The sequence below is a fragment of the Schistocerca gregaria genome, chromosome 1, assembly GCF_023897955.1.
Source record: "Schistocerca gregaria isolate iqSchGreg1 chromosome 1, iqSchGreg1.2, whole genome shotgun sequence".
NCBI classification, from domain to species: domain Eukaryota; kingdom Metazoa; phylum Arthropoda; class Insecta; order Orthoptera; family Acrididae; genus Schistocerca; species Schistocerca gregaria.
This window is the reverse complement of record NC_064920.1, coordinates 1,175,257,434-1,175,545,791: the sequence shown is the minus strand read 5'-3', so window position 1 is coordinate 1,175,545,791 and position 288,358 is coordinate 1,175,257,434. Positions and strand designations below refer to the sequence as shown.

The 288,358-nt window shown below is 42.7% G+C and overlaps 1 protein-coding gene across 1 annotated transcript; it reads left to right on the top strand.

Moving 5' to 3' along the window:
- Positions 1-80,597: 80,597 nt before the first annotated feature.
- LOC126297279 (WAS/WASL-interacting protein family member 3-like) lies at positions 80,598-274,296 on the top strand. The gene is made up of 3 exons (XM_049988100.1): positions 80,598-80,791; positions 130,773-131,159; positions 274,167-274,296. Exons 1-3 carry the CDS (start codon positions 80,598-80,600, stop codon positions 274,294-274,296), a joined length of 711 nt encoding a protein of 236 aa, XP_049844057.1.
- Positions 274,297-288,358: the final 14,062 nt, after the last annotated feature.

Sequence of the window (288,358 nt, the reverse complement as noted above, 5' to 3'; positions counted from 1 at the left end):
CAAGATGGCGGCCACGAATGACATTAACTCCAAAACTTGCGGCCCCATGTCAAAAACCTTTGTTCCCATCATCACATTTCGATTTTGCCTTTAATCTTCCTACTTATGATGGTGTCCAAAAACTTTTGTCTCGCCCTGTATTTATAACATGATTTCACAATCCACCGTACGCGCCAAACAGTCCTTACCGTTCACAATGGATAGCGTGTGGCCCTGGCAACCGCGAGTGATCGGTACATCTTACATTCCAGGTTAATGTTCTTAATATTATTTCACGGTGGGAAGATTTATTAACATATTTCTATTTTAATTTGAAAGTCCGCGGTACACATTACACAGTCCGTGTCGTTCACACTAGACACAATGGGCTGTTTGCTGATTTGCACATCGTGCACTGTCATGTCACTTTAATGTGACCACCTGTCAAAAGCTCGAATAACCCACTTCTGCACAGCGGACAGCTGCCAGGGAGGAAGTGTGTGGCCTTCTGGAAGGTACCGACAGGGATGTGGAGCCATGCCCCACTCCATTATGGTGGCCGGCTGCTCTAGGTTTCTCGGTTGAGGATGCGAGGCACCAGCAGCCCGCCCAAGGTGGCCGCACAGATTCTCGACTGGGTTTATATTCTGGGTAGTCTGGTGGCTAGGAGAGCATGGTACACTCATCCCGGTGCGCTTCGAACCACGCGCGCACTCAAAGCTGTGCGGTACGTTGTATTGTCGTGCTGGTAAACGCCATCGTGCCGTGGAGAATGAACATGGTCACCAAGGACATGTGCATACTTGTATTCATCCATTGTGCTTTCCAGAATGACAAGGTCTCTGTTTCGTGACTGGATTCATGATTTTCAATCAGAGAGGTCACAGTTCGCAGTGATAGGCGGTAAATCATCGAGTAGAACAGAAGTGATATCTGGCGTTCCGCAAGGTAGTGTCATAGGCCCTCTACTGTTCCTGATTTACATAAATGATCTAGGTGATAATCTGAGCAGCCCCGTTAGATTGTTTGTAGATGACGCTGTAATTTACCGTCTAGTAAAATCATCAGACGATCATTTCCAATTACAAAATGATCTAGAGATAATTTCTGCATGGTGCGAAAAGTGTCATTTAGCACTAAACAAAGAAATGTGCGAAGTCATCCACAAAGGGTACTAAAATAAATCCGATAAATGTTGGCCGGTTGGCGTGGCCGAGCGGTTCTAGGCGCTGCAGTCTGCAACCGCGCGACGGCTACGGTCGCAGGTTCGAACCCTGCCTCGGATTTGGATGTGTGTTAAGTCTTTAGGTTAGTTAGGTTTAAGTAGTTCTAAGTTCTAGGGGACTGATGACCTCAGAAGTTAAGTACCATAGTGCTGATAAATTTTGTGTATACGACAAACCGCATAAAACTAAGTGCTGTCAGTTCGACTAAATACCTAGGAATTACAATTACAGGCAACTTAAATCGCAAAGACCACATAGATAATATTGTGGGGAAGGCGATACAAAGACTGCGCTTTGTTAGCAGAACACTTAGAAGACACGACAAACGCACTACATAACACTTGTCCGTCCTGTGCTGGAATATTGCTGCACGGTATGGGATCCTTCCCAGGAGGGATTGGCGGAGGACATCGAAAAAGTGCAATAGGGTTGAGAGCGTCACTGATATACGCGAGTTGGGGTGTCAGTCACTGAAACAAAGGCGGTTTTCTTTGCGGTGAGATCTATTTACGAAATTTCAATCATCAGCTTTGTCTTCCGAATGAGAAAAAAATTTTGTTGGTGCCCACCTACGTAAGAGGAAACGGTCACCGTAGTAAAACAAGAGAATCACAGCTCGAACGGTAATATTTAGGTGTTCCTTTTTCCCGCGAAACATTCGAGAGTGGTATTGTAGAGAAGTAACATGAAAATGGTTCGGCGAACCCTCTGCCAGGCATTTAACTGTGAATTGCAGAGTAACCATGTAAATATAGCTGTAGATGGGCGGTCAGTTTCTCAACAATTGCATGTCTGTTTGTCGTACACGTGTTCGCAGCCGTCGCACAAGCCTAAAATGTCAAAGATTTTCGAAAACGCTGTAGGACCGTTGAAATCGATAAAGCTAAGTATACAATAAAGCAATAAAGCATCGTTACGTAGAAACGTAGATTCTTATTGATACATTAACGTATTACTGTTTGTGACACAAATAATTTTTGCAGTGGGAAAGGAAGTCAGCAAAATGGGTTACACCGGACCAGAATTTGGCTTAAGGTAACCACGTGGGAAGCACTAAAATGGAGACAAGGGCTCAGTGACACTCTGCACTGAAATGCATATGCTGCATTACGCACATGAAATAGGCGCAGGGCATCCTGAGTCAATCACACCAACTGGATCAATCAGTACCTCGTTTCTCACCTCGTCTCTTCCCGGTGAATGTGGGTGACTCATGAGCCGTCGCTAAGACTACGTGCAGTTTTTTGCATGCAATTTCAGCATGTCCGTCAAATCCAGACACATGTGTCATTAGAAGCTCTCAATCAAAGAGATCATATGAATAAATTAATTGCCTCCCTACAATGCTCTGTACCTGCATATGCACAATCGACAGTTGAGTTTCAGTCTTGTCTTTCTTCTTGCATTTCAGTATTATGCTCATCACGGAATAATCTATTTCCATCATCTTTTTCCTTGTTAAGTTTCTCGTTTTTACATATTACTTCAAAGGAAGAGGTCGCCCACCGTGATAATCCGTCTGGACGTCCAATGCAGAGCATGGTTCATATTTGTCTATTTGAGAAGGAAGAACACCCAAATTTCCAGTGTGATCAAGGATTTGCGTTATCTCTGTATCCAGTCTGGCACCTATTGACATCATATCTCACTCAGGAGCAGAAATTGGATCTCAAAATCACCTGTGACACATGTTGAAGAATTAAAGTGTGTATGTTGGATGTACAGTATGCCAACTGGACGATGTGGTCCCACATACTTATCTACATCATAGGCCCCACTTTTACACAGGTTACCTCCAATGATTTTCAGATATTATTTCATTCTCTCATTTGTGTGCTCTTCTAACTTCTGTCGATGTCCGCTCCCGGTAACTGAACGGTAAAAAAATAAAAAATAAAAAAATGGTCAGCGTGACTGATTGTCAATCCTCTGGGCCCGGGTTCGATTCCCGGCTGGGACGGGGAACTGAGTGTTGCGCTGTCATCATCATCCTATCATCCTCATCGACTATAGGTCGCCGATGTAGCGTCAAATTGAAAGACCGAACGGTCTACCCGACGGGGGGCCTTAGCCATACGATTAAATAAATAAACTTCTTTCGAAAGACTAACTAGCGTAATCAGACATTAGAACCCCTCTGTATAAAGTGACTATTTGTTTTTCTATGGTTACATGTATACACTTCAAAATGTCTGCCTACAATCATGGCTACGCTTCAAATTCAATTTCTTGACTACAGGAAGGGAGAGTGTATTCCGATGTGTGTGTGTGTGTGTGTGTGTGTGTGTGTGTGATGAGCAGCAGATAGAAATTAGCGAACCCCCCTATGATTCATCCTCTCTGCTATAAGTGTCAGAAAAGTAGATTTATTACGTCTGTTTCCAGATATAATTCCAAATTTTGCGTACGTAACGGTTCAAATACTTGTCTAATTATGGTAAATCTGTTTTCGGGAGTATTTTTTACATTATCATACACGTATGTGTGAATATCGACTTTGCTGTCTAAGGATAATGCTCTCAAGCCTAACGCGATTATCAGTACGACTGCGTACATGGTATTCATTACAATTGTCGATTAATAGCACTTACATATAATTTAAAATACGACAGTTAAATGAAATGTTTTCTATTCTTTTCTCAAGCGTAGCTATAGCCGATAATGCCTGAATTAAAACTTTCCTCCGATGTTTAACATCTACAATGAGCGAAGTCCTCAATAATAGACCCAGTAATGACTGAATTCTCGTTGCACGTTGCTTAGCATCAGTCTGGAACAGCACGCAGCCGCATAAACATCATTTGCTGAGCGAGAATACTCCTGCTATCGAAGACTGTAGCTGTAAGTGTAAACTATATTTGTTTTCGCTGTATATCTATACGATTAATCACTATCCAACGCACTGAGGACTCAGATATGAAACCATGTGATAATAGACACGTTTCGTGATGCGTTCTCTGATACAAAGTTTCATTTCGCGTTTCTGTTGTCTGAGGAGCGCGTGCGAGTTGCGTGAAGACTTCTATAGCGTGGGCAAACCGGAGATGAAAAATTTTCCAGTTACTTACCTGTCATGTAATACATCATACCGCTATAAAGCGAATGGGTAAAAGTCGCAGGAAGGGTTGTTCCATTTAAAGATGTACCGTATATGACGCTAAAATATTACAAACTAATTCAGAGTTGTTCATTTAAAGTCGTTACGTTCATGACGCCCGGAGATTTCTTAGGAATTCCGATTGACGATGTCAATAAACGCTATTGTTGATCCTGGTTATCACAGAAATAATTTGCCACACATGTAAACATCAGATAGGGCGAACAGACAAGATGTCCGTTTTGGAGACATAGGGATACAGAAATAGGGTCTGACTGAAACTCCTAAGCGTTCAGAAGCTACACACTGTCTTTTATCGTCCTAGTAACGGAAGATAGCGTTGGCTACATTTTATGTGGCCATTAAAATACAGAATGTTTCTACATTAATTGTACAAAAGTAGCCTTTAATTGTGAAAAGGGTAAATAATGTACAGAAATATTTGATACATCACTTAATGAAATATATCCTGAAGTGTTATTCCCGGGGAATGATGACCTCAGATGTTAAGTCCCATAGTGCTCAGAACCATTTGAACCATTTTGTTATACCCGCAAAACACCGACGTTTCCGGTAGGTGGCACGCACTATTGAGATGTTACAACAGTCATCATGGAGTAATGTAACAGCGCAGACCGTGGAAAGTGTCGTTTATGGGGCTCATGAATTCGCTAATACAGTTCAGAGACAATTCAGGGCTAAATATCGCAAGCGGAGATGCCCCCCTCCTTCATCCCTATCCGCCAGTAGCGAAAGGAAAAAATATAGTGTAGTCAGGTGTTTTTCTTTCAAGAAAATTATTTAAAAGTCATTATAATGTAGGGGTTTAATAGTATCGCAACTGGATCGTTTCATGGCTACTTACAAGTCGCCATTCGTCTTCCAAAATATTACAAGTATTTCATATCCCCAAGTCTTTCCCTTCCCCTCCCCTAGAATATTTCGTAAGAGTGCCCTTGTTCGCAAGTCGCCACCTCAAAGACAAACTGTTATTAGTTGGTACAATCATTTCATTCCAACTTGCTGTATATCACCCAGATCGCCGGTTCAGGGTCGGCCACCAGTCTCTGACGTAGTAATTGAACAAATTCAGCAGTCCTATATTCGTAGTCCCGGTAAATCAATGGGACTTACCAGCTTAGAATTGGATACGTCTGGTTTTATAGCGCGGAAGGTATTTCGGAAATGCCTATTATTCAAATCCTAAAAATTGCAACTGTTGCAAGCTTCAACAGAAAGTGACAAGGGAAACGAGCTGAGTCTTGTGTACAAATGTTTAATAAAATGCAGACTAAAGATGATATTCAGTGACGACGCCACCTACCATACCTATGGTAAAGTTATCGAACGCTGACTGGACTGGACTGAGGTAGATGGTTTTTCGCTACAAGCTGTAACAAGATTTACGGTCCTCTCTTTTTTGCCGACTCAACTGTAACAAGAACATCATACCTGGGAATGCTTGAACAGTATCTACTGCCTCAGTTAAAACAAGATAAAACAGAATATGGGCATAGAATTTATTTTCCAGCAACATTGCGCGCTACTGCATTATCATCGTGAAGGTGTCGCGTTTCCCCATAGGAATACGCCGACTTGCCTTCGACGTGGTGAAACAATATCCTGGCCACGACGATCACCTCATTTAACCCCAGTGGACTTCTGTGTATGGGGTTACATTGAAGGCAGGGTATTTTTTCCTCCGCTTATGGGAAGCGTTGACGAGCTGCGACAAAGGATAACAGAAGCAACTGCGGCTGTACATCAGGACTTGCTTCATAGGATTTGGCAGGAAACTGATATCTGATGAGGCATTTATCGTGTTACAAACGGTAGCCACACTGAACATTTGTAAATAAAACTTGAAGATATACTGAATTCAGTATTGTATCAAACATTTCTATAATTATTTACCTTTTTCTCACTTAGGGTTACTTTTGCATAACTAATTTATAAACATCCTTTACTGTTTTCCTTTCGGAAACAAAAGTTTTCTACGGCATGCTAATTCCTTAGAGAGAACCATTGTCTTGTGTGTTATAGTTACATAACATATTAACCCTTTGTCATATTTATTTTACCGGCCACCAACAAAAGTAATTTGTGCGATCTAGACTGTTTTTCTACGTATGGCATTCGTATGTTGTCGTTAACTTTTACTGATGTTAGGTGTACTTGTAGAATTTTGTAAATGTCGTGTTAGTATAACATTACTTCAGGGAACCAAAAAGTGCACTGGGAGAAGCTTCTACGAAGGTAAGTGCAATTTAAAATATGGGTAAGATCGTATAAGTTACTGACTAAAACCTCATGTCCACAATTCGCAAAGAGGATGTCTCAGTGACAGCTGGATGGAACGAGTCAGCAGAATATTTGCTACATGCCCTACTTCCTGATGACATCACAGGACAGATACTGAAATACAGCTTGGAAGTTAACTAGATGTTGGTGATACTTTTCGCTCAAGAAGAAAATTGGAAAGGCAACAGGAACAGATGGCGTCTACTCTGAGGTCATCCGATTGATAGGTACATTTTTGATAGCAGTAATAGGCTTTGCTAATAGGTACGATCCTGTATATGGAAAACTGTTAGAGCAATAGTGATTAAAAAGGGAAAGGACAAAGAGGCGGCATCACCAAACAGCTACAGATCTCTTTACATATTAAACGTCCTGGCCAAAGTTGAGGAAAATCTGCTCTGTGATCGATTACAGGCGCACAGGCAGCCCTTCGGTCAATACCAGTGTGAGTATTGATTCCGAAAACGGAAGTCTACATAGGATGCAGCTAACAGAGGTTTTCAGAGTGTAGAAAATTCCTCAGTGGAGGCTGCACTCGTGCTCATGTTTGACATCGCATTCGCATTCGATAATCTTTGGTGGCCTCAGGTATTCAGTCGGCTACGAGATCTCAGGGTACCCAACTTCCTATGTAAAACCTTTGTAGATTTCGTTAGCGAACGTTGCGTTCAGTGTATTGCGGGGTAGAGCAAGACAGTCAGACATATCACCAAATGCTGTCCTCAAGACTCCATATGCGGTCCATTATTCTGAGATCTTAGTACGGAACCCCTACCACATCCGTTAGACGGGGTAGATACTACTGATTGTACTGCCGCATACGTAGATGACATGCAAGTAGTTGTATCTGCAGAATCCAAGGAGAAACTTGAGGAAAAGGCTAATGATATATTTCCTCAGATGCAGCATTAGTGCAAGGACAGCACTCTAACTATAGCTGTTCATAAAACCACATACATATTTCCGAAATGAAGGCGTTTCCTTGCCTGAAATACTTCCCTTAGGCGTGACGGAATGCCTGTAAAACGCAGCACTTTTTGTACATGTTTAGGCATAATTCTACACTAAATTTCTAGAACATGCAAAATCTGTTATTCAGAAAGTAGAAAAAAATACGCACAAGCCTGCCTGTTCCAGCACTGCTGACTGTACATTACCGCTGCTCATGTCACGAAACCATTGTGGGCTTCGCTGGCAGCGACTGGGCGCATCGCATTCTGCTAGCAAGCTACAAAGCAATACTGCGACGTATTCAGCGGACTGTACTTCTGATACTTACCGGTGCCTTTTGCAGTACACCTGTCGATGGTTTACTGGCGAATCTCGGGATATGTCCTGATGGATATCATCTTATGTTACAGGGCAGCGCTATACTGTTTGGAGTGTGAAAAATATGATCATGTCTACAAGATCGCAGGAATTCATATTACTGATAAAAGGTGTTTAACAACCTGGAAGTTAGATGACAGCCAGTCGAACTGGGACACTAGAAGCACTTTAAAGCGGGTTTATAGCTTATTCCCAAGGACCAGGAAAGGGTTCAAACTGCGCGAAACCGCCGCTACTCTAGGTTTGGTGCACCTGTTAACAGGTCACTGCCCATATCTAAACACTTGCATCGAGAGGGATGTGGTAATACGCCAGACCGTCAATGTGGAGAGGAGAGTTCCACTGATAATGTCGTTTTCAGATATCCCCGTTTTTCAGGTAGAGAGAGACTGCAGACAATTAGATTGAGATCAGAACTAGTGGACTACAGCCGGTATGATAGCAGGTCGAATATCTAGAAAGCACCTGTTCATCCTTCAGTGTATACGGTCAAGAGGGCGCTTTTAAAATCAAAGTAATGTCAACAGACGGCAAGAACGTGTCTTCAATTACAGATAATGATAGGCACATATAAATTTCATTAAGATCTATTGTTAGGAGCCCCGCCTTTTATACGCTAACATTCTTTGAAATTCCCTACATACATATTTACAGTCACATATTTATACATATAAATGTATAAATAAGAAAAATGGAGAACAAATTTAAAAAAAGAAAGAACACCAGACCACCTACAAGGGTATATGCAGTTGTTCACTGGAAACATGAGTTAATTCCTTTTCTTTTGTTGTTTTTTAATTGGTTCTTATTCTTTTAATTTTCTGTTTTATTTCTACATTAGTATTACCAATGGTTGCTGTTAACGTAATTTATACTAGTACATAATATAGAACATTGTATGTCACCATTATTATGGAATATATATGAAACGTCTAGAGTTTACAAGTAACAGGCTTAATATCCTTTGAAATAAATTGAGTTGAACTGAACTGTTAATGAGTCTTATATTTGTTTCATCTCAGTTGTCATCAGGCATAGTACCTGGTTTCAAAGATAGAGACTTAGTCTATGTCCTATAGTGAAGTTAAACCACTATTTTTAATACGATTCCTATTGTGAACGAACAGTGATAGAATGGTTTCCTTTCTGAACGGAGGTACGTGTTGAATCTGTGAGATATAGGTGGTCTGTAAGGGGCTGACGGAAATAAGCGAATAATCCTTAGGTACAAAGATGAGTTGTAGGGATCATAAGATGGTGTGTCCTTGGTTTTGGACGTAGGTATTCTTCCGGTATTGTATATCAGGTGGTGGAATATCGTACTAATTGTAAGCCAATTTGCTTTCTCTTTCAGAAGAATAAGTAGCAAAAGGTTCTAAGACTATATCAGATGGGTTCGTTTCATATTTGTGGTTGGGCAGGAAGGCTTACAACCAACTTACTGTGAATCACAATCTGTAATTTAAAGACTGTGAGACTAGGGTCTGTTTTAACACTATTAAAGGATTTTGGGGGACTTGAAATCTGTTTTAGGGACGACAAAGGCGTATTTTTTTCATTGTACTGGGTTGTGGGGCGGCGAAGAAGTTGTCGAATGAGTTGTTTGAATGTTCATTTCACGTAACAGACTATTGCCGATGCAACATATGTGGGACGGCGAAGAAGTCGTTGTTTAATGTTGAATGAAAGTTGAACATTGCCACCTTAAATCACGCGAGCCTGGCAACTAATTTGGTGGCCAGTCAGAAAGCGAAGGGAAACTTACTGACCTTAGTTCCCAGTCTGCACGGCCACATTCCTGTACAGCCCAGCTAAACGAAAAATATCCATAGTTCTTCACGGGATTAGGGCTGCTTCAATAAAATTTAAAGTTCCAAACAAGATTTTATTATCTTAAAGGCTCACACAAATTACTCGAAACTTCTGAAAATGCTAAAGACATTAAATATTGTTAATTCAGCCAATCGTTTAATAGTTCAGAGGCGACTTCTACAGCAAGTTCCTCCCGAATAGTTCATTACTCTAACTAACGGTGCTCTATTAATAGTTCGCAATAATGTTAAAAAAAAAGATTAATGCTCGCCTTAAAAGTGGAGTTAGTCACCACTTGCCACGCGGAATTATACTTCACACGGACGGCACAATAACAGTTTGTTACCGAAGTCTAAACGATCCAGGACGGTGTACAGTCCTCGCGATTTTCAATGTCCGTTTACATTGCTAAGTACGCGCATGTCACAGCCCGCTATGACGTCACCCGAGGCGAGGCGCAATCGGACGTTAAGCTCGCGTGGACTAGGCGTTGGTCTAATGCGGAGTGAGCTTACTACTGCCTCTGCCGCTCTTTTTATATAGCTCCGGCGCGTACCGCCAAGAGAGCATCTGTTCTTTCCGTTCCTATGCAGATGCCTGCAACCTCCAAATGATCGCTATCTCAGGCACATAATCATAAATATCACATTTAATAATAGCTTTACAAACTTCTCAATTTTTGTATACATACATCTGAGCAGTACAGAAGCACGTAGAAAATCTCAGCCCGCTAAAATTAAAACTTTACTCTCTAGAATTTTTACAATGGAACTAACGGTAGATTGTTACCTCTGAACCATAGCTTTATCAAGACTTGTATCAGCTGTTAATTATGCTACAAGACTAAAACTTGGTGTAGCTTTGTTAATTGTCCTATCTGATCATTGGTCTTAAAGAATTTGTTTTATCATTAAAATTTAAAGTACTTAATCTATAATGCTTATGTACATTTTACTCACAAAAGTAGTTTTTACTAAATTACTAAAAAACTAGAAGAGGTAACTAATTGTGGTATTTCCATTATTATTATTAGGGTGAACTGAAGCATCCTACCAATTTTCAATATTGTAGCTCTATTATTTCGCGCCTCTGATTTTTCCGAAAAACGCGGATTCTGGAGTCAATTTTAGTTTTATGGTTTTGGAAACCAGCACCACTCATTAATGACTTCTTACTGCACCTTCTCACCAAATTTTGGCTTCCTAGCGTCATTATTTAGCGCCTCCTATTTTTCTTTCAAAACGTGAATTTTACGTAAACTACTAATTTTATAACATTAAGATTTGTTACCTGAAACATTATTACATAGAACTATACTTTAACAAAGTTTTACACACAAATCTTAATTTTTACTTTTATGTTAAATATGGTGCAATACTATATGCAGGCGCATTACGATGACGTGACGCTACTAGCAGTGAACTAGGGTAAGTCCCGTGCACTCGCTCGCCTCTGTATCTTATACATGATACAGCGCTTGCTTTGCTTCATCACCCCCTTTTTAATTTTCGTGAAAATCTATTTTTAAACAAAATTAAATTTCTAAAAGAACAAACAAGCGATGGATTACTTTAGTATACCTCTTTCAACTTAAGTTGCTTCTTCTTAGGAAATTCCTTATTACTACATACACAAAATAACCATACTCATATACACATAGAAAACCTAGTACAGAAGACATTCACAAATTATTTACATACATTTACATGGAAATATAAATTTTTCAATGGTTACAAAATAGTTATTTTTTTTTCTTTAAAATCAGTCTCTTCCTGAAAAAGAAAATACACACGACTTTTATCACTGCAACGCACTCACATTTTTCTTTTACTATAATATTCGGCACTGTGGTGGGTGTCCTATTGTAACACTCATTTAATTTCACTGATTGACAAAATTGTGGGAGGAAATTGTATTCACTGTGGTTTGCGTCTCTACTTCCAATCTCCCTACCGCTTGTTGTCAGTCATTCATGCAGCCTGCATGTCCCTGAGAAACAGACAATACAGTCTAAGTTTCTGTTTTCAACTTATATCTAAGGTAGGACAAAGTACATTTTATAGTTTATATTCTGGCACTATTTTACTAATTGTGAAGTTGTCAGAAAGACATTTAGCACTAAGTCGTATCTGATACAATAGCTCCTACTTTCTTCTTTCATAAATAATCTTTTAGGTTCCTAAATAGTGAAAATTCTTTTAGCAAATTAATATATTAAGATCTTGCTTCAACTTAGAAAATTGAGTAACCTTTTAGTTTTAATGTACTCTGGCTTAATTATCGTATGGATTAGTTCATCAAAGAAGTCATTTGCTGACCAGCACTTTGCTTTATTGTATGAATTACTAAAGAAATTAGTTATTTTCAGTATACCGATTCCATCAAATTTCTGCATTTTCCAATATTTGTGTGTTTCTGTTGTCTGTTTAACTATTTATTTGCCTCAAGCAAGATTTAGCGTTTTTCACCATTTCTCGAGACGTGAGGGAATTATTCTTTAATCCTACATCATTTACTTCAATTTACTTATTTCACTTCTTCAACTTATTCATTTTCTCCCTTTTCTTCCAGATTCAAAATACTTCATTTCTCCACTTCTTTCTCCCTTTTCCTTTTGTCAGCCTATTGACGTCCTGTTTCTATATATTTGGTGCGATCCTCACACCACTTCCACACATCTCCATTTATTTAATTCTAAAACGCCATTGCTTGCCTCTATGAGCATTACTTTCTTACGCTGTTTTCCTTCAGACAACCTTATTTCTAGCAACATACTACCTTCTGCATAATCTCATGGATTATTCATATTCATACCATACTTCGTATACTGCAAAGTGTCTCTCTTAGTTGTAGTTTCTAACCCTTTACAATTACATGAAATATTTTAATTTATTTATTTTAGCCATGTTTGCCTCTTATTGGTACTCAGACTTTTGTTTTGCCATTCACTAGGTAGATCCTTACTAAGAATACTTAAAACCTAATAGCATATATACAACATGAAGACATATGTGATTCTTACCTGTTATGATAGACCAGAAGAAGGGAATGAAACTTGAAAAGGAAATAAAGTTTCACCCAGCTGGGACTGCACGGTACGCCAAACCGTGTATCCGCCAAAGAGTGGCAGACTCCCTACAGTAATTAATTACTGTTAATTTTAAATTCCTTTAGATCCACAATATTTCTTAGACCTAGTTCTCTCTTACTCTTTGGATATTCCAAACGATAGGCATTTGCATGAGGTTTACTTACTATTCTAAATGGTCCATGATATACATGCATAAACTTTTTAGTTTCTGCAGAAATTTTCTTTGATTTTTCTTTTAGGATGTGTCTCTCTTCAACCTTAGCACTTTCCTCATTCTCACTGAAAACCAAATTTTCCTGCAAGTATCCTTTATTCTTTATTACTCTAATAGGCAGTTCCCAAGTTTCATTACTACCGCCTATATGACTTCCTATAAAAGACTCTCTTATCACTTTAGAGTCAGGTAAAGTTAAAATTAAGTTGTTCTGATCAAAATTGATCTTTCCCTGGTACTTTGATAAGAAATCAGTACCAATCAACATATCAACACTTAAGCCTAGCACAATCAAACAAGGATGATCTATTACTACGTCATTTATACCAATGGGTATCAAACCTTCGTGTTGAACTGGTCTAGAGACTTTTCCAGTAGCACCTATAATCTTTAAGCCACTTACTTTCATAACTGTTAACTTCTCTTTATTGGGTATGGTGTCAAAAAATGTTTGTGATAAAGCACTTGCTTCACTGCCACTGTCAAGCAGACAACGCACAGTGACTCCTGATATGTTTACTTTGATAACAGGGTGAGTTATTTTACATTGAACAGGTTGCTCACACACCTCGTCTAATAAATCTCGTTCTATGTTCTTCCAGCTAAAGTAATTCTGATCAGTTGCAATTACATTTACATTTACATCCTGGGGCTCATCATGCTCTATAATCTTAGCTGCTTTCTCTAATCTGTCCACTAACTTTAAATCGAAGCATCTGACGCCTTTTTCTACTTTTGTTTGCTGCACATCAGCCAAACTATCCTCTACCTCTGAGCAACTGCGTCCCTGCGCAATATTGCTGTTCATAAGAATGTCGTCACCTTCAACCATTTGTGGCACGTTTACACAGCTACTAGATTCTTTCACCTCGTTACTATTTCTACCCCCTTCATTCATCATTTCCTCCTCTCTAAAGTTTTGCAGTACTGATTCTACTTCTGCTACTTCTACTTCAGCTTTTAGATTGCCATTTTCATCGAAGATGTAAGCTTTTACTTCATCATTATTCCCATCAGACTCAAACCCATTATCTATTTCTTCCCCATTGTTGAGTTCCTGTTCTTCCTTGACCCATTTTTCTAGTGTATCCAAAATACTATCCACTATTTTGTGAGAGTGGCTTAACACATCACTGGTATTATCTGTATTTATTTCGGCATCCATGTTGTCTGTCTGTGTATGTTGGCTGATTGTCTGTGTTTCCGTTACTGGCTGTGTTACTGTTACCGCCTGGTGAGCGCCAGTTTCCTCATAGACGGGATTTAGTTTCCCACACGCGGCCTGTTGTGTTCATCTGTGACACCACTAGATATAGTAGCATCATGACTCCCTTCTTGTCTTAATGGCATAGTATTTACTTCTCCACTTTCGTCATAGTAGTTGTTACGAAAGCGTGGTGAGTATCTACCCCCTCTTCCTCTGCCACGGCTTTGGTTTCGATAGTTTGTTTTGGTGTGCCTAACTTCCATATTTCTAACGTTCACGTTTCCATTATTTTGTACGTGATTGTTAGAAGATTTGTTATTCTGCTGCACCTGCTCCTCAGCAGCAGCTACTCTTTCCACTCTTTCCAGATATTCAATAAATTTGTCTATATTATCTCTAGGGGCGGAAATGATCCTCTTCTGCCAGTACCACGGCAGCTTACCTTCTAATCCCATAATGATCATATCTGGCTTCATCTTTTCTGTCAAATGTGACAGTCTTGAAACCCACTTCCTAGCGAAATCCTTTACTGATTCACGCCCTGGGAAAAACTTCTTACCACTCCAGAATTCCCTTAACACATCATTTTGTTTGTTATGTGACCAGTATTCGTTGAGAAATGCAGACTTAAATTCAGATAAAGTTTTACATTTGATCATTACATCCGCTGACCATCGCAAAGCATCACCTGACAAATGACTTCTTATAAATGAAATTTTTTCTCTTTCTGACCAAGTGTTGGGGAGAACATCCTCAAAGTCATTCCAAAATTCAAGAGGGTGAATGTACTTATCAGGATCAAAGCGCAAAAACTGTCGACACCCTATAAAAGCGGCGTCAACTGAAGTCACATGCTGTACAGTAGAATGACTAGAATTAACAGAGGTTACTCTATTTTCTAGGTTAGCAATGTTAGTATTTAATTCCTCTACTTGTGACTCTACTGCTTCTATCCTGGCAGAACATCTTTGTTCCACTGCACCACGAATTTCGGTACCGGTTTCTTTTACTTTCTCAATGTTTTTCTGACAAGTATCTACTTTAATTTGTACCTCTTTAACTTTGTCAGAGCAAAGTTTGGACTCGTTGCTCAATCTTTCGGACAACCTCACTTCCAAAAGTTCATCTGCCTCTTGATAATTTTTTTGAATTTGATCTATTTCACATTTGAAAGTACTATGCATTTTAGTTAACTGTTGCCCTACTTTTACTTGAATGTCATGATGAATAGCATCTATCTTATAATTCAAACTATTCCATTTTGATTGCAGTTCTTCTTTTAGTTCTTTATTACTATCCTCAATTTTAGCCTCAATTTTATTTTGGTTTGATTCGAGTTTGGCAAACAGTATTTGCATCCAATCCGGAGCTTCTACCTTGATACTTTGTATCTCTTGACTTGACTGAGCTGGAGATATATTGAGCTCAGTTTCACTACCTGACAAAGTTAGCAACTCTACTGGCTCCCTTTTGACTTCTATTTCACTTATTGATTGCATCCCTGCACTCTCATTTAAATTAAAGTCATAATTTACTGGTGACAAATTACGTTCTAGTTCAATATTTGAGGGATTAATGGAACCATCCTCATTAAACTCAATTCCTGATCCTGAGGATTCTTGGTCAGAGACCGGTTCCCTTCTGAAATGTACACTACTTTCCATATCTTTTAGTTTGTTAGCAGCAGTTAATAAATATTTTAAAAGTCTTTGACTTAACTTAAATGCTTGATTTCGACGAATGATGTCGTCGCGGTGTACCAGCAATCGTGATGCGACGCGTCGCGACGTATTGAAGGCAGCAGCAGCAGCTGTAGCGTCGAGTACCGCCACAGGAATCGCCTACTGCAATAGCTCCAGGGGGGGGGGGGGGGGCAGCAAGGCACCGTTGACCGCTCGGCGCAGCCGGCAGCTGTCTCGCAGATCAGCGCAGCTCCGCGATGACGCACCGTCTTCCTTTAGTCTCAGCGCCGTCGGCAGCCGCGATCCAGCATCGTCGCCTTCCTCACCATCGTCACTAACCAACGTACAGCGGTAGACACTTATTGTTTATACACTACACCCGCCTTTACTGGTAACACTGTTCCCACACTAGTTCAATTCAGTGTCCTGTTATTGCCTACCGAGTTCGTTAATTTATACCAATCGCTTTCACACATCGAGCACTTTTATTTGCTTTTAATTCAGTTTTCCCGGCCGATAAGCACCATATGTGGGGCGGCGAAGAAGTTGTCGAATGAGTTGTTTGAATGTTCATTTCACGTAACAGACTATTGCCGATGCAACATATGTGGGACGGCGAAGAAGTCGTTGTTTAATGTTGAATGAAAGTTGAACATTGCCACCTTAAATCACGCGAGCCTGGCAACTAATTTGGTGGCCAGTCAGAAAGCGAAGGGAAACTTACTGACCTTAGTTCCCAGTCTGCACAGCCACATTCCTGTACAGCCCAGCTAAACGAAAAATATCCATAGTTCTTCACGGGATTAGGGCTGCTTCAATAAAATTTAAAGTTCCAAACAAGATTTTATTATCTTAAAGGCTCACACAAATTACTCGAAACTTCTGAAAATGCTAAAGACATTAAATATTGTTAATTCAGCCAATCGTTTAATAGTTCAGAGGCGACTTCTACAGCAAGTTCCTCCCGAATAGTTCATTACTCTAACTAACGGTGCTCTATTAATAGTTCGCAATAATGTTAAAAAAAAAGATTAATGCTCGCCTTAAAAGTGGAGTTAGTCACCACTTGCCACGCGGAATTATACTTCACACGGACGGCACAATAACAGTTTGTTACCGAAGTCTAAACGATCCAGGACGGTGTACAGTCCTCGCGATTTTCAATGTCCGTTTACATTGCTAAGTACGCGCATGTCACAGCCCGCTATGACGTCACCCGAGGCGAGGCGCAATCGGACGTTAAGCTCGCGTGGACTAGGCGTTGGTCTAATGCGGAGTGAGCTTACTACTGCCTCTGCCGCTCTTTTTATATAGCTCCGGCGCGTACCGCCAAGAGAGCATCTGTTCTTTCCGTTCCTATGCAGATGCCTGCAACCTCCAAATGATCGCTATCTCAGGCACATAATCATAAATATCACATTTAATAATAGCTTTACAAACTTCTCAATTTTTGTATACATACATCTGAGCAGTACAGAAGCACGTAGAAAATCTCAGCCCGCTAAAATTAAAACTTTACTCTCTAGAATTTTTACAATGGAACTAACGGTAGATTGTTACCTCTGAACCATAGCTTTATCAAGACTTGTATCAGCTGTTAATTATGCTACAAGACTAAAACTTGGTGTAGCTTTGTTAATTGTCCTATCTGATCATTGGTCTTAAAGAATTTGTTTTATCATTAAAATTTAAAGTACTTAATCTATAATGCTTATGTACATTTTACTCACAAAAGTAGTTTTTACTAAATTACTAAAAAACTAGAAGAGGTAACTGATTGTGGTATTTCCATTATTATTATTAGGGTGAACTGAAGCATCCTACCAATTTTCAATATTGTAGCTCTATTATTTCGCGCCTCTGATTTTTCCGAAAAACGCGGATTCTGGAGTCAATTTTAGTTTTATGGTTTTGGAAACCAGCACCACTCATTAATGACTTCTTACTGCACCTTCTCACCAAATTTTGGCTTCCTAGCGTCATTATTTAGCGCCTCCTATTTTTCTTTCAAAACGTGAATTTTATGTAAACTACTAATTTTATAACATTAAGATTTGTTACCTGAAACATTATTACATAGAACTATACTTTAACAAAGTTTTACACACAAATCTTAATTTTTACTTTTATGTTAAATGTGGTGCAATACTATATGCAGGCGCGTTACGATGACGTGACGCTACTAGCAGTGAACTAGGGTAAGTCCCGTGCACTCGCTCGCCTCTGTATCTTATACATGATACAGCGCTTGCTTTGCTTCAGGGTGAGCAGGGAGAGGTTTCGGTTCCGTTTGTTACGTAGATGGAAATTTTTGTAGATTGGTTTTTTCCTTCCGTTTTATGTTAACTGAATGTCAAAGACTATTCTTTTATCTGAATGACGGTTTGTTTCTGTTCTTTGGTTTTATTTCTGTTCGAGATTCACGATCTCTGTTTCATTCTCTGGTAAGTTGGAAAATTTTTGTTTATTATAGATGTTTTTTATGTGTAAGCTGTCGTTTTTAAATGTCGTAAGTGAGGTGTTAGTATTGGATATCATATTGATACTATGGTTCATTTTTATTTACTTTTTTCTCGTATGTTACATACAAAGTAATTACTTGCGTAGACTTTGGTTCTCAGTGGTGGTACCTGCCCCTTCAATTCAGCTACATAATCCAATGAAACTTTCGATACCGCGTTTAGTTAGTCGTAACAAATCTTGGCTTTTTTTTCTTTTTTTGCCCGCATCTCGTGGTCGTGCGGTAGCGTTCTCGCTCCCCACGCCCGGGTTCGATTCCCGGCGGGGTCAGGGATTTTCTCTGCCTCGTGATGGCTGGGTGTTGTGTAATGTTATTAGGTTAGTTAGGTTTAAGTAGTTCTAAGTTCTAGGGGACTGATGACCATAGATGTTAAAGTCCCATAGTGCTCAGAGCCATTTGAACTTGGCTTTTTTTATTCTAATGTCTTTCAGTTTTTCTCTATTGGTATTGGCAAATCGGTAGGAGCTGTTTCTCTATACACTTTAGTTCGTTAGTTTCCGTGATCTTTCACTGCGTGTAGTAGTATCGCCTTTTGGCTGTTTGTAATGTTGTCCGTTTTGACATTTTGTACTGGTCTTCTAAGCTGCGCTGCGTTGGTCAAGTAATACCAATGTCTAATTGCGTATTCCTTTTTTATTATTTTTCTGATTGTTAATTTACTATATTTCAGAATTATTGAGGTATTGTTGTCGTCATTTCAGATTTTAGAAACCCAAGTTTCTCGAGGTTAATCTTCAACACTCAATATTTTTATTAACAATTAGTATGATTCTATTTTTGACTTTCATATTATCGCGTCGTTGCAAGAAGACGTTCTTGGTTGCTACTTTGAAATGTTGGTGTAGCATCCTAAGGCTTAATATAACACCATTGGTTAAAGACGACGAGTAGTGGAGAACGCTCTGGTTGATTCGAAGAAACATCGGTGGAAAGTATAGACAGTAGAGACAGACGTCCAGAATTCGAATCGAGAACAGCTGCCAACATTAGTAAAAATAGCTCTGAGAACTATGGGACTTAACTTCTGAGGTCATCTGTCCCCTAGAACTTAGAACTGTTGAAACCTAACTAACCTATGGACATCACACACATCCATGCCCGAGGCAGGATTCGAACCAGCGACCGTAGCCGTCGTGCAGTTCCAGATCGTAACGCCTAGAACCGCTCGGCCACAACGGGCTGCGCCAACATGAGTAACGCAGAAGTAAATATCCTCGGAGTAGTGAATCAACTCCAATCACTTAATAAAAGTAAGTCTTCTGGTCCAGACTGTATACAAATTAGGTTCCTTTCGGAGTATGCTGATGCATTAGCTCCATACTTAACAATCATATACAACCGTTCGCTCGACGAATGATCCGTACCCAAAGACTGGAAAGTTGCACAGATCACACCAATATTCAAGAAAAGTAGTAGGAGTAATACACTAAATTACAGGCCCATATCATTAACGTCGATATGTAGGAGGATTTTCTACATCTACGTCTACATCCATACTCCGCAAGCCACCTGACGGTGTGTGGCGGAGGGTACCCTGAGTACCTCTATCGGTTCTCCCTTCTATTCCAGTCTCGTATTGTACGTGGAAAGAAGGATTGTCGGTATGCTTCTGTGTGGGCTCTAATCTCTCTGATTTTATCCTCATGGTCTCTTCGCGAGATATACGTAGGAGGGAGCAATATACTGCTTGACTCTTCGGTGAAGGTATGTTCTCGAAACTTTAACAAAAGCCCGTACCGAGCTACTGAGCGTCTCTCCTGCAGAGTCTTCCACTGGAGTTTATCTATCATCTCCGTAACGCTTTCGCAATTACTAAATGATCCTGTAACGAAGCGCGCTGCTCTCCGTTGGATCTTCTCTATCTCTTCTATCGACCCTACCTGGTGCGGATCCCACACTGCTGAGCAGTATTCAAGCATTGGGCGAACAAGCGTACTGTAACCTACTTCCTTTGTTGTCGGATTGCATTTCCTTAGGATTCCTCCAATGAATCTCAGTCTGGCATCTGCATTACCGACGATCAACTTTATATGATCATTCCATTTTAAATCATTCCTAATGCGTACTCCCAGATAATTTATGGAATTAACTGCTTCCAGTTGCTGACCTGCTATTTTGTAGCTAAATGATAAGGGACCTATCTTTCTATGTATTCGCCTCACATTACACTTGTCTACATTGAGATTCAATTGCCATTCCCTGCACCATGCGTCAATTCGCTGCAGATCCTCCTGCATTTCAGTACAATTTTCCATTGTTGCAACCTCTCGATACACCACAGCATCATCTGCAAAAAGCCTCAGTGAACTTCCGATTTCATCCACCAGGTCATTTATGTATATTGTGAAAAGCAACGGTCCTATGACACTCCCCTGCGGCACACCTGAAATCACTCTTACTTCGGAAGACTTCTCTCCATTGAGAATGACATGCTGCGTTCTGTTATCTAGGAACTCCTCAATCCAATCACACAATTGATCTGATAGTCCGTATGATCTTACTTCGTTCATTAAACGACTGTGGGGAACTGTGTCAAACGCCTTGCGGAAGTCAAGAAACACGGCATCTACCTGTGAACCCGTGTCTAAGGCCCTCTGAGTCTCGTGGACGAATAGCGCGAGCTGGGTTTCACACGACCGTCTTTTTCGAAACCCATGCTGATTCCTACAGAGTAGATTTCTAGTCTCCAGAAAAGACATTATACTCGAACATAATACGTGTTCCAAAATTCTACAACTGATCGACGTTAGAGATATAGGTCTATAGTTCTGCGCATCTGTTCGACGTCCCTTCTTGAGAACGGGGATGACCTGTGCCCTTTTCCAATCCTTTGGAACGCTTCGCTCTTCTAGAGACCTACGGTACACCGCTGCAAGAAGGGGAGCAAGTTCCTTCGCGTACTCTGTGTAAAATCGAACTGGTATCCCATCAGGACCAGCGGCCTTTCCTCTTTTGAGCGATTTTAATTTTTTTCTCTATCCCTCTGTCGTCTACTTCGATATCTACCATTTTGTCAACTGTGCGACAATCTAGAGAAGGAAGCACAGTGCAGTCTTCCTCTGTGAAACACCTTTGGAAGAAGACATTTAGTAATTCGGCCTTTAGTCTGTCATCCTCTGTTTCAGTACCATTTTGGTCACAGAGTCTCTGGACATTTATATTGTGCTCGAACATTTTGAATTACCTCGAAGGAAACGGTCTATTGGCACACAGTCAGCACTGGTTTAGAAAACATCGTTCCTGTGAAACACAACTAGCTCTTTATTCACATGAAGTGCTGAGTGCTATTGACAAGGGATTTCAGATCGATTCCCTATTCCTGGATTTCCGGAAGCCTTTTGACACTGTACCACACACGCGGCTCGTAGTAAAATTGCGTGCTTATGGACTATCGTCTCAGTTATGTGACTGGATTTGCGATTTCCTGTCAGAGAGGTCACAGTTCGTAGTTATTGACGGAAAGTCATCAAGTAAAACAGAAGCGATTTCAGGCGTTCCCCAAGGTAGTGTTATAGGCGCTTTGCTGTTCCTTACCTATATAAACGATTTGGGATACAATCTGGGCAGCCGCCTTCGGTTGTATGCAAATGACGCAGTCGTTTATCGAATAATAATGCCATTAGAAGTTAAAAAAAACTGCAAAACGATTTAGAAAAGACATCTGAATGGTGCAAGAAGTGGCAGTTGATCCTAAATAACGAAAAGTGTGAGGTCATCCACCTGAGTGCTAAAAGAAACTCGTTAAACTTCGGTTACACGATAAATCAGTCTAATCTGAAAGCCATAAATTCATCTAAATTACTAGGTATTACAATAACGAACAACTTAAATATGAAAGAACACACATAAAATGTTGTGGGAAAGGCTAACCAAAGACTGCGTTTTATTGGCAGGACACTTAGAAAATGTAACAGGCCTACTAAGGAGTCTACACTAAGTTTATCCGTCCTCTTTTAGAATACTGCTGCGCGGTGTGGGATCCTTACCAGATAAGACTGATGGAGTACATCGAAAAAGTTCAAAGAAAGGCAGCACTTTTTGTATTATTACGAAATATGGGAGAGAGTGCCACAGAAATTACACAGGATTAGGACTGGATATCATTAAAACTAAGGCGTTTTTCGTTGCGACGGAATCTTCTCACGAAATTCCAATCACCAACTTTCTCCTTCGAATGCGAAAATATTTTGTTGACACCGACCTACATTGGGTGGAACGATCACCACGATAAAATAAGGTAATGGAAAGATATAGGTGTTCATTCTTTCCGCGCGCTATACGTATTAACGGAGACTAAACCAAACAAAGACGAAACAGATGAGGAGTAGCAAAAATAAGATAAGTAATAAATGGAGAAACACCAACTTCCCTTTTTAATAAAAGAAAAGCAACAGTTTGCTTTTGTTCCCTTTTTTAACATTCTTGACGAGCGAAGCCATTGCCTATTATTAGAGGCAACGGCTGAGGGCGCCATTTACCGTTGCACAGCACCAATCTGAAACAGCATGTAACAGTATACTTATCATTTGCTCAGGAAGAACATCCGGCTGACGAAAACTTTAGCTATAAGACTAAAGTATACTTGCTTTCGTTGTACAGATACACAACGCACTGTGAACTAAGGTATGACACCATGCGATACTAGACGCTTTACGTGATGCATTCTCTGATGCAAGGCATCATTTCGCACATCTGTTGCCTGAAGGGCATGACTTATGTAAATATCACTGTAGTGAGGGCATATCCGTCTGAAGGAAAACATTAGATCGCTATAAAGCGAGTGGCTAAAAGTTGTTGGAAAAGTTGTTCTATTTAAAGATGCACCGTGTATGACGATAGAATATCACAAAGTAATTCAAAATTATTCATTTAAAGATATGTCGTGTATGAGGGCGGGGGCTACAAAAAAATTCGGATGTTTCGTATCAGCAATTACTCTTCCTAATCGAATCACATTTTGTGTGCTATAGTTTTGTAACACATTAATCCGTTGTTTCATCACTGTGTTCTTTTTCACTCTTTTCATTACGAGTATCTTATTGGTGTCTAAAGTCGCGCTGTATATTTGCAGAATGAATCCATCATTGATACTGAATAGTAGTATCTTGTGTCGGGAGATGAAAGATCAGGGATAATTTTAAAATTGTTACAAATAATAGGTGTACTCATAAAATATTATTGGTGCCACATATATGTCGTGTTAAGATGCATTTGTCTCAGTTATCATCTGGCAGCTACACGTGGAGCTGTTGTCGCAATAACTTGTACCGCTGAATCGGGCGCGGTACGTGTCTTCTTCCCATATAATGTCTCTTATTACTTCTGATAAGAATCCTTTGTAAGATATGCCATGCACGAAAATTGGGTTTGTGAACCAACAGACAAACAGGAATTGATTGGTTTTCCTTTTGTATGGAACTAAGTGATGAATTTATTAAATATAATGGACGTGAGTATGTGAGGAGGGGGGGGGGGCGGGGGGGGGGGGGGATGTTCCTGGCATGGACTGGTAGAGGAAACTGACCAATCACGTTTTGGTTAGGCAGGTGGGAGGAGGCGCGATATGGTACGTCTGTGTTTGTGGAGGTGGGGTTCCTTTTCCTTCTAGTGTTGTATTCTGGACGGTTACAGAATGATATAAGATTCTGTCAGATATGTTTGCTTCTCATACAGGGTTGGGCATAAAGGCTAACTACCACTTTCTTTTCAACCATAACCTGCAATGTATAGACCATGAGACGGAGGTATGTATGAATACCATTTGGGATATTGGAGTCTTTGAAATTTGTTGTGGGGAGAATCAAAAGGCATTGTTTTGTCCTGCAGGCTCATTGTGATGTGACACTGCTTCCTAAAGAATATTCCTTAGGATTTCTTTGTTTTGCGGCAGCTCTTGAAAGCAACAGTGAAAACGTGTAGGGTCCAGCTTGTAAGGTAAATGGGACTAGGTAGCTTTGTATGTTTATGATTTCATTGTATGGGAAGAGAGAGGTTTCAGTAACGTTTGTTTCGTGTGTGGAATAGTTTTTTTAGGTTTTCTTTTATTCTTTCCGTTTCAGTCCGTTCATGAGTCTCCCTTTCATGGCTCATTTGGTGTCTTGTAAGTTATGTTATAGCTGATTTTGATGTGTAAGCAATGATCTTTTTAAATTTTGTAACTGGAGGTGTTAGTGTTGGCCATTATTTTAATACTATGTTTCATCTTTCTGAATTTGTTTACCTCGTACGTTACTCTGTTGCCAGTGACACATCAAAGGAAATCAGTTTCGTAGATTTGGTTCCCTGCGTTGGTACCTGCCTTTTCAGTTGAGCTATATAGGTGAAGTTATATTTTAGATACCGCTTTTCGTTAGTCATAGCGATTTTTGGCTTTGTGTATTCACATCACCTTTTGGCTTTCTGGTTTCCTGTTCGCATATCAGCATGAACTATACAGCTCAAATGGTGTTTCGATACTGCCTTTCGTTACTTTTCGTGATTTTTCTCTACGTGTACTGATATTGTCTTTTCGGTTTCTTTTTTGACATCCGTTTTCGGCTTTCTGTATTAATATTGTTCTCTTAAGTTGAGCTATATAGGTCAAGTAAGGTTTTCGGTACCTTTTAGAACTGTTTTCTCCTAATTTGGTGTTTTCTGCATTTTTCAAACTAATCATGTTTCCTGTTTGTTTAAAAGAAATGTTCAAATGTATGTGAAATCTTATGGGACTTAACTGCTAAGGTCATCAGTCCCTAAGTTTACACTCTACTTAACCTAAAATATCCTAAGGACAAACACACACACACATGCCCGAGGGAGAACTCGAACCTCCGCCGGGATCAGCCGCACAGTCCATGACTGCAGCGCCCAAGACCACTCGGCGAATCCCGCGCCGCCTGGTTGTTTAGTTTTGTATATTTTGCTGCAGTTGTGATTTTCTTGTTGTCATTGAGATTTTACGTAGTTGTCCCATAAACATCAATACTTATTATTAAGAATTACTACGATTTTATATTTGATGTTTATATTTTCGCTGCACGGCAAAGTTTAATGTCATTAGTCGCTATTCGTGAAACTTGTTTGTGCAGCATCTTGTAGGTTAATGTAACGCCATCCGCAAAGCAAATAGAAGGTAACGAATACACTGATTGATCCGAAGAAGCAGAGGCGAAAGTAAAAGAGAGGTTGAGAAGTGGGATTAAAACTCAAGTAGAAAGGATATCGCTGATTAGTTCCGAAAATGACATTGATGTCCTCAGAGACTGTGTGGACGAATTACAGAACACGTTGAACGGAATGAACGGTCTGCTGAGTGGTGTATGAAGAGCGAGAGTAAACCAAATAAAGGCGACAGTAAGGATGAATAGCAAAAATAATACCACTGACAAACTCAAACAATAAAATTAGGGTCCACTTATTGGGGAAGTGGAGGAAATCTGTTACTTTGGAAGCAAATAACGCATGACAGTTGAAGCAAGGAAGATACAGGGTGGGAAACGTTAAACTAGCTAAGAAAATGTTTATAAGATTGATGAGAAATTGTGCCTTGTTAATGAAGAGAACAGCCCATCGTACAAAAGGGTGGAAACTGTGATTTAGATGTACTTATCAGTTGCTGTCACATGTCTGCGCATGTACTCTGTCCCCAGTACTTCGCTGTGTCACTACGTCTGAATGAGTTAGAGGAGTATACCTGTGTAGCAACCTGTTGTCTGCAACACAAAATAGTACGCACGATAAAACAGCACGTGTCAATTATTGAGAATCAAGCGAAGTACAATCCATGGCAAACGTTTGCGTTACTCTTTGCGCAAGAGTTTAAGAGTGGAGGTGTTTAGGCGAAACAACCCAAAAAAAGATTTTCCAGTTTAAAACTTAGTGACAAATTGGCGTGAAACGGCTTGTCTAGCGAATAATCGTGTCTAATCATTGCAGCCTACTGATGAGACCCTGGACTGCTTGAAAATAGCAGGGTATTCCTCAACCATGAAACGCAAGCAGGCTACTGTCAAATCGAGGTTGAGAGGCTGACGGTGGGAAAAAAGAAAGAAAAAGAAGACTGCCTCATGAATTCTATGAATTCAAGGTAATGTGGCCTGATCTACATAACGCACCATTCACCACAGAACGTGTAATTGACAGGCTGTTCGACACTTAAATGGACTATGTGTCTTTGCTATCAGGATGGCATTTTCGTTTTATCGAAGTAACTTGAAGAATATCCCAGGCGTCTGACACCCTTGTTGCAGTGTGTTCAGACTGCAAGTCTCCACCTGAATCCGAAAAAGTGCCTCTTCGTCGCCCAAGAAATAAAGATCTTGGGGAACCTAGTGATCGGCGATGGAGTTTGTTCCGAACCAGAGAAAATAAGAGCAGTTGCCTATTTTCTGATTCCTTGACACATTCGTTAGATGAAATGTTTTTCTAGGAATGTGCTCATACTACCGATGATTCCATACTAAGGCACGTCCGTTGCAAAAACTACTGTAAGGAGATGCCAAATTTTCCTGAACTAGGCGCTAAGATCATTTTTGCTTGTCCTTAAGGAGGAGGTAACATCTTCTCCAGTTTTAGCATTTTATTTCGAGAATGCCATGACAGAACTTCACACAGACGTCAGTGGTTTCGAAAAAGCGGCAGTTGCAGTATAAATTCAGACAGGTGTTGGAAAGGCGATGGTGTATTCCTCCAGTGTACTCTCGAAGTGAAATGAAAAGTTCTTCAGCCGTAAAAAATTCTCAAGCATTTGTTTGCTGCATCATCAAGTTTCGACCTTATTTATCTGACAAAGCATTCACCAGCATGCTGGACCTCTATTCTCCATGCTAGGTGACAGGACTGAAGGGTTCGTCGAGTCAGTTGGCGAAATGGACACTGAGGGTCAGGAGTACTGCGCGACAATGGTGAACAAAAATGTGCGCAAACAGAAAGACACTGACAGTCTTTCAAAAAATTCTTTGACGGAACACAGCGACGTGAACGAATTCTCAGTAACCCCTGCGTTAAATGACACTGTTAATTAACAGAGAGAAGATCCAGCTCTGCTGAAAACCGAGTAGAGGGAAGACGCATCATTGCTGTGAACCATAGAACCCTTGAAGAATGTGGAACCGAACGAGGAGCCTACTTACCAAACGGAACAAAGCATAAGAGGGACAATGATACGATGTGGCGAAAATGGTTGCTCATCATCCCGGCTCATATACTGCCAGATATGCTGAAATATTTCCACGATGCTGAAATACCTGGTCGGCGGTGATTCGTGAAGACTCTACACTCATTCAGATGCAGGTATCACTAGCCAGGTCTTTACAGATCCCTTCGGCGCTATATCGGCCTCTGTGAGGAACGCCTACGACAGAAGGGCGTGATGCAGTTACCACCAGAACGTCTGTTTCCAACAGAACCTGCAACAGCACCATCATTACGAACTGGAATCGACCTCTCGTGGTGATTCCCAGACTGGACAAACGGAAACAGTTTGACGACAATCTGCACAGTCTACCTCATCCGCTGTACTACCGCCAAAGCTGTGCCGAGTGCCAATACTCCGGAAATTACAAAGAAGATATCATTTGAAGCAAGGAGCTCTCTGTGTAATGATCTCGGAAAGTTCTTCCAGCGTTGCGAGGTCACCCTTAGAATGACAACTGCCTACCATCCACAGACGAATGGTCTCAGAGAATGCTTTAATAGGACGTTGCTTCATTTCTTGTCGAACTACTTTGATGTTAACTAGATAGACTGGGATGCAATACTGCCCATAGAGACATTCGCATGGCACACAGTGAAACCAGACAGTACAGGCTTCTTACCGTTCTCTTTGCTCCAGTGTCACGAGATCAAAATAACCACTGATACGCTGTTCCAGGTTCAACCAAACGACACCCATCACGATTACGTGAAACACCTCATCACCAGTACCGAAGCAGTAAAGCTGCCAGCTCGTTATCCTAGACGCCCAGGAGAAAGATCAAGGGCGCTACAACGGCAAGCACAGGCCAATGAGATGCAGCCAAGAAGACATTTTACTAAGTTACTGACGTGCTACTCTGCGCCTATTGCAATTTCGTCGTTTGTCGGACATCACACATAAAGAAGAGGAGTATGATTATTCATTAAGTAGAGAAAAAGGGCTGAGGTAGTGCCCATTTCCTTCGTATGAAGCACTGCTAAAGGCGCTAATGGACTTCGAGAAATGCTAGGAAATTGAAGTCCCGTTCGACGATCGCGATACTTCGACGGCAGGGGTTACTGTCAATGCTTAGCGTAGTGTAGAGAACGCTACGTTCCGCCATACAGAGAACCAGAGACCAGATCTAGATCCAGGGTGGCGCAGACGATTGCAGTGAGAACTTATGAAATTGAGTTTCCCCATGAGAGGGGGTAGTGGCACGCGATGCTATGCATCGTGTATGGCGTTGTTGGTGTCCTGTGTCTGTCTAAATATTCGATGTTTCTGTTAATACCAGTTGGGTTGGGTTGTTTTGGGGGAGGAGACCAGACAGCGAGGTCATCGGTCTCATCGGATTAGGGAAGGATGGGGAACCATCCCGGAATTTGCCTGGAGTGGTTTAGGGAAATGACGAAAAACCTAAATCAGGATGGCCGCACGCGGGATTGAACCGTCGTCCTCCCGAATGCGAGTCCAGTGTCCTAACCACTGTGCCACCTTTCTCGGCGTGTTAAAACCTGTATTCTCCGTGGAGAAGGACTGTTCTCTTCTGGATGTACGTTCGCGTCAGTATTAATTGTGCTTCTAGTTCTAAGTGTTGATTTCATTGGCGTCTCTGCCTTTGTATTTGGGCTTGATCTTAGTTTCGAAGTGGCAATGTTAGTGTCGTTTAAAAAGAACTAAAACTGAATCCCGCTACGAGGTCTTCTGCAATTGTTATACCGTAAACCATTTGACAGAAAGTGGAACAGGCTTTTGTCTTACGCAGATGCCGAGAAGATTTTGGACATCTTGTTGTCCTTGCTTCGGAAGAAGGAAGGCGAAGCAAGGACATGGACGGCTGGTCGATCTGGAGCGGTACAGCAAACATCCTCAGGTGAGTACCACCACGTTTCCTGACGATGTACAGCACACAGCTAGCAAATACACACACACACACACACACACACACACACACACAACACACACGCCGTGTGCTCACAATAGGACATTACTCACGTCAGCAAACTTAGTTTATCAGTGTAATATTTCTGAACTAGAAACTACTTACAGTTATCAAAGTGCTTATTCCTAAGAATAACCATAGCTTCCCGCTCTCAGTCGGATGATACGCCAGATATATTTGCAAGGCTGACTACCCACAAACATGAGGATTTTCGACCTCGTAAGTCAAGGCAGGTCAGCACTAATAAGGAAACCATACACTCAGATGGTCGCCAATTTCGGTCCTCTTTCAGACAATTGTAGTACCAACTTCGATGTAGCTAAAGGTGGTGCAGTGCGATACTCTTCTCCGGCTCTGAAATTGAGGTTCAAACTCTTACTGCACGAGACTGTTGAGCAATTGGTGTTTGCGCAGTGGGCTAAGGTGGCAGACTACGAGCCTACCCACACTGCGTTCGACTTTCGTCATTTCCTTTCTGTTTCTGTAATAATACTGACAAACGGAGCGAGAAGAGGCGTAATTCTGTTGTAATAAGGAATAGTGTAGAAGTGAACAATAATTTATTTACTCATTTATTTATTAATAAGCTGAGTATCCGGCATTACCCATGTATGTATTTACTCCAATCTTTTGCTAGTCCATCTCCTCCTTTCCCCTTTGTGCATCAGTTCCACCCCTCACCCCCTCTCTGACCACCTGCTTCTCCACCTCTCTCTGTCCATCTCACAATCCCCGCTCTCTCCGTCCATCTCATTCTCTTCCTTTTCTCTGTCTCTTTCCCCCATCCCCTCCCTCCTGCCACCTCCTCTTTCCTTCTATCTGCGTCCATCTCCTCCTTCCCTCCTCTCAGTCCATCTCCTCCAAGTTATCAACTCTATCGCAATAGCAAACCGATGGATGGTTCATATCCCCACAGTATTTCTTTAAAAGATAGTGATATGCGTTTCGAGTTTGGTTGAAATCCATCGAGGGGTTTAGGAAGAGGTCTTGTCCACGACGTTGCTAGAGTAAGGACATGTCATATGTAGTCCATCTATATTTACCAAATTCCACACGTAATTCTACACGCAATTCTCCTGTATCTGTAATGAAATTCCCTTTGAAGTTTCGTTTAGACGCAGCTCATTTTATGATGTCGTATCACCTTAACAGTGTGTCGTACCATGATCTAATTTTGCAGCTTAATTCTGTGGTATATTTGAGTACTCTCGGCGAAAATTGTTGCGAAAAGAAGTCGTAATGAAGATATAATAAATTAACACGTCATGCTTGATGCTACAGTTTTTCATGCATCTCGTCGACCTATCCCCTGAACCATGTGTAGTGCAACGATATAACTATGTAGGTACATACAGTGGCAAATATGGATGTTGCGCAAGAAATATTTTGCGAACGAGTGAGTAGCAAGGAAGAAATAAAATTAAACGTTGTGCATGATGCGGCAGTTTTTCGCTCATCTCAGTATCTATGAAGTCATGTGTCCTGAGCTATGGGCCGTAAAATGTTGCAATTTTGCAGGTACATTTAATGGTATAAGTGGATACTGGGTGCAAAATATGTAACGAGTAGAGTTAGTTGTAAATAAGGAAAAAAAGAAAACTTGTTGCCTGATACAACGGCAGTTTTACAGAATAAACAGCGAAAACGTAATAAGCGATAAACATTTTCTTTTTCATCGTTTTGTGAGGGTTACCAGCGAGAAGAAATTTTGTAAGTATTTGCAATTGTGTGTAAAGTTCGTTGCAAGTCACCAAGTACTCTCTTCCTCAAATACTGAGTGAATGAATTAAGTCTGGGTATTCTCGCGCATAATTAATTTTTAGTTATGGTAAAGGAAAACAAACCATTTTTAAATCTTCCATAACGGCGTATCGTTTTAAAACAGAAACACCGCTCATGAGTCATAACAGAAGCAGTAAAATCGAGCAGTCAATACAGCTACATCTATCATTGAGTGTTAAAGTAATATTCTTAAAATGAATGATAAAATTACTTTACTGATTTACTCATAAAGATCTTTTAATTCATCCAATAGGAGCCGAATCGCCTAGATCTGTTCGCTGATGCAGTGGAAGGACACATGCATGCTACTCAAGTCCAGGCGGCTGACGTAGTCACACACCAGCACATGGTTCAAAGTTATGAAGATACATGTGCCACTGAAAACCAGACGCACATGCCAGCAGAAGAAACTAACGTGGATACGTATGGCACTGAACTGCAAATGAATAAGACAGAAGGGCACTTGCCCACAGACATGATTTATCAACACCTCTATGACAATGAAGACAAGATTAGTGTGACAGATGGGCACCACAAAACAGATCTCACTCAACATGACGTTTCTCTCAATGAAGCCAGTATTACGAAGACAGATGGGCATATGCCCACAGCCCTGACTGATATAGACCTGTGTGCGAATGAATCCAGTATTACGAAGACCGATGGGCACCTGCTCATAGATAATAATTATAAAGATGAGTTTTCCCATGACTACCAGATTAGTATGACAGATGGGCGCCAGCCGACAGATCAAAGCTACGAAGATGATTGTGTCACTAAACCCCAGATTAATAAGACAGAAGGGCACTTGCCCACAGACATGATTTATCAACACCTCTATGACAATGAAGACAAGATTAGTGTGACAGATGGGCACCACACCACAGATCTCACTCAACATGACGTTTCTCTCAATGAAGCCAGTATTACGAAGACAGATGGGCATATGCCCACAGCCCTGACTGATATAGACCTGTTTGCGAATGAAGCCAGTATTACGAAGACCGATGGGCACCTGCTCATAGATAATAATTATAAAGATGAGTTTTCCCATGACTACCAGATTAGTATGACAGATGGGCGCCAGCCGACAGATCAAAGCTACGAAGATGATTCTGTCACTAAACCCCAGATTAATAAGACAGAAGGGCACTTGCCCACAGACATGATTTATCAACACCTCTATGACAATGAAGACAAGATTAGTGTGACAGATGGGCACCACACCACAGATCTCACTCAACATGACGTTTCTCTCAATGAAGCCAGTATTACGAAGACAGATGGGCATATGCCCACAGCCCTGACTGATATAGACCTGTGTGCGAATGAAGCCAGTATTACGAAGACAGATGGGCACCTGCTGATAGATAATAATTATAAAGATGAGTTTTCCCATGACTACCAGATTAGTATGACAGATGGGCGCCAGCCGACAGATCAAAGCTACGAAGATGATTCTGTCACTAAACCCCAGATTAATAAGACAGAAGGGCACTTGCCCACAGACATGATTTATCAACACCTCTATGACAATGAAGACAAGATTAGTGTGACAGATGGGCACCACACCACAGATCTCACTCAACATGACGTTTCTCTCAATGAAGCCAGTATTACGAAGACAGATGGGCATATGCCCACAGCCCTGACTGATATAGACCTGTGTGCGAATGAAGCCAGTATTACGAAGACAGATGGGCACCTGCTGATAGATAATAATTATAAAGATGAGTTTGCCCATGACTACCAGATTAGTATGACAGATGGGCGCCAGCAGACAGATCATAGCTACGAAGATGATTGTGTCACTAAACCCCAGATTAATAAGACAGAAGGGCACTTGCCCACAGACATGATTTATCAACACCTCTATGACAATGAAGACAAGATTAGTGTGACAGATGGGCACCACACCACAGATCTCACTCAACATGACGTTTCTCTCAATGAAGCCAGTATTACGAAGACAGATGGGCATATGCCCACAGCCCTGACTGATATAGACCTGTGTGCGAATGAAGCCAGTATTACGAAGACAGATGGGCACCTGCTGATAGATAATAATTATAAAGATGAGTTTTCCCATGACTACCAGATTAGTATGACAGATGGGCGCCAGCCGACAGATCAAAGCTACGAAGATGATTGTGTCACTAAACCCCAGATTAATAAGACAGAAGGGCACTTGCCCACAGACATGATTTATCAACACCTCTATGACAATGAAGACAAGATTAGTGTGACAGATGGGCACCACACCACAGATCTCACTCAACATGACGTTTCTCTCAATGAAGCCAGTATTACGAAGACAGATGGGCATATGCCCACAGCCCTGACTGATATAGACCTGTGTGCGAATGAAGCCAGTATTACGAAGACAGATGGGCACCTGCTGATAGATAATAATTATAAAGATGAGTTTGCCCATGACTACCAGATTAGTATGACAGATGGGCGCAAGCAGACAGATCATAGCTACGAAGATGATTGTGTCACTAAACCCCAGATTAATAAGACAGAAGGGCACTTGCCCACAGACATGATTTATCAACACCTCTATGACAATGAAGACAAGATTAGTGTGACAGATGGGCACCACACCACAGATCTCACTCAACATGACGTTTCTCTCAATGAAGCCAGTATTACGAAGACAGATGGGCATATGCCCACAGCCCTGACTGATATAGACCTGTGTGCGAATGAAGCCAGTATTACGAAGACAGATGGGCACCTGCTGATAGATAATAATTATAAAGATGAGTTTTCCCATGACTACCAGATTAGTATGACAGATGGGCGCCAGCCGACAGATCAAAGCTACGAAGATGATTGTGTCACTAAACCCCAGATTAATAAGACAGAAGGGCACTTGCCCACAGACATGATTTATCAACACCTCTATGACAATGAAGACAAGATTAGTGTGACAGATGGGCACCACACCACAGATCTCACTCAACATGACGTTTCTCTCAATGAAGCCAGTATTACGAAGACAGATGGGCATATGCCCACAGCCCTGACTGATATAGACCTGTGTGCGAATGAAGCCAGTATTACGAAGACAGATGGGCACCTGCTGATAGATAATAATTATAAAGATGAGTTTGCCCATGACTACCAGATTAGTATGACAGATGGGCGCCAGCAGACAGATCATAGCTACGAAGATGATTGTGTCACTAAACCCCAGATTAATAAGACAGAAGGGCACTTGCCCACAGACATGATTTATCAACACCTCTATGACAATGAAGACAAGATTAGTGTGACAGATGGGCACCACACCACAGATCTCACTCAACATGACGTTTCTCTCAATGAAGCCAGTATTACGAAGACAGATGGGCATATGCCCACAGCCCTGACTGATATAGACCTGTGTGCGAATGAAGCCAGTATTACGAAGACAGATGGGCACCTGCTGATAGATAATAATTATAAAGATGAGTTTTCCCATGACTACCAGATTAGTATGACAGATGGGCGCCAGCCGACAGATCAAAGCTACGAAGATGATTGTGTCACTAAATCCCAGAACAATAAGACCGAAGGGCACTGCCCAGAGGCGTGATTCATCAAGACGTGTATGCAAGTGCAGAGAAGATTAGTGTAACAGATGGGCACCAGACCACAAATAAAACGGAGGAGCATGTGCATATCACTAATGCCAATAAATCAGTCATTAGCGGACTTCTGCCTCATGTGAAAGAGACGAAATTGCAATTATTCTTAAAAATGGCTGTACCGGTTGCACCCAAAATCGAACCATTCAAGAGAACAGGTCCATTTCCAATAAAAGCGGCCTTTCTGGTAACAGGTCCCCCTCATAAAAAACCATTCACTCACAGAAAGACTTTTCCAATTAAGTCGGCCTTTAATGTCACAGGTCCACCGAACGTGAAACCTTTCTCAAGAAATTTGCTGGTTGCCGTGAAGGCAGAATACTCTTTATCTGAGTCCTCAAAGAAACAATCGTTTCTAAGGAAAGGCCCATTCCCTGTTAAATCTGCTTTTATAGTTACTGGCCTACCAATCCAACGCCCTTTTACAGTGAGTGCAAATCATGTAAAGTGAAAAATTTTTCTGTGGAAATTTTTTTCTGAATAAATTTAAATTTAATGTTGCGTCAGCGGTTGTGTTTTTATTTACTTTTATTTATTATTCATTTATCTTTTTTCACTTATCTTTTTCTGGAAGAGTGTGACGGTGTAACGTTCTCTTAAGTGCAATGTTATTATTGTTGAGTTTAAAGTATTGCTATTTTATCGAGATCTTCAAAAAGCGTCTGACGAAGTGCTAAAGTTTGCTACCCTTGGACGCAGTTTAGAAATCGAAGTAACTTTATCGTAAGAATTTATCACTAGGAGATTCAGCATTAGGTATAAGGCTGGTTTTTCCTAAATGTCGTTAACGCGGAACGCGCAAATGGCAGCGGCCTAACACTGATTTTGTGTTCACTTCTCAACCAACAGTCGCGAGCAGTGGCCGATAACAACTTTGGAGGTATAGTAAAAATTCACACCTTGGACACAGATACAAAATATGCCACAGAACAGTGAGTTGAAATGTTCAGGACCAGTAGTTTAACTGCATCCACGATGTCTGCACATTGTATCTTGAACACCACTGCATGTGTGGTGGTATGGGTGATTAACTGTTGGTTGCAACTATATTGACGATATTGAATGAGTGCGTACCAAAGGCTTTAAGTTATTTTCTTCCGTATATAATATAACCTCTAGAGGGAAAAGTCACAATACCAAAAAATTATTGTAGAGTAATGAAATTTCGGGAATACAGTCGTACTCAAAAGTATCCGAACGACCCGAATTGCATTTCGCCTGATTCGCATGCAACCCTCATAAAGCAGCTGTCTAGCAGGTCCTCTAATCGTTCTTTGGTACAGGCGTTTGACTATTGAAAATGGTTCCAACAAGTCACCACCAGAAAACATTGCTCTGTATCGCAATAACTCAAGATGTAAAGTAATATCACGATACTACAAATATCAGTGAACATCTTATCACAGATAAGACTGTCCGTAAGGCTTGTAAGCTCACATTTATTACAATAAATGACAGACCTCAAATGTTACCACTCTATTACGTCAGAAAGGTAATGCACGTAGTAAGTTCGTCGTATTCATGATTTCCTCTTCAAAGTAACATACCGTACTTACTATTTAAAGCAAAGTGACATTAAAAATTTTAGTTATCCAGGAGCAGCTAGTTGCGAATATGTATGAACTTCAAATGACACGACGAACCATCTCGTTCTGCATATGGATTCAAACCCAGATCATGCTGACTAAGCAAAGTTTCCGTAACTGGCGGAAACTAATAGTTATTCCTGACTAGGCATACAGAAAGTGATATACCTCGATTTAAGAGTGTGTCAGTTAGCAAATATCAACTTTAAATTACATAACGTAAACACTTTTCAAACGGTCCAAATGGCTCTGAGCACTATGGAACTTAACATCTGAGGTCATCAGTCCCCTAGACTTTGAACTACTTAAACATAAATAACGTAAGCACATCACACACATCCTTGCCGAGGCAGGATTTGAACCTGCGACCATAGCAACAGCGCGGTTCCGGACTGAAGCGCCTAGAACTGTTCGGCCACAAACGCTGGCTTAAACATTTTAAATGGACGCGAATTCCTACCCAGCATGCATTGTCCCTGTTAACCAACTACGAGAGATGTTAAATATTGCTTCTTCACAAGTAACCTGCTAGAAATGCCGTGAGGTAAAGCTTTGTGTTGGACAGGTATTCGAGCCCAGAATCTAATCGAATTGTTATCAAAGCACAATGAACTGTGACAATCCGATTTTCTCGGCAGTAGAAAGATGTTTTAACTGAAATGACGAGATGAAACATTCATTTTTTCCTTTCCAGATCTCGAATACGGCATATATCGCTGCTATATTCTAGAGTAAACGAGCGTTAAATATGGGTTTGTTACACTAGCAGCGATATTTGAGCATGTTTGAACTAGAAATAATATGACGAAGAACCAGTACTGACTGCAAATCGAACCCCACACGTATCGTTGTTGACTACACACAAAGAGACGTCAGCTACCGACTTTTTCTCTACCAGCAGCTAAGAATAACATCTTTGAACTTACATTGATCTCGCAAATAATTCTGTCTCAGTAGTAGTCAAAAACGTCAAATAACGTTAGGGTTGACAACGAATGAAAATACATTAAAAATCAAAATTATTATCCACTAGCAAGTAGTGTTCTCATGCTAGAGCTTGGTAACACATAGTGAAAAGTTTAGTGCCGGGCCATGATTCGAGCCCATTCACGTGCAATATGTGGAGATGTTGAGGAATCTGCAGTTTTAAACATACAACAACTTGTAGTCGGTCTGTATTGTCATGAAGGGATCAAATTCCGCGTTAAAGGCGATCTGAGTTGCATTCCCAGTTCAGAACCAAGTTTATCGACATACAGAAGCTCAAATAAAAGATGAAGTAAGTGACCTGTGATTCTAGATAACGTTTGTTTCATCAGTAGAAATAAATAACTAGTATAAGAGAGGTTGCTGATGATAGAGTTTCTACATCTCGCCACTCCTGACTTTATTGTTGTTCAACCTAACGTCTACTTGGCAGAGAAGGAATATCATGGTTAATGTGAATTTCAGACCACAATGCCCTTATACTTTCTTCACTTGGCATAATCTGTCTCTCCCTATAAAAAATCGTCAGCAGAAGTTGGAACCGAACCCATTCCATAAGTACATGACGCTATCATCAATCCAACAGACCACCAAATCCTCTTCTCTGTGACTCACTTCTCTTTCGTAACGCTGTTGCGCCACACTGGATGAGAACTCCCTGAAGTGATTTGTAGTATGTTCAGTACAGTCATTTACTTGGTTGACTGAATTGCTATGAACTAGCTGCCTCAGCTACACAGTGCATATATTAGACTCTATTTTGTAATCACCAAAATAAAATCTCGTAACTGCCACCTACACAGAACTGCCAATAGTTTAGAACGCAGAAATTTAAATAGAAAGTGTTCCTTTCCACTTGAGCTTCTCTATTGCACTATCTGTTTGTAGAAAATGTAGGCAGTGCAAAAGAAAAGCTGTCTGTCTCTCAGAAGTGTAGATCCGGCCATATGCGTTAGCTCACAGCACTGTGGAATGTGGAAGCTCTGGAGGACTTGTTGTTGACTTCTGGAGCTGCTGTACTGTGTGTCAGCTAGTAGTGAAGCAGTTAGCATCGTGCCCTGTATACAAGGTGTCGCGAGTTCGAGTACATTCACTGTTATATTTCCTAAAACGCAATTCTGCTGCCTTCTAAAGTTATCAATCTAATGGAACTTTGAACATAATTCGCTTGAATTCTCAACTCAAAATAGTCGTGTGTGGAGAAAGGGCTAACTTATGCGAAATTATGCTCTTTTCAGGTTTAATAGACGGCCCAGCAACACATGCATCTCGAAACTTTTGTATTATGTACGGGGAGACCGCATCGTGCCAGTTTACGTCATAAAAGTATTTCCTACATTAGCTGTCATGTAGTAGTGGCATTTTATTCTTCTTCAAACCTTGTTTGACAGCTTTAACTCAGAACAAGTTTTCTACAGGCACGTAATCAATAAACTACATGTGCACTGTAAGACTTGCAACGGTACTTTTGCGTTCTCGTCAATACGGTACCAGAACGTTTAAGTTCTACCACTATAAAAACGGAAGGTCCACGACTCGGAATGTCAGAACTGTGAAGTAAGTAGCGGCAGGAACGCCACCACAAAATCACGCAGCACTATCACTCCAAACCATCGAATCCCAGAGAGAGATTTCAACCGTGTTCAACCCAATGGTAAAGTATCTAACTAGTTTTCTCCGAATCATACAGTTTGGGGAAAAGCAGTAAGAATAATTACTTTTGGAAACCTTTTATCAGACAAAGCCTGTTATAACAATAAACTGTTTTGCTTAATGAAGTGGGCGCCAGCCCAAATCGAGCACAGTGTCTACCTAAAAAGATGAAGTCAGTTTTCGACACTGAATAAATAACTACTTTCGCTTACTACCGTCACTGGCAGTAAGTACTATTAATCCCAATTTCTGTTACTTATGGAATTTATCACTATACTTCAGTAATTATTTAAAGAAGATACACATATGTTTCAACAAGGATACCAAAAAATATTAAACTTACAGCTATCATTCATATGACCAAAAGTATTATTTAAAACGATCTATCGTTTGTTCATTCGTCGTCGGCGTTGTCGTTGGTACCGTGAGACACCGTTATACCAAGAGGAAAGGCGCGTCGGTCTTAGAGCATGATCTTAAGCCACTGACAACACACACCGGTCACGGTAGCACCTGATTCCAGAATAGCACCAGTAGTTAGGATCTACGAACTATCCCCTCTTGACCAGGTCCGCAAAACGTAACTCGGAACGAGATCCCTTCAAAACAAATTGTCATAACGATCGTCTATAAAGGCTTCGTACAACGAGAAGAAATGATACAGTTTATGGAATAATAACAAATACGACCTAACTGCCTTGTCTCTTCTGTTCTATTTAACATAACTCCGTACACAGTTTTATTTCGCATTCACCGCTCTTCACCGAAACCCTTTGATTAACAGTTTTGGTTGCTTGACACCAACAGCCAATGATAATGATACAGCTTTTCTACTTTTTATAAACTAAAGCCAGCTCTCCGCGATATAATAATAATAAAAAAAAGGTCTCGATACCGCGTCCCTCGTGAGATGCGAATAGACTTATCCCAGAATTGATCGCCCTGTAGGTGTACTCAGTTTAATGACCACACTTTGTTATCCGATATTTCTCGTAACTGAATGTCCATTTGTTAGTCTGATTATACACTGTAGCTATTTAAAATTCCCCCCTGCATTTTTCACAACGCACAATTAGCACTTCTTTACTTGTTTTTTTTTCTAAGTGTAAACGGAAAAAAAGACGCCGTATCATCGGCTCAGTCTATATAAAGCAAAACTCTTTAATATGCCCAATTTTACCTCTTCTTATAGGATCGGCTACCTTACTCATTAATTTACTACATATTGTTTCCAATAACACTAAACAGGTACCGCCGTTATATTTTAATGGTATTCAAAAGCATGTTACTATTATTATGACCGACCAAATCGTAACAAATCGTTTTTAATGATAACTTTACGCTAGTCAAGTTCTGTTACAGCTATCTTGACTCGTAGTGTTACAACGACTAAATTTCATTTATTTAGGACTGTTATTTGTTAGCGTTTTACTAACACCAGTATTTTTCTGGCTTTCTTTGACATGGAGAAGCAACACGAACAATTACTGTTAAGATTGTTGCAGTTAAACAATTATGTTACTTTACTTTCAGAAATACTATTGAAAACTTATTCTTATGGCCACGCAAAGCGGTGGCCCTTAAACTGATACGTGCAAACTTTAGTATTTAATAAAGATTTTCAGAATTTACTACCTAAACAGTACTCTTGCCAGTAATTTACTATTATTCGAGCTTCAACAAACATCAGAATACTTCGAATAAATTCGTTTAGGTAAGGATCCTTCTGAGGTAAATGACATAGGAAAAACACGGTTAGACACAAAGGTACATTTAACACTTATATTCCATTGATTGATGGTGGATGGTTCATACTGTGATACACTTTTAAATAAAGTACTTTGCCTGTTACTGATGTCGAAGGTGGCGTCTTCCTCTTGGCGGCGACGAAAAATTGCACATTTCTGAGCAATTAATTTATTGCCATACTGCGCCAATCATGTAGAACACGTCCGAGGCCAAAACCCAGTGTTGCCGGTAAATACGGGGCCTCTAGTGCTTGACCAACGTAATGCGTGTTCACCACTTGCAGGGCAGCTACCGACTGTCTGAGCCACTTGCGCGCCAATTCTCACTCGCACGCCAGACCACCTTTTCCATTCCACCACAGAACGGAGTTCCTTTCTACCTATGATCCCTACAGCTTTTCAATTTACACTTCTGCTTACAGAAACCCTAAGTATGAACCATCTACAATTGCATGACAGCTTATACATACAAAATTGACATAATTAATTTCAGTTGTACTTGAAATATAACATAATTATTTACAAAATATATTTTAATACATTTATTCCGCCTACGTCAAAGAGGTTATTTTGAATAGATAAACTACATTTAACAAAAGCTTACTCTCGTCATAGTATGTTCTTAATTTTTCAAAATTATTATGGTACAAAAAATTTTAAAATATAAATATTACTGGCAGTATTTTATTTAAAGACTGTTATAGATAACATCAGAGAATTCGCATATATCGTTGATTATTAATTTCTCTCTCATGTTTACTATTGTTTTAACAACACTAAAGGAAACATTACGATAATTGTGCGCTGTACTACAAGAAATTAAATAAAACTACCCACGATAACCTTACGACGAAAGTCTGTTTGAACAAAACTTAGTATCTGTACACAGGCGTGCCCCTATCGGCAAGAATTAGTAATATACTACTTACTTGGATTACGATTGGGCCTGTGTTTAATTGGTATGCTGTGTCATACTCAAGAGGTATGCAAATGTGGCATTTCATAGATAAAGTTACGTATTCCTAGAAAACCAAAATTGCTTGTTAGCAGCGAAAGGAGGCAATGCCTGTGGTGCAGCATCGTAACTTTTCCACCATTGCACTACGAGCCGAAAGTATTTTCTTGCGATTTCCTTATCGAGGTTTGATCTGGCTGCTAGTAGCTCTTTTACAGAAGGGATAAAAGCGTTACAGTCAGCGAGACTGGTACTGCGAACCATAAAATAACCTTTTTCACAGGTCAGCACGTTAGCACAGAGCTGGTGAAGTAGTATGTGTTTTGGATTCCTCTTACGTGGCCAATAGTGGCTAGAACTCGTAAACCGCTATCTAAAAGACGAGATTAATTGCGATTTCCACGTGCAACGACTTTTCTGCGCTAAAATCCGCACCTCAAGCGATAATAAATCAGATGATTCAATGGAAATGACAGGAAAAATCAAGTGAAGTTTGAGGCTTAATTCTGTGCACACCAGGAAGTAACTCGTCGATCACAGAGTTGCCAAACATACGTTGACTTGTTGCCAAATCTCAGTTACAGTACCAGCACGAAAAAGACGAACCGATGTGCTCATACAGTAATAGAACTCAGAAATGACTGCAAACTAAGCAACATAAACCAGAAACTCGCATAGTTGTTTTTATATTTCTTTCGTAAGTGTACTCAAAACTAAGAAACTCATTCACGGACGTTTTCGTGCCTGGCCGATAGTAGACCGACAGCAGAGCACAACAAACAAATAAAAATAAACAAAGAATGTGTGTGTGTCTGTGTGTGTGTGTGTGTGTGTGTGTGTGTGTGTGTGTGTGTGTATGTGTGTGCGTGTGTGTTTGAGTGACAGAGGGAGAGAGAGAGAGAGAGAGAGAGAGAGAGAGAGAGAGAGAGAGAGAGAGAGAGAGAGTAAAAAATCGTTGCAAAGAAGAATCATGGTATGTAAAGAAATCTTTCATTAAAATGACACGTTCCACATCATTACGAAATGTAGTATTCATGATCTATGGAACAAGTATTAATCTAATGAAATCTAATCTAATCATATTGCTGACTAGGCATGAAAAGTCATGAATTACGGAAATTTTCGTCAATATCAGTAACCAAATCTAAACTTGAAAATAAAAGACGACAGTTTTTGTAACAAACTGGGAGTCCTATCAAGAACTTTTCGTCCCAGTTAACCAACCACGAAAGATGTCTGATATACCTCCATTCAGATGTAACAAAATGTGCAAGCATTTAAAGATGAAGTGCATGATATGTAGTTCTGTGACGGAGATACGAGCCCAACAGGTAATCGGATTGTTAACTAAGTAAAACCAAATGTTAAATATCGGTTTTTCTCAACAGCTGCTAGGTGTACGAACCTAAAATAAGGATACAAATTTTTGTTCTTAGCAACAATCTAACTGTACACCTACCGTCCTTCTTTATCATCCTCGAATATAGCTTAAGTATCAATTGCTTACTCACCAACAGTAAGATGTGTGCATGTTTCACCAGAAATAACGACATCCATTACCATTGTTGGCAACACATGAACAGACATTAAAAATGCACGTTAATTTTCACTGGCAGGCCGGTGTGCACGTAATAGGGCTTGAACTGAAATTATGAATATTTTTGTACTGGCTCAGGATTCGGACCCACATACTTAACTTTGGAGGAGACCTAGAAAAGATTGCAGTTTTGGGGAAGGAACGAAATGATTGAACTACATACACTGTTCTGAGAGATTCAGATCCTCGAAAGAGGAGATTCGAATTCGAATTACAGTCCAGCACCAAATTTTTCAACGTCTCTAGTTCAATCAAGTGCAAGTAAAATAAGACCCCTGTGCCTTTAAATGGCTATCCGTTCATCAAATAAAATAAAATTTTCTAATGTATCTAAGTTTACCGGCGACAGTATTTCTGTTTACCATGACTTCCGCGTATGTCATTTCCCAACGTATGCCGGCTCTGCCCAGCTGGTAATGAAGAAACTTGATGTTTAATGCGGATTCTGGATTATAACGTCTTTCTCTTGAGGTTGCCAGAGGTAAAGTAAGTCTGTTCGTGCCTCTTAAAAGTAAATGCCTGCACCCAGGCATTGCACCTGTGATAGTTCGTTCCACCAGACCATTGTGGCCAAATTTCCCAGCCCCAGGAGTGTGCTGTAATGGCCACTGCTGGAACACATGTGCTTGAAGATCATCTAATGCCTTTTGGTAATTATAGAAGTAGTTGCCCAAGAACTGGTTATTTCTCTGTCTGCGGAATCATTTTCATATTAATATCAAACATCAGCAATTACTCGTAGATTACATTAAAACTAAAGTAACTTATGAAGACGTTACATGATAACAGAAACGCGCTACCTTTCTTCATTTACTTTCGCCTAGAAATGGCTGTCGAACACTGCCAAACCAAAAGCAAAGGTATCTTACTGCCTTTCGGTCTACGTCACCGTCAGTTCTTTCATATGATTTGGTCGACGTCACCTGTTTCAAGTTGTGTATGACAGTGAATGTTTTAGAAAGCCAATTGTTTTTCTTTGCAATAAACAGAAATATTTTCATTCTAAGCTATCCAAGTTCAAGATTGTCGTAATATTATTCAAATTTAATATTCGCTTCTATAATGTAGGAAAGTATTACACAGTTGCTAAACCCGCTTCCGACCCATTGACCTTGCACTTAGTCGCTGACCATAAATTCTAAATCAGAGTGACACCAGTTTAAGTAACCTAATGTAGCGAAAACTGGTTGCCAGTGCTCTTTCTCACCAGAAAATACACAATTCACTCGTTGGGCTCCATAAGTAAACTGTAACAGTAATTTCTGCGTGCATGCAATGCATACGGATTGTAGAATTTAGTGGTGCTCTCTCTTCCACTTCTGTATACAATATGCATGACCTAAACGGGCCCTTTATCATTAAAGGCCCTGGGCAGAGCAACATCATACTGACAACAGTAATGTTGTTATACTGACAACCTCACTGCTCGTTTTACCTGATTTTGTAATCATTTAAATAAAACATGACCTTCAAAAATCGTTCAAATGGCTCTGAGCACTATGGGACTTAACTTCTGAGGTCATCAGTCCCCTAGAACTTAGAACTACTTAAACCTAACTAACCAAAAGACATCACACACATCCATGCCCGAGGCAGGATTCGAACCTGCGACCGTAGCAGTCGCGCGGTTCCTGACTGAGCGCCTAGAACCGCTAGACCACCGCGGCCGGCTATTTCAGTACAATAAAAAGTCTTTTGAAATCAACTTTGCCCACCTGTCACGAAAAGTAAGATAAAAAACACTTTGCACCTCGAAATCGATTGCATCTAGGTGCAGTCTTGTGATCATACATGTAGAATTTCATGATATGCACGAGAATGCAGAAAAATGTTCGTGTGAATGGAAGCTATAAGAATCACACTTAAGTAATTATTTTGTGCCACGTAATAATCAACTCATTTGAAAATTCAGAAGAGAAGAAAGTAAAAATTACGCCCATTAAGACAGAAACGAAAGTTCAGAGCGGACACTGTGCAGATCTGCGCTTTTTCAACCTCAGATCTATACAAATAATATATACAAACCAGCGTATTCATTGCTTTCATAATGTTTCCCTCTTGTTTAGTCTTCTAATGATGAACAGTATCTACACCCATGAGTCTGATTGTTTCTTGTACCCTTCCATCTACAATATTTGTGTGTTATTGCTCCGTGTACAAAAAGCAAAATATTATGCCTGCTCTCCAAGAGGTATTAGAACGAGGTCGCAAAAAGGCTAACGAATTATAATTAAAATACACTGAGACACCATTTTGTCTATCGTCATGGTGTTAAGTCGACAGAAATAGTTGGGTATTATTGCCTGTTTCACCCGCATCCCGTTGTCGTCTTCTCTTACTGAGATTTTTATATTACCCTGAAAACAAGACGCCGACATAAATGTGAATATTCTTCGTGAGGAAACTTTCCACATTCCATTCATCCCAATCCATTCGTTACGTGCGTCGGCAGCAATGAGTGATACAAATCAGTAATCAAGAATGTTTACTGCATTACAGACAGCTGTTAACGATTAACAAAATAACGAAGAAACCCTAAGTGTTTAATTGTGTACACTTCATAGGTGTTCTTACCACTTTGTTACTGAATTCTGTTCTGGTTGTTTGCAGAGAGAAAAAAATATAAACCTGTAGCTATACATACCGCTGGTACAATGAGAGTGGGAGAACATCCCGGACACGCGTCTACAGAAACGGAGATGAGAATATGTGGACCTGGCAGGGATATTGGTGGATATAGCGACCGATAAGATATTCCGCTAGAAGTACGTGACTTGGGGAATATTGTAAGGTTGTTGGAAGTCTAGACGTGGATCTCAGTCAGCGTATCTGTGGACCCCCGGTAGGCAAGGAATTAGCCATAGTTGCGCGGGATTAGCTGAGCGGTCTCGGGCGCTGCAGTCATGGACTGTGTGGCTGACCCCGGCGGAGGTTCGAGTCCTCCCTCTGGCATGGGTGTGTGTGTTTGTCCTTAGGATAATTTAGGTTACATAGTGTGTAAGCTTAGGGACTGATGACCTTAGCAGTTAGTCCCATAAAGTTTCACACACATTTGAACTTTTTTTTTTTTTTTAGTAGCCTTGGATAACTTTTGGATGGATACTGGGATAGGGTACATGAACATTAGGTAGAGTGTAGGACATGGGGAGCACAAGCAGGTGGTCTCTTCCAATTGAATAGAGGACTTCTGGAGTAAAGGATATATAATGACTTTATTTCAGGTGCAAATGCATATTTGTTGGATCACCATTTTTGTCAAATACAGTTGGCTGGTAGCGAGTTCGAAACGACTGTCATTTCAGGTTTAATGTCGATATTAATGATGCAGAACAATAAATTAGTCGTGCAGTCTGAGGCGGCAAAGAGACAGGTAAAGTTACAATAAAAAGCAAATGACATCAGCAGTCCAAAAAACTGATAACGTGAACACTAGGTCAGATCGGCAGGAGACTGCTTCTGCTTTACTTATCAATCAATTTTGTGATGTCCGTGGCCAAGTTACAGAAGAAGTGGAAAAACTGAAGTCACTGAAAACTGAGTTAGCTTCTATAACCAGAAATGTTTATAGCCAACTCACATCAGGAACAGTTGATACCGAGGACCTAGTTGAATGAGTAGCTAGTGCAATGAAACTTTCTGGCAGATTAAAACTGTGTGCTGGATCGAGACTCGACTCGGGACCTTTGCCTTTCGCGGGCAAGTGCTCTACCATGTGAGCCACTCATGCACGACTCACGCCCCGACCTCACAGCTTTACTTCTGGCAGTACCTCGTCTTCTACCTTCCAAACTTTACAGAAGCTCTCCTGCGAAACTTGCAGAACTAGCACTCCTGAAACAAAGGATATTGCTAAGACATGGCTTAGCCACAGCCTTGGGGAGTGTTTCCAGAATTAGATTTTCACTCTGCAGCGGAGTGCGCGCTGATATGAAACTCCCTGGCAGATTAAAACTGTGTGCCGGACCAAGACTCGAACTTGGGACCTTTGCCTTGTCTCGACCAGTGTACTGTCATCTCGGCATTCGTCACCTCCTTCCTCTGTAAGGCCGTGAACAAACCGACACGGATCGGCAGTTTTCATGACCATTCTTGCCGTTCTACGGCCGGGTCTTAATCATACACATCTCTCGCTCGATGTTGTCAGAAATTATACACGCTACGAGTGATTTTCCAGTTTGCTTGTGCAGAAGCGGAAGAAAGTTCATCCCCACCTTTCCAGAACCGCGGTGGCGTCTCAGAAGGGTGAGCCAATGGACAACAACCTGTTTACTGTGGCGGCACCGGCCACTTTGCAAGATCCCCTCGCTTCTAAACTGATACTGTCATTACTCAGCGTAGCCACAAATCCCTAGTGGGTGGTATATGTGTAAGTAGGCTGTTTAGGTTTTCTTATTGGTAACGCCACGTAACGCTCTGTATGAAAATCACTGGATGTGCTGTGTGCAGTCTGTGGCTAGTTTGCATTGTTGCCTGCCATTGTAGTGTTGGGCAGCTGGATGTTAACAGCGCGTAGCGTTGCGCAGTTGGAGGTGAGCCGCCAGCAGTCGTGGATGTGGGGAAGTGAGACGGTGGATTTTTGAGAGCGGATGATCTGGGCGTGTGTCCAGCAGAAACAGTACGTTTTTAAGAATGGATGTTATGAAGTGCTATATATATTTGCGAGTGTAAGTCGGACCTCCCTTGACTCGCCTTGCTGGGTCGTGTCGTCGGATTTCCTCCTACCTGTGCGCGGTGCAGCTCGCGTAAATGTCGTCCCGTGCAGATTCTTCATTGGCGCATTGGATGTCTCTGTCGGTGGAAGCCAATTATCTGAAACTGCTATCGATCAACTTTGGGGTATCTATTTACTCGAAATTAACATTCAGAATGCCGTAATATCACTTTTATTCCTATTAACTCAATAATGAAACACTCATATCACAAACTACTCGTAACCGAGAGCATGGCTACCACCGAACAAGACAGGAAGAGCTCTTAACGCCGACTGCCGACTTTGGCGCACAGTCCGTATCTCTTATTAGTTTCGTCACAGTTCGTGGATTTCCGATCAAGTTCGTACTTACTAAGATATGCGTTTTTTAATGAACGGGTGTGAATTTTAACGAGGCAAAATTAAGACGAATAGTTTTAATCTTCCAGAGGCTCCTCCTAGCATTCACGTTGTCATAAATGACTTTAAATATTAAATATAAATAAACAAAATCGATGACTTTGGCGCCAAGATGGCGGTACTTCCCGTCATGTACATTTCCCAGGCTGATTCCTGTTGCTACGGTCCAGCGCCGAGCCCCACCCCACTACGCGCGACATATGGTCGCTTCGTCACCTAGCCAGCCAGAGTGGGAAATGCTCTCCGACTCATGGCCGGCTACGGACTCCAGCACTTCATAACTATCGTGAATACATCAATAAGAGACAATAATTTATTAAAACTGGTAAAAATGTCTGACTCACGTAAGAGGCACCTTACAATTTGCGCAAAAAGCGATGAACGAAGCCGTTACTTTGGCAGGGAATGGCTACTTTCTACCAGGTTATAGGCAAGGGCGTAAGACCCTGTCACGCTATAGCCAAGATTGAGAAAAGGTGGAACCGAGTCCCCAGTTTGGCTTCGCTTCGAAACACACACCCACCACTCTCCTCACTGCGCTTGCCGTCCTTAAGGTATCGAAATTATTTCTTAATACAGGAGTAAATCGACCTTGTCTTCGTGATCACAAGACAGAATATCCGAAGTGAATGCAAATTAAGGTCAGACTCTACTGAAACAACAGTTTCTACAGACTATTTTAAAGAGATGCAATTCGAAAAGGAGATAGGTACCACCATTACATCACTAATGGAATTCAAAAAGATAAAAAGGTACTGAATCGTAGTCGAATGTGAAACGATGCTAGATAGAAATTACACAACCGAGAGACAATGGTCCGTCAGTAGATAGTGCTATGCACATCAATTATTTCAGGACACATACCAAATGGGAGAAATACTACACACAATTGTGGGTAAGCGAGAATACGGTCTAGTGATGTCACACCCCAGTAGAAAGAAGTAGTTTACCGTAGTGGCAACATGGAAGCTTCGATGGTGCGGTAGCCATTGCAATTACGAGTGGCCATCCTAAATTCAGATGGTCAGTTTGTTGCAACTAACGCGCGACGAGACTATGGATTGAACCTCGTACTGTCACTTATAGATCGATATCTTGGGCCTGTAGCACTCAGATAACCAAGTAAACGTGGCACCTAAATGGGTGGATCATGTGGTTTGGACTGACTGTACTAGGCGCGGAAACACGTTCACATTGCAGAAGAACTGCAGGCCGAGGTGGTCGAGTGGTTCTACGCGCTTCAGTCCGGAACCACGCGCCTGCTACTGTCGCAGGTTAGAATCCTGCGTCGGGCATGGATGTGTGTGACGTCCTTAGGTTAGTTAGGTTTAGGTAGCTCTAAGTTCTAGGGGACTGGTGACCTCAGCTGTTAAGTGCCATAGTGCTCAGAGACATTTCAGCAGAGGAACTCGGGTCTGATGGGACAGAGAGCTTGTTGTGCGGGCTACTTATCACCTCGAGTTTCCTCGGGGTTCGGATAAAATGGCCGACTGCGTGGAAGGTTACACATTGTACAGCTAACTTGTCAGTGTGTTTTAAACAGTTGTGGCTATGCTACAAAGTTAAGTTAGGTTGGCTAGCGCTGCCTTCCTCTAACCGTCAGCATCGCTTCTGTAACGTCCTTGGGATGTCAGTACACGATGTACCGTTCAGGTTGATCACGAATGGGGTCCCCTGTCACGCAAAACGCCACCTTTACAAATATCAACTGTTGAATTTGTAGCAACCACGAGCCCAAATTTAAGGACAATATTCCTTTGGAGTGGCATCATCTCTGTCTCTGTAGTATCTCTTGTCTCTCCTCGCAACACACATAAAATCGCAAATAGCATATATATTTAGTACTAAATACTTTATACAGAAATATATTTGCTAGCCTCGTAGACTTGTTAAGCTTTAAACCAGATGTGACGGTAAGAGATCGCCAGTCCCTGTAGGTGTTCCTGCATTTCGCTACAACTTTCTAGTGTTGCATCTTCTCCGTATAGAACAGCACCATCCGCGCAAACCCTCATAGTCCTTCCGACGTTGTCTACTAGGACATTTATATACATTGTGAAAAGTATTGAATCGATAACACTCCCTTGGAGCACTCCCGAACCTATAAGGGACGATCAAAAAGTTTTCGTTCAAACGCTGTACATTCCAAAATGGGCTTGGTAATCAGGCAAAATCGCAGTGAGCGTTGAGGCACCATCCCACCAGCCTCAAGGTAGCCGTTTGGTATAACACCGTGCCTTACTGTTTGAAGAAGTCCGATAGCAAACGTCAATTCTTTAAGGCGTTATTGAAGGGACCGAAGGCGTTATTGCGGCATGGGGAGAGAACAGGCCTAAACTGGGTGCTAAAGTATCTGCCATTTCAGTCGGCATAATTTCTGAGTTACGACAGTTGAGATATGGGGACGTGCGTTGTCATGAAACAGCAGAAACTTTGGCCGCAGTAATTGCCTCACCGCTGCGCAGTACCGTTCACCAGTGGTGGAGAAACCAGGTTCCTTGAGATGAGACTGGCCTCCCAGATCGAAAGGCGTCTCTTGTCGAATATCGACCAGCACGGAATTTGGCGCACCAGTCCACAACGCTGGTTTCTGACAGACGCAGGTCGCGTCACCGCATTTACCACATCCACGTCTGACAGACACGAATGCCACTCTATTAAAAAAAAAAAGGGAGGTTAGTGTTTAACGTCCCGTCGACAGCTATCTCATTACAGACAGAGCACAAGCTCGGATTACAAAATGATGGGGAAGGTAATCGGACGTGCCCTTTTCGAAAGAACCATCACGCCACTTGCCTTAAGCGATTTTAAGAAATCATGAAAAATCGAAATCTGGATGACCAGGCAGGGATTTGGACCGTCGTCCTCTCAAATGCGAGACCAGTGTACTAACAACCTCGCTCTATGCCACATTATTCCCTTGCGTGTATGTCGGTGCTTACATAACCGCATCGGGTGGCGCTGTGTCGTATGAACGCAGCAACAAACGACCGCAAACACAAACTTTTTGATCACCAGTTGTGTTTTTACGACTGAAGATATCTCTTCGTTGAGAACGACTTTCTGTGTTCTGTGTGCTATTAACTCTTCACATAGTGGTTCTGGTATTCTGTAAGCTCCTGTTTTGTTCATTTGGCAGCAGTAAGGAACTGTATCGGGTGCCTTCCGGAAGTCAAGGAACACTGGATCTACCCAGGCGCCTGTATCTTCCCGCTTTCTACGTCTCGTGGAGGAACAAAGCGAGCTAGGTTTCACACTAAGGTTGTTTTTTTTTTCGTACCCATGTTGATTCGTTTAGAGAAGGCTTTCAGTCTCGAGAAATTTGATAATACGCAAGCATAAAACATATTCCAAAATTCTACAACGGACCGACATAAGATATACGAGGGTGCCTAGATAGCAACGCACCAATTTTTTTTTCTCGGGTGAAAACAATGCTACGAATGTGAATGTATCATTTGAAGTCTAGTGAGTGAGCGCGCCAGATTTCCGTCACTTTCGACAGATGACGTAGCTACAGGACAGTTTCAAAATAGCGTCTGTAGGTGGTGTACGTTTCAGGCAACGTGCCGTCATTGACTTTTTCACTGCAGAGAAAGAAACTGTGGGGAATATTCACAAACGCTTGAGCAAAGTCTATGGAGCATCTGCTGTCGACAGAACTACGATTTGCAGCAATGGGGGAGACTATCCACGGCTGTCACACCTGACACGTTCCAGCGAGCTGATGCTGTCATTCGTGGGGTACGGGCGTATTAAGGCTCGGCAGTTGGCGCTGCATCTGTCAATCAGTAAAGGAAGTGCGGATGCAATTATCCGCACTCTTGGATATTCAGAAGTGTGTGTGTGCCGACAGGGTATACACATCCTTGTTTCATGCTGGAGGATGGCCATACAACGGGATGGAGGTTACGTGGCAAGATAGGGTGTATAGATACAACACCGTTCTTTCATGTGTGTGGTTCTCATTATGTTCAATAAAGAATTGTTGAAGAAAAAGAATGCAGTGCATTACTTTCCGGGTAGTCCTCGTAGGTCTAGAGCTTTGTCTGTCCGCTACGCAACCGTTCTTAAAAACTTGAAGAACCTGCACTTTCTTCCAGTCACTAGGAAGCCTTTGCTCTTCCTGCGAATTACGGTATCTTGCTGCAAGGAAAGAGCCAAATTTCTTCACATACTCTACGTAGAATCATACTGGTATCCCGTCAGTTCCGGTGGTCTTTGTTCCGCTTGGCGATTTCAGTTGCTTTTCTGTTCAATGGTCACTTATTTCGATGTCCGTCATTTTTACGTTCGTGCGATAATTTAATGAAGGAACTGCCTTCTTTAGTGAAACACATTTTTAAAAACACGTTTAGTATTCCGGCCTTCTTTGTGTCATCTCCCTTTTCGTTGTCGCTGTAGTCACTGAGTGTGTACTGTGTCAGTTTACTGATTAAGTACAATTTACAATGTATCTTTATAAGCCTGTGCAACGTTCTGCAGCGCAAGTGAGAGGTTATGGCTGGCCGGAGTGACCGAGCGGTTCTAAGCGCTACAGTCTGAGGCTGCACGACCGCTACGGTCGCAGGTTCGAATCCTGCCTCGGGCATGGATGTTTGTGATATCCGTAGGTTAGTCAGGTTTAAGTAGTTCTACGCTCTAGGGGACTGATGACCACAGATGTTAAGTCCCATAGTGCTCAGAGCCATTTGAACCATTTTTTGAGAGGTTATGCGTTCAGCCACTGTTTATTGTAAACGCATCTGGCTTTCGACGATGTCGTACAGATTCCCTAGTTCACAAGGAATGCTCAGTTGTATTCAAGAAACTCAAGATAAGAAACAACAGTAATCACAAATAGCAAGCGTGTTACAAAAAATTTAGTTAAACTCAGTTATCTGCTTGATAATATGGTCTTTAGCTTAGTGGAATTTATAGCATTGCAGCGCAAAACGAAGCTGACTTTAAAGCTATCCGCACTGCGTGAATTGTCTATCACATCCTCGTTTTAATAAATCGGAAACCGTTCGTAAAGGCTAATCCCGTTCAAAATTAACATACGAATGGATACTGAAAATATAACCTTTCACTCTACAGTAACACATCAAATACAGTAGCAAAATTACTTAAGTAAATATTTTACTTATGGAAAATTAAATCCAACGAAAATTACACTCTTTCGTTACATCACGCAGCATCAGAGATTAAGTTACAAGCCAGGTCACCGATATAATATGCTATCTCTACCAGCTTTCTTTTATTTTGCTTTTATGAAAACAAATCTAATATCCTCCGACTTTTATAACTTTGCCTTATGCAAACTCTTTGTAATATTAATGATTTGAATACAATGTTCTAAACTGAACTTTTCTACTTAATTTCTTTCTCTTTCCATGTAGACAGTCGTAATATAATGAAACTCTTTGCGTCAATACCATCACCATTACGACTACCCTCAAATATTCAGTATTTTCGCTTCACTTGATATGACTTTTTCAAGTCATTATTTTGTAAAGACTTATTAGTCTTGATTTCTAAATACAGGCTGTAGAAGGGTGCTCCGATTGAAATTATGTGTCGGGGACCAATTTCTTCTTTTAATGTAACTTTGCTTTATTATTTTTCTAGACGCTTCAGTCTGGAACCGCGCGACCGCTACGATCGCAGGTTCGAATCCTGCCTCGGGCATGGATGTTTGTGATATCCGTAGGCTAGTCAGGTTTAAGTAGTTCTACGTTCTAGGGGACTGACGACCTCAGATGTTAAGTCCCAAAGTGCTCAGAGCCATTTGAACCATTGTTTATTATTTTTCCTTTGACTTCACAATCAGTGTAGTCAATTCGTTGTAGGTGTACGACTGCCAGCTTAGGGTTAAATTCCCACTAACAGGCAGCAACAATTCAAAGAAACAGGAAAAAGAGACCTAGGTGCTTCCACCACCTTAATCCATATAATTAAACACTTTGATCAAAGGCCACGGCCTCTTCAGGTGTCGGCGTGACGCGTCCCACTGAAATCCTGAGGAGAAATGGTCACTCGACATATCAAGGGGAAGCTACAGCTTTACTGTACATGTGCCTTTTTATGATAGCTTCTTCAGTATTCGCGGTCTGTGTCAGGAAGGCAGATCTTTACTAAAGCTCCGGTAAATCTTCACTGCAGAAACATGATGAACTCGTGTTTACACGTGCTAGGGTCTCTCACTATAATTAAACGCTCCTGAGTCACCTCGCTCATGACCGAAATCTACCACCCACCATCAATGAACAGCCGCAGCTCTGTTAATACAGTGCCACATAACAAGTAGCCACAACTCAATTCCCTCCGATTGTGCTCACACTAGATTTATTCCACGGAAGGGCATGGATCCGAGTCCGTTAGCATCAAAGAAAACTCACACCCTGAACCACCAAGGCTTGTTTCCTCAAAGCTCATTAAAATACTTCCCCACCACCAATAAATAATTGCAAGCCCAACAAACTATATCTCGCAGTCAAAGATCTCCCTGCATAGCAAATTCTAAAGCGTCAGCCACGAAACTAGTGAAACAGATCCTGAAGAAATTTATCAAGGCAGGAAACGCGCAAACACTTATAATCCGAAGGTCCCTTTTCCTTACGATTCACGGCACATTCTGGTTCGCTCCCGAGAACTACCGTACCCAGGATTATTCCCTTCAAGACACGAGCTGACGTCTCGTTCGGTTAAAACGATAGTGCCTATCTATTACAAATAAAGGGATGGAAACGATTAAATTTTAACAAATGTACAGCGTCACTATCCCTTTTAACAATTTAAAGACTGCCGGTGAAGGCTGTCGGTAGCACTGTCAGTGGCCAGCTACGATGGTCGGCTGCAACCACTCTAGATTTATACAGGGCAAGTCACCTAACATTACCACTGGATGTATTGCGTAAACCACATCAAATACTGACGAATCGATTCCATAGACCGAATGTGAGGAGAGGGGCTACTGTAATTGGTTAATACAAACCATAAAAAAATGCACGGAAGCATGTTTTTTAACACAAACCTGCGTTTTTTTTAATGGAATCCCGTTAGTTTTGTTAGCACATCTGAACATATAAACAAATACGCAATCAGTGCCGTTTGTTGCATTGTAAAATGTTAATTACATCCGAAGATATTGTAACCTAAAGTTGACGCTTGAGTACCACTTCTCCGGTGTTCGATCGTGTATATCGGAGAGCACCGAATTACGTAGGGATCCAAAGGGAACGGTGATGGACCTTAGGTGCAGAAGAGACTGGAACAGCACATTACGTCTACATGCCAACACCTTTATATTGGTCTTTTTCACTGACGCACATGTACATTACCACATTCTCACCTTGTATGTCCACACACTGTTTTCGTAGTGTCCGACCCCACCACACTCATTACTCGTGGAAGATATTCTTACCAAGTCCCGTAAGAGTTCGGGGAATATGTGTGCATCCACACATAAGAAGGAGATCATGGCCTCTATTGCCAGAACTACATATTCATATGGATATGGTGTCTGTTCTTTCGGATATGTCCGATCGCGGCACACATTTTAACCGGTCCCCGTTGATGTACACTCCTGGAAACTGAAACAAGAACACCGTGAATTCATTGTCCCAGGAAGGGGAAACTTTATTGACACATTCCTGGGGTCAGATACATCACATGATCACACTGACAGAACAACAGGCACACAGACACAGGCAACAGAGCATGCACAATGTCGGCACTAGTACAGTGTACATCCACCTTTCGATGCAATGCAGGCTGCTATTCTCCCATGGAGACGATCGTAGAGATGCTGGATGTAGTCCTGTGGAACGGCTTGCCATGCCATTTCCTCCTGGCGCCTCAGTTGGACCAGCGTTCGTGCTGGACATGCAGACCGCGTGAGACGACGCTTCATCCAGTCCCAAACATGCTCAATGGGGGACAGATCCGGAAATCTTGCTGGCCAGGGTAGTTGACTTACACCTTCTAGAGCACGTTGGGTGACACGGGATACATGTGGACGTGCATTGTCCTGTTGGAACAGCAAGTTCCCTTGCCGGTCTAGGAATGGTACAACGATGGGTTCGATGACGGTTTGGACGTACCGTGCACTATTCAGTGTCCCCTCGACGATCACCAGAGGTGTACGGCCAGTGTGTCCGCTGTGGTGTGCGTGTGATCATTGCTTGTACAGCCCTCTCGCAGTGTCAGGAGCAAGTATGGTGGGTCTGACACACCGGTGTCAATGTGTTCTTTTTTCCATTTCCAGGATTGTATATCAACGCCCGTTAGCAGCTGATGGTATTAACATAATTCTAATTTCACTTTAGATTTATGTCCTGTTACATTATATTCTTGGGATGACAGGTTGTAGCGCCCCACAGCGATTCACGAACATGCACGTAACGCATCTTGACATTATGACATCTACAGCACAGTTAAAAAACACTTATTACACAATTTTAGGAACAATCATTTTAATATTTTCTGGGTAGTAACACGTTTCCAGATGCCGATTTCAATAAGGAAAGACGATAAAAAGTAATGTGCGTTTTCAAAACTGACACAGCAAAAGCGTCTGGACAGACGGCTTTCATCCGCTTACTGATTTAATGTAATATCGAAACTCCTTAGAAGTTTCTGTCAAGTCAGTGGATAGAATTTTACTTTCGAATTTATTCAAAGCTTCACACATGGGTCTGCTTATGCTGATTTTGGCTTCGTTCAGTTTTTGTTTGTCTATGAAGCTTTGGTTACTTTTAAATTTACAGCGAAGCTTTCTTTGCTTTCGTTTCAGCTTCCTAACACGGCTGTCTAACCTCGCCGTCTCTCACAACTTTGCTCGGCACATATCTGTCTGAAGCGTTGTTGAAGTTTGGAACATGTTTTGTGCTCACGTATTATGACATTTCTGGAGAAAGAAAGTCTTCTCTGTCTGAATAAACATGTGTTCTCAAAACAACAAGCTTGTGAAATACGAGTATACTCTTTAACTCTGTCGACTGGTGCTCTGCACTAGCAATGCGGCAGATAAAATTTCCATGGTGACCTCCCAGATAATCTGAAATCTGTTTCTCGTGTCTCTAGCTAAGCAGAGATGTCTTCCAACCTTTGTTTATATTTCTACTTACAGCCGTAGTCTGTGATGCTGTAATGGCTTTACGGCCACTGATGCCCTTTTCTACGGTAAATGAGTCAAAAATTTCGAACCTTTTTGTCAGATTTCGGTTCTGAGGAGGCTCACAAAATCTCTAGAGAACTATTGCAAGCGGAAGGATTTTGCCACTAGAGCTTTCTTGGATAATAATTTTTCTACAGCTGACATGACCTAGTTGTAAATAAAAGGTGATTTGCCCCATTCGTAGGGTATGTAAATCATTGACATCGAGATTCTACTGTTTACTTCTTCACACAAATAATACTACAAAATTCCAGGGGAGGTCTCAGCCAAAGACATTAGTCGGTACGTTTTGATGCAATTTATCTCACAATTAGACAGAAGCGAAGTATAGTGGACACTTTTTTTCTGTACCATCTGTGTGACATCACTTCCTGCAGGCAATCATCCGCCATATCTAACTGCGCCACTGCTAACTAATCAATAATAACTTAAATTTTACTACTCACACTTAAATATTGTAAACGAGGTGGAAGATGATACTTTTATTTAGCTATAAGAATGAAATTCTACACGCAGCTGCAATACGATTGTAGTTCATGAATTTTTATCAAGAAAATTCTTTCGTGTGAAATTATAGCCACGTAAAACATTGTAATATTTCATAATTTATGTTAAAAAACATCTTTCATAAAATGGGTCCACGCCAAGCAGAAATTTCTACGTGTCGGATTTGATGAAGCTCACTGAAAATGTTTGACCGTGCCTCCTATCAGGAAAATTATCGAACTCCTTTACCGTAATGCCGGTTTGAGTGGCCGAGCGGTTCTAGGCGCTACAGTTTGGAACCGCGCGACCGCTACGGTCGCAGGTTCGAATCCTGCCTCGGGCATGGATGTGTGTGATGTCCTTAGGTTAGTTAGGTTTAAGTAGTTCCAAGTTCTAGGGGACTGATGACCACAGATGTTAAGTCCCATAGTGCTCAGAGCCATTTGAACCATTTGAACTTTAACGTAATGTCGAAAGCTGCAGAGTGCTTTTTTAGATAAACAGTACGGTCAAATGTCGGCGATGCAGACTCAAATCTCTCCCACGAAAACCTCGTCTCTCACGTATGTCACTTGTCTCATAATATTCTTGAAATTAAGTTTTGAGTGGGAATGCATAAGTAATAGACTCGACTTCGAATAACATTGAACAGCAGTCACAGTCAGAATAAAATCAGCCAAACAGTGAGGTGCGAATGCGAATGCTAATGAAAGAGTCTGCATTGTTTCATCACCTAAATATTAATTGAGAAAAACATTTTCATCGCGTTATGGTGTAGTTTGTATTATGGCTCTACGATTTAGACTTTCCTTGCTCTTACATAATCGTAGCCACTGTATGTGAACATCAACTATTGTTACTTATACGTAAATAAAAAACCATAAAAACTACATAAAAGCTCTTAAACGTAATATGAATCAGCCACATAAGCGAACGATGTAAGGCCGATCGGACGTTAAAGGTAAACTCGTATGGTTTGAGTCCCCGAATGGCAGGCTAACCCGTCTGAACTGGAAAGATGTTTTCTATCCTTTCCACCCGTAGGGAACTTTCCTTCGCGAAGTGTGAACATCGAGTGTCGTTGCAGTATAACTGTCAAGTGTAGGTGTACATATGTAGTATAACGTCATGTATGTGTTGGATGATCATAGGATGGACGGATCACCAAAAGCTGTGTCCCACGGCCTCACTTCATGACACGCCGCGGACCGGTTTGGGATTTAATCCAAGAGATTGGCGCAGACACCCTTACCCCTCGTGTTCCCCTCTGCTGTAAAGACAAATGAAAAATTCCCAACAGCACGTGTCGTACCTGGACTGTCACCCACCCCAGTGCCGGACACATCGATGGCGGTTAACTTCGCTGATCTGACAGGATCCACCACGGTACGGCCGTAGGACGACCCGGCGCTGAACCAGGGTGTTTGATCTCTGAGCACGAACCAGATTAGGATGAACAATGAATCCTGGTCCCAATGAAAAGAGTTAATCTTCCTGTCTCCAGCGTCATCTAGGCAACAATATTTGTTGGTTAAACGACGTGGGCTTTCCCTAAACATAAGCAAGCGGGGTTCCACAATGTTGACTATCACAAATTGTGAACTATGGCACTAACATTCCTGCCGCCTCAGCGACACTCGGCAATGAAATCCTGTAATATGTGTTTTACATATTTATTACCCTCCATGAAGCATAAGAATTTATTTCTCACTTTGTTTCCTTATATTTCATGTCCATCAAACGAGACTGCACCGAACCATGTCCATTTGCGTAATTCACACACAGTAAGTGTCTAATTTAGATAAGATATTTCTATGGTGAAAAAAGTGGCAACAGACTTTAAATAATTAAAAGTGTGGTGTGGAGTCATCCACATGAGTACTAAAAGAAACTCGATAAATTTCGGTTACATAATAAATCACACGAATCTAAAGGCTGTAAATTCAACTAAGCATTTAGGGATTACAGTTATAATTAACTTAAACTGGAACGATCACGTAGACAATATTGTGGGTAAAGCAAACTGAAGACTGCGATTTCTTGCCAGAGCACTTAGAAAGTGCAACAAGTCTACTAAAGAGACTGTTTATATGACGCTTGTATGCCGTATTTTGGAGTACTGCTTTATGATGAGGGATCCGCATCAGATCGGCCCGATGGAGGACATCTAAAAAGTTCAAAGAAGGGCAGCTCGTTTTGTATCATCGAGAAATAGGGGAGGAGGTGCCACAGACATGACATGCAGATTGTGGTCGCCATCGTTAAAACAAAGGGGTTTTTCGTTGGAGTAGAATCTTCTCATGAAATTTCGATCACCAGCTTTCTCCTACACCTGAGAAAATAATCTTTTGGCGCTCACCTACATAGGGAGAAATGATTATCATGACAAAATAAGAGAAATCAGAACTGACACAGAAATATTTAAGTGCTCGTTTTGTCCATGCGCCATTCAAGAGTGTAATAGTACAAGAAGAGTTTGAAGGTGATTCGACGAACCCTCTGACAGGTACTTAGCTAATATTCGTCCTGCTTCAGGATGGTGTGCCACTACAGGTTCACTTGATGCTGGGACATAGTACAATTTTATGCAAAAGTGTGGCCTGTTCCATGGACACCATATCCATAATTTGACGACTTTGGCTGTAAACCGTTAAGTGCTGTATCAATTCCGCTCTTTGTGCTCCTGTGGAGGAGAGAGAGTTTCTTGCAGCATGTCTTACCAGCAAAGGAATCTGCTTGTCTCGCTTCCCTTAGTTTTCTGTTGCAGTCTCCTGAGTGCCTATCCTCACTCAATAGACAGTGTCGTAAGGTATCGATGACCTGACGCACTTACAATACACTGTCACGTTCCCCGCTTCCACCTCTGTCTCTGGCATGACTTTAATTCGCTTGTGCCAATGTGAGTGAGATTTAACAAAATAACTTTCTAATTTCAACCACAAACGTTTCTGTACTGAAACAAAACGATGATAAGAGACAGACGACGAGTCACAGAGAAATTTCATCTAAAACATTGCAAGTGAGGTGCTTTATGCATGTTAGTTGATAGCTTAATGATAAACTGCGAAATGGCAGCTCTGTCTCCAATTTCAGATTGTCATTAATTGCGACTTTGTCAGGCTATATGCATGTAAATATTGGTAAGTGCCAAAAACATGGCTGCCTGTGATAGCAAGCACGCATCGTTCATGCCAGGAAAATTCTTTTCACTGAGGGTTTGTGTGAATCTGATGTTCATCGGATAACTGTTCGTTATAAAAAGATTTTGAACGAAAATGCGCTTCAGTATGTACTATTAATCAGGTAAATGTGAACATTTATTTAAGCAAGAAAACAATATTGTGTCCATTACATATAGTTTACATGAATGTTTCAGGACACGGTGACGGTAGAAACGTCAAGGGCCATCCTTAACATTGTTTACTTGTCTTAATGAGGTACTTGCTAATATTCGTTTTATATTTTACTGAATGGCAGATTGATTTTTAAGGCTGTTATCTTTTTTATTTCAAAAAACGCTAATGAAAATGTTGGGTCCAAATTAGAAGCATTTCAGACCTTTTAAATTTGTGCTTTTCTGGGGTATTATGAAGACGGTTTCTGGGCACAAGTTTTATTCGCTAGTTGCTCCTTAATATTTGCAACAGTAGTCACTTCAGGTTGCTGCTAAGTTTTCAATTAGTGAAGAAACTAAATTTTTTAAATGTTTAACACCAAACCTGCTATTTATTTCGTGGTTGACTAGTTTCGGCCTTTGCTCATTTTCACAAGCTACTTACCTTGTATGCAGGATATACTTGGTATGGACAGTTCTATTTATGTAACCGCACTCAAATGTGTCTCAGGTCTTCATTACCCAACATGATGTAATCAACGCTATAACCCTGTTTTATGTAAAGGGAGAATTTGCTCTCACTGGATTACTCTGTTTGTCACACGGTTTTCCAGTGTAGAATCTGATGTGCTCACTAAGTGAGATAAAAATCCTCGCAAACAATGTGAGTGCAATGTGATGTGTTACAAAGTGTCTTCAGTAGAGATCTTCCACAGTCAGAATATGAGGAACCTTCTATCACCCACTGCGCCCCTCCAATGAGGTAACTCTGTCACCATTCGATTGGGGATCAGAAAACTGCGTTTCCAGGTCTATGCCAAGATCTCGTACTCAGATGTATAGCGAGGAAAATGAATGGTTTCTGGGGACGTTGGTTTGCCATCTGGGAAAGATACGCGCGTCGCATTGATGGCAGACAGAGACAAACAATGGAAACATGTCGATCAGCTCTGACCATGCATTGACTTATTTCTCCCTTCCAGATAGTACCGCCCTGCTTTCGTTCCAGGCGATGACAACGCATCTTCCCCATCAATACCACAGCAACCTACCAATGTCGGTACCCTGCCAGCACCAGGGGCCGGTGGATGCAGAGCCCAGCAGAGTCAACACAGCCGGCCGCTGTGGCCGAGCGGCTCTAGGCTCTTCAGTCCGGAACCGCGCTGCTGCTACGGTCACAGGTTCGGATCCTGCCTCGGGCATGGATCTGTGTGATGTCCTTAGGTTATTTAGGTTTAAATAGTTAGGGGATTGATGACCTCCGATGTTAAGTCCCACAGTGCTTAGAGCCATTTTTTAGAGTCAACACAGAAGCTGAGGTGGAGTTGGGCTTCATCCACCAAGCCGCAGTAGCAGCCAAAGTAGCAGTAGTAGTAGTAATAGTAGTAATAGTAGTAGTAGTAGAAGAAGAAGAAGAAGAAGATTCTGCATCTCCGTCGTTTCAGCGTAAAGGTGGGGGAAGGTAGCTGTAGTAGCCTACATCACTACCCCTGCCAAGTAGCCTACCCTTCTGACGTAGCGAAGTGTCAATGTGCCTGCATGTAGGATAGGCCCAGAGTGGTGAGAAATTGGGCTGTTGGGCCAGATGCCGCTTATAGTGACTGCAGTATCTGGTCATGCCTCGTCACGCGTGCCAAGGGTTCCAAAGTCCTAGACATGCTGCAGTTTGATATAGCGATGAGTCTGTCTTCACCAGGGGGCATCAGCTAGGCAGGCCACAGCTCGCGTTAGCGGCAGTCGGAAGAGAGCCACCAGCAGTCCGGTAGAGATCAACATTGCCTTAGTAGTGACGTAGTAACTGATTTTGTTACGGGCGAGTGTTTACTTCTGGATGTGACTATTCGTTTATGGGACTTAGTTCTCTGCCTGCATAGATTCATAGGTGTTTAATCAGAACTGAATGTACGTTTGTGTTAATGTTAATTCCCTCCAGCACTTCTTCAGACATTAGCTGAGTCCAAGCCATGTCATGTTGCGGCACTTCTGCGTGCTCGCTGGAGCCTTACCCGATATTAGGCAGGAGTACCAGTTTCTTTGATTCTTCAGTGTACACTGGCCATCTGACAGCATTCGAAAGATTCTCACACAAACAACTTCTGAAAGTCAATAATGCAGCTGACAGACCTCGTCGCTCATGCGCCACTTCCTTTTATGTAAAACAAAACAATTGAATATATCACTGAATTTGAGATTTACAAAATAACAATTAAACGTCATGAGAAATAATTTTGGTTACATGTATCAAAAATTGGGCCACATATTGCCCCATGAGTTCTGATATATAATTAGTAAAAGCTTACATAGTTCCAAGCGTAATTCCATAGAATATGAAGTACAATAATATAAATTATGTTTCAGTCAGTTGCTTTGAATAAAATGTGACTACCAGTATTTCAACTTGCCCTCAAACAGAGCTATCATTTTAGATGATCATAATGAATAAACATTGTAGTTTTTCACAAATAGGGAAAGGGAAAATTTTCAACAGTATGTGGTGTAACATGACTGCTCTGTTCATATCACAAAATTTTAGAGTTGTATTATCAATGAACGGCTTATTCACCTTAGTTGCCAAAATAAACTGAGTTGTATATTAAGGTGAAATTTAATTCGAGATTAAATTTCACATTAATATAGAACTCAATTCATATTAGCAACTAAGGTGAATAAGCCGTATTGCAAGCAATAAACGTTGACGCTCTGTTACACAATTCATTCAGCATGTTGGAAGTGTTTCGAACTTTAAAGATTAGTGTCATGCTGTCAAATCCATAACACTCTTGCATAGAAACACTCGGTAAAACTGCTTCCCTTTTTAGTCAGCAAGCCACATCTAATTCAGAGGGCTAAATGCCGGGGAAGTGTACCATTCACCTTACATTGATAGTCACAGAACTTAAGGTTACTGTCCCAGTAACCTAATTACGGGAGTGACGAAAGTATATCAGGTCAATCTGAGGGAGTACAGCACAGGGAGTGACAGCTGCAAAAGGAGTAAGGTCCCAAACGGCGGAAGCAGCCGTGATACGGGCGAGTCTTTCTGTACGCTTATCCGTCACGTCGCGATACGAGCTCGGTGGCTCTGCCTCGTTACGCGAATTGTCACGCTGACTGCGGCGCCATGAAAAAAGCGCTGACGCCTGTCAGCTGCAGGACAAAACTCGAAACGCGCGGACACAGAAACATGTCGACAACAACAACACCATTGTCCCCGCTTTTTGTGCTGTTTCCTGCTCGTTTTGACAAAAGCCGGGGCAATCCGGGGAGAGTTTGCACGCAGTGCGCGTTTCACAAGAGCGACCGACATTGATTGACGAGACCCGTATCCAGCGTACAGGTCTCAGTTTCATGACCGAAAGATTGTGTGCTGCATGCCGGTCGGCGCAACGAAAACGACGCAGGGCCACGGACGCCGTATCTGAGTAGTCTCCAAGTCTTCCAGCAGTCGTCAGAAATGTGAAGCAAAAAATAGTAATCTACTCAATAAAAAATCCATTAGCATGATGAAGGTCTCTCCCTACTTCTCTCTCTCTCTCTCTCTCTCTCTCTCTCTCTCACACACACACACACACACACACACACACATACCGAAAGAGAGAGAGAGAGAGAACTATAACAGCACTATAGCTGCCAGGAACCTCCCTCCCTCCCTCCCTCTCTCATACACACACACACACACACACACACACACACACACACACACACACACACACACCGAAAGAGAGAGAGAACTATAACAGCACTATAGCTGCCAGGAACAATACAGTCAACTCGTACAATAAATAAGAAGCCTTCAGGAGACGTCACGCTACTGAGGTATAACATCACCTCTCACCTTAAAGATGGCTTATATTCGGCGAGGGAGCGAGTCGACAAGATGCTTTGGGTACTATTTATTTACTTCGTGAACGCCACAGCCCATCGTACAGGCACTACGATGCGTTTCAAGTAATTACTCAACTAAAAATCATGACACATGTCGACTCGAATTCCGGGGTTTGGAAACACGTGGTGCGGTCATTCCACGAAGCTATCTTCAGCGCCATTGTGGGCTTCACTGCCAGCGTCTAGGTGCTCACCGGTGTCTTTTGCACTACACCTGCCGCGGGTTTACTGATGAAATTGGGGATGTGTCGCCGGTCTGGGAAATGATTATGAGGAAATGGCTGCAGAAGAAGGAAATGTGCATGTCGAACTGCCACCAGCTGAAGGAGACAGTGAAGGTGCTAATTGTGCTACTGCTAAACACTCATTCTTTGAATGGTGTAATTTATGACTGCAATTATCTATCACCTTACTTATGTCATTTCATTGTAGCCATTTTTGTTACTGTTTTTGTGGAATAAAAAAAAAAAAAAAAGAAGAAGCGGTTCTAGGCGCTACAGTCTGGAACCGCGCGACTGCTACGTTCGCAGGTTAGAATCCTGCCACGGGCATGGATGTGTGTCATGTCCTTAGGTTAGTTAGGTTTAATTTATTCTACGTTCTAGGGGACTGATGACCTCCCATAGTGTTCAGAGCCATTTTTTTTGGGGGGGGGGGGGGGGATGTGTCCGATGGACACTATGGTACGTTACATGACAGCACTATTGGTTGGGATGTGAACAATTTTATCGTGTATACAGTTGCTGACAAATGACATTTACGAGCCTGGAAGTTACATAATTGCAGTCTTACAGGGACTCTCGAAGCACTGAAAGTCGGGTATACACCGCTTTCTGAAGCACCAGTAACAGGTTCAAACTAAGCGACATTTTTCCTGTTCAAGGTATGGTGTACCTATCAACCCCTTAGCCTAATATCCCGAGTTATCTATTTCTTTTAGTTTGACGTCAACTTAAAATTCCAAGCATATTGTGGCAACTAAGAGGAAACTTTGAGAAACAAAACCTTGCTTACATTCGTTTCAGCGCTAGAAGACATCCAGTCCTGGCTGTCATGTTTTGCGTTGCGGTAGCTACCACTAGCTCTAATACACACACCAAAAAAAGATTTGCATCACCCCACTTCCCAGAACTACTGAAGGCACACGTTGACTGTGGATATTGTACCACAGACACAGTCCCTTTGCCGTTCAGTGATGTCACTAAACTCGCCCAAAGATCTAAACAACCATGCATGAGCAGCGCCTATTAGACGCAGGGGGTACGACAGATGATCAGTTCCAGTTATTCCACCAGGAAGGAGATACACGGCTCGTGTTGTCTGTAATTTAACCAGGCCTAGACGGTAAATACCGCGGTTCGATCGCGTCCGCGTTGTTACTTTGTGCCAGGAAGGGCTCTCAACTATGGATGTGTCCAGGCGTCTCGGAGTGAACCAAATCGATGTTGTTCGGACATGGAGGAGATAGAGAGACACGAACTGTCGATGACTTGCCTCGCTGAGGCTGCCCAATGGCTACTACTGCAATGGATGACCGCTACCTAAGGATTATGGCTAGGAGGAACCCTGACAGCAAAGCCACCATGTTCCACAATGCTTTTCGTGCAGCCAGAGGACGTCGTGTTACGATTCAAACTGTGCGCAATATACAGCACGATGCCCAACTTCACTCGCGACGTCCAAGGCGAGGTCCATCTTTGCTACCTACGGCTCCGAGGAACCCTGAAAAGAACGCCACCATGTCGAATAATGCTTTTCGTGCAGTCACAGCACGTCGTGTTACGACTCAAACTGTGCACAATACGCTGCATGATGCGTAGCTTCATGCCCGACGTCCATGGCGAGGTGCATATATGCAAACACGACTCCATGCAGGGCGGTATAGATGGGCCCAACAACATGCCAAATGGACCGCTCAGGATTGGCATGAGTGTCGCATATGCCTTCAACCAGACAATCGTCGGAGATGTGTTTGGAGGCAACCCGGTCAGGCTGAACGCCTTAGACACACTGTTCAGCTAGTGCAGCAAGGTGGAGGTCCCCTGCTGTTTTGGGGTGGCATTATGTGGGGCCGACGTACGCCGCTGGTGGTCATGGAAGGCGCTGTAACGGTTGTACGATACGTGAATGCCGTCCTCCGACCGATAGTTCAACCATAACGGCAGCATATTGGCGAGGCATTCATGTTCATGGACGACTATTAGCGCCACCATCATGCACATCTTGTGAATGACGTCCTTCGGAATAACGACATCCCTCGACTAGAGTGGCCAGCACGTTATCCAGACATGAATCCTATGGAACATGCCTGGGATATTGAAAAGGACTGTTTATGGACGACGCGACCCACCAACCACTCGGAGGGATCTACACCGAATCGCCGTTGAGGAGTGGGACAATCTGGACCAAGAATGCCTTGATTACCTTGTGGATAGTATGCCACGAGGAATTTAGGCATGCATCAATGCAAGATGACGTGCTACTGGGTTTTAGAGGTTCCGGTGTGTACAGAAAACTGGACCACCACCTCTGAAGTTCTCGCTGTATGGTGGTACAACATGCAATGTGTGATTTTCATGAACAATAAAAGGGTGGAAATGATGTATATGTTGATGTCTATTCCAATTTCCTGTACAGGTTCCGGAACGCTCAGTACCGAGGTGATGCAAAACTCCTTTTGATGTGTGTATGTACAGCTTCTAATATATAAAAACAAAGTGTGCACTTTGAGCCTCTGTCCTGTATTTTATTTAAGCAGTGCTCCACAAAAACTGAAAGTGGTGACAGTACGTCTGACTGTTGGAGAAGTGCTCATCAACAGTACGACATATATCTCACAGCTACAAACATTTAAAGCCATTGTGAAATTCGTTGTTCGACTTCATATCAACACAGAATGTAATAAATTATCACTTGGAGGATAATTTAGTCAAAGTCCAGTGCACGAGTATACTTAATATTTTTGTTAAGCTGATAAAAACTTTGTACCTCATTATTTTGAGCTTCATGAGCAATCCTATGTTAGTATGTGATACATTCAGAAAAGGACGTTTCTCACCAATAAAAAATACAATGTTGTGGTACGTAATTTGTAAAAAAAATTTGTGTCAGGGGTTCACACATCATGGTCCATGTCCCAGACAAATTTATTGAATGGGGCGTAATAACACACCAACCTGTGAATGTGGAAAGGAAAGACCCACTGATCACGTCGTTCACAGGTGCTCCTTTATCGGGTAGAGAGAGACTGCAGACAATTAAACTGCCATCCGCAGACAATTGCAAGTGACTTGTGGTCTACAGTTCAATTGATTGCATAGAAATGTCTAAAAGCCAACTGCTCAGCTTTCAGTCGGTAAGATTAATTGGGTGCTCCGAATATCAAAATAACGTCAACAGATCACAAGAGGCGTTTCCTCTACTATGGATAATGACAGGCAAAGAAAATAAATTTAAAAATAAATAATTCTATTTAATTGAGAGAAACGTTAAAAATGCATGTATACAGAATAACAGATATTAAAAAAGTATGCTACGTCTATCCACGTGGGTATGATAAAGTCGAGGACCGCCAAGGTATGCACATACCAGTGTGGGCAACGAGGCACAGTGTAGCACCAATGGGTCTAGAAGTAGGTAAACTTGCAGTTAGTCGGCAAGCCTCAAGTTCTGCAGAGGCTGCTCGTAACAAATCTAGTAATATATGCTGGACGTTATTCACTTGGAAATTGAATTAATTCACTTTAGTTTACATTTTTACTAATTGATTTATATTTTCAAAATTCTGTTTCATTTCTACAATCATACTGACAATGGTTGCTGCTAACAAAACTTTTTACTATGCACACAATATAAAATATTGTATATCACTATGATTACTTAAAATGTAGGAAGTGTTTAGAGTTTCCAGACAACAGTCCTAAAATTCGTGATAATAAATTGAATTGAACTGACCTGAATTTGTAAACTAAATGATATTCTTTACTAATTTGGTACCTCTGGAAATGAAAATTATGTCAGATTTTGTTCCATCACGCTCAGTTTGCTCTGCACAGATACCTCTCCTCTCAATCTACTGCAGGCTATTTACTAATTACTAGAGTTGCTTTCTTCGAAAACTATGGTTCTGTAGTTCTGGTACGCTACACAAATTACTTAGTAAATGGTAAGATTACCGTTAGTACTGGTAGCATTGGTAATAAAAGACACATAAATGAATGTATAAGAACAGAGAAACTGCGAACTCATGACTTCTCTTTGTTTCTTTTGTTTGGTTCTTTATTGTTATGCACATAATTGGGACCGCACATAATCCCGTGTTAGTGCTTACAGAATATAAATTTCATTCCATAAGTAATAAAAACTATTTGATCACATAACTTGTGTGCTTCTATGTAAGCAAAGCAATTACTTCTGATTGCAGGTGCAGCTTACATGCGCAGTCATAAAAATACACATAATTATTTTTGTTATTTTGTACTCAATATAATGTTCCTCACAATTATCAGAGGTAAATGTGTCCTTTTACTGTCGATAAATGTGAAACTTGTTTATGAATAACGAAAAACTGTGTTGAAGCGATATTTGATATATTTTTGTTTTGCTGTCTTTTTTATTTTAACTTTTTGCTGAGGATGTGTCGTTTGCTAGAGCTATATCACAGATCTGTATTGTTTTCTTTATTTTTACAATATCCTCCTGCTTCACGTTATAAATCATCAATTTTAGAACAAAACCTGAATTAAACATTGACAATTTCAATTTTAGTGTAAGTACTGTTTAACTCTAAGTATCAGGCATGAGGATAACTATGTAGAATGAAAATGGTCCTTAGATTACCTGGGCCTTCAGATATCCTAAATCCATTTCTAGACGGCTCACGACTTTCGGTTTTTAAGGGCTCTAGTAAGACACTGATCTTATTCGTAACGGAAGCTACGTTATGAGTTAACGCCCAGAATGTACGCAAAACACCTAATGTATGGATAACGCGGGTACGACCTTAACTGACCAAAGCTACTAGGAGAACTATATCTACATCTACATTTATACTCCGCAAGCCACCCAACGGTGTGTGGCGGAGGACACTTTACGTGCCACTGTCATTACCTCCCTTTTCTGTTCCAGTCGCGTATGGTTCGCGGGAAGAACGACTGTATGAAAGCCTCCGTGCGCGCTCTAATCTCTCTAATTTTACATTCGTGATCTCCTCGGGAGGTATAAGTAGGGGGAAGCAATATATTCGATACCTCATCCAGAAACGCACCCTCTCGAAAACTGGCGAGCAAGCTACACATCGATGCAGAGCGCCTCTCTTCCAGAGTCTGCCACTTGAGTTTGCTAAACATCTCCGTAACGCTATCACGGTTACCAAATAATCCTGTGACGAAACGCGCCGCTCCTCTTTGAGGACCGTAGTCTACGCTTACTTGTGACAGTCCACGGCAGCCTGTAGTGGTTTTACAACTCTACTACTTATTTTTGATTGCGAAAGCTACGTTATTTCGTATAATTTATAAAAAGGTGGCAACATTGCTTGTTTGTATAATGGTGAAGCAAGGGAGAAGAAAGAATTACCAATCTGACGGTCCGTTACCGCTGCAGAAATTAATCGTTAAGTGAGTTAGAGAACAGAAGTAAGTGTTTACGTGCGTTGTTGTGGGTGGTGATATTTAATCGAGATCGTGTTCAGAATATCAGGCAGGCAGTGTGCGATAGTCCAGATACATTTTGATACGTTTGTTCCACTTACATGATGCGTGCAAGACGTCGATTTTTAAAATAATTTGTGCGTAAATCGTATTTTGTTTATTTCGCCATGAAGCTCGGAGATTGAAACAATCATTTGCTTCATCCATTGTGCGTCGTACATGCATGGAGCAATTATGTTAGTGGTGTAAAGTTAAAATGAAGCGTTTGAAATTCACTACTCTCAAGGAATGGCGCGAGCAGAATCGCGTCGATGATTATTACTTCTGCACGACGAAAGTATTCGGATTCCACAAAATAAAGAACAAAAAACATCGTATATCCGAACATAGGTTCGCCGACTAGACCTGTCCCTCGTATCAGAGGGTTGCCGATCCATCGTCCACCAACATCGATGCATTTATTTGAATACTCTGAGCCGGAGCTAATTCATGAAAGCAGCGAATCTGATTATTGCGAGTATGATAGTAAAAAGCAACCCGAAACCTCTTTCTCAAACAGAGCTTGACAGTTTGGTTTAAGGACTTGGGACCCTCAAAGGGGGAATCACAACGTCTGGGACCACGTCTCCGAGAAAATAAGTTACTGGCACGCGACACATCATATTCAACGTGCGGAACTCGTGATAAAGGCCACGGGGAATTATTTGTTGAAGATGGTTCAGTTGAGTTCTGCAAAGACATCGCCGGATTACTGATAAAACTGGGAGCTAAGAAGTAGGACACTGAGCAACCGAGGTAGTTTATAAACTCTTGAAAGCCAAGTTTGAAAGCAGTATTTTTACATATTGGGAATGAGCTAGCACCAATTCCAATGTTGTATTTAGTACGCTTAATGGAGACCTACAATACCATGAAAGTACTCCTTCAAAATCTGAAGTATGAACAACCTAGAGCTTTGTATATTGTGACTTTAAAGAGATGAAACAGTGACAGCTCTCCATCTGCGATTTTAGTGCACTTTTTTCAACAGGTGGCACTAAGATTCAGCACACTCAGCTGTGGTGTGGGATGGCTGACCTAAAGAAAAGACAACAGCGTCATACACACTTCAAGACGAATCATAAGGATTTATTTAATAACACTGTACAACACGATATGTTAAGGAGTTTCCTTTTTTAATGAAGAAGAATAGGAATAGTTTACTGAGGCAGTTAGAACGACAGAAGGAATTATTAGCAAAACATCTCGTTGAAGGTGTTATTCTGTTACTTTACACTAATTCAGCCAGACGGGTGTATCTTTATTTCAAGGTCACCGTTTTATTTTAAAAAAATGGTTCAAATGGCTCTGAGCACTATGGGACTTAACATCTATGGTCATCAGTCCCCTATAACTTAGAACTATTTAAACCTAACTAACCTAAGGACATCACACACATCCATGCCCGAGGCAGGATTCGAACCTGCGACCGTAGCGGTCACGCGGTTCTAGACTGAAGCGCCTAGAACCGCACGGCTTTTATTTAAAAACCACGAAACTAACAGTTCTGACAAATTCAAAAGAATTAACATCTAAAACTTGGAATTAAATAACTTTGTAGAAGCCTCAGTGAATTAAAATTTTAACATCTTAAAACATTGGAATTAAATGATTTGGTAAAAGATATATTCACAAATGAAACACCTAAAACTGGGGTGAATGCAATCATGCAGTGATTAAATCGTTTGATTAAATTATACCAAGGTCGAACAATGAAAACTTCAGGTAGGAATATTATAAATGTAGGAAAAGACAAACTGCTACTTACCGTAACGAAGACACATCAAATTGCAAACAGGCAAGACACTTACATACAGCTTTCGGCCACACACAAGCAAGAACACCTCAGGCACACACGACCGCCAACTGCAGCCCGAGAAGCTAGAGTTGGCCCACGGTCAACGAAGTCAAACGTCCTACAGTGACGGTATCAACACCTACTCTGTCATTGGGAAAATTGTGTCATCAGGGTGACTACGTTGAGGAATAAATATGTAGACATGAATAATACAGATGTGGAATGTTAATGACGCTTATTTTATTGAAAAATCTTTAAGTTTTATCACATAAAAAATTCGGAGGCATTAATTTTTAATCGTGCCCTCGTATCACTGTTTCCACTTCTATGCGGTCTTGCTGATGTGGCACAGACTGAGAAGACCTACAATCTTTGTTCTGTATCCAGACCTTTTGTTAATACTCACTTTGAAACATTAAACTGCATTCTAAGGTTGCAACTGAATTTTGCACAGAAAGTATCCTGCAGCTATTGTTATTAAAGTATCACACAACTATTTACTTACCTAAGGCTGAGTGTTTGACATACGTCAGACGTGGCAATAGCACCTCTTTACCTGCGTCGCAAAGGTAGCGGTTAAGTGTAAGTCGTTCGTCTCGGTAGCTGCGAGTTCAGCGCGGTGGATTATTAACCGAACGGGTCCAGATTCGATTCCCGGACGGGCCGGAGGTTTTGACTGCTTGGGGACTGAGTGATGTGTTATCCTTTCGTTCGCATCGCCATAGTTGATATTCCACTGTAGATATGGCTGTATGGTCACGTCCCAGAAGACAATAAATTTTAAAAAGTAGATAAATGTTACTGTTGCCGACGATGTGGACATCTGACCATGAAGATACGAATTCCATATGCATAATAGCGTCGCTGGTCACTTCGCTTTCTACCTTACACTGTCAACTGACCGTCACTCCATGTGGTGTCCTACTCAGTGTTTTGCACGCGCGTCACCCTTCGAAGTTCACGGCGACACCTTTCCTTATGCTCTACTAAGAGCTTTATTGAGATTTTATAAGCATGTTCGTTAATTACATACCATTGGTAGGTACCTCTTACAGCCGTGTAGAGTTCTTATGTTATCTGGATGTTCTGCTTAATGTTTTTAAATGATGTGCATTGGAAGACAACGTGTCCTCGAGTTCCTTCAGCTTTGCATTGGGAGTCGCCTTTCTACTTGAGCTTTACTCGTTCAAGAAGAGTGAGTGAGATAAGGACCGCTATCTATCAGAAGATCTAACGTGTCCCGAATAGGATATATATGGTGTATTTTCAAACTTTCGCGGATGTTCGAGAAGAGAGAGTAAACACGTCGGCCCTTGTCAGTATCGTCCAGGGTACTCTGTCGGGTTTCCAGGCTGGAGATTGTTAGCGTGTTTGCAGAATCGCAACAGCCTGTGCGTGACGTGACCAAGCTGTACCTGGACACCGTGCACGCCGGCCAGAGTGGCCGAGCGGTTCTAGACGCTACAGTCTGGACCGAATCCTGCCTTGGGCATGGATGTGTGGGATGTAGGGTAGTTGGGTTTAAGTAGTTCTAAGTTCTAGGGGACTGATGACCTCAGATGTTAAGTCCCGTAGTGCTCAGAGCCATTTGAACCATTTGAACAGCGTGCACTTGGAGAATGGACAGAGCGGCAGCGTGCAGAATGCTTGACCCATATTTATTGGTGGGTAGATGATAGATTTTGTCAGAGTAAATTAAGGTTGGACCAGTGCCGAATAATTGAAGTCTGCTGGTGCCTGACATGGTGTTTTGAATCATGGTGAAGCCATTATAAATTGTGTGAAATAAAATTCTTTATTACATGGTGAAGCCACGCTGCGTAGGAGAGTGATATCTTATTGCAGCGCCACTGCCGTACTCACGCAGAGATTGTGAGTCAGTCATTGTGTTGTGCTGCTTTCCTCTGTCTGTACTTGTGTAGATGAGTTGTCTCTTAGCATTGGCATTGTGCTCGGTGGACGCTGATTCTGGTAATGTTTCTGAGATAGTTTTTAATCGTAGTTATACAGCAAGATGCAGGGCGTTTGCATTTAAAGCAATTACAGGCTAAGATTGTGATATTTGTTTCCTGATTAGTTCCCACTTGCATGTAACTTGCGCTTGGTCAGGTATTGTTTGGAAATATCTGAATATGTTCAGAACACATTTTAGTATCGTTATATTGCTGTGACCGTTTGTGAAAAGTATTCATGGACAGAATATTGCTTATTTGTCATTTCAACTGCTGAAGAAAAACGATGGAAGATTGCGCTTAACATCCTATCGACAGCGAGGTATTTAGAGACGGAGCGCAAGCTCGGATTGTGTCAAGGATGGGGAAGGGTTCAAAGGAACCATCTCGACATCTGCCCTGAACGATTCAGGTAAATCACGGTAAACTTAAATCTGGATGGATGGACGCGGATTTGAACCATCGTGCTCCAGAATGCGAGTCCAGTATGCTAACCACTGCCACCTCCCTCGCCAACTGTTGAAGAGATTTCTGTTGACGTTATTGTGTTTCCATGATGTAACATACGATGGAAAACAAAAGTTATTTAAATATAAGCCCACAGTCGTACAAGCCTAGCTCAAAGCCCAATCCACCCAAATTCTGCACCACAGGTTGTTCTTAAAAGCAACAGAGCTGTTGATGTTGCAGAGGATCCAAGGTATCTTGTTGCAGAGGTAGACGGTGGTAGTAGAAAAGGAACTGCAAATACATTTGTTTTACGAACTGGCACAGCTATCGTACTAGATATGTGATATACTGTTCATCAGTTTGGATGAGATGATAGGTACTTAGTGTCTGATGCAAAATCCAGCGATTCTTGTGCTCTGAGGAACCGATAAAGTAAGCATTTCGTGTGACGTTCAAGTAAGCTGTCTGACTACAACCAACCTAACAGGGCACGTGAAACACTGACTTGATCAGACGGACAGATGTTGCAAATGTAAACCATTCAAGCATTCATGGTTAGTTCTAACCACGTAATGTTCACTACTCGTGCCACATTGAATTACACGGGAATAGTGTATGGTCGGTAGAACGAATGAGTGCACAAATTTACTTTTCAAACCCTATAGAAATACGTGCTAACACTTTTTAAGGACCTAGTGGCCTGGCGACAGTATTTTCTGTTCAGTTGACTCATTCAACGCTACACCCATTTTCTTCGCTCTTCTCGTAAAAGGCACTGCAATTTTGTTGTGAAGAATAGGAGTCAATTGTTTGCGGAGTTCAGACCTTGTTAATTTCTTATGGGGTAGTAAGATTACTTTTAGTTTAAGTTACAGGTTTTGTGTCCATTTTACCACCGAAGACAGATCGTTCTCCTTGTGGACGATCGCAATATTGATGTCTTTAAGTCTCTCACACAGGTAAAACTGGAGACTGTCGGCGTAGAAATGATACAGGAGAGCACCGACCACGTATCATTCACATTTAGAAGGGGGTTTCAAAAAGAAAAGGCGGCGTCTGGAATGCGCAAACCAGTGACAAGAGCTGAGCCAGCAAAGGCCACCTCTCCTGATGCGGCAGTGGCCGGTCATCTGAGAGGTCCGGACAAGCGCAGATGGTGGGATTGCTTGTCATTGGGAGCTCCAGTGTTGGGCAGGTGATGGAGGCCCTTAGGGATATGGCAGCTAAGGACGGGAGGAAAGCCAATGTGCAGTACGTGCGCGTACAGGGAGGAGTCATCCAAGATGTGGAAAGGGTCCTCTCGCATGCCACGAAGGGTACAGGGCGTAGCCAATTGCAGGTGGTGGCTCATGCCGACACTAATGACGTGTATCGCTATGTATCGGAGGAGATTCTCTCTTGTTTCCGGCGGCTATCTGAGTTGGTGGAGACAGCCAGACTTGCTAGCGAGATGAAGGCAGAGCTCATCATCTGCAGTATCGTCGGCAGGACCGATTGCGGACCTTTGGTACAGAGCCGAGTGGAGGGTCTGAATCAGAGGCTCAGACGGTTCTGCGACCGTGTAGGCTGCAGATCCCTCGACTAGCGCCATAGGGTGGTGGGGTTTCGGGTTCCGCTGAATAGATCAGGTGCCCACTACACGTAGGAGGCGGCTACATCTACATCCATACTCCGCAAGCCACCTAACGGTGTGTGGTGGAGGGTACCTTGAGTACCTCTATCGGTTCCCCTTTCTATTCCTGTTTCGTATTGTTCGTGGAAAGAAGGATTGTCGGTATGCCGATGTGTGGGCTCTAATCTCTCTGATTTTATTCTCATGGTCTCTTCGGGAGATACACGTAGGAGGGAGCAATATACTGCTTCACTCCTCGGTGAAAGTATGTTCTCGAAACTACACGGGTAGCAGAGGCTGTGTGGTTTGGACTGGGCGGTTTTTTAGGTTAGACAGTCTTGGGGAAGATCAAAAGGGGCTCCCGTCTCAAAGGGTGCAGGGCAAAGGAACGACGAAAATCGACCAAGCAACAGTCGGTATTGTAGTTGTAAATTGTTGTAGCTGTGATGGAAAAGTACCAGAGCTTCAAGCGCTGACAGAAAGCACTGAAGCTGCAATAGTTATAGGAACAGAAAGCTGGTTAAAGTCGGAGAAAAATTCTGCCGAAATTTTTACAGAGGCGCAGACTGTGTTCAGAAATGATAGATTAAGTAAAGTAGGTGGTGGTGTGTTTGTGTCTGTTGGTAGTACTTTATCTTGTAGTGCAGTTGAAATAGATAGTTCCTGCGAATTACTATCGGTTGAGGTTATACTCAACAGCCGTACCAAAATAATAATATTGGCTCCTTCTCACGATTCCCCCTCCCCCCAGCTCAGATTATATAATAGCTGAACGGTTCAAAGATAACTTCAATCTCATTACAAATACGTATCCCACCCATACAGTTATAATTGGTGGAGACTTCAATGTACCCTCGATTTGTTGGCGAAAATACATGTTCAAAGCCGGTGGTAGACAAAAAACATCTTCCGAAATAGATAGCGTCATGACGGATACAGGGATTAGTGAACACAAGGTCATTGTAGCTAGGCTCAAAACCATATCAACCCAAACCACTAAACATAAACGCAAAAAAATATTTATTTACAACAGCAGATAAAAAGTCGCTTGATCCCTTCCGAAAAGAGAGTGTCCATTCCTTACAAGCTAATTATGTAAGTGTAGACCAGATATGGCTCAAATTCAAAGATACAGAATCGACAGGAATAAATAGATTCATACCACATAATAAGAGACGAGACTGATCCACCATGGTACACAAAACACGTCGGAAACACTGTTGCAAAAGCAACGAAAAAAGCATGCCAAATTCAGAAGAACGCAAAATCCCCAAGACTGGCTAAGCTTCACGGAAGCTCGAAATTTAGTGCGGAAGTCAATGCGAGATGCTTTTAATAGTTTACACAATAAAATATTGTCTCAAAATATGGTAGAAAATCCAAAGAGATTCTGGTCGCATGTAAAGTACACCAGTGGCAAGAAACAGCCAATGCCGTCAATGCGCGATTGCGATGGAAATGTTATCGATGATGGTGCCACTGATGCGGAGTTACAAAATACAGTTTTCCGTAATTCCTTCACGAAAGAAGACGAAGCAAATATTCCAGAATTCGAAACTAGAACAGCTGTTAGTATGAGTGTCATAAAAGTAGATATCTTAGGCGTTGCGAAACAACTCAAATCTCTTAAGAAAGGCAAGTCTTCCGGTCCAGATGGTTCCTTTGAGAGTAAGCAGACACAATAGCGCCTTTCTTAGCAATCACACACAATCGCTCACTTGACGAAATGTCTGTTCCTAAAAACTGGAAAGTAGCACAGGTCCCACCAATATTCAAGAAGGGAAATAGGAGTAACCCATTGAATTGCAGAACAATATCACTGATCACAATTTGCAGTAGGACTTTGGAGCATATGTTGTACTCGAACATTACGACATTATTGATACATAACCAACACGGATTCAGAAATCAGCGTTCTTCCTTATTCCCATAAAGTAACGAGTGCTATCCACAAGGGATCTCAAATCGATTCCCTGTTCCTAGATTCCCAGAACGCTTTTGATACTGTTCCTCACAATGCTATTCACTGAACAGTGGTTTACAGGCAGTGGATGTAGGTATAACTGTAAATATATACACTAGTGGCCATTAAAATTGCTACACCACGAAGATGACGTGCTACAGGCGCGAAATGTAACTGACAGGAAGAAGATGCTGTGATATGCAAATGAGTAGCTTTTCAGAGCATTCACACAAGGCTGGTGCCGGTGGCGACACCTACAAAATGCTGACATGAGGAAAGTTTCCCACCGGTTTCTCATACAGAAACAGCAGTTGACCAGCGTTGCCTAGTGAAACGTTGTTGTAATGCCTCATGTAAGGGGGAGAAATGCGTACCATCACGTTTCCGACTTTGATAAAGGTCAGCTTGTAGCCTATCACGATTGCGGTTTATCGTATCGTGACGTTGCTGCTCGCTTTGGCCGAGATCTAATGACTGTTTGCAGAATATGGAATAGGTGGATGCAGGAGGGTAATACGGAACGCCGTGCCGGATCCCAACGACCTCGTATCACTATCAGTCGCGATGACAGGCATCTTATCCACACGGCTTTAACGGATCGTGCAGCTACGTCTTACGTCTCGATCCCTGAGTCAACAGATGGGGACGTTTGCAAGACAACAACCATCTGCACGAACAGTTCGACGACGTTTGCAGCAGCACGGACTATCAGCTCGGAGACTATGGTTGCGGTTACCCTTTACGCTGCATCACAGGCAGGAGCGCCTGTGTTGATGTACTCAACGACGAACCTGGGTGCACGAATTGCAAAACGTCATTTTTTTCGGATGAATCCAGGTTCTGTTTACAGCATCATGACGGTCGCATCCGTTTTCGGAGGAATCGCGGTGAACGCACATTGGAAGCGTGTATTCGCCATCATCATACTGGCGTGCGCCCGGCGTGATGGTATGGGGTGCCGTTGGTTACACGTCTCGGTCACCTCTTGTTCGCATTGACGGCACTTTGAACAGTGGACGTTACATTTCAGACGACCCGTGGCTCTACCCTTCATTCGATCCCTGCGAAACCCTACATTTCAGTCGGATAACGCACGACCGCATGTTGCAGGTCGTGTACGAGCCTTTCTGGATACAGAAAATGTTCGACTGCTGCCCTGGCCAGCACATTCTCCAGATCACTCACCAATTGAAAACGCGTGGTCAATGGTGGCCGAGCAACAGGCTCGTCACAATACGGCAGTGACTACTCTTGATGAACTGTGGTATCGTGTTGAAGTTGCATGGGCAGCTGTACCTGTACACGCCATCCAAGCTCTGTTTGGCTCAATGCCCAGTCGTAAGAAGGCCGTTATTACGGCCAGAGGTGGCTGTTCTGGGTACTGATTTCTCAGGATCTACGTACCCAATTGCTTGAAAATGTGATCCCATGTCAGTTCTAGTATACTATATTTGTCCAATGAATACCCGTTTATCATCTGCATGTATTCTTGGTGTAGCAATTTTAATGGCCAGGAGTGTGTCTCGCTCGTGTAGAGCTTGCAGTTCTGTAAGGGGCTTTTCGCGTGATTGATCGTGTGTGTGTGTGTGTGTGTGGGGGGGGGGGGGGGGGGGGGGAGAGCACTTCGCCTATGGGAAGGCCGCCGGCCGAACCGAGATGACCATCGGCCGGCCGGCGCTGTGTACACACACGGCAGGTGCGGCGAACGTGCCTCGGCACAGCTCTCTACGAGGGCGCCGAGGCCTGTGGCAGGACAACGAGGTGCGGCGAGGTGTGGCCCGCGGGGGTGGAGGTGGAGGCGGAGGCCGCGGCGGAGCGGTCGATGGTCCGCCGCCGCCGCCCAGATTGCTGTTTACCCGCCGGCAGTCGCCGCCGCGTTTATGAAGGTTGCCCGCGCCCTGGATGGTGAGGGCAGGGTGGGGAGGTGATTCCCCAGCAGGTGGGAGGGAAACGACCGCTGTGGCGCTGGCCCGCCACGCACTGCTTTCTTCCAAACGGTGGTCGCCACAAGACGTATCGACTAAAGTACTGTACAGGTTGAGTCGCGTAAGACGTAACACCCCCTCCCCCCTCTATTCCGGGGGCGATTGCTCGTATCTTCATGCGGCTTTCGGCGAATCATAGCGAACTATGGGGCACATACGTTGGTACGTGCACAATAATCACAATGTTTGTATTGTCCGAGATAATGAGGCAAGTACATGTTTTTTAAATGGAACGCTTTAATTTTTTTACCATTATTCGAATAGTGATGTGACGCATGTTGCTATTGTGATTCAAACTTTGCTGAAAACAGGGAGGATGAGGATTTAGCTAACAAGGGAACCTCCCCATCGCACGCTCCTCAGATTTAGTTATAAGTTGGACAGTGGATAGGCCTTGAAAAACTGAACACAGGTCAATCGAGAAAACAGGAAGAAGTTGTGTGTAACTACGAAAAAATAAGCAAAATATACAAACTGAGTAGTCCATACGCAGATAGGCAACATCAAGCATAGTCTGACCTCACGTGCGCCGTGGTCCCATGGTTAACGTGAGCGGCTGCGGGACGAGAGGTCGTTGGTTCAAGACTTCCCTCAAGCGGGAAGTTTACTTACTTTATTTTCGCAAAGTTATGATCTGTCCATTTGTTCATTGACGTGTGTTCACTGTAATAAGTTTAGTGTCTTTGTTTTGCGACCGCACCGCAAAACCGTGCGATTACTAGACGGAAGGACGTGCCTCTCCAATGGGAACCGAAAGGTCATAGGTCAACCGATTGCTCCACAGGAAAACACGTCTGATATATTCTATACGACACTGGTGACGACATGTGCGTCACATGACACGGATATGTTGTCGACCCACCTAACTTGTACACTTGGCGAATGGGTAAAAAGAATCTTGTATCTTGCCCGATTTAGGTTTCCTTGTGGATGTGATACTCCCAAAAAACTGTGTTGCGATGTTTGTTTAGGTGTAGCGTCCCCATACTACGGCACCGTTATCTCGCATCTGACGGACGGACGGACAGATAATAATTGCATGAAAATAAAAAATTAGATTTTTCATTCGAGGGAAGACTTGAACCAAAGCCCTCTCGTTCCGCCGCTATTCACGCTAACCACGGGACCACGGCGTTCCTGATCTTATACCACCTTGATGTTGCCTATTTTGCGCATGTGGACTACTCGATTGTATATTTTGCTTATTTTTTTCATAGTTCCACACAACTTCTTCCTGTTTTCTCAATTGATCTGTGTTCAGTTTTTCAAGGCCTATCCACTGTGCCAACTTATAACTAAATCTGAAGGAGGTGCGATGGGGAGGTTCCCTTGTAAGTAGCGTAGGCCGTGCATGTTGCATAGAGCACGGCAACTCGGCCCGCAGGTCGTGCGAGGCGTGTTTACACTCTGCAGCCGCTTCCGACCGCCTCGACAATATTTCGCAGCGTCTTTTAAGCGAAGCTCGAATCACATTAGTAACATGCGTTACATCACTATACGCGTCTTTTCCAGAGCGTTCTAATGGTGGTAAAGAAAGTATAGCGTCCCATTTAAAAAAACATGTACTTGCCTCATTATCTCAGTCAATATAAACGTTGTGATTATTATGCATGTACCAAAGTATGTGCCCCATTGTAGGCTATGAGCCGCCGAACACCATTTGTCGATACGTGCAATCTTGCCCCCGGAATAATGGGGATGTTACGTCTTACGCGACTCACCCTGTATAATGTAACTATTACATTAGCACTATTACTGACCCATGCCTATTACCCAAACAATTTGTCCCATCCAGGAACGTATTAAATTGTAATACATTAGAATTTGGCAACAGAAAGATTTATTCATGATCGAATCATGTCTCTGGAAACGTCATCTCCACCGGTACAATGAATGTAAAACAAGGTTTGGATCAATATTTTTGTTAAATTAGTGATGACTTGTTTCTATCAGACCAAGAAGATTTAATAACAATCCTGGCTGTGAAAATTAAAAATGAGCCAAGACAATATAAAACGTCACAACAGTCTAATACTATAAGTAATACCAACAACGATACCACACGTTGTCTTCGCATTATTTATAGTACCATTGTCAGGATTATTAACAATAAAAACACGTATTTTCTTATATCGGCATACATCACCGCCCACATTTATCCCAACTCTGATCACAAGATGATCTGCCACTCATCAAAACAGATCTTCATTAACACAAAATACCGATCCAGACATTATTTTGATCCAATGTATATTTGTATATTTCTATATTTTGTCCAAAGTGTAATAGCCAAGTGAACAGTGTTAAATGAACCAAAGGGGGTGTCATATTACCCAGCATTAAGTCTAGTTCTGCAAAAGAAAAAAAAGAAAGAAAGGTTTTAATAGCCTGAAACTAAACAGTGACATTAAAATTTTGCCCGAATTTTCGTAGACAAGAAAGGAATCAGACAACAGAATGAGTTTCCTGAGAGGAACGAAGGACTGCACAAGAATGGACACAATTCGAAATTAAGATATTAGCAGAGATTAAATATTTTAAACATGAATGTAAACATTCAAAAGCATCGTGACACAACACCTGGACACAACACCTTATGGTAATGCCAGGTCATAGATGTCCCAGGAAAATCCAGAGCTGCAAACTGAATGGAAAAAGAGATATTGAAAGACCTCGGGAAAGAATGGAGTAGCTTCTTTAGTGAATTTAGAACGAGAAATAGCCTAATGCTGGAAAGGGTGATGATGATGATAACATTAATGTTTCTACCCGCGCTACCGTCTGAAATCCTACCCGCATACGTCAGTGACAGTTCAGACCCGACTCTTCTTGCCTCCGTAGTTCAGATGATAGCTATGTTAAATGGTCGCATACCAACGGAACACCTGTTAGACCAAGAGAATATATATCTTGTAGAACATCGTCACCAACTCGTAATCATAGAACCCGTAACCTCAATCGCTGTATGAGGTATTGCTTACTACCGGTTCAAGCACAAATTCATGGCTACCATCCTTCAGCCTAAGGGTACATACTAACAAAGAATAGAATGCCATAGGACACAACAAATTATGAACCAAGGACTCGGAGCATTTGCAAAAATGCTGATACGATGGCACAGGGAGTATAAGTAATGGACAGGAATAAATTACACTGTGAATAAAGTACGGGGACGCAAGTGTAAATAATTGTAAATGTATTAGTGCTATGTTTCAGCCAGTTCTCACTAAGAAATCCGGAGGGCCGTATTTTTATTAAGTAGGAGGAACTGTAGTGGTACAGACCACAGGCACAGCCTAGAGTCATACGAGCCGCACGAGAAAGACAGACCGCGGCGCGTACGTCACGAAGATAGTGCTAAACCCGCTCGGTCGCTCAGCTCAGTGGACAAAATGCGTTTCTAAACCTGTTAACTCGCAGCTGGGCGTATAAGTGCTAACCAGAATTGCATCTTTCACTGGAATCTGCTATTATGAAGTCTTACTGATTAACGGTACTACAGCAAAATTTAATTTAGGATAAATACTCGATATAAATATTATAACGGCTTGTTTATAGCACTTAGTCTCTTCTGCTAAACAGTACTCATTACATGCTGGAAGTTGTGCCTTATGCAACTGATAATCATTTCAACACGATTTTATTTTATTGTACGCCAGTATAGCCGTAACAAATTATAAGTAGGCCCATGGACTTCCCATCGTTATAGGACTAATAACAGTAAGATTCCATAATAGGCGATTCCAGTAGAAGATTCAGTTTTCGTTTGTACGGACACGCGTAACAGGCGTAGTACCGTAGTTTGTTTGCTGATTTGAGCGAGCGAACGTAGGACTGCCTTCGTGACGTACGCGTCGTCGCCTGTCTTTCTCGTAGCCTCGAGAGTCATAATTATTTTATTTATTTATTTAACCTGACCAGATTAGGGCAATGAGGCCCTCTCTTACATCGGACCAGTGTTTCACACATGCAGCATTTCAAACATCATAGTTACATCATGACAATAGTTTAAATAAGAAACTAGATTACTCTAGTGACAATATGAATAAAGAGTAATGACTAAGACCTAATAAAGTAAATGCTGGCAGTATTTTACAACAGATGCTATACATGCAAATTATGATAAAAGCAGTAATAATAACAGTAAAAAAATCAAATAATAATGATAAACATGAGAAACATTGGCAATAGTAATGAAGATTTGTGCAGATGTACATTAATATCTTGGTGTGTAAAGTAGATGTTTACTAGTATAGCGAGTTTTGGGGAAGGGAGATTTAAGGAGTGGGAAAGAGGGAAGTAATTAGGTGAAGTGTATTCATGTACAGAGGAAGGCATTACTGTTGCTTAAGTAGATACGTCATTAAATGTTCTTTGAAGCTGGACATGTTTTTAAGTTCTCTAACATAACGAGGGAGGTTATTCCGTAGGCGGGTTCCGGCTACTGTAAAGGACTTGGAGAAAGTGACTGAGCGATGCAGTGGAACAGAGAGGATTTTATTATGACGAGAACGTGTTTCTGTCATGTTGTTCCGACATAAGCGTTAACGACGAGGACAGATATGAGGGACAATGTACATTTATAATGCAGTAGATGAGACAGAGTGTATGGAAATCTCTGCGTTTGTCTGCACGCAACCACGACAATTTCGCATATGCTGGTGAAATATGATCAAAAAGTCGAACGTCACAGATATATCGGACGCAGGCGTTCATGACCAGTTCCACACGTCGCGAATTTTCCTTAGAGAGGCCTTGCAGGATAATACCGCTGTAGTCAATGATTGCGAGTATAAGCGTTTGTACTACTTTCTTTTTTCAGATCGAAAGGGAAGAGTTTTTCATATTTTTGTAGGACATGAAGGGATGCTGAAACTTTTTTGCTCACTGCAGTGACGTGCTCTGTCCAATTTAGATTTTCATATATTATTACTCCCAAACTCTTTGCTGACGGAGAGAAGTTAATATTTGTTCTATTTAGGATAAGAGATGGTACGGATTCCCGATATTGCGGGCTAATGAGCTTAGAGTGACCAACAAGTACCGCTTGGGTTTTAGATGGGTCTAGTTTTAGTCCTATGTTCTGTGCCAATTTTGATAGTGCATCGAGGTCAGTATTGAAATTTTCAATAGCTTTCTTAAGGTTGCTTGGTTTCGCACTTAGATACAACTATCGACATAGCCACAGTCGGGACCTGCCAATGAAAGCATCCTCAGCAAAAGCACACCACTTCCACAGTTCATCCTGCTGCCTTGTTGCAACAGCTGGGCGTAGGACACTGCCCTTCATTCGAGAAGCATCCACATGACACAGAAATGTGGCTCTTCCGCTCTGCCAGGCCTGGTCGGCTGTATTTAAACACACTGGGGTCAGCCTGCCTTGGTCGAATATCTGGTCTAATTGTAGTATCGAGTCTGTGCCACAGGACGCAGTACCGATGACGCAGAGACCACCACTGTTGCTGGGCCTCGAAATTTCGACCACTGCGTGACCACTCAGGTGTTTTGGCAGCTCTGCGCTCTCCAATTTTATGAGTATGTGACCCTGGAATGCAAGCATCTGTGCAGGACTCCTCTGCCCTGCGTCAGTGGGGTAAGACGTACCGTGCCGTATTCTTGATGCAAGTAACCGACACGGCTGGGAAGTTCGAACCAGCACAGTATCAGCGGTGGTGCACGGTCTACGTTACCGCTGACCAGGCGAGATCAACACACTAGGAGACGCCTTGTCGGTGTATATGCCACGCTGATCAGGGGTCGACACTAGCAGACAGAATGCAATAAAAGGCTTCTTTTTATCCTCGAGCTCACTTTCTCTGCTGCACCCAAATCTATCTCCAATAAAAACTAATTCCTCACGCCTAGACACCCTAACCGACGAATGTAGAAGCCGACTTTCATTTCTGACTCACTGCTATTAATTAATGTTGATATATAAATACCCACATAACTTTCTCTCCGTCCTTACGTCTCGTGAAGGGAATGCATAATATGTGAGTGCGTACTTATTTCATGTACCGACTAGCTTCCTTTCCCCCCTTTTCTTTAGTCCCACAGATAAACTCTGGTTATTTAATGTTTGTAAGTTCGTGTCTGAGATCGCCTGGTGAGGGAAGGAAAGTTTCTCTTGAGATGTCTGTGCTGCAGATCAATTTCGTTAGCTTTTCCAGAGGAGTCTTCTAGTGTCTTTCTTAGCCACGAATCTGGATCGTTTCTCGCTTTCTGGTACTGCTAGCTTTTTGTAAAACATTCGGGTGAGTTCTTACCTTGACGAATCAGAGCAATACTCTCGTTTCAGCAACTGGCGTTTGAAGCCGTCCAGTTCCCACTCCTCCAGAAAAAGCGCCCTTTTGGAGTCAAGGGCCTCCACTGGTCATCCTACAAAGAAGAGTCGTGACTCTGACGCTGAAATGGTAACACCCACTGTTCCTCTTACTTATATTAGTGCGGTCAAGCGTTATTTGAGTAGCAGAATTTCTTTCCTTTTCGTTTGTATAGCGTTCGGAAATGTTATTACTTCACTTCAGTGAATCTATTTTGTTACTTTACAAGAGACAAGCACGTGGTTTGGTTCACGATGCTAGTGAACACCTGCACTCAGCATTTCGGTAATTTACATGCCGCAATGTCTTGATTATAGTGTATCACGACAATTCTGACAAATTTTGATCATCATCTGTTTATTTGTCCCATTAGTGATCTACCGGTTTCCAGGATATAGGGTACAGCAGATTAGTTACAAGCACCCCATATTCCTTTGCGGCTTTTAAGTAATCTGTTGTATCCTGCAACCTGGATGATGGTTAAGAGCCGAAACCGGTACTTGACTAATAAGACAAAAAACATTTGACGGTTAAAATGCATTTCATAAAATAATTTATAGCTGTTGAAGCTCACCTTATGGACACATTACAAGTCTGATAAAAGTTGCATCTCGATCGGTTCCAGTTTCTGTGTCTTCGAATAATCTTTTCTCCGTACTTGTGAACCACATATGAAGCACAGTAATCAATGCGTAATTACCCATACGAGTACAAGGGTTGCCCAGAAAGAAATGCACCGCATTTGTTTCTTCAACAATTGTTTATTGAACATAATGAGAATTACACACACGAAATATTGGTGTTTTATCTACATATCCTACTTTTCCATGTAATCTCCATCCCTTCCTATGGTCTTCCTCCAGGGTGATACAAGGGCGTGTCTGCCCGCCCTGTCGGTACCATTCCTTGTCCTCGTGGCGGAGCCAGTGCTTCACTGTGTGAATCACCGCCTCATCGTCCTCGAAATGTCTTCTCGAGTCGTAATGCGTCTGTCCGCGCGAATGACAACATCAGCTCGCTGCAACATGTCAGGTGTGACAGCCGTGGGTGGTCTCCCCGATCGCTACAAATCGTGGGGCTCCACCGAACCGCTTTCTGATTACCTCACCCTCCGTGGCCAGCGACTAGCTGCACTTCTGTCGACAGCACATGCTCTATAGACTTTGCACAAGTATTTGTGAATATATTCCCCACAGTTTCTTTCTCTGCAGTGAGAAATTCAATGACGTCACGTTTCTTGTAATGTACATCTCCTACAGACGCCATTTTGAAACTATCCTGCAGCTACGTTATGTGCCAGAAGTGACGAAAACTTGGCGCACTCACTCAGGAGACTTCAAATAATACATACGTGACGTTTCGCATTCGTAGCATTGTTTTCGGCTGAGAAAAAAAAATTCGGTGCGTTACTTTCCGATCAACCCTCGTACATTGCTCTCAGCAACCATTCAACCTTGCGGTTACGCAAATTAGTTTGCACGTACAATACGGAAGGCTATTTTATGTTTGAAGCGCATCTGCGTCTGCCGCCTTGCGACCATGTGTCAATGGGTTGCCTTTGTTTTGAAACTTGGGAACTCCTCAACCCGCCAAAGTGGTCGCTCTGGTGGGGGAATATAATGTTTCATACCTATTTCCAGTGGTGTGTGGGTCAGGTGGAATATTAATGTAAATTTTTTTCCATGTATCTACAGTCCTGCTCCTCACCTTCTCTTAAAAGTCGTAATATGGTTTCCTCTTTACAGTTTTCACCACCCTCTGCCACCCCCACCCCACAGAAGTAATCTTCATTAAGGGACTCTGATCTTATTACGTGTCCAATATTATCTTGTCTATATAAAGTAGGTTGTTGTGCTCAATAACAAATTTCGTGTATTTACCTAAAGCCTTTTGTCAAGAGTAGTTCTACTCAAAATCAACTCCTGTCTTCCTCGAAACAGCAGCTATTCAAGAAAAGAGCAATGGAAAGGCTACAAAACGAAATAATATAACTGTAAGATGGTATTATGTTTTGATAATCTAAACAGCACCTAAGTAGAGACAGGTTTTCGTTGCGCACAATTCAAATCAGCGAACCATGATAATTTCAAATCCCTATCGATCGGCAGTAATATTCAGGAAACTAGCTATGCATTCCCCCTTCTTCTTCACTAAAATAACGGACTACTTACGATCCCATTACAGTCATGTGGAAATTATATTTAATCTTAGAGAATCATGTTTATTTAATTTTCTTGATACTACTTTTTGGGTGCTTGGATAAAGGTACAGGGCGAGTATATAAATACTACTTTATAAATTTACAGTTGGAAACTAACTTTAATTTCATTGTTTTTACCTCTGAGACTCCCCCCCCCCCCCCCCCCCCCCCCCCCCTGCAGAGATAATCACTTTTGACGAGCACACTAAAATTCGTTCAGTGTAACATAATGAGATTACGTCACTACTTGGTTATACGGTGAGTTACATTATTTGAATGTCGGTCTACAACCCAGTTGTATTATGAGGAGGAGGAGAAGAAGAACAAGAAAATGTCTTACTAAACGTGCAACCGCAAGGGAATGAAAACTTTCATTCCTGTTTAAGTGGTTTGCAGAGTCCGTTGTGAACTCCTCCTTACCAACAGTATTATTTGTCCTTGGATTACTGCTTGCCTTCCTAAAAACACCCACGGTTACACCGGCAGCAGCAGCAGTCAGCTCTTGCGGACTGCGGACTCGCCCCTCCGCTAATGAGCAGGTGGCGGCCGCAGACCGCTTAGCCACCGCTTTTTCGCCCCCTGCCGCCCCTTTCTCTGCAGCGAACCGAAAGCAGTTAACGAGGCCAACAGAGCCCATGCTCGCCGTCCAGACGCGCTTTTAACTTTCCCTCTGAGGGAAGAGCGAGAAGCCCACGACTTATCCCGGGCAGCGAGAGAGCGTTTAGTACACCGCTGCGCCCTCGGACACTGTTTGGTTAATTAATTGGAGCAGATAACGAGACTCTCTTCAGCTTCTCCGAAACCTGCACCTCGGCTCACGTCGTCGGATCATTATCCGCGAGGCCTGAAGCTCTGGAAGTTCACAATCAACCAGTTTCCTTTAGAATTTGAAATATGTATTGTACTCCCTTCTTAGCAGCGTCCTGTACGACCCATTGTTTTCGAGACTCCCTTAAGCAAGTTTCTGAAAGTTTTGTTCCTGTTGTTAGGTAATAGGTCTATTAACGTCAGTTACTGTAATTCTGAAGGTGGCAGGGGTAAAATATAGGGAGCGAAAGGCTATTAACAATTTGTACAGAAAGCAGATGACAGTTATAAAGAGTTGAGGGACATGAAAGGGAAGCAGTGCTTGGGAAGGGAGTGAGACAGGGTTGTAGCCTCTCCCCGGTGTTATTCAATCTGTATATTGAGCAAGCAGTCAAGGAAACAAAAGAAAAATTCGGAGTAAGTATTAAAATCCATGCAGAAGAAATAAAAACTTTGAGATTTGCCGATGACATTGTAATTTTGTCAGAGACACCGAAGAACTTGGAAGAGCAATTGAACGGAACGGACAGTGTCTTGAAAGGAGGATATAAGATGAACATCAACAAAAGCAAAACGGGGATAATGGAATGTAGTCGAACTATGTCGGGTGATGCTGAGGGAATTAGATTAGGAAATCAGACGCTTAATGTAATAAAGGAGTTTTGCTATTTGGGGAACAAAATAACTGATGATGGTCGAAGTAGGGAGGATATAAAATGTAGACTGGCAATGGCAAGGAAAGCGTTTCTGAAGAAGAGAAATTTGTTAACATTGAGTATAGATTTAAGTGTCAGGAAGTCGTTTCTGAAAGGATTTCTATGGAGTCTAGCCATGTATGGAAGTGAAACATGGGCGCTAAATAGTTTGCACAAGAAGAGAACAGAATCTTTCGAAACGCGGTGCTATAGAAGAATGCTGAAGATTAGATGGGTACATCACATAACTAATGAGGAAGTATTGAATAGGATTGGGAGAAGAGAAGTTTGTGGCACAACTTGACTAGAAGAAAGGATCGGTTGGCAGGACGTCAAGGGATCATCAATTTAGTATTGGAGGGCAGCGTGGAGGGTAAAAATCGTAGAGGGAGACCAAGAGATGAATACAATAAGCAGTTTCAGGAGGATGTAGGCTGCAGAAGGTACTGGGAGATGAAGAAGCTTGCACAGGATAGAGTAGCATGGAGAGCTGTATCTAACCAGTCTCAGGACTGAAGACTACAATAACAACTTCAGTTCAGAGTTTCAAGAAAGGCGTACAGTTAAATTAAATTAAAAAGTGATACAAGAGTACTTGTATTATGAGACAGAACAGATGGTCATCTTTTACATTCAGTGGGTTGTGGAAGGGAAGGTAGTGGTGGTGGGGGGGGGGGGGAGGTATTTTTGGTACTGCCGATAGACAGACAAGTGTACGAAATATCCTTACAACAGATGCGCCCTCTCACCCTGGGGACCAGGAGACCCGCCTATCCTTTTTAATTTTCCCCAGCCTACCCCTTTCCAACAAGCCGAAGGAATTAACAGCTCATATGGCGAGAGATGGGAACACGTAAAGCCAGGATCGTTGTCGAACACTTTAGTTTTGATGGTCTAGGCGTTACTTTGTGAGGAAGCATAAAGTTGCATTGGCGTACTTACCTCCAAATGTTTGAACACGCTACACTCCACCGTGAACGTTATTGTGACGCTGTACTCCTTCGCCATGCGCATCTTTTCAGGGATGTATTCGACTCTGACTTCATCTTTGAGGATGACAATGCGGGATCGCTTCGAACTGCACAGGTGCAGGAGCATAGCAAAGTGTCTGGCAGGTAGAAGATCAAGTTTTAAATCTAGCTTTAAATGATTTGTTTTGGACAACTCCTTACCAGTTCTGTTTCAGAACTGGTAAAATAATAATAATATCAATAATAATACTTTGTACCTCTAAATGTAATTGCATGTGTAGAACTAAAAATTACAGTAATACACTACTAGCCATTAAAATTGCTACATCAAGAAGAAATGCAGATGATAAACTGGTATTCATTGGACAAATATATTATACTAGAACTGACATGTGATTACATTTTCGCGCAATTTGGGTGCATAGATCCTGAGAAATTATTAATGGAACAACCACCTCTGGCCGTAATAACGGCCTTGATACGCATGGGCATTGAGTCAAACAGAGCTTGGCTGGCGTGTACAGGTACAGATGCCCATGCCGTTTCAACACGATACCACAATTCATCAAGAGTAGTGAATCGCGTATCCTTACTAGCCAGTTGCTCGGCCACCATTGACCACGCGTTTTCAATTGGTGAGCGATCTGGAGAATGTGCTGGCAGGGCTGTAGTCGAACATTTTCTGTATCCAGAAAGGCCCGTACACGACCTGCAACATGCGGTCGTACATTATCCTCCTGAAATGTAGGGTTTCGCAGGGATCGAATGAAGGGTAGAGCCACGGGTCGTAACACATCTGAAATGTAACGTCCACTGTTCAAAGTGCCGTCAATGCGAACAAGAGGTGATCGAGACGTGTAACCAGTGGCACCCCACAACGTCACACCGGGTGATACGCCAGTATGGCGATGACTAATACACGCTTTCAGTGGCGTTCACCGCGATGTCGCCAAACACGGATGCGACCATCATGATGCTGTAAACAGACCCTCGATTCATCCGAAAAAATGACGTTTTGCCATTCGTACACCCAGGTTCGTCGTTGAGTACACCATCGCAGGCGTTCCTGTGTGATGCAGCGTCAGGGGTAACCGCAGCCACGGTCTCCCACCTGATTGTCCATGCTGCTGCAAACGTCGTCGAATTGTTCGTGCAGATGGTTGTCTTCTTCCAAACGTCTCCATCTGTTGACTTAGGGATCGAGACGTGGCTGCACGATCCGTTACAGCCATGCGGATAAGGTGCCTGTCATCTCGACTGATAGTGATACGAGGCCGTTGGGATCCAGCACGGCGTCCCGTATTACCCTCCTTGACCCACCGATTCCACATTCTGCTAACAGTCATTGGATCTCGACCAACACGAGCAGCAATGTCGCGATAGGATAAACCGCAATCGCGATAGGTTACAATCCAACCTTTATCAAAGTCGGAAACGTGATGGTACGCATTTCTCCTCCTTACATGAAACATCACAACAACGTTTCACCAGGCAACGCAGGTCAACTTCTGTTTCTGTGTGAGAAATCGGTTGGAAACTTTCCTCATGTCAGCACGTTGTAGGTGTCGCCACCGGCGCCAACCTTGTGTTAATGCTCTGAAAAGTTAATCATTTAGCATATCACAGCATCTTCTTCCTGTCAGTTAAATTTCGCGTCTGTAGCACGTCATCTTCGTGGTGTAGCAATTTTAATGGCCAGTAGTGTATTAATATTAGCACTATTCTTGTGTGTATATATTTCTTGTAATCTGACCTGTTCCCCATCATATCGATAAAATAATCGTAAAAATGGTCTATGGAACATGACATAATGAAACTAAACTAAACTCGTGGAACGAGAGAGTATTCGACGACCGAACTGGCCTGCCCGTTTTTCAGCCTTACATCCTATCCATCACGTGTGAGGTGCATTGGGGAGACGAACAGCAGCACGTATAGACCCCCAAATACCATCCAAAAGTTATCAACCGTGCTGCAGGCGGAATGGAACAGACCACCACAAGAAATCCTCACCAACCTCGTGGCCAGCTTGGGAGCACGTGAAGAGCATGCACTGCCGTCCATGGGGCCACATGCCCTGTTAAGAACCATGCCCTGGCTATTTTAATGTTCAACTAACGTAAGTGCAGTTAATGCCTTTCAACGAAAGTGTCATCTCTGTTCGCCTCATTGTGTATTTCTTTACTTAACGATAATGTCGCCGTTCATTTTATGTACGATCCGAGTTTCATCGAGTTATGTTACTTGACAGTGACACACCATGCTAAAGTTACTTTCTTCCTAAGTTTTGAACACCACTGCATAAAAATGTGTGGTCCAAAAAGAGTTGCCGACCGGGGTGGCCGAGTGGTTCTAGGCTCTACAGTCTGGAACCGTGCGACCGCTACGGTCGCATGTTCGAATTCTGCCTCGGACATAGATGTGTGAGATGTCCTTAGGTTACTTAGGTTTAAGTAGTCCTCAGTTCTAGGGGACTGATGACCTCAGAAGTTAAGTCCCATAGTGCTCAGAGTAATTTGAACCATTTGAACCAAAAAGATATAAACAATTACATGTTGCTTTAGTTAGAAAAAGTCTATCGAATACACTCTAATCTCTGAAAATCCTAAAATCAACTGATGATTCGAATAATTTTTTGCAAGCTGTTTAGTGCCTTATTTGGTGTCTCACTGAATAGTACCAAGCCTCCAGGGATGAAAACGACTGTCTTTTGCACGAGTAATTCAAACAAAATGCCACGGAAATATGCAATTAGTGGGAAACAATGAACAGTACTGTCTGTACGTAGAAAATAAAAGTAAAATTGAGAGAACACGTTAGTTCCTCAGGTTTTTGTCTGGATAATCTGACTCATTCAACTATGCAATCAGATCGCTACTCAGTCGCCACTGTAGGTTATTTAAGTTCCGAAACGGAAGTTAAAGAACGCATTAAGTCATGAGACCCTGACTACTGTATCCTGAGTGGGTCTCAGCCACCATTCCGTTAATTCTGCCAATGAATGTGGGTTTCATTAACTGTGAAATGAAAGTCAAGAAGTGAAATATAATTTATTTCCTAACTGGTATGTTAAATACTGAAAAAATTTAACATTCATTATAAACACTCCTGAATCAAGTAGTACATCGGTGGTCAAATTAATGTCTGCATTTAATTGTTGCGTAGGTTCAGAGGCGGATGGCTACAGTAATTTGATTACACGAATTTCCTGTCATCATTATCCTATTGCAAAAGTAAACAAGTACGCAGTGAATTGCATTACGAGCGGGCGACAGTAAGTAAAGGCGAGCATAGTGGGGCAGACTGACCGATAGAGGGTTCGCTGTTACCATAAAATTAACGAGTTAACAAACCTATCCAGCCGTACTATGTTGCTTCTGCAGCGTGATCTTCTGGAGTCATAGGTGGCCAGCGACAGTTCGTAACAACGTCAACTCAAAGGGCTCTCCTCGGAGTTTGGATCTGAAGTTTCCTCTCTCCACGTCTACGAAGCTAAACTGACCGTTATCACATCTGTAGTCAAAGTCCGTCTTCTCCTGTCTCCATCCTTTGAGTCTTCATTCCAGTAAATCTCTCAGCTGACTAAAAAGGCAGCTCCTCTCAGCCTACAGCCGTATTTATCCCGCAGAAAGTTTTCCGACCATCACTACATTTACCACCCCCCTCCCCCCTGGTACCACGGACCTTGCCGTTGGTGGGGAGGCTTGCGTGCCTCAGCGATACAGACAGATAACCGTACCGTAGGTGCAACCACAACGGAGGGGTATCTGTTGAGAGGCCAGACAAACGTGTGGTTCCTGAAGAGGGGTAGCAGCTTTTTCAGTAGTTGCAAGGGCAACAGTCTGGATGATTGACTGATCTGGCCTTGTAACAATAACCAAAACGGCCTTGCTGTGCTGGTACTGCGAACGGCTGAAAGCAAGGGGAAACTACGGCCGTAATTTTTCCCGAGGGCATGCAGCTTTACTGTATGATTAAATGATGATGGCGTCCTCTTGGGTAAAATATTCCGGAGGTAAAATAGTCCCCCATTCGGATCTCTGGGAGGGAACTACTCAAGAGGATGTCGTTATCAGGAGAAAGAAAACTGGCGTTCTACGGATCGGAGAGTAGAATGTCAGATCCCTTAATCGGGCAGGTAGGTTAGAAAATTTAAAAAGGGAAATAGATAGGTTAAAGTTAGATATAGTGGGAATTAGTGAAGTTCGGTGGCAGGAGGAACAAGACTTCTGGTCAGGTGAATACAGGGTTATAAATACAAAATCAAATAGGGGTAATGCAGGAGTAGGTTTAATAATGAATAAAAAAATGGGAGTGCGGGTAAGCTACTACAAACAGCATAGTGAACGTATTATAGTGGCCAAGATAGACACGAAGCCCATGCCTTCTACAGTAGTACAAGTTTATATGCCAGTTAGCTCTGCAGATGAAGAACAAATTGAAGAAATGTATGATGAAATAAAAGAAATTATTCAGATAGTGAAGGGAGACGAAAATGTAATAGTCATGGGTGATTGGAATTCGAGTATAGGAAAAGGGAGAGCAGGAAACATAGTAGGTGAATATGGATTGGGGCTAAGAAATGAAAGAGGAAACCGGCTAGCAGAATTTTGCACAGAGCACAACTTAATCATAGGTAACACTTGGTTTAAGAATCATGAAAGAAGGTTGTATGCATGGAAGAACCCTGGAGATACTAAAAGGTATCAGATTGATTATATAATGGTAAGACAGAGATTTAGAAACCAGAGCATAAGGGAACAATTGACAGGAATGGGGGAAAGAAATACAATAGAAGAAGAATGGGTAGCTTTGAGGGATGAAGTAGTGATGGCAGCAGAGGATCAAGTAGGTAAAAAGACGAGGTCTAGTACAAATCCTTGGGTAACAGAAGAAATATTGAATTTAATTGATGAAAGGAGAAAGTATAAAAATGCAGTAAATGAAGCAGGCAAAAAGGAATACAAACGTCTCAAAAATGACATCGACAGGAAGTGCAAAATGACTAAGCAGGGATGCCTAGAGGACAAATGTAAGGATGTAGAGGCTTATCTCACTAGGGGTAAGATAGATACAGCCTACAGGAAAATTAAAGAGACATTTGGAGAAAAGAGGACCACTTGTACGAACATCAAGAGCTCAGATGGAAACCCAGTTCTAAGCAAGGAAGGGAAAGCAGAAAGGTGGAAGGAGTATATACAGGGTCTATACAAGGGAGATGTACTTGAGGACAATATTATAGAAATGGAAGAGGATGTAGATGAAGATTAACTGGGAGATATGAAATTGCGTAAAAAGTGTGTCAGAGCACTGAAAGACCTGAGTCGAAACAAGGTCCCCGGAGTAGACAACATTCCATTGGAACTACTGACGGCCTTGGGAGAGCCAGTCCTGACAAAACTCTACCACCTGGTGAGCAAGATGTATGAAACAGGCGAAATACCCTCAGACGTCAAGAAGAATATAATAATTCCAATCCCAAAGAAGGCAGGTGTTGACAGATGTGAAAATTACCGAACAATCAGTTTAATGAGCCACAGCTGCAAAATACTAACGCGAATTCTTTACAGACGAATGGAAAAACTAGTAGAAGCCGACCTCGGGGAAGATCAGTTTGGATTCCGTAGAAAAACTGGAACACGTGAGGCAATACTGACCTTACGACTTATATTAGAAGAAAGATTAAGGAAAGGCAAACCTACGTTTCTAGCATTTGTAGACTTGGAGAAAGCTTTTAACAATGTTGACTGGAATACTCTCTTTCAAGTTCTAAAGGTGGCAGGAGTAAAATACAGGGAGCGAAAGGCTACTTACAATTTCTGCAGAAACCAGATGGCAGTTATAAGAGTCGAGGGTCATGAAAGAGAAGCAGTGGTTGGGAAGGGAGTGAGACAGGGTTGTAGCCTCTCCCCGATGTTATTCAATCTGTATATTGAGCAAACAGTAAAGGAAACAAAAGAAAAATTCAGAGTAAGTATTAAAATCCATGTCGGGTGATGCTGAGGGAATTAGATTAGGAAATCAGACGCTTAATGTAATAAAGGAGTTTTGCTATTTGGGGAACAAAATAACTGATGATGGTCGAAGTAGGGAGGATATAAAATGTAGACTGGCAATGGCAAGGAAAGCGTTTCTGAAGAAGAGAAATTTGTTAACATTGAGTATAGATTTAAGTGTCAGGAAGTCGTTTCTGAAAGGATTTCTATGGAGTCTAGCCATGTATGGAAGTGAAACATGGGCGCTAAATAGTTTGCACAAGAAGAGAAAAGAATCTTTCGAAACGCGGTGCTATAGAAGAATGCTGAAAATTAGATGGGTAGATCACATAACTAATGAGGAAGTATTGAATGGGATTGGTAGAAGAGAGGTTTGTGGCACAACTTGACTAGAAGAAGGGATCGGTTGGTAGGACATGTTCTGAGGCAGCAAGGGATCACCAATTTAGTATTGAAGGGCAGCGTGGAGGGTAAAAATCGTAGAGGGAGACCAAGAGATGAATAAACTAAGCAGATTCAGAAGGATGTAGGTTGCAGTAGGTACTGGGAGATGAAGAAGCTTGCACAGGATAGAGTAGCATGGAGAGCTGCATCAAACCAGTCTGAAGACCACAACAACAACAACTACATTTACTGCCAAGACTGGCTAATAATATATTTTAATGATGTGTTGCGCCCTTCCTCCAGTGGCTGTGTAAAGCTGTTCTCCCAGTCAAATGAATAATTGCCCCTCTTAATGTAAGAAGTGGTACCTATGTCACAGCCATCTACCGTTTTAGGGTCATGCTTTCCCACTGATGCGTTTTACAACCGTGGGGAAAAAAAGGAAAGGGATGCCCTACTCTCTTTGGCGTTGGGTTATCAGGTCACCAGCCACGCAATAACGTCAAACTTGGTGATGTCTGGAGTACGCTTTCTAAAGAAGTTATCTCTGGCCTGAGCCTGTTGTCTTGCAAACCCAGAGATGCTGATGGCGCTTCCCTTAAATCTCTCATACTGTTGGGCAAGGTTTTCTTGTTAACCTGAGGGGATGTGGTACGGATCACAAGTAGACTGGGAACTGCGGTAAGGGGTGGAAGGCGGGGTTACGTTTTAACGGGGTTGGGACACCTGTGAGGAGAGACAGTTGTGAGGAGAGACACCTGTGAGGAGGCACAGTTGTGAGGAGACCCGGCTGAACAGGTAGCGGGAGGCCTACAGGGGCACCAAACAGGTGTAAATAAATAATCATCCTGTAAATATTGTAAATAAATATAATGGGCGACGAATAGAGACTGCCTCCTCGTGGTGTTCCCTGGACACGACACAAAGTCGTCTAAATGTCTTTTGCAAATTGCAAAAGATTCACTAATGAAGTATGAAAAGTCATAGCTTTTCTAACAGTCACAATCAGCATTTTTGTTTGGAGAATTTTAGAAACAATGTCTCTTCGAGTGGACGATGAATACAGCTTGTTTCAAAACATAAATTGCATTCCTTAACGCTAATTGCTAGCAGGACGCACATTAGACCTCAGTACACTTCCCTGCGTGGTGCGGCAAAATTGAGGTTTATTTCGAAATAATTAAAGAAAAACGTTTCTACTGAGAACCAAATTCTTTAGTTGGCTCCTCTTAATATACGCCGGCCGGAGTGGCCGTGCGGTTCTAGGCGCTACAGTCTGGAACCGCGCGACTGCTACGGTCGCAGGTTCGAATCCTGCCTCTGGCATGGATGTGTGTGATGTCCTTAGGTTGGTTAGGTTTAAGTAGTTCTAAGTTCTAGGGGACTGATGACCTCAGAAGTTGAGTCCTATTGTGCTCAGAGCCATTTGAACCAGCCATTTCTTAATATACAGTAAAAGGTTGCCATTCATATCATACCAAATTTTGGGCGAGGTGTTCAGAGACGGAAAACATTTTACGTTTCTATTGTTTCTGTAAAATGCATCGTTAAGTATGAGGTTGAGCGAAAATTATGCCCTATGTAAGATTAACCAGAACAAAAATTCCAATGAGAAAGGTCTTACGCATAACTGTGCTGCAACTAATGGTTGACGTGATATCGTGTGTGCAAAATCAACTACGATTTCTAATCTGACTAAGGCCACTCTTCCTTGCCCAAACAAATTCTGAAATAATGTAGCCTGGCTGCACTGGAGGAGTGTGAATGTCCCTCGGCAGCTGCCCGGGCCGACACAAGCCGAGAGCTCAGTCACACCAAGCGGCAGAGGGTAGTGGCCGAGAGGGTAGTGGCGCAGCATTTGCGACACACCCTGTGCCCGTCTCTCAGTATCCCGGATTTCGCACAAGTGTCGCCACATTCGAGTTTCTCACAAGTGTCTCTTCTCACAAGTGTCACCAACTCGTTTTAACATCGCAATTGTATATCTGTGTGCATAGCCTCGCACCCGCCTGCTGATTGCCCGACCAGTAGCTAGCACCAATCTTTCGTTCTCCGCTGAGCTTGAGTTCACGGTCCAGCTAGAAAACGTACGGCTCCTGCGTCCCAAGGGACAACCCAGCGCGCAACTCATAGTCTCTCTGCAGCACTTCCTCTCCCCAGATGGTAACTTGTCTGCCTCTACACATCACTACTACAGCATGAAGGATACAGCATGCAATGAAAACGGAATATGAAAGCACAGCGAGTTAGAACTGCCTCTGCCATCACTGTCACATCCCTCTTTCCAATTCCACGTGCAGTTGTCAAGTTTAATTTTTATGAACATGCTAAATCATCCTATCATCTTTTACATGGGTGAGATGTTGCTAGAAGAAGTGCTTAGCCATCTCTAAAAAAAAAATAGTTTATCCCATAATGAGGCATAAACATGGTTTGCGTCTGTTCATATCCAGACCACCACGCATAAATCTGGGACCTTACTCTGGAGACGGAATTCATAACTAAAAAAATCAATCCCCGTAGATATTCATCACATTTTAGCTCTCTTTTCTGGCTAAAAGGAAGGACGGTACGGCTATGAAGCTCTCTGCAGACATAGCAGACCGTCGCTATGTTTCAAGCATTATGATCCATTGCGCCAGCAGCGAGAATCCATGTAGGTATACATTACATTGTACCACAATAAAGAACACACAAGCATCATCTACCTTCTAGGTAGCAGAATAAACAGATATTTCTTAGAGTTGTCGTAAGAGCAGGCAGTTCAGACTATCTGGATTGGTTTTCCTCCTGGAAACGTCCATTGCCTGTTTAAAAGTCCAGTCACGAAGTCGGTTACAGTTATTGTTTTCGTTGCTAGTGGAATGGTTCTTGTTTTTATTATTGACATTATTGACTGTAGCTAGATACGAAACAAGTGGTTAATTAACGATCATTCGCAAACGAACGAAACGATTTTTCAGAAATAAATGCGAAATGTGAAGATAAATTAAAGAAATGAATGAAAATTTGCAAGGGACTTGTATGGTGCCCGTTCAGTGAAATATTGTTACATAGTTAGACTATAAACAACCACATTTGTTGGTGATTAAGTCCCACAGAGAAGGTGCCCTAATTATGAAATGAATAAACTCTAAATTACTGTAACGCAGTCTGACTAGTCACAGTGATGGTTCTCAGACACTGATTCTTAAAAAGTGAACCGAATTATATTTGACGTTTGGAATAATTTGATGTTGACATAAAAGGTGTAAGGTTTGCTTTAACGTGGATTGTTATTCTGCCACATACATACAAAAAAAGGTAGCTCGCATCGAGAATAGTGACTTGGAACATGTGCTGACTTTAGCACATCCATACAATGACCAGTTCTTTAGGGTACATTAAACATTCGTCGAACACACCACCTATTTGGTGAGTGAAAGTACTGATTTGCTAAATTCGTTTGCGAGATAAATGCAGTTCATAAACTGAACGGAAACGATTCCAATCAATCGCATTTGCGAGAGCCAGCCTGTAACAGCAGTTAATATTTAATCTCGACGGATTTCGACTAGCCACTATGGCTCCCCCGCATTTAGTAATGCAGAATTTTTGATTTTGTCCACACTCACCACGTGAGAGGAGCTTCGTTTTAATAAAATGCTTCACATATACAAACCATTGCTGCTTTCATATAAATATCCCTCTCTCTTTTCCTCCGCGTGTATCAATGCGTCCATTTTGAATATAACAGCACTTCGCACCCAAAGAAGTACATCTTATCACTATCACAGTCACGAACAGATTGAGAAGATCCCACACACTTTGTTCTCCTACAAATGCACAAAAACAGGACTAAAGACTCCGCGCCTAAGAATGTAGTTGACCAGTCTGTTCAAATACCAAAGAACCTCAGGAGAAACGCTAACTTATCAGACGCAGTAGCTATCAGTGGGTTCAAAGATACAAGCAAAAGTTGCTCACAGATACTGCACGTAGGATAAATTGAATCTATGGATGTTCGCAAATACGCAATCATTACAGAAAACTTTCAAACTCCAGCATTACAAAGAGGTGCTGACAAAACCCGTCTTTTTGATTCGTATGTGTTTACATAATAGAAACTTAGCATAATATTTGTAAGGGAATTGGCAAAACAGAAGAAAAGTTTCTATCTAACCGTACGCTGTCCGTTCACTAACAAACAACATACATTCTACCATTACTTATGACGTCAGCAACGTATTCAGTTGAATCAAACCGATGGAGATATAGTTCACATCACAACGGTGGCAACTCTATGCAGTTTAGTCACATGTATAAAAAGGAAATGAGCAATGGTTAAATTAAATCAATTATAAGATCATCATCAAGTAAATATTACTAAGGAGGTAGTGAAATATCAAATGGAGATCAGTGTTTCAAACTTTAGTGCAACACTGAGTCGCCTGTGCAACAAGTCTTGAATGTGAGATCAGTTTCAAGACAAGACAGTTCATGTGTCTCAGTGGCCAACACACACAATATTTCGGCGAGTCCTCAGGTTGCCATCATCAGGGGACTGATGGCCTCAGAAGTTAGTTCCCATAGTGCTCAGAGCCATTTTGAACCATCACCAGGTTTTCTGAGTGAACTGACTGCTTACGGTCTGGCGTGGTGCTTTTATCTCTTTCCTCCTTCCCTCACATTGAGCCGTCGGTCCGCTGTCTCCTTCATCACTAGTCCCGTCGATAGTATGTTTTTTTTAGACGTTGACTTCTTTATGGCAGATTGAAACTGTAGGCTGGATTGATTTTCGAACACTAGGCCTTGTACACATATAAAAAAAGTTTTGCATCACCCCAGTTCCCAGAACTCCTGAAGATAGACGTTGACGGTGGATATAGTATCACAGACACAGTTCTTTTGACTGTTCAGAGATGTCAGTAAACCTGCCCAAAGATATAAACCACCATGCATGAGCAGCGCCTATTAGACGGAAGGGGTCCGACAGCCGATCAGTTCCAGTCATTCCACCAGGAAGGAGGTACACGGCTCGTGTTGTCTGTAGTTCAACCATTCCTAGACGGTCAATACCGCGGTTCGATCGCATCCGCATTGTTAGTTTGTGCCAGGAAGGACTCTCAACAAGGGAAATGTCCAGGCGTCTCGGAGTGAATCAAAGCGATGTTGTTCGGACACGGAGGAGATACAGAGACAGGAACTGTCGATGACATGCCTCGCTCAAGCCGCCCAAGGGCTACTACTTCAGTGGATGACCGCTACCTACGGATTGTGGCCTGACGGCAAAGCCACCATGTTGCATAATGCTTCTCGTGCAGCCACAGGACGTCGTGTTACGACTCAACCTGTGCGCAATAGCCTGCATGATGCGCAACTTCACTCCCGACGTCCATGGCGAGGCCAATCTTTGCAACCACGACACCATGCAGCGTGGTACTTATGGGCATGACAACATGCCAAATGGACCGCTCAGGATTGGCATGACGTTCCCTTTACCGATGAATGTTGCATTGGCTTCCACCAGACAATCGTCGGAGACGTGTTTGGAGGCAACCCGGTCAGGTTGAACCCCTTAGATACACGATCCAGCGAGTGCAGCAAGGTGGAGGTTCCCTGTTGTTTTGGGGTGGCATTGTGTGGGGCCGACGTACGTCGCTGGTGGTCATGAAAGACGCCGTAACGGCTGTACGTTACGTGAATGCAATCCCCCGACCGATTGTGCAACCATATCGGCAGCATGTTGGCGAAGCATTCGTCTTCATGGACGACAATTCGCGAACTCATCTTGCACACCTTGTGAATGACTTCCTTCAGGATAACGACATCGAATGTCTATTGTCAATGACAATGAAACTCAAAAGCAGTGGTCGTCAAACTTCTTTCCTGAAGAGACAGTGCCGACATTGTGAGGATGCGACTAGGGCCACATATGCTAACCAATCGAGCAGACCAGCTGTAGTAAGGGCGCGATAAGTTGACGTACTTCCCCAAGTTCTGACGTCAAAAATCGACACCATACGGAACACTTCGCTTCGACTATTCTATGTTTCAGATAACTCCACCCTCAGAAACCCCAAAGTTGTGGCACTGTAATTGCCTGGCGAAGTGTCACTCTGTTATATATGTGAGCGGATAACAAACTGATCAACAGCAATAATTGTACCTATATTACCTATATTTAAATTCATTACGCAATTTTAGAAACGATATTTGTATTCCACACGGGTAGCCGTGCGTGTTAAAGCGACAAAGGTCCGTGTCCCCGTCGGCGTGGATTCGCAAATATTTAGAAAACTTGCGCTCTCTTTCACACGAATAACACTACCATGCAGACAGTTGGGGTACTCATGTTCCGTCCCGAGGGTAACGGTGTGGGTACAGGAAAAGCATCCGGTTACTCTTAAAATAACCACGCCACATTCGGTAATAGCCTTGCCGACCCTGCGTTGATGAGCCACAAAGATACAAGAAAAAAAGGAAATACAATTTTCGACACAATTACAAATGTTTAATAGACTTGTTGACTGTCATTTTTCTTCTACTCACCGTGCTCTTTTACAACGGCCCCAATTCAGCATGATATTCCTTGCTGCAAATATGTCCCGCATTTGAAGATGACCACTCCATAATCTGAAATTAGATGTTCACAGGAGTCGAGTTTTGGTGCTGACTGACATAATCGTGGTGGTAGTACAGGCCAACGACAACATTTGCTACTGACAGAGTTTCACAGAATGACTGTCACCATTACCTCATTACAGATTTTTTGGCATTTCGATTCAATGTTATGTAACTCAGTAGTTAAATCTTCACGTGTTTGTTCAAGTGTGGTGTCTAACTTTTGAAGCTTTTGCTGTGTTTGTCTCTGATTTTGTTCCATTGTGTCTAACTTTTGAAGATTTTGTTCCATTGTGTCTAACTGTTGCTGTGTTTCTCTCTGGTTTTGTTTCATTTGTTGCATTAATTGCAATAATAATGTATTAGTGTCTGGAATCTGTTCCTCTATGCTTTTCGGCAGTGCATTTGCACCGCCAACATTCACATTTTGACAAGCAGAAAATGTGTCTTGAGTTATTTGAGAAAACGGTGAGGACGCAAAACCTGAATGTACAGTATTTGCAAGATTGTGTCCTGTCATTTCGGCTTCCTGACGCGAGCTGTTGCCGACCGATCGATCGATAATGCTTCCCTGTTCACTAACTGTTTCACTGCCTACACCATTATTTGCACCCCGCTCCATTTCCCTATGCACTATTACCAAATTACTACTTTGAACATTAGTGAATTCATTACATGGTGGCGCTAACACACTGCTTTCGTCTTCACTGTCATTTCTCAGTTTACTTTGTAACCTAGTATTACGTTTTTCACACGCCATTATTGTCACAATATAGTCACACGATAACACAGAAAACCACAATTTGAAGAGCAAAAATAAGAGAACACATTAACATAGCACTGAAAATAATATCTAGTTAATTGGAAGCGAAGCTGCGAAATACTTGGTGCAAATCTACATGCATGCCACAACTGTTTTACTGTACAACAGTGAAAGACTGCAACTACAAAGGAGATTCTCTCTACAATTACGCGCTAGACTTTCAAAAATCCCTACGAAAGAATGGCCCTGACTAACATAAACCTATACGTTTCACAAATCACTTACCTCACAAAAATCTTCGTTACTCAAGCTACTGCAACACAGCGAGCGCCACTACTGCCAGCTAAACAAAAGATTCAAACTACTGAAGGCACTAACTACTGATAGGCATAGTTAGCAAATGAAAGATTTTAATAGAGAACAACCAATGTATTTACCTTAATAGTCATAATATATATATATCAGTTCATGACACCAATTCTTACAAATTTCAAAACTCCGCCATCTCTCTCCCCACGTCCACCACTGCTGGCGGCTCACCTCCAACTGCGCAACGCTACGCGCTGTCAGCATCCAGCTGCCGCTGCCCAACACTACAATGGCAGACAACAATGCAAACCAGCCACAGACTGCACACGGCACAGCCAATGATTTTTCATACAGAGCGCTATGTAGCGTTACCAATAAGAAAACCTAAACAGCCTACTTACACATGTGGCGAGTGTAGAAAGTAAGGTAAAGTGCTGCTGTTTAATTTTCAATAAATTAAAAGAAAGACTAAAGTGCGCCTGTCTAATTTATCTACTGCATTCCACTTTATCGCTTTGGAAATAAAGTTGACTTGTCGTAGAAAGTGTTATAATGTTCATGTTGCTAGTCAGGTTCATATGAAGAGTGAAGAAAAAGAAGGGACGCAATAATAGTTTGATCATTTTGAGTCAATATAAAAAACAAGTCATGCAGCACTGTTTTTTATCCCTGAAGTTGATTTCAAAGAACATCGTAGCAAGATCAGCGGGCAGTATCATTAAAAAGTTGTGTTAATTTATTAAAATGCCCATATAAGCTTATTTCTAATGTCATTAATCGCAAACTTTCAAAACGACAAAAAGCCAATGAGCCCCTTAACTAACCGTAACATATCAAAAGTTGTAAAATTAGACGAATCTTTTCTTTGAAATTGATTTACATACAATTGCAGTTTGGTTTCAAATGTAAATAATTTATTAGTCATCCATCCAGTTACGTTGTTTGGTGATTGTAATTCCAAATTAATACAATTTTCAAATTCAGCATAATTTGTGCCCCTTTGATCTAAGAATAAAATAAGTTGAGGTTTCAAATTGACAATTCGTTCCAGCCTTTTTCTGGCCTTGGTTATTTGACAACATGACCACAACAAGCATATCCAGCATCCCTAATGTTTCGGTGCTTAAGTTTACGCGCACAAGAAATTTATGACGCTTATGTCTGTCTGCACAAGTACTTACATTTGTTATTTGAAATCTGACATGCCAAAGTTTTTTATGCAGTAAGAACTGAATGGAGAGTAAATTCGGTGAGTTCCTCTTGGTCAGTGGTATCAGGCTGCGGTTCGCGTCTGTCATTGACGGACAGTGGCCGTACAGACGCAATGGTGGAGCTCCTTACCACTCCGCCCATAACGTAGGCGGCCAGCTTTACTCAGCTCGCGGCCGAATTCGCCAACTTCAATTAAATTTCAGCAGATTTTAAAATATTATTGTCTCTATAAGTAGTTTAGTTTTTTACTTAGCCGGAAAGCTACTTTATTAAGAAGCTCCTAACATTAGTTGACTTTTTGCATTCGACTGTTAGTTGCTAGATGTGTATTATTTATAATAAAATACTGCTGAGAACCGCGGCCGTACGAATACTTGGTTTTTGCCACACGCACCCCCCTGGCCGCAGTTTGACGACCACTGCTCCAAAGCCTTTTTATTTTTCTTACATTCGTTCTATTATCTCGTGTGGTACCATATTTTAGGTATACTCTGTGCAATAGCAATGAATATTCTTAGTCTAGATCAGGACGGCGAGGATGATAGATGGTGTTATTTCATGCAGGAGGTCGTTCAAGCATCTCAGAATTCTACCCTGCCAATCGCACGCACATATACTCTTAGGAGATGTATGGTTGTTAGTATAGACTCATCCAAAGTATGTGAGTCACAGACTCAGAAATCACTCGACAGAAGAACGATTTGAAATTTGGTGGCACTTCTTTAACTGTTTCGTACAAAGTTGTACACGCTCTGTAGATTCTGTTTTAATAGCCCTTTCTCTACAACGGAAAAACGTAATCAAACCGCAAGTTCCTTGAATATAAGTTGAACAGCTTCACTGAGCCACGCTCCTTTTATTCTCTATGTTAGTTCCCATCATAAGTTAGAGCTTTGCTCTGTAATATGTTAGAGCCTATTGATTCCTTATACTATGAGATATCTTTTGTTTTATTGTTTCTTTTTTACATTATTCTCTGTGCAAGGCGTGTTTTTGAAGCATCACTTTGAATTAAAGATAACTTGCCTTTTCTTGGTAACTTTATGTGAAAGCCTGTAGGGTCTACTTCCCTTTTCTGCATAATTCCCACCAAGTTCTGCGTGTTTACGTTTGTTTGTGAGTATTTGAAATGCATCCTCCGATTTGGAATCCCACCTACTTTGAAATACTCGCTGTGATTCGTCTTCTTAGTGCTCAGAACGTCAAATTCATCGCAATATCAGTGAAGTGTATGGAGAAAACATTATGAGCGATGGTATAGTACAGCAATGAGTGAGTATTTTTAATTATGGCCGTACGTATGTGTATGATGAGAAACGAAGTGGGCAACTGTCAGTATTGCAGACTGTTTGGTGCAGAAAGTTCACGAAAAAATGAGAGAGAACAAATGCTTTACGATTTCGACATTGTGTGATGAGTCTCCTCAAGTGTTGTTGCCAATCATGCGACACATGTCTATAAGGTTGGTATTCAAAAGCTGGTTGTACGTTACGATAAGTGCCTTAATATTGATGGCCATTATGTAGAAAAGTACATTCAAGTACAAACTTTCGTGTAAAAATGAAATTTCTCATAAAAGTCTACTTGATCTACTTTTATTTCAAAACGGTACGTACTTAAAAAACACGCCTCGTATTTGATGCACAGTCAGAGCCCAGTCACACACCGAAGCAAAACATTGCTTGTTTTAAAACACAAGTTCATTTGTAGAATTATTAAGCTTAGTAATGAACTGTTAGGAGAGACGAGAGTTTATTTTAAAATGAAATTTTGGTTCATAATCCACAAGTATGTGTTGCGATACACTGTTCATTAATGTCACTAACTGTTGCTATAGTCAGTATACGTTAGCATTACTATTAGCCTACTATGCAACGAGTCAACATTCAGTGGTTCAGTCATCAAATTCTACCACTGAACGAGCTAACAAAATCATACGATAAATATTACTTACTCCCGCGACTTTGCAGTCCAAGTGGCAGTACGCCTATCAAAACTACAACCTTACTTTTCCGGATCTACTAAAAGGCGTCCATTCCCATCAGTGATCACAACGTGAGGTAACCTACGAAAGAATTTTCAGTTATTGTGATTTTCAACAAACTATCACAATTGGAAATATGGACACATGTAGAAATACGGCGGCTATTTCCAATTTGCAAATTACACAGACTCCACACTAGACAGATATCTATAAAAAGACAGTAATATCGTGTCATATTAGTCGTATTGACACGATTTCGCGCGACTTACAACTGGGTTTATGGTATTTCTTTGAGTGTAACTAACCGTTAAAATTGCAGTCGCAATAAATAAATAAATCGTTAATAAGCATATTTAACAAATACATGAACAGCTTGGACTCGAACCTCATCAAACTACTTCGTAATTACTTTAAAAATAAGGTAAACACATTTAATGGAGCACAACTGACCAGTTTACTTACGAGATAACAAAATTCATTGTAGTAAATGATTAAATAAAAGCAGAAATTGTGACAATTTTCAGTTAGTTGCCATTTTTCTTATTTACATATTTATCCGTGGTCTAGATCTGGCAAGGGAGAGATTTAAGCTGATTCCAGGTATTCGAGATACCATTTAATCATGACATTGAATATTTTCTCAGTCTTTCATTCCCCAGATGAAGATATAGACTAGTCGGACATCCATATAAACATCAATATTGCATCGAGGGTGAGAACAGATGATTCACTTTCAGCATTCCAAGTCAAAACAGCAGTTCCGTACAAAGATGTTATCTTCAAGAGGTTTGCCAACATATTATTAGATTACTAGAAAACACTCTTTGTTTCTAGAGAAACAGAGAAAATGTAAACCATTAATTTCGTGGGACAACAAATATGTTTTTCAGCTATTGTAAGTTAGATGTAAATGTATCTTAATACTATAATAGACATATGTGACTATAAAGTAAAAATGAAAACATTAAAAACATAGTCGACTAACCTTACTTAAAGAGTATTCTGTTTCTTTCATTTGATTATCTCAGTGGTTGCTAACTTTCCACCATATTTCTCGTGACTGCCTCTTAATGAGGAATAAATTTGGTCACCTCCATTTGACAGTAACTGAATTCATGTGTAATTTGTTGAGAGACGTTCCGGGGTAGTAATTCTTTGCGTTTAGAGATATTTTTTGCTTTATACGGTGTGGCCAGCATTTATTTAGCATTTTAATGTTCAAACTTGATTACATTATCACAGATAATTACATACCGGCTTCAGCTTCCATCTAAATTACATAAAAATTAGAGAAGAACTCTGTTATTGACTGCTCAGTTAATTGGAAATGCAGCACCAAATTAATTTTCACGATTAATGACCAGATGCGTACCGAACGCCAGCATGTACTGGCTAATGGCAGCGAAGTGAGTTGCATACAACTACAAAACTGTTACACACGTTAACACCTCCCATACGCCTGCTTATAGCCGACTTTTATATCAGAAAATTGCTCTTCATTCTCTCCAGATTATTAAGGAATATGTTCGCATACCACAGTCAAATACAGTTTCTTCTTTTTTTCTTATGTTTACTCTTTTTTTGTATTTTTTACTCTGATTAAGCTATTCTCAAGGGCATTCTCTCGATAGTAGCATTTTTAGCCTGCTTTTCAAGAAACTGAAAGAAAATAAAAAGATATTTTGGCACATAAAAATATTCTATTTGAAATAGCAATTATATCTTGAACTGGAGTAATGAGAATGTGGTAGTCCTCTGCATAAACGAAAAGTTAATTCATTTTAAAAGTATTTGTCTAGGACAAAGCGTTGTTTTTTTTTCTACATTCGTTGCTTTCGAGATGTGAGTCATACGAATGTACGATATAGAATTTTGAATTCCAAAGAAAGCGAATTATAGAGATATTCTAGATGTAAAGTCGTAGAAGAACATTAGATTCATTAAACGGCTGAAGGTACACATGAAGAGGGTCTAGAACGCATTATTGGAAAACCTAATTTCTAGGTTACACACATCTTGTTGGCTAACGAAGGATCTATGTACCATTCAGAGAAAGTTTCCAGAACTGGAAGGTGATGACGGAATGTGTGTTTATGGAACATAACTACACCACCTTGAACTGCGGGTGATATTGCACTGTTTAAACCTAGAGCAAATGAATTGCTACAACTAATGGAAGAAATTAATAAAGCAAGTTTGAAAAGTGTACAACTAGTACATCGGAAAGAGAATAGTACCATTTAACGATAAAATCACAGAACTAGATGCTTGGATATTGTATGTAGTGCAGTTCAAATCAACCACTAGACAGAGAGGAGAAGAAATAAGCAGAAGATCAGAAATCGCCTTGATTACCTCCATTACCTAAAGAGAGTTTTCGAATCCACGAACCGGTATGTCTGAAACCGGTAGTTAACAGTGTGATTCATTGGTTATTGCTTCGTGGTAGCGACACAGTGATTCTGAAACGGAAAATCACTTGAAAACTTAGTGATCTGCCACCGAGAAATGAAGAGACGTATTTTGGAGGAAAAAAAAAACAGGAAAAACAACAAGAGGATGGGAGCTAGTGGACTGAAATAGAAGATTTAATTATCACTGACATGAAAACGAACTATTTACAGGCAGAACGTGTACGAGCTGAGTTGATGGTAGATGGATCAAGGTAGTCCTTTGCTGGATTTCTAGAGGTCAACTAGAGAAGTCAACTACAGTGGACAGAAAGTATGTAGAAGCTTGGGAAAACATAACGGGAGGATCCTGTCCAGCAATAGATGATGCGTGGCTGATGATACTGATCAAACAAATGTACATGTTATTTGATGACAGGAAGCTACAGCTACATAACCAGTCTGCAATTCACACTTAAGTGCCAGGTAGAGGATTCGTCGAACCACCTCCAGACAAGTTCTCTTCTGTTCCACTCTCGAATAGCGCACGCGAAAAACGAGCACTTCCGTCTTTCTGTGCGAACTCTGATTCCTCTTATTTTAATAGAACGATCATTACTCGCTATGTATTTGAGTCACAGCAAAATTTTTTTCATATTCGAATGAGAGAGCTGCCAATTGAAATTTCCTGAAAAGACCTCTCCTCAACGTAAAAGGCCTTTGTTAAAATGATTGCCACGTATCGTATCCGTGTCACACTCTGCAGTAATACAAAACGAGCAGCCCCTGTTTGAACTCTTTCGTGTCGTCCATCAGTCCCATCTAGTTTTGGATCAACATCTACATCTAATTCTACAGACACAGCCCGCAAGCCACAGTACGGTGCGTGGAGGAAGCTATCCTGTACCACAACTAGTCCTTTCCTTTCCTGTTCCACTCAGAGATAGAGTGAGGGGAAAACGACTATCTATATGCTTCCGTATTAGCCCTAATGTCTCGTATTTCATCTTCGTGGTCCCTACGCGAAATCTATCTTGGAGCAGTAGGATCGTTCGGCAGTCAGCTTGAAATCCAGGTTCTGTAAATTTTGTCAGTACTGCTCTTCGAACTGAATGTCTTTTTCCCTCCAGGGATTCCCTCTTGAGCTCCCGAAGCATGTCCGTAACGCATGTATTGCTGATCGAACCTACAGGTAACAAATCTAGCACCTCGTCTCTGAATTGTTTCCATGCCTTATTTCAATTCGACCTGGTGCGGATCCCAAACACTCGAGCTGTACCTAAGATTCAGTCGCACTAACGTCCCATATGCGGTCTCCTTGACAGATGAACTACACTTTCCTAAAATTCTCCCAATTAACCGAAGTCTACCAGACGCCTCCCCTACCACGATCCTCAAATGTTCGTTCCGTTTCATATCGCTTCGCAATTTTACGACCAGATATTTAAACGACGTGACTGTGTCAAGCGGTACACTACTACTGCTGTATCCGAACATTACGGGTTTCTTTTTCCTATTCATCCGCATTAATTTACATTTTTTTCTACATTAAGATCTAATTGCTATTCATTTCACCAACTAGAAATTTTGTCTAGGTCTAGTTGTTTCAATATATAGTCACTTATCTTCGACGCCTTCCTGTACACCACAGCATCATCAGCAAACAACCGCAAATTGCTGCCCACCGTGTCTGTCAGATCATTCGTGTGTATAGAAAACAGCTACGGTCCTATCGCACTACCCTGGGGCAAGCCTGACGTTACTGCTGTCTCCGATCAACACTCGTCATCGGGGACAACATAGTAGGTTCTACTACTTAAGAAGTCTTCGAGCCAGTCACATATCTGGGAGCCTATTCAGTATGCACGTATCTTCGTTAACTATGTGCGGTGGGGTACCGAGTGAAAGCTTTTCGGAAATCTGCCTGTTATCCTTCATCCATAGTTCGCATCATATCATGTGGGAAAAGAGCAAGCTGTGTTTCGCACGAGCGATGCTTTCCAATGCCGTGGTGATTCGTGGACATGAACTTTTCGGTCTCTAGGATTTTTTTATATACACTCCTGGAAATTGAAATAAGAACACCGTGAATTCATTGTCCCAGGAAGGGAAAACTTTATTGACACATTCCTGGGGTCAGATACATCACATGATCACACTGACAGAACCACAGGCACATAGACACAGGCAACAGAGCATGCACCATGTCGGCACTAGTACAGTGTATATCCACCTTTCGCAGCAATACAGGCTGCTATTCTCCTATGGAGACGATCGTAGAGATGCTGGATGTAGTCCTGTGGAACGGCTTGCCATGCCATTTCCACCTGGCGCCTCAGTTGGACCAGCGTTCGTGCTGGACGTGCAGACCGCGTGAGACGACGCTTCATCCAGTCCCAAACATGTTCAATGGGGGACAGATCCGGAGATCTTGCTGGCCAGGGTAGTTGACTTACACCTTCTAGAGCACGTTGGGTGGCACGGGATACATGTGGACGTGCATTGTCCTGTTGGAACAGCAAGTTCCCTTGCCGGTCTAGGAATGGTAGAACGATGGGTTCGATGACGGTTTGTTTGTACCGTGCACTATTCAGTGTACCCTCGACGATCACCAGAGGTTTACGGCCAGTGTATGAGATCGCTCCCCACACCATCATGCCGGGTGTTGTCCCTGTGTGCCTCGGTCGTATGCAGTCCTGATTGTGGCGCTCACCTGCACGGCGCCAAACACGCATACGACCATCATTGGCACCAAGGCAGAAGCGACTCCCATCCCTGAAGATGACACGTCTCCATTCGTCCCTCCATTCACGCCTGTTGCGACACCACTGGAGGCGGGCTGCACGATGTTGGGGCGTGAGCGGAAGACGGCCTAACGGTGTGCGGGACCATAGCCCAGCTTCATGGAGACGGTTGCGAATGGTCCTCACCGATACCCCAGGAGCAACAGTGTCCCTAATTTGCTGGGAAGTGGCGGTGCGGTCCCCTACGGCACTGCGTAGGATCCTACGGTCTTGGCGTGCATCCGTGCGTTGCTGCGGTCCGGTCCCAGGTCGACGGGCACGTGCACCTTCCGCCGACCACTGGCGACAACATCGATGTACTGTGGAGACCTCACGCCCCACGTGTTGAGCAATTCGGCGGTACGTCCACCCGGCCTCCCGCATGCCCACTATACGCCCTCGCTCAAAGTCCGTCAACTGCACATACGGTTCTCGTCCACGCTGTCGCGGCATGCTACCAGTGTTAAAGACTGCGATGGAGCTCCGTATGCCACGGCAAACTGGCTGACACTGACGGCGGCGATGCACAAATGCTGCGCAGCTAGCGCCATTCGACGGCTAACACCGCGGTTCCTGGTGTGTCCGCTGTGCCGTGCGTGTGATCATTGCTTGTACAGCCCTCTCGCAGTGTCCGGAGCAAGTATGATGGGTCTGACACACCGCTGTCAATGTGTTCTTTTTTCCATTTCCACGAGTGTATTTCAACTCTGAATATGCTCTAGAATTCCGAAACAACCGATGTTAAGGGGTTATTGGACTGTAATTTTGGTGCTCTGTTCTTTTATCCTTCTTATATACAACAATCATCTGCGCTTTTTCCAGTCGCTTGGCACTTTGCATTGATCGAGTAATTAGCGATAAATTCAAACTAAGTAAGGGGCTAACCAAGTAGCGTACCCTTTTCAAAACCAAATTACGATCCCATACGGTCTTAACTTATGGGACTTAACTGCTAAGGTCATCAGTCCGTAAGCTTACACACTACTTAACCTAAATTGTCCTAAGGACAAACACACACACCTATGCCCCAGGGAGAACTCGAAGCTCCACCGGGACCAGCCGCACAGCCCATGACTGCAGCGCCTTAGTAGTGGCAACCATTTATTCACAACCAATACAAAATAGTTACATGTTTGCACCTGTTACTGTCCTTCAGAGCAGTCACCAGCGTTGTGTAGAACCCGTTAGCAAAATTGATGGTGCGAATGGAGCGGTCTACTGCCTTTCGAACCTCTGGAACAGTTCTGAAGTGAATGCCACGAAGTGGCTCCTTTATCTTCGGAATCAAATCAAAGTCACAAGGACTTACGTCCGGGACGTATGGTGGATGGTACAGTACTTCCCAGTCCCATCAACCGAATAGAGCAGCCACAGCTTGCGCTGTATGCGCCCGCGCATTGTCGTGCAAAATGATGGGTGTGTTGCGCAGAAAGTGTCGCACGCGTCTTGAAGACCGTGGTGACACTTTCGTGCTGTACGACCTCTGGCACATTCTATCTTGATCTAACTTCGTTGTTCCTGTTTCGAAAACATAGTGGCACCGTTACGTTAGACGGCTCGCTCACAAGTGACTGTTTTTCCCTCGATAGCGCGCACGCCGGTGACATGGGACGGACGAGTCCATTTGCTCGGAGTAAGGTAGGCATGTCAACAACGTGTGCTATCAGCGACAATAGTAGATTCCACTGCTTGGTGTCTCCACAGCAGTGTTGCCACTATTTACGTTCCAAGCTACGTATATACGATTCTCCTGCGTGTATTATTTCTTAAACGCGGAATTTAAAACCAAAGCCCTCCTCCTTGCTGTCTTCTACCGCAAGCCAGACAAGTCAACGGGTGTCTTGATGACAGCCTTAGACTCGCTTAGCAATTTGACATAGGACCAGAATTTTTTCAGGTTCTCCGCCAGATCTTTAGCCAAAGTATGACGGTGTGTTAACACGCCATGGGGTACAAAAGGGTGGGATACCTTAAAGTGGTTGTCGTTTCGGACTGTTGCTTGACCGTACGCCCCGTCCACACAACGTACCTGGTAATCCCGCGGCGGTCGTATTATCCTGCTCCACACTGCTGTTGGCTTGCCTGAAATTATCCATCGAAATATGCAAGCGGATTCAGGGGAGCCACTCAGCCTTAAAACACAGCACTGTCCTATGTCTGGCATGAACATCTATAAACTCTAAGTCGTAAATGTTTATTACAATTAACAATCTTGATGATTATCTGTCCACAACATCACTCAGACGAGCGTACGCGTAACCGACACGACGCGGGTGATTGTTGATGATGCGGAAGCTGAATGATCGCACGAAAGCTCTTACGCTCGTCACACATACAGATATCTGGTATCAGTCCTCCTTGCCACTAGTAATGATATAACACTGTTCGTAAAGTTAATTTCTCATTTCTCAGTTCTCACTTCTACGAGCATGCGCGTAACCGTCGCGGCGCGGCTGATTGTTGATAATGCGGAAACGCGATGATCGAACGCACGTCCTCACGCTCGCTACAAGACACTGGCACTTGACTGCACTCTTTTATGGTAACTATCTTCTACTGGTTCACATCAGTTCATTCTGGGAGACCGAACACGGAGCGGATGATTGATGCTGTGCAACACGCACCGAGAGGGTACACAAATACGTTGTCGGCGGGACTGCTCATTTTTAATTACTTCTTGGTGCACTTTTCTCTGAATCATTTACTTATTGTATCACTTTACTGTAATACCACTTGTAGCAACACTTCAACTTCCATACTAACAATTCCTCTTACATGCAGAGCTACACACTACAGAACATAACAGCTCCGTGTCCTGCGCTCGACTCTTTAGACGCAGCTGCCCGCAAAGATACTCCACAACTAAACCAGCGACATGACAGTACACTTACAGGTGGTAGCTGTTGTTTACCTCGTGCTTAGATCTTTTCACAGACGCACGAATCTCTACTAATCTTTGCCTGTTGGCATTTGCGCGTTGTCCTTTGAACCGAGAGTGTAGCAGCCTTTGCTTCCTCAGCGTTTTTGAATTTCGTTATTAAACCTCGATGGGTCTTCTCCGTTCTTAATCCACTTGCTAGAGACATAAATGTCCAGAACGTGATTACAATCTGTTTAAACTTTGCCCGTAATTCCTCCATGTCCATCATTCTGCAACTAAATGATTGCAGTTCATTATCCCTTATTGCGCAGCAGTACTCTGGAAGAGGACCGACAAACATAGTGTAGGCAGTCTCTTTAGTAAATCTGTTGCATCTCCTAGGTGTTCCGCCAGCAAAAGGCAGTCCTTGGTTCCCCTTCACCACATTTTCTGTGTGATCGCTGCAACTTAAATTGTTTTAATTGTAATCCCAACGTTTGTAGTTGAATTGACAGCATTTATATTTGAATGGTTTATCGTGTACCCGAAATTTAACGGATTTCTTTTTGCAGTTATAAAGACGACATCACATTTTTCCTTATAGAGAAACAACTGCCAATTTTCACACCACACAAATGTTTTGCCTAAGTCATTTTGAAATTGGTTCTGATCTTCTGGCGACTTGATTAGACAGTACACGACAGTAACATCTGAAAACCACCTAAGAGGGATGCTGAGGTTGCCTCCTATATCGATTACATTGATAAATAACAGAAGAGGGCTCATAACACCTCCTTGGAGAAGGCCAGATGTCGCATCTGTTTCACTCGATCACTTCCAGTCAGTTATTGCGAACTGCTAGTTCTCTGACAGGAAATTATGAATCCAGTCGCATAAGTGAGGTGAGACTCCATAGGCACACAGTTCGATTAGTAGCCGCTTGGTGTGAAATAGTGTCAAAAGCCTTCTGGAAATTTAGAAATTTGTAATAAAACTGAGATCCCCTGTCGATAGAACTCATTACTCCGTGTGATTATAAAGAAGTTGCGTCTCAATAGAACAATATTTTTTGAATCCGTGCGGAATATTTGTCATCAGGTCGGTTTTTCCCAAGATAATACATAATGTTCAAACGCAATATATGTTCCAAAATCCTACTACTGTTAGCAATATGAGCCTGGTAATTCAGCGTATTACTCATATTTCGTTTTGAGTGTTGGTGTGACCTATGAAAGTAGACAGTCTTTAGGTATAGATATTCAATCGATCGAGTGATTGTATATGACTGTTAAGTATTAAGTTATTACATCACCATACTCTGAAAGAACACTAATCGGCATGCAGTTTAGACTGTGTAATCCCTGTGATAACAGTACTCGTTATAGCCTGTACTGTAGTACGTGAGCGGGATTCACCTTATGAGAAAGGATTTTCGCACAGATATCGACCGTGTGTATATGAATGGTGGCAAATCAGACTTACACCCACTCCGTAATAACAATGATCCGTCCAGGAAGTTCGAAATGGAATTACACGTCAGGATGGATCAAAAGTAAACCAGGAGATGCTACCAAAGTGACAATAATGCGGTCGCCAGCCTAATTAGGCATTAACTGAGATTCTTCCCTGCACAAGTTGGTATATATTCATGCAAAACAACAAGTTGTAACACTGCATAATATAGTAGAATTTTAGAACCAGAAAATCTATTGAACTGATAGTTTCACATTCCGTACTGATATGGAAAATCATGAATACATAACACTACACTATAATGTTTACTACAAAACTTTTACTGTCTATTAATCTGATTAAAATCGGCCATATGTTACCCTAGAAATTGTGCTTTCATGTCACACACAATATTTCAGTTTTGATAAAGACAAAACACTGATAAATTTTGACTTTTATATTAACTTTAACATTTACTGGTCAAACCAATTTAGAACACTTCAGAATTCAAATGAATGAGGGGGGGGGGCGGGGGAGGGCTGAAACTGTTATGATCGCTGTATTTAAAAAATGGTTACTGAATTTATTATCCATTCAAGATTTCCAGTATATAAGTTACTACTCTTTTCATCTTATTTACTGCTCTCGAAATAGTAAACTTCATTACTATATCAATACTAAAGTTATCTTTCGACTTCGTTAGACCTTCGCTATTCATTTACTGGTTCATTAACAAAACATTTCTTTAAACACCATTCTAATATAGCTAGTTCTGCAAACAATTATTATTAACACAATTTTTAATTTTCATTCCGGGACACTCGGATTGCTCAACTGTCTAGGTTCGTTGTGAGGATAGTTAAATGATGGAAAAGTTCTGGTAAAATTTAGGTTATTATTGCATCAAACAAAAACAGTTCACTCCCTGATCCATACGAATACAGTACTGAAAGTTTCAACCTGCTAGTATCGATGCGGTTGTTGGCGGAGGCAAGATGGCGAGGCACAGAGCACACATACAACCACAGCTATGGCTCTTGACGTATCAGCACTTTAATTTTTCTTATAGTCGCAATTCTTTTCTATTCAGTGCCTATGGAATTTTGTCATGCTGTGTGGGCGTTGTAACGGCATACCCGAGGCTCAGTGAAGCTATGTCTTCCAGGAGAGCCTCCTCGTTCCAGAAGGTGTTGCTCAAACCAGAGCCAAACTCCAACTACTACTGAGCCCGTTGTGCCGTGCAGTGCCCGCGTGCATTTTGCCGCGCTCGCCTGCCTCCACCTTTTACAGCTCACTGACAGACCGGGTATTCACCCGATGTTTTGCATTCTACATATCCTAACACACTGCCTACATATGGACCACATGCACAGTTACAATTTTAAACTTCTTACGACAGTTTCAACATTTGTTACATTTCAATTCTATTACAATATTACTTGACATATGACATAAACATAATATTCACATTGAAACTTATTTACAGTTTTCTTAACATAATGGCATGAAACAAAAAAGAAATGAAATCAGAACATCAATTACACTAGTTTATCGTAAAATCAGATGAAAAGAATTACTTATAAGCACAATGGTACAGAGTCGTTGTTGTTACAACTGGAAGATTTGGGTTTGTTAAGTGGTTTAAACTGCGCTAAGCATATATACTTACTTCTAAGTTACTCTTGTTGACAGTTATTCTTAATTCTAATTCCGGAATATTTACTTCGTCTCTTTTGGTGAAGAAATTTTGGAAAACCTTGTTTAGCGATCGTGCTTCAGAGGCAGTGCAAACGGTATCATTACTACTGCTACTGCGCAGTAAAGGTAGTGGTTGTGCCTTGCCACTCGCGGTCATTTCATTCCCCCAGAATCTCTTTGGAGTTTCTGCCAAGTTTAGGGACAGAATTTCGTCACGGCAATCATCAAAATCATTAAGACAGAAAGGAATTATAGACACTGGCTGCAAGCGGACATTGATTGAAATCAATGGGAAGAGTTGAAAATTTGTGCAAGATACGCGGGTCTCCTGCTTGCTAGGCATATGTTCTGACTACTGAGCCACCCGGACACACAGGTCAGTGCAACTGCACGGTGTACACTGACACGAGTCCCGTCGGACCCAAATTCTCAGCCGACCGGGGTGGCCGAGCGGTTCTAGACGGTACAGTCTGGAACCGCGCGACCTCTACGGTCGCAGGTTCGAATCCTGCCTCGGGCATGGATGTGTGTGGTACCCTTAGGTTAGTTGTAGATCTACGTTCTAGGGGACTGATCACTTCAGAAGTTAAGTCCCATAGTGCTCAGAGATTTTTGAACCATTTTGAACCAAATTCTCAACTTACCCGCAACCCGCAAATGTGGTGCCCCTTTCCCAGTATCTTTTTTACTCGAGGCGTTTTGCCGACTCCAGTAAGGGTTCTAGACTGGTATGCATCTTCACTAAAGAGATCATTGGCAGTTTCACCTTCATTATACATAACGCCTTGAACTACTAGGGATAGGACTTTCATATTGGCTCGAATGGCTCTGAGCACTATGGGACTTAACTTCTGAGATCATCAGTCCCCTGTTACTTAGAACTACTTAAACCTAACTAACCTAAGGACATCACACACATCCATGCCCGAGGCAGGATTCGAACCTGCGACCGTAGCAGTCGCGCGGTTTTGGACGAAGGGCCTAGAACCGCTCGATCAGAGCGGCCGGCTGACCATCATATTCACAGGACATGTAAATTAGTGTGTTTTCTAGAAATGATAAGCACGTCGATGCAGCATGTGTCCTGTTGCCATGGTCCGCCGTTGAGCCTGATAACTTGTTTCGTACGTGACGGCATCGACTCGTATAAGGCACGAATGGCGTACTGTGGTGTAGTCATCCACGCCGTGTTCACCATCTGTGGTGGTTGGCACTGGATCGCAGCGCTGCACCCGTCGCTTCAGCATATCCCACACATTTTCGATTGGCGGCGAGAGTGGTGATCTGGCGCGTCAGGGCGAAAGGCTGACGTCATGTGACACCAAGAAAGCACGTGTTCGGGCATCAACATGTGGTCGTGCATTCTCTTGCTAAAAACCGGCGCCTGTGGTATTATGCATAAAGGGTATGGCTACAGGTTACAAAATGTCATTCGCATAGGCTACGCTGGTCATAGTGCCCCGGTCACGCGCCAAGTTCGATTTGCGGCTGTAACCAATGCACATCACACCATAAGACCTTGAGTTGCCGCTCTCTGTCTCGCGCTAATGCAGACACTGTGATGCCACTCCCCCTGTCTGTGCGAGCCAAAATGCCACCATCATTTTCATATAAAAAGAACCTAGATTCATCCAAAAACAGTATCTGATGCCACTGCTGTCCTCAGCGACGTCGTTTCATACACCATTGCCGTCTAGCATGTTTCTGCACACTTGTCAAAGATAGGTGGAGAAGTGGTCGACGCGCACGTAACCCACGCCTTGATAAACGGCGACGGATTTTCACCCTGAAAGGAGTCCACTGGGACACACTTGTATGTGGCAGCCGAATATGACAATAATATTAATGTAAATTAAAATGAAAATATTGTACTACAAACGATGTATGTCTCTGATAGGTTTTATAAAGCGGATCGCTGACTGTGCACGACCACAGAGCCAAAGATACTGCTTCTCGTCTGAGATTGTAGTGTTAGAGCAAGAGAGCGTTGGGCGCACGGTTGTAGTCAGCTGTCTGTGAGTTAAAGAGGATGGGGTAGGCAGTTTTTGTGGTGTACTCTGTGAAGCCACCAAGCGTTAGAGTAATGTAGGAATTACGGAAACATAGAAGCAGAAGTCTTCGTGCAAGCAAGGTAAAAGTGTTAAATAATTATTTTTACTATCAAAAACGGTCTTGATCACAATTTATTTATTACGGTGACCGGTTTAGACCACTAATGTGGTCAACTTCAGATCAATGAGTAAGAACCTCCTTCTGGTGGTAAATCTTGTAGTGATTCTCCACCAGAAGGAGGTTCTTACTCATTGATCTGAAGATGACCACAGTAGTGGTCGAAACCGGTCACCGTAATAAATAAATTGTGATCAAGACCGGTTTTGATAGTAAATATTTGTAACACATTGATCACTGTTCACTCCCACGATGTATTCAAAAGTAATTAAATAATTCTGATTTTTGTTTTGCCAGAGCGTTAGTATCGATAATTAATTGATAATTTGCAATTTTTGAGTAACCTCAGAAAGTACGTAAACTGATTTGATAAAAAGGCTAGTTAGATATCTCATTTTTGTCATGTTTCTAAGATTTCGTAACAGAGCTATAGGTAGAATGAGATTTTCACTCTGCAGCGGAGTGTGCGCTGACATGAAACTTCCTGGCAGATTAAAACTGTGTGTCGAACCGAGACTCGAGTCTCGGTCGGGTACACAGTTTTAATCTGCCAGGAAATTTCAGAGCTATAGGTAATTTGATAAGTTGCATTTATGCTGGTTTAGTGAGGTTGGATAATACATGCAGTATAAATCTCATTGTTCCTCAATCAATTAGTAAATATGATGCATTTTTCTGGCCAATTTAACTTCAATTCTCAAATGTTTTTGAAAAGCCAAAACTAATTTGGAATATAATTTTACTAAAAAAATTAGTGTTAGCTGTTGACCACAATCACTACCGCCTCCCTGACCAGGTCATATGTTTTTCAAAGAAGTTGGAATTTTCTTAAATGGTTTCATTTATCAGCCAAAATAATTTCATGTGCATTTCAAAGTATTATGGCCAGCATTGCACACTGCTGAGCCTGTAGTTAGCAATTTTTTTTCCATGAGAAACCACAATATATCGCGTTCTACCGTTACTGCTTGAGGGGTAAGACAATATAAATATTTGTATGCAGTCGCTATCATCCAGTGTATCACAAAACATTATTTAATTAAAGAACATTACTACCCCTGATAGTGCATGATGAGTTCCACTGTTCCACTGTTACGCCAGGGCTGAGGAGGACGCACCTCTGTCCTGCAATTCCAAAGGGATGACATGGCGACCTTCCGGGGGGATGGTCTGGGTGTTGTGACCTGACCCCTATCGTCCTGTTCTGTGACCTTCCGTGAACCATTCTGCACACACCCGTTTCACTGTGGAAACACTTCATGCCACACGAGCAGCAATTTCCCGCATAGATACATCACATTCTCATGTATCACTTCAAATTCACTGATTTAACTGTACGGCTAGCGCATACATACGCGAGGCATCCTGTACGTCAGGTCAAATCACACTGACTCATTACCTTCGGTTTATAGCGACAACGGGAGCCTCAGGCAACATTTTATCGGTAGGTACATCTACATCTACATTTATACTCCGCAAGCCACCCAACGGTGCGTGGCGAAGGGCACTTTACGTGCCACTGTCATTACCTCCCTTTCCTGTTCCAGTCGCGGATGGTTCGCGGGAAGAATGACTGTCTGAAAGCCTCCGTGCGCGCTCGAATCTCTCTAATTTTACATTCGTGATCTCCTCGGGAGGTATAAGTAGGGGGAAGCAATATATTCGATACCTCATCCAGAAACGCACCCTCTCGAAACCTGGCGAGCAAGCTACACCGCGATGCAGAGCGCCTCTCTTGCAGAGTCTGCCACTTGAGTTTGCTAAACATCTCCGTAACGCTATCGCGGTTACCAAATAACCCTGTGACGAAACGCGCCGCTCTTCTGTGGATCTTCTCTATCACCTCCGTCAACCCGATCTGGTACGGATCCCACACTGATGAGCAATACTCAAGTATAGGTCGAACGAGTGTTTTGTAAGCCACCTCCTTTGTTGATGGACTACATTTTCTAAGGACTCTCCCAATGAATCTCAACCTGGTACCCGCCTTACCAACAATTAATTTTATATGATTATTCCACTTCAAATCGTTCCGCACGCATACTCCCAGATATTTTACAGAACTAACTGCTACCAGTGTTTGTTCCGCTATCATGTAATCATACGATAAAGGATCCTTCTTTCTATGTATTCGCAATACATTACATGTGTCTATGTTAAGGGTCAGTTGCCACTCCCTGCACCAAGTGCCTATCCGCTGCAGATCTTCTTGGATTTCGCTACAATTTTCTAATGCTGCAACTTCTCTGTATACTACAGCATCATCCGCGAAAAGCCGCATGGAACTTCCGACACTATCTAATAGGTCATTTATATATATTGTGAAAAGCAATGGTCCCATAACACTCCCCTGGAGCACTCAGAGGTTACTTTAACGGCTGTAGACGTCTCTCCATTGATAACAACATGCTGTGTTCTGGTTGCTAAAAACTCTTCAATCCAGCCACACAGCTGGTCTGATATTCCGTAGGCTCTTACTTTGTTTATCAGGCGACAGTGCGGAACTGTATCGAACGGCTTCCGGAAGTCAAGGAAAATAGCATCTACCTGGGAGCCTGTATCTAATATTTTCTGGGTCTCGTGAACAAATAAAGCGAGTTGGGTCTCACACGATCTCTGTTTCCGGAATCCATGCTGATCCCTACAGAGTAGATTCCGGGTTTCCAAAAACGACATGATACTCGAGCAAAAAACATGTTCTAAAATTCTACAACAGTAGTGTTGTGACGCGATATTGATCTTGAACCCGCGGGCCGACATGCTTCAAATGCTAATCATTTCTGCAGAATGTACTAACCTACATGTCCTATAAATATGAACGTCCCATCTCTAGTCGTTCAGTGTGTTCTGTTTCATTTTTTTTTCTGAACGTGGGTGTTTACATATGACGCGTCGGCCAGTAGACTCTTCAGTGCAGATACACACCAGCCGCGAACTCTTACGGGAATAGACATAAAGGCAGCGAGTAATGAGGAGATGTCACGACAACAGCAATAGCAAATTTCCAATGACATTTGAAAGACCAGTTCAACATATGAAAACGACCAAAACATTATCAGCAGTTGCTTAATAGCTTAAACATGATTCTGCGTATCAGGGATCCGACAGTTTGCTGATGGGATTGTGGATAGATGTAGCTTTAGGTCAGGCAGTAGTAGCCGACCGAGACACACGCAGGAAACAGGGAAGTAACCGCTTTTGAGACCTTTACGAATTCCTAACCACGAGCGAACTTTATTGTATCATCTGTGTACTTTAACAGTTTAGTTTCTCGAGTTTCCGCGTGTAAATTTGATATCTAATAGCCACTGTTCTCGCGTTTTCGTTTGAGTCGGAAAGCAAACCGATTCATGGCAGGATCAAATTATTTAGTTTCACCTGAGTGCTTCCTTAGTTACCTTTATTAATATCTACGTATTATTAGACACAGTTCTGCGTTTTAGTCAGAGTCTACAGCATAGTTGCGCAGCACATGCCGATAGTCCGTTGATCTGTATAGTTGAGTTACCCATGGTTGTGGGCCGGCCGTGGGGACCCAACGGATGTCTAGCACGTCCGAGACCTCCGATCGGCCCTCACCGGTGGCAAACCCGGTTACTGCTCGCACTGAGACTGACCTCTCACCTTAGGTCGAGTGGGAGGTCGCCCTGGGACGAAGCAGATGGCGAAAGACTAACATGTGGCCGCACGTAAGGCCTCCCTGGTTTGTCTCACAACTAAGTTCCAGGTGCTGTCTGTTGCAGACACTGTCACTGAGCCAGATGCTGTCGCCTGTCCTGTTTCAGGGAAAACCACTCAACCTTCAAGATCCGGGCAATCCCAGAGAGTGGGATTATTTGTAGTTGGGAGCTCCAACGTTGGGCGTGTTATGGGGGCCCTTAGGCACTTAGATAATAAGAAGGGTAAGAAAATCTAGGTGTACTCCGTGTGCATACCGCGTGGAGTCATTCCAGATGTGTGAAGTGTCCTCCCGGATGCACAGGGTGCAGGAGGTTGCCCACGTTGGACCAATGATGTTTGTCACTGTGGATCAGAAGAAATTCTCTCCGGTTTCGAGCGGCTAACAGAAGTGGTAAAGGCTGTGAGTCTTGCTTGCAAGATGAAAACGGAGCTGACCATTTGCAGCATAGTCAACAGGACCGATTGCGGACTTCTGGTACAGAGCCGAGTGGATGGTCTAAATCAGAGGCTCAGTCGGTTCAGAAACCATGTAGGCTGCAGATTCCTCGACTTGCACCAAATTGTGGTTGAGTTTCGGGTTCCGCTGAATACACTCCTGGAAATTGAAATAAGAACACCGTGAATTCATTGTACCAGGAACGGGAAACTTTATTGACACATTCTGGGGTCAGATACATCACAAGATCACACTGACAGAACCACAGGCACATAGACACAGGCAACAGAGCATGCACAATGTCGGCACTAGTACAGTGTATATCCACCTTTCGCAGCAATGCTGGCTGCTATTCTCCCATGGAGACGATCGTAGAGATGCTGGATGTAGTCCTGTGGAACGGCTTGCCATGCCATTTCCACCTGGCGCCTCAGTTGGACCAGTGTTCGTGCTGGACGTGCAGACCGCGTGAGACGACGCTTCATCCAGTACCAAACATGCTCAATGGGGGACAGATCCGGAGATCTTGCTGGCCAGGGTAGTTGACTTACACCTTCTAGAGCACGTTGGGTGGCACGGGATACATGCGGACGTGCATTGTCCTGTTGGAACAGCAAGTTCCCTTGCCGGTCTAGGAATGGTAGAACGATGGGTTCGATGACGGTTTAGATGTACCGTGCACTATTCAGTGTCCCCTCGACGATCACCAGAGGTGTACGGCCAGTGTAGGAGATCGCTCCCCACACCATGATGCCGGGTGTTGGCCCTGTGTGCCTCGGTCGTATGCAGTCCTGATTGTGGCGCTCACCTGCACGGCGCCAAACACGCATACGACCATCATTGGCACCAAGGCAGAAGCGAGTTTCATCGCTGAAGACGACACGTCTCCGTTCGTCCCTCCATTCACGCCTGTCGCGACACCACTGGAGGTGGGCTGCACGATGTTGGGGCTTGAGCGGAAGACGGCCTAACGGTGTGCGGGACCGTAGCCCAGCTTCATGGAGACGGTTGCGAATGGCCCTCGCCGATACCCCAGGAGCAACAGTGTCCCTAATTTGCTGGGAAGTGGCGGTGCGGTCCCCTACGGCACTGCTTAGGATCCTACGGTCTCGGCGTGCATCCGTGCGTCGCTGCGGTCCGGTCCCAGGTCGACGGGCACGTGCACCTTCCGCCGACCACTGGCGACAACATCGATGTACTGTGGAGACCTCACGCCCCACGTGTTGAGCAATTCGGCGGGAGGCCGTCCCGCATGCCCACTATACGCCCTCGCTCAAAGTCCGTCAACTGCACATACGGTTCACGTCCACGCTGTCGCGGCATGCTGCCAGTGTTAAAGACAGCGATGGAGCTCCGTATGCCACGGCAAACTGGCTGACACTAACGGCGGCGGTGCACAAATGCTGCGCAGCTAGCGCCATTCGACGGCCAACACCGCGGTTCTTGGTGTGTCCGCTGTGTCGTGCGTGTGATCATTGCTTGTACAGCCCTCTTGCAGTGTCCGGAGCAAGTATGATGGGTCTGACACACCGGTGTCAATGTGTTCTTTTTTCCATTTCCAGGAGTGTACTTTGCATCAGCGCTAGTGATCATGCAGACAGTGTTGCCGCACTACGCGATGATTTTGCTGAACTCTTTTCTGATGGCCTTGGTTGCGCCCCAGACTTTGCAGCGCATGTTGTAGTTAAGTAGAATGCCATGCCTATTTTCCGGCGCTCACGCCCGGTACCGCACGCACTGCGTGACGCCGTAGCTGCTTAACTTACGCATTTGCAAGACAGTGGTGTCAGTGAACCTGTTTCTGCTTCGCCGTGGGCTTCGCCTATAGAGCTTGTGAAAAAACCAAACGGTCGTCTCCGAATTTGTGCTGACTTTGTCTACAGTATATCAAGGACAGTGTTCGTTACGTTTCTCTTACCGCGTCCTAAAGACATTTTTGATAAGCTTGGTGCGGGAAAATTCTTTTTCACGATTGGCTTGCGGGACACATACTTCCAGATTTCACTCTACGAACAGTTGCAGCGCTATTTTGTGATAAACACCCACCTTGGCTTCCTAAAGTTTCGCCGCCTTCCTTTCGGTTGTGCTTCAGCTCCCGCTATTTTTCAGTCTTACTTTCAGCAGTTGTGTGCCATTGTCCCTGGTTGTTCCAATTATCTGGACGACATAGTTGTATCAAATCTAACCCCTGACGAACATTCACAGAATTTGCGTGCCTTATTTACTGTACTTTTACAGGCTGGACTATAGTGTAACAGATAACTGCAAATTTTTTCAAACTGAGATTTCAGTATTTAGGACATATGATTAACGGACACGGAATCCACCCTCGCCGTCACATCTCAATGCAATTAGACTTGCCAGCACCCAGGAACTGGAAAGAATTTCAGTTTGTGTTGGCCAAAATTACATACTATATTCGGTTTATACCAAATGCAGCGCAGATTGCAGCGCCTTTGCATCGCCTTCGGCGTAATAACGTTCCTTTTATTTGGTCTTCGGAATGTGACGCTGCTTTCCTCAAGCTGAAATCTGCTTTGTTGAGTGATCGCTGTTTGATTCCTTTCGATCACTCCAAACCAGTTGTTTTGGCCATCGATGCATCTTCTCACGGCATCGGAGCGGTTCTCTCGCACCGCATTAACTCTGTCGATCGCCCGATCACTTTTTCGTCTAAGTTGCTCAATTCTGCCCAAAACAACTATTCTCAAATCGAGAAAGAAGCTTTAGCTACTGTGTATGGAGTGACTAAGTTTAGTGATTTTATTTGTACGGTCGCAAGTTCTATTTGGTAACCATAAACCTTTGACATCGTTGTTCCACCCGTCAAAGCCAGTTCCGGCCCGTACTTCACAAAAGTTGCAATGTTGGTCGTTGTTTTTTGTCTAAAGAGAATTACGAAACCTTGTTTCGGCCTACGGGCCAGCCTGGCAATGCTGATGCTTTGTCTCGTCTGCCTATCGGTCCTGACGAAGTGTTCAGCTCTCCCGAATTGTCTTGGATGTTTATTGATTCGCAAGATAAGGCATTAGCTGATGGTTTTCCGGTGGATTTTCGTCGCCTTTCTTCGGCGACAGCCGCCATCGCTTCTTTGCAGATTCTTCGTACTCAATGGCCTCAATCTGCTACGCAGATTCGTGATTCACTTTTTCGACGTTACTTTGCACAATGTCACAACTTGTCTGTACACCACGGTATTATCTTGTTACGGACTGACAATGATCAGTGTCGTGTGGCTGTACCCCGTTCGTTGCAGTCGGAAATCCTCCGATTTCTGCACGCTGGTCATTGGGGTATCGTGCGGATGAAGCAATTAGCGCATCGTCACTGCACGTGGGTCGGCATTGATAAGCATATCGAGAATTTGCTTGCTAATTGTCGCTCTTGCCCGGAGCATCAATCTGCTCGCAGCCAGCACTGCTGTTCGTGGCTGACCCCTCCTGCACCTTGGCAGCGAGTTCATATTGATTTTGCGGGCTCTTTCTAGGACACTCGCTGGTTGGTAGTTATGTGCGCGTACAGCAACTTTTCTTTTGTTGTACCTATGTCTTCTACCACATCTGCCAGTACTATTCGTGCTTGGACGTCTATTTTTTTGCATTTACGGCATTCCTGAAGTTATTGTTTCCATCAATGTCCCCCAATTCGTGACCTCAGTTTGACACGTTCTGTGCTGCTAATAGCATTCACCATGTGACCTCAGCCCCATTCCACCCCCAGTGGAACGGCGACGCTGAACGCTTTGTGTGTACGTTTAAGTCGCAGATGAGCAAGTTGCGCGCCACACACTCTAGCAAGTGCGCGCTCTGGATCTTCCTTGCTTCATATCACACCCAGCACCCATTGCCCAGCGGAATTACTACATGGCCGCGCCCATCGGTCGCTCCTGCAGCTATTTCACCCACCGCCGCTCGCTGCCGCTGCTTCGCCTGGTTCTGGCTTGATGCCATATGATTTGATGTTCTATCGCGTTTTCTCTGGCAAGCAGCGCCGGGAGCAGGGGACCGTTCTTCGGCAGCTTGGCCGCGCCTTATTTGTCATTTCTGCTCCCTCCGGCACTGTCAACGGACACCGGAACCAGATCCGTTTGTGCCGTCCTCGATACTCTGCCGCTGGTTGTTTTCCGGCAGAATTGGAGGCTTCGCGGCTTCCGTCGGCTCAGCCCGTAACTCCGACGGCGCCTCCGCCGCTTTGCCGTCGTCGCCACTGCTGGTCCAGTCACCTGCACCAGACGGGAGCCTCTCACCGCCGCCGCCGCCGCCGCCGCCGCCGCCACCGTGTTCCTCCGCGGTGCCGGAACCGATGGACGCTGAGGCTGCCTATCACGCCGCCGCCGTCGCCCACCCAGTGGCACTGCGCGGCCCGGCCAGGTTTCCCACGGCGCGCTTTCCTCGCCCCCTCGCAAGCAATTCGGGGTCGCGGGTGGACAGCGCGCCCCAGCTCTTCCGCTGTCTGTGCCCTCAGCTGCGCCACCCCTGGATCCCTCCTCCGGCCGTCGGAAGCCATACTCAACGACGGTGCGTCATTTCTCGGGGGAGGAATCGAAAGCCACGATGCCACGGCGTAAATAAAAGTTCTTAAGTTGGTACTACGAGGGTCGGTCAAAAAGTAATGCCTCCCATTTTTTTCTACTTAAAAAAATTAAGTTAAGTGAAAAATTTGAATTTGGCGCCATTCCTCAAACCTTCTTCTGCAATCGATGTTCGATGTTCGTTTGAGACAGCGTTGTGTGATTGAATTCTTGAATGCAGAAGGTGAAACGCCCATACGCATTCATGAAAGACTGAAGAAGGTGTATGGTGTTGTGACAATGGATGTCAGCACTGTTAGACGATGGGTTCGTCGTTGTAAGGAAGCTGAAGGGCAAACACCGTTGACTGACGAAAAGCGGAGCGGCAGGCCGGTGAGTGCAGTGACTCCACACAACATTCAGCAAGTTAATGACATCATTCGTGGTGACCGTCGGGTGACTGCAGATGAAGTGTGTCGCATTATTTCTCTTAGTAAAGGCAGTGTGATCACGATTATTAAACAATTGGGGTACTCAAAAGTTTGTGCACGGTGGGTTCCAAGAATGTTAACCGATCAGAATAAAGAGGCAAGGAAAACAATAGCCTCCCAACACTTGCAGCGCTTCCGTTTGGAGGGAGATGAGTTTCTGAAAAAAATTGTGACCGGGGAAGAAACATGGGTGCATTTTTTTGAACCCGAATCAAAGAGGCAGTCAATGGAGTGGCGTCACACAAGCTCGCCGAGGAAGAAAAAATTCAAAACTGTGCGATCGGCAGGGAAAGTTATGGCAACAGTTTTCTGGGATACAGAGGGTGTGATTCTGGTTGATTTTTTGGAGCAGGGATGCACAATAAATTCTGTTCAATACGTCACAACCCTCAAAAAACTTAAAGCACGTCTTCAGCGAGTTCGCCCAACAAAATCAATGGCAGATGTTCTTCTTTTGCATGACAATGCAAGACCACACACCAGTCGTCACACCTCTGACGAGATTGTCAAAATTGGATGGGAAGTTTTGCCTCATCCCCCATACAGCCCTGACCTGGCACCATCAGACTTCCATCTGTTCGGGCCACTAAAAGAAGCTCATCGTGGGATTGATTTTGAAGATGAGGAGGCCGTCAAAACATCCGTCCGTCAATGGCTTAGGAAGCAGAGCTGTGATTTTTACCGTGCTGGGATACATGCCCTTGTTCAAAGATGGACCAAAACTGTAGAGATGGGCGGAGATTACATTGAAAAATGACAAAATGATCCTCAATGTTGTGGTTTTCAACCTATGTAATTGCATTTAAATTTCCTGACAATTAAACGTAGAAAAAAAAATAGGAGGCATTACTTTTTGACTGACCCTCGTACGACAGACACCGACGACAGCGCACTCTAGCCGGAGCGGGAGAGCTCTACAAGCTCCGCTCTCATCAAGAGCAGACGGCGTGGAAACATCACTTCAACCTGACAGGGTGTTGATTTGATATAGAGACTATGTACTACTTACGACTGGAATACGGTTTTGCATCTACGGGCTCTTCAGTTGTAAAGTTACGTATGTCATTGACTAATAATTAAATGTACTTTACAGTTACGAAGCTGTACCGAGAATCTTACCTCACCTGCTCCTGATCATTTCCTACATTCGGCCTACCCATTCAGTGTACAGGAGCAGACCCACGCGCCGCCTTCCAGGCGGCATACAAAAGATACTTTCCTGTGAGTTATTATGGGCAGAAGTCATTGTTGACAACCGGAATAAAATAATAATTGGATCCTTTCACTTTGTCTCTAAACCTGGCAGAAAATCCAAAGATTCTGGTCGTATGTGAAGTATGTTAGCGGCAAGAAACAATGAATGCCTTCTCTGCACGATAGCAATGGAGATGCTATCGAAGACTGTGCTGCCAAAGCAGAGTTACTAACCACAGCCTTCCGAAATGCCTTCACAAAAGACGAGGAAGTAAATATCCTAGGAGTAATAAAGCAACTTAAATCAGTTAATAAAAGCAAGTCTTCTGGTCCAGACTGTATACCAATTAGGTTCCTTTCGGAGTGTGCTTATGCATTTTCCATACTTAACAATCACATACAACCGTTCGCTCGACGAAAGATCCGTACCCAAAGACTGGAAAGTTGCACGGCTCACACCAATATTACAGAAAGGTAGGAGTAATCCACTAAATTACAGGCGCATATCGTTAACGTCGATATGAAGCAGGATTTTGGAGCATATATTGTGTTCGAACATTATGAAAAACCTCGAAGAAAACTGTCTATTGACACACAGCCAACATGGGTTTAGAAAACATCGTTCCTCTGAAACACAACTAGCTCTTTATTCGCATGAAGCGCTGAGTGCTATTGGCAACGGATTTCAGATCGATTCCGTATTTCTGGATTTCCGGAAGGCTTTTGACACGGTACCACCCAAGCGTCTGGTACTGAAATTTGGTGCTTATGGAATATCGTCTGTTATGTGAGTGGATCTGTGATTTCTGCCATCTGGAAACATCAAACACGAAGGGATGCAGTTGGTTCGCAGCTGTCAGCATGTCTTTGATTACTACTACAGGTCCCATAGATGAGCAGGAGAATGTCTTCCATGGCGTAATACTGCTCCCATTGAAGCGAAACAAGCGCTGTATCGTGTGTGAGATACACAGGCAAGCGCGTGTGCCGGGACTCACCCTAGTTCACTGCTAGTCACTTTAACGAGTCTGCGCCTAGCGCAAAAGTATTGCGCCCCAATTAAATATAAAATTAAGCAATTTATTTTTCAAACTTCCTCAACAAATGCTTTAATGTAATAACGTTTTAAAATTCAAGGCTTAAAGTAATTAAATCAATAGTTTTCATAAAAATACGGTTTTAAGGAAAAAATAAGTGGCACTAAATAATAAAGCTAGAAATCCAGAATTTGGTGATAATATGCCAATGAATTTCAAAACTAAATGGTACAAGTTTCAACATAACAGAATAAAAATTATAGTCACAATCCACGTTTTTAAGAAAAGTTGAAGGTGCTAAATATTAGAAATGTAAAAATTTGGATGATGCTTCAGCCCAACCTAAAAATAGCTGAGACCACGTTAAGCTCCCTCTAACAATTTTCGAGTAATTTAATGAAAAGCAAATTCGTAACTAAAACATACCCATTTGTAGTAGATTAAATACCTGTAACTTTAAGGACAACAAATTTTGGTTACAGCACATTATGAAAACCTACCAAATAATAGACCTATAATCAATTTCAGAATCCTAGTATTAATAACCTTTGCAAGGTCTTTCAATGTTATAGTTCAGAGGTAACGATCTACCGTCAGTTCCACTCTACAAATTCTGGAAGGCAAAGTTTTTATTCAAGCGAGCTGAAACTTTTTCTGTGATTTCAACCAACTTACCTAAATGCATGTAAAAATTAAGATGATTCTAAATTAGTTAATAACTTTGTTATTAAAGATGTGTCAGAGGAAGCGTTCGTTCAGGGACTGCTGCCGTGTGCATAAGACACATGACAGCAAATGTTCCCTTGGCCGTCCGCTGCAGCACATATATAAAGCCCGAGAGGCAGGAGGAAGGATCACTTCACACTCAGCCACTGTAAGATCGGTATATGTTAAACGCCGGATTGCGCTCTGTCTCGGATCACATCAGAGACACTGTAATAACTGACAGTGAACTCGCTTAGATTTTTTCGAAAGTTACTCTTAGTGTGCCGTCCGTGAATAATTAGAAATCCGCCTGGCAAGTGGTGACTATAATTTCTACTTCCGTGGCGACCATTTAATTCGAACATTTAACAGGTTTCTAGTAGTCAGGGCGAAAGACAATTTGGCAGGAACCTATCGTAGAGATCGCCTCTGAACTGATAATAGTACTGTTTAGACCAGAGACTTTCAAATTGTTGTGAGTGAGATACTTTACTAAATATATGTATGAACTAGAACTTTATTCTTCATTTATAATCATAGTAATGATCCCGCGCTGACTGGGGTGGCCGAGCGGTTCTAGGCACTACAGTCTGGAAGAGCGCGATCGCTACGGTCGCAGGTTCGAATCCTGCCTCGGGCATGGATGTGTGTGATGTCCTTAGGTTAGTTAGGTTTAAGTAGTTCTAAGTTCTAGGGGACTTATGACCACAGCAGTTGAGTCCCATAGTGCTCAGAACCATTTGAACCAGATCACCATCTGTCCTACTTTACAGAGCAGACAGTCCTCCGAACCCCACGTTCTGTGAAGAGTCGTGGACTTGCGCCTTGTGGTAGTTTGACTGTCCGTCTACCTCTTTCTGTAAATGCTCACGACAGTAGCACGTGGACATTCGACCAGCTTCGCCGTTTTAGAGATACTCGTTCACAGGCTTTGCATAATAATAAAATATGCCCTTTGTCAAAGTCACTTATCTCAGTGGATTTCCCCATTTGCAGCCAATACCTTCGCTAGTGTCATCCTCCATCTGTCTCTACTGCGTTTATATACTTTTCATAGCGCGACACGTGCCCAGAACGTCAACAGGCGGCATCCAAATTCGCGGTGGGCAGTGGTCATAATGTTTTGGCTTATCAGTGCTGGTATATAGAAGCACGATACGTCTTGTTAAAGAGGAGGTGGAGGCCATTCTGCTGATGTTGGTGTATCCTCAGCTATTAAGGTGTGACGGAAGTTACAGTGTCGAGAAGAGCTATTTAAATGAAACGTAATAAATAATTAATTACTTTCGAAATATTTGTTTCATAAAAGAGATCAAGCTATCAAACTGAGGTATTCACGTGTATCGTGAAGTACTTAATTAATCCATAATAAATACTTTAACTGAACACTTCAGATCAACTTATCATTTAATCCAAAGCACCTACACGGTTAGCAAGGCAGTGTGTGGCAGCAGACGTGATTACATATCAGTTACTACATCTGGTCTGTAAATTATATATTTTATTTTCATTTATAATTAACTGTTAACTAATGCGGGTAGTTTTGCTCGTAACTGAGAAACTAATACAGCTTCATCGGTTCTGATAACAGCAGTCGAAAGAGCAGGAAAATGCCTGTGGGTGATGCCATATTCGTTTTTATTGAAATCATGAATTGTCCTGAGTACTTCAGCTACACTTGGCAGTTGTTTAGTATTAGTTTTTGGTCCAACTGCTACACACAGAGCAAAGTGTGATACATCAGTTTTGTTTAGATTTGCAGCATTGCCGCATTCAGAATATTAATAACATTTATACGTAAAAAGTTATAAGTGACGCTGATTGCATAATGAAGTCGTTAAGTGGCGTAAATGAACGGTTTCTCGGTGGACGGGAAAGCCGAGGTATTAAATGTGCAGCAGCCATCATGTTCGTTTGCACTGTCTGGGATGGATTGGAGAGTTGAGACCTGTTCTTGTCTGAACAGTGATCCAGCCGCACGCTTTTCGGTTTTAAAATATTTGCGCCTTATCGGTATGGATTCTTTGAAATATATCACGTCGGTTCGATGGTGACTTGTAAATGGTTCAAATGGCTCTGAGCACTATGGGACTTAACATCTATGGTCATCAGTCCCCTACAACTTAGAACTACTTAAACCTAACTAACCTAAGGACATCACACAACACCCAGCCGTCACGAGGCAGAGAAAATCCCTGACCCCGCCGGGAATCGAACCCGGGAACCCGGGCGCAGGAAGCGAGAACGCTACCGCACGATCACGAGATGCGGGCGACTTGTAAATCTTCTGCGGTGCTTTGAACTCTTATTTCTGCCGGTTACTTCATTAGAAGAATTTGTATTTTTGTCCTCCCTGAAGTCGATTTGGACTTCACGTTTTCTGCACTGATTCTGATTCTAATTCAGTTTGGCAGTGGGCATTTGATTATTTTTCGTTACAGATGGGCACGTAGGTTTAATACATAATGTGTCGATTAGACTTCAGGTTATTTGATATAGTTTGAAGTTTGACTACTATTAACCTTTTTGCTGTGTTTTCCAATTATTTGTACTTAGTTTATCTTACGTAGAGTCTTTCCTAACGAACAGCTTTTCGCCAGCCTTTGAATGTTTGAGTGACATTATCAGCAATAAACTCTATTTGTCAATCTTTACCAGTTGAAGTTGGGTACACAGCGTGAAGAGGAATTCGCGCACTCGGGCTTCGCAGCGCGACTGCTCACATGCCAGCGATAAAAAAATGTCTGTTACAATATTTCGTCCGGCGAATGCATCCGGCAGAAAAACGGCCTTGAAGAGTGGCAATCTGGCAACACTGTAACAATATGTATGGTAACTACCCCTGCCAACACAGCCTCGCAGGGCTGTAGGACTGCTGCAGTGGATACAGTTTTGGGTTAGAATGCAGGAGGTCGAGCGTTCGACCCTGCGTCCGGGGTGCGTTTTTTTTTTTTTTTTTTTTTTTTTTTTTTTTTTTTTTTTTTTTTTTACTAATTCCATTCCTACATTTCATACTGTAATACACACCGTTTCTTAGGTCACATGTTTCCTAAATTTACAACATTTTGTTACGCTGAACCAGTTTCGAAATGCTATAGATGCTAGCACTGCACAATAACACAACTACTTCTCATTTATAATATATGTAATATGTGCGCTCAGATGTCGCACACTAGCAACCAGTGACATTAACAATGTCCATATTAACGACCGCATGACGTTCACAACAGAAAACGTTGTCCACAGAACAGATGCACAAAGCGACCTCTCTGCACGTCCAAACGCTGCGCAACCCGCCGCATCGTACAACTCTGGACCCTCCGCAGCAAAGCTGCGTCCACGATAACAAGAGCAGTATGAGCACGCGCTACCTGTTCTTCCACATTCATCGGCGGAGTAGAGTACACGTGCTCCTTCACGTTTCTCCACAGGAAGAAACCCAGGGGATATATGTCAGGTGAACGCAGTGGCCATATAACTGGACCTCCACGACCGAGCCATTTCCCTGGAAACGTTCAGTCCAAATACTGTGGTATCATTAATTCCAGAGTGTGGAGGTGCGCCATCATGTTGGAGCCATATCCTCTGTCAAACTTGTAGTGGAACATCTTCCAGCACCTTAGGCAGATAGTTTGAGAAGAATGCATGATACCTCCATGCAGTCAACCGGTCAGAGAACATGTAGGGTCCTAAACACCTGTTGCCCAATGTTCCGGCTCAGACGTTGATACCAAATCGAACTTGATATCCACGCTCGCGGGTGACGTGCGGGTGAACGGCACATAAATGATGTGCATTGTGCGTGTTGAAGACCCCAAACGAGAGAATGCTGATTCATGTTACGGTATTCACGAATTCATCGTTGACTTCCTGTTGTTGTTGGAACCATTCACAGAATTGCATCCGCTGATGGCATTCTGCGGGATGCAGGTGGTGCGTGAAAGCATAACGATAGGGATGCATCCCATGCTCGTGCAGCGCGTTAACAACCATGCGTTGTGAGACACGCAGCTGCCTTGCTACGATAAGCGTACTTCGATGAGATTCTTGGTGTATGACCTCCAGAATAGGTTGCTAGTAGCTGGCGTACGGCGAGTCCGTGGACATCTGTCACGCAACGGTGGAAGGAGAGAACCTGATCCTCGAAGGCGCAACTCCAGATGACGAAACATATTTTTATCTGAATGGCGTCGACGAGGGTATCTAGCAGCGTATACTCAAGTGGCAATACCAGCCCCGTTATCAGATGCAGCAAGGACAAGAAGCATATCCACATACACTCCTGGAAATGGAAAAAAGAACACATTGGCACCGGCGTGTCAGACCCACCATACTTGCTCCGGACACTGCGAGAGGGCTGTACAAGCAATGATCACACGCACGGCACAGCGGACACACCAGGAACCGCGGTGTTGGCCGTCGAATGGCGCTAGCTGCGCAGCATTTGTGCACCGCCGCCGTCAGTGTCAGCCAGTTTGCCGTGGCATACGGAGCTCCATCGCAGTCTTTAACACTGGTAGCATGCCGAGACAGCGTGGACGTGAACCGTATGTGCAATTGACGGACTTTGAGCGAGGGCGTATAGTGGGCAAGCGGGAGGCCGGGTGGACGTACCGCCGAATTGCTCAACACGTCGGGCGTGAGGTCTCCACCGTACATCGATGTTGTCGCCAGTGGTCGGCGGAAGGTGCACGTGCCCGTCGACCTTGGACCGGACCGCAGCGACGCACGGATGCACGCCAAGACCGTAGGATACTACGCAGTGCCGTAGGGGACCGCACCGCCACCTCCCAGCAAATTAGGGACACTGTTGCTCCTGGGGTATCGGCGAGGACCATTCGCAACCGTCTCCATGAAGCTGGGCTAAGGTCCCGCACACCGTTAGCCCGTCTTCCGCTCACGCCCCAACATCGTGCAGTCCGCCTCCAGTGGTGTCGCGACAGGCGTGAATGAAGGGACGAATGGAGACGTGTCGTCTTCAGCCTTGAGAGTCGCTTCTGCCTTGGTGCCAATGATGGTCGTATGCGTGTTTGGCGGCGTGCAGGTGAGCGCCACAATCAGGACTGCATACGACCGAGGCACACAGGGCCAACACCCGGCATCATGGTGTGGGGAGCGATCTCCTACACTGGCCTTACACCTCTGGTGATCGTCGAGGGGACACTGAATAGTGCACGGTACATCCAAACCGGCATCGAACCCATTGCTCTACAATTCCTAGACCAGCAAGGGAACTTGCTGTTCCAACAGGACAATGCACGTCCGCATGTATCCCGTGCCACCCAACGTGCTCTAGAAGGTGTAAGTCAACTACCCTGGCCAGCAAGATCTCCGGATCTGTCCCCCATTGAGCATGTTTGGGACTGGATGAAGCGTCGTCTCACGCGGTCTGCACGTCCAGCACGAACGCTGGTCCAACTGAGGCGCCAGGTGGAAATGGCATGGCAAGCCGTTCCACAGGACTACATCCAGCATCTCTACGATCGTCTCCATAGGAGAATAGCAGCCTGCATTGCTGCGAAAGGTGGATATACACTGTACTAGTGCCGACATTGTGCATGCTCTGTTGCCTGTGTCTATGTGCCTGTGGTTCTGTCAGTGTGACCATGTGATGTATCTGACCCCAGGAATGTGTCAATAAAGTTTCCCCTTCCTGGGACAATGAATTCACGGTGTTCTTATTTCAATTTCCAGGAGTGTATTTATCGTTTGTGTACGCCATATATGTGCCACACTGGTTTAGTGGTTTACAACGAGAAAATTCGATACACGTACGGATGTACATTGAAGTCTGTAACGGGCGCGTTGCTCGTCTCGCAACTAGTCCCTGTCTAATGGACAGTACATACAGTACAAACACGCCGTCAGTCCTGCACCCTGTTACACCTAACGCACATTACCTCTCTGATTGAGATGGTTCTACATGATTCATCCCGACACCGCTAATTGTGAAATGTTCGGGTTCGAAGTACACTGTTTCCCTACTAACGGTAATAGACGTGATGTTTCCACAATCCTATCAATAGAATACGAATAAATAAAATAATAATAATAATCCATTGAGATACATACTAAACAGCTTGCGGTTAGTAGCCTCAATATTGAAAGGTATAATTTGTGGGACCATTGTGATTGCACATCCAAATAGTAACCGTGATTGGACATTATTAGCAAAGCTAGTCCTACTGGTAACGTAAGACCCTAACGAAATGTAATGGACCTGAAGGAGGCAAGAATAATATTTGGAACTCATCTAAGGGACCATTGGCGGAGGGTACAAAGAAATCAGGTTCCGCATCTAGTAGATGAAATGGTGCGAATAAATTCACACCCACTACGTGGAAAGGGTTTCTTTCAAAGCTGAACAATCTTCCATTTCTACGATTGTAGTATGTAAGTGCAAATGTTTTCTTGAGGATTCGCTGCAATCGCAGTTGACGATTAAGATGACAGATACCGTACCATCCGAACAACATTAACCAAGTAAAAAATGTGTGCCTCAAACCACGATCGAACCATCGACTTCCTGCATGCTAACCCAAAACTCTATCCACTGCACCAACTGTACAGCGCAAGTATGATCTGCTGAGAGAGATAGTTACCATACATGTGGTTACAGTGTTGCCAGACTGCCACTCTTTCATGTCCTTTATCTGCCGGATGTCTTTGCCAGACGAATTTTTGTAAGAGACATTTTTTTTTTATCACTCGCGTGTGAAAAGTCGCCCTGCGAAGCCCGAGTGAGCAAAATTCGCTCACCCTGTATAATTTAGATTTAGCTGCACCTACCGTGTTTTCTCCAGTTACTATATAGAAGACAAGAAAGAGCAACGCATCTCCATAGTAGACAACGAGAATCCACTTAAAGCCACAGTCACTCTTAGTCGTACTGTCGTATTGTGCTCTGTCCGAAGGTTACTTTGGTGCACCTCTCCGTGTTACCGTTTGCCGTTTAAGTCTCTTCATCTCTGCATAACTGCTGCAATCTATGCCCATTTCAGTCTGCTTACCGTAATCAAACTCCCGGTCTCCCTTTACAGTTTCTAAACCCTACTCTTCCCCTGCATTATCAAACTGACTATTCCTTCACTCAGAATGTGTCCTGTCAACCGATCATTTCTGTAACTATTCAAGAAGGAAATTTCTTAGTTCATGGTGGTTTTCAAAATATTATTGCAATATTTTATACGAAATAGTATTAATTAAACGAAAATAGTCGTGTAAATACAAATTTGTTATAAAACCTGTGGAGAGAAGCAACGGTCTGTCGTGTGATATCCACTGGTCATTTCAAACTATAGAGAGTGTTCTGTGCGGTTATGCCTATCGCAGAACCACAGACACGTACGAGTACACCTGCCCACCACTGAATTTGCTCATTAATATGGGCCACACAGTCCCGTTAATGTGTGCAAATTGTTGACGGGTGTCGTGCGGTTCCGGAGCTGCAGTCCGGAACCGCAGGGCTGCTACGGTCGCAGGTTCGAATCCTGCCTGGGGCATTGCTGTGTGTGATGTCCTTAGGTTAGTTAGGTTTAAGTAGTTCTAAGTTCTAGGGGACTTATGAGCTAAGATGTTGAGTCCCATAGTGCTCAGAGCCATTTGAACCATTTGTTGATGGGTGTGACAAATATCATTGTCTTTAAATTCGATAAACCCTAAATCCAAAGTACTGAAGTGAAAGGAGACGTCAAGCAAGTCGATCCACTCGACCAATCCATAGCTTGTTACACGTATGAGTGAAACATGTAGAAGACTGGGTAACACAATATCGTGCCTAACTATTACCGTTATCTTTCTGCAAAAGTAATGTTCTCGAGTAGTGCGGATAATTTTTCGTAATGTTCTCGAGTAGTGCGGATAATTTTTCGTAATGAAATTATTAATAAACCGTTCCTGTTAGTAGATCGTTTACATTATACTTGTTACTGAAGTGAAGCTAATTTATTGCTCTCATGATCTCTTTGCAGATATTGTTACAATGGCGATTTAATGTTTCAGTCTCTGTGAAACCTGCGTAACCCGTAAATGAGTTGCGAGCTGTTAATTACAGGTAATCGAAGCTATTACGAGAACTGTAATCTGGTATATTTGTCTTGTGACTGAGAGTTTGCACAAATGATATGCATGATGTGTACTGCTTACCATTTACTTTGTACACCAGAAAGGATAGCATGTAAAGAAATCTTTGTGCGTAAACAGTATAGTAGAAAGTAAACATGATTAAATTTGTAGCTGATTTGGGGGTATGCAGGACCCGACATTCAGTGCACAGGGCTGCCACCCATCGCAGCAACGATGGCTCTAATACGGAGAGCCACCGAGTTGAACTCAGCTTGTACGACAAACACAGGTGTGTCATTATTTGATGCCCATACTATATGCCCAAGTTTATCAATCGCAGTGGCTGGCGAGTGGCCACAAAACTGGATAATACTCTCTCTCTCTCTCTCTCTCTCTCTCTCTCTCTCTCTCTCTTTCAGGATGATCTTACCCTGAATATAGTATACAGAAGCGTTTCTACGCCAGAAGTTTAGGACAGAGGGTAAAATTGCCACGGCAAGTTGTGCAAATGAAACCTTCAGCTGTCTCTACGGACCACGAGCAGCGGCTACCGTGGTTCCCGCGAAACAGTCGATTAGCTCGAGAGTGCTCTACCATCTGAGCTACCGAAGCACGACTCACGCCCGGTACTCACAGCCTTACTTCTGCCAGTATCCGTCTCCTACCTTCCAAACTTTGCAGAAGCTCTCCAGCGAACCTTGCAGAACTAGCACTCCTGAAAGAAAGGATATTGCGGAGACATGGCTTAGCCACAGCCTGGGGGATGTTTTCAGAATGAGATTTTCACTCTGCAGCGGAGTGTGCGCTGATATGAAACTTCCTGGCAGATTAAAACTGTGTGCCCGATCGAGACTCGAACTCGGGACCTTTGCCTTTCGCGGGCAAGTGCTCTACCATCTGAGCTACCGAAGCACGACTCACGCCCGGTACTCCCTGAGTGCGAAAGGGGGGCGAGGTGGGGGGGGGGGGGAGGGGGAGGGCGGTGGCCGGCTCTTGCCACCAGATAAAGGAGTCCTTAGTCATCACGTTGTCTGAGTGGGTGTTTGTTCTGATGCAAACAAGCCCATTTCCTGAGCCAACGTTATTTCGGCCGATCCATGGGGCCGTTGAGTTACCGCATGTCATACAGGGTGAAAAGTATTTAAACCTACAAACTCTGAGAGGTTGTAGGGGACATCAAAACAAATATTTTTCCTTAATGTCATTTTTTTCCTATGAGGATTATTTAAACCTGTGGAGGCCGGACGCTCTTCAGTTGTTAGAGGCCGTATTACGATCTTGAGTTGTTAGAGGGCGTATTACGCTCTTCAGTTGTAGGCAACTACTGTCCACCAATGTAGTAGTGCATTGCCTCTGTTTACTCATGAAGTGATACACCTGGAGTGAGTAAACTGATATGGTTGGCGCGTACTACATAGCGCACCACAATGGACGAGCAGTACAGCGGGTTTATCAACAACAATATCCTAATCGCCGTATCCCGCATCATACGACCTTTACTGCGGTGTACCAACGTCTGAGTGAGACCGTGTCATTTAACAGATTACCTAGCCAGGGACGCCGACGCACGGTAAGAACGCTGCAATTTGAGGAAGCTGTCTTGCAGCATGTGGAGTGGGAGCCTTCAGTCAGCACTCGTGCATTTGCATGTAACATGAGGACGAATCAGACGAATGTAAGAACAGTCCTTTGAGAGCAATTGTTACATACATTTCATTTACAACGTGTCCACAACCTGGAACCACCTGATTATCCACCAGAGCACAGTTTTCACTGTGGTACTTGGCAAAGTGTGAAATGTATCCTACATCTCCGTCCTCTGTGTTGCTTACCAATGAAGCAACGTTTGGGCGTGCACAATTCGCATGTTTGAAGTGAGGATAACCCACATGCCACAGTTACTAGCGCTCATCAAGTGCGGTTCTTCGTTAATGTGTGGGTCGGTGTTGTTGGGGCTGATTAATTGGGCCGTATCTACTACCTAGGCCATTAAATGGCAGGCACTATTACAATTTTCTCACCAGAGCATTGCCATAATTGCTGGAAGACGTCCCGCTCCCTACAAGACAACGCATGTGGTTCCAACATGTCAAGGGCGCCGACACATTTCGTCGTCGTGCGCGTCGATTCCTCGACCGACGGTTCCCAGAAACATGGATTGGCAGAGATGGTCCTGAACCATGGCCTGCTCGATCCCCAGATATGTCCCCTCTGGACTTTTTTGTGTGGATAGCGATGCGCAACCTTGTTTACGCAGCTCCTGTTGCATCAGAAGAGGATCTGGTTGTCCGGATAGTAGCAGCAGCAGGAACAGTTCAGGATACTCCTGGGGTTTTTGCCCGTGTCAGACAGAACATGATTTGACAGTGTAACCTTTGTTTATGTGTCAATGGAGGCATTTTTGAAGATCTACTGTAATTGAAAGTGGGTTGTGTTAATGTGTCGTCTCTTGGTCACAAACAAATGGAAAAGTGTTTGTTGGTTAATTAATTTGTCACCAGAGAAATTTTCCTCTACTGATTTAAATACTCCTCATAGGAAAAAATGACATTGGGGTCAAATATTTGTTTTGATGTCCTCTACAACCTCCCAGAGTTTGTCGGTTTAAATACTTTTCACCTTGTACAGTACGGCTCCACTGAACCCGTCGATCCCACATTCGCAAGATAGTTGTAGGATACTGAAGAATGCGAGCCACAATAACGTGGATAGCCACACCGCAGTCTCGATATATCACAATCCTTTCTCTGTCGAATTAGAATACGTGCTGCCCGATCTTCCTCCTTACACGACTCATAACGCGGTATTGTTAAACATAAACAACAAATGCGGTTTCAAATAATAAATCTGTTGTGTAATCTTTTCTTTTATAAAGAATTAAGATGCCGTTTCTGTACACACTTTGTGTAGTTGAGTTGAAATGGCAGTCATTTGCATATCTACGCAAGCAGTACACTTGATACTAGTTTAACGTTTCTTGATGCAATACTAACACCTAGCAGTGTTTATATGAATTACGCACAGCTTCATAACTACCGTCATTTGTACAGTGAACATACTGTGTCTTTAGAATAAAGTATCAAAACTATTACGCTATACTTTATCAGTAAAAGAAATTACGCGACATACTTTATGTAAACCTTTACGTTGAATTCTGTAGTTCATGACTTCATTTCTACGTTGAAAAATGAACGCCTGTTCCATCTTTCTCGCTTTTAATGGAAATAATATGCTACAAAATCTTGTTTTTGCCGCTCCTAATTTGAATATCAAATTCCTGTCGCCGCATCGTCTAATTAATTTCATTTTGGTTCATTGGTATTCAGACTGTCGCCAAAGAGTTGGTACTGCTTTTCAGCCTGTGAAATCTGCTTAAGTGAATTATGTGCTTTCATCGTGTCATTCTCAACTTCTAACCAATGCGCATCTATAATTAAGTGAGCATTTCTCTGAATTAATGGCACATTTTATGAACTACTAACGTTTATTTGCAAACTGTAAATCTGGTGGGGCGAAGCTGCATCGAGCTTACTAAACGAAACGTTACGTCCGAAAATAGATCACGTTGCATTTACACACTTCATGTACATCTCCGTATTGAAGAGGCAGAATACGCCCACGTGATTCTGCAGTCAGTGATGATATCACTTCATAGTGCAAATTTCAGAAACACGGGCAAAAAAATTTATTTTTAAAAAAGGCAGTAATCCATTAGGTAACTGTGCTTATACTGCAAGTTATCATACGGCTAGCGTACCTGTCAGTGCTTCACACTTGCTATGTATATGTGGAAATTGCTTATACACCCTAATCTCGTCCTGACTCCGCCTACCCCCATCTCCTCATTTCCCCTCTCTAAGTCCATTTCCTCCCTCTCTCTCTGTCCATCTCCTCTTTACTCCTACTTCTGTCCACGAGCCTCGCTATTATTATTGCAAATTCGTACTCCTTACTACTACGCCAACCATAAGCCATTTATCCATATGTACAACATTTCTGTTTTCTGTGAATACCGACTGCGTGGAAGAAAACTAAATTACACATTTTTTAATATACAGGGTGAGTCAGTAACTATTGCCACCGAGAATAGCTCCGAAAATGTAATAGGAGCTGAAAAGTTTGAGAGATAAATGTTGCATGGGACAACGGGGTCCATTATATGACGTTGGTTTTTTGTTGCTAGGTGCGGTCGCGTCAGAGATATGAAGGTCAACTTTCTTCTTTTAAATGGGATGCTATAGTTTGTTACATATTTTCTGATAGCGGCTATCGAGACAAATTCAATGATGTGTAACAGTAAGATCATTGAAGGTCAACGAAGGTCAAAAAGGTGGCATGAACGTCCGTTTACAGAAGGTGTTCGAAGTGATGACCATTGGTGTCCATGCAGTGCTGCAATCTTCTTATCATGGATTGAGTGGTATTCCTGATCACTATCTTTCCTGGCACTTAGAGAAGCACATGCTCTGACAGTTCTCTCTCACTAAACGTTCGCCGAATAAGGCGTACCCATCTAACGTGCCATTGGCATATCAACACTGTTCGACGGTTTCGCAATACAACACTGATAAAAACGGTAAGACTATCGTCGAATCAAGCGAATGTGAATGATGTATTCCTTCTAAGAACAAGTCGATATTTACGGAGAATGCCAACGAAATTCAGTGAGAGCCAAAGACTTAAACGCTGAAAGATATCCTCAACGTGCTCACCCTAAACGTCGCACATTTATATATGTGTATGATAAATTGAGAACAACTGTATCTTTAACGCATCGAAAACATGTCCGGAAAAGGAAAGTTACTAACGAGGAAACGGAAATCGGTACTCTCGTCACTGTGGTTCGAGATCCTTGTGTCAGTTCGCGTCAAATTTCAAGGCAATCTGGCATGAGCCAGAGTAGTGTTGTTCGTGTTCTGCATCTCCATAAATATCATCCTTGCCTCATCAGTCTCCACCAAGAATTAACTGTTACGAATTGTATGCGTCGCACTGAATTCTGCCGTTGGGCTCAACTTCAGATTCAGATGGATGACACATTTATTAATTTAATTTTATTTACTGACGAGGCTACATTAACGAACCATGGAAATGTTAATTTGCGTAACATGCATTAATGGGCAATTGAAAATCCATGTTGGCTGCGGCAAGTTGCACACCAAAAACCGTGGTCGGTGAATGTTTGGGATTCTGGGGGACAGATTTATAGGCCCCTATTTAATCGAAGGAAATGTTAATGGTAGGAAGTACACCACATTCCTGCAAGAAACATTAGGTCTGTTATTGGTAGAAATACATTTAGGGACAAAGAACAGAATAAGGTATCAACATGATGGGTGCCTGGCACAGTTTTCGCCTCCGGCTAGAAATGAGTTGCTGAGACAAATGCCAAATCGTTGGTTTGGACGCGGAGGAGATGTGTCGTGGCCTGCTCGTTCGCCAGACTTGACGCCTCTAGATTTTTGCTGTGAGGATTCGTAAAATACATATGTGAGAGAGAGCTGTCAATGCATATTCTTCGATAAGTGCCCAAGTGATAAGGATAGCCATCACTGCGAACACCTTCTGTAAATGGACGTTCATGCCACTTATTTGACCTTACCGTTACGCATCATTAGATTCGTCTGGATAGCCGCTATCAGTGAATAAATACTAAACTATGGCAAACCATTAAAACAAAAAAACAAAAGTTGACCTTCATATTTCTGACGCGGCCCCACCTATCAACAAAAAACCAACGCCATATTATAACCCCCGTTGCCCTATCCAACTTCTTTTAATACGTTGAGAGTTTTTCTAGATGGCAAGAGTTGGTGAGTCACCCTTTATATGGGAAAAATAAGTTATCTGGCTGTGAGAAACAAAGCAATACCACACATTTCCATGGCAGAGCACAGCGCAAGATTTCTCTAGCGGTGTCGGTTTCAATAGAAAACCTGCATATTGTTGTTTAAGACATATGTACTCCAAGTGCATCCGAATATCTATTACAGTTTAGTGTAAACATGTCAAGAACTTTTCGAGTATTTGGGTAACACGTTTCTCCTTTGTTCATTAAGTACGTATTCATATATCAAAAAATATCTAGCCTATCTCGATGCAAATATTCATTGGAGTATCATATAACATTTTGACGTAAATCGGTCTAGAACTTTTCTAGATATTTTTCAATGAATGTTTCCCCATTGCATATTAGATATGTATTTATAGTGTATACTGTGTATACCAAAAAAATATATAGCCTATATCGATCCGATTGTTTGTCAGTATATCGTGTAAAAATATGAAGTAAATTCGCCAAGAAAGTTTCGAGATTTATAGTAATGTTTGCCATTTATATATTACACACTCTGTAAATATTAAAAATACGTCTCTTCGATTGCTTAGTTTAGTATTAAGTAAAAATTAGAATTAAACGGCCACAAACTTTTTGCGATAGTTGGTAACAACGTCTTCTCTTTATATATTACATATATATGTCTATCTATTACATGCACTTAAAAAACGTAGAGCCTATGACTGTATGAATTGTCATTAGAGTATCTTGTAAAAATTTGAACTAAACTGGTCAACATCTTTTCGAGACTTTTGGTAACAATCTTAAAAAATGACTTGTCTTTATATATATGTGAGACAGTTACCGAAAGTCTGCAAAAGTTACAGCCCGATTTACTTCAAACAAACTTTTACATAAAATTATGTTTGAAGTAATATATATATATATATATATATATATATATATATATATATATATATATATATATTGTGTGTGATGTAAATATATATTATATCGCATGTCCGACTGAATATTTATTAGACTATCGTTTAAAAATTTGAAGTAAATTAGTCAATAACTTATCGAAATTTTTGCTAATGATGTTCACCATTTATATAGTATACGTTTACTTATCTACCATATACAGGGAGGTGAAAAAAAGAGTAGAGTACTCTGAGAGGCAGTAGTACTCAAAGAAACAAGAAAAATGGGTCCAATAAACATGGGTCTGGAAATGGATACTTTCTACGATAAACACTTTTTACAGGAGGTGCTCAACGTGGCGCCCATTCATGACAACGCATCCAACTACACTCCGGCGTAAGGAATGACGCACTGTTCCTCGTATGCCTGACTGTTGATGTACCTGCTGGCACGCATTGAACACGCGACCCTGTGTAGTGTCCGCACATCGTCGATTGGCGTGGAGTAGACAAATTCCTTCAAGTGTCCCCATAACAAAAAGTCTAGGGCATTCAGGTCTAGGGAAATATCAGATCGAGGTGTGGTGACATCCCCCCTCCCGACCAATCCAACGGTCCTGACATGTCTGCGTCAGATGTTCATGCACGTTGTGACAAAAGTTTGCTGGTGCGCCATCATGCACGAACCACATTTGTATTCGTCGCTGCAGTGGCACATCCTCCAACAAAGTAGGCAATACATTGATGAGAAACTAAATTTTGTGGTATCACGTGTTGAGGCGTAGCGCCGTATAACGATCCTGCCCTGGAGGCGGCTAAGTGGGAGATGTGTCTCAGAGCTGGATAGTGACAGATGGTGACGCGAGATTGGACGCGCACGTAGTTTATGTATCAGCCGATATAGGACAGTATTGGATAGGGGGCCTGTGATTTTAGTTTCGATTGTGGCCACTAGAGTCCACTAGAATGTTTTTCATAAACTGTTTCAGTATTTTCATAAAGTGTTATTATTTCTTTTTGCGTATGTAAAATATTATGAATCTGTTTTAGCAATATGAATGATGCGTGAGTGTGGTTTAAGGTTAGTATGAAGACAATTGTTGAACGAGTTATGTAGTAGAATTTATCGATATGGACAAAGGGGTTTTTTGTGGAATAGTTTTGTAAAGTACGTTTATGGTAAAGGGAAAGTTAATTCAGGTATAAATAAAAATAGTAAATAACTTTATGGATAAACAAAACTTCAGAATATTAGATAATTACGTCGGTAAAAAGTGCAGTCGTTAGGTTTACTATTTGTGATTGGTTATTGATGAAAAGCGCGAACTGACGAGGAAGAATGTTGTTTTGCTATTGGCTGTTGTGTAAACTGACCAATGGTAAAGCAATATTCTTCACGCGCCTTTCTTTGCTGGTAAAGAAGACTTTGAGTATTCTAGAGAGGAGTCAGAGCCTAGCCATGAAACAGTTCGGACGTGTGCAGTAGTAGTAGTTCCGATGGAAATGATAAGTTGCCGGATCTAGCAGTGTTTCTTACATCAAAAGTGTGGTAAAGTGACGGCATAATTATTCCGATTGGCGTGTAGAAATTTCCGACTTTTTAAGCGAATTTTCTGACGAGAAAAGACATATATTCCGCTTGGCGTATTGAGCAGGTCGGTGGCTAAAAACTGTGACTGCATTAGGTACCGACTAACTTAATATTTGGCGAGCATTCTCCATCAAAAACAATCAGTATTTTTGTAGCAATTACCTTTTCGCGAAATGCAACCCCATAAACTTGTTAACGTGAGTGAAAGGGATTGTGAGTGACTGTGTTAAGACTAGCACGGGCTTGGCAGTGATACTTGTTCACCTAAGTTTCAGAATATATTAATTGAGGACAAAATTTCCAACCTTTCATTTCTTGTGAAACTTTCTCCCGAAACGTAGATTAGTGACTTAAATTGCAGCCTGGTTCACGTCGAAGTACAGTAGGTTTCACTCGGCTTCCCTACTGATGATCTGCTGAGACAATGTTCACAGGTAGTTGCAGGTCCGTCGTAAAGGGACGGAAAAGAACCGCGCCGCCGCAGTGTGGCCGTATTAATGCTTCGCTAAATGAGCCTGCCCATGCTGGTTATGGAAATTCACAACACCATCTCTTATGGACTTGCCTCAGAGGCAAATAAAATTTTGGATCTGCGGAACACTTCTGCAACAGCCACTGACAAACCGCCTTCTGTCATTATGATCCTGTGGCCTTAGGGCCTGAACCCGCTGTAGATGATATGGATGCAACAGTTGTTCATGAAGTTCTCCCCCAGATAAGAGGATGAGGCACACCTTCTGCTCCTGATAATAGTCTCACACTGATCCCAGAGGTTTCTTCCAGCGAACGTAGCATGCGCTCTTCCATGTCAGGCCATCCGACGTCAGTCTTGAGGTGTTCGAGGGTACCTGTGTCCCATAGACGCTGGAAAAGTCTGCTGCACAGTTTATCAGAGGGCTGCGCTGGGGTATTTTTCAGCGTTGAAGGAAGGAACTCGCAAGCTACAACCGTTTGCTACACCATAGCAGAGTATCATATTCGCCATTTCACTTGTCGAGTAGTAGGCTTCCATTGCTAACAGCTGGAGCAATAGATAAAATGTAAATGTGTTACACCATTTTTATGTACAAACAACGCAATAACAGTAAACATATAAATCAATCCGCGTTTGGAAGAAGGTAAAACACCACGATACGTACCCAGGGTTGATAGTACTGTAGAATAAGGCACACAAACAAGACAAAAACTAACGTAGCCTGCAACACAAACTCGAACCACACAACTGACTGCAGATCATCTAATAGTGCGTAGAGCACTGTGCGTAAGACACCATAACACACTGTCGACACATGTGACGGAGCTCCAACGCAACGATTGTGCTAATATCCGCAAGCAAGATCAGCGCAGCTCTTCGTACAAAAACGTGTTTATGTCGGAAAGTATGTGTTTCCGGACAAATGTTTATGGAACTTATTCGTTTTTTGTTTCGATGAGTACTACCATCTCTCAAACTATTCGACACTTTTTTAACAGCCTGTATATTAAAAAATTTGCAGCATATTTCCGTCTGAACCTTTATAAGAATGGCGGGACAAAATATGTAGTAAAATGATGGACTTTTTCTAGCAATCTTTCCCATTTAAACAGTATATACAAACTGATCTATCATATACATTAAAAATGTGTAGCCTGTGTCCGTCCGAACGTTTACTACAGTATCGTGAGAAATTTGATACTAAATCGATCTACAAGATTTCGAGATTTTTGGTAAAAACCTTAAATTACAACTTCTTCATTTGTAAGTATAGATTTCATATATGCAATTATATAGCTTATTTATTTTTATAAAATTTATAAAATTGTATCCTATTTGTCTCCGAAAATTATTTCGTTACATCTTTTATTATAGTGCCGCGTAAAATAAAAATCTTAAGTTGATCCGTCAAGAGCTTTTCGAGATTTATGGTGACAATGTTAAACTACGACCCATCGGTGTATTTTAATACAGATAATTATAATCAGTCCCCTTTACACAAAAATTCTATTGACTACAAGTTTCTATTCTCACAGCCGCCTTCAGGCCCATGAAATTTACAGAAGGATTTAACATACAGATTAAACACTGATACCAAAAGAATACATGATGTAAACATACAAGTTGCTAATTTATAGACACCGCAAAATGTAATTCATTCTATATATCATTGGAGATCATGTAGGTTAGACAGGCAACATATTGGTCATGCGATTTATCTCAGGTATAAAACCACAAGCACGTGGCGTAAATAAAGAGCGCTACAAAAACATATACTTTATTGAAGATATTTCTTTTGTTAAATTGTTAAATAGTATGAAAAACGGTTATATTGTTCTTATACAAGTGTTTAATACTTAGAAAAAATCCTTTTTTTGCATAGATCTGATGGTGACTATGAGAGTGGAAATCGGTAATGAAAATAATTATCGCGAGTTCTAGCGACTCTTGCATTGAATTGTAAAGTGAATCGAGGCTAAACAGAGTTCATGCAATTACGAAGAAGACAAGAGCAGGAAGAATTTCTTGACATAGATGGCAAGAGGTCCAAGAGAGTACGCCAGTTCAAATACTTGGGATCTTGCTGTACCACAGACAACAACATAAAATAGCAGTGGGAATGAAATGCATGCATTCTCTCAGAGAGACGCTCTGCTCTAAATCGATCTCAGTGAAAACTAAGATGAAAATCTACAACACAGTAATACGCCCAGCACTAATGTACGGTTCAGAAACATGGAGCATGTCTAAGCGAGAAAGGAAACAACTATTAATATTTGACAGAAGAGTAGTGAGGAAGATATGGGGACCAGTTTTAGATAACGGAGAATAGAGGAGGAGGAAAAACGAGAAAATTTACCTTCTGATGTGACAACCAACTATCTTACAAAAGATAAAGAGCAAAAGAATGCAATGGATGGGCCATGTATCCCGTATGTCAGATGGAAGAGAGGCGAAGATGGCACTAGCGGGGAAACCAAACGCCACATTGGAAGACCAAAGCGCTGTATGTACGACATGGTGCAAGACCTATCAGCCCTGGGAATTGAAGACACTTGGAGGAACCGGGCCCAAAACAGAAAGGAATGTGGGCAGTTTGTGGAAGCAACGCGTGGTCTGTTGGCCCTGTGATCGCTGAATATCTATCAATCTATCTATCTATCAAGCGAAATCTTATCCTGTAATAAATAATCATCTGTATTGTGCATTTCCCTGTTTTTCGGACATATCTAATGATTCTGAGACTCTTGAATGTTACTTCCTGTGTTATTGATAGACTTTCTAATTATTTTGCAGTAGAGCAGTTGCTGGAAACGGGAGCAGGTTTTTGTTTTTTGTGGTGAGATATAGTGTGTGCTGATGCCAACCGGCTACGCTGCTTCTTTAAAAATTTATAGAATTCTTAAAAATCCCACATGTGTACGTGCTTCACAGCCCGTTCACATACCCACCTTCCCTCCTGAGATCTATCAAGGACCATCTAATCCTCTGACAGCAACGTGTATATGAGACCCCATGCCAGAAGGAAAAATAATATGTTGGTCTAACGAACCGCACAGCTAAATATGAATGCAACGTGCGTTGGCGGCGTAGACATACAGACCAACTGGGCAAATCAGCCTTTTCCAAGCATTCCTTGCATTTAAAAGACGGGAGGGAGTTAAGACACACGGATATCCTTACTACTGAAGCGAAAGAGGCGAAGGGGAAACAACACTATGTGTGCTCCTGTTCGTCTTTAAAGCATTCGCATGGCTCCCACGTGAAATATACGATGGAGGTGGGAGAACCGTACACCGTCTGCCGTGAAAAGCGGTTCTCTAAATTTACTAACCAATTTCCGCTAAAATTACCTCAGCTTTCATCCTGAGGGTCCTAATTAAATTCCCTGAGCATCTCTGAGCAGTTCATATGGTAATACAAACCTAGCCGGCCTCCATAGGTTGGAGGTCAGCAGCTTTGATTGCTCTGCCGAGAACCTGGTTCATTTCCCGGTAATACCAGAGATTTTTTTCTTATTGGAAGACTGAGAGGGAATCCTCTGAGCCTCTTCACACAACGTCGACGTGCAAACCCAAAGCCCCTCCGTACCGCATCTAAAAGACGCCACTCGGAAGAGACTGTCAAGGCGGCCGGTTGAACTGATCGGGTAGGTATACTGTATTTACTTCTTAAACTAACTCTTATGATCCTAACAGGGCGTTTCTGAATCCGAAGATGTACCGAGGTAGTTCCAGGCCGAAGTTTAGCTGGAAAAAGTAACGTAAAAGGTAACGTGTTACATTTCTACATTCTGACTCTTCCTAACCACTCACGTCAGGTACGGAAAGCTGGCTGAAGCCAGAGATAAATTCTACCGAAATTTTTACAAAGGTACAGACGGTGTTTAGAAAGGATAGATTGCATGCAACCGGTGGTGGCGTGTTAGTCGCTGTTAGTAGTAGTTCATACTGTAGTGAAGTAGAAGTGGATAGTACCTGTGAATTATTATGTGTGGAGGTTACACTCAATAACCGAGATAGGTTAATAATTGGCTACTTTTACTGACATCGCGACTCAGCAGCATTAGTGGCAGCACAACTGAGAGAAAATCGGGAATACATATCACATAAATTTCCTCAGCATGTTATAGTCTTAGGTTGAAATTTCAATTTACCAGATGTAGACTGGGACACTCAGATGTTTAGGACGGGAGGTAGGGACAGAGCATCGATTGACATTATACTGCGTGCACTATCCGGAAATTATCTCGAGCAATTAAACAGATAACCGACTCGTGGAGATAACATCTTGGACCTACTGATAAAAAACAGACCCAAACGTTTCGACTCTGTAAGTGCAGAGCACGGAATCAGTGATCATAAGGCCATTGCAGCATCCCTGAATGTGGAAGTAAATAGGAATATAAAAAAAGGGAGGAAGGTTTATCTGTTTAGCAAGAGTAATAGGAGGCAGATTTCGGACTACCTAACAGATCAAAACGAAAATCTTCGCAAGGATGATTCCCGTCCGTGTCTGCTCCGCTTACATACTTTTGTTCGTGCGTCAGGGTGCCTGCAACGCCACCAGGCGACATCCAACGTCGCCACGGAGCTGGTTGTAATGTTTTGGCTGCTCAGTGTTTGCTGACAATTGCTACCCGGAAAAGTGTCCATTTGCAGATGAAGCGACGTTTCACATTTATGGACACCTAATTCGAAGCTCCGAAGACCCGTACATCACACGTGAGAACATTTGTGACAGTTATAAGCTTAATGTTATAAGCTTAATTTATGGAAACAGTTCAAGGCAATCGTAAAATGCGTTTTACACAGGTACGTGCCGAGTAAAACAGTGAGGGACGGGAAAAACCCACCGTGGTACAACAACAAAGTTAGGAAACTACTGCGAAAGCAAAGGGAGCTTCACTCCAAGTTTAAACGCAGCCAAAACCTCTCCGACAAACAGAAGCTAAACGATGTCAAAGTTAGCGTAAGGAGGGCTATGCGTGAAGCGTTCAGTGAATTCTAAAGTAAAATTATATGTACCGACTTGACAGAAAATCCTAGGAAGTTCTGGTCTTACGTTAAATCAGTAAGTGGCTCGAAACAGCATATCCAGACACTCCGGGATGATGATGGCATTGAAACAGAGGATGACACGCGTAAAGCTGTTTCACATAGGAAGACCGCACTGCAGTTCCTTCTCTAAATCCTCGCACAAACGAAAAAATGGCTGACATCGAAATAAGTGTCCAAGGAATAGAAAAGCAACTGGAATCACTCAGCAGAGGAAAGTCCACTGGACCTGACAGGATACCAATTCGATTCTATACAGAGTACGCTAAAGAACTTGCCCCCCTTCTAACAGCCGTGTACCGCAAGTCTCTAGAGGAAGGGAAGGTTCAAAATGATTGGAAACGAGCACAGGTAGTCCCAGTCTTCAAGAAGGGCCGTCGAGCAGATGCGTAAAACTATAGACCAATATCTCTGACGTCGATCTGTTGTAGAATTTTAGAACACGTTTTTTACTCGAGTATCATGTCGTTTTTGGAAACCCAGAATTTACTCTGTAGGAATCAACATGGATTCCGGAAACAGCGATCGTGTGAGACCCAACTCGCTTTATTTGTTCATGAGACCCAGAAAATATTAGATACAGGCTCCCAGGTAGATGCTATTTTCCTTGACTTCCGGAAGCCGTTCGATACAGTTCCGCACTGTCGCCTGATAAACAAAGTAAGAGCCTACGGAATATCAGACCAGCTGTGTGGCTGCATTGAACAGTTTTTAGCAAACAGAACACAGCATGTTGTTATCAATGGAGAGACGTCTACAGACGTTAAAGTAACCTCTGTGTGCCATAGGGCAGTGTTATGGGACCATTGCTTTTCACAATATATATAAATGACCTATTAGATAGTGTCGGAAGTTCCATGCGGTTTTCCGCGGATGATGCTGTAGTATACAGAGAAGTTGCAGCATTAGAAAATTGTAGCGAAATGCAGGAAGATCTGCGGCGGATAGGCACTTGGTGCAGGGAGTGTCAACTGACCCTTAACATAGACAAATGTAATGTATTGCGAATACATAGAACGAAGAATCCTTTATTGTATGATTATATGATAGCGGAACAAACACTGGTAGCAGTTACTTCTGTAAAATATCTGGGAGTATGCGTGCGGAACGATTTGAAATGGAATGATCATATAAAATTAATTGTTGGTAAGGCGGGTACCAGGTTGAGATTCATTGGGAGAGTCCTTAGAAAATGTAGTCCATCAACAAAGGAGGTGGCTTACAAAACACTCGCTCGACCTATACTTGAGTATTGCTCACCAGTGTGGGAACCGTAGCAGGTCGGGTTGACGGAGGAGATAGAGAAGATCCAAATAAGATCGGTGCGTTTCGTCACAGGGTTATTTGGAAACCGTTATAGCGTTACGGAGATGTTTAACAAACTCAAGTGGCAGACTCTGCAAGAGAGGCGCTCTGCATCGCGGTGTAGCTTGCTCGCCAGGTTTCGAGAGGGTGCGTTTCTGGATGACGTATCGAATATATTGCTTCCTCCTACTTATACCTCCCGAGGAGATTCCAAGTGTAAAATTAGAGAGATTAGAGAGCGCACGGAGGCTTTCAGACAGTCGTTCTTCCCGCGAACCATACGCGGCTGGAACAGGAAAGGAAGGTAATGACAGTGGCATGTAAAGTTCCCTCCGCCACACACCGTTGGGTGGCTTGCGGAGTATAAATGTAGATGTAGATGTAGAATTTTTAGTGTGACCTAACGATCGATAGGTTGATAGGCTCATTTTTCTATGCAGATAAATCACGAAGGCAAATGTGTACTTGGGCATGCTCGAACAGTTCCTGCTATCACACATCCAAGAGGTGCACCCATGTATCTTTCAGCATTAAAGCGCAGCCCCACATAGGTGCTTGAACTTCCGGGATGTGCTGAATGACCCATTTCTTGACAGGAAGATGCGTGGTGGTGGTCCCATCGTATGGCACCCGTGCACTCCCAATGTTAAGCCTCCCGTCTTCTTCTCGGGCGGAAAGCGTCAAGGATCGCATGTACTCAGCACTAGTCAATATCATTGCTGCCCTTCGTACACGAATCAATCAATCGACCAGAACTTTTGATGCTGCAGTGCTGACTATTACTTGGGCAGAAATGTAATATCGCCTTGAATTCAACTAGTAACGAACGGTGCAAGTACTGAACTTGTATAACACAAAAATACTTTGGCAGCTGCTAAACATTCTACACCAATGCACGATGCTAATAGTTTCTATGTTTTGAAATGATGGCGTAACTTTTCAGGTACCCTATATCTACTTATTCACGTGTTACATTGTGTAAATTTATGTCTTAATATTGCACTATTAGAGTTAAGAAACCATTTATACTGTACTATTATGCACAGAATTTTCAGTGTGCTGAATGTATAGGATGTTTTAAAAAGAAATAACGAATTTCAATTGTTTATTACACATAAACTACGAAAGATAGAAACACGTTGCGCCGGTCACTAGATAGAGGAAGGTTCAAAGTTTTAGGTTCGCACAGACACTATAACATACACTCAACATAAGCGCTACGCGTTGCTCGAGAAACGTTGAAACGGTAGTCCATTTAATTATACACACGAGTCATAGTTTATTGAATCGACAGCTCGAACAATTCAGTTTCTCAGCACTTGCAGAGCAGCTGCCATAGGGGGAGCAAAAAGTCTTGCTTTTACGTACCCTCACGAGAAGGAATCGCGAGGTGTGACGTCTGGTTGATCTGGAAGGCCAAAAGCAATGAACGAGATCTTGTTGTCCACCTCTTCGAATCCAACGTTGTGGGATGGTGTTGTTAAGATAACGACGCGCCTCATGGTGAAAGCGAGGTAGGCGTCGTCATGCATAAAAGTGAAATCACTGGAATCTTCGTGAAGTTGAGTAAAGAACCAGTTTTGCAGATGTACAAGGTATGACATTTGTGTCACAGTTTGCTTTGCAAAAAAGAAAGGTCCATATACTTTGTGAACAAAATCGACAAAGAACACCTCCAGTTTCGGCGAGTCTCTTCGATATTCGATGACGTCCCAGAATTTTGTGATGCCCAAATTCTTACAGCATGACAGTTTACTCTACCCGATAGATGAAACGTCTACAGGTCCGATAAGATGTGTCGTTTGGAAAAAGTGTCTTCTGCAATATTCTGTAGATATGAGATGCAAAATTCGTACCTTCTGTTATGGTCACTAGGATGCAGTAATGCTTCCAATGCAAGCAACGTTTCAGAGCGCTCCATACCAGCCCATCTCGTGGATTTCCGAGAGCTCCGTGTGAATGCATCTCCTATTAGCTCGACATTTTCGTCAGAGGTGTGTAGCCAACCAGGGCTCTTCCCTTTGCATATTGTAACCAACTTCCAAGATTTTTGTATGCCAGTCATTGATCTGCTTGCACAGAGGCGGCTTCTTGCTGAATCGACGTTTCCGCGCACTTCAGCGATTGATTAACTTCACTCACATTCCAAGACACAAACGATTTCTCTTCTGGTGTATTCTCCATATTGTTACAAGGACACAGTAGCACAGCTGTGTCAAAACTTTGATTCCTCCTCTATCCAGTGTCAAGTGCAATGTGATTCCGTGTTTTATAGTTTGCAATAAGCAACTGAAACCTTTTTTTTTTTAATCCCGCAGTACTTTACGACCTGCTGCAGACACGATGGAGATCAGGTTTTACGATTGTAAATTTTATAAATTTGTGGTAAGAGTCTATGGGCTGCGAAGTCTCTAAGCTTACACACTACTTAATATAGCTTACGCTAAGGATAACACACACACCCATTCCCGAGGTTTTATGATTACAACAAATGAATAAATAAAATTTATGAACCGTTTCGATGTCTGCTGTGAGGCTTACTTGCTATGTATCCCAGAAATTGGAGTTGTACATTGACTATCGTTTATTCTATAGTACGTGGTTTATTGTTTTCGTGATTGCACAATTCCAAATGGACCTGGGGCGTATAGTGTTTTCTGTTCTTGTGATTTCTTGAACTGCTTAATACCACGCACATTGACAAGATCACTGGAACAAAAGTAATCCGCACCTCCCCATACATTTCGTTAAGCAAGGACATTTCATTGAAGGCTCACTTAAGGTCACCAACGTCTTTATCTCTTGTTACGGAACACTAGTGGCATTTTCCGATAATTGCTAGATGGTAACGCTTGGATATTCACAGGGGCTAAGGCGTGTATGGCATGATCTCTAGGTGTAAGTGGTTTTCAAATAGTGTGTGCAGATGGAGGGGAAAAAATGTTCTTGGACTGAGGCTGGACAAAATGTAGATTTTTCAAATTTTAGTTCTCGACGTTTTAATTTTTATTTCTTACTTTCAATTTTAACTTTATTTCGTTCTTAGTCGAGGGTATGTAGGTTTACGCATGAAGACTACACATACTGGCCTTTTCAATTTTTAGTTACTGCATTAGAGTATGATGATCTTACAGCGAATAAGTAGTTAATAAATGGCTAAATGGCTCTGAACACTATGGGACTTAACAGCTATGGTCATAAGTCCCCTAGAACTTAGAACTACTTAAATCTAACTAACCTAAGGACATCACACAACACCCAGTCATCACGAGGCAGAGAAAATCCCTGTCCCCGAAGTAGGTAATACTGCGCAGCGTATCTCACGTAGCACAATGTTTCGCACGGGAGCGCTTTGTAGTGGAATCATATCATTTGAGTGTGATCCGTAATTAGATATGCATGCCCAGCCAGTAAATATTTCAATCGTGATGTCTGAATTTGAAGCAATGTTTCATGGGAGAGCACTTAAGTGCATCTGTAATTGGATTAGTGCATGTAGTGTAATATCCACGCCTATATTTCATTCAAAAGTATATTCACGACAGCATTGTACGTGGAATATGACTGAACTTTGATCGTATTCTCGTGATACTGATAAAAGAGACTTCATCGTTAATAAAATAATAAATAATAATTGTCAACGACACAATTTAATATTTTGTAAAAAATTATATCTCAGACAATACCCATGTAAAAAGATAATGAAAATCTCGATCTTTTGTTAGCTATGATTTTTGTAGAAAAATCCTTCTCCTTGTTCAAACTGTTATACTGATAGGATGTGATTGATGTCTCGTAACTCAGAGGTCCGTAAAAAACTGTACTAATCTATTGTTATGTTGCTAATTGACATTTGACAACAGAGTTTATGTGTTATTGAAATGAATCTTTTCCGTTTAGAGTTTTATTTCATTGTAATTCTGGTCCTATTAAAAGTTAAGAATTCTGCTCAGCTACCAAAGAGCGCAGCCATTAGCGCTACTGGCCTATAGAGCAGTTTATTGGTAAATAGTGAATATTAATGTGTCATGAAACATTACGAAATAATTTCGAATGTTAATGCACATAGTGAAGGTGATAAAATATTTCATATACATCATTTATTACTAGTAAAATACAGCCTGAAGCAGAATCGATAAGAGATTGCCTTCTATTTGCTGCTATCTTAGTGAAATACTGCAGCGGCAGTTTTAAATTGATTTTCTATACAGACTTAAATTTTGTTGGCTATAATTGCAATAATAATTGTGTACTAGTGAACGAGGACCCACTCTGAGCTAATAAATTCCAGTTAAACGGTGAACACATCGAACCTCTATGAACGCAAACAGCATCTTACGTTCTATCAATTGTTATCTGCTGATGTATGAAACCGGGTAATTTCTTAACAATTTTTATGCAATATTTCGACAGGAAAGTACATTAGTGTTGTGTACGTGTGGCATTGTGTGACAGATTTTTGTCACCTCGAGGTAACAGTAGCGTTAATTTTGATAAACGATCTGCAACTAGCAAAGAGTCTTTTAAACAACAGCACTGAAATTACTAAATATCATTACTCTTGTTTAGTTCATATTACTTATCATACATTTAGTTTGTTTATTGGTTATAAATTATTACTTTTGTGAATGAACTTGGTGACATTTACGCTGCTTGACAGGCAACAGGGCTGCACGTTCCCAGATGGAGAGTTCTTTAACAAAATAACGTTATTTGCCGGGAAAAGCAGTGATTAAATAAAACCTCATGTCACATTAGTAATAAGTAAATAGTTTTATTGTAATCTTGCTGAGATTGTACTACACAACACACGCAATTACACCACACGCCGCAGTAGGTAGTAATTTAGTCAGGTCAAGATGTTTATTTCTGACTGGCGGCGTAATCATTGCTCTGCCGCGTAAAAAGGCTGTTCAAGTAGCATGAATCACCAGTAACGCAAAATTGTTTGTAACTATGTAAAATGCTTGAATATCTGCATTTCGGTATTTGTCTTCTGTGATTTCTTCTAGCAAAATTCGCATGAACGGATACACACTTTGAGTTCAGGACAATGCAGTTTCAGGGTAGTCGGGCATGACGAGATGTAATGATTCTGTACCTTGAGACGCTGTTTTAGTAAGACTATGTAACTGTCTTTTACGAAACTTATTGTCTAAACAAACGATATGTACTGTTTTTAAAAGTTTTATGTATGCTAACAATTTATGTATGTAGACTTTTGGAAGACAACCATCTGAATACGTAACACAAAATTTGTAATGGAGCAACAATTGTGATTTGTTTCATTGTACTTGAAATATGACTGTTTAATAAAGGTCCTGCGATGCTCGCTATCTTAATTCGATGTGTCCATTGGCCATGGACGCACACTTAAACATGAAATGCTTGCCTTATGTTCAAATACGTAATGGGTGCAGGTGACGTATTACTATTTGTGTAACACTTGTATATTTGTTGTTGTCATCCACTGTGTTGATGCAAGGTTTAATAATGGTGCTTAGACACGTCTCCATTTAAAGCGCGACACGCCCATTCGATGCAGACGCGCGCTTGAACCTCATTCGCTACGCTAGCGCCATTGATGTTTCCTGGTGCTGTTGGCTATGTTGACTTTCAGTTGCATTTTGGCTTGCTTAGAAGTATGTGTGGAATGTGGCACTCATTCTGCAAACATTTACAAAGTATGTGTTGCTACTTTGGTGGTTAACATTAAGATCAGGCAGTCTACGTGCAGATGTGTTTGTATTCAAATAATTACTTTGATACATTTGAACTTTTTATTGTAATACCACTTTCGTATTCGCTGTTCACTGACAACCATGTACAGCTTCATGTAGTCTCTGTAGGCCATGCCCGCGAAAGGCTAAGGTCCCGAGTTCTAGTCTCGGTCGGGCACACAGTTTTAATCTGCCAGGATGTTTCATATCAGCGCACACTCCGCTGCAGATTTAAAATCTCATTCTGTAATTCTTCCTAAATCATCTTTAACATGACCAGCAAGAGGATTCTGACAGTGCTTATATCGATTAATATAAGTGATCATAGTTAGTATGTACACTCCTGGAAATGGAAAAAAGAACACATTGACACCGGTGTGTCAGACCCACCATACCTGCTCCGGACACTGCGAGAGGGCTGTACAAGCAATGATCACACGCACGGCACAGCGGACACACCAGGAACCGCGGTGTTGGCCGTCGAATGGCGCTAGCTGCGCAACATTTTTGCACCGCCGCCGTCAGTGTCAGCCAGTTTGCCGTGGCATACGGAGCTCCATCGCAGTCTTTAACACTGGTAGCATGCCGCGACAGCGTGGACGTGAACCGTATGTGCAGTTGACGGACTTTGAGCGAGGGCGTATAGTGGGCATACGGGAGGCCGGGTGGACGTACCGCTGAATTGCTCAACACGTGGGGCGTGAGGTCTCCACAGTACATCGATGTTGTCACCAGTGGTCGGCGGAAGGTGCACGTGCCCGTCGACCTGGGACCGGACCGCAGCGACGCACGGATGCACGCCAAGACCGTAGGATCCTACGCAGTGCCGTAGGGGACCGCACCGCCACTTCCCAGCAAATTAGGTACACTGTTGCTCCTGGGGTATCGGCGAGGATCATTCGCAACCATCTCCATGAAGCTGGGCTACGGTCCCGCACACCGTTAGGCCGTCTTCCGCTCACGCCCCAACATCGTGCAGCCCGCCTCCAGTGGTGTCGCGACAGGCGTGAATGGAGGGACGAATGGAGACGTGTCGTCTTCAGCGATGAGAGTCGCTTCTGCCTTGGTGCCAATGATGGTCGTATGCGTGTTTGGCGCCGTGCAGGTGAGCCCCACAATCAGGACTGCATACGACCGAGGCACACAGGGCCAACACCCGGCATCATGGTGTGGGGAGCGATCTCCTACACTGGCCGTACACCTCTGGTGATCGTCGAGGGGACACTGAATAGTGCACTGTACATCCAAACCGTCATCGAACCCATCGTTCTACCATTCCTAGACCGGCAAGGGAACTTGCTGTTCCAACAGGACAATGCACGTCCGCATGTATTCCGTGCCACCCAACGTGCTCTAAAAGGTGTAAGTCAACTACCCTGGCCAGCAAGATCTCCGGATCTGTCCCCCATGGAGCATGTTTGGGGCTGGATGAAGCGTCGTCTCACGTGGTCTGCACGTCCAGCACGAACGCTCGTCCAACTGAGGCGCCAGGTGGAAGTGGCATGGCAAGCCGTTCCACAGGACTACATCCAACATCTCTATGATCGTCTCCATGGGAGAATAGCAGCCTGCATTGCTGCGAAAGGTGGATATACACTGTACTAGTGCCGACATTGTGCATGCTCTGTTGCCTGTGTCTATGTGCCTGTGGTCCTGTCAGTGTGATCATGTGATGTATCTGACCCCAGGAATGTGTCAAAAAAATTAATTCACGGTGTTCTTATTTCAATTTCCAGGAGTGTATAATGTAACACAAAGGGAATCACATAATATGTGAGCATAAAAACATAAAAGAAATAAAAATGGTTAATGAACAGACAGCTTTCAATAGCAAAGGCAGATAATTGCGAGAACCGTCACACCCTCAGCTTAACATCTCGTGCGTAAAAATTGCTGACAAGAATAATAAACAGACGAGTGGAAAAGAAAACTGAGGTTCAGTTAGAAAACGACCAGTCTGACTTCGGAAAGTTAAAGATACCGGAGAGGCAGTTCTGACGTGATTGGTAATGGAATAAAGATTTAAGAAAAGTCAAGAGATTTCCATAGAATTTATCGATCAAAACAATCATTTCACTAAGTAAAATGCTACAAGATATTCGAAATTCTGAGAAAAACAGCCGTAAGCTATAGAGAATGACGAGTAATATACAGTACATGCAGTAACCAAGAGCGAAGTATAATAGTGCAAGACAAAGAGCGAAGCGATTCGATTACAAAGGAGTGCAGTCTTTCGACCTCAGTGCTTGTTTTGCACATCGAAGAAGTAATAATGGAAATAAGAAAAAGATTTAGGTGTGGGTTTAAAATTCAGGGTGAAAGGAAGCAGGTATTTCCTGATGACATTGGTATCCCCACCGAAAGCGAAGAAGAATTGCAGGACGTATTGAATGGAATGAACAGTCAAATGAGTCTGGAATATGGATTCAAAGTAAACTGAAGCAAGATGAATGAAATAAAGAGTAGCAGAAACGATATTAGCGATGAACGTAACATGAAAATTGGGGACCACAATGTACATGAAGCGAAAGTTTTCTCTGCTTTGGTTGCAGATTAATCCGTCACGTACGAAGCGAGGAGAATATAAGAAGCGATTTGCACAGGCAAAGAGGGCACACCTTGCTAAGAGAAGTCTGCCAATTTTAAACATCGACCTTAATCTGAGGAAGAAATTTCGAGCACAGCGTTGGATGGTAATGGATAGTGGACTGCGTGAAAACAGGAAAAAAAGAGAACTGAAGTATTTGAGATGTGATATTATAGACGAATGTTGAAAATTAGATGGACTGATAGAATAAAGAGTGAGAAAAGAAACATGTGGAAAACACTGACAAGAACAATGAACAGGATGATAGGACACCTGTTAAAAACACCAGGGAATAACTTGCAACGTACTAGGGGGAGCTGTAGAAGGTAAGAACTGTAGGAGAAGACAAAGATTGGAATACATCCAAGAAGATGAAGGACGTGGAGTGTAGGTGCTACTCCGAGACAAGATTGTCTCAAGAGAGGAATTCGCGCCACCTCGAACAAGTCACAAGACGAATGAGTTGTTTTGGTGATCTTGTGCAATCTTGTTTCCTAGACACGCGTTTTGTTTCATTTCTTCGACTAACGAGGCGTTCTAAATTTTGATGTTAAGCTAGTCGTCATTCTCCTTTATACTACTCTTCACTTGCTTCGTTTGTATTTTGATTACCTTTAAGCCATATTCCGTGAGAAGTATGACGGTGATTCTTCAGTTGTTCCAAGTCTTCCTTATCTCCATCAATAACGGTAATGTGATCTGTGGACTCTTGCACTTTCATTCCCTTGGGAAATTTCTGCTCGCTTCCATCACTGCTTCTTCGGTGCACAAGTTGAAAAACAGTGGCGATAATCGAAAATCCTACCTCATACTTTGTAACGCAAATTTGTCTGTTTCAGTTCTCCAGTTTTATTACTGCTGTAAAATTTTTGTAGTTGTTGCAGATATTCTTTTGCCTTTATTCTTTTGGCCCAGATTTCTAGGGATTGTAAACATTTTACTTTACGTGATATTGCCAGATGGTAATTCTATCAATTTATGATGATAGTTTTTTCAGCCTATCTTCCATTTCTAAGAACTCTACTACGTTTTCTCTTGTACGTTTTCCCTTCCGTAAACCCAACTGGCCTTCGAGCAGGACATTTTCAACTTTTCTTTCCATTCCCCTCATATACCGTATTCTTGCCAGCAGTTTAGAAGCATGGCTTGGCAGACTCGTCACGAGATAGCTTTAATATTTACCCGTGCTCCACGCTGCAGAACTGAGTACGAATACAGCGGTACAACGCTCTATCAGAGAAAGAGAAGATGGCAGCCAAACAAACACTGCTAGAGGCATATCAGTTAGCTGTCGATGTCGTTCCGTCGCACCGCTCATGTTAACATATGCCCTGTTTTGCCGCCATTACCTGCTCCCGTAGCGCCGTTCCATCCATAAATCTAGGCCGTCCATACATCATCATCATCGGAGCTAACTGACAGGCGTCGGAGATGTCATGGTGCAGGTTGGGGTGGGGGTGGGGGGGGGGGTGGGGGGGGGAGGGGCGGATAACGGAGGATTGTATGGATCAACGCAGACAGGGGAGGGAGGGGGAACAGTCAGACAGCTGTGAAACCCACGTCACTCCGTGATTTGTGGCCAATACGACACACCTTACAACATTCGGCTGCCTATAGTGATAGCACGTTTCATGGCACAGATGTGCAGATTCACGTCGGCAGCTAACATAACTCTCCATTTATTACGTTTTCTTATATCAAACTATATTCGCACCACAGAATTCCTTTAAAAAAAAATTGGTGCCGAGATTCTGTGTCTATCACGTGGCATCTTTTGTGCTGGTGGTTCTTCACAGGAGTAATGAAGCTCACTTGGCATCACCAAAGTAATTGTTACACGGGAACTTGTACATTTCTATTTTATTAACATTTTCAGATCTGTTGTCTGTAATAAGCTGAATTTTTTTCCAACGAACCGCTAAAATTTCACCCCATTTACATCTAGTAATTGCATTCTAAAAGCAATGAGTAAGATAACGCAGTCTCTGTATTTATTTGTTTCATTAGATTAGTATCACATCCATTCGGTAAAGTGGTTAGTAAAGATGAAAAGTTGTCATAAGTAGTGGTATTATCAATAGTTACTGCATGAAGTATACATTTCCTCTAAGTTTTTCAACTTCTGTCGTAACTAGTGGCTTGGTTTTCGAAGATCTACGGATCGGAGAGTGGAATATCAGGTCCCTTAATCGGGCTGGCAGGTTATAAAATTTTAAAATAGAAATGGGCAGGTTTAAGTTAGATACAGTGGGAAATAGTGAAGTTCGGTGGCAGAAGGAACAGAATTTCTGTTCAGGTGAATACAGTGTTATAAATATAAAATCAAATAGGAGCAATGCAGGAGTAAGTTTAACAATGAGTAAAAATATAGGAACTCGGATAAGCTACTATGAACAGCATAGTGAACGCATTGTTATAGCCAAGATAGACATGAAGCCCACACCCACCGCAGTAGTACAAGTTAATATGGCAACTAGCTCCGCAGATGAGGAGGAAATTGAGCAGATGTATGATGAGATAAAACAAATTATTCAGATAGTTAAGGCAGACGAAAATTTAATAGTCATAGGGGACTAGAATTCGATAGCAGGTAAAGGAAGAGAAGAAAAAGTAGTAAGTGAATATGCAGTGGAGGAAAGGAGTGAAACAGGAAACCGCCTGGTAACATTTTGCACAGAGCATAATTTAATTATAGCTAATGCTTCGATTAAGAATCATGAGAGAAGGCTGTATACGTAGAAGAAACCTGTAGACACCAGAAAGTTTCTGATTGATTGTATAATAATTAGATACACATTTAGGAAGACGTTTCGTGGGGCAGATGTTGACTCTGATCACAATTTTTTGGTTGTGAGCTGCAGATTAAAACAGAAGACGCTGCTAAAAGGCAGGAATTTATGGAGATGGGACCTCGATAAACTGAAAGAATTAGAGGTTGTAGAGGGTTTCAGAGGGAGCATTACGGAATGATAAACGAGAACAGGGGAAAGGAATACAGTAGAAGACTAATGGGTGGCTTTGAGAGATGAAATAGTGAAGGCAGCTGAGGATCAAGTAGGTAAAAAGACGAGGGCTAGTAGAAATCCTTGGAAAGCACAAGAGATATTGAATATACTCGATGAAAGGAGAAACTATAAAAATGCAATAAATGAAACAGGCGAAACGGAATACGAACGTCTAAAAAATGAGATCGAAAGTAAGTGCAAAATGGCTAAGCAGAAATGGCTAGGGGACAAATGCAAGGATGTAGAATCGTATATCATACGACTAAGACAGCCTACAGGGAAATTGGAGAGGCCTTTGGAGAGAAGAGAACCACAAGTATGATAAAATTTAAAGGAAACTAAGAACAACGTATTGTAACATCATCTCTGGTAAGCTGTACATACTTGTAAACATATAGCACCTTAGTAAATAACTGTCAAAATTCAACTGTCAAAGCATCTGACAAAAATCTGTTTTTGCGTTTTCTAACTACAGAAAGTAATATTCTCACCAAGACATGGCAGAAAAATTTACTATAGGTGCAATATGGTCGTCACTTCCAGATAGACGTAAGTACCAATACAACTGTAAACTTACAACAGACATGATTTATGTAGAGATAATTTTACCAACGTTATTTTTGCAGGTCACTTGATAAAGGCAATAAGCCGTATCTGGTCTGTCGTATAAAATATTTAAAGAAAAATTATTAATTTATTGCAGCTTGTGGAGTATACTATACTGCATGCCCATTGGAACGAAAAATATTTGTTTATCCGCATAATATTAAAATCATAGACATCTCTTACATCCAACCAGGCATCATTCATTATTTATATTACACTCATTAGGTGATACACGTTAAAATATTTCTCAAAGTTAATATTGAATCTAACTTAGCATGGAATTTAATCTAAATACTTGTAACAGAAATAGTACAAACAGAAACGACTATAGCCAAAGCAAACGTTGTCTGCATATTTTGTGTTAAGAACAGAATAATAAACATAATTATGGGTAGTTTAACAAACGGTCCTTCCCAAATGAATTACGTTATGCTCCTGATTATAATTTAATATATATTTCAAATAAAATTTCAATCTATCGTGAACAATTTCTGTCAGACCCGCATTTATATAAATGTCCTCTGCACAGCTGAGACACGTATGTATCCCAGATCTCTCCTTGGATAGATCTATTAATCCAAACTGACCGCTGACGGGTTTCGTACGGCCAATATTAACAAAAGGAGAATCAAATACGAAGCTGCAGTCACAAAGAATAAACAATAACATTAAAGCCTATACAGATTTCCCAAAAATTTCAGCCACTCACATACATTCCAAGAGAGAGGGTCAAGATTCTTATGCGCTGTCTATTAGCACGCGTATAACGTCGTCAGTTTACCAAACAGAGACAATACCGCTGCAGTAGTAGCCGCCTCCATTTCCGGAAAATTAGCAGTTGTCCCCTATTTCCCGCGCAAGTAGTCGTCTATAGAGGCTTGGACATCAACAATCGGCCAAGCTTGACTCCCATCGCAGTATATCCAGTCCAGAAAATTCCTGCACATCTGCTAGTGTCTTGCAGAACGACACGATACTAATAACACATTTTCAACAACACTCTCCACTACTATTCGTGTCACTCTTTGGGGTGCCAAATGATGCAGATTTTGAAAACAACTACCACTCGTTTAAAAGATGTCTGGTAGATATATTGATGCAGGTTTATCTCTGCGCTTACTGCGTTTTGTACAGCTCATTATTTATGCACAACCAAATACTTAGCTTTGACATACTTACAAAGCAAATAGTGTACCATAAATACAAAGCATAGATACTTGCAAAAGTAATAGATCTCAGCTAATGAAGTAAAGAAAAAATATAACAATGTGACTAATTGAATAACGAAGAGAGACAAAGATGTATCCTGGAGAAGCAGTAATCAATTGCTTCATTGTTTGACACACATAATTGGCCACATTTGTTAATAATAGAGGAAGAAGATAATTGCTGTCCGAATTTTCATTACAGAATCGTATTTTACAGAAATTTGTCGTTCTAGACTTCAAACTTAAAAAAAAATATCGTGCTTAATATCCAACATTATCTAGTCTGTTGAAAAGAAATAAAAATCGGGTTTACAATGAAGCGGTTAAGTCACTCGGCTTGTATCTAGTAGGAGTGGCATTGAAATTACCGTTAAACCCTCTTGATTGTTCTATACTTTTCCTGATTCACTCCAGGCGAATGCCAAACTGCTTTAAAATGACCACATCATTAGCTTTCTCTTTCTAACAGAGACCTAATAGAGACATGAAATACCGTCCGTACTCTTATAGTTTTTATCGTATTTTGGCCAAAAGTACTATCAAAAAGCGGCACGCGGTGCAGTTGTAAAATTTCCTCATAATCTCTCCCGTTATGGCGTTGATATCTATTCTTTGATTGTGATACAACACTCAGTTGGTATGTAAAGTATCAAACGTTATTGTCAAAGAAAAATATTTTTACATTGTAGGAAGCTATATAAGATACAGTGCTGCATCGAAGAAAGCTTTGTATTAAATGGACAAAGGTTTCCATTCCGTCCATGCCATTCTCTTTCCACGTGTTCGTTGCATTTCTTTCCAGATGGGGACCGGCAGGGTTTGCACAGAAAATATAGGTCCTGCTGCGCTACGGATTTGCTCCTTTGAAGTTGCAGCCTTTTGTCACGCGGCCGAAACGTCCAGTGGCAGTGACAGATGTCGCTGGAAACAAAACATGCACCCGACCTCCTATCCCCTTTTTTCGGGACGCATTTCGCCGTGTGCTGACGTCATTAAATTGTCAGCCACAGCTCCCGTACTGCGAAACTGCTTCCACAGCTGTACGGCCAGTGCTAAAGAAGAGGTAAAAAAGTCCCCCCTCCCCCTCCGACGCTGGCGTTGTATCGTGAATTGTGTGGCTTACGCCCTATTGTCATGCCGCCTTCCTGTCCAATTTACGGAGCAGTTTAAAATCAGAGCGAAGACTGGTATGTGCCTAGTACAACACTTCGTGATGAGCCTAGCCGTCCGTGGTTCACAATCTGTGTAAGGAATCAGCTAACGGAACCACGGCTACTGCACAGTTGGTGTAAAACGAAGCAAAAGACAGGAGTCAGAGAAGTGGTAAATGAACGTAAATGTCTGCAGCACTACGACAGCAAAACCTTAAGGATAGGCTCTCTCAGAAATTCCAAAGAAATTCTTGTGGTATATAAAGGCTGCCAGTTGAACAAAACTCAGTGTCCAGAGACCCATGGACGATACAGGAGCTGAAATTGAAGAAGCAGAGCAAAATCTGAATTACTGATTTCCATTGCCAGGTGTTCGTTTACAAAGAAGGATCCGGGATTACCGCCCAGCGCAAGTTTGACGCCACTGCCGAGATATGTGATATACATATCAGCATCAACGGCTTTGAGAAACAGCTGAAATCACTGAATAAGATTCTGTACACAAGCTGAGGCAGAACATCAGGGAAATGTTCAAAAAATGGCAACCACTTGCTCACAGACAACTTTGACAACTATTGCGCAGTAGCATAATCCAGAAATTTTCAAAAGCCAGTATTGAGTGACGAATCTAGGAATGTGCTATAGCCCCCGTTTGTGTCCCTTCCGTAAGGATCGTAAAGTCAAGGGTGACCAGTTAAGGTCGCACAGAGGATTTAATCAGCAGTTCTTCTTGTGCTCCATACGATAACGGAACCCGAAATAATATTAACACGTGGTACAGTGAAAAGTACTGCCCGTCCTGCACTTCACAGTGGTTTGCAGAGCGTGAATATAGATGAAGATACTGATGCAGTTGCTTTTGATCACTTCTTAAAGGAGAATATTTATTATGGGTCGTATATAATTCATTTCCGTAAATGAAGGTTACAACCAATCTCAGATAAAACAGAAGTTTCATGTTTTCATGTGGCAAAAAGTTTGGCACACAAAAGCCTTGATGTCTATTTTGAGGGAGACAAACTTCAGCACACCATGCATCGAAATTACTTTGAGGTCTCGTTGGATAGTACACGTTATTTTAAGGAGCACGGACGTCTGCTAAGCTCAAAAGCAGAAATCATAAGCTCCATAAACTATGTAGCACTATTTGGCATGCATTACTTCATCAACTGTTCGCCTATGCCTAAGTCCTTTCTCTAACTTATTTGCTTGTCTTTATCAGCTAAAATTCGATCCGCAACACGATATTTTTCCAAGCTTTGATTTGCAGCATATGCTAAATAACATGCCTGAATGGGAATATTTTGTGTGCAGCTTTGTGGAACTCAAAAACAACTGTCTCCATAATTACTAAATGATAGGTCTTTCTTGAAGCTCAGAAATGATTAATACGATTTCATTCATGTGAGCTGCATTCCCTGTGGCAGCTGATGCCATGAGTAATCATACTCATTCTATGATGTCATTCAGGTCATCATTGTGTATACACCTAACATCTCATCTTTTATGCTGAATGTCAATACTTTTGCCCGTGCCTTTTTCACCAGCTAAGCAGATCCAACAATATTCTTGTATTTCTTGCTTTTTGCGCATTGTGTCTATCAGTTTGGGGTGTCATTTCACCTATGTCCATTTGCCATATGTAATATTTCAGCATATGTTTGTCTCTCATTCAGGGAATACGTGCTTGTGTTCGACGTTTTTAAGAATATTAGACTCAACACACAGCAGATTCTTTCAGATTACTTATTCCCTACCTGCATTACATGCTTGGTTAAATGTATAGCGTGATTACGTACCAAATATGGTGTATCTCTTGTCCCCTGTGTGCTCTGCCTAACTCACTGTCACTGTGATACGTTACTAAATCAGTAATAGTGTAGCCTTTCCCTTCTCTTTCCTTTTTTCTTATTCTTGTTCCTCTTCTCATAATACTACTACTACTACTATTACTTCTCTTCTACCCCCATCCACAGTGTGTGAGACTCTTTTCAAACTAATTTTAACGTTTCTGAGAGAAAATGACCTCATTGCAGCTATCCTAATTTTATCAATAGTAATTTATGACGAATGGACTGCCACGCCTACACACCTATAATTATTGTCAACATGCTTGAGTACACTGAACTAGTTTTGAGAAAACTTACAATTTACACACCTTCTGAGACTACTTGTGGTGACTCGTTGATAGGACAAACCTTCCACATGCATTGTTCTCATAAATCTGAGCATATTCCCTAGTCTTGAAGTGACCTCTTCATTTTTACCATCATTCAACATCTCACCTCACCACTTCACTGATAAGACTTACCAGTTGCGTTAATTTTGTGCTGATAGCTTAGATTTATTTATCAATGTAATGATATACATTTCATCAGTGTTTCACACCCTCAGAATGAGTGTATGACAATCATGCAAATTTATCCATAGTCTACAGCATATTTACAATATCACATATTGGTACACTATCTCTTAAGCAGAAACTCCTGGACGTCACATCTAAATCGACCGTTATTCGATTTCCTGATTATCACCACAAAGTCATATTGCATGTGATTACAGCAATCCTTGCATATACTAACAAATTCCCTGAACATCATGTCAGTTTCTACATATGTTTATTAAATTTTTTTTCACGTTTCCCCTTACCAACTGTTTTGGAATTCTGGAATATGCAAGGTTGAAGTAAAAGACATTAACTTTCATCTGACGGCCGAGACAAACATATTTCAATATCTGATCCCAATTTTCCACAATATCATGAAATACAAACACATTTTATCTGTACTTTCTCAAGTGCCGTAATATCACTCCTTTCATTTAATGCCTTGTAGGTCACTCTATCAATCCCATGCAAGTACTATGAGCTCTACAGTCAGTTCATCACTGTTGCTCATGCCAAAATGAATGAGACTATAATCCTTGAAGACGGCGGGATTGGCCAAGCGCTTAAAGGCGCTACAGTATGGAACCGCGCGACCGCTAAGCCTCGGGCGTGGATGTGTGTGATGTCCTTAGGTTAAAGTGATTTTGAACATTTATAATAAATTTACAGACAGTAGCCGTAGGTTAAGTGCTGTTAAATATAATGTTCCCTACGCAACTTAAACTTCTATTACATGATATTTCACACAGATTTAACAGGCTGCCTCAAGTATTTATGAGGGATGTGCTTCTTTCCGACTATGATGCCTCTATCTGTCGCCATTCTCCCACCTCTACCAGCCTATCATCTCCTCTCCCCACTTTTTTCTCTTCTACATCTACATCTACATACATACTCCGCAATCCACGATACGGTGCGTGGCGGAGGGTACCTCGTACCACAACTAGCAACTTCTCTCCCTGTTCCACTCCCAAACAGAACGAGGGAAAAATGACTGTCTACATGCCTCTGTACGAGCCCTAATCTCTCTTATCTTATCTTTGTGGTCTTTCCGCGAAATATAAGTTGGCGGCAGTAAAATTGCACTGCAGTCAGCCTCAAATGCTGGTTCTCTAAATTTCCTCAGTAGAGATTCACGAAAAGAACTCCTCCTTTCCTCCAGAGACTTCCACCCGAGTTCCTGAAGCATTTCCGTAACACTCGGCGACGATCAAATCTACCAGTAACAAATCTAGCAGCCCGCCTCTGAATGGCTTCTATGTCCTCTCTCAATCCGACCTGATAGGGATCCCAAACGCTCGAGCAGTACTCAAGAATAGGTCGTATTAGTGTTTTACAAGCGGTCTCCTTTACAGATGAACCACATCTTCCCAAAATCCTACCAATGAACCGAAGACGACTATCCGCCTTCCCCACAACTGACATTACATGCTTGTCCCACTTCGTATCGCTCTGCAATGTTACGCCCAAATATTTAATCGACGTGACTGTGTCAAGCGCTACACTACTAATGGAGTATTCAAACATTACGGAATTCTTTTTCCTATTCATCTGCATTAATTTACATTTATCTATATTTACAGCTAGCTGCCATTCTTTACACCAATCACAAATCCTGTCCAAGTCATCTTGTATCCTCCTACAGTCACAAAACGACGACACCTTCCCGTACACTACAACATCATCGGCAAACAGCAGCATATTGCTATCCACCCTATCCAAAAGATCATTCATGTAGATAGAAAACAACAGCGGACCTACCACACTTCCGTGGGGCACTCCAGATGATACCCTCAACTCCGATGAACACTCACCATCGAGGACAACGTACTGGGTTCTATAACTGGGTTCTTCGAACCACTCACATACTTGGGAACCAATCCCATATGCTCGTACTTTAGATTGGAGTCTGCAGCGGGGCACCGAGTCAAACGCTTTCCGGAAGTCAAGGAATATGACATCCGTCTGACACCCTTCATCCATGGTTCGCAAGATATCATGTGAAAAGAGGGCGAGTTGCGTTTCGCAGGAGCGATGCTTTCTAAGGCCGTGCTGACGCATGGACAGCAACTTCTCTGTGTCAAGGAAATTCATTATATTCGAACTGAGAATATGTTCGAGAATCCTGCAACAAATCGATGTTGAGGATATTGGTCTGTAATTTTGAGGATCCGTCCTTCTATCCTTCTTATATACAGGCGTCACCTGCGCTTTTTTCCAGTCGCTCGGGACTTTCCGTTGGGCAAGAGATTCGCGATAAATGCAAGCTAAGTAAGGAGCCAATGCAGTAGAGTAGTCTCTGTAAAACCAAATTGGAATCCCATCAGGACCTGGCGATTTATTTATTTTCAACCCATTCAGCTACTTCACAACCCCAGGGATGTCTATCACTATGTCCTCCATACGGGAATCTGTACGAGACTCAAACGGCGGTATGTTTGTACGATCCTCCTGCGTGAAAGATTTCTCAAATGCTAAATTTAAAATTTCAGCTTTTGTTTTGCTGTCTTCCGTTGCCAGGCCAAACTGATCAGTGTGTGACTGGATGGAAGCCTTCGAGCCGCTTACCGATTTTACGTAAGACCAGAATTTCCTTGGGTTTTCAGCAAGATCTTTTGCTAAGGTATGACGGTGGTAGTGGTTGAATGCTTCGCGCATCGCTCTTTTTACAGCACCACGAATCTCTACTAAATTTTGCCTGTCCTCATTCTACCGATCTCTCTTGTACCGCGAGTGCAACTGCCTTTGCTTCCTGAGAATTCTCCTAATTCCGCTGTTAAACCACGGTGGATCTTTTCCGTCCGTCACCCAATTTTTCGACACATACTTCTCCAGAGCGTGATTTACAATATGTTTAAAATTTGCCCACAATTCTTTCACGTCCATCGCACCGGAAGCAAATCAAATCGATTCATTTACTAAGTGGGATGCTAACAACTGCTTATCTGCTCTTTCTGGTAAGAATACTCTCCTAGCCTTCTTGACCGACTTTTTAACTTTCGTAACCACAGTCGTAATGACAGCATCATGATCACTAATCCCTGTCTCAACACTGACACCGTCGATGAGGTCTGGTCTGTTCGTGGCTACCAGATCTAAAATATTTCCATTACGCTTTGGCTGTCGATTTAGCTGCTCAAGACAGTTTTTGTATAATGTGTTCAAAAGTAATTCACACGACGGCTTGTCTGTACTACCTGTAATGAATCCATAGACATCCCAGTCTATAGTAGGTAGGTTGAAGTCGCCTCCGACTAATATAGCATGATCCGGGTACTTCTTTGATACAGAAAGTAGACTCCCTTTGAATGATTCTAGAACTGTCATGGTGGAACCAGGTGGCCGGTAATAACACTCCACAATTAACTTTATTGCCCCTAACTCAGTTAAAAGTGTCCAGATAACTTCACAATCATACTCTACTTCGACCTCAGTAGACACAATATTTTTGTCAACTGCAATGAAGACACCACCTTCTACGGTGTCTAATCTGTCTTTCCGATACACGTTCCAACCCTCACTAAATATTTCAGAACTTTTTATCTCAGGGTTCAGCAGGTCTCAGTCCCGAGAATAATTTGCGCGCCACACGCTTCCTGGAGGGCAGTAAATTCAGGAACTTTATTTCGAACACTCTGAAAATTTACTGCTAATATCTTGATAGCTGAATGTCTTTACACTGAGTGCGTCCTGATTTCCCTGCCTGCACGTCGACTAGTGAGTGTTCATGAAGGACCCCGATCCACTCTGGGAACGATGCTGCAAATACAGAGCTCTGCTTGCACCCCGCGTGCAAGTCCAGCGGTCTTCACCAAATCCGCCACCCGCCTGTACGAACTGAGGTTCACCTCAGAACCAAAGCTACAGGCATCATTGGTGCCAACGTGAGCAACTACTTGCAGACGTCTGCACCCCGTATGCTCGATAGCCGCAGGAAAGCCGTCTCCACATCTTGAATGAGGTCCCCCGGCAGACAAATCACGTGCACATTGGATTTCTTTCCAGCTCTGTACGCTATTTCCCTAAGGGGCTCCATCACCCGCCTAACGGAGCTCCCAATAACCAGCAAGCCTTTGCCCCCATGTGCCTGCTCGGACCCTGCTGAAGGAGTGGCCACCTGACAGGATGAACGGGCGAGGCCAGCTGGCTAGCCTCCACACTGACCCTCTGCCTCAAGCAACGCGAACGCGTTGCAGTCCGTCACTCACCCTGAGGTGATGGCGGCCCCAACATACCGGGTACACTAGAAGCTGCCTCGGCGGCTGAGTCAGCAGATGCAGCTAGCGACATCTGGAGTCCATCCCCTCCTTTATCCATCTCAACCTATCCTCAGCTGTGCTGATTGGTACATGTAGCCCCTGCAACACGGTTCATTAAAGCAGGCCAATACTGCTCTCATAATTCATCTGTCATACAGGCAGGCTACACTCAGGGGCTTCAAAATCAATTATTTGCCCCTCTCATACACTGACATGCAGATCAGGTCGATGAAGAGGGCCGATACTTCTACAGCACAAGCCTGTAACGCTAGGCAGCCTACATGTTGAGGCTCAGAAAACTGTTTCTTGCTCCGGAGATGTAGGCTGCCCTCCTAAGCAGGGTGATATGGAGGGCCAATACTTTGCCCACACAAATTGCCTGTCATGCAGGGAAGCCTATATGCCAGATCTGGGAAAACAAGTTTTTTCCTGTATCACCGCTCCTGTTGGATCTAGGAAGTTATAAACCCCACAGTGTAGACTCTCGTAAAGCCTACTATTTCTGTGCCAAATTTGGTTTAAAATGATCCAGGGGTTTAGGAGAAGGTCCTGGACATACACAAGTAGATTCTGATTTATAGATACACACATCAGAAAAAGTTTTGCATTACCCCAGTTCCCAGAACTCCTGAAGATAGACATTGACTGTGTATATTGTATCACAGACACAGTCCCTTTGACTATTCAGAGGTGTCACTAAAACCACCCAAAGATGTAAGCTACCATGCATGAGCAGCGCCTGTTAGATGCAGGGGTTCCGACAGGGGATAAGTTCTAGTCATTTGACCATGAAGGAGGTACACGGGTTGTGTTGTCTGTAGTTCAACCATGTCCAGACAGTCAATACTGTGGTTCGATCGCATCCACATTTTTCCTTTGTGCCAGGAAGGGCTCTTGACAAGGAAAGTGTCCAGGCATTGTGGAGTGAACAAGTGATGTTGTTTTGATGTGGAGGAGATACAGAGAGACAGGAACTGTCAATGACATGCCTCGCTCAGGCCGCCCAAGGGATACTATTGCATTGGATTACCGCTACCTAAGGATTATGGCTCGGAGGAACCCTGACAGCAATGCCACCATGTTGAATAATGCTTTTTATGGGGTCACAGGACGTTGTGTTACGACTCAAACTGTGCACAATAGGCTGCATGATGCCCAACTTCACTCCCAATGTTCATGACGAGGTACATCTTTGCAACCACAACACCATGCAGTGTGGTACATATGGACCCAATATCATGCCAAATGGACCACTCAGGATTGGCATCACCAATGAGTGTCACATATGCTTTCAACCAGACAGTTCTCAGAGACGTGTTTGCAGTCAACTTGGTCAGGCTGAACGCCTTAGACGCACTATCCAGCGAGTGCAGTGAGGTCGAGGTTCCCTGCCGTTTTGAGGTGGGATTATGTGGGGCCGACGTACACTGCTGGTGGTCATGGAAGGCGCCGTAACTGCTGTACGATACGTGAATGCCGTCCTCTGACCGAGAGTGCAACCATATCGGCAGCATACAGGTGAGGCATTCGTTTTTATGGACGAAAATTCACGACCACATCATGTAAATCGTGTGAATGACTTCTTTCAGGATAACGACATCGCTCGACTAAAGTGGCCACTATGTTCGCCACACAAGAACCCTATCAAACATTCCTGGGATAGATTGGAAAGGGCTGTTTATGGACGATATGACCCACCAACCACTCTGAGGGATCTACGCCGAATCGCCATTGAGGGGTGGGACAATCTGGACCAACAGTGCGCTGGTGAACTTGTAGATAGCATGCCACGACGAAAACAGGCATGCATCAATGCAAGAGGACGTGCTGCTGGGTATCAGAGATACCGGTGTGTTCAGCAATCTGGAACACCACCTCTGAAAGTCTCGCTGTATGGTGGTACAACTTGCAATGTGTGCTTTTCATCAGCAATAAAAAGGGCGGAAATGTGTTTATATTGATCTCTATTCCAATTTTCTGTACATGTTCCGGAACTCGCGGAACCGAGGTGTTGCTAACCTTCTTTTATATGTGTTTATAACAGATGTATAGTCACCACATTTTAGTAATTTAGTTGGGAATTAAACACATTTTTCTTTGATCTTAATTAATATGTAAATACTGGCTGCTGTTCCGACCTTATTTGGAGTAGGAGGTAGTGCAGCTATGTGTTCCATCTCAGCTGTTCTGATAAGAATGCTGTCTCAGGTACGTCCTGCCACGCACTCTGAGGCAGATGCTGAGATGAGAGAAGTGCCAACCAATGTGTGGCTCTTTCATTTCCAGTATGGCTGCGAGTTCTAACACGCAAGTATCAGGGTAGGATGGAGACTTGAATATTGACATTTGCATAAAAAAATATTGAACGATAAGGTTACAAAGGTGATAAAGAACAGTGTTGTGTAGAACATGTTGTTGTTGTTGTGGTCTTCAGCCCTGAGACTGGTTTGATGCAGCTCTCCATGCCACTCTATCCTGTGCAAGCTTCTTCATCTCCCAGTACCTACTGCAACCTACATCCTTCTGAATCTATTTGGTGCATTCATCTATTGGTCTCCCTCTACGATTTTTACCCTCCACACTGCCCTCCAATACTAAACTGGTGATTCCTTGATGCCTCAGAACATGTCCTACCAACCCATCCCTTCTTCAGATCTAGTTGTGCCACAAACTTCTCTTCTCCCCAATACTATTCAGTACTTCCTCATTAGTTATGTGATCTACCCACCTAATCTTCAACATTCTTCTGTAGCACCACATTTCGAAAGCTTCTATTCTCTTCTTGTCCAAACTATTTATCGTCCATGTTTCACTTCCATACACGGCTACACTCCATACAAATACTTTCAGAAAAGACTTCCTGACACTTAAATCTATACTCGATGTTAACAAATTTCTCTTCTTCAGAAACGCTTTCCTTGCCATTGCCAGTCCTCTCTACTTCGACCATCATCAGTTATTTTGCTCCCCAAATAGGAAAACTCCTTTACTACTTTAAGTGTCTCATTTCCTAATCCAATTCCCTCAGCATCACCCGTCTTAATTCGACTACATACCATTATCCTCGTTTTGCTTTTGTTGATGTTCATCTTATATACTCCTCTCAAGACATTGTCCATTCCATTCAACTGCTCTTCCAAGTCCTTTGCTGTCTCTGACAGAATTACAATGTCATCGACAAACCTCAAAGTTTTTCTTTCTTCTCCCTGGATTTTAATACTTACTCCGAATTTTTCTTTTGTTTCCTTCACTGCTTGCTCAATATACAGATCGAATAACTTCCGTGAGAGGCTACAACCCTGTCTCACTCCCTTCCCAACCACTGCTTCCCTATCATGCCCTTCGACTCTTATAACTGCCATCTGGTTTCTGTACAAATTGTAAATAGCCTTTCGCTCCCTGTATTTTACCCCTGCCACCTTTAGAATTTGAAAGAGAGTATTCCAGTCAACATTGTCAAAAGCTTTCTCTAAGTCTACAAATGCTAGAAACGTAGGTTTGCCTTTCCTCAATCTAGCTTCTAAGATAAGTCGTAAGGTCAGTACTGGCGCGCGTGTTCAGGTATTTCTACGGAATCTAAACTGCTCTTCCCAGAGGTCAGCTTCTACTAGTTTTTCTATTCGTCTGTAAAGAATTCGTGTTAGTATTTGGCAGCTGTGGCTTATTAAACTGATTGTTCGGTAATTTTCACATCTGTCAACACCTGCTTTCTTTGGGATTGGAATTATTATATTCTTCTTGACGTCTGAGGGTATTTCGCCTGTTTCATACATCTTGCTCACCAGATGGTAGAGTTTTGTCAGGACTGGCTCTCCCAAGGCCGTCAGTAGTTCCAATGGAATGTTGTCTACTCCGGCGGCCTTGTTTCGTCTCAGGTCTTTCAGTGCCCTGTCAAACTCTTCACGCAGTATCGTATCTCCCATTTCATCTTCATATACATCCTCTTCCATTTCCATAATATTGTCCTCAAGTACATTGCCCTTGTATAGACCCTCTATATACTCCTTCCACCTTTATGCTTTCCCTTCTTTGCTTAGAACTGGGTTTCCATCTGAGCTCTTGATGTTCATACAAGTGGTTCTCTTATCTCCAAAGGTCTCTTTAATTTTCCTGTAGGAAATATCTATCTTAAACCCTAGTGAGATAAGCCTCTACATCCTTACATTTGTCCTGTATCCATCCCTGCATAGCCATTTTGCACTTCCTGTCGATCTCATTTTTGAGACGTTTGTATTCCTTTTTGCCTGCTTGTTATTGCATTTTTATATTTTCTCCTTTCATCAATTAAATTCAATATTTCTTCTGTTACCCAAGGATTTCTACTAGCCCTCGTCTTTTTACCTATTTGATTATCTGCTGCCTTCACTACTTCTTCCCTCAAAGCTACCCATTCTTCTTCTACTGTATTTCTTTCCCCCATTCGTGTTAGTTGTTCCCTTATACTCTCCCTGAAACTCTGCACAACCTCTGGTTTATTCAGTTTATCCAGGTCCCATCTCCTTAAATTCCAACCTTTCGCAGTTTCTTCAGTTTTAATCTACAGTTCATGGCCAATAGATTGTGGTCAGAGTCTAGATCTGCCCCTGGAAATGTCTTACAATTTAAAAGCTGGTTCCTAAATCTCTGTCTTACCATTATATAATCTATCTGATACCTTTTAGTATCTCCAGGGTTCTTCCATGTATACAACCTTCTTTCATGATTCTTAAACCAAGTGTTAGCTATGTTTTAGTTGTGCTCTGTGCTAAATTCTACCAAATGGCTTCCTCTTTCATTTCTTAGCCTCAATCCATATCCACCTACTACGTTTCGTTCTCTCCCTTTTCCTACACTCGAATTCCAGAAACCCATGACTTTTAAATTTTCATCTCCCTTCACTATCTGAATAATTTCTTTTATTTCATCATACATTTCTTCAATTTTTTCGTCATCCGCAGAGCTAGTTGGCATATAAACTTGAGACGTTTGTATTCCTTTTTGCCTGCTTCAGTTATTGCATTTTTATATTTTCTGTAGAACATATTGTTTTTAAAACATAGAACATATTGTTTTTATATTTATATTTTCTGTAGAACATATTGTTTTTTATTTGCACACATACATGTAGTCAATCAGTTTTGCAATATTTAGCGAATAATTCCTTCCTATTTGGCATAAATTCAGCTTGGATCATGTTTAGGCGTACAGGTGTCACAAGTTATACATAAAATTTGTAAGTTCCCCTTCTACCCTAATTATAGTTACAGGCTCAACATTCCTGTTCTTTGACACTGGATGAATAGAGACATTTATACACTGCTCTAATTACTTTATATTTAGACTAATCTCTCAAAATACTCTAAAAAGGAATAGAATGTGCCTTTGACATATGGTCACCAACAGCTTACTCTGCCTGGAGCTACAGTATAGTATATGGACAGTATAGATCATCCTGATCTGCGGCACTCAAAAGTTTTATGCAGATGTACTTGTCCCCTGAGGTTAATTTAAGCACAGCTTCTCTGTACATATCCACTCTTGAAACATTCCTCCCACACATATGGATGTCAACTGTTATATGAGTTGAGACATACTCTCTTGACATCTTCTCTATGTACCCCTTCATGCTGCGCAAATAGTCCTACTTGTATATTGAATAATGTGCTCTAGCTCTCACACACTGCATGTATCTGCTTCAGTTACTACATCAAACTCACGGTATTTTACAAATTTCCGCCTTCTGCACTAACACATCATCCTTCACCGATCCCACCAGATCTGAAATCTTAGAAGGTGGACGATAAACCACTTCTACATGAAAATTATTAAGAATCCTCTCTATTTAAGGAGATATTTCTAACGAAGGGAAGAAAAGCCATGGACTTGGTTGGCGTGTTCGACTCTTTATCCACTTCCCGATTCATGGCTTTTGTTGAAAAAACCCTCTTAATTTGCTGGGTCAAATATTCATTGTCTCTGAAGACCGTCCTTAAATGTGCAAGTTCCTTAGTCAAATTATCTGCGTCCGACACCATATTTGCCCTGTGCACAAACGTTTTAAGTACACTCATGGTCTGGGATGGGTGATTGGAACTTGAAGAATCAGTGTGAGTGGGCTTACGATAAACAGAATGACCTACTGAGCTATCACTCTTCCATTTAACCAAAACATCCAGGAATGGAAGGCAACCATCTTTCTCTAGTTCCATAGTAAATCGAATATTCTCATGGATGGAGTTAAGATGATGAAAAAACCCCATTAACTTTTCTTCTCTGTTGGGCCACACTATGAAAGTATCATCGACCTATCTCCAAACAACAGTTGGTTTACAAACCGCTGATTCAAGTGCTCTCTCCTCAAAATCCTCTGTGGTGTGCATACTGTAAGACCTTCGGTACACACACCATCAGATTATTTAAGTTGTTGCTCTAACGAAGTAGGCGAGTGTCAGCAATATGTCTCGTGGTCTTATCGTGCCGTGTTTATCTTCTGCCGTTAGGTCAGACGATGTAAATGCCACTTGCACGCCTAGACTAGCAGATTGACGGTGACCAAAATGGACAATCTGAAGTTCCTTTGGTCTTGGTCCATTAATCTTATTCTCACATATCTCTGATAATTGACAAAGTGTCTATACATTTCTCTTCATGGCTATATACAGGAATATGATAATATTCTTAGGTGCAGACTGAAACTTGACTATAGACTAGTACAGACTAATGCAGACTGTTACAGAGTGGTGCAGACAAATGCAGACTGACTAATCGGAGGTCTGTACACTCGTTAAAATACCTCACGCGTTCAGATATCACTGCGCGAGTGTGATCTGTGAGGAGAAAAGGTTCTACGTTAGCAGCAATCTCACTGGCTGTGTTACATATTAATACACGGATCGGTGGAAGCAGAATTAGGTCCATCTCTAAGGCAGCGCCATCTCGTAGTGCGGAGATGGACGATCCCTGCGCCTGCGCTGATGTGCTTAGCGGGGCGCACTCTAGTGGGAAAGTTGTGTACGCGCTGACTACGCAGAACTATGTACACAACATCCTCCATAAAAAAGTTAGCCACCAGAGGAGACAGAGGGCTGCCCATGGCGACAACGTCAGACTGTTCAAAATATTCCTGGTTAAACATAATATAGGTTGAGGAAAGAGCGTGTCGAAACGAAGCAGTGATGTCCGATACAAACTGTTGACCAATTAGCGTCAAGGAATCCGTAAGAGGTACTTTTGTGAAAAGAGAAACTACATCAAAACTCACTAGAAGATCTTGACTAGTTAAGTGGAGTGCCCCCAGTCTGTTAATAAAATCAATAGAGTTCCGTATATGGTGTGGACATTTGCCAATCAATGGTCTCAGCAAAGAAGCTAGATGTTTGGCTAAATCATATGTGGGTGCGTCAATATTACTCACTATGGGCGGTAAAAGAAGACCTTCCTTATGTACTTTAGGAAGACCATACAGTATAGGAACAGGATTCCTGAACTTCGTCTACTGATTGGTGCCCAGTTTCGCAGTTACGTTTATTGTCAGCCTCACTTCCGAGGCACCACATTCCGTACGTCTTCCTTTAGTTTACTTTCAATCCATAGGGGTTGCTCATTGTATTGTTCATGCCATTCATGAGCTCCTGTAATTCTCCTTTACTTTCACCGATTATAGCAATGTCATTAGAAATCCTTATCATTGATATCCTTTCACCCAGAATTTTAATCTCACTCCTGTGCGTTATTTCCGTCATTGCTTCTTCCATATACAGCTTGAGCATTATGTGCGAAAGACCACATATCTGTCTTACAACATTCTTCATCTACACCTACATCTGCATACACATACATCGTCTGCAAGCCACGGAATGGTGCGTGGCGGAAGGAACCTTGCATCACCATTTCCTCTTACGTTTCTCCCGCAAAGAGAGCGAAGGAGAAACAACTGGCTATATGCCTCTGTACTGTTCTTATTTTCTCTTATATTCGTGTTCTTTACGCGAAAAGTACGTTGGAGACAGTAGAATCGTTACGCATTCGGCTTCAAATGTCGGTTCTCTGAATTTTATCAACAGTGTTAATCCAAATGAATGTCACCCTCACTCCTGGGATTCCCATGTCTCCGTATTACTTTCTAGTTGGTCCAATCTACCGATAGCAAATCATGCACCCCGCCTCCAAATTTCGTCGATGCCTTCCTTTAAACCAGCTTGGTCGGGATCATTAACACTCGAACAGTATTCAGGAGTTGGTCACACCAGTGTTCTATACACGGTCTCCTTTACAGATGCACCACACTTTACTAAAGTTCTTCCAATAAACCGTAGTCGACAATTCACCTTGCATACTACAGTTCTTGCATGCTCGTTCTATTTCACATAGCTTTGCAACCCTACGCCTAGGCTTTTAAACGGACGTGTCTTCGTCAAGCAGCAAGCTACTAACGTCGTTTTTCCTGATCACATGCGTTAACTTACGTTTTCATTGATTTAGAGCGAGCTTACAATCATCACACCACCTTGACATTTTGCCTAAGACATTTTGTATCCTTCTACAGTCCCTCGCCGACAACACCTTCCCGACTACACTGCATCATCAACAAACGGCCTCAGATTGCTGCACACCCTGTCCGTGAGATCACTTACGGAGAGAATACTTGCGGTCACGTCACACTTACCTGGGCCACTGCTGACGATACCCTAGTCTCTGATGAATACTCACCGTCGAAAACAACGTTGTGGGTTCTGTTACCTAAGACGTTGTAACCTCCCCCTTCCTAATCGGCCTATTGGACTGCGATATAACTAACAGTGATCGCATATGCCTAACGAAATTTTACACTGAGTATGGCTATCGTTACCGAAGGAAAATGACACCGGTTAGTGGGAACAAACTGTACAACAGGTTTTTCTGAAGGAAGAATCTATTCTAAGCTTAAGCTTAGAAGCCGGTGCGTCATATAGCTGTGGCATATGCGAAGCCGTGTAAGTAGGATCACAAGCCATCTGCGTGGCTGTTTAAGGATCTACGCCACGTCCACTCTATGGCCTTCAGTCTGTCTTTTCGATATGCGTCCCATGACTCGCTAAATATTTCAGAGCTTTCTACTGTAGGCCCCGGGAATATTTTGAGCGTGACAAATTTCCTATAGCGCAGTGAATTCGGGATCTTTGTTACGAGTACTTTTTAATCCATGCACTTTGTTTTTAGCTTTCCATCCTCATTTACCCCTCTTGCTCCTCCTGCATATTGTACATTACCAATCTTCCGTTATAGCTTCTACCTATTTTTCTACGATTTCGAACATTTTGCACTGTTTTACTATGTCGGAGGTATTTTCTAGGGCGACAAATCCTTTGGACGTGTCTCGTATACTCTTAAATGTCGGTTTCATTACCAAGTACAGCATCAGAACTGCCTCTCAGGTGTGAAACTTAGTTTAATCTAACAAATACTCAATATTCATTTCAGTTCTTCTTTGTATTGTTCTTGTAAGCAATTTGGATGCATGATGTGTGGAACTGATTGTGGAATAGCTCTCACACTTACGTGCACTTGTTAGCTTCGAGACTGTATGGACAATACTTTTCGGAAAGTCTGATGGTATCTCTCCAAAGACATAGATTCTACAAATCAACCTGAATAATCGTTTGGTTGTCACTTCTCCCAATGAAGTAAGCTATTACGAAGGAATGTTGTCTTTGCTTTCTCCCTTATTTGATAGCAAGTGTTCCGAAGCTCTCTTAAACTCTGAGCAAAACCGGATACCCTCCCATTTCTTCTTCTATTACATCATGACACAGTTCCTCCCACTCGTACAGGCCTTCAGTGTAATCTTTGCAGCTATTTGATCTCTCTTCTGCCTTTAACACTGGAATTCCTCCTGCGCTTTTAATGTCGACTCTTTTGCTTTTGATTTCACCAAAGCTTTTTTTGCGTTTTCTCTCTGCTTAATCAGTCCTTCTAACGGCCATTTCTTTTTCGAGTTCTTCGAACTTTAGCGCAGCCGTTTCACCCTGGCTGCCACACACTTCATATTCATTTCATTCCTAAGTGACTTATATTGCTGTATTCCTACGTTTTCCTAAATATTTGAACTCCCATCTTTCATAGACCAGTTGAAATATTTTTTTCTGTTACCCAAAGTTTCGCGGCAGCTACGTTCCGAGTATCGTATCTTTGTCGGTCCAACTTCTGTGACTAAGCTTTTTGGAGTTGTTCATTCCTCTTCGGCTGTACTGCCTATTGTGGTATTCACTACTGCAGTATCTACAGCCTTACAGAACGCCAAACACACATCGTCGTACCTGAGTAATGCCGTATCCTACTTCGTCCTACATTGATGCCTCTGGATGATTCTCTTAATCTGCAGTCTACACTCTATCATTACTAAACGGCCATCTGAGTTTATAACCGCTCCCAAGTATGCCATTCGATCCAATGTCTGCTTTAGAAATCCCCGTCTGACCACGATGTAATGCAGTAGGATTTCGCGCCTTTTCCAGGTGTACCTCCTCCTCTTTTGAAGTTTCAACAGTATGCTCGCTATTACTAGCCGAAACTTACTGTAGACTCAGTCTTTCTCGTCTCTCATACTTACTATGGACTTCATATCCTCCTGCAACTCTGCCTTTATTTCTTCCCCTACTGCAGAGTTCCAGTCCCTCATGATTATTACAGTTCAATTTCCATTTACACACTGAATTACACGTTCGATATCCTCATATAATTTCTCTACCTCTTCAGAAAACTGTTTCACACCCTGCATGTATTCGTGAACTATTGTTGTTGGCTTTGGTTTGTTGCCTATTCTTACGGAAATAATCGTATCATTAAACAGTTAATTGTAACTCGCGCTCTGCCATACCTTCTTATTCATGACGAATTCTACTTCTGTTAGACCATTTTCTGCCACTGTGTATATTTTCCTTCAATAATCTGACCGCAGAGCCTCATCTGTTCATTTCACTTCGCTGACGCTCATTGTATCTAGACCGCAGTTAGCATTTCAGGCTTTCCATCTTCTCAACCATACACGGCTTTTGACGTTCCATGCTCTATCTTATAGGGGGTTACCCTTCCGTGCTTCGCCTCCCCGTTGGTGGCCCCACCACATCCAGCTGTTGACGTTTCATGGTCTACCTCATAGGGGGTTACCCTTTCGTGGTTCGCCTCCTCATTGGTAGCCCCTCTCCGTGATCATAACGGGTGACTAATCTGAAATCATTTGCCTCTGGAGAGATTATCATAAACATTTTTAATTAAGGGCCTACGTATCTGTAATCCTGTGGTTTCCATCGCCTTTTCCATCATCATGTCGTTTTCCCTTTCTTAAATGACGCATAACACAATCTTCCGACTACTAATTCGCATAGAGATATGATTTCTAAGAGAGGAAGCCACTGCAGATTGTTCCTTTATATGCAGAATGTCCGTTTACGCACAACACTATTTGCATACGCAGTTATGGAGCAGACTTCATCCCTATTTGGAGTTGCAGATTTGACTTCCAGCAGTGTAGAAGAGCTCTTGTCTACAAGTTCACGGTATAGTGATCACAGTGACTACTAAGGAGATACAGGCACTGTGGACATTATGTAGCGGAAAATTACTGTTTACGGGGGCGTATAAGCGCTAAGCTTCGTTCACAGTGGTGCAACGGTCGTTAGACGCCGTCATCCAGACCTAGCCCGATAACATCGGCCGACAGCTTGGTAATAGTGCGTCCGATCTCCTTCGCCAGTTTTTCTCGGGGTCAAGGAGGACAGGTTGGATTAGAATCTATTCTGTGTGCGAAGTAGGTCAGATTTTTAGCTCCGAAGGGTAAGTAAGATACCACGACGTCTCTTTGCTTCGGTGCGAGTGCTATAATACGGTGTTTGCTATTCAAAATAAGCCGAATTCATTTAAATGAGCTGCAAGTCTCGAAAAGAAAGAGACGAGTACTGCTTGCGCTGTCTTCGGTTCCTGAGATTACCAGACAAGTTGTACGAATGTATGAAATGACAGGAAAAACGCCTTCTAATAGAATCTGAAAGCGCCTTAACTTTGTCAAGTCACTTTGCTTCTTCCACCCAGCTCCAGAAGGGGTCGCCAGCTTTGAATCTTACATGGAGTATGTGATGGTTCAAGTGGTTCAAATGGCTCTGCGCACTATGAAACTTAACTTCTGTGGTCATAAGTCCCCTAGACCTTAGAACTACTTAAACCTAACTAAGCTAAGGACATCATACACATCCATGCCCAAGCCAGGATTCGAACTTGCAACCGTAGCGGGCGCGCAGTTCCAGACTGTAGCGCCTAGAACTGCTTCGCCACACCGGCCGGCTAGCATGTGATGTTTTTCATACTTATAAGTGTGGTTCCTGAAGAGGGGCAGAAGCCTCTTCAGTAGTTCCAAGGGCAGCAGTCTGGATGATTGACTGTTCTGGCCTTGTAACAATAACCAAAACGGCCTTGCTGTGCTGGTACTGCGAACGGATGAAAGCGAGGGAAAACTACGGCCGTAATTTTTCCCGAGGACATGTAGCTTTACTTTATGATTAAATGATGATGGCGTCCTCTTGTGTAAAATATTCCGGAGGTAAAATAGTCCCCCATTCGGATCTCCGGGCGTGGACTACTCCAGAGGACGTCGTCATCAGGAGAAAGAAAACTGGCGTTCTACGGATCGGAGCGTGGAATGTCAGATCCCTTTATCGGGCAGGTAGGTTAGAAAATTTAAAAAGGGAAATAGACAGGTTAAAGTTAGATATAGTGGGATTAGTGAAGTTCGGTGGCAGGAGGAACAAGACCTCTGGTCAGGTGACTACAGGGTTATAAACACAAAATCGAACAGGGGTAATGCAGGAGTAGGTTTAATAATGAATAGGAAAACAGGAATGCGGGTAAGCTACTACAAACAGCATAGTGAACGCATTATTGTGGCCAAGATAGATACGAAGCCCACACCTACTACAGTAGTACAAGTTTATATGCCAACTAGCTCTGCAGATGACGAAGAAATTGAAGAAATGTATGATGAAATAAAAGAAATTATTCAGATAGTGAAGGGAGATAAAATTTAATAGTCATGGGTTACTGGAATTCGAGTGTAGGAAAAGCGAGAGAAGGAAACGTAGTAGGTGGATATCAATTGGGGCTAAAAAATGAAAGAGGAAGCCGCCTGGTAGAATTTTGCACAGATCACAACTTAGTCATAGCTTGGTTTAAGAATCATGAAAGAAGGTTGTATACATGGAAGAACCCTGGAGATACTAAAAGGTATCAGATAGATTATATAATCGTCAGACAGAGATTTAGGAACCAGCTTTTAAATTGTAAGACATTTCCAGGGGCAGATCTAGACTCTGACCACAATCTATTGGTTATGAACTGTAGATTAACACTGAAGAAACTGCAAAAAGGTGGGAATTTAAGGAGATGGGACCTGGATGAACTGAAAGAACCAGAGGTTGTACAGAGTTTCAGGGAGAGTATAAGAGAACAATTGTCAGGAATGGGGGAACGAAATACAGTAGAAGAAGAATGGGTAGCTTTGAGGGATGAAATAATGAAGGCAGCAGAGGATCAAGTAGGTAAAAAGACGAGAACTAGTAGAAATCCTTGGGTAACAAAAGAAATATTGAATTTAATCGATGGAAGGAGAAAATATAAAAATGCGGCAAATAAAGCAGGCAAAAAGGAATACAAAAGTCTCAAAAATGAGATCGACAGGAAGTGCAAAATGGCTAAGCAGGGATGGCTAGAGGACAAATGTAAGGATGTAGAGGCACATCTCACTAGGAGTATGATAGATAGTGCCTACAGGAAAATTAAAGAGACCTTTGTACATAAGAGAACTACTTGTATCAACATCAAGAGCTCAGATGGAAACCCAGTTCTAGGCAAAGAAGGGAAAACAGAAAAGTGGAAGGAGTATATAGAGGGTCTATACAAGGGCGATGTACTTGAGGACAATATTATGGAAATGGAAGAGGATGTAGATGAAGATGAAATGGGAAATACGATACTGCGAGAAGAGTTTGCCAGAGCACTGAAGGACCTGAGACGAAACAAGGCCGCCGGAGTAGACAACATTCCATTGGAATTCCTGACGGCCTTGGGAGAGCCAGTCCTGACAAAACTCTACCATCTGGTGAGCAAGATGTATGAAACAGGTGAAATACCCTCAGACTTCAAGAGGAATATAATAATTCCAATCGCAAAGAAAGCAGGTGTTGACAGATGTGCAAATTACCAAACTATCAGTGTAATAAGCCACAGCTGCAATATACTAACGCGAATTATTTACAGACGAATGGAAAAACTGGTAGATGCAGACCTCGGGGAAGATCAGTTTGGATTCCGTAGAAATACTGGAACACGTGAGGCAATACTGGCCTTACGACTTATCTTAGAGGAAAGATTAAGAAAAGGCAAACTTACGTTTCTAGTATTTGTAGACTTAGAGAAAGCTTTTGACAACGTTAACTGGAATACTCTCTTTCAAATTCTAAAGGTGGCAGGGGTAAAATACAGGGATCGAAAGGCTATTTACAATTTGTACAGAAACCAGATGGCAGTTATAAGACTCGAGGGGCATGAAAGGGAAGCAGTGGTTGGGAAGGGAGTGAGACAGGTTTGTAGCCTCTCCCCTATGTTATTAAATCTGTATATTGAACAAGCAGTGAAGGAAACAAAAGAAAAATTCTGAGTAGGTATTAAAATCCATGGAGACGAAATAATAACTTTGAGGTTCGCCGATGACATTGTAATTCTGTCAGAGACGGCAAAGGACTTGGAAGAGCAGTTGAACGGAATGGACAGTGTCTTGAAAGGAGGATATAAGATGAACATCAACAAAAGCAAAACGAGGGTAATGGAATGTGGTCAAATTAAATCGGGTGATACTGAGGGAATTAGATTAGGAAATGAGACACTTAAAGTAGTAAAGGAGTTTTGCTATTTGGGGAGCAAAATAACTGATGATGGTCGAAGTACGGAGAATATAAAATGTAGACTGGTAATGGCAAGGAAAGCGTTTCTGAAGAAGAGAAATTTGTTAACATCGAGTATAGATTTAAGTGTCAGGAAGTCATTTCTGAAAGTATTTGTATGGAGTGTAGCCGTGTATGGTAGTGAAATATGGACGATAATTAGTTTGGACAAGAAGAGAATAGAAGCTTTCGAAATGTGGTGCTACAGAAGAATGCTGAAAATTAGATGGGTAGATCACATAACTAAAGAGGAAGTATTGAATAGGATTGGGGAGAAGAAAAGTTTGTGGCCAGAAGAAGGGATCGGGTGGTAGGACATGGTATGAGGCATCAAGGGATCACCAATTTAGTATTGGAGGGCAGCGTGGAGGGTAAAAATCATAGAGAGAGACCAAGAGATGAATACACTACGCAGATTCAAAAAGGATGTAGGTTGCAGTAGGTACTGGGAGATGAAGAAGCCTGCACAGGATAGAGTAGCATGGAGAGCTGCATCAAACCAGTCTCGGGACTGAAGACCACAACAACAACAACAACAAGTGTGTATTACGAAAATACGTAGTTTCAGTGACACAACATTCAGGAACTCTCGCGGCGGCCGAAGTGGCCGAGCACTTTTCGGCGCTACAGTCTGGAGCCGTGCGACTGCTACGGTCGCAGGTTTGTATCCTGCCTCGGGCATGGATGTGTGTGATGTCCTTAGGTTAGTTAGTTTTAAGTAGTTCTACGTTCTATTGCTCAGAGCCATTTTTGAAGGAACACGTTGTTTATTATGCTACAGTAATTTGATGTGAGATTCGGTGTATAAATGTTTTGACAATGAGGTTGCGAGCACGTGGTGAAAGTCTATGATGTTTCTATTATATGATGCATGAATAAGAGCCGTGTGTCAATAGGCAAGTATTATTTAATTAATTCTGAAAGTGGTGAAAATTAATGCAATACTGGACTATCATTTCAGACTGAGCGTAGCTTTTAATACAGGAAATCATCTATATCATAGTGCCTTTCAGTGCGCATGCACTAAGCTTTGGTCCAAAATTCGGTTTTAGAATTTCCAATTTCATACTATTTGGGATTCAATAGTGAAAATACTAGCTTTTAAATTAGTCTTTACGTTGCGGTAAACAGTACTCACAAATCCAATAAAAACTTTTAAACCGTACGATTCAGAATTCGGTATAGGCCTAAACATTGGAAAGACGTTATCGCAGACGTCACATATCGAACGCCACTTCTAGTTTTACCTTAGCCCGCACTGCATCTTTAATGTGAGTATCGAACATTTCAATAGATCTCAAATCACGTCTCTACAATTACTCGAAATCAGCTTTCATTATACGCAAGTGTTTTACGTGTGGGTCTTCGGCTCTACACATTCAAGATTATTCGTGGTGCCCAGAAAAGCAGGATTACAAACATCTGTTTTGCTGAATTTATTTGAATTGTACAGACATACGTCAATGAACCTCCAATGGTTGTCATTCAGGCTACGTGTGAAAGACAAACATAAAAACTCTGAACACAAAGCACTGAAAAATGGAAACACGTACACCACAGTTGCATTCTGCAACCGCGCGACCGCTGCGGTCGCAGGTTCGAATCCTGCCTCGGGCATGGGTTGTGTGTGATGTCCTTACGTTAGTTAGGTTTAAGTAGTTCTACGTTCTAGGGGACCGATGACCTCAGAAGTTAAGTCCCATAGTGCTCAGAGCCATTTAAACCATTGTTACGATATTTTTCATTCTCAGAATGTCACAAACTCTTTCTTTGGCTAATCTTACCAGTTTCTTACACTCCAAGTTTCTCATAGTTCGGCCGATATACATTTACATCTACATGGATACTCTGCAAAACTCATTTAAGTGCCTGGCAGAGGGTTCATCGAACCACCCTCACAATTACCTATTATTCCAATCTCGTATAGTGTGCGTAAAGAATGAACACCTATATCTTTCCGTACGAGCAATGATTTCCCTTATTTTATCGTGGTGATCGTTCATCCTTATGTAGGTCGGTGTCAACAAACTATTTCCGCATTCGGAGGAGGAAGTTGGTGATTGGAATTTCGTGAGAAGATTCCGTGTCAACGAAAAACGCCTTTCTTTCAATGATGTCCAGCCCAAATCCTGGGCTCTCTCACATACTTCACGATAATACTAAACGTGCTGCCTATCTCTGAACTTTCTCGATTTACACCGTCAGTACTATCTGGTAAGGATCCCACACCGTGCAGCAGTATTCTAAAAGATGACGGACAAGCGTAGTGTAGGCAGTGTCCTTAGTAGACCTGTTACATTTTCTAAGTGTCCTGCCAATAAAATTCAGTCTTTGCTTAGCCTCCCCCATAACATTTTCTATGTATTCCTTCCAATTTAAGTTGTTCGTAAATGTAATTCCTAGGAATTTAATCAAAACTACGGCTTTTAGATTAGAAAGATTTATCGTGTTATCGAAGTTTAACGAGTTCCTTTTAGCACTCATGTGGATGACCTCACACTTCTCGTTATTTAGGGTCAACTGCCACTTTTCGCACTATTCCGATATCTTTTCTAAATCGTTTTGCAATTTGTTTTGATATTCTGATGACTTTATTAGTCTATAAACGACAGCGTCATCTGCAAACAACCCAGGACGGCTACTCAAATTGTCTCCCAAATCGTTTATATACATCAGGCACAGCAAACGGTCTATAACACCACCTTGGGAAACGCCAGAATTCACTTCTGTTTTACTCGATGACTTTCCGTCAATTTCTACGAACTGTGACCTCTCTGACAGGAAATCACAAATCCAGCCACATAACTGAGACAATATCCCATAAGCACGCAATTTCACTACCAGCCGCTTGTGTGGCACAGTCAAAAGCCTTCCGGAGATCCAGAAATACGGAATTGATCCGAAATCTCTTGTCAATAGCACTCAACACTTCATGTGAATAAAGAGCTAGTTGTGTTTGACAGGAACGATGTTTTCTAAACCCATGTTGACTGTGTGTCAATAGATCGTTTTCTTCGAGGTAATTTATAATGTTCGAACACAATACATGTTCCAAAATCCTGGTGCATATCGACATTAACGATATGGGCCTATAACTTACTGAATTACTTCTATTACCTTTCTTGAATATTGGGGTGGCCTGTGCAACTTTCCAGTCATTGGGTATGGATCTTTCGTCGAGCGAACGGTTGTATATGATTGTTAAGTATGGAGTTAATGCGTCATCATATTCCGAACGGAACCTAATTGGTATACAGTCTGAACCTGAATCTTGCTTTTATTAAGCGATTTAAGTTGCTTCACTATTCCGAGGATATTTACTTCTATGTTACTTATGTTGGCAGCTGTTCTCGATTCGAATTCTGGAATATTTACTTCGTCTTCTTTTGTGATGGCATTTCGGAAGGCGGTGTTTAGAAACTCTGCTTTGTCAGCTCTGTCTTCGCCAGTATCTCCATCGCTATCGCGCAGAGAAGGCATTGATTGTTTCTTGCCGCTAACATACTCCACCAGAATCTCTTAGGATTTTCTGCCAGTTTTCGAGACAAAGTTTCGTTGTGGACACTGTTATAAGCATCTCGCATTGAAGTGCGCGCTAAATTTCGAGCTTCTGTAAAAGATCGCAGATCTTGGGGATTTTGCCTCTGTTTAAATTTGCCGTGTTTATTTCGTTGTTTCTGCAACAGTGTTCTCACCCGTTTTGTGTACCAAGGAGGATCAGCTCCGTCGTTTGTTAATTTATTTAGTATGAATGTCTCAATTGCTGCCGATACCATTTCTTGGAATTCAAGCCACATCTGGTCTATACTTGTATCACTAGTTTTGAATGGGAGGAGATTGTCTCTCAGGAAGGAGTCAAGTGAATTTTTATGTGCATTTTTGAATAGGTATATTTTTCGCTTATTTTTCGAGGATTTTGCGATTACAATATTCAGTCTCGCTACGACAACCCTGTGTTCACTAATCACTGAAACGGTTTTGATGCTCGTTTTTAACTCAGGATTATTTGTTGCTAAGAGGTCAAGTGTGTTTTCACAACCGTTTACTATTCACGTGGGCTCATCAACTTACTGCTCGAAACAATTTTCAGAGATTGCGTTTGGCACAATTTCGGATGATATTTTATGCGCACCTCGGGAACTGAACATGTATATCCGCCGACATATCGAGGGTAAATTAAAGTCACCACCAACTATTATCGTATGAGTCGGGCACGTGTTTGAAATCAAACTCAAGTTTTCTTCGAACGTTTCAGCTACTGTATCATCTGAATTGGGAGGTGGGCAAAAGTACTGAATTATTATTTTCTCCCGGTTGCCAACAATGGCCTCTGTCCATACTAAATAACAGGAAGTATCCACTTCAATTTCGAGACAAATTAAACTAATTATGACAGCAACAAACACACCATCGCCAACCGTGTTAAGCATATCCTTTCGGAACACCGTTAGGTTCTTCGCAAAATTTCGGCTGAGCTTATATCGGGGTTTATCCACCTTTCAGAGCCTATAATTTGAGCAACAGTGCTTCCTATTAGCGCTTAGAGCTGTGGCACCTTCCCAACAAAGCTACGAAAATTCACAACTGTTATACCAATGGTTCCTGTATCTATGCTCTTCCTGTGTTCGGCTTGCACGCTTTGTGACAGGAGCCCTTCTAGTGTTTTCCCGAGACCCTCTAACCTAAAAAAACCTCCCAGTCCACGGCACACAGCCCCTGCTACCCATGTAGCCGCCTCCTGCGTATAGTGGACACCTGACCTATTCAGCGGAACACGAAAAACTACTACCCTTTGTCACAAGTCGAGGAATCTGCAGCCTACACGGTCGCAGAATCGTCTGAGCCTCTGATTCAGACCCTCCACTCGGCTCTGTACCAGAGGTCCGCTATCGCTCCTGTCGATTATGCTGCAAATGGTCAGCTCTGCTTTCATCTTGCAAGCATGACTGGCAGCCTTTACCACTTATGTTAGCCGCTCTAAACCAGAGAGAATCTCTTCTGATTCAAAGTGACACACATAACTGGTACTGACGTGAGCAACCACCTGCAGTTGGATGCAGCCTGTGCTCTTCATGGCATCCGGGAGGATCCTTTCGACATCCACCCAGTATTCACACGGAGTGCACATTGGTTTTCTTATCCGTCTTCTCAACCAAGTCCCTAAAGAGCCCCATAACGTGCCTAACGTTGGAGCTCCCAACTGCCAATAATCCCACCCTCTGTGATTGCCCTGATCTTGCAGGCTGAGTGAGTTCCTATGAAACAGGAGAGGCGACAGCATCTGGCTCAGCGACTGTGTCAGCCACAGGCAGCACCTGGAACCTGTTTTTCAGACAAACCGGGAAGGCGTTACGTGCGGCCGCCTGGGAAGTCTTTCGCCGCCTGCTTCGCCCTGGGGCGACCTCCCTCTCGACCACAGGTGGGGGGTCAGCCTCAGTGCGAGCAGTAACTGGGTTGGCCACCGGTGAGGACCAGTCAGAGGACTCGGACATACTGGACGTCCATTGGATCCCCATGGCCGGCCCACAACATTGGTGCCCATCCCTGCAGCGTCAAGCTGTGTAACCGAATCCATCACAGCCTGAAGCTGAGAGCGAAGTGTCACCAACTCGGCTCCCATCTGCACACAACAATCGCAGTACCTGTCCGTAGTAAAGGCCGTGGAAAACCAAACTATGCAGATAAACGGACTATCGGCGCGTGCTGCGCAACTCTACTGTAGACCCTGACGAAAACGCAGGAACTGTGTCTAATAGTACGCAGATATTCAAAAACCTAACTATCCAAACATTCAGATGAAATTAAATATTCGCCCCTGATTAGGAGCTTGTAATATGTCATAAAACCGCAAATGAAAACGCGAGAACAGTGGCTATTAGATATTAAATTTAAACGCAGAAACTCGCTAAACTAAACTATTAAAGCACACAGATGATATAATAAAATTCTCTCCTGGCTAGGAACTCGTGAATGTCACAAAAGCGGCTACTTCCATATTGCTGCGTCTGTCGCGCTCGGCTACTACTGCCTATATTACTGATAAAAGCACACTGATTTGAATTTAATCCATTGTGGTCCGAAATCAGTATGTTCAGATGATTAGATCGACTACTTTCGTACCGCGCACGTAGTGGCGTACTGATTTGAAAAAAAAAAAATCGGACGCCGTTTGCGGATGTCGGTCGTCGACGGAATCCGCAGAAATATGTACCACTGTGACCGGAGCCTAAGTGTGCCATTAAAGAGAGTTTGTGGCTGAGGGAGACAGAGTGGCTTCAGTGTGGGGTGACGAGGTGTGTTGAACTCTCCGGCTCGGTCGTTACCGGGCTGAGTGAGACCGCACTTGCTCTGCAATTAGTTTGCGGCAGGTGCTCGCGGGCCCGCATCTCATTAGAGGCGACGAGTGTCGGCAGAGCCCTCCAGGTGGCTCTGATGGCGCAACCGCATGTGGCGGCCGCCGCACGCCGGCCTCAATGCTGACGCTGCGTCACTGTCAGATTGCGTGTGGGAGGCCTGTACCTCATACTGCCACGCAAGACGTACATGCACAACTATCTTGTCATCATTCGCTACTTTTTCCTTTTCCAATCGACAGTGAGATTGTTAAACAGAAAATGATTCTCAAACATATTATCAGCTTGAATATAATGAATTGCCTTGAGACAGAGAAGTTGCTGTCCATGCATCAGCACGGCTTTAGAAAGCATCGCTCCTGCGAGACGCAACTCGCCCATTTTCCACATGATATCTTGCGAACCATGGAAGAAGGGTATCGGACGGATGCCATATTCCTTTACTTCCGGATAGCGTTTGACTTGGTGCCCTACTGCAGACTCCTAACTAAGGTACGAGCATATGGGATTGGTTCCCAAGTATGTGAGTGGCTCGAAGTAATACAACCCAGTACGTTGACCTCGATGGTGGGTGTTCATCGGAGGTGAGGGTATCATCTGGAGTGCCCCAGGGAAGTGTGGTAGGTCCGCTGTGGTTTTCTATCTACATAAATGATCTTTTGAATAGGGTGGATAGCAATGTTTGTTTGCTGATGATTCAGTGGTGTACGGGAAGGTGTCGCCGTTTTGTGACTGTAGGAGGATACAAGATGACTTGGACGGGATTTGTGATTGGTGTAAAGAATGACAGCTAACTCTAAATATAGATAAATGTAAATTATTGCAGGTGAATAGGAAAAAGAATCCCGTAGTGTTTTAATACTCCATTACTAGTGTAGGGCTTGACACAGTCACGTCGATTAAATATTTGGGCGTGACACTGCAGAGCGATATGAAGTGGGACAAGCATGTAATGGCAGTTGTCGGGAAGGCGGATAGTCGTCTTCGGTTCGTGGTAGGGATTTTGGGGAGATGTGGTTCATCTGTAAAGGAAACCGCTTATAAAACACTAATACCTAAGAGTGATTAGGGCTCCTACAGAGGCATATAGGCAGTCATTTTTCCCTCGTTCTGTTTGGGAGTGGAACAGGGAGAGAAGATGCTAGTTGTGGTACGAGGTACCCTCCCCCACGCACCGTATGCTGATGGAATGGCATGCCATTGGTTACATGTCTCGGTCACCTCTTGTTCGCATTGACAGCACTTTGAACAGTGGATGTTACATTTCAGATGTGTAACGACCCGGGGCTCTACCCTCCATTCGATCCCTGCAAAACCCTACATTTCAGCAGGACAATGCACGACCGCATGTTGCAGGTCCTGTACGGGCCTTTCTGGATAAACAAAATTTTCGACAGCTACACTGGCCAGCACATTCTCCAAATCTCTCACCAACTGAAAACGTCTGGTCAATGGTGGCGGAGCAACTGGCTCGTAACAATACGCCAGTTAATACTCTTGATGAACTGTGGTATCGTGTTGAAGCTGCATGGGCAGTCAAGCTCTGTTTGACTCAATGCCCAGGCGTATCAAGGCCGTTATTACGGCCATTGGTGGTTGTTCTGGTTACCGAGTTTTCAGGATCTATGCACCCAAATTGCATGAAAATGTAATCACATATCAGTTCTAGTATAATATATTTGTCCAATGAATACCCGTTTATCATCTGCGTTTCTTCTTGGTGTAGCACTTTTAATGGCCAGTAGCGTGTTTGCGCCTGCCTCGACTGTGAACAACTCTTAGAGCTTTTATCGAGGTTTCCCTTCAGTCATCCCTGCCCTTCCTAAGTGCCAGTTTTGAATGAAATAGGGAAGGAGACAAAGAGTCATACTCAAAGTATCGTCCTCCACACACCGTGGTGGCTTGTGGAGATACAAGAGCAACAATGAAGCGTGTACTGAAGACTGTAAGGTATGGTGAGAAGGGCATTATCTGGCAATAGATGCATTAGGTGGTATTAGATGATAAATGGGTAATGTTGATGTGTGTGTGTGTGTGTGTGTGTGTGTATGTGTGTGTTATCTTCTCATTGTCATGCAGTGGTCTGTTGCTTTCAGAGAGGGCCATGTAGAATCCACTGTCAATGGGAACACGAAGAGAAGGCGGCTGGCAGCCATTCAGTACTGCTAGTGCGAAAGCAGGGCCGCCTGCTCACCGAAATAAATCACAGGGAGAGATCACGGCTTATTAAGCCGCGCCTGCGCCGGCGCCTGCGCCAGCAATCTCCTGCCACGCGGCGTGTATCGCATGGTAAGCATGCTGGCGCCAGCTCGTAATTCACGCCAGCTGCCGGCGGGGCGAGAACTGGCGCGCCACCGAGCGGGCGCTGAGTTACGGACGCTGACCGCGCCGTGTCGATAGCTGGACGCTGGAGCGCGCGTCACACATAAATCCCCCCAATAAGCTCAGTCCACGCATACTGCGTCCCGTCAACTGCCGTGATTGACTTCCTGCGAAGAGAACGCACGAGAATGAGCGCTTGGTTAATTTAGAATAATTTTAGAATTCGTCCACGAAGCCTGTTTACATTTTATGGCTGGGGACACGAAAATTTCGCGCAAACGATGAAGCGAGAAATAAAGCGAAATACGTGGTTTTTGGCGACGTCATGCAGAATCGGTGGGTTTTAAAAACATAGCGAAACTTAGCATTTTTCACGTTCCCCTTACGGCAAGAAAGGAAGAATGAATTGATTGTTGGCGTCAATAATGATCATCCTCCTTTACCTCGTCTGCATTACTGCAGATGTCGTCTTACTGAGCACATTTGCTATGTGCACGCAGTACGCGTGAGGCGCCTAGTTGTTTCCACTGCACTGTGTGGAATACGAAGGTTCTGTTATAGTTCACTAACCTGCTGTCTTCACGTTGGTGTCCCCAGCGCAGAAAACAGCACGCAGGTCGTAGGTTCTGTATCTGGAGGCGGAAACTGACTTTTAGCGAGGTTCTGTTCGGAAATAATGTATCACTTCGTTGGGATGCCACTCGCGTATTTTAATATAGCCACACGAGGAGACTACGTGATCTTAATACAACACCTTCTGATACAGCAAAGTACATGATCAAACAGAATGTTTACGAAAATGTATCTTTACACTATTTGTAGCACGTTTCTGTGCCTCATGACTACCGGAGTGAATCTTTTAATACTGAATACTGTGAAACACATCCTGCCACAAACATGACTGTACATCTGGACTGCCTAATCCAGAGTGACGAACAGGAACTTAAATACAAATTGGAAACACATCCTACGACAGACAACATGTCTGTTCTTCTCGACTGCCTAATCCAGAGAGACGAACAGCCCGAAACACTTAGCGCGCCATACCAGGAAAGGCGTGACCCGAACGCTTCCGAAGTGCTTCGTTTGCGATTTCGTCAGTCTCTTGTTTTTTATTTAAATTGTTTTTAATAATTCTAAAGCGACTGAATGATAGTCAGCTGTTGAGAGTCATTTATATTAAAAAGTGAAGTCATTCCAATGAGTACTTCAACTAATAATAATAACTATACTTTAACGTTTTGGCGCCATTGCTCCGAACACGACAGCCAGTCCCAGAGCAGTAGCATTGTACAGGCGGTCTTTCTCACAGGAATGGTACCGAATATAACATCTGTCACAGTCGGCTTCCAGTCGTTGATCCCCTATAACACCTGTCCCAGGCACCTCACACCACATTTCGTCATCTATATACTTCTTGCATCTCCACTGCTCTGGGAACAGCTTCTTGGAGCCTAATATGACGGCTGACTAAGCCAGAAATATTACACCCTATACAAAAGCAGTAAATGTGAGTGTAACTGTGTACTAACACTGGTAACTAATGACAGTTGAATTTTGAAATTGGATTTTCAACTTTCTCTCACGCCTATGCATCGTTTGTAGTCCTAGAATGACAGTTCAGCTTCCGTGTAAAAAATGCAGTTCTAGACGTAAACGTCAAACGAAAATACGAGGCTGTGCTAGAAAGTAATGACTCCGAACATTTTATGTGAAAATTATTAAAGTTTTTCAAATAAAACTAGCCTTATTAACATTTTACGTCTTTATTCTTCATGTCTGCATATTTGTTTCTCAACATAGTCACTCTGGTGACGGTCACATTTCTTCCAATTAGTGACCAGTTTGTTGATACCGCCACTGTAGAGCGTTTGACTTTTGTTTGGGCCACTTCATCACCATGAACGTAAAGTCATCGAAGATGTTCTTTAAATTATGGAAACTGACGAAAATCGGATGGGGCCAAGTCGGGACTGTATGGAGGATGATCTATGACAGGTAAACAGAGGCGTCGGATTATTAAAGACACTGCAGCGCTCGTCTGTAGTCTGCCATTGTCATGGTGAACAAGAGGGTGCTCCATGTGCGTATAAGCTCCTAGGATTCGAAATTCGGTTACAGCACGCTGTTTCTCACACAACCACATAGTAACGTTAAACGCCGCCATGTTATACGCTACAGTTTGGGGCTTCTTGCGGCAGAGGACGGCAAATACGTAGACATGAAGTATAAAGACTTTAACTTGCTTTATATAAATCTTTAAGGGTTTTCACATAAAAAATCGGGAGACGCTGCTTTCATGGCTTCAGATCCATTTAACTCCATTCCATTCACAGCTTTAGTCTCTGACGTCACATTTCCCAACACATTTGCGCAACAAACGGTAGCAAAAATGACTCAGTTTTGAGGGAACTCTAATGCGATGCACTAATTAAACAGGATATGTAACAAATGAAAACATCATACTCGTCCTATATGACAGAAGGAAGAATTTAAACCATGCTGCACATGACAATTTGATAGTTTCCTGTCGAATCACCTGAAGGGGTTTCACCAACTCATAACCAAATTATTATTTTTCATCTTAACCTAGGGTATGGGGTAAGGGGTGAAGGGTGAAGGGTGAGAGAATCATCTATCACTCTCAGTACAAAATTGTGTATAAGTTGCATCTAAAATTTCGTAAGCACACAGTATAGTGTTATGCTGGTGGTGGCCAACTTACTACGAAACACTGCAGCCGAGACGAAACTGTTTGCGTTACTATAGTTTACGTGTTAAAAGGTCATACTTTCTAAATGGCATATTTCATACAACGTGTTTTCAGTGCTATTGTCTTCGCTGCACCCTTTTGCATGTCCCTGAACTTGCCCCAAATGTCACATCAGGGACAAAATGTTTCAAAGGTTCATTACTAGATGGAGCATGACCCTTGTGTCAAGCAGTGCTTTCCTTTGTAGATACGCATCAAGGTGCCCTCCATTAAGCCGGGCATTGTTTGAAGGCGTAACACGCAAATAGGTAATTTGCAATTGTACAGATACGGAGCAAGGCCTCTGTTCCACAAGATATACACAAGACTGTTGAGTCAGTTGAAGCTATGACCCATTCTACGTAATTTCAATACACTGAACTGACTGCTTTAATTTTAAAGATCCTGCTGAAATCTTGTTGTCAATGCAGACGTGTAAGATGTCTAAATGCAGTACTATCCAAGAGTCTCACACTCGTCCATCTCAAATAACTATCAAAAATTCTTAATCTGAAAAAAGAGAATGGAAAAATGTTAATGTATTCAAAAGAGAAAAAGATCATGGCTGATGTATGCCATTCTATACATTTGAGAGACCAGCCATGTTTATCAGTAGCGAAACTGAAAGACATTATGATATTGCGAATTTTTTCCTCAACAATACAGGGGGTTCTACAATAAAATTTGTGACATCTGATTCGAAGAATAGAGTTGTATAACAAACAGAACTCAATGAGAAATTTTTTCTTGAATTTAATGAGGTACTCTGTTTGCAAAAAATTTAAAATATATGAGTAATGCAAACGTTTTACGTTATGCTTTAACGTGACTGTTGTTCATATCAAATGGAACAAAATGTTTGATTATACCAGACACTGTTTACACTGTTCTTTTATATCCACAATACATGTTAAAGGTTGAAATGTCCAAATCTCCAAAGTCGTAATAAAATGGCTCTAAGCGCTATAGGACTTAACTTCTGAGGTCATCAGTCCCCTAGAACTTAGAACTACTTAAACCTAACTAACCTAAGGACATCACACACATCCATGCCCGAGGCAAGGTTCGAACCTGCGACCGTAGCGGTCGCGCGGTTCCAGACTGTAGTGCCTAGAACCGCTCGGGCACCCCGGCAGGCCAATGTCGTAACACAATACCCATATTGTAAGTAGGCTGTTTCGGTTCTTATGTTGTTAACGCCACATAGCGCTCTGTATGAAAATCACTTACTGTGCTGTGTGCATTCTGTGGCTGGTTGGCATTGTTGGAATATTCGCTATTGTAGTGCTGGGCAGTTGGATGTGTGTCCGCCAGAAAAAGGAATTTGTAAAGATGGATGTCCACCCAAAATATCTCTGGAACAATAACAGCTATTGGAAAACGACTTTCACCGGTATCAATGTAGGGCTGGGGCCCATGAATGTACATATTTGGAAACATTCTAAAACGAAAGAATATGTGTTTTTTAAATCAAACTTATGTTTTTTGAATAGATCTCCTATATTTTTTATTCAGCAATCCATAGCATGACAAAGCATTTACACAATGGCGTTGATTGCATCGCAATATTCCCATTACATCCCGAGATACTGAGACGCGAAGTTGACGCTTCAAACACCCGACATGCGCTGCTAGCGCACGTCCTGAGGCTCAGGCGTGAACCCCATGTGAATGCTGTGATAGGTATGTTTCGAGGCTTACGTGTACAATGTCGCATTGCTGTGAAGCATAGCAGTGCTATAGTGTGAATTAAGTCAGTTTTATACTGAATCTTGCTACAGTATCGGCACCATGTCTCAATCACACGGTGTGCGACACGTGTCCACATTAGATTTGTTCACGTTAGTAATACAAGTGAGATAAGTTGTTAACGACAAGGTGCAATTATGCTGATCCCATCATTCCACAATATTTGTATCCAGCCATCTACAAGTAACCTTTCACGATCATTCTGTATCAATTATGTCTTCGAGGGATAGTAGTAAAACGTTAATCCTTGGCAGAGGAGTTAACTCTTCTACTAGTGGACGCAATATCTGTCGACTCTCAGAAGGAATTGCTAATATTGGACGTCCTATATTCTACAGATCAGGGGCGAAAAATCTTCTAATACACTCTAATACCAAAAAAAAAAAAAAACTACGCACCACGAAGGAATTATCCGACTGCGACGAAAATCGGTAGATAGAATAGCCATGTCCCCGCAACATCCTTTCTTTCAGGAGTGCTAGTTCTGCAAGGTTCGCAGGAGAGTTTCTGTAAAGTTTGGAAGGTAGGAGACGAGTTACTGGCAGCAGTAAAGCTGTGAGGACGGGGCGTGAGTCGTGCTTGGGTAGCTCAGTTCGTAGAGCAATTACCCGCGAAAGGCAAAGGTCCCGAGTTCGAGTCTCGGTCCGGCACACAGATTTAATCTGCCAGGAAGTTTCAAATCGGTAGATGTTACGCACGACTACAGACAAGAAAAAGATTACAATTTCAGAAAAATTAGAATGATTTTCTTAAGAGAAAGAGCTTCACAAATTGAGCGAGCAGATGACGCTTTGGGCCACCTCTGGCCATCATGCAAGTAGTTAAAGGGCTTGGCAGTGGCTGATAGAGTTGCTCAATGTCTTCCTGAGGGATATCGTGCCAAGCTCTGTGTAGCTGGCGCGTTATATCGTCAAAGTCCCGGGATGGTTGGAAGGCCCTGCTCAAAATGGTCCCAACGCTCTCAATTGAGAAGAGATCCAGCGACCTTGATGGCCAAGTTTGGTTTGCCAAGGACGAAGACAAGCAGTAGAAACCATGCCGTGTGCGTGCGGGCAGGTGTTATCTTGCTGAAATGTAAGCCCAGGATGTCTTGCCATGAAGGGCAACAAAACGGGGCGTAGAATGTCATCGACGTCCCCCTGTGTGTAAGGGTGTCGCGGATGGTTCAAATGGCTCTGAGCACTATGTGACTTAACTTCTGAGGTCATCAGTCGCCTAGAACTGAGAACCAATCAAACGTAACTGACCTAAGGACATCACACACATCCATGCCCGTAGCGGTCGCTCGGTTCCAGGCTGTAGCGCCTAGAACCGCACAGCCACTCCGGCCGGCGTGACGCGGATAACAACCAAAGCGGTTATGCTGTGAAAAGCAGTGCCACCCCAGACGATCACTCCTCGTTGCCCGGCCATATGGCCGGCGGCTTTCACTTTGGTATATCACCTCTGCCCGGGGCATTTCCAGTTACGTCTTCGGAGTGGAATCTCATTGACTGAACTAAAATTGTCTTCAGTGATGAGTCACAGTTCGAATTGTCCCCAGATGCACAGCCAAGACTTGTCTGGAGGCGCTACGGACTGCAGTGTGATACCTACCTTACTGTCACCCGCAACGCGGCCCGAAACCGGTAGCATTGGTCTGGAGGTGCCATTTCTTTTCTTACTAGGACTCCTTTGGTTGTCATCCACAGCACCCTTACTGAATAGCGGTACGTTGACGATATTCTATGCCCCGTACTGTTGCCCATCGTTGCAAACGTTGCGTTTTAACAATTGTGTTGCGGCCACATTAGTAAGCTTTGCTTCACACAGTGGAGAATGGCAAACCAGAGGCGTTGCGAAGTAAGCGCGCCACAGATAGCCTTGCTGACAAGCAGTCTACCAAGTGGCTGGCGCAAGGACGCACACAGACCGAGTGCCGAGCGAAGCCTGGAGAGTGCTGAGTAAGAGGAAGTGAGGCCAGCACGCTAAGTTACGCTGCAATATACTGCGGGAGTAATAAAAAAAAACTACCACCGAGGGTAAAAAACGTCCTCGTGCCGGATATAAATAGTGGAGCGCACGCAGCAACAGACAGAAGCAATTAGGAAGCAGTTCGGATCTGAGGACGGACGTGGTCCGTGTCCGAATGTTCAATCTTCGTAGGTGACGATTCAGGAAGTCTGTTCCAGCTCGCAGGTGTCATCCGTTCGCCGCCAGATGTCAAATTCAGCGTTCGTTCGGCACCGTGGCTGACTAAATACAGCGAGAACTTCCAGCAGGACCGGCCGCAGCATGATCTCGATCACAGGCCGCCGCCGGGGACTGACGCCCGGACCTCACGGCAACCCGGCCCCACGGCGCGTGGTCCGTCCATGACGGGACCTCGCGGACATCGCGACTGATGGCTTCCCAGCCGCCGGTGCAGGCAGGCGGCGGCAGCTGACCTCACGGCGACACGGCCCCGTGGGGGTGCCATACTGGGCTGCCGAGCGACGACGAGTTCATCTCAACCACGGGGCATCCTGGCTTCAGCGGAGCACTGGTGGCAAGAGGCTACCGAGAGAGATCAGTGGCGCGCGTTGCGCGTGTTGTCGGAGAATCTACACAGCAGCAGCCAGGCGGAGGGATCCGCAGGGCTGGCAGCGACGACAAGGGAGAAATTGTAAAGAAAGTTCAATGAATAATTGTAAAACTCCACGCCGTCTAGTCTTTGGCGCAGCCACTGTGTCTTCTGCTAACAAGTGGTCCAGTACCGTAGCAAATGGTGCAGCAGTCGTAACAGTTAGCAAACGGCCGTAACAATTGTTTTAAACCAGCACTGCACAATTATGACATCCAACTTACATCCAATAACTTATTCCTTTTAACACATTTAAAGCATCAGCTATTCCACACTGGAAGAAAGTAACAAGTGTCCTTTCAGGAAGTACTGAGGATAACTCATGCTTGGGGCCCTTTCGGTGTAATTACGTGTACACATAGTCTGAGGAGAATTTTATCTTTCTTTTAATTTGTGCCACAAAGTTCGGTTAGCATTCAAAACGCGTGTCTTGTGTCAAATACTCAAGCTTCTAATGAAAGTCACAATGGCGAGTTACACTAAATAGTTGTAGACATGGTGTTAAGCCAAGTGGCTACAGACAGCTGTGAGTTACAACCTCGGCGCAGAGCTTGCGTCGCGCGTTATGTAGCTTCGTGTAGATTTCAATATGAAACGTCCCCTTAGAACAATTATACAAGACTGTGCTTAAACTGACACACAATATTTTTAGCGCAACGCAGTCTGACTTTCAGTAATCCCTACAAGAGAATGGCCCTGACTAAATTAACATAAACGTTTCACAAATCACTTACCTCACAAAAATCTTCGTTACTCAAACTACTGCAATACAGCGAGCGCCACTACTGCCAGCTAAATAAAAGATTCAAACTACGGAAGGCACTAACTACTGATAGGCATAGTTAGCGAATGAAAGATTTTAATAGAGAACAAACAATGTATTTACCTCAATAGTCATTATATATATATATATATATATATATATATATATATATATATATATATATATATATATATATATATATATATCAGTTCATGACATCCATTCTTACAAATTTCAAAACTCCACCATCTCTCCCCCCACATCCGCCACTGCTGGCGGCTCACCTCCAACTGCGCAACGCTACGCGCCGCTAACAGCCAACTGCCCAACGCTACAATGGCGAGTATTACAACAATGCCAACCAGCCACTGACTGCACAAAGCACAGCCATTGATTTTTCATACAGAGCGCTATGTGGCGTTACCAATAAAAAAACCTAAACAGCCTACTTACATAGCCCCCTTGCTACCCACAAAAAAATTGACTAATTGTTTTGGGCAGTGGCCAATACAGATTTGAAAACTTTTTTCATAATTACAATAACAAAGAAATGAAATGCACACACTTATCGATACAATGTTGGTCAAAAGCTAAAATTTTCTCACAGACCATAAAGACAGTCCTGATCGTTCATCACAGTAAAATAGCAGTGTTTTTGCTCAATGTCTGAGCAGTAAAAGAAAATACACACGGAAGTAGTGGATTTCCATGCAGTCTTGAAGAGGTAGTGTTGTCCTTCCAACGGAAAGACAGTGCTGACTCTTGACATGCTGACAGGTAATGGGCCACAACAGAGCAAACCCACAGCAGAGTCAGTCGACGTTTTGAAGAATATTGGAAGGTTGGTCATCACAGAGCAGACCCGCTGTAGTCCTAGTAGAGATTATGGTATTGGTGGGCCACCAGAGGTGCAGACCCACTGCAGTCCTTGTAGAAATAATGGTATTGGTGAGTCATCAAAGGTGTAGACCCACTGTAGTCCTTGTAGAGATGGCTAGCAGCCAACTGTTGCGACTGTGCAGGTGCACAATTACCATCGAAGAGTCTTGTGGACAATATAGCAAGTCCATAAACCACCACTTGTCCACTCACAAAGAATTTGTTTGAAACGTCCTTAGAACCAGCAACGCTGTTATCCAGTCCCTTGCTGAATTATTAACACACGTGCAAACACTATCAGTCCTTACCTCTCACATATTGTCCATACACTATGACCAACAGAAACGTGTGCAGTGAAATGTAATTTACAAGTTGCTTAATTTGATGAACTGGTTTCAATTACAATTTTATAACATGAGAATACAATAACAAAGATACAAAATATATCATTAAAGAACATAATAGTACAGATAACATTTGCAGTAATACAGGCTTTACAAAAGAATCGAAATAACAAATACATCAGTGTTATAGGAATTATCACATAAGTAAATACATAAAAGATCAGAATAACTTTTGAAACATCAACTTCACAAGTGAGCATTAAAACAAAACAGAACAAATAATGGCTAAACATCTTTGTGAAGTAAATAACATATTTTTAATGCAAATCATATTTGAGGATAACAGTATTCCTCATCATAGTTAATGTATTAGAAGAGAAAAAATTCTATGAAACAGTACACAGAGACAGGAAGAAAATAAATACATAAGGGTACACAAACACATAGTGAGATAACACAAAAGGAAAGGACAGGCTTTGTTTTCAGTGTAACATTTGGTACTGCAGTCCAACCCAAAACTTCATTCCATAGATCGTCCCTCTTATTTCAACATTTGCTCCATCCCAAAAAAAATCATATCCAAGCATGCTTTCTGTATTCTGTTCAGATCCTCTTTCAAAAATAGTTTTTCTCCACTGTACACTACTTTTTTTGGCCAAACCATTTTCTTAGAGCTTCTCAATGCTTTTCTTCCAATTCATCATAGTTAAATTCTTATATAGTCTACCACATCTTAAGCTAACTTAAACCTACTGAGCTCAGATGCTAAACTAAGGGATGAGGCAACGCAGCAGCACAAAACAATTAATACAAACAGCAATGAAAAAAATGGAAATTGTCAAAGCAAGCTACAGTAAATCTAAATTACCAAGCAATGCAACATTACAACTAATATGAACCAATGTGCAGCAACAAGAAAAATAAATTAGTAGTAAAACTAGCTTAACAGAGTAATACAAAGTGAAATTTAGGAGCACTATGACTGGCACACAGCAGCAGCAAATGCAATAGCTTATAACTAAAAATGACAAAGGTCAAGCAGAAAAAATATTACAATAAAGACAACAGTGCAGATAAGGGAAATGTCTATTCACATCTTAATGTCTATACAATTAAAGTGATGCACCACAAAAACTTAATCTATAAAAAATTACCAAGTAGTTGAAAAGAAAATTATGTATTCAGTAACTGTTATTAGTCCCCTCTTATTGTTCTTTCCTTTCCAAGTGCTCCTCTTTCGAAAAACGTGGATCATAAAATTATTATTTAATAGATCTGTTGACAGAAAGTGTTCACATTAGCAAATGCATTTAATTTTATTTTATAAAACCAATGCTGCAACACAACTGGAAACCAGATAGCAAATGAAATAAGCAACTATGAGAAGCAAAGCATAAAAATATCATTCAATAGTCATGAGACATTTCATAAGTTTGTAGAAATTATTTCAACTCTCGTAGAAAGATGCTTGTCATAATCAGGTGTGTAGATGTATCTTTCCAAGTAATGAGCGTGTCGTATTTGCGATGCTTTCTACAAAGGAATGTCAATAGCGAGGATAATGGCCTCGCCTTTTTTCCACCTGAAAGGCACACACTAATGGCTTTTTCCCAGGCGACTGTCGCGCAGCTGGGTGCTTACAGTCACCTACCTTCCTTACCGAAATATTTACGACATCAGTTTCCGCTACAGTGACAATTTGATACAAATAAAATTTCACAGGTCGAAATATTTGCATTACAAATCTGTAGAAAAAAATCCTATAAATATAACAGTGTCCAAACCATTTTCGCCGGCATTGTGATACATTCATGCATTTACACACATTTCATAACTCTTAAAGTACGATTCTTGGTTTCCAACATCCTTTTTCACAAGTCAGAGTCCCTAACCACTACTCATTACTCCTTACCTTGTTACACATATACATATTCGTCGACACTTCTTCAATATTTCATCACAATAAATACGTAGCATAAACAAATTCCTCATATAGCATCAGCTTATTGATCACAAACATACCTCAACTGCAAAATACACATGGTCCTCGTAATAATAACATCATACCACCTCAGTCAAATCTCAAAATCGTCGTAGCTTCCTCCAATAATTTCAAAACCTAAAAAAAATTTTCTGCTCATGTCAAAAGTGTCATCTGCCTCAAACGTACCTTAAAAATCATGATCCCATACCAAATACATAATTCAAAGCTCTCATAGTATCACAATGGTTCCAAAAAAATATGAACGTTTCACAAAGTACAGACAAAATACAATTTCATAAGTGTGAAGTTATCCAACCGTGTAATTACGTAAACATCTGTCACTGATATAGTAAAATAAATATTTGTCTCTCTCAGTTAAAAAATCAGATGGCTGTGTAATTCTGTGTTAGAGAAACATGGTACCGATGTGCAAAGTTGTATAAGCAAATACCATATTAGCTAGGGCTCCTTGTGCTTGCCAAACAAATGATACACAAAGTAAGCGTGTAATCCCCTGAGGATTAATGTAATTATATCCTCAGGTGTTGCAGATTACAGCAATGGAATGAAATGTATCACAGAAGACCTTTGTATCATTGTACTTCAAATATCTTTAAAAATAAATGTTTTCAGTACAAAATTAATCACTCAAATACGTCTACTGTAGCGCTAAACTGTGCGTCTTGTTGTAAGATAATCTCTGTGGAAGTGTCATAGTTATGGTCCTCTGTAAGCAAAGTTCTGCTGAAGTCATGTACTTCCCTTGTAATAAACGAAGTGAATTCCTTTGCGTATATATATCTTAGTTATTACGCTTATTGCCGTGATGAAGGAAGAGCTGTGCTGTAACGTATTGTTGTGCTACGGAAAAGGCTGTCTCATTGAAGCTATACCACAAAAGTTAAACATGTTTTACTTTCCAGAATAATTCAGAAAAACTGTGCATATATAAAACAGATACACCGCCAAAGCAACATTGTAAATTGTCACTCATTAGTAGCGTCGTGATAAAATCGTGTAGTTGTTACATAAACTAACCACTGTGTCCTGTGGTATCTCACAGAAAGTACTTTAAATCCAGAATGTATTCTCAAGTAAACCAAAATGTTGCATTAAAATCTCATTAGCAGTACCAGTATATGTGCTAAGTATGTAAGCCTGATAGTCGTTACGTTATCGTGCAACTAACAAGCAACAATGTAGAAATACAACACTGTGTCGTCTGTTCACTATAACAATGCATTCGTAATTTCTGTTTAAAAATGTTCCCTAGGTTCTAGACTGGATATTTAACTTCAAATATTGTTGCATGTTAACAATTTCTTAAGTCTGACGAAGCATACTAGAAATGTGAAGTGAAAAGTTTTATGGCAAAGACAAAGTTAAAAAGCAGAAAATCTTTCAATAAACGGTTTTACATGTGAAATGTGGTGTAAACATTTACTCTTTCTAGTACGCAGAGTTTCAGCTTCAACTCAGTTGTCATGTGGTATACTTCGGTAAGGAATGCTAAAATTTTTCTCAAGGTTAGCGTCTACGTTATTTTTCTCGGAGCCAGCCGGCGCACGAGTCTGTCTGCGGTGCGAGTCATTGTCTGTCTCTTTGTTTCCGTGCATCGTTACTGGGATTTGGAGGTCTAACTTCTACAAATTCACCTTGACGAGAAGGCCCTTCCCTGTTTGAAGCTCGCCAGTTCTGATGGAATTCAGGTCTGTCGTTTTGTCGGTAGTTTACATAGTTTCTTGTTTGTCGGTCATGTTGTGGAGAATTTCTCCCGCAATCGTAGCTGCGTGGTGGACCGTTGCGTCAGAAGTTATTCTGTCTTCCTTGATAATAATTATTTTGATTCCCATATGGTCTGTTTCTCTGATTGTCTCTGTGATAGTCACTACTGCCAAGAGGTGATCTTTCCCTGTAATTATTACTACTCTGCCAACGGTTGTCATACGGTTGGTGTCTGTTTTGGTGACGACTTGTGTTGTGAGAATAGCCTTGTCGTGTCCAGTTATTATTTCTTTCATCGAGGAATTGCGACGGATGTGACCTGTAACTGTTGTGTTCCTGTTTTCGCGTTCCGCGATTGTCAGTGTCAATTTCAAATTCTTGTAAGAGTCCCTGAAAAGCTTCAATGTCGTCTTTGCAACGTCCTGCCAAAATAATATCCCGTAAATGTTCAGGCAATTTGATTAAGCAATGCGGATGAGTTCTGAGGGGCTGTATAGGTTTGACAGGTACTGATTCTTGTGCAAAATATTTCACAAGACTGGAAAATTCAGATTGTTCGAAATGTTTCATCATTATGATGCCATTTTTTACTCGGTCTTGTGTGGCTTGAGACCAATATGCTGAGAGGAAGGCATGGTAAAATTCTTCTTCACTGTGGCAATCGTGAATGACCGATCGCATTCTTACAGCTGGTTCATTCTCTAAGTAGCCACACATAAATTCTAATCTGTGCTCTAATGACCAGTTGGGGGGGGGAAACAATGAGAGACTTGATGAAGCCACGCTTGTGGATGAATGTCGTTGCCAGAATTCTTAAATGTTTTGAATTTACGTGTAGTAATGAACAGCTTATAGTCACAATCATCATGTCGGCGAGTCGCATGTCGGTCATTGTTACATCGTTTCGGCGGTTCCATCTCAAAATTCGGTGTACCTTGCCAATTTCTTTCATAATCTCCGAAGTGTCTTGTGTTATTATTTTGTGGCAGTTCCGTATTTCTATGTCCCTCTTCCCGTATTGGAGCGCGAGTGTCCTCTGAAATACGTAATTCTTGTATTACCTGTGTCAGCTGATCTTGTATTTCCCGGATTTCTCTTTGGTGTTGCTTATTAATTTGATTCAGACTTTGTTTGAATTTCCTAATTTGTTCGAACTCTTCTGTGTCATTAAAGTCTACCGGTTTTGTGTCACTCAGATTATCATCTACCTTCGTAGATAAATTATTTAGCTGATCCGAAAGTTCAACTACTTTCTCTGATAATGAACTAATTTCCTCCATGTGTCTTTCTGAACTAATTTTCAGAGTATCTACTGTATCCTTTAAGTTTTCTTCAGTTTTTGCAAGTTGCGTAACCGAATCGGTAGATGCAACTGAGTCAATTTTAGCTTGCAAGGTCTCATGATTTTCGTAAACAACAGTTTGCAGTTCTTTTATGGCTGCTTCGTGATTCTGTAATGCATTTTCATGCTGCGAAAAAATAGGTTGGAAATGCTCACAAATTCGTGTTTTTACGTCATTACAGACTTTTTGACATTTCGATTCGATTTTATGTAATTCAGTAGTTAAATCTTCACGTGTTTGTTCAAGCGTATGCTCCACTGAGTCTAACTTTTGAAGCTTTTGTTCCATTGCGTCTAACTTTTTCTGAGTTTGTCTCTGATTTTGTTCCATTGTGTCTAACTTTTGAAGCTTTTGCTGTGTTTGTCTCTGATTTTGTTCCATTGTGTCTAACTTTTGAAGATTTTGTTCCATTGTGTTTAACTTTTGAAGATTTTGTTCCATTGTGTCTAACTTTTGCAGCCTTTGTCCCATTTGTTGCATTAACTGTAATAACAGTGCACTGGTGTGTGAAACATGTTCCTCGGCGCTTTTCGGCAGTGAAGTTGCACCGGCAACATTCACATTTTGACAAAAAGAAAATGTGTCTTGACTTATTTTAGAAAACAGTGAGGACCCAAAACCTGAATCTGCAGTATTTGCAAGATTGTGTCCTGTCATTCCCGATTCCTGAGGCGAGCTGTTGCCGACCGATCGATTGATAATGCTTCCCTGTTTACTACCTGTTTCACTGTCTACACCATTATTTGACGCCCGCTCCATTTCCCTATGCATAGTTACCAAATTACTACTTTGAATGTCTGTTAATTCATTACACAGTGGTGCTGGTAAGCTACGCTCGTCGTCACTATTATTTCTCTGTTTACTTTGGAGCCTAGTGTTACGTTTTTCACACGCCATTATTGTGACAATATTTCACACGATATCACAGAAAACCACAATTTGATGAGCAAAAATAAGAGAACACATTAACATAGCACTGAAAATAATATCTAGTTAATTGCAAGCGCAGCTGCGAAATACTTCGAGCAAAACTACATGCATGCCACAACTGTTTTACTTGTACAACAATGAAAGACTGCAACTACAAAGGAAATTCTTTCTATATTTACGCGCTAGCAATAAACAAAAGCTACACTAATTACACAAACTACAAGAAAAAATCAGAAGATTCCAGTGAGGTATCCTCGTCTAAGGGTCGACATATGAAACGTCCCCTTAGAACAATTATACAAGACTGTGCTTAAACTGACACACAATATTTTTAGCGCAACGCAATCTGACTTTCATTAATCCCTACAAAAGAATGGCCCTGACTAAATTAACCTAAACGTTTCACAAATCACTTACGTCACAAAAATCTTCGTTACTCAAACTACTGCAATACAGCGAGCGCCACTACTGCCAGCTAAATAAAAGATTCAAACTACGGAAGTCACTAACTACTGATCGGCACAGTTAGCAAATGAAAGATTTTAATAGAGAACAAACAATGTATTTACCTTAATAGTCATAATATATGTATATATCAGTTCATGACATCCATTCTTACAAATTTCAGAACTCCGCCATCTCTCTCCCCACATCCACCACTGCTAGCGGCTCACCTCCAACTGCGCAACGCTACGCGCCGCTAACAGCCAACTGCCCAACGCTACAATGGCGAATATTACAACAATGTCAACCAGCCACTGACTGCACACAGCACAGCCATTGATTTTTCATAGAGAGCGCTGTGTGGTGTTACCAATAAAAAAAACCTAAACAGCCTACTTAGAACACCTATTGCCGGGTAACGAGACAGCTTCATAAGATAATGGAAACCATTACGTCACTCCAATACAGGAAAACTTTTCGGCTGAGAACTAATATCAGCAAATCTTATTATCCAAGTTCCACATGGAGGCAAATCCTGTCAAAAGTGTGTTTATAGAACTTAACTGCTTTATGCGTCTGTATTCCAATTCCAAGAAATTCGTTTAGTCATCTTAACAAAATTAATGCTGTTGTGGACGATTTGAAGAAGACGACTAGTAACTTCGCAATTTCACACCCTTACATTCGTACCACAGTGCGGCTTAAACTAATGTCTAGTCTGAACTGTCAAAACAAACTCTAGTATAACTTTTTCAGTGTTGAGGCGGGTGTATGGGCACAAACCAGCAAAAAAAAAATATGACGACTAGGTGGACACAGATCCAATCTGCAGGCTGTATCAACGATCTGGCGCTGGTACAGCGACCAACCTGAGTGCGGTTTTCATGTGGGTGCATGCTACGTGGAGCATACCTCAGTAGCGAACTCCAGTTTTTTACTGTTCTGGGCTTTGGGCAGGAATTGAGTTACCAGTATTTCTTGACAATATTTACATTATTTAAAGAAGTGCACAATAACAACCAAGTGACTTATCAAATGTGAATATTCAAGAACGACAACAATCACCAGATGTAGCTCGAAACGTCATACGTTGTATTCACAACAAATCACAAACAATACAGCAGAAGATGCTGACATCGAAGTGACAAGAGTCACGGACTACACAATGAAGCACGTTCTGTTGGTTTGGAGCAAACGAAAAGGTGTGATGATAGTTTGGGAGTAGTACTGTAATCAAATGAAACATATTGTCCACCACTGCTAATTGATAACCAAGCGTGTGTAGTGAACCTAGTACAGCAGTTGACCACGGCAGGGGCACGTTGCGCTGGGCTGTTGTAGCAACCAGCTGGAGCCGCACGCTGGTCGAGAACACGGAAGGCAGCCCCGAGCTGTAAAAATGTGTTACCTGCATATTCTGCCGTAAACCTTTTGTTTCCGTGTCTTTCCCCAGTTATAAACCCTTTTTACTCGTGTTTCATGAATTATCTAGACGCTTGTGTTCCATGAACGAGTAAGTAACTTTAATTAACGTGTTGCTATAGAAGGAAAGGAGAAAATAAAATCGAATTGCGTGCAAAAGTTGTATCGCCAGTACTGCCAGAAATCCGATTACACAGCATTAACTTTGTATACACTCGCTTAGAGTGCTACACTACGATACCACCGGGCGCGAAGGGGAAATATACGCTTTCTGCTCCTAAGTCGCTGTGAAGTTCTGTTTTTGCTGCTAGTACAGCCATATGTAACTCTGAAACGTGAAATTAACGATCCCTATTCTGTCCTACTTTGCTCGCCGTTGATCCCTTATATCTCAAATCCCTTGGATTTCCTTACAGCGTCCCTTTCGCCATGTGTCTTGCTCTGTTTCTTGTCACAACAGGCCATCCTTTAACGCTAACGCTCCTGCGCTTCGCCTTCATTCTTCGTCCCCAGCTACGTGACCAGTGAGCAGTACGACGCCATCCGAACAACTCTGTTGCCGCGCCGCAGTTCCGTCCTGAAGATAAGTGTGTAACACGAGACGTCTGTTTAATAGAGAATCTGGCGTATGTCGGCGTTTGTTTCCTTTCAGAATTTAAAGAGAAGCGGAATGAGAAATTCAACTGCAAAGATTGCTTTTCATTAGCTGCACACAGTTTACCCCTGAGAAGCTATTTTCGAAGTTTGTACCTTTGCACCTACGAACAAAAGGGAAAACTCTCGATCGGGTACAGATAAAACTGACATCAATTGATGTTTCCTTCCTATGACGAGGGAACTTAAAACTTTTATATCATGAAACACCAGATAGGTATTTATCTAAGTTTTGGGTGATATTAATCACTTAATGGATACTAAATGATTAAACTTTCATTCCATTTTGAGCTTACGTCCACCATCAACACTAGTACGAGTTGTGACCCTCAGTACTCTTTGTGTTTGTTGTGGCATGGAAGCAAGCGGTCTTCGAATGTCATCTCGAGGAATTTCTTGCCATCACTGAAAATCAAGAAATGATTCTGCCAAGTCATAACTTATCCACAGCCTCGGAGATGTTTCCAGACTGAATTTTTCACTCTGCAACGGAATGAAAATTTCATTCTAGAAGCGATATTCATTGCTGAACACGACGGAATGGCACTCAGTGTCCCAGTTTTGTTCTACACCATTCAAATCTCTTTTGTTTTTAGTACAGTCTTGCGGGTAAACAGCTCACGCCACCTTTCAGATTCCCGATAGTTTGTTATGATGCTCTAGCTGGATTCCAGCTGTTGTCATCTGTGTGTGCGTCAGAGCTAGTCAGACAGCCCTACGGTCTTCTTGTGCTGTAGCCCCTCTGGAAGCAACCATACCTACTCTTCTTGCCAGACTGTTTCCCTGAGTTGATTTTGTCTCCACTCGTTCTGTGGACATTGCACTTCAGCTGTCTGTCTGTACGAGCTGTCATATGGTGCTCCACACCCCTCATACCGTTGATTCGACCTTTCTCAAATCCTGAGAGATGTGTAATTAACTTCACATGCTGGTCCTTTGGGCATACTGTGTTACGAACTCCATTTAAAAAGAACCGGTAACGTTACGCACGCCTCATAGTCCTACCATTCTTCGATAGAAACGACATTTCTTCTTTACTTAAAATATTGCAAATAAGTACGCAAAAGGAAGAAATTTTAATCGCCGTATACATTGGATAAAATACCGGAGTATGTTTTGGTAGTGTTCGTTCTAGGTATTTATGGTGCAACACTCACCATTTCCGTCCATGTAAATAATAGCTACTTTCTACGAGTCTCTGTGACGTGCATGGCAGATAATGTTTATCATTTTACCATGTACTATGGGTTCTTACCGTTCCATACATCTACATCTACATCTACATCTACATCTACATGACTACTCTGCAATTCACATTTAAGTGCTTGGCAGAGGGTTCATCGAACCACAATCATACTATCTCTCTACTATTCCACTCCCGAACAGCGAGCGGGAAAAACGAACACCTAAACCTTTCTGTTCGAGCTCTGATTTCTCTTATTTTATTTTGATGATCATTCCTACCTATGTAGGTTGGGCTCAACAAAATATTTTCGCATTCGTAAGAGAAAGTCGGTGACTGAAATTTCGTAAAAAGGTCTCGCCGCGACGAAAAACGTCTATGCTGTAATGACTTCCATCCCAACTCGTGTATCATATCTGCCACACTCTCTCCCCTATAACGCGATAATACAAAACGAGCTGCCCTTTTTTGCACCCTTTCGATGTCCTCCGTCAATCCCACCTGGTAAGGATCCCACACCGCGCAGCAATATTCTAACAGAGGACGAACGAGTGTAGTGTAAGCTATCTCTTTAGTGGACTTGTTGCATCTTCTAAGTGTCCTGCCAATGAAACGCAACCTTTGGCTCGCCTTCCCGACAATATTATCTATGTGGTCCTTCCAACTGAAGTTGTTCGTAATTTTAACACCCAGGTAGTTAGTTGAATTGACAGCCTTGAGAATTGTACTATTTATCGACTAATCGAATTCCAACGGATTTCTTTTGGAACTCATGTCGATCATCTCACACTTTTCGTTATTTAGCGTCAACTGCCACCTGACACACCATACAGCAATCTTTTCTAAATCGCTTTGTAGCTGATACTGGTCTTCGGATGACCTTACTAGACGGTAAATTACAGCATCATCTGCGAACAGTCTAAGAGAACTGCTCAGATTGTCACCCAGGTCATTTATATAGATCAGGAACAGTAGAGGTCCCAGGACGCTTCCCTGGGGAACACCTGATATTACTTCAGTTTTACTCGATGATTTGCCGTCTATTACTACGAACTGCAACCTTCCTGACAGCAAATCACGAATCCAGTCGCACAACTGAGACGATACCCCATAGCTCCTCAGCTTGATTAGAAGTCGCTTGTGAGGAACGGTGTCAAAAGCTTTCCGGAAATCTAGAAATACGGAATCAACTTGAGATCCCCTGTCGATAGCGGCCATTACTTCGTGCGAATAAAGAGCTAGCTGCGTTGCACAAGAGCGATGTTTTCTGAAGCCATGCTGATTACGTGTCAATAGATCGTTCCCTTCGAGGTGATTCATAATGTTTGAATACAGTATATGCTCCAAAACCCTACTGCAAACCGACGTCAATGATATAGGTCTGTAGTTAAATGGATTACTCCTACTACCCTTCTTGAACACTGGTGCGACCTGCGCAATTTTCCAATCTGTAGGTACAGATCTATCGGTGAGCGAGCGGTTGTATATGAGTGCTAAGTAGGGAGCTATAGTATCACAGTAATCTGAAAGGAACCTAATCGGTCTACAATCTGGACCTGAAGACTTGAAAATAACTGCTTGTACGCCTCTTTGCGATTTATTATTTTATTTGTGTGATCTCTACGTTACACACTACCAGAAAAAAATTGTAGGCCCTTTTAGTGGTTTTCAGTTCACAGTTGCAATAGTTCATATGGACTACATGAAATGATTACTGTTACAGATGAAGAGCACAAGCGGTTCTGATGTACCTCACATCGACCTGTGCTGAAACTCCCATAGTAGTACGTGGTGCAATGTAGGCGCTGACTCTGGCATTCAGTCGAAAGTAAAGATGCCCAATACTTCCCTGTAATGCGTTATTCCACGCCTACTCGATCTATTCCCTTTGTTCCGTAAGAGCGGCTGGTCGACGAAATGGACGAGTCATCTCTCGTCCCATCTCATCCCCCACGTGCTCGACTGGAGACAAGTCCATGAGCATTCTGGCCAGGGGAGTTGCCGCATGTCTTGGAGAACACATTGAGTTTCACGGAAAGAGTGCAGGCAAGCATTATCCTGTTGGAACAACACATCACCTTCCTCTTGCGGAAGTCTAGCAACATTCTTCATGTACTGAGCGCTGCTTAGCACCCCCTTCAGAAACATCAAAGTTGAAGTTTATCGCACCTCAGACATAAAGCAAGTGTGTGTTGGACGAACGTACTCTACGAGACAGCATTCACAGTATTCTGTAGGTGCGAACGACCACTACTTTTGTGCAGGCAGAATCTGCTTTCATCGCTGAAGACCACGCTTCGCCATTCCATCTTCCTCGTGGTCCTCTGATGGAACCAGTCGAGCCGTACACGTCGATGCTGAGGCATGAATGGAAGACGGGCTAGAGATACAGTCCCACTGCCAATAACCGGTCTACAGTAGCTCGTGTTGACTCGTCTGGACTCACCAGCACTGTCATCCTTGCTGTGGTAGCCGTGCGATCTGCCACTGCTGCCCTTACAATACGACGATCCTGGCCAGCGTCTGCGCTCCGTGGAAGTCCGAAACCTCGGTTACGAGTATGAGAAGATTCACGTGACCACTGACACCAGCATCGCTGCGCAGCTGACGCAGCACGTCCAGCTTGTTTAGCAGTTCTCTGAAAGGACCATCCAACCACTCGGAAGGGCACAATTTGACGCCTTTCAAACTAGCTCAGTTGGCGGTATGTAGCACGAGTGCGTCTCTGTGTTATTGTTTCCTGCTTGCTCCATACTTTTGCACCGCACTGAACCTTCTGGCTGTGAGCGTTCCCCACTGAAGGGTCGACACAGACGGCGCATTGGTAGCTACGCCACTATGCTGTTTGTTGATGCAACACGCTGAAGCTGTCCCCTAGGTGGCACGTGCCGTCATCGGGTCAGAATCGACGTCGTCTTTCCAGGTGTAGTAATTTTTTACGGGGTGTATATAGGTAAGAAGATAAAGAACACGTGACGTTTGTAGCCTCAAAGACGATTCTTGAAGTTTTTAAGCAGGTTGCCACGAGATGCATGACGACTTTCTTCGAGTGTCTGTCATGTAAGATTTTTTTAATGTTTCTAGTGAACTTCTCTCCAGTTACAACAGCCTGTGATCAATCTCATCCCCTTCTTCGTACTCGTCGGACATGGCCTAATATGGACCCATGCACTTCAGCAGTGCTAGGTCATAGAAGTGCTTCTGAAGCAGTCTTTTTTATAAACAAATTGCAATTTCCCAGTATCCAATCAACGAACCGCAGCCTGCCACTTGCTGACGCTACAACTGGACCTACAAGGTCGTTCAGTCAGATATCTCTATAGAAGAGAGTCCGTATCAGTAAAACTGTTCGTAGTTGTCCTAGAGCAAGTTTTCAGATCGTTAAACTAGGAAAACTGAGGATTGCCTGTTGATGGGAGACAGACGAACCAACTGCGGTTTGCTGCTGACACTGAATTGTTCGCCTCTACTGCTGATAAACAACGAACGGAAGAACTTAGTAAACTGAGTTTAGAAGTGAGCCAGTGCAACAAGATTAAAGCAAATTATCATCAGAATTTAGAAATTGTGTGATACGGCTCAACGACCTGGTGCAAGTCTTACAATTGAACGCCAAGTCAGCGACTTGTGCAAGAGTACTAGCTATCCACACCGCAATTTATCTTCAGTGATCAGGCAAAATCGGTGTTTGCAGCGTAGCAAAGCTTTGAAAATAATACAAATTAACAATGATGTCATACAATCAGTTGATGAATTGTTGTGTGTAGGGCAACTGAAGTCAGTTAAGTGGCTCAACACAGAAAGGACTAAACAGTTCAGTAAAATTTGGCCTGGGGCCCTGTTATTGAACTAAATAATGTTTTCGAAACGAAGCTTCCTATGTGTCTGGAAAGGAACGATTAAATTTGGTGGGTGCTAGCATGTTTGGCTTATGGCAGTGAGACACGGACTATTAACGTGTTTCCTGTAGATGTTTCCCATATTGGAACGTCAAACTGATAATTGTAAGTGAATGGAATGTGTTACACAATAGAAATAAACTATGCATGAAAAGAAGCCACAACGTTTCGTTAAATGGAGAATTGTTTCAGACGTTTTAAGCCTCTCTCGTACTTTATCGATATATTCGCTCTCTTTTTATTATGATATCTGATTGCGTTGCCTTCACCTGCACAAGGCGCACTACAAAATAAAACGTGCAGGTTTGTATATTCACTATTGTCTAACCGGAACACGACGCAGTTCATATCAGTCACTCAATTTTGAAGTATATAGGTACTGTTCACACCGTAAGAAATCGTACCTAAAAGTGTAAACTACAGGTAGAAAGGCGACATCCGAATAACGTACCACGAACTCGAAAATACACTCGTATGTGTTCTGAAAATCCATCAATGGAAATAACCAATTGCACTTTTCGATTTGAGAACTGTTAACCTAATATGAGTGGGCAGAACTAATTCCTGATAGTTCTTTGTTGTGCGAGTAGATGCAGAATACCTGTTTGCAACCTCATCGTCATCATAAGTCGTTGTGCACGTTGCTGAGCGCCGTGACCCCATGGGCCAAGCGTCTCCATCCCGGAGCTTCTCTTAATGCCTGCTCAAGAGGTAGACCGGAAATCTTCTTGATTTGATGCATCCATCTGCTCTCTGCTCTTCCTCTTGGTCTTGTGCCCTCGTTCTTTCCTTGCAAGATTATTTTCTCTAGATTTTCTCTATCTCTTCTCACAATATGGCCAAAGAACTAGAGATGTTTTTCGGTGTCTCGAAGAGAAAGACGTCTGGAGATATCCAGTTGTTCAATAATGGACACATTTTTTTCTCCTTTCGGTCTATTTTATGCGAAGCATTCTACGCCAGCATCAACGCATCAATGCGTTGTTTGTCTCTGGCCTTGAGTGTCCATGATTCGCAACCATAAAAGACAGGAAACACGAGTGTTTCAACTAGCCGGATCTTTGTGCTATTTGTTATTGCTCTGCTCTGCCAGATCTTGGTGAGCTTCTTCATAGCCACTCGCCCTAGCGTGATTCGTCGTCTTATCTCATCTTCACAACTTCCCGCGCAGCCGATGGTTGACCCAAGATACACTCCTGGAAATGGAAAAAAGAACACATTGACACCGGTGTGTCAGACCCACCATACTTGCTCCGGACACTGCGGGAGGGCTCTACAAGCAATGATCACACGCACGGCACAGCGGACACACCAGGAACCGCGGTGTTGGCCGTCGAATGGCGCTAGCTGCGCAGCATTTGTGCACCGCCGCCGTCAGTGTCAGTCAGTTTGCCGTGGCATACGGAGCTCCATCGCAGTTTTTAACACTGGTAGCATGCCGCGACAGCGTGGACGTGAACCGTATGTGCAGTTGACGGACTTTGAGCGAGGGCGTATAGTGGGCATGCGGGAGGCCGGGTGGACGTACCGCCGAATTGCTCGACACGTGTGGTGTGAGGTCTCCACAGTGCATCGATGTTGTCGCCAGTGGTCGGCGGAAGGTGCACGTGCCCGTCGACCTGGGACCGGACCGCAGCGACGCACGGATGCACGCCAAGACCGTAGGATCCTACGCAGTGCCGTACGGGACCGCACCGCCACTTCCCAGCAAATTAGGGACACTGTTGCTCCTGGGGTATCGGCGAGGACCATTCGCAACCGTCTCCATGAAGCTGGGCTACGGTCCCGCACACCGTTAGCCCGTCTTCCGCTCACGCCCCAACATCGTGCAGCCCGCCTCCAGTGGTGTCGCGATGGGCGTGAATGGAGGGACGAATGGAGACGTGTCGTCTTCAGCGATGAGAGTCGCTTCTGCCTTGGTGCCAATGATGGTCGTATGCGTGTTTGGCGCCGTGCAGGTGAGCGCCACAATCTGGACTGCATACGACCGAGGCACAAAGGGCCAACACCCAGCATCATGGTGTGGGGAGCGATCTCCTACACTGGCCGTACACCTCTGGTGATCGTCGAGGGGACACTGAATAGTGCACGGTACATCCAAACCGTCATCGAACCCATCGTTCTACCATTCCTAGACCGGCAAGGGAACTTGCTGTTCCAACAGGACAATGCACGTCCGCATGTATCCCGTGCCACCCAACGTGCTCTAGAAGCTGTAAGTCAAATACCCTGGCCAGCAAGATCTCCGGATCTGTCCCCCATTGAGCATGTTTGGGACTGGATGAAGCGTCGTCTCACGCGGTCTGCACGTCCAGCACGAACGCTGGTCCAACTGAGGCGCCAGATGGAAATGTCATGACAAGCCGTTCCACAGGACTACATCCAGCATCTCTACGATCGTCTCCATGGGAGAATAGCAGCCTGTATTGCTGCGAAAGGTAGAGATACACTGTACTAGTGCCGACATTGTGCATGCTCTGTTGCCTGTGTCTATGTGCCTGTGGTTCTGTCACTGTGATCATGTGATGTATCTGACCCCAGGAATGTGTCAATAAAGTTTCCCCTTCCTGGGGCAATGAATTCATGGTGTTCTTATTTCAATTTCCAGGAGTGTAGATGAAGAAATGCACGACTTCCCATTCCTTTAATCGACCTGTGAGCTGGATCTGTTCTTCCAGATCAGTTATCACGAGTTTAGACTTGCTGAGGTTAATGTCTAGTCCATATGCTAGACTAATGTCCTTTATTGTTTTTAGTAGCTCAGCAAGTTCATCTTCGCTGTTGGCTAAAAGCGCAGCAAAACGGAGGTTGTTCATAGTTCTTCCACCAATTGAGATGTCTTTGGTCCAAACATCAAGAGCTTTCCTTGTGGCATGTTCTGCACAGATGTTATACAGTTGTGGAGATAAGACACAATCCTATATCACACCTTTTGATACTCTGAAGGATTCAGACGTTCCAGCATTTGTCTTTACTACTGCGAAGTGATCATTGTACAGACTTTTGATCAATGCTATCGAGTAGGTTGGGACGCCGAACTCTGCAAGCACTTGCCACAACTTTTCCCAGACAACACAGTCAAAGGCTTTCCTCTAGTCAAGGAAGCAGATGACAACAGGAACACAGAAGTCTCGCAATTTTTCTATCATTTGTCTTACGTTGAGGATCTGTTCAAGAGTTCCTTTCCCTTCAACAAAACCTGTTTGTTCTGTGGATATGTGAGGCTGAATGCGGCTTCAAACAATGGTTCAGTATGTAGACCAAAATTTTACTTGAGTGAGTTATGAGGACAATAGTTCGGTAGTTTTGCAACCTAATACGGCTATTATCTTGATATGTACCGGCGTCGAACTGTTCTCAAAAACTTTATACACAAGAAGCTCAGGATTAGTAATAATTACTGGATGTCTTCAGTGACGCAATCATAAATATCTTGACAATAACTAATGTTTGTGTATACAAACAATATGAGCGACGACACTTCCCGTTTGTTACCGAACACAGTACACTTGTATAAAAACGCTTTCGTCCGATTCTTCACAATATTCAAACCATATTTCAATACAACATTACTACAAACATTACCACTTGCCGTATAACATGATTTGCATTTCAATACGGCACTGCCTACGCTCACGCGAGTCCCGACGGAATGCTGACGTTCTTCAATCCCACCCATTACCTACTAGCAGCCAATAAGATTCATTTTCTCTCCAAGCGGCTAGCCGGTAGTTACTACTAGACTGCGAGAATCTCTCCCCCACTGGTACACTGTTGCCGTACTTCGCGACTACGAAGTTTCATTCACAGTGTGAGCTAATTTTTCATTCAGATTTCTCCATATGTCTATCTCTTTAAAGACGGTTGCGGGACTCTGCTGTTTGACAGTGAAAGTCAAAACAAACATCTTTCACCTGTCAATTTTCCAACCTTCTTTTATTTCGCAACCAGTTTCAGCGTTTGGCGTAGCAAAACGCTGAAACTGACAGCCAAATAGAATGAGGTTGGAACTTTGACCGATGAAAGGTGTTTAATTTGACATCCTCTACTCATTCAGATGTCGGTGTTATTTTCTTGTAGCAATATAGCTGTAAGTGGATATCTATAAATGTTTCAGTGCGATTTTCAAATAAATGTGTCAGGTGACGGTAATAAACGGAAAGTGCTTCACAAGCAGGCGAGTAGGTTTATCTACCGTATTTATAACTTCTCCAAATGCGGATGTGACAATGGGACTCCTATTTTTGGCATATTGAAAACACAGGAACGAACTGCACAATCATAATTCGGCAAGAGAACTGCACAGAGAATAGGAAACGGAAGTGTCAGAGCTGTAGAAATCGTAGGAAAATTTGTCTCTGTACGTCCTTCTTTTCTGAGATAGTTGCGGCACTCGTCTGTTCGTTACTGAATGTCAAATCAAACACCTTTCAGTCGTCTAATTACCAAGCTTATTTTATTTGGCTACCAGTTTGGCGATTTCCTACGTCGTCTTCAGACCCCTGACCGACGTGTGGCAAAATTCCACCTCGGTCCTGGTCAAAATAGTTCCAGCAGATGATGGTTGAAGTGATCGCTATAGCAAGCAGAATTCTACAATACCGGTATTTCAATGTTGGCCCCTATTTTGACCAGAAACGAGGTGGTATCTTGCTACACGTCGGTCAGCGGCCTGAAGATGGCGTAGTAAATCGCCGAAACTGGTAACATCTTAAAATAAGTTTGGAAATTGCACGGCCCAAAGGAGTTTTACTTGACATCCAGTAGAAAAATTTGGTTTTGTGTCGCCTGAAAAGCGTCTAAATCACAAAAAACCTGTAACACAAATCGATGGTTCTCACAACGATATTTTAAAGTGCTCCGTGTTTGAAGTGTATATACGTAGTGAATACCCGATATCATAAGAACTTAAGTACTTTACCAATGCAAAGAATTTCAGAAGACATTGGTTTCAAATATGTTAAAAAAGAGAGTTTTCAATTGAAAGAAGTGACATAGGTGCAGCACCAACTGCATACCTTCTAAAGATGTATGATAGAGGAGAAGAAGGTAGTTCGATAGTGTATTGCCTTGCTGAAAAGTGGATGGATCAGAATAATTCATAAATACCTGATGGAAAATGAGTGATGATACTGGTAGTTTTAAAGTTCCCAGAGTAAAAAGTTCTCTGATAATTGTTATGAATCATGGGTCCTGTTCTTGTTTAGTAAGCTGAGAGTAAACTTGTATTTAGGTGTAACAAAAACAGAAAATATCGTGATATACGTACTTCTTTAGTCTCAATAGTTATTTCTGATGGTAAATAACTTACAGGGATCCGGAAGTCATGATCTGTATTTTTTGTTAGTATTTTGATGGGGTGTAGGGCTTTACATCAGGAAAGAAATGGAACACAGCGTAGTTGAAATAAGGTATGTAAACGAACGACTGATGTGGATAAATTTGAAAGTGTCTAGCAACGAAAATTAGGATTGTGTCAGTATATTCGCATTGCGAAGGGACAGATCAAGATAAGATGGATAGTTTTTATGAGGCACTTAGTGATGTAGTTGTTAGAGTAAAGGATAAGGACAGTGTTTCGCTCATGGGTGATTTTAATACCAGGATTGAAAATCGATCACAAAGGTATGATAAGGTTATGGGTAAATTTGGAGAGGATATGGAGGCCAATGGGAACGGGAAACAACTCTTGGATTTCTGTGCCAGTACGGGCTTAATAATCACAAACTCCATTTTCGAACATAAGAAAATTCACCGGTATACTTGGGAAGCCAGGGGAACCAGATATGTCATTGACTATATAATAACAGATCAGAAATTCAAGAAGGCTGTGAGGGACACAGGTGTATTCAGGGGATTCTTTGATGACACTGATCACTATTTAATCTGCAGTGAAATTGGTATTGTGAGGGCGAAAATGCAGGAGGTCAGGTCCATATGTAGGAGGATAAGAGTGGAGAAACTTCAGGATAAGGAAATCAGGCACAGGTACATAAAAGTGATCTCAGAAAGCTACCAGTTAGTTGAATGTAGTCCATTACAGTCAATGGAAAAGGATGCACAAGGTACAGGGACACAGTACTAGAAGTGGCTAAAGAATGTCTTGGAACAGTAGTGTGTAAAGGTAGGATGAAGCAAACAGCTTAGTGGAATGACACAGCAAGACAGCCTGTAAAAGTAAAAAGAAGGCATATCAAAAATGGCTACATACTAGTAGACAGAAAAGTAATGTTGAAAAAAGAAACAAAGCCAAACAGACAATTGCAGCATCCAAGAAGAAATCTTGGGAAGACTTTGGAAACAGGTTGGAGACTTTGGGTCAAGCTGCTGGAAAACCATTCTTGAGTGTAATTAGCAGTCTTCGAAAGGGAGGTAAGAAGGAAATGACAAGTGTCTTGGACAGGTCAGGAAAACTGCTGGTGAATCCTGTTGATGCATTGGACAGATGGAGGGAATATTTTGAAGAGTTGCTCAATGTAGGTGAAAATACTATCATAATGTTTCAGATTTCGATGTACAATGGGATAGGAATTATGACGGAAATAGGATCACATTTGAGGAAGTGGAGAAAATGGTTAATAGATTTCAGTGTAATAAAGTGGCTGGGGTGGATGAAATTAAGTCGGAACTCATCAAATACAGTGGAATGTCAGGTCTTAAATGGCTACACAGGATAATTGAAATGGCGTGGGAGTCGGGACAGGTTCCATCAGACTGGACGAAAGCAGTAATGACACCAATCTTTAAACATGGAAACAGAAAAGATTGTAACAACTACAGAGGTATATCTTTAATCAGCGTTGTGGGTAAAATCTTCTCAGGTATTGTTGAAAAGACAGTGTGAGTATTAGTTGAGGACCAATTGTATGACAATCAGTGTGGGTTTAGGCCTCTTAGAGCTTTTCAGGACCAGATCTTTAGCTTATGGCAAATAATGGAGAAATGTTACGAGTGGAAAAGAGAATTGTATGTATGCTTTATAGATCTAGAAAAGGCATATGACCGGGTTCCTAGGAGGAAGTTATTGTCTTTTCTACGAGATCGTGGAATAGGAGACAAACTTTTGCAAGCAATTAAAGGTCTTTACATGGATAGTCAGGCAGCAGTTAGAGTAGTTTCAGGGGTAAGACAAGGCTGCAACCTATCTCCACTGTTGTTCATATTATTTATGGATCATATGTTGAAAACAATAGACTGGCTGGGTGAGATTAAGATCTGTGAACACAAAATAAGCAGTCTCGCATATGCGGATGACTTAGTTGTGATGGCAGATTCGATTTAAAATTTGCAAGGTAATATTTCAGAGCTATATCAGAAATGTAAGGACTGTGGTATGAAGATTAGCATCTCCAAACCGAAAGTAATGTCAGTGGGAAAGAGATATAAACAGATTGAGTGCCAAATAGGAGGAAAAAAGTTAGAACAGATGGACGGTTTCAAGTCCTTAGGGTGCATATTCTCACAGGAAGGCAACATCTAAACATTCATGGTGGTGTCTGTTTGTTCTATATCATGTCTCCCTACCACTTTCACGCAACCACGCTCTGAGCGTGTTTTTAGGGAATTGACTAGTTTGAACCTGGGACCTGTTGCTGGTAAGGAGACGCCAGACCATACATGACATGTAGAATTCAGAAGAGTTCAGTGAGACTAGCGATGATATAACCAATTATTAAATGATCTCAGCGTCAACTCCACTGCACTCCCTGTAAAAGAATCTTAATACAAACTAAATATAGTGGAAGGGGTTCAAGGCTTTCCTATTTTTAGTTAGCTGGTAAAATAACGTCGAAAAAGCAGTTAAGTTTACCATTGGAAATTTTATTCTACTCACAAAACATCGTTTATAAATTGCACTATTGATAAAAGGAAATGTTTTAATACAGGATGGTAAAAACCAACTGCATTCAACAAAAATGTGAACGAATATTCCCTGACTGGGTTTCCAAGTTCTACAATCGATTGAAGGATGACCTATGCCATATCACATCTATAATCTAGATTTAATTTAAGTTTCACAAAACAGAAAACTATCAAAATGGTCTTCAGTGACCCTCAGTTATCTTTAATTACTTATCTAACTTGTCGTAAATTCCAGTGGCTGATGTGGCTTCTCAATAACTATATAAAAGAAAAATCATCGCGTTTCAGATCTGTTCTTCAAGTGGCAAATGTGAACACCATGAGTTTTAATTAACGATCGACACTAGTATTACGCAAAAAAGGGGGTCTAACAGATGAGATTTCTGCAGTTCTGAGTGAAGCTTATGCGCTCAAAAATGCGGCATCGCGTGCGTTCATTACGTTGTCGGTGTTTAGGCAGCATCAGGGCAGCGGCGGGCAGCACAGCTCCGCTCACCTCGCCATCTGGGAAGCAACTCTTTCCTAACTTCTCCTTACTACAATTTACAGAAGTTCGTATAAAAAAATCTATCTGGCTGTGTTTCCATCTGACCAATCAGGGTCTCAATGTTAACCTTAAGCTCCGCCTACAAAAATTCTGTCTATCCAATGAGAAACGTTATACTTTTCATGGTGGGGCAGTGTTTTTAAAGTTTGCAACGTAACAGAGACGCAAAAAAGTCTCACGCTAAAACCTGCAGCTGGTGTGGTCCTTTTAGCGCTATCGTAAGATTTATACTGTTCTTCTGGAGGGCTCTATCTTTTAACATGGGATGGCAGGTGGTGCTAATGTAACAGACACACGAAAAGGCTCACACTAAAACCTGCGGGTGGTAATGGCCCTTTTTGTGTTATCGTAAGATCTATACTGTTTTTCTGGAGGGCTCTAGCTTTTAACATGGGCTGGGGGTGGTCCTTGACGTAACAGAGATGCGAAACAGTCTCACGCTAAAACATGCGGGTTGTGTGGTGCTAGTGGTTAGCTGGCGACGTGGGTGTCCAGTCCGTCCCTTATCGTAGGGCCTTCTAGCTTAACACGGTTCTGCTCTCGCCTTCTGTTCTCGTTTTTCCCCTCGGAACTGCGTCGGTCACACGGTGGAAAGGTACGACATGCATTTAGGCATTCTTGTGTTAGTCTGTGGTATTCCATTTGCTCACTCGTTACTCGTATTACTTTGGTTAATTTAATGTCACGATTTATTCGGAGCTATGTGACATACTACTGGATTTGCTTATCATGTCAGGGTTTTCATGAAAGGTGTTGGATTTGTCTGACACCTTACAAACATAGTGAGAAAACTGGAAGAGAGGTGTAGCAAAGGTAATGCAGTGAGCGCTCAGCTACGATCTACTCTCTTCTGCAAGAAGGAAGTCAGTACCAAGACTAAGTTATCTGTGCACCGTTCAATCTTTCGACCAAATTTGTTGTGTGGGAGCGAAAGCTGGGTGGATTCAGGTTACCTTATCAATAAGGTTGAGGTTACGGATATGAAAGTAGCTAGGCTGATTGCAGGTACTAGTAGATGGGAACAATGGCAGGAGGGAGTCCACAATGAGGAAATCAAAGAAAAACTGGGAATGAACTCTATAAATGTAGCAGTCAGGGTGAACAGGCTTAGATGGTGGGGTCATATTACACGCATAGGAGAAGCAAGGTTACCCAAGAGACTCATGGTTTCAGCAGTAGAGGGCAGGAGGAGTCGGGGTAGACCAAGGAGAAGGTACCTGGATTTGGTTAAGAATGATTTTGAAATAATAGCCTTAACATCAGAAGAGGCACCAATGTTAGCACTGAATAGGGGATCATGGAGGAATTTTATAAGGGGGATTATGCTCGAGCCTGAACGCTGAAAGGCATAATCAGTCTTAAATGATGATGACGAAATATAATAAGACAAAAACTTTAACAGATACTGAAATGAACCTTCAACCAAATAATTAGTATACTGTGACTTTGATCTGACAAAAATGTTAATGCTGTGGAATTTGAAATAGAGTGAAAACTGACTTTTATTTTACATAGTGGTATAAGTGTAATTTTTACTTTTGGTACACCACGCTTTCGTAATACTCAAAATAAAATCTCAAAACAAATTTAATAATTTTAATTATTAAGATATACTCATCAAAAAAAGTTTTGCATGATCTCGGTTCCGAGAGTTCCGGAACCTGTACAGAAAATTGGAATAGAGATCAACATAAACATCATTTCCACCCTTTTTATTGGTAATGAAAACCACCATACAGCGAGACCTCGAGAGGTGGTGGTCCAGATTGCTGTTCACACTGGTACCTCTAATACCCACTAGCACGTCCTCTTGTATGCCTGTATTCGTCGTGGCAAACTATCCACAAGTTCATCAAGGCACTGTTGTTCCAGTGGGACACCACTCCTCAACGGCGATTCGATGTATATCCCTCAGGCTGGTTGGTGGGTCATGTCGCCCATAAACAGCCCTATCCAATCCATCCCAGACATGTTCGATAGGGTTCATGTCTGGAGAACATGCTGCCCATTCTATTCGAGCGATGTCGTTATCCTGAAGGAAGTCATTCACAAGATGTGCACGATGAGGGCGCGAATTGTCGTCCGTGAAGACGAATGCCTCGCCAATATGTTGCCGACGTGATTCCACTATCGCTCAGAGGATGGCATTCACGTATCGTACAGTCGTTACGGCCCCTTCCATGACCACCAGCGGCATACGTCGGCTCCAAATAATGCCACCTCCAAACGACAGGGAACCTCCAACTTGTTGCACTCGTTGGACAGTGTGTCTAAGGCGTTCGGCCTGACCGGGTTGCCTCCAAACACGTCTCCGACGATTATCTGGTCGAAGGCATATACGACATCTATCGGTGAAGAGAACGTGATGCCAATCCTGACCGGTCCATTCGGTATGTCGTTGGGTCCATCTGCACCGCGCTACATGGTGTCGTGGTTGCAAATATGCACCTCGCCATGGACGTCGGAAGTGAAGATGCGCATCATGCAGCCTATTGCCCATAGTTTGAGTCGCAGCACTATGTCATGTGGCTTCACGAAAACCATTATTCAACATGGTGGTGTTGCTGTCAGGGTTCCTCCTAGCCATACTCCATAGGTAGCGGTCATCCACTACAATAGTAGCCCTTGGCCGGCCTGAGCGAGGCATGTCATCGACAGCTCCTGTCTCTCTGTATCTGCTCTATGTCCGAACAAAGTCACTTTGGTTCACTCCGGGAGACCTGGATCCTTACTTTGATGAGTGTTCTTCCTGACTCAAAGTAACAATGCGGACGCGATCGAACCGCGATATTGACCGTCTAGGCATGGTTGAACTGAGGACAACACGAGCCCTGTAGCTCCTTCCTGGTGTAACGACTGGATCTTTTTCATACTGAGGGTTCTTTTCATATTGTTCAGTTTTCTTTCTTTTCTTCGTCATTCTGGCCTCCTTTGTCATGCTTTCATCAGCGTTTTGAGCTTCAGCAACACTTTACCTGTCCGCTCATTGAAGCCCATTTTTCATGTTGTCCCCAGTTTTAATGTTTAGTCTGCTCTTGTTTGTTAATGTGCTCTTTATTCCTTCATTGAAACTTATTATGGCATCCAACGCACAATTCTGAAAAGCTGGCATGCCAGCAAAGACAGTTCTGGAAAGTGCTCCTAAATTCAACTATTGAAACCTTGTGTCGACAGAAAGATCGATTACAAAAATCACTAATCGCAGCACAGTCGATATGTTCTTCAAGTATATTACACAAACGAGCTATTATGGAAATATGGGCGCGAAAATTAAAAAACGAAATATTTTTGGCAAGATCTGCGTTTAACAATAGTGTGACGTCTAAGCATTTAAAACAACACACGCTGCATCTGTCTTAAAACAGAGAGTTAATATTTTTCGAATCAGAAAGTTATTAATTATAAGAATAATAGCCCCAAAAATGTGACTGATCTACTTGATTGGTTGCCAAGATGGTAACTTCTACCTTTCGCGAAGACATGGTCGAATATCTCGCTGCGAAATACATAAATATCACTAGTTTTCACTATAATCTGTTGTCACACTTTTATCTGAATAAAAAAATGTTCTAACGATGGAAAATCTATTTAGATGGTCCTGGACTGATTGATTACAGTCAGGTTCAACTAATCCTCCTACAGCCGCCCATTACTTACAGATAGTAATTTAATAACTGAATTTTATACCCATAGCTGTCCGGAACTGTGTAACATCGTTACGTTGCAATTTCGCAAAGTGCTCAATATATTGACGATCTGTGTAATGCAGTAAAGCGATACGAGCCAATATAGTGGATTACTCGTGGAGGAAGCGACTTAAGGTACATCTCTGAGCAAAAGCCTGCAATACCTAACTCTAGCGGTAGCTAGGTGAGTTAAATCTAGTGTTTTATACGAATCTGTGGACTTTGCGAGAATAGCGGATGTGTGTGTTTACTTTCAGAAAACTTCTTTCGTTCTTGATCAGATGTTTTCGTTTCGACGTAAGATTCTCAGAAATGAAAAGGGGTCTACTACTCATTTATTAAAAAGAGGAAAACAACAGAATGTTCCAGTTACAGTACAATAAGCCTTATTTTATATGAAGCAAATACAGTCATTCCTAATTTTTTTTAAAGAGAATGAAACCGAGAAAAGGATAAAAACTCGGAGAGGATTAACTCGGTCCTTAATGAAAATAGTGGAACGAGTATCCAGCATGGCACTCAAGAGCTTGCTAGAAACGAGATTAGAACCAAACAAAGTTTCTTGTATATTCTTTCTTGATATGCAAAAGACATTTGACATCGTTAGTTGTAAGAAACTCATCATGGATTTTGAAAATACACTTAGATTGAAAAGAACAAAGCTGAAATTATAAAACCTATGAAGAACTTCAAAGCAACAAAATCTGGACTTGAGGTGAACGTAATTAGCATCCATGGCATAATATTTGTAAGTGTTTTGCCCTACCAGCTGTGAGTGGGTAACACATGCATAATACACTATCTACTCGTAATTTTGAAACAATTGTACAAAAAAATTAACTAACTTTAATACTAGAAATGAAATAAAATTATGGTAGAAGACAAATAAAAGCTGAAAAAGACACCTAAGGTCAGGAAGAAAGAAACAAAGCTGAAAAGTTCATAATTTCCTTTTGTGTGAGTTATTACTCAAGATGGCATATGCTTCTTGTCCTGGACTGACAAATCGGAGATTTAATTGTATTAGCAGAACTTGCCTTCAAGATAGAAGATAATTAATATTTGTCTAGATATTTAGTATAGAAAAGAAAAAAATTGAAAATTTTCATCTGAAGTACGTTCCTATATGGTTGTGGAAGTTGGACATTGCTAATAACAGAAAACGCACTGACAAGATGAAAATGTTGCTTTGGAGAAAGTTTACAAGAACCAAATAGAAAGAATTTTTGTAACGCAAAGATCACTGAAAGGTAAAACGGTGTAGCAACTATTCAAAAGAAGGAAAAGGAAATTTTCTGAATATTTGTTTAGAAGTAGTAACTTCTTGACAGATATTTTGAAAGTGGTGTGTATATGACTGTCAGATGTATGGAAATAGCTCAATAATCGACTTAGATACGTGATAGGATGACAGAAAAAAGCTACCGTGTTTAGGAGTGCTAAGCGCAACAGCGTACCCAATTTGTTAGTGTATCAGCGTGGATTGTGCAACGAGTCTACAAGGAATGCTGTGCCACTCGCAGCCTTTTTACATGGCTTCAGAATGATGGGCGTAAAAATATCTTAATCAACAGCACCAGAGACGCGTGAAAAAACCTTGTCATTGACAACCGGATTCAAACCATACAGGGACAGCATAGTATGTACGTTCAACATATTCTCAGCTCAAGCGTAATCATGTATTTCGTACAAAATGACCTCCATGCCAACCAGCATGGATTCCGAAGACACTGATCATGAAACCTAACTCGCACTTTTGTCGCATGTCGACTTCCGAAAAGCATTTCACAACTTAATGGATTTCTCAGTATAAAAAACGCAGCATATTATCTTTCATGGAGCGTCATCTGCAGAAGTGTAAGTAAAGTTAGGCGTACTATAGGCAATATTGTTGTTCATGTTGTGTATTAGAGATCTAGCAGACTTTTTGCGGCTCACTCAGTTATCAGTCATTAAGTAGTGCCTGAAAACTTTCATTCTTGACAAGATTTCAAAGCGTCTGCAAGATGTGGCAACTTGCATTAATTGCACAAAAATTATAAATTTATACACTTCACAAAACTAAAGAACGTAGAAGCTTATGATTGCACATCCGATGATTCACAATTAGAATCAATCACCTCACGTAAATGCTTGGATGTAACTATTTTTGGGTGTATGAAATGGAAATTATCACTTAGGTGTAGCTGTGGGTATGGCAGTAGTAGATAACAGTTCATTGACCGGAACTTCTAATTTCTCTTTCTTGTGCCTTCATGGTGCATCGGCTCGGGATCGGCGTGGTTATGGTTTGTTGTTGTTGTCTTCAGTCCTGAGACTGGTTTGATGCAGCTCTCCATGCTACTCTATCCTGTGCAAGCTGCTTCATCTCCCAGTACCTACTGCAACCTACAGCCTTCTGAATCTGCTTAGTGTACTCATCTCTCGGTCTCCCTCTACGATTTTTACCCTCCACGCTGCCCTCCAATGCTAAATTTGTGATCCCTTGATGCCTCAAAACATGTCCTACCAACCGATCCCTTCTTCTAGTCAAGTTGTGCCACAAACTTCTCTTCTCCCCAATCCTATTCAATACCTCCTCATTAGTTACGTGATCTATCCACCTTATCTTCAGTATTCTTCTGTAGCACCACATTTCGAAAGCTTCTATTCTCTTCTTGTCCAAACTAGTTATCGTCCATGTTTCACTTCCATACATGGCTACACTCCAAACAAATACTTTCAGAAACGACTTCCTGATACATAAATCTATATTCGATGTTAACAAATTTCTCTTCTTCAGAAACGCTTTCCTTGCCATTGCCAGTCTACATTTTATATCCTCTCTACTTCGACCATCATCAGTTATTTTACTTCCTAAATAGCAAAACTCCTTTACTACTTTAAGTGTCTCATTTCCTAATCTAATTCCCTCAGCATCACCCGATTTAATTTGACTACATTCCATTATCCTCGTTTTGCTTTTGTTAATGTTCATCTTATATCCTCCTTTCAAGACACTGTCCATTCCGGTCAACTGCTCTTCCAAGTCCTTTGCCGTCTCTGACAGAATTACAATGTCATCGGCGAACCTCAAAGTTTTTACTTCGTCTCCATGAATTTTAATACCTACTCCAAATTTTTCTTTTGTTTCCTTTACTGCTTGCTCAATATACAGATTGAATAACATCGGGGAGAGGCTACAACCCTGTCTCACTCCTTTCCCAACCACTGCTTCCCTTTCATGCCCCTCGACTCTTATTACTGCCATCTGGTTTCTGTACAAATTATAAATAGCCTTTCGCTCCCTGTATTTTACCCCTGCCACCTTTAGAATTTGAAAAAGAGTATTCCAGTCAACATTGTCAAAAGCTTTCTCTAAGTCTACAAATGCTAGAAACGTAGGTTTGCCTTTTCTTAATCTTTCTTCTAAGATAAGTCGTAAGGTCAGTATTGCCTCACGTGTTCCAACATTTCGACGGAATCCAAACTGATCCTCCCCGAGGTCTGCATCTACCAGTTTTTCCATTCGTCTGTAAATAATTCGCGTTATTATTTTGCAGCCGTGGCTTATTAAACTGATAGTTCGGTAATTTTCACATCTGTCAGCACCTGCTTTCTTTGGGATTGGAATTATTATATTCTTCTTGAAGTCTGAGGGTATTTCGCCTGTCTCATACATCTTGCTCACCAGCTGGTAGAGTTTTGTCATGACTGGCTCTCCCAAGGCCGTCAGTAGTTCTAACGGAATGTTGTCTACTCCGGGGGCCTTGTTTCGACTCAGGTCTTTCAGTGCTCTGTCAAACTCTTCACGCAGTATCGTATCTCCCACTTCGTCTTCATCTACAACCTCTTCTATTTCCATAATATTGTCCTCAAGTACATCGCCCTTGTATAAGCCTTCTATATACTCCTTCCACCTTTCTGCCTTCCCTTCTTTGCTTAGAACTGGGCTGCCATCTTAGCTCTTGATATTCATACACGTGGTTCTCTTCTTTCCAAAGGTCTCTTTAATTTTCCTGTAGGCAGTATCTATCTTACCCCTAGTGAGATAAGCTTCTACATCCTTACATTTGTCCTCTAGCCATCCCTGTTTAGCCATTTTGCACTTCCTGTCGATCTCATTTTTGAGACGTTTGTATTCCTTTTTGCCTGCTTCATTTACTGCATTTTTATATTTTCTCCTTTCAACAATTAAATTCAATATTTCTTCTGTTACCCAAGGATTTCTAGCAGCCCTCGTCTTTGTACCTACTTTATCCTCTGCTGCCTTCACTACTACATCCCTCAGAACTACCCATTCTTCTTCTACTGTATTTCTTTCCCCTATTCCTGTCAATTGTTTCCTTATGCTCTCTCTGAAACTCTGTACAACCTCTGGTTCTTTCAGTTTATCCAGGTCCCATCTCCTTAATTTCTCACATTTTTGCACTTTCTTCAGTTTTAATCTACAGGTCATAACCAATAGATTGTGGTCAGAGTCCACATCTGCGCCTGGAAATGTCTTACAACTTAAAACCTGGTTCCTAAATCTCTGTCTTACCATTATATAATCTATCTGACACCTTTTAGTATCTCCAGGGTTCTTTCACGTATACAACCTTCTTTCATGATTCTTAAACCAAGTGTTAGCTATGATTAAGTTGTGCTCTGTGCAAAATTCTACTAGGCGGCTTCCTCTTTCATTTCTTAGCCCCAATCCATATTCACCTACTATGTTTCCTTCTCTCCCTTTTCCTACACTCGAATTCCAGTCACCCATTACTATTAAATTTTCGTCTCCCTTCACTATCTGAATAATTTCTTTTATTTCATCGTACATTTCTTCAATTTCTTCATCATCTGCAGAGCTAGTTGGCATATAAACTTGTACTACTGTAGTAGGTGTGGGCTTCGTATCTATCTTGGCCACAATAATGCGTTCACTATGCTGTTTGTAGTAGCTTACCCGCATTCCTATTTTCCTATTCATTATTAAACCTACTCCTGCATTACCCCTATTTGATTTTGTGTTTATAACCCTGTAGTCACCTGACCAGAAGTCTTGTTCCTCCTGCCACCGAACCTCACTAATTCCCACTATATCTAACTTTAACCTATCCATTTCCCTTTTTAAATTTTCTAACCTACCTGCCCGATTAAGGGATCTGACATTCCACGCTCCGATCCATAGAATGCCAGTTTTCTTTCTCCTGATAACGACATCCTCCTGAGTAGTCCCCGCCCGGAGATCCGAATGGGGGACTATTTTACCTCCGGAATATTTTACCCAAGAGGATGCCATCATCATTTAATCATACAGTAAAGCTGCATGTCCTCGGGAAAAATTACGGCTGTAGTTTCCCCTTGCTTTCAGCCGTTCGCAGTACCAGCACAGCAAGGCCGTTTTGGTTAATGTTGCAAGGCCAGATCAGTCAATCATCCAGACTGTTGCCCCTGCAACTACTGAAAAGGCTGCTGCCCCTCTTCAGGAACCACACGTTTGTCTGGCCTCTCAACAGATACCCCTCCGTTGTGGTTGCACCTACGGTACGGCCATCTGTATCGCTGAGGCACGCAAGCCTCCCCACCAACGGCAAGGTCCATGGTTCATGGGGAGGGGGGGGGTTATGGGTTAGGGATGGTTAATTTAAAGGGTGGCCATATAACCGTGTTATAGCCACCCCGTTACAACGCGCGACAGAATATGCATAACCCAACTGTCTGAGTTCGTCCTTATCCGTATACCGAACGCGAACAAACAAAAAGTGACATGAACCTATCAAGGTTTGTTTGACTCAGGCACTGCTTCACGGATGTGGTGAAAAATCCTAATTCAATTGGCAGATTCTTGAAGACACGCAAATAATATGACGAAAGTCTACTTACAAAGCTTCATGAATCTGTATTAAGTGACATACCTCGGCCTCGTCCACATCACTCCAGTAGTGACCGTGAAGACAAGATTAAACTAACAACAGCACGCCGAGAGGCATGTAAGACTATGTTCTTCCCTCTTTCCAGGAGCAATGAAAAGGGGAAGAAATCATAAGATGTGGAAACATGCTGAGTATCCCTTGCCAGGGATACAGAATTGTTTGCAGAGTATGTATGTAAATGTAGGTAACATTGTCCGCTTCTAGTTTTATAGATTTTCCTATTCACACATATTTTATCAAATATTACAGTAATGATGATAATGTATGGCAATGTTTGCCGACAAGACAAAAGATGCAATCTAAAACACTAGACTGCGTACTCACGGTAGTTCTGCTTTGCCGCTTTTGGTACGACTTGGAAAGGGAGAAAAATTAATGGATGATCGCCGATGCGTCGGTTCTCGATGGTGTTCAGGAGACGTAATGCTTGATTACGCAAAGGCGGTTTCGTGACTGACCTTTGTCCTCGATTACCTTCACGCAATCGGAATCTTCGATGAAAATACCTAAGGACCCTATTTGAATAATAAAAAATGGAAATGACTGCAAAACAGTGAAATTTTGTAAAAAGTTATCAGATTGGAAACTGAACACATTAATGTCCCCCACGAAAACTATCTAGATACCGCGATGAAGAGCCAACCTGTAACAAAGCTTACATACATTGAAAAATCATGTTGAGTTTAAAGAAAAGAATAGCAGAGATTTTCTGTAAAGTGAAGCAGCAATATATTTTCAAAGAAAAGGGCGATGTTTCTCTCATACGTGGAACAGTCCAACAATCACTGCTTTCCTCTGTCAGAGATTTCTTAAATATTAAAAGTTCTGGCGTGCGCGTAAGTACTTCTTAGCGTCATACGGTTTACCGAAGCATTTTGCTTGCTGATAACATGGTTTTGACGCTAAATAAAATATAGCTTGTAGCGGTGCTACACAACATGTCTTAACAAGTCGGCGACCAAACGTAAAAAGGTAATGAAATCTCTAGAACATTTCTTAACAAATGTAGGATTGTTCTTTCAAATGTTTCGCAGCTTATTGCTATCGAGCGCTGTGGCAATGATTTAAATATCTGAGCCCAACAGGTCATAGTGTTTATTTGAAATATTTTAACGCTGGACGCGCGTCTTGGTGTAGGCGCACATTATAAAGTATTTTGTCTCTTTACACATGCGCTGTGATGCTTAATATCTTTACGAACTACAGCCCGATGGCTGTTCCTCTCTTTTATGACAAATATCTCATTTGCAAAGTATCTGAAATCAATAATATACACACTGACGATGCTGTTGTCTACAGAAAAGTATCTTGTTGAACGATTCTATGGAACTTAGAAAGACGTACAAAATTTCAATTGGTGTAATGAGCTGCAGGTTTCTTTAAATGAGGATAAACGTAAGATAATGTCTATGACAAAGAGAAAGTAACCAATAGTATAATCAATAAAAATTTTAAAATAAGACTTAATCGCATGTACATATTTACTTAAAGATAGTGACCAGTTTCAATATATTTTAGATCGCCATTAGATTACACTCGGAATGTGACAGGCGGAGACACTAGCACGGAGCAGGAACTGTATGTATGAAGAGTGACACCTCTCTCGAGCACTCAAGTAACAAAAAACAGTGCGTTGTCCTCGACGGCGAATGTTCACCAGAGACAAGGGTATCGTCAGCAGAGCCCCAGGGAAGTGTGAGTGTATGGGAAGGTGAGTTGTTGAGTGGCCGTAGGAGGATACAATGTGACTTAAAAAATTTCTAGTTGTTGTGATGAATGGCAGATAGTTCTAAATAAAAGAGGTTTTAAATTAACAAGATGAGCAGGGAATACAGAATTAGTAGTGTCCTGCTTGACACAATCATGTCGATTAAATACCTAGGGATAACGTTGTAAAGTAATATAAATAGATTGAGTATGTAGGTTTTGTAGTACGGAAGGTGTATGGTCGACTTCGCTTTATTGGCACTATTTTATGAGAGTGTGGTTCAAATGGGTCTGAGCACTATGCGACTTAACTTCCGAGGTCATGAGTCGCCTAGAACTTAGAACTAATTAAACCTAACTAACCTAAGGACATCACACACATCCATTCCCGAGGCAGGATTCGAACCTGCGACCGTAGCGGTGGCTCGGCTCCAGACTGCATCACCTAGAACCGCACGGCCACTCAAGCCGGCTATGAGAGTGTGGTTCGTCTGTAAAGGAGACCACTTATAGAACACTAGTGTGACCAGTTCTTGGGTACTGTTCGAGTGTTTGGGATTCACACTAGATCAGATTAAAGGAAGACATTTGAGCAACTCAGAGGCGAGATGCTAGATTTTTTACGCTAGGATCGAACAACACGCAAGTATTATGGAAATACTTCGGGAATTCAGGTGGAAATCAGTGGAGGGAAGGCTAAGTTGTTTTCGAGGAGCACTATCGAGAAAATTTAAATAACCGGCATTTGAGACTGACTGCAGAACAATTCTATTTCCGCCAACGTACAGTCGTGGATAAAACGAGAGACCCCTCCCCTTTTCGTTATGCTGATCCGCACAGCTTTAAAGTCTGCTACACAACATAACAGGCAAGGTGACGAAGTGCTACCAACATACTATGTTCAGCCGTGAAATTGAAAAACTATCCGAACTTTATCAGACTGTTTTTAATCATGTCTAACACTATATTAATGCTGTAATTATAAGGTACAAATGAATGAAGAAACGCTAATTAGTATGAACTGTGCTAATAAAAATGAATTTCAGCTTATCGAGATAACATAACTGTTTCAGTAAGACAAAGTACCCAGGATCGTTACGAATTAGCTAAATATTATGCGCATTCGGCCGCGAAAAGGTCTGTGTCAACGTTCAGACAAGTCATATTGGATTACCATTGCTGACCTACCATGAAAGTGCGCAAAATTAGTAATGCGTGAAAATTCATAACGAAATTCAATTACTGACTGAAGCAGAAAAACGTAGGCAGTAACAGTATGAAATTCTACAAGAGTTTCATACTGACATCCACAGGGCGCTGGTGCAGAATAAAGATAGCAAAAAAATGTATTGGGCCAGCGAGAAATTCTTAAAATTGATTTATTGATAGTCTATCTGCCTCCCTCGAGATTAGAACCCAAAATAAAGCAGACCTCCGTGCAGTAGCAAACACCTTTCACTATGCTAGCAGACAGCCCAAGCAAACAGTCCTCTACTATTACCCCAGATTTCAATAAGCCGGCAATTTCGCAATGAAAGTGGCAATATGATCTGCAGTTTCTGTTGCAAAGAGCTTTCTGGACTCAAAAACATGAATTTTCTACCTTTACGTCACCACAAACGTAATCATTAGGGATGTTTATCGAAATACCAAATACTGTTATTAGCGAGTAAATTTACTAGGACAATTCTGCCCCACCCCAGGAAATAAACGGCGCCGTAGCTGCCAAACGTATTCTACTATGTTTCGAATTCTCCATTAGACTCGCCACAGCCAGGAAACGTTCATTAGACGAAGTGTTTCTTAAGCTATGGGAATTCTCCCACGTCTAAAACGCGGTGGCATTAATACTAAGATCAGAATTAACACGTGTAAGGCAAATGGATTTTATTTGCTTTCCTGTAAACGTGATTTGGATCGATAGAGTGTTGTTGTTGTTGTTGTGGTCTTCGGTCCTGAGACTGGTTTGATGGAGCTCTCTATGCTAATCTATCCTGTGCAAGCTCCGTCATCTCCCGGTACCTACTGCAACCAACATCCTTCTGAATCTGCTTAGTGTAATCATCTCTTGGTCTCCCTCTACGATTTTTACCCTCCACGCTGCCCTCCACTATTAAATTGGTGATTCCTTGATGCCTCAGGACATGTCTTACAACCGATCCCTTCTTCTAGTCAAGTGGTGCCACAATCTTCTCTTCTCCCCAATCCTATCCAATACCTCCTCATTAGTTATGTGATCTACCCACCTAATCTTCAACATTCTTCTGAAGCACCACATTTCGAAAGCTTCTATTCTCTTCTTGTCCAAACTATTTATTGTCCATGTTTCACTTCCATACATGGCTACACTCCATACAAATACTTTCAGAAACGACTTCCTGACACTTAATTCTATACTCGATGTTAATAAATTTCTCTTCTTCAGAAACGCTTTCCTTGCCATTGCCAGTCTACATTTTATATCCTCTCTACTTCGACCATCATCAGTTATTTAGCTCCCCAAATAGCAAAACTCCTTTACTACTTTAAGTGTCTCATTTCTTAATCTAATTCCCTCAGCATCACCCGATTTTATTTGACTACATTCCATTATACTCGTTTTACTTTTGTTGATGTTCATCTTATATCCTACTTTCAAGACACTGTCCATTCCTTTCAACTGCTCTTCCAAGTATTTTGCTGTCTCTGACAGAATTACAGTGTCATCGGCGAACCTCAAAGTTGTTATTTCTTCTCCCTGTATTTTAATACCTACTCTTAATTTTACTTTTGTTTCCTTTATGGTTGCTCAATATACAGATTGAATAACATCGGAGAGATGCCACAACCCTGTCTCACTCCCTTCCCAACCATTGCTTCCCTTTCATGCCCCTCGACTCTTATAACTGCCTTCTGGTCTCTGTACAAATTGTAAATAGCCTTTCGCTCCCTGTATTTTACCCCTGCCACCTTTAGAATTTGAAAGAGTGTATTCCAATCAACATTGACAACAGCTTTCTCTAAGTCTACAAATGCTAGAGACGTAAGTTTGCCTTTCCTTAATATTTCTTCTAAGATAAGTCCTAAGGTCAGTAATGCCTCACGTGTTCCAACATTTGTACGGAATCCAAACTGATCTTCTCCGAGGTTGGCTTCTACCAGCTTTTTCATTCGTCTGTAAATAATTCGCGTTAGTATATTGCAGCTGTGGCTTATTACACTGATAGTTTGGTAATTTTCACATCTGTCAACACCTGCTTTCTTTGGGATTGGAATTATTATATTCTACTTGAAGTCTGAGGGTATTTCTCCTGTCTCGTACATCTTGGTCACCAGATGGTAGAGTTTTGTCAGGACTGGCTCTCCCAAGGCCGTCAGTAGTTCTAATGGGATGTTGTCTACTCCTGGGCCTTGTTTCGACTCATGTCTTTCAGTGCTCTGTCAAACTCTTCTCGCAGTATCGTATCTCCCATTTCATCTTCATCTATATCCTACTCCATTTCCATAATATTGTCCTCAAGTGCATCGCCCTTGTATAGACCCTCTATATACTCCTTCCACCTTTCTGCTTTCCCCTCTTTGCTTAGAACTGGTTTTCCATCTGAGCTCTTGATATTCATACAAGTGGCTCTCTTTTCTCCAAAGGTCTCTTTAATTTTCCTGTAGGCAGTATCTATCTTACCCCTAGTGAGATAAGCCTCTACATCCTTACATTTGTCCTCTAGCCATGCCTGATTAGCCATTTTGCACTTCCTGTCGATCTCATTTTTGAGACGGTTGTATTCCTTTTTGCCTGCTTCATTTATTGCATTTTTATATTTTCTCCTTCCATCGATTAAATTCAATATTTCTTCTGTTACCCAAGGATTTCTACTAGCCCTCGTCTTTTTACCTACTTGATCCTCTACTCCCTTCACTACTACATCCCTCAGAGCTACCCATTCGTCTCCTACTGTATTTCTTTCCCCCATTCTAGTCAATTGTTCCCTTATACTCTCCCTGAAACTTTAGTCTGTTTATCCAGGTCCCATCTCCTTAATTTCCCACCTTTTCGTAGTTTCTTCAGTTTTAATCTACAGTTCATAACCAATATATTGTGGTCAGAGTCCACATCTTCCCCTGGAAATGTCCTACAAGTTAAAACCTTGTTGCTAAATATCTGTCTTACCATTATATACTCTATCTGATACCTTTTAGTATCTCCAGGATTCTGCCATGTACACAATCTTCTTTTATGATTCTTGAACCAAGTGTTAGCTATGATTAAGTTATGCTCTGTGCAAAATTCTACCAGACGGCTTCCTCTTTCATTTCTTAGCCCCAATCCATATTCACCTACTGTGTTTCCTTCCCTCCCTTTTCCTACTGTCGAATTCCAGTCACCCATGACTAATAAATTTTCATCTCCCTTCACTACCTGAATAATTTCTTTTATCTCATCATACATTTCATCAATTTATTCATCATCTGCAGAGCTAGTTGGCATATAAACTTGTACTACTTTAGTAGGCATGGGCTTTGGGTCTATCTTGGCCACAATAATGCTTTCACTATGATGTTTATTGTAGCTTACCCGCACTCCTATTTTTTTATTCATTATTAAACCTACACCTGCATTACCCCTACTTGATTTGGTATTTATAACCCTGTATTCACCTGACCAGAAGTCTTGTTCCTCCTGCCACCGAACGTCACTAATTCCCACTATATCCAACTTTAACCTATCCATTCCCCTTGTCAAATTTTCTAACCTACCTGCTCGATTAAGAGATCTGACATTCCACGCTTCGATCCGTAGAATGCCAGTTTTCTTTCTCCTGATAAAGACGTCCTCTTTAGCAGTCCCCGCCCGGAGATCCGAATGGGGGACTATTTTACCTCCGGAATATTTTACCCAAGAGGACGCCATCATCATTAACCATACAGTAAAGCTGCATGCCCTGGGGAAAAATTACGGCTGTAGTTTCCCCTTACTTTCAGCCGTTCGCAGTACCAGCACAGCAAGGCCGTTTTGGTTACTGTTACAAGGCCAGATCAGTCAATCATCCAGACTGTTGCCCCTGCAACTACTGAAAAGGCTGCTGCCCCTCTTCAGAAACCACACATTGTCTCAACAGATACGCCTCCGTTGTGGTTGCACCTACGGTAGCGCTATCTGTATCGTTGAGGCATGTAAGCCTCCCCACCAACGGCAAGGTCCATGGTTCATGGGGGGGAGGATCGAAACAGTAGCTACGATTAATATGCTAATGTATCGACTGCAACTAGAACATTTCCAATAAAGAGTAGCGGGAATAATTTATGCGGCCCTCATCTTCAGTAATCGTCGTAGCTATTTTCGTTTTTAGGATTTAGTCAGCTAATCGGTAAAAATGGAACTCTACTAGTCTCACTTTCTTCAGCGACCTGCCGGTGTGGCCGAGCGCTTCTAGGCACTTCAGTTTGGAACCGAGCGACCGCTACGGTCGCAGGTTCGAATCCTGCTTCGGGCATGGATGTGTGTGATGTCCTTAGGTTAGTTAGGTTTAAGTAGTTCTAAGTTCTACGAGACTGATGACCTCAGCTTTTAAGTCCCATAGTGCACAGAGCCATTTTTTCCTTGACCGTCTATCTGTCTACCCAACCCTTAAACCCCGCTTACCTCGAGCACAAGTAGACATAATAAGCGGAAATTTATTGTAATTCCTGCAGTATACGGTCCCTTGGTGGTGTAAAAAAGGGAGCTTCTATGTGAACGCAATCTAAAGATACGGCTCTTTATGTAAAGAAAATTTACGCAACGGTAATCCAGTGTGACTGGTCTGAACGTTGACACAGACCGTTTCGCAGCCGAATGCGCATAATATTTTGCCAATTCGTAACCCCCCCATGAACCTTACTACTCTAGTAAATTCGTTACCTTTACGATGTAAACAGAGAAATGCGATCTTTCAAGGATGGACCTGTGGAAAAAAAATTAAGTATGCTAAAAATCCCCCCCATGAACCATGGACCTTGCCGTTGGTGGGGAGGCTTGCGTGCCTCAGCGATAAAGATGGCCGTACCGTAGGTGCAACCACAACGGAGGGGTATCTGTTGAGAGGCCAGACAAACGTGTGGTTCCTGAAGAGGGGCAGCAGCCTTTTCAGTAGTTGCAGGGGCAACAGTCTGGATGATTGACTGATCTGGCCTTGCAACATTAACCAAAACGGCCTTGCTGTGCTGGTACCGCGAACGGCTGAAAGCAAGGGGAAACTACAGCCGTAATTTTTCCCGAGGACATGCAGCTTTACTGTATGATTAAATGATGATGGCATCCTCTTGGGTAAAATATTCCGGAGGTAAAATAGTCCCCCATTCGGATCTCCGGGCGGGGACTACTCAGGAGGATGTCGTTATCAGGAGAAAGAAAACTGGCGTTCTTCGGATCGGAGCGTGGAATGTCAGATCCCTTAATCGGGCAGGTAGGTTAGAAAATTTAAAAAGGGAAATGGATAGGTTAAAGTTAGATATAGTGGGAATTAGGGAGGTTCGGTGGTAGGAGGAACAAGACTTCTGGTCAGGTGACTACAGGGTTATAAACACAAAATCAAATAGGGGTAATGCAGGAGTAGGTTTAATAATGAATAGGAAAATAGGAATGCGGGTAAGCTACTACAAACAGCATAGTGAACGCATTATTGTGGCCAAGATAGATACGAAGCCCACACCTACTACAGTAGTACAAGTTTATATGCCAACTAGCTCTGCAGATGATGAAGAAATTGAAGAAATGTACGATGAAATAAAAGAAATTATTCAGATAGTGAAGGGAGACGAAAATTTAATAGTAATGGGTGACTGGAATTCGAGTGTAGGAAAAGGGAGAGAAGGAAACATAGTAGGTGAATATGGATTGGGGCTAAGAAATGAAAGAGGAAGCCGCCTAGTAGAATTTTGCACAGAGCACAACTTAATCATAGCTAACACTTGGTTTAAGAATCATGAAAGAAGGTTGTATACGTGGAAGAACCCTGGAGATACTAAAAGGTATCAGATAGATTATATAATGGTAAAACAGAGATTTAGGAACCAGGTTTTAAGTTGTAAGAAATTTCCAGGGGCAGATGTGGACTCTGACCACAATCTATTGGTTATGACCTGCAGATTAAAACTGAAGAAACTGCAAAAATGTGGGAAATTAAGGAGATGGGACCTGGATAAACTGAAAGAACCAGAGGTTGTACAGAGTTTCAGAGAGAGCAAAAGGGAACAATTGACAGGAATAGGGGAAAGAAATACAGTAGAAGAAGAATGGGTAGCTCTGAGGGATGTAGTAGTGAAGGCAGCAGAGGATAAAGTAGGTACAAACACGAGGGCTGCTAGAAATCCTTGGGTAACAGAAGAAATATTGAATTTAACTGATGAAAGGAGAAAATATAAAAATGCAGTAAATGAAGCAGGCAAAAAGGAATACAATCGTCTCAAAAATGAGATCGACAGGAAGTGCAAAATGGCTAAACAGGGATGGCTAGAGGACAAATGTAAGGATGTAGAAGCTTATCTCACTAGGGGTAAGATAGATACTGCCTACAGGAAAATTAAAGAGACCTTTGGAGAGAAGAGAACCACGTGTATGAATATCAAGAGCTCAGATGGCAGCCCAGTTCTAAGCAAAGAAGGGAAGGCAGAAAGGTGGAAGGAGTATATAGAAGGTTTATACAAGGGCGATGTACTTGAGGACAATATTATGGAAATAGAAGAGGATGTAGATGAAGACGAAATGGGAGATATGATACTGCGTGAAGAGTTTGACAGAGCACTGAAAGACCTGAGTCGAAACAAGGCCCAGGAGTAGACAACATTCCATTAGAACTACTGACGGCCTTGGGAGAGCCAATCATGACAAAACTCTACCAGCTGGTGAGCAAGATGTATGAGACAGGCGAAATACCCTCAGACTTCAAGAAGAATATAATAATTCCAATCCCAAAGAAAGCAGGTGCTGACGGATGTGAAAATTACCGAACTATCAGTTTAATAAGCCACGGCTGCAAAATACTAACGCGAATTCTTTACAGACGAATGGAAAAACTGGTAGATGCAGACCTCGGGGAGGATCAGTTTGGATTCCGTAGAAATGTTGGAACACGTGAGGCAATACTGACCTTACGACTTATCTTAGAAGAAAGATTAAGAAAAGGCAAACCTCCGTTTCTAGCATTTGTAGACTTAGAGAAAGCTTTTGACAATGTTGACTGGAATACTCTTTTTCAAATTCTAAAGGTGGCAGGGGTAAAATACAGGGAGCGAAAGGCTATTTATAATTTGTACAGAAACCAGATGGCAGTAATAAGAGTCGAGGGGCATGAAAGGGAAGCAGTGGTTGGGAAAGGAGTGAGACAGGGTTGTAGCCTCTCCCCGATGTTATTCAATCTGTATATTGAGCAAGCAGTAAAGGAAACAAAAGAAAAATTTGGAGTAGGTATTAAAATTCATGGAGACGAAGTAAAAACTTTGAGGTTCGCCGATGACATTGTAATTCTGTCAGAGACGGCAAAGGACTTGGAAGAGCAGTTGAACGGAATGGACAGTGTCTTGAAAGGAGGATATAAGATGAACATTAACAAAAGCAAAACGAGGATAATGGAATGTAGTCAAATTAAATCGGGTGATGCTGAGGGAATTAGATTAGGAAATGAGACACTTAAAGTAGTAAAGGAGTTTTGCTATTTAGGAAGTAAAATAACTGATGATGGTCGAAGTAGAGAGGATATAAAATGTAGACTGGCAATGGCAAGGAAAGCGTTTCTGAAGAAGAGAAATTTGTTAACATCGAATATAGATTTATGTATCAGGAAGTCGTTTCTGAAAGTATTTGTTTGGAGTGTAGCCATGTATGGAAGTGAAACATGGACGATAACTAGTTTGGACAAGAAGAGAATAGAAGCTTTCGAAATGTGGTGCTACAGAAGAATACTGAAGATAAGGTGGATAGATCACGTAACTAATGAGGAGGTATTGAATAGGATTGGGGAGAAGAGAAGTTTGTGGCACAACTTGACTAGAAGAAGGGATCGGTTGGTAGGACATGTTTTGAGACATCAAGGAATCACAAATTTAGCGTTGGAGGGCAGCGTGGAGGGTAAAAATCGTAGAGGGAGACCGAGAGATGAGTACACTAAGCAGATTCAGAAGGATGTAGGTTGCAGTAGGTACTGGGAGATGAAGCAGCTTGCACAGGATAGAGTAGCATGGAGAGCTGCATCAAACCAGTCTCAGGACTGAAGACAACAACAACAACAACGATCTGGGGTACTTTGTCTTACTGAAACAGTTATGCTATCTCGATAAGCTGAAATTCATTTTTATTAGTACAGTTCATTCTAATTAGCGTTTCTACTTTCAGTTATATCTTACATTTACGTGTTGTGTTTAATACACTAATCAGCATTAATATAGTCTTAGACATGATTGAAAACAGTCTGACAAAGTTCTGATAATTTTTCAGTTTCACGCCTGTGGATAGTAGCACTTTGTCGCCTTGATGTTATGCTGTGTAGCAGACTTTAAAGCTGTGCGGATCAGCATAACGAAAAGGCGCGGGGTCTCGCTCGTTTTGTCCACGACTGTACATTTCATATAAGCACAATGAAGTCACGATATGACAGAGTAGGGGACGTAAGGATGCATACAGATAATCGTTTTTGCCACGTCCTATTTGCGAGGCAAGGAAGTGATTAATAGTGGCACAGGATATACTCCGCAATGCATCATACAATGGCTTGCGGGATATGTGTGTAGATGTGTAAGCATTTAAGCGCAATACTATGAAGCGATACGGAATAGGACAACTATATAAAATCGGTATCTACATGACTACTTTGCAATTCACATTTAAGTGCTTGGCAGAGGGTATTAGGCAATACCGAATTTTGCAGAAAAAGTTCTTGGAAAATGGGTCGATAAATGATACACATAGAAGATGCTAGTACAGCCAATTCTAGAGAGTTTTTCTAGTATTTGGGATTCTTATGAAGTAGGAATGACAATAAATATCGAACAAATTCAAGGATGCCTTGATAGGATAATGACAGATTAGTAAAATGTAATAGAAATACTTTGGAAACTTGAATGAGAATCCTTATAAGAAAGACGACATAGGTCTCGCGAAACGATAGTGGATAATTTGTGTACGAGTGCGTACTGGAAAGTAATGCCTCCGAACATTTTATGTAAGAACTCTTAAAGCTTTTTAAATTGAACCAATGTTATTAACATTCTAAATCGGATGGGGCCAAGTCCGGTCTGTATGGAGGATCATCGATGAAAAGCGAACCCAAGGCGTCGGATTGTAGCAGATGAAGCAGCGGTCGTGTGTGGTCTGTCAACGACATGTTGAAAGAGACGTTTCTCCATATTTTGACGAATTCCTCGAATTCCAAATTCGATTACAGCACGCTGTTTCTCGCGTACCGACACAGTTACGTTCCACACCGCCATGTTACAGCTTCATTCCGGAGTCCTCTAGCGACAGAGGGATGCAAATAAGTAAACGTGAAGAATGAAGATGTAGAATGTTAACGTTTGTTTTATTTACAAAGTTTTAAGAGTTTTCACACAAAAACTTAGGACGCTGTTGTTTTCAGCACGTCGTCGTATTTAAAGAAGGCTGTGCGATCCCGCGCAGCTCCTCCCGTCGGGAGCTCGTGTCTTCCCTCGGGAGTGGGAGTGTGTGTTGTCCTTAGCGTAGGTTAGTTTAAGTTAGATTAAGCAGTGCGTAGGCTTAGGGACCGATGACCTCCGCAGTTTGGTCCCATAAGACCTTACCACAAATTTCCATTCACTGTGCGACCGTTATTATGCCACCATCGATATGTCACGAAGGTATAATTAGAATAAGATAAGAGATTAGTGCACGTAAAGCGGCATATAGATAACCATTTCCCCTCAATCAGTATGTCATTAAAATAGAAAAAAAAGTCGATAATATTGGGAGAACGTACCCTACACCACGCACTGTACAGTGGCTGACAGAGTGTACATGTACATGTAGACTACTGGTCAGTAAAATTGCTACACCACGATGATAACGTGCTACAGAAGTGAAATCTAACTGACAGGAAGAAGATGCTATGATATGCAAATGATTAGCTTTTCATAGCATTCACACAAGCTTGGCGCCGGTGGCGACATCTACAACGTGCTGACATGAGGACAGTTTCCAACCGATTTCTCATACGCAAACAGCAGTAGACCGGCGTTGGCTGGTGAAACGTTGTTGTGATGCCTCGTGTAAGGAGGAGAAACGCGTACCATCACGTTTCCGACTTTGATAAAGGTCGGATTGTAGCCTATCGCGATTGCGGTTTATCGTATCGCGACATTGCTGTTAGCGTTGGTCGAGATCCAATGACTGTTAGCAGAATATGGAATCGGTGGGTTCAGGATGGTAACAAGGAACGCCATGCTGGATCCAAACGGCTTCGTATCAGCAGTTGCCGAGATGACAGGCATCTTAACAGCATTGCTGTAACGGATCGTGTAGCCATGTCTCGATCCCTGAGTCAACAAACGGGGACGGTTGCAAGACAACAACCATCTGCACGAACAGTTCGACAATGTTTGCAGCAGCATGGACTATCAGCTCGGGGACCGTGGCTGCGGTTACCCTTGACGCTGCATCACAGACAGGAACGCCTGCGATGGTGTACTCAACGACGAACCTGGGTGTACGAATGGCAAAAAGTAATTTTTTCTGATGAATCCTGGTTCTCTTTACAGCATGATGATGGTCGCATCCGTGTTTGGTGACATCGCGGTGAATGCACATTGGGAAGCTTGTATTCGTCATCGCCATACTGGCGCATCACCCGGCGTGATGGTATGGGGTGCCCTGGTTACACATCTCGGTCACATCTTGTTCACATTGGCGGCACTTTGAACAGTCGACGTTACATTTGAGATGTATTACGACCAGTGGCTCTACCCTTCATTCGATCCGTGTGAAACCCTACATTTCAGCAGGATAATGCAAGACCGCATGTTGCAGGTCCTGTACGGGCCTTTCTGGATACAGGAAATGTTCGACTGCTGCCCTGTGCAGCACATTCTCCAGATATCTCATCAATTGAAAACGTCTGGTTAGTGATGGCCGAGCAACTGCCTCGTCACAATACGCTAGTCACTACTCTTGATGAACTGTGGTATCGTGTTGAAGCTTCATGGGCAGCTGTACCTGTACACGCCATCCAAGCTCTGTTTGACTCAATGCCCAGGCGTATCAAAGACGTTATTGCGGCAGAGGTGGTTGTTTTGGGTACTGATTTCTCAGGACCTATGCACCCGAACTGCGTGAAAATGTAATCACATGTCAGTTCTAGTATAATATATTTGTCCAACGAATACCCGTTTATCATCTGCATTTCGTCTTGGTGTAGCAATTTTAATGGCCAGTAGTGTATTTGTAGATGTAGCTGTATGAAATGCGTCGCGAGACTGTGTTCTGTCGAGAGGTCTAAACTTCATATTTCTTTAATACGGCGCAATTTACTTATTGTAATCTATAATAATTTATAAGCACTTTCGAGGTAGTCTGTATATTTCAGTAACTGTATCGGCAATTAGCTTCAGATTCTACTTTCCGGTAATTCCAGCGACGTTACAACCCGGGGCAATGGTTACCTTAATCTGCCTATTTATCAGGAACTCCCTAAGTGCGAGGTCGCAAAAGGTCAGTGATGTTTACGGCGTTCGAAGCCCCACACAATAGTATAACATGCAGCCTCAGTATCTGCTGCCAATGGATACAGGGGGCGAAACTGGAGGTACGCAGAGGTGGACACAATATGAGGTTACGGAGCGTAGCTGAACTGCTTAGTCGACCAGTAACTCCCAACAGTGATGGAGTGCTAGTGGGATTGATACAAAGCATAGCAGTGGCAACGATAAACAAAGCAAACAGTGCATTATACAGGGTGAGTCACTAACTATTGCGACCTAGAGTAACTCCGAAAGTATGATAGTAGCTGAAAAGTTTTGGAACAAATGTTGCGTGGGGCAACGGGATCCGTAATATGACGTTGGTTTTTTGTTGCTAGGTGGGGTCGCGTCGGAGATATGAAGGTCTACTTTGCATTTTTTTTTTATTTGGGATGCTATAGTTTGGTACTTATATTCTGATAGCGGCTATCGAGACGAATCCAGTGATGTGTAACAGTAAAGTCTTTGAAAGTCAACGAAGGTCAGAAAGGCGTAATGGATGTCCATTTACAGAGGGTGTTCGAAGTACAGTGCTGCAATCTTCTTATCATGGACTGAGTGGTACTCCTTATCACTTCGGCACTTTTAGAAGCACTTGCTCTGACAATTCTCTCTCGTGTATCGTGCAAACAGCAAATATTCACCGAATACGACGTATCCATCATACGTGCTATTGACGTGTGAACACCATTCGACGGTTGCACAATACAACACTAACAGGAACGGTAAGACTAGTACAGTCGAATCAAGCGAATGCGAATGATGTGTTCCTTCGAAGAACAAGTCGATATTTTCTAATTTACGGAAATTCAGTGAGAGCTAGAGACTTATACGCTGAAAGATATCCTCAAAGAACTCACCCTACACGTCGTACATTTAAATTTGTGTATGATAAATTGAGAACTACTGGATCTTTAACGCACCGGAAACACATCCGGCAAAGGAAAGTTACTAACGAGGAAAAGGAAATTGGTTCTCTTGCCACTGTGGTTCGAGACCCTTGTGTTAGTTCGCGTCAAATCGCAAGGCAATCTGGCATGAGTCAGAGTAGTGTTGTTCGTGTTCTGCATCGCCATAAATATCATACTTACTATATCGGCCTCCACCAAGTATTAACTGGTACGGATTGTATGCGTCGCACTGAATGCTGCCGATGGGCTCAACTTCAGTTTCAGAGGGGTGACACATATATTTATTTTATTTAATTTACTGACGAAGCTAATTCACCAACCACGGAACGTTAATCTGCATAACACTCATTATTGGGCAACTGAAAATCCCTGTCCGGTGCGGCAAGTTGCACACCAAAATCCGTGGTCGGTCAATGTATGGTGTGGGATTCTGGAGGTCAGAATTGTAGGGTCTATTTCATCGAAGGAAATCTTAATGGTAGGAAGTATACCCATCCAGCAAGAAACATTAGGTCTGATATTGGAAAAAATACCATTAGGAGCAAGAAACAAAGTGTGCTATCAGCCCGATGGGTGTCCGACACAGTTTTTTCGCTGATGGCTAGAAATGAGTTGCAGAGACAATTCCAAAATCGTTGGATAGGACGCGGAGATGTGTCGTGGCCGGCTCGCTCGTTAGACTTGACGCCTCTGGATTTTTTATTGTGGGGGTTCGTAAACGGCATTGTTTATAAAGACGTTCCAACTATACTTGAAGATATGCGAGAGAGAATTGTCAGAGCATATGCTTCGATAAGTGCCGATGTAATAATGAATACCACTCAGTCCATGACAAGAAGATTGAAGCACAGCATTGATACCAATGGTCATCACTTCGAAAACCATCTGTAAATGGACGTTCATGCCATTTTTTTGACCTTCGTTGACCTTCAAAGACCTTACAGTTACGCATAATTGGATTCGCCTCGTTAGCCGCTATCAGAGAATAAGTACCAAAGCATAGCATCCCATTTAAAAAAACAAAGTTGACCTTCATATCTTTTAAGGACCCACCTAGAAACAGAAAACCAATGTCATATTAAGGCCGCTGTTGTCCCATGTAACTTTTGTCCCAGAAACGTTTCAGCTCCTATCATACTTTATTATTGCTGGCAATAGTTAGTGACTCACCCTGTATCTACAACTGAAGTTGACATATGGTCTAAAAGGAACCCGATGAATTTTGCAGAATGAGACAGAAGTGGCAGATTCAGTATTAGCGTTTCTGTGAGATGAGCCAGAGGCATGTATGGTGTCATACATACTCAAATGTGCAGAAATTGTACATGAAGAGTACAATGATGAAGATACGTGCTTCACAAGTAAAAGTGATGCTGAAATTGGTACCTGAGGATGTAGTTCGTCATCTTTGTCGGACAGGGAGCCACAAAACTTGTCTCCAGTGAAACGCGATGAAGAACAATCGTTTTCCAAGGAGCAGGTACCGAATTTAATTTCGTACATAAAAGATCATTTTCGAATAAGACCGCAACAACAAGACCGCGTAGTAGATAAGAAAAACTACAGACATTCAAGGGAGGACAAGCCGCATTTTATTACAAAATCTGGTGTTTGCGGGTTTCAAGGAGGTTCGATACAATTTACGGGATGTCCATGACAGTGATCTTCTACGTCACGTACATCAACCTGCGCGCGACATAGATTACAGTGATTTCAAGGAAAGCATTGGATGGATGCATAACTTCAAACAGTGCTACAGCAAACTTCTCAATCGGTCCAAAAATTGCAAATGAAATAAACAAACTTATTCCATCGTTCAGTAAGAAATTTATTTCCAACCTGACAAAGCGAGATTTTAAGAGGAAATGGATATGAAAGGAACCCTGGAAATTAGTGGCACCAAGACAGTTGCATCAAGATTAAGTAGTATCAATGCCTTAACTCACTCGTAGACAATTATGCCGACTATTAATCTGGGTGGTAAATTTTCTAGAAAGTTATTTATTGTGCTGCGAGATGTTGGAGGTGCTCGGCACCCTATGAATCTTTCTTTTGTGCGTGATCTTGAAAGAGCAGTAGGGAATATTTACGTTACAGTATGCAAGAGTGGGAAAATAGGCGTAAGAGAATTGTGGTATGAGCACTGTATCTGACTAATAACTGGTAAAAATAACTTTCTTCTGCTTGATTCTTGGTCTGCGTATAAAAATCGTGCTCATTTAGAGCAAACTATGCTTCCTGAAAAGTGTGTGACATTGCAGTGAATACCACCTGGAACCACCGGACAAAGTCAGCCTCTGGCCGCTCGCTTTTTCCGTGCATATAAAACAAATTATCGCACTGTTCGCAGCTACGTCTTCAAGGACAGTCAGTTTCACGATAACCTCCACGACAGACTGTGAAACGTCCCCTTAGAACAATTTATACACGACTGTGCTTAAACTGACACACAATATTTTTAGCGCAACGCAGTCTGACTTTCAATAATCCCTACAAAAGAATGGCCCTGACTAACGTTTCACAAATCACTTACCTCACAAAAATCTTCGTTACTCAAGCTACTGCAATACAGCGAGCGCCACTACTGCCAGCTAAATAAAAGATTCAAACTACTGAACGCACTAACTACTGATAGGCATAGTTAGCAGATGAATGTATTTACCTTAATAGTCATAATATATATAGCAGTTCATGACATCCAGTCTTACAAATTTCAAAACTCCGCCATCTCTCTCCCCACGTCCACCACTGCTGGCGGCTCACCTCCAACTGCGCAACGCTACGCGCCGCTAACAGCCAACTGCCCAACGCTACAATGGCGAGTATTACAACAATGCCAACCAGCCACAGACTGCACACGGCACAGCCATTGATTTTCAGAGCGCTACGTGGCGTTACCAATAAAAAAACGTAAACAGCCTAATTACATAGCCCCCATGCTCCCCACAAAAAATTTTACAAATTGTTTTTGGCAGTGGCCAATAATGATTTGATAAAATTTTTCATAATTAGAATAACAAAGAAATTAAATGCACACACTTATCGATACAATGTTGGTCAAAAGCTAAAATTTTCTTACAGTCCATAAAGACAGTCCTGATCGTTCATCGCAGTAAAATTGCAGTGTTTTTCTCAAAGTCTGAGCAACAAAAGAAATTGCACTTGGAAGTAGTGGATTTCTAAGCAGGCTTGAAGAAGTAGTGTTGTCCTTCCACCGGAAAGACAGTGCTGACTCTTGACATGCAGACAGGTAATGGGCCACAACAGAGCAAACCCACAGCAGAGTCAGTCGAAGTTTTGAAGAGTATTGGTAGGTAGGTCAACACAGAGTAGATCCATTGTAGTCCTGGTAGAGATTACGGTATTGGTGACTCACTTACCTCACGAAAATCTTCGTTACTCAAGCTACTGCAATACAGCGAGCGCCACTACTGCCAGCTAAATAAAAGATTCAAACTACTGAAGGCACTAACTACTGATAGGCATAGTAAGCAGATGAAAGATTTTAATACAGAACAAACAATGTATTTACCTTAATAGTCAAAATATATATAGCAGTTCATGACATCCAGTCTTACAAATTTCAAAACTCCGCTATCTCTCTCCCCACGTCCACTACTGCTGGCGGCTCACCTCAACTGCGCAACGCTACGCGCAGCTAACAGCCAACTGCCCAACACTACAATGGCGAGTATTACAACAGTGCCAACCAGCCACTGACTGCACACGGCACAGCCAGTGATTTTCAGAGCGTTACGTGGCGTTACCAATAAAAAAACGTAAACAGCCTAATTACAACTGTTTCACATTCGGTTGCATGCCATCATATTCCATAAGTTCTCACCACACCGTTACACCAGTATGATTCTATATGCATTCTTCTTAAACAAGAAGTGGATAACTAGAAATGGATACCTTGCTGGATGTCCTGTACGCTTTGTAACTCCCATGGAGTTCGCCTTCAATCTTGATGGTCTCTGAACCTTTGTGGTCACTGTGGAGCGCCATTTTTCACTCGATACTCATGGTGCAATATAATGGTGCCATCTAGCGGGCCATCCATAGCGCTATCTGGTTTCCCTCTTCAAGCTCGACAAGTTCCGTTCTTTGTAGTCTTATCGTTTGATGCTTATTTCGTGAGATATTTGCCCCGGTCACGATCAATGGACCACCCTTTATAGTTTTTTTGAGAGTGTTGCCAAAGTTGAATGTCTAATGGTCAAGTATGCAGATGGCTGTGTGAGTGTTGAAATCTATCTGCCTAGTAATTTTCTCATAAAGAAGTGTTTTCTCGTATTCTTTCTCCTATGTAGAGTGTAACAGACAGAAGATAATGATTCAAAAGATCATAGTTTATAGCATTCGATACTGCTTAAATTAGGGAAATGAAATTGTGTTAGACATTTTGTTCACATATTGCATGAAAGTAAATTACTGCTCCAAAAAATACAATACTGGCCATTAGACTTTGCAACACCATGAAGACTGCATGGAACAAACGTCAAATTGAGATGAGTGTACTACACAACTGGATGAGCAAATGATTAATGTTTCAGTGCAGGCACCATCATTAGATAGAAGTAATGCCATCTACTTTCTGTATATAAAGAAAGGTCGTAAAGCGGCTGTTTCACGTAGAAACTGTCGTGGCCGTACGAAAATATTCTCCCTGGCACAAAGGAGGCTTTTTTGGATCACTCTGAGCTGACCTTTACCATGTAAACTGTTAGTTCACTTTGCCAGAATATACGAGTAGATGAACATTTACTTAATTTTTTATAATCGATTTCCACAGGACTCTTCTGAGTATATACAACTGTCTCTGAATGTTAAAGTATTACACAGACAACTTTAGAAGACTCTTCACTTGAAGAATAACTGATATAATGGTCACATTCATTTCTACACAAAAAATTTAATACGCTGGTGGTATATACACTGAATAGCCAAAGAATCATCTGGCTTAAATGGTGAAGGTTCCTCGCCAGGCCGGCCACTGTGGCCGAACGCTGGCCAGAGTGGCCGAGCGGTTCTAGGCGCTACAGTCTGGAACCGCGCTACCGCTACGGTCGCAGGTTCGAATCCTGCCTCTGACATGGATGTGTGTGAGATCCTTAGGTTCGCTAGGTTTAAGTAGTTCTAAGTTCTAGGGGACTGATGGCCTTAGAAGTTAAGCCCCATAGTGCTCATAGCCATTAGAACTTTTTTTTGTGGGCGAGCGGTTCTAAGCACTTCAGTCCGGAATCGCGCTGCTGCTACTGTCGCAGGTTCGAATCCTGCCTCGGACATGGATGTGTGTGATGTCCTTAGGTTAGTTTAAGTAGCTCTCAACCTAGGGGACTGATGAGCTCAGATGTCAAGTCACGCAACACGACCTGGCATAGAGTTGACTAATGCCTGAAGTAGTGCTGGAGGGAACTAACACCATGAATCCTGCAGGGCTGTCCATAAAGCCGTAAGAGCACGAGGGGGTGGAGGTCTCTTCTGAACAGCACGTTGCAAGGTATCCCAGATATGCTCAATAATTCTCATGTCTGGTGAGTTTGATGTCCAGAGAAACTTTTCAAACTAAGCAGAGTGTTCCTGGAGCCACTCTGTCAATTCTGGGCGTGTGGGGTGTCGCATTGTGCTTCTAGAATTGCCAAAGTCCGTCGGAAGGTGGTGGTGGTGGTTGTTGGGATGTTTAAGGGGGAGTAAACAGCTAAGGTCATCAGTCGGAAGGAACAATGGACATGAATGAATGCAGGTGATCAGACAGGATGCTTAAGTACGTGTCACCTGTAAAAGTCGTATCTAGACATATACGGGGTCCCACATCACTCCAACTGCACACCCCCTAGACCATTACAAAGTCTCCACCAGATTGAACAGTACCCTGCTAACATGCAGGGGCCATGGATTCATGAGGTTGTCTTCATACCTGGAGACGTCCATCCGCTCGATACAATTTTAAACGAGACTCGTTCAACCAGGCAACATCTTTCCAGTCAGCAACAGCCCAGTGTCGGTGTTGACGGGCCCAGGTGAGGCGTAAAGCCTATGTCTTGCAGTCATCAAGGGTACACTGGTGGACCTTCAGCTTCGAAAACCCAAATCGATGATGTTCCGTTGAATGATTGGCACACTGACACTTGTTGATACCCCAGAATTGAAATCTGCAGCAATTTGCGAAAGGGTTGCACTTCTTTCACACTGAATGATTCTCTTCAGTCGTCGTTGGTCCCATTCTTTCAGGGTCTTTTTCCGGCCGCAGCGATGTCGGAGATTTGATCTTTTACCGTATTCTTGATATTAAGGCTACTTTCGTGAAATGGTCGTACGGGAAAATCCCCACTTCATCGATACCTCGGAGATACTGTGTCCTATCGCTCGTGCGCCTACGATAACACCAAGTTCGAACTCAGTTGCATCTTGATAACTTACCATTGTAGCAGCAGTAACCGATGTAACAACTACGCCAGATGCTTGTTGTCTTATATAGGCGATGCCGACCGCAGCGGCGTATTCCGCCTTTTTAGCATGCAAGCGTATACAAATTCCTTTGGTGCTCCACTGTATTAACAAGACACTGTCGTCTGGATTGTTGACTGCAGACTGGGTCGAGTGTTCCTCTCCTCAGAGCGTCGACTGCGAGGCGCAGCGAAGATCTGGCAGGCGTGGCTAAGCCGGCGTTTCTCATTCGGCGGAGCAGGGTGCAGCGACTATATTTTTAGGTGGCTTTGTAGCGAGATACCCACATTGCTTTGGCACCCAGCTCTTCGGTCGACACCACAGAAATCACATTTGAATGTTGGCTGTTTGTGAGTAACAAAGAGCACGTGTCTGAGTTCGATAGCGGCAGGATTGTGGTATATCGAGACTGCATTTTATATTTCGGGCCTTGATATTGCTGCTCGAGTTTGTCGAAAGGCTTCCAAGCAAATATAGAACCACTGGGTACAAGAAATGAGCATGATTGCAGGAAGACAAGTATCCACATGGACAGAGAGATTACATACACAGCATGATGAACACTGTTGTAGCATTCTTTTCATGTGGCAGCAGAGAGGTGTGTGAGCAACGACAGAAGTAGACACAGGAGTGGCACCATCTTGTCTTTCCAGCCGAATCCCAGTTCTGCGAATAGCATGACGATGGTCGCATTGAGGATAACGAACGTTACCACATTTCATTCGTCATTCACACATATGCCGATGACACCTGGCGTGATGGTACAGGGTGCCATTGCGTATACGACACGATTACCTCAGCTTTGCATAGCCGTCGATCTGCACAGTAGCCATTAAATTTCTGGTGAACTAAGTGCAATAGCCATACCTTGTTATCGAACTCTCCGTGACGCTTTCTTCAACAAGATAATGAAACACTGCACGTTATACGTGCTGTTCTAATGGATAGAGGGTGTTCATCTACACTCATGCTCATAAGTTAAGAATAATGCTGATACATGGTGAAGCCACGCTCTGGTGTGCGGTTTTCGGGCTTAAATCACCTCGGGGTATGACCATCATGTGCATTTGACCTGCGGTCGTCGCACGGTGGATCTGGCAGCAGTCCACAACGCAGAGGCGTGTCGGTGCATGTCAGAGTTCGGTGCAGCGAGTAAGTTTGCAGACGTTTTTGACGTGCTGACGGTGACTGTGTGTTGAAAATGGCTCAGAGAACACATATTGATGACGTTATGAGGGCTAGAATACTAGGGCGACTGGAGGCTGGTCAAACACAGCAGGTCGTAGCACGGGCCCTCCGTGTGCCACAAAGTGTGATCTCAAGATTATGGCAACGATTCCAGCAGACAGGAAACGTATCCAGGCGCTACAGTACTGGACGTCCACAGTGTACAACACCACAAGAAGACCGATATCTCACCATTAGTGCCCACAGACGGCCACGGAGTACAGCAGGCAGCTTTGCTCGGGACCTTACCGCAGCCACTGGAACAGTTGTCTCCGGACACACAGTCTACAGACGACTGAACAGACACGGTTTATTCGCTCGGAGACCCGCAAGGTGCATTCCATTGATCCCTGGTCACAGGAGGGCCCGTAAAGACTGGTGTCAAGAACACAGTACACGGTCATTGGAATAGTGGTCCCAGGTTATGTTCACAGACGAGTCCAGCTACAGTCTGAATAGTGATTCTCGCCGGGGTTTCATCTGGCGTGAACCAGGAACCAGATACCAAACCCTTAATGTCCTTGAAAAGAACCTGTATGGATGTGGTCTTTTGATGGGTGGGATTATGATTGGTGCACGTACACCCCTGCATGTCTTTGACAGAGGAACTGTAACAGTCAGGTGTATCGGGACGTCATTTTGTACCAGTATGTCCGCCTTTTCAGGGGTGCAGTGGGTCCCACCTTTCTCCTGATGGATGACAACGCACGGCCCCACGGAGATGCCATCGTGGAGGAGTTCCTTGAAACAGAAGATATCAGGCGAATGGAATGGCCTGCCTGTTCTCCAGACCTAAACTCCACCGACCACGTCTGGAATGCTCTCGGTCGACGTATCGCTGCACGTCTTCAAACCCCAAGGACACTTCAGGAGCTCCGACAGGCACTGGTGCAAGAATGGGAGGTTATACCCCAGCATTGGCTCCTTACGTAGCTTGCATTTATCGCGAATCTCTTGCCAAAAGTAAAGCCCCGAGCGACTGGAAAAAGCACAGGTGACGCCTGTATATAAGAAGGGTAGAAGGACGGATCCTCAAAATTACAGACCAATATCCTTAACATCGGTTTATCGCAGGATTCTCGAACATATTCTCACTTCGGATATAATGAATTTCCTTGAGACAGAGAAGTTGCAGTCCATGCATCAGCACGGCTTTAGAACGCATCGCTCCTGCGAAACGCAACTCGCCCTTTTTTCACGTGATATCATGCGAACCATGGATGAAGGGTATCAGACGGATGCCATATTCCTTCACTTCCGGAAAGCGTTTGACTCGGTGCCCCGCTGCAAACTATAATCTAATGTACGAGCATATGGGATTGGTTCCCAAGTATGTGAGTGGTTCGAAGAACCTAGTAATAGAACCCAGTTATAGAACCCAGTACGTTGTCCTCGATGGTGAGTGTTCATCGGAGGTGAGGGTATCATCTGGAGTGCCCCACGGAAGTATGGTAGGTCCGCTGTTGTTTTCCATCTACATAAATGATCTTTTGGATAGGGTGGATAGCAATATGCGGCTGTTTGCCGATGATGTTGTAGTGTACGGCACGCCGGCCTCAATGCTGACGCTGCGTCACTGTCAGATTGCGTGTGGGAGGCCTGTACCTCATGCTGCCACGCAAGACGTACATGCACAACTATCTTGTCATCATTCGCTACTTTTCCCTTTTCCAATCGACAGTGAGATTGTTAAACAGAAAATGATTCTCAAACATATTATCAGTTTGAATATAATGAATTGCCTTGAGACAGAGAAGTTGCTGTCCATGCATCAGCACGGCTTTAGAAAGCATCGCTCCTGCGAGACGCAACTCGCACATTTTTCACATGATATCTTGTGAACCATGGAAGGAGGATATCGGACGGATGCCATATTCCTTGACTTCCGGATAGCGTTTGACTTGGTGCCCCACTGCAGACTCCTAACTAAGGTACGAGCATATGGGATTGGTTCCCAAGTATGTGAGTGGCTCGAAGTAATACAACCCAGTACGTTGACCTCGATGGTGGGTGTTCATCGGTGGTGAGGGTATCATCTGGAGTGCCCCAGGGAAGTGTGGTAGGTCCGCTGTTGTTTTCGTTCTACATAAATGATCTTTTGGATAGGGTGGATAGCAATGTGCGGCTGTTTTCTGATGATGCTGTGGTGTACGGGAAGGTGGCGTCGTTGAGTGACTGTCTGAGGATACAACAAGACTTCGACAGGATTTGTGACTGGTGTAAAGAATGGCAGCTAACTGTAAATATAGATAAATGTAAATTAATGCAGATCAATAGGAAAAAGAATCTCGTAGTGTTTGAATACTCCATTAGTAGTGTAGCGCTTGACACAATCACGTCGATTAAATATTTGGGCGTAACATTGCAGAGCGATATGAAGTGGGACAAGCATGTAATGGCAGTTGTGGGGAAAACGGATAGTCGTCTTCGGTTCATTGGTAGAATTCTGGGAAGATGTGGTTCATCTGTAAAGGAGACCGCTTATAAAACACTAATACGACCTATTGTTGAGTACTGTTCGAGCGTTTGGGATCCCTATCAGGTCGGATTGAGGGAGGACATAGAAGCAATTCAGAGGCGGGCTGCTAGATTTGTTACCGGTAGGTTTGATCATCACGCGAGTGTTACGGAAATGCTTCAGGAACTCGGGTGGGAGTCTCTAGAGGAAAGGAGGCGTTCTTTCGTGAATCGCTACTGAGGAAATTTAGAGAACTAGCATTTGAGGCTGACTGCAGTACAATTCTACTGCCGCCAACTTATATTTCGCGGAAAGAACACAAAGATAAAATAAGAGATATTAAGGATCGTACAGAGGCATATAGGCAGTCATTTTTCCCTCGTTCTGTTTGGGAGTGTAACAGGGAGAGAAGATGCTACTTGTGGTACGAGGTACCCTCCGCCACGCACCGTATGGTGAAGGGCGGAGTATGTATGTATATGTAGATGTAGATGTAGCTGCTCGACCACCTGATCCAGAGTTTGCCAACCCGTTGTGCGGCCTGTGTACGTGTGCATGGTGATCATATCTCATATTGATGTCGGGGTACATGCGCAGGAAACAGTGGCCTTTCGTAGCACACGTGTTTCGGGACGTTTTCTCAAGTTTTCACCAATACCGTGGACTTACAGATCTGTGTCGTGTGTTCCCTATGTGCCTATGCTATTGGTGCCAGTTTTGTGTAATGTCACGATTTGTGGCACCACATTCTGCAATTATCCTTAACTTATGAGCATGAGTGTATTTTACTAACAAGCGCGTTCTTCAAATTTCTCACCCTTTGGAAACATCTCGTCACGGGTTTTCCATTAACTGGCATACAACGCCTCACCAAGCACTACGATTGATGAACTGTAGTATAGAGCTGAAGCTGCATGGCATTCCATATCTCTCATCCAAGCTGAGTTCAACTCGACTCCTAGCCGGGTAAAATTCGTTGTTGCTGCCAGAGGAGTCAGCTGTATGTACCAAATTTCGCACCCTCTATACTCCCAAATTGGCTAAAAATGTAATCATGTGTTCTATAGTGTATTCATACAATTAGTAAAATTCCGTTGTGAGCTATAATTTCTGGCGTTGAAATTTTAATGAGCACAGTGTACGAGATCGTGCTAAAAACTAATGCTCCGAATTTTTTCCCTGTTCCTCATATTGATTCAGGTATTACATGCCTCGCGTATTACTCAGGTGACTTTCCAGCCTCAGTGAAGCCAGTTGCAACCCTCTGCCTCTAGCGTCACTTCATCCATCTGTCATAATACCTTTTTGGGTAAGACCAGATTCCAGTATTCGTCTTCTACCGTAAAGTATTTAAATTTGGACAAAATGAAGAAGGCTTAGGTGAATCAATTTGTACTTAGCTTTCTGAAGTTGTTGAAGTTCTGGGCGAAGTCTCCCAAGCTGCTACCGCTGCTTTTTGTACAAGTTTATAAAAATTGGTTCTGGTAAGAGGTCTGACGTTTGTCTTTAAATAAAAAGTCTTGGGCATGACGTCATTTTCCATCATACGGTTTACTTCCAAATTCTGATGCACTTCCACTATTGGTTACAATATCCACATTTATTAGTGATGACAATAGTTATTTAGACCGATCGTCAAAACACGTCCACTTCCTACGACCCTGATAACCAAGACCGCCGCCTTTCTCGGGACGTCAAAGGTCTCGTAAAACCTCCAGGTTCAGGCTGGAGTTTTATTATGGATTTTGTTTACAAGCTTTTGACACAAGTTATACTATTACAAAAACTAGAAAAACGTGAAACTTGCAAGTTGAGAATAACGCTTACAGTAACTATTTGTAATTATTTAAGAGAATATGATTTTTACGCTGTTTTGACAATAGTATAGATAATTTGACTTCGGCGTCTTCCACTCTGACAGTCAAAGAGGTATTTTGCAGTTTTGTGTTTTCCTACTAATCGATTACATCTGTTTTATGTTCCATATCACGAACTACAAATAATAAAAATAATTTTGGTGTGAACAGCTCTGTGAATCAATTATGCTTTTCAGTTAAGAATTACGACGCAACTTTCATATTTCAGATGTTTGTATTTGGGATGCAACTGACAAAAACTAGGAAGCATATTTGTGTCCTGTCTCCCAATTTTCAGATGAGACGTAAAGTTCGTTATTGAAATTAATATGGCTATTTATATGATGTCAGTGCTCAGAGGTTTGTTTACATGTAATATGCACTTTACCTGTTCCAAAAATTTATGTTTTCTTATGTTATGTGGCTGCAAATTTGGTTTTAAGGCTACATTGAAGAGAATTTTCGATACGCTGTAAAATCCATCCTGTATTTCTTGTCTATAGAACGTATAGTGTGTCTACAAATGTTATCTGTCGAAATATTGTGTAAACTGTTTGAACAGACTGTAATGATGAACTAAAATATTTTACTGAATCTACCGATACCATCTCCAAAGTGATACACGCCCCACAGGGCTCCGAATTGTAGCTTTTAACATGGCGGTCCGAGACGTAACGAAGTCGGGGCGTGGGGAGCAGCATGCTGTAATCGAGTTTCGAAGTTGAAGAGCTCGTCCTCACGTGTAGCAGCCTATCTTTCGCCGTGACTACGCCCGACTATACACGGGTGCTGCTACATCTACAACCATCCGACGCCTTAGGTTCACTGTCATCGATCATCCTCTGTACAATACCGACTTGGTCTAATCCGATTTTCAGCTGTTTCCAGAACTTAAAAAACACCTGCGATGATTTCACTTTGATAGTGGTGGCGCTCTGCAACCAGAGGTGAGGCTGCGGCTCGGTCAACGAAGTCAAAAAATCTATAGTGACAGTATTAACAACTTTTCTCCCGTTGTGAGAAATGTATTCGTTGCCAGGGTGACTATGTTGAGAAATAAAGATGTTGCCATGAAGAATAAAGATGTAGAATGTTAATGTTGTTGATTGTATTTAAGAAATTTTCAAATAAAAAAATTGTTGGCAGTACTTTTCAGCAAAGACCTGTACAGAGTAATTTAGCTGCCCCTACCGATTCGTTCTATGAAGCCACTCTACGTCTGTATCACTAAAGGTATACAGACAGGATACAGGCACGTAATCAATGTAAGTTCCCGCTTAGAGCGTTGGGCGACAGTTAGCAAGAGGGCCACACTGTTATAAATACAGGAGGGGACTGACCATGAGTTACACGGGATTTTTGGACGAAGACCTCTGCCGTATTTATCCAAGTGTCGGCAGTATTTCTTAAGTAATTAGCGGTGTAATCATACAGTTATTGGATAACCCTGCAAATTTGTTCCATTTGTGGTACTTAATCTTTTATAAGTGGTACAGAAAATTTGCTTTATACCATAAAATGTGTTTCACCAACGGATACAACGGAATAAACAGGCGATATCAAAATGCGAAGCATGGAAGTAACAACTTTCCGTTATATCATCAACTAAAATATCAATATAGAGGTTGACTTAGTAGCCCCATTGACGTTTTATGCAACCCCATATGACAGAACAATGTTTTTGTTGGCTAGTTTACTCTGGAGATGTGAAGCACATTGTCAAAATGTCGCAGGATAACTGATAAAATATACGAAAAGATCTTAGACCTCTCGTACGAATTTTGTTTACGATACTACTTTGGCATGTTAACACAGCGAGTCATACAATAATGTTCTCGTTGGGCTATACACTGGAAAGTTGTTACCTTCACGCTTGCCATTTTCATATCTCATGGAAATGTTTCAGATGGTAAAACTCGCTTTATAAAACGACGTTCCAGAGGCATTTACGAAAGCTTAAATAAGAGAAATCCGAAATCTGTATCACTACATCGCCAATTACACAAAGGAAGACTTGAGACATACGGATCAGTAGGGCAGTAGTAACGTACACTACTGGCCATCAAAATTGCTACACCCCGAAGATGACGTGCTACAGACGTGAAATTTAACCGACAGGAAGAACATGCTGTGATATGCAAATGATTAGCTTTTCAGAGCATTCACACAAGATCGGCGCCGATGGCGACACCTACTACGTGCTGACATGAGGAAAGTTTCCAACCGACTTCTCATACACAAACAGCAGTTGACCGGCATTGCCTGATGAGACGTTGTTCTAATGCCTCGTGTAAGGAAGAGAAATGCGTACTATCATATTTCCGACTTAGATAAAGGCCGGATTGTGGCCTATCGCGATTGCGGTTTATCGTATCACGACATTGCTGCTAGCGTTGGTCTAGATCCAAAGACTGATAGCAGAATATGGAATCGGTGGGTTCAAGAGGGTAATACGGAACGCCGTGCTGGATCCAAACGGCTTCGTATCACTAGCAGCCTAGATGACAGGCATCTTATCCGCATGGCTGTAAAGGATCGTGCAGCCACGTGAACAGATGGGGACGTTTGCAAGACAACAACCATATGCGCGAACAGTTCGACGACGTTTGCAGCAGCATGGACTATCAGCTCGGAGACCATGGATGCGGCTACCCTCGAGGCTACATCACAGAGAGGAGCGCCTGCAATGGTGTACACAACGATGAACCTGGGTGCACGAATGGCAAAACGTCATTTTTTCGGATGAATCCAGGTTCTGTTTACAGCTTCAAGATGGTCGCATCCACGTTTGGTGACATCGCGGCTAACGCACATTGGAAGCGTGTATTCGTCATCGCCATACTGGTGTATCACCCGGCGTGATAGCATGGGGTGCCACTGGTTACACGTCTCGGTCACCTCTCGTTCAGATTGACGGCACTTTTAACAGTGGACGTTACATTTCAGATGTGTTTAGACCCATAGCTCTACCCTTCTTTCGATCTCTGTGAAACCCTACATTTCAGCAGGATAATGCACGACCGCATGATGCTGGTCCTGCACGGGCCTTTCTGGATACATAAAAAGTTCGACTGCTGCCCTGGCCAGCACATTCTCCAGATCTCTTACCAATTGAAAACGTCTGGTCAATAGTGGCCGAGCAACTAGCTCGTCACAATACGCCAGTCACTACTCTTGATGAACTGTGGTATCGTGTTGAAGCTTCATGGGCAGCTGTACCTGAACACGCCAGCCAAGCTCTGTTTGACTCAATGCCCATGCGTATCAAGGCCGTTATTACGGCCAGAGGTGGTTGTTCCAGGTACTAATTTCTCAGGATCTATGCACCCAAATTGCGCGAAAATGTAATCACATGTCAGTTCTAGTATAATATATCAGTCCAATGAATACCCGTTTATCATCTTCGTTTCTTCTTGGTGTAGCCATTTTAATGGCCAGTAGTGTATATCTTGGTTTAAAAGGACCGTGTAACTCATTGCCAGACCTCCCTTGTATTTTTTACAGTACGACTACGTATACTAACAGTTCTCCTAAGATCTGCGAGGGAACAGATAACGATCACATGGCTGTCGCCTGACTGGAGACTGTTCCTAATACAGACAAAGTGCGTAGAAAGGGTCTGTAGGGGCAGCAGAGTCACCTTGTATACTGCTGAATAGGAGCCACGGCAGTTCATCAGTGTTGCGCTACTTTAACCGACCCTGCATGGCTTAGCAAGCAGGCGAAGCACGTTACAGACCCCGCGGAAATACACAGAGCAAGGGTAACCGCTGCGAGGAAGGCGCCAGTAAATCGCGGTGTCGGCCGCTACCGGGGCAGCAAACGATGCCGGAGATTTGCGGGAACGCATTCCGGGGCCGTCTTCTTGGTCCGCCGGAAGCTGTGGAAAGGAGGCGCCGTGTACGGAGGAAGCAGCTGACGCGGGGGCGAGTGCGTGGGCGGTGGCACGCCGAGACTCCGCTGCTGCAGGAGATATTCAGGCCGGCCCTCCGCCCCCGCTCAGCCTGTAGCCAGACCCCACCCTCCACCCCCGCCCGACTCCTCCCTGCGGTGGCGCACCGCTAGCGAGATTTATAGCGGGCGTTGCTACCGGTGGAGGACTCGGCACTTTGTGAACGTCAACCCGTTTCCACAGCATTCTCCCTAGCTAGCTCTCTGTCTCCCTCCCTCTTTGTCTGGCACTCTCTGCCTTCCCTCCATATTAATTCCTCCCCCTCGTTTGTAGGATGTTTCAAAAAGCTTCATCAGATTTCTCAAGACTACATCTTCTGCGTGAATGAAGATTGCGAGGCGTTACTTTCGTTTTGCTTCAGGTTACAGTAGGAAGTGATTATGTTTTCTATATCGAAATATAAGTTTTTCTTTGATTGGTAGCAGCTTCAATACATCGCTGGGTGAAAGGAATATTTGACGAATTTGTTTATTTCTTTTTTATCATTTTACAAAGAGGTCACAGGCCGTTTATACAGGATGTTACAAAAAGATACGTCCAAACTTTCAGGAAACGTTCCTCACACACAAAGAAAGAAAATATGTCATGTGGGCATGTGTCCGGAAACGCTTACTTTCCACGTTAGACCTCATTTTATTACTTCTCTTCAAATAACATTAATCATGGAATGGAAACACTCAGCAACAGAACGTACCAGCGATACTTCAAACACTTTGTTACAGGAAATGTTCAAAATCTCCTCCGTTAGCGAGGATACATGCATCCACCCTCCTTCGTCGCAAGGAATCCCTGATGCGCTGATGAAGCTCTGGAGAATGGCGTAATGTATCACAGCCGTCCACAATACGAGCACGAAGAGTCTCTACATTTGGTACCGGGGTTGCGTAGACAAGAGCTTTCAAATGCCCACATAAATGAAAGTCAAGAAGGTTGAGGTCAGGAGAGCGTGTAGGCCAGCGTAGACGACAGCTTTCAAATGCCCCCATAAAAGGAAGTCAAGAGGTTTGAGGTCAGGAGAGCGTGGAGGCCATGCAATTGGTCCGCCTCTACCAACCCATCGGTCACCGAATCTCTTGTTGAGAAGCGTACGAACACTTCGACTGAAATGTGCAGGAGCTCCATCGTGCATGAACGACATGTTGCGTCGTACTTGTAAAGGCACATGTTGTAGCAACACAGGTAGAGTATCCCGTATGAAATCATGATAACGTGCTCCATTGAGCGTAGGTGGAAGAGCATGGGGCCCAATCAAGACGTCACCAGCAACGCCCGCCCAAACGTTCACAGAAAATCTGTGTTGATGGCGTGATTGCACAACTGCGTGCGGATTCTCGTCAGCCCACACATGTTGATTGTGAAAATTTACAATTTGATCACGTTGGAGTAGAGCCTCATCAGTAAAGAGAACATTTGCACTGAAATGAGGATTGACACATCGTTGGACGAACCATTCGCAGAAGTGTACCCGTGCAGGCCAGTCAGCTGCTGATAATGCCTGCACACGCTGTACATGGTACGGAAACAACTGGTTCTCCCGTAGCACTCTCCATACAGTGACGTGGTCAACGTTACATTGTACAGAAGCATCGTCTCTGACGCTAACATTAGAGTTATCGTCAACTGCACGAAGAATTGCCTCGTCCATTGCAGGTGTCCTCGTCGTTCTAGGTCTTCCCCAGTCGCGAGTCAAAGGCTGGAATGTTCCGTGCTCCCTAAGACGCCGATCACTTGCTTCGAAGGTCTTCCTGTCGGGACACCTTCGTTCTGGAAATCTGTCTCGATACAAATGTACCGCATTTGTAAACATTGCACTGACTGCAAAACCACGTTCGTGATGAACACTAACCTGTTGATGCTACGTACTGATGTGCTTGATGCTAGTACTGTAGAGCAATGAGTCGCATGTCATCACAAGCACCGAAGTCAACATTACCTTCCTTCAATTGGGCCAACTGGCGGTCAATCGAGGAAGTACAGTACATACTGACGAAACTAAAATGAGCTCTAACATGGAAATTAAGCGTTTCCGGACACATGTCCATATAACATCTTTTCTTTATTTGTGTGTGAGGAATGTTTCCTGAAAGTTTCGCCGCCCTTTTTTGTAACACCGTGTATGTATACTCCTTAGTCCCATTCTGTATGAGTGTGCATGGAGATGAATGGAAGTCAAATGTAGCGGTAGTATGTACCAAAGGGAACAGTTAAAGGGAATAGCAGTCATTGCCAAAATTACGAGAATAACGGAAGGTAGGCCAGAGCAACAAGCAAAGATGCAAACAAGCACAAGGGTAGGTTACAACGTTGGTGCTGGGGTGAGGTGAGTCTCCCCACCACTGCGTTTGAATAGGAACGTTGGTCGTATTTTGGCGAGGGAGAGCACTGTGAGGCCAGCCTTGAGACGGAGCGGACGCGGGAGCACAGCAACTCACAATTTGGCAAGATAAAAATGAGGTAATATGGCTAAAAATTCACGACAGAGTATGCTCATAGTACGCATTCAACATATCTTCATCGGTACAGGTTACGGTTTTAATTTATTTGTAGTAGTTTTCCCGGAAATGTGTTCGTAAAATTTTGATTTGTGGTAGTGAGCATGCAGCAGGAACCATCACTTCATGTAGCTATTCCCGAGTTATAAGCTTCACTTTTAACTCAATGAGTGCAGATTGCGTATCAGGTGTTTTATCGAGAAATTTCTGTCGCGAGATTTAAATATTTTTTGTACTTTCTTTGTGAGTTTAGTTCGCACTTCATTTTGGCGCCAATAGTACAAAGTCCGATAAAGTAGTCCATCTCGAGTTTCAGTATGCTTACAGTTGTTTTCAGTGACATATTTAACCGTTATTAGTGTGCTACTGTGCTTTTACCTAAATATTTGACGAATCTGAGGTAGTGTCTTTGATCTCATATGATTGACCACGTGTTTGCGCCCTCAGCGTAGCACATGCTTCACAGCCTAATAGTCGTTGCTAGAATGCAACTTTCAGCATTCAAAGCAAATTAATCAGTTCGCCTAACAGCACTCGCTGATTAAACCAAAATAAATTCTAATTCTTTCTTACTTTCGCGGTGCTGGAAAGTTAATCCAGTGCACAACCAGTACTGTGCATCAGCCTGATAATTGCGTTTCTGCTTGCACGAATTCTTGATGATACATTTTAAAAGTGATTTTGCGTGCCTTGATATGCATTTTTGACTGAAAAGTGAGTGTATTTTTCAGCATTTTTACTGTAGTTGATGTTCGAGCACATGGCCAGTAACAGGCATAGAGCAAACCGGGACAGCTATTCAGATTTTCGCCTGAAGCGAGGGGCAATTCTTAGCCTCTGGTCGACTACTTATTGAAAGAAACACGATCGTTCGCTAAGACTTTCGCATCCGCGACCGATATTAAAGTCGTTCTGAAGCCATCACCTAGTCTGTGCGGTCATTCTAAGCTAAGCAGTCTGTCCTGTCCGGTGCAGAGTTATAATCATTTTCTTCGGATGGTTGCTTTTGGTAAATTTAATTTTGTGGAAAGGGCAATACAAATATTATCTATATACACTCCTGGAAATGGAAAAAAGAACACATTGACACCGGTGTGTCAGACCCACCATACTTGCTCCGGACACTGCGAGAGGGCTGTACAAGCAATGATCACACGCACGGCACAGCGGACACACCAGGAACCGCGGTGTTGGCCGTCGAATGGCGCTAGCTCCGCAGCATTTGTGCACCGCCGCCGTCAGTGTCAGCCAGTTTGCCGTGGCATACGGAGGTCCATCGCAGTCTTTAACACTAGTAGCATGCCGCGACAGCGTGGACGTGAACCGTATGTGCAGTTGACGGACTTTGAGCGAGGGCGTATAGTGGGCATGCGGGAGGCCGGGTGGACGTACCGCCGAATTGCTCAACACGTGGGGCGTGAGGTCTCCACAGTACATCGATGTTGTCGCCAGTGGTCGGCGGCAGGTGCACGTGCCCGTCGACCTGGGACCGGACCGCAGCGACGCACGGATGCACGCCAAGACCGTAGGATCCTACGCAGTGCCGTAGGGGACCGCACCGCCACTTCCCAGCAAATTAGGGACACTGTTGCTCCTGGGGTATCGGCGAGGACCATTCGCAACCGTCTCCATGAAGCTGGGCTGCGGTCCCGCACACCGTTAGGCAGTCTTCCGCTCACGCCCCAACATCGTGCAGCCCGCCTCCAGTGGTGTCGCGACAGGCGTGAATGGAGGGACGAATGGAGACGTGTCGTCTTCAGCGATGAGAGTTGCTTCTGCCTTGGTGCCAATGATGGTCGTATGCATGTTTGGCGCCGTGCAGGTGAGCGCCACAATCAGGACTGCATCCGACCGAGGCACACAGGGCCAACACCCAGCATCATGGTGTGGGGAGCAATCTCCTACACTGGCCGTACACCTCTGGTGATTGTCGAGGGGACACTGAATAGTGCACGGTACATCCAAACCGTCATGGGACCCATCGTTCTACCATTCCTAGACCGGCAAGGGAGCTTGCTGTTCCAACAGGACAATGCACGTCTGCATGTATCCCGTGCCACCCAACGTGCTCTAGAAGGTGTAAGCCAACTACCCTGGCCAGCAAGATCTCCGGATCTGTCCCCCATTGAGCATGTTTGGGACTGGATGAAGCGTCGTCTCACGCGGTCTGCGCGTCCAGCACGAACGCTGGTCCAACTGAGGCGCCAGGTGGAAATGGCATGGCACGCCGTTCCACAGGGCTACATCCAGCATCTCTACGATCGTCTCCATGGGAGAATAGCAGCCTGCATTGCTGCGAAAAGTGGATATACACTGTACTAGTGCCGACATTGTGCATGCTCTGTTGCCTGTGTCTATGTGCCTGTGGTTCTGTCAGTGTGATCATGTGATGTATCTGACCCCAGGAATGTGTCAATAAAGTTTCCCCTTCCTGGGACAATGAATTCACGGTGTTCTTATTTCAATTTCCAGGAGTGTATTTACAAAATTGGCTCTTTATATTGACATTTTTATTATTAGACTGAAAATGACTTGCCAACTGACATTTCCCAGGTTTCGTGAAAGTCGTGTGCCGCTTACAATAAAATACCGCGTGGTAAGTGCAGTCATGGAACTTCCCACTTGTAGAGCGAGCAAATTTACTTTTGAACTAACCTGGCCAATAATTATTCGAAGTAACAGTAGATCACTGAAACATTCTAAGACTCTGAAATTGAAAACGTACCAGGCGCTACTTGTTTCTACGTTGTAGTAGAGCTTGTTATCGATGTGAACTTTCAAGATTCAATACTCATCCATTTTAGCATATTTATATTCACATTATTTCTCGAAAAACACGTTTTTTATCCATCACCACACTGCATGTAGTGTCTTCCAGCAAACAGGGACGAGATGTCAACATTCTCACTAAATATTACAGTACTTTTAGACAGTTTCCAGGTTACCAAATCGAGTCACCTGTAGCCCTTTGTTACGAGGGTGGCAAATAATTACCTAGGCAGAGGAGAGTAAACATTAAACAAACTAAATTCGTCAAGGAAATGTACCAGAATTAAACTGTCCTTTACTGCACAGTATTGTCTTTCCATTTCTCGCATCATCTCATCATCATCATCATCATCATCATTTAAGACTGATTATGCCTTTCAGCGTTCAGTCTGGAGCATAGCCCCTTATAAAATTCCTCCACGATCCCCTATTCAGTGCTAACATTGATGCCTCTTCTGATGTTAAACCTATTACTTCAAAATCATTCTTAACCGAATCCAGGTACCTTCTCCTTGGTCTGCCCCGACTCCTCCTACCCTCTACTGCTGAAACCATGAGTCTCTTGGATAACCTTGTTTCTCCCATGCGTGTAACATGACCCCACCATCTAAGCCTGTTCGTCCTGACTGCTACATCTATAGAGTTCATTCCCAGTTTTTCTTTGATTTCCTCATTGTGGGCACCCTCCTGCCATTGTTCCCATCTACTAGTACCTGCAATCATGCTAGCTACTCTCGTATCCGTAACCTCGACCTTGTTGACAAGGTAACCTGAATCGACCCAGCTTTCACTCCCATACAACAAAGTTGGTCGAAAGATTTAACTGTGCACAGATAACTTAGTCTTGGTACTGACTTCCTTCTTGCAGAAGAGAGTAGATCGTAGCTGAGCGCTCACTGCATTACCTTTGCTACACTTCGCTTCCAGTTCTTTCACTAAGTTGCCATCCTGTGAGAATATGCATCCCAAGTACTTGAAACCGTCCACCTGTTCTAACTTTGTTCCTCCTATTTGGCACTCAATCCGTTTATATTTCTTTCCCACGGACATTACTTTCGTTTTGGAGATGCTAATCTTCATACCATAGTCCTTACATTTCTGATCTAGGTCTGAAATATTACTTTGCAAACTTTCAATCGAATCTGCCACCACAACTAAGTCATCCGCAGATGCAAGACTGCTTATTTTGTGTTCACATATCTTAATCTCACCCAGCCAGTCTATTGTTTTCAACATACGATCCATAAATAATATGAACAACAGTGGCGACAGGTTGCAGCCTTGTCTTACCCCTGAAACTACTCTGAACCATGAACTCAATTTACCGTCAACTCTAACTGCTGCCTGACTATCCACGTAAAGACCTATAATTGCTTGCAAAAGTTTGTCTCGTATTCCATAATCTCGTAGAACAGACAATAACTTCCTCCTAGGAACACGGTCATATGCCTTTTCTAGATCTATAAAGCAGAGATACAATTCCCTGTTCCACTCATAACACTTCTCCATTATTTGCCGTCAGCTAAAGATGTGGTCCTGACAACCTCTAAGAGGCCTAAACCACCGCACAGCCGAAAAAATATGCCGAGGTCACACTTACAAGCTTCTATCGTGCAATCCGTTTGCACACTGATTAATCAAGGTTATCTGGAATAGGGATTAAAGGTCAAGCAACGTAAGAAAAACCTTCGACGTATCTCCATAAGACTGGAATTCTGCCAGAGACGGCAAAGAACTTGCAAACGTCACTTGAAAGGAGTGGATAATGCCTTGAAAACAGATTATAAGACGAGTTCTGACAGAACGTAGTCGAATTAAATTGGGTGATGCTGGACAGAACACAGTGATGGTAGTGGACGAGCCTTGCGGTTTGGGAAGAAGTTAATTGACGATGACAGACGTAGAGCGCATATAAATGCTGACTGATAATAGAAAGGAAAACATTCCTGAAAAAGTAAAACCTGTTAACACTGAATACAAATTTGAGCGTTAGGAAATTTTTGGTGAAAGCATTTGTCTGATGTGTAGCCTTGGCTCTGAAGTGACATGTGGACGATAAGCAGTTCATACAAGAAGGAAACAAATTTTTGAAATGCGGTGCTGTAGAAGAAGGTTGAAGATTAGACTAGTAGATCGAATTACTGATAACGAGATACTGTGTTGGGCTGGGAAGAAACGAAATTGATGATACAATCTGACTAAAGGAACTCGTCGATTGGCAGAATACATTGTGAGGTATTAATAAATAGTCAGTTAGGTAAATAAGAGAAGCGTGATGCGTAGGTTGGAAGGAGGGGGGGGGGGGGGGGAGGCGGCTAAAAACTGTAGAGGGAAACCAAATGTTAACTACAGGTTCAAACAGATGTAGACTGCAGTAGTTATGTTGCGATGAAGAAACTTACAAGCGATAGACTACCGTGGAAAATTTCATCAAAACTGTCTTTGGAAGAAGGACGTATCAATGGTTACCAAAAACATTTATTTGGAAAGAATGATTACAAAATGAATATCTTCTGACACCGAGAAAGCAACTATAGGATTGACATGAGTAAGAGAGGGAGAGAGAGAGAGGGGGGGGGGGAGAGAGAGGGAAAGAGAGAGAGAGAGACAGACAGACAGACAGACAGAGAAACAAGAAGAGAGAGAGAGAAGCGCCAGCAATGAGAAACGACTGCATGTTGCCTAACATGAAGGTGGCAGTATTTAGACGCGTAATTGCAGCCGTGAGACCGGTTATTCACAACCCTATTGCTGGATTATGAAGACAAAAGTTTTCACTGTTCTTCTAAGTGCGTGAGCTCTTAATACCAACGTGGCAGAACGACGAAGTCCATTCACCACTGTGCCCCGCACCTGGCCTTACGCCGGCCAATTCGGCTTCCGGCACAGCACCTGCGACCAGCGGGCGGTCTGCCCCAATGCCGCAGGCGCTCCTCCACCGGACACCGGAGACAGTGATGCACTGAGTATCGCTAGTACACCATCTCTTTTGGAAGTATTACTGCAGAAGAACCATTCGTAGCACGCCCGCTGACATGCCACCAGGGGCTCCAGCAGCACAAGCATCAGCGACAGTGACGCTGCCATCGCCGGGACTATGTTACCCCTGGCGTCACGTGCTCGCTCAGCACGGCGCGAAATCCATCCACCTGCTGTCTATAACGACGGTGCTCGAGAGCAAATAGGCAAATTCCGGTAGGAATACGGGGAGCTGTGAACGGAACTGCTTTTATGCACAAGGAAGTACAGTTATCGTATGAATTGGCCGAAAGTAATTTTGTTGCCGTCAGGCTCGGTTTGGGCGCACGTAAGTTAACTATCCAGACTGGCTGATTCAGAACAGTTAGGGTTAGGACACGAGCAAATTCATGGCCACTGGTGCAGCGGGACAAGGCCGTGTCTGACAGAATCAGGCCAGTGCGGGCACCAATAGACATCTCGGATGATGAAAATCTCTTCTAATGTCGAAAAGCGACCATGGCCGACAGACTGCTACTACCAAACATCAACCCACGCCTGAAAAAATAGGCTCCGTCATCCTGTCGAGGGGCCCTGAAACGGAGTCAAACGGAAGCAGACTGGCCAACAACTACGACGCAAACAAAAGATAGAAGAAGTCCGGCACACCATGGCGAACCAGCAACACCAGTCATCTAATATCCCCTCTCCAGAGGAATGTGATAGCTCATCCGCAGGCCAACCATATGTTGACTCGGCCACTTTAACCAACGACGAGATAGTCTACCAGCAAATGGAACCAGGTGACGACAAAATGCCTTTTCAAGTAGTCAGAGGGAAGACGACCAAAGATCGGCCGACACACACAAGTACTAGGTAGCCCGGAGAGCACAACAACGCATCTCAACCAGCAAACCCTCGGTAACGAAGAACCTGAACGTACTGCACCACCGCAAAATAAAACAACATCCTAGCGATCGAACATTCCACATGCCGTGTTTTATCATGTTGCCAACCCAACTAAACTGAATCGTGACCTCAAGGCCCTTACAGACGGCAATTTATGAGCCGTGTACCAAAGAGACCGCGTCAAGTAATGCGTCGACACCACTCAGGACAACCCCAACCTTTCCAAATTCTGTCAGGACATGCCCCAAGCGTTGGACACCTGTCATAACGCCAACCAATTGTGAAAAAAAAATCAGCAAACGACTACCACGTCAGTTAAAGTGGAGATCGTCCGGCAAGGAATTCGGCCATTCGACCTGAACCAATTCAAGAGAAAGAACAATGACATTAGCAAGTTAATACTACTCTCGGTGTTCGTGGTAACCACGCCCAATGACGAAGCGGCTAATGCGATTTGTGACGTCAAGTACATCAACGATATGAGAGTACGCATCGAGGACTACAGGGCTAGGGCTTATCAGGCGAAATTAGGAGGTGCTAGCGGTGAAAGCACGTCACTAACTACTGATGGCTTCCGCCCACATCATCCGGCGAGGAAATTCTCACGCCTCGAAGGATTTAACCTGCCGTAGGACAAGGCGGCGAACGGCGCCAGCTGTAGGAAGTCGCTCCCTGGATCTTGCAGGTGGTGCAAGCGCTACCAAATACCACTGAAACACTACAAAGCTCCCGCAGCCTACTCTAAGCAAGAGACAATTCGTATCGCACCTTCTGTCTCACCCGACAAGGTCGATTTCCCGCCAGTACTAAGGGAAGGGAACAATTGTCCAACCCCCAGGAAAGAACTCGGTAACGCGTTCACTTCGCATGCACCGCTCCTACGCCGATGGCACTACGAGTGGCACGAATCTGCAGAATCTGTTGACCAACGGATTTGCTGTATGGACAGCTGTAGGTCAAATTACAGTTGTGGCGGCATACCATCCGTTAGCGTACTCTCCATTGATCGAACGGGACTTTAGACGACATTTTCACGCCTAAAGTCTTCATAGGCGGAGCTGTCAACGCTGAGCATCGCTCCTGCAGTTCCAGGAGGGTTAATCCGGAAGGCCAATAGCTATTGGATTTAGAACACGATCTATACATTGTCCTAAAGGAGCCATCGGACCCGACGTACATTCCGATGTTCCAGGCACATCATCCGGACGTATTGGATATCGCTCGAACGAAGGACCTTGTTCACGACCCGGAGCTACTGACCATTAATTATCTCACTTCGCATCACTGCCCACTAAATGTCAGGAGCGCAGCGACGCCACCTTCTCCTAGGACGAAGAAAGCCACCAACTTGCAGCAGTTCTCCAGATATCTAAATAATAACGTACGATCTACCGTGGACGTGGAATGCGGGATCAAATCGATGCACCCGTCGCTTTCCTGACTAACATAATTAAATAGGCCGATTGGCTTGCCTGATATCAAAGATAAGCTGCAACGGGATCCGCCTCCGCCCTTGGTTGAGCAGCTACAAACGCAACAAAAATAGATAAAGAACGCTCTGGCAAACGTGTCCCAACCCCGTCACAAATAGACATCATTGCGGGTGGAAAGTGAGTTCCACACTAGGCTTGTGGAATGGCAAAAAGAAGTCTGACAAGACAGAGTGACCACCCTTCTGTTGCATATTGGGAATGAATGGCGCCTCGTCCGGAGGGTAAGGCTGGATAAAAACCCAACATCCTCTTAATGCGATGACTAAGAGCTTACTGAAGACCCCTTCTGTGAGGCTAAAACATTTCCTACATCTTTCGAAGGCCAAATGTCGTTGTTTCAGGAACTGTTGGATGTCTGGAACTGGAATATGAGCATACAACCAGTTAGCTGCCCCCTCGGCTGGAGATGCTTGCTTCGAAGACGTTTCCCGGACTTACTACGCACAGTGAGGTTAGAGGGTTCATCAAGAAGTTGAGCGGTTGCAAAGGGGCTACCGTACAATGAGCTTACTCAGTAGTCTGAACAAGCTACTGGTGCGTGTCCGTAATAAGGGCACTGAAGAACCTCTAACAGCAGACGACACCATCCCCCCCCCCCCCCCCAGGATAAATTCGAATTTCAAGTCAAGGTGACCCGAACTGCAACTTCTCCGTCTGACGGAACATATCGCTGCTAACTTTAAGCCGCTGTCTTCCTTAACATTGAGTCTGCGTATGACAAGGTGAGGCGTGATAACCTTCTGCAGAAGATACGAGAACCGTCTACACTACCCGACTGCTACCAATGACTGCTCACTAGCTGTCTCCAAACAGGTGCATGATGGTGCAGGTTGTCAATGAGAAACTGCCAGTGCTGGCCCACCCCAGGGCTCAGTTTTATTGCCAGTACTGTTCGTACTACGGCTCTTAATACGTAATACATGATACAGCTTTCTTGATAACTCTATAAAGCTACTACACGACGACTTCAAAGGCAGCTGGACTTGACCAATGAGTGGTACCGCCGCAAGAAGGTGAAACTTAACTCAGCCGAAACAGTGGTGGTATATTTCAGCCAAGTCCACATACAGATGAATGGGATGAAAAATGTAAGCTTCTTACTAATTTTTTGGCTGATATATCAATTAAAGGAAATAGTAATTAACATTCTAGCAACAACCTACAACACTGACAAGTCAATCAAACGAAAGACAATTGCAGCAGTGAAGTCCGTTGTTTGAAATTATGCTGCTCAGTCCTCTGTAGTTGGAAAGTTCATTTGTTTTTTATGTCTTCACAGTAGTGATATCGGCAAGATGATGTAAGGCAGCTCACTCCCTTCTCTGATATCGTTCCCCGCTAACTTTTCCGGAGGAAGTTTTGCAGTGGGAGTAGAGTCAGTAATTCACAGCGCTTTACGGACATAAAAATCTTTATGAATGATTTCCAGCAAACACACTAGCTTGCGTAAATGAAATTTTGAGCCACCACTACAACGTTAGGTTCAGTTAATAAAATGTCCTTCCTGAAATTCTTTGATACTAGAGGGGTCATTTTGCAAGGAGATGATAGTCTTTTCCTTTATGTAGCTTAGCAACTGGCAGCCATCTTTACTTTCGGCACAAGTGCCTATCTAATCCACGTATCCGAGGAGTTATCAGCGAATATACCTGCAATTCTGGCTGGAGTCTCCAAAACGGCAGCCCATGCTTCGTCTACGATGGCATACTCGAGTAGAGTAGAGTGGTGCGTCCTTCTTCACCGGACCGCGGCGAACAACCTCTTCTGGCCGCTACTGCCGCCCCGTATGTCGCCCACACAATGTGGCGAGCCTCCGCGTCTCGTAACCTACCATAACCTTTTCTCACAAAGAACCCACTCTCGTGCCTCTTCTACCAATTGGCTGCCCCCACCGAAAAACACTCTCCTTGGTCATTCTTCAGCCTACCTTTTTCGTTAATAATTTAATTCCTTGCGTGGTTCAGAATAGTACAGAAATTTAGTAATTATTTTCTTTGTCTAAAAGAAAACGTTACAATCTTATTTAGTATAAATATGAGAGTATAAGGGTTGGTATTATAACAGAAAAGATTTTTGTTTGAATTTCCCTCCTCAGATTTGTGCCAATGACAGACTTCTTGAACAAATATTATGTCTGATTATACCAGAACCGTTGCAAGGTGTGTTGCGAATCCTGAATGTCTAATTTTTTCCAATACCTTCAAGAAAGAGCTATGTAGTGAGACAGTTTGCAAATTAATAGTATCTGTATACCTCTCTTTTAAAGGGGTCTGACACTCGCATATTAATTTTGCCTGTCTAGAAATATCAATACACAGAAAATCTCATAGTAAAAACCTAACACAATCTTATATGTGAAGAACAACAAAATAATTGTGAAACAAACATAAGAGTGACAAGAGAATTAGTAAAGAAAGAAATAAAAGGAATAATAAAAGAAACACAGAAGACATACAATAAGAACAACCAAACAGAAGCAGCCGCCATGAATATATTAAAACAAAAGTTAATAAACAATAACGCTGTAATAACACGAGAAAACAGGAAAAATGAAACAGTACTTATGGACAAAGAACAATACATTACAAAAACCAAGGAATACATAAATGCCCCACCATACAAAAACTGACGTCAGACCCAAACCTGAAACGAACAGTCAAAAGCATTGAACAGGCACTCCTAAATCATCAGAAATACTACATAACACAGAAACATTCACAAACACCAATACTATACAGCCAAGAAAAGATACATAAAGATGGTGCGCCAAAGAGAGCCATTATTAACTTCGTGGGAGCCCAATATACAACACAGCCAGATACCTCCAAAGGTCAGTTACAAAACACAACAACATAGAAAACAACAGAACAATGATAAACACAGGAAACCTAATAGCAAACATCCAGAACACACAAGTATCATACACAGCATCACCGATTTCATTCAACATAGAGAACATGTATACCTCCATCGCTTTCACAGAAACAATACAAAACATAGAAAAAAATCTCACATTTCACAGAAACCTCATTGCAACAGCAATAACAGAAATAGCAAACATGCTCATATTGACAACCGAATAATACTACTGCCAGTTCGAGAATGAATATTATCTACAATGTGACGGACTGCCCACGGGATCCTCAATATCAGGGACATTGGCAAACATTTTTTTCAGTCAGCTAGGAAATCAGATATTTGAAAAGATAACCATTAATGAAAGATTTAAAATCATATATTGGTACAGGTAGTGGATGAAAATATTTGTCTGTTAGATGACCCAAATGAAAAAATACACTCCTGGAAATGGAAAAAAGAACACATTGACACCGGTGTGTCAGATCCACCATACTTGCTCCGGACACTGCGAGAGGGCTGTACAAGCAATGATCACACGCACGGCACAGCGGACACACCAGGAACCGCGGTGTTGGCCGTCGAATGGCGCTAGCTGCGCAGCATTTGTGCACCGCCGCCGTCAGTGTCAGCCAGTTTGCCG

Excerpts from the sequence above, each read along its gene's own strand:
- LOC126297279 (XM_049988100.1), top strand. The coding sequence starts at position 80,598 with ATGACCATCGGCCGGCCGGCGCTGTGTACACACACGGCAGGTGCGGCG. Across the intron at positions 80,792-130,772 it reads CCGCCGCCGCCCAGATTGCT|AATTGGAGGCTTCGCGGCTT; the intron begins GTTTACCCGCCG and ends GTTTTCCGGCAG. Across the intron at positions 131,160-274,166 it reads GGAAGCCATACTCAACGACG|CTGTGGAAAGGAGGCGCCGT; the intron begins GTGCGTCATTTC and ends GTCCGCCGGAAG.